Source organism: Hibiscus syriacus, unplaced genomic scaffold (assembly GCF_006381635.1).
Source record: "Hibiscus syriacus cultivar Baekdansim isolate YM2019G1 unplaced genomic scaffold, ASM638163v2 tig00110187_pilon, whole genome shotgun sequence".
Lineage (NCBI taxonomy): Eukaryota > Viridiplantae > Streptophyta > Magnoliopsida > Malvales > Malvaceae > Hibiscus > Hibiscus syriacus.
Genome location: NW_024062618.1, coordinates 671,289 through 951,467, shown reverse-complemented (window position 1 = coordinate 951,467; position 280,179 = coordinate 671,289). Strand labels below are relative to the sequence as shown.

The 280,179-nt window shown below is 34.3% G+C and overlaps 20 protein-coding genes, 2 long non-coding RNA genes, 2 other non-coding genes and 11 pseudogenes across 30 annotated transcripts; 19 read left to right on the top strand and 16 right to left on the bottom strand.

The window, feature by feature from the left end:
- Window positions 1–3,568: 3,568 nt before the first annotated feature.
- On the bottom strand, window positions 3,569–3,641 carry TRNAK-CUU. The gene has a single exon. It is a non-coding gene; the product is annotated as a tRNA-Lys (tRNA).
- Window positions 3,642–7,761: 4,120 nt separating this feature from the next.
- On the bottom strand, window positions 7,762–7,845 carry TRNAY-GUA. Its single transcript is given in 2 exon segments — window positions 7,762–7,797; window positions 7,809–7,845. It is a non-coding gene; the product is annotated as a tRNA-Tyr (tRNA).
- A 1,690-nt stretch (window positions 7,846–9,535) lies between these two features.
- Window positions 9,536–10,943, bottom strand: LOC120217577 (protein PYRICULARIA ORYZAE RESISTANCE 21-like). The gene is made up of 3 exons (XM_039214659.1): window positions 10,806–10,943; window positions 10,491–10,572; window positions 9,536–10,372 (listed from the first exon to the last, which is right to left on the bottom strand). Exons 1-3 carry the CDS (start codon window positions 10,926–10,928, stop codon window positions 9,636–9,638), a joined length of 942 nt encoding a protein of 313 aa, XP_039070590.1. The 5' UTR covers window positions 10,929–10,943; the 3' UTR covers window positions 9,536–9,635.
- A 26,536-nt stretch (window positions 10,944–37,479) lies between these two features.
- LOC120217576 (oligopeptide transporter 3) lies at window positions 37,480–41,894 on the top strand. 2 transcript variants are annotated; one of them, XM_039214658.1, is made up of 7 exons: window positions 37,480–37,491; window positions 38,651–39,217; window positions 39,342–39,439; window positions 39,701–40,270; window positions 40,356–40,611; window positions 40,711–40,893; window positions 40,985–41,894. In XM_039214658.1, the coding sequence occupies exons 2-7, from the start codon at window positions 38,717–38,719 to the stop codon at window positions 41,597–41,599; spliced, it is 2,223 nt and encodes a 740-aa protein (XP_039070589.1). In that variant the 5' UTR covers window positions 37,480–37,491; window positions 38,651–38,716; the 3' UTR covers window positions 41,600–41,894. The 2 variants fall into 2 exon arrangements, with proteins under 2 accessions (XP_039070589.1, XP_039070588.1); XM_039214657.1 differs by lacking the exon at window positions 37,480–37,491 and having other exon boundaries at window positions 38,597–39,217.
- Window positions 41,895–42,049: 155 nt separating this feature from the next.
- LOC120217335 lies at window positions 42,050–43,051 on the bottom strand (annotated as a pseudogene).
- Window positions 43,052–46,576: 3,525 nt separating this feature from the next.
- Window positions 46,577–51,379, top strand: LOC120217574 (annotated as a pseudogene).
- Window positions 51,380–51,784: 405 nt separating this feature from the next.
- On the top strand, window positions 51,785–54,236 carry LOC120217575 (annotated as a pseudogene).
- Window positions 54,237–61,912: 7,676 nt separating this feature from the next.
- LOC120217572 lies at window positions 61,913–65,922 on the top strand (annotated as a pseudogene).
- A 2,428-nt stretch (window positions 65,923–68,350) lies between these two features.
- LOC120217573 lies at window positions 68,351–70,316 on the bottom strand (annotated as a pseudogene).
- A 3,847-nt stretch (window positions 70,317–74,163) lies between these two features.
- LOC120217334 (serine/threonine-protein kinase BSK2-like) lies at window positions 74,164–79,848 on the bottom strand. Its single transcript, XM_039214481.1, has 10 exons — window positions 79,830–79,848; window positions 77,709–78,002; window positions 77,269–77,619; window positions 77,022–77,155; window positions 76,424–76,529; window positions 76,200–76,285; window positions 75,376–75,564; window positions 75,113–75,271; window positions 74,876–74,989; window positions 74,164–74,740 (listed from the first exon to the last, which is right to left on the bottom strand). The coding sequence occupies exons 1-10, from the start codon at window positions 79,846–79,848 to the stop codon at window positions 74,489–74,491; spliced, it is 1,704 nt and encodes a 567-aa protein (XP_039070412.1). The 3' UTR covers window positions 74,164–74,488.
- Window positions 79,849–91,985: 12,137 nt separating this feature from the next.
- LOC120217571 (very-long-chain aldehyde decarbonylase CER1-like) lies at window positions 91,986–120,906 on the top strand. Of its 4 annotated transcripts, XM_039214653.1 has the most exons (10): window positions 91,986–92,089; window positions 92,177–92,400; window positions 112,952–113,003; window positions 118,866–119,046; window positions 119,128–119,347; window positions 119,425–119,800; window positions 119,875–119,982; window positions 120,061–120,261; window positions 120,347–120,442; window positions 120,532–120,906. In XM_039214653.1, exons 1-10 carry the CDS (start codon window positions 92,030–92,032, stop codon window positions 120,880–120,882), a joined length of 1,869 nt encoding a protein of 622 aa, XP_039070584.1. In that variant the 5' UTR covers window positions 91,986–92,029; the 3' UTR covers window positions 120,883–120,906. The 4 variants fall into 4 exon arrangements, with proteins under 4 accessions (XP_039070584.1, XP_039070587.1, XP_039070586.1 ...); XM_039214656.1 differs by lacking the exons at window positions 112,952–113,003; window positions 118,866–119,046; window positions 119,128–119,347; ... (3 more) ...; window positions 120,347–120,442; window positions 120,532–120,906 and adding exons at window positions 92,482–92,714; window positions 92,804–93,023; window positions 93,345–93,720; ... (2 more) ...; window positions 94,269–94,370; window positions 94,451–94,915; XM_039214654.1 differs by lacking the exons at window positions 91,986–92,089; window positions 92,177–92,400; window positions 112,952–113,003 and adding exons at window positions 117,440–117,527; window positions 117,614–117,828 and having other exon boundaries at window positions 118,814–119,046.
- A 16,952-nt stretch (window positions 120,907–137,858) lies between these two features.
- LOC120217565 (transcription factor bHLH91-like) lies at window positions 137,859–154,536 on the top strand. Its single transcript, XM_039214651.1, has 4 exons — window positions 137,859–137,882; window positions 152,940–153,771; window positions 153,896–154,315; window positions 154,389–154,536. Exons 2-4 carry the CDS (start codon window positions 153,010–153,012, stop codon window positions 154,494–154,496), a joined length of 1,290 nt encoding a protein of 429 aa, XP_039070582.1. The 5' UTR covers window positions 137,859–137,882; window positions 152,940–153,009; the 3' UTR covers window positions 154,497–154,536.
- On the top strand, window positions 139,449–143,339 carry LOC120217563 (zinc finger CCCH domain-containing protein 53-like). The gene is made up of 9 exons (XM_039214649.1): window positions 139,449–140,968; window positions 141,091–141,276; window positions 141,355–141,534; window positions 141,624–141,718; window positions 141,794–142,045; window positions 142,138–142,294; window positions 142,413–142,622; window positions 142,732–142,818; window positions 142,922–143,339. Exons 1-8 carry the CDS (start codon window positions 139,974–139,976, stop codon window positions 142,802–142,804), a joined length of 2,148 nt encoding a protein of 715 aa, XP_039070580.1. The 5' UTR covers window positions 139,449–139,973; the 3' UTR covers window positions 142,805–142,818; window positions 142,922–143,339.
- Window positions 143,610–144,443, bottom strand: LOC120217570. The gene is made up of 2 exons (XR_005525155.1): window positions 144,395–144,443; window positions 143,610–143,745 (listed from the first exon to the last, which is right to left on the bottom strand). It is a non-coding gene; the product is annotated as an uncharacterized LOC120217570 (long non-coding RNA).
- Window positions 144,854–148,307, bottom strand: LOC120217564 (probable glycerol-3-phosphate dehydrogenase [NAD(+)] 2, cytosolic). Its single transcript, XM_039214650.1, has 5 exons — window positions 146,978–148,307; window positions 146,646–146,867; window positions 145,970–146,217; window positions 145,113–145,252; window positions 144,854–145,015 (listed from the first exon to the last, which is right to left on the bottom strand). Exons 1-5 carry the CDS (start codon window positions 147,636–147,638, stop codon window positions 144,889–144,891), a joined length of 1,398 nt encoding a protein of 465 aa, XP_039070581.1. The 5' UTR covers window positions 147,639–148,307; the 3' UTR covers window positions 144,854–144,888.
- Window positions 154,537–154,673: 137 nt separating the features above from the next.
- On the bottom strand, window positions 154,674–156,380 carry LOC120217568. Of its 2 annotated transcripts, XR_005525153.1 has the most exons (5): window positions 156,270–156,380; window positions 155,950–156,194; window positions 155,633–155,850; window positions 155,428–155,548; window positions 154,675–155,348 (listed from the first exon to the last, which is right to left on the bottom strand). It is a non-coding gene; the product is annotated as an uncharacterized LOC120217568 (long non-coding RNA). The 2 variants fall into 2 exon arrangements; XR_005525154.1 differs by having other exon boundaries at window positions 154,674–155,544.
- Window positions 156,381–157,277: 897 nt separating this feature from the next.
- On the top strand, window positions 157,278–160,301 carry LOC120217567 (annotated as a pseudogene).
- A 1,322-nt stretch (window positions 160,302–161,623) lies between these two features.
- Window positions 161,624–164,568, top strand: LOC120217333 (annotated as a pseudogene).
- A 17-nt stretch (window positions 164,569–164,585) lies between these two features.
- LOC120217566 (protein trichome birefringence-like 38) lies at window positions 164,586–166,760 on the bottom strand. The gene is made up of 6 exons (XM_039214652.1): window positions 166,460–166,760; window positions 165,746–165,923; window positions 165,481–165,656; window positions 165,229–165,387; window positions 164,797–165,140; window positions 164,586–164,718 (listed from the first exon to the last, which is right to left on the bottom strand). The coding sequence occupies exons 1-5, from the start codon at window positions 166,714–166,716 to the stop codon at window positions 164,846–164,848; spliced, it is 1,065 nt and encodes a 354-aa protein (XP_039070583.1). The 5' UTR covers window positions 166,717–166,760; the 3' UTR covers window positions 164,586–164,718; window positions 164,797–164,845.
- A 2,255-nt stretch (window positions 166,761–169,015) lies between these two features.
- LOC120217435 (U3 small nucleolar ribonucleoprotein protein IMP4-like) lies at window positions 169,016–171,505 on the bottom strand. The gene is made up of 9 exons (XM_039214526.1): window positions 171,285–171,505; window positions 171,119–171,202; window positions 170,893–171,002; window positions 170,766–170,816; window positions 170,140–170,283; window positions 169,962–170,051; window positions 169,665–169,771; window positions 169,358–169,442; window positions 169,016–169,272 (listed from the first exon to the last, which is right to left on the bottom strand). The coding sequence occupies exons 1-9, from the start codon at window positions 171,394–171,396 to the stop codon at window positions 169,135–169,137; spliced, it is 921 nt and encodes a 306-aa protein (XP_039070457.1). The 5' UTR covers window positions 171,397–171,505; the 3' UTR covers window positions 169,016–169,134.
- A 742-nt stretch (window positions 171,506–172,247) lies between these two features.
- Window positions 172,248–174,008, bottom strand: LOC120217562 (annotated as a pseudogene).
- A 3,457-nt stretch (window positions 174,009–177,465) lies between these two features.
- On the top strand, window positions 177,466–180,252 carry LOC120217561. Its single transcript, XM_039214647.1, has 2 exons — window positions 177,466–177,716; window positions 178,342–180,252. Exon 2 carries the CDS (start codon window positions 178,343–178,345, stop codon window positions 180,032–180,034), a length of 1,692 nt encoding a protein of 563 aa, XP_039070578.1. The 5' UTR covers window positions 177,466–177,716; window position 178,342; the 3' UTR covers window positions 180,035–180,252.
- Window positions 180,253–184,775: 4,523 nt separating this feature from the next.
- LOC120217466 (wound-induced protein 1-like) lies at window positions 184,776–185,247 on the top strand. The gene has a single exon (XM_039214554.1). The coding sequence runs from the start codon at window positions 184,888–184,890 to the stop codon at window positions 185,245–185,247; it is 360 nt and encodes a 119-aa protein (XP_039070485.1). The 5' UTR covers window positions 184,776–184,887.
- A 21,557-nt stretch (window positions 185,248–206,804) lies between these two features.
- LOC120217462 (wound-induced protein 1-like) lies at window positions 206,805–207,554 on the top strand. The gene has a single exon (XM_039214550.1). The coding sequence runs from the start codon at window positions 207,031–207,033 to the stop codon at window positions 207,388–207,390; it is 360 nt and encodes a 119-aa protein (XP_039070481.1). The 5' UTR covers window positions 206,805–207,030; the 3' UTR covers window positions 207,391–207,554.
- A 3,316-nt stretch (window positions 207,555–210,870) lies between these two features.
- LOC120217332 lies at window positions 210,871–211,510 on the bottom strand (annotated as a pseudogene).
- A 653-nt stretch (window positions 211,511–212,163) lies between these two features.
- Window positions 212,164–212,898, top strand: LOC120217454. Its single transcript, XM_039214542.1, has 3 exons — window positions 212,164–212,521; window positions 212,591–212,660; window positions 212,861–212,898. The coding sequence occupies exons 1-3, from the start codon at window positions 212,180–212,182 to the stop codon at window positions 212,896–212,898; spliced, it is 450 nt and encodes a 149-aa protein (XP_039070473.1). The 5' UTR covers window positions 212,164–212,179.
- A 15,957-nt stretch (window positions 212,899–228,855) lies between these two features.
- LOC120217560 (PRA1 family protein B1-like) lies at window positions 228,856–229,878 on the top strand. Its single transcript, XM_039214646.1, has one exon. It carries the CDS (start codon window positions 228,989–228,991, stop codon window positions 229,643–229,645), a length of 657 nt encoding a protein of 218 aa, XP_039070577.1. The 5' UTR covers window positions 228,856–228,988; the 3' UTR covers window positions 229,646–229,878.
- A 6,059-nt stretch (window positions 229,879–235,937) lies between these two features.
- LOC120217559 (probable leucine-rich repeat receptor-like protein kinase IMK3) lies at window positions 235,938–238,522 on the top strand. Its single transcript, XM_039214645.1, has 2 exons — window positions 235,938–237,716; window positions 237,788–238,522. The coding sequence occupies exons 1-2, from the start codon at window positions 235,973–235,975 to the stop codon at window positions 238,408–238,410; spliced, it is 2,367 nt and encodes a 788-aa protein (XP_039070576.1). The 5' UTR covers window positions 235,938–235,972; the 3' UTR covers window positions 238,411–238,522.
- Window positions 238,523–239,087: 565 nt separating this feature from the next.
- Window positions 239,088–241,458, bottom strand: LOC120217557 (laccase-12-like). The gene is made up of 6 exons (XM_039214644.1): window positions 241,330–241,458; window positions 241,085–241,236; window positions 240,744–240,988; window positions 240,518–240,646; window positions 239,459–240,418; window positions 239,088–239,372 (listed from the first exon to the last, which is right to left on the bottom strand). Exons 1-6 carry the CDS (start codon window positions 241,429–241,431, stop codon window positions 239,242–239,244), a joined length of 1,719 nt encoding a protein of 572 aa, XP_039070575.1. The 5' UTR covers window positions 241,432–241,458; the 3' UTR covers window positions 239,088–239,241.
- Window positions 241,459–245,472: 4,014 nt separating this feature from the next.
- On the bottom strand, window positions 245,473–247,232 carry LOC120217331 (annotated as a pseudogene).
- On the top strand, window positions 247,229–248,152 carry LOC120217556 (annotated as a pseudogene).
- Window positions 248,153–250,247: 2,095 nt separating this feature from the next.
- Window positions 250,248–255,800, top strand: LOC120217554 (SNF2 domain-containing protein CLASSY 1-like). Of its 2 annotated transcripts, none has more exons than XM_039214641.1 (7): window positions 250,248–250,383; window positions 250,919–250,980; window positions 251,344–251,591; window positions 251,666–253,099; window positions 253,193–253,330; window positions 253,458–255,409; window positions 255,529–255,800. In XM_039214641.1, the coding sequence occupies exons 2-6, from the start codon at window positions 250,932–250,934 to the stop codon at window positions 255,372–255,374; spliced, it is 3,786 nt and encodes a 1,261-aa protein (XP_039070572.1). In that variant the 5' UTR covers window positions 250,248–250,383; window positions 250,919–250,931; the 3' UTR covers window positions 255,375–255,409; window positions 255,529–255,800. The 2 variants fall into 2 exon arrangements, with proteins under 2 accessions (XP_039070572.1, XP_039070573.1); XM_039214642.1 differs by having other exon boundaries at window positions 250,282–250,383; window positions 250,899–250,980.
- Window positions 255,801–257,457: 1,657 nt separating this feature from the next.
- LOC120217555 (abscisic acid receptor PYL4-like) lies at window positions 257,458–258,203 on the top strand. Its single transcript, XM_039214643.1, has one exon. The coding sequence runs from the start codon at window positions 257,578–257,580 to the stop codon at window positions 258,190–258,192; it is 615 nt and encodes a 204-aa protein (XP_039070574.1). The 5' UTR covers window positions 257,458–257,577; the 3' UTR covers window positions 258,193–258,203.
- Window positions 258,204–269,766: 11,563 nt separating this feature from the next.
- Window positions 269,767–273,443, bottom strand: LOC120217459 (protein trichome birefringence-like 33). Its single transcript, XM_039214548.1, has 6 exons — window positions 273,218–273,443; window positions 272,803–273,127; window positions 270,899–271,076; window positions 270,523–270,722; window positions 270,283–270,441; window positions 269,767–270,106 (listed from the first exon to the last, which is right to left on the bottom strand). The coding sequence occupies exons 1-6, from the start codon at window positions 273,396–273,398 to the stop codon at window positions 269,767–269,769; spliced, it is 1,383 nt and encodes a 460-aa protein (XP_039070479.1). The 5' UTR covers window positions 273,399–273,443.
- Window positions 273,444–273,761: 318 nt separating this feature from the next.
- Window positions 273,762–279,606, top strand: LOC120217330 (L-type lectin-domain containing receptor kinase IX.2-like). Its single transcript, XM_039214480.1, has 3 exons — window positions 273,762–273,812; window positions 277,954–279,039; window positions 279,166–279,606. Exons 1-3 carry the CDS (start codon window positions 273,762–273,764, stop codon window positions 279,604–279,606), a joined length of 1,578 nt encoding a protein of 525 aa, XP_039070411.1.
- Window positions 279,607–280,179: the final 573 nt, after the last annotated feature.

Genomic DNA, 280,179 nt, shown 5'->3' with positions numbered 1-280,179 from the left:
AAATTCGTAAATTCCTCCACCTCCGCACATTATAAATAAACGAATTCCACGCAATTTCCAAAACACATCATCATTGAACATCACTGAAAGTGCAAACTAATTTTGAGCTTGCTTTCGGTCGCTATCTACACGTCAATCGATTTCTCGATATATATAATTTTAAACATATATTAGTATTTCAACTAATATACTAAACTCAAATTTGCATAATATTCTAGAAATGCTATCGACGAAGTTCAATAAAAGTTTTAGTGACCCACTCGAGAACTAAATTTAATTCTATCAAATCCTTAAAATATCATTTATCAAAATAATTTCACTTAACTTTTCAACCATTCATTTTTAGTCACCATTCAACCTTTCTTTAAAACTAAACTAAACTCAACATTTCATTAACATTTAAATTAATCCTTTGGTGATCACTTAATCCAAATCAACCATCACATTTAACCAATTTCACAATACTTTCAAACAATACTTCAACATTGCCAAATTCTCTGTAACACCCCAACCCGTATTCGACCCGAATACGAGTCCGAGATGTCACATTGACTTTTAAAACAATATTCTTGTAAGATAGAAACACATTTGAACTTATATTAAGAAAATATGATAATATATTGTTGAATCATGTTTGTTATAACCAATTTAAGAAAATATATGTTTTTATGAACAGTAAAATATGGTATGAACATTGCCATGAACAGTATCATGAACAGTGCTACAGTGCACCGATGCACTAAAATTTCGAAGCAAAATTATGCATCGATGCACTGCTACAGTACTGCTATAGTATTTTCGTAAAAATATGTAGAAACTCGTAAAAATCTAAGCTTTAATCCGTATAAAATTTATCAATTACATATATGCATTTAAAACATTACAAAACTCAATCGTATGACTTTTCAAAACCGATTAGAACATATCGGATTTAATCATTTATTTACATGCCAACCACTTTCCTTATTATAAAATACATACTATATATTTCTTTTCTGATCTGATCTTTGGAAAGGAGGAATTGACTTGTCTTGCATAACTTTTATCAATCTTCCTCTTCTCGGAACCTACGCGTGAAACAATCACACGCTAAGTCGTTGACTTAGTGAGGCATATAAAACATATAATAAAAATCATAAAACTTTTCATATAACAGAGTGCATACTTGTACGTAAATCATCATTTTCATGATCTCTATTATTATCATTAACCCATTATTCATATGATCTTGTACTTATCACTTTGGTATATCATGTAACACATATATCATTTCACAAAGAAACACTCATAGCATCATATAATTCATGCAATTACCTTTGATAACCTTTTATAAGCCCATGTACATTATTGAGAACTTAAGGTATGTGAGTACATTGAGGTTATGGACTAATGTTGTCACCACAACTCGTATAAATGTCCCGAAAGACCTATCCATAGGTCATAAAGAACCTCGACAATTGTCCATAGGTCCCGAAAAACCTAGGTAAATTGTCCATATGTTCCTTAGAACATATGTATATTGTCCATATGTCCCGAAAGACATAAGTAATTATGTCCATATGTTCCGTAGATCATTTCGGGACATTTATACGGCATGCCAACTATACCCCTAGCTCTGATATCGAATAACATGGGCATTATCATTTATAACATTTCATATTACTTGTTATTTCTCTTCTGTCACATACCACATGTATGTGTAAGCATATATTCCATATTACATGTAATCACGTAGATCATTTCATATGGCTTATATCATTTCTCATTTGTTCATGTACGTATGTCATTTCTTGTTCGCATATGTTCATATATACATCACATAGCACGTAAAATAACATCTAAACTTATACATGTACTCATATACATACTTTCATATAGTCCATATATCACTGCCATATAACCTCTCTTACAATTTTACATAATCACTTATATCACATTAACTATATATTATTTTCATGTATTTACTTTCACATATACATATCATTTCATTATCCTTATTATTATTATTCTTATCATCACCTCTTTATTTATTTACATAAGCCACATAGCATTTACAATAACATATTCACTCATATAATCAAGCATATATACATTTCATGTCATTCATTTCATTTTCTGTATCCTTATCACATAGCTTATTTTATTTCTCAAGTTCCTATATATATATATATTATATATATATATATATATATATATCACATAACGCATAAAACAACATAACCAACATATCACATATACATGTAATTATGTAAATCATGTCATATACCATAATATTTTAAGAGTTACTTCTTACCATAGTAACTCCGTCAATGGCTCATCGCAAGTCAATGTTTGATCAATAACATAAGTACAATTTAAATTGCACTCACCTTAGCCTTGCTTTGATTCGATCCTAATTCTTTGATTGTTTCGGGAACACGTTTAGGCTCTGTATCTACATAAATATAATTTTCGAGACGATTATCAGAAGCCTAAATCTTATAACTTGATGTTAATAACTTAAGTTAGTTTAATTAACCAAAATTCCATTTTCCTTTAGGAGTGTATCGATGCACTATGGGTGCATCGGTAAACAAAATAGCTTTGAAATTCTCATGCATCGATGCACTCCTTAATGTTCGATGTACCTTCAAAATTTGTCTTAGTGCATCGGTACACATTCATAGTGTATCGATGCATCTATCAATTATAAATTGATTTTAATCCGAAAATTCCATAACTTTTCATTAAAATTCTTCATGTTTCATTCCCCTTTCTATTCTTAACTCAAGTACATATACTTAAACTAATTTCTACTCATTCAATACATCTTTAACCTTAAAATTCCATCTTTCATATGGAAATCAATAATCATACCAAATTTTCAAGATACTCTAAATTCAATTCTATCACTTCATATATCTTAATTAAGTTGATGATAAGTCAAATTTAGTTTCAAATTCAACTTATCAACTATTTTCCAAAAATTCACTTAAAAACTCATTTTCTTTAATCTTTCATTACTTCTTCATCTTTTGATTTTAAGATAACTTAAGTTTTCCTTAAACTTAGTTATCATCTAATGATCAAAACTCAACCTTTAAATCAACAAATAATCAACTAATTAGAAAACGTACTTTTGCAAGTTTGGCTTTCTTCTTCTCTCGTACATGAAGAAGAAGAAGATAAAATGGAGAAAATATCTCCTCATCCTTATCCCACCTACATATATATCATTTTTTTCATTTCCAAGTCAAATGACCATTTTGCCCTTTCATTCTTTTAATAATTACTACTAACTTTCAGGAAATATCTCCACATAAATCATTGAACTATTCAACGATTTTATTTTAATCATCAAATTCTAAAATTTTACAATTTAGTCACTAACCCGTAGTTTGGGATGTTACATTCTCATTTCATCATTAATCTTTCCAAAACTTGCAACTTGATCCCTATAAAAAATAAAAATTAGCTGACCTTATTCTCATATGTAATGGGGTAAGGGGGAGGTAGGATAGTAGGCTGCCCCCAACGCCAGGTTGAGAGCAGCTTCCGTGGGAGACCTTCGACAGACAGAATTATGAATTGCCCACCGTGGGACTCGATCCCACGACCACAAGGTTAAGAGCCTTGCGCTCTACCAACTGAGCTGGACAGACAATTCTTGCAACTTGATCCCTATGATTTATTTAAATTCTTAATCAACCCAATACAACATTCCATGTTAATCTAGATGCAACATTTCATCAATCCAACCATAATTTCCAGCATGGTACTTTAGTTTTCCAACAATTACCTATTAATCCTTCACTTTTCAAACCATGCAAAATAGTCCTTGAAACCCAACAAAGTTTCAATTTGATCCAAAACACAATTTCCAAGCATCTAAGATCATTCTAAACCATTCACATATCAAACTAACAAATTTTTAACATCTCTCCATAATACCCCATCATAGCCAAAACTTTCAATTAAGTCCCTCCTAATCATTTCCAATCAATTTGCAGACTTATTATACTTCCATAACACTCCTAAAGTTATATTACAACCTTATCTCAATTAAATTCAACTTTCTCTTCAACCACCATAAATACTCACTTCACCATTTACGCATGAAACATTGAAATACTTATATCAATTTGTAGAGAATTAAGTGTATAACAATTTCTTATTTCACACTTTAGTCCAAATTCTGACTAAAATTGATTAAAAATGAAAAATAAAAACTTTGCTCACCTTGGTTATGGAGTCACGGAAGAATGGAGAAGATGGGAGAAGAATTCTTGAGTTCTCCATACAAATATCTCTTAATTTATCTTAAAATTACTTTTAATTTTCATATTAGCCAAAAAGTCAAAATTACTTTTAATGAATCCTAATTTTACCACCATGCAATCCTTTTATCTCCATTTTAATATCATTAAATAAATATAAAAATATCATTTATCAATTTCCATATTCACCCTTCCAATTTTTCAAAAATTCAATTTAGTCACTAAATTTTACTATTCCACTCTAACATGGAAATTCGTCCAAATTACACTGATTCACATCAAATTATACTAATTAAAAATACCAATATAATTTTTCTAATCTCAAACTTCCTTCCTTCAAATTTTGTAGATTCGATCCAATTATCTGAATATTTTATTGGACTTTATCGCTTAATAAACTTTTATATCAATTTCAAATCAAAATTCTAAAACCCACTAAAATTATTTTCTTGGGCTGAACTACTCAATTACATACCCAAAATAAACTTTTGAAAATTTACATTTTTAGTCTCTAAACTTTTCAAATTTACACTTTGATCACCAAACTTTCAAATTTTACTTTTCAATCACCAGTCTAAAATTTGAGATATTACACAAGGACTTACCCTTAAGATGAGCAATCTCCCAAGCAAGCTCCTAACTCCAACTCCCCACTCTACATTGCAAATGGCAAGCCTGCAACACACTCAACCAATTTGTTTTAGAAAAAGTGCAGCCAAAGAAAATATGGTCCCTAGACTCAAGCTCATTACCACAGAGAACAAAAACAACATCCACATTAATACCAAAGGAAATCAACCTATCCTTCGTAGGCAATCTCTTAAAAATTATCATCCAAGAGATGATCGAGTGCTTTGGAATATGAAATTGTTATCAAACCAATCTATGCCACTCCACCTGCCCCTCCTCTGCCTAACATCCTTCCAAATCTCAACAATAATGAGGTTATGATCAAAAAAATCCAATTGCATTTTAGCCGCCCTTAATTTCAACAAGTCTTCTCCAAATTCAGCTACTCCCTACTTTCACACTCACCTTCCAAAAGGTAAATCTCTTAGGGGGTGTTTGGTTCAAGGATTATGTGATTCCCATGGGATGGGAATCTCACATTCCCATGTTTGGTTAGCCGGGAATCTCATTCCCGGTAATATTTTATTGTCAATAGTAGATTTTTTGGGATATATTATCGGGAATGTCATTACCTCCCTTCCCTTAGGTATTGTAACATTACCGGTCAAGGATTATGTGATTCCCATGGGATGGGAATCTCACATTCCCATGTTTGGTTAGCCGGGAATCTCATTCCCGGTAATATTTTATTGTCAATAGTAGATTTTTTGGGATATATTATCGGGAATGTCATTACCTCCCTTCCCTTAGGTATTGTAACATTACCGGCTTTTTGGATTAAAATGCCCTTAAATTTTAATTTTTTTTTCAAAAATATCATTCTTCTGTCATTGAATAATAAAAATTCTACGAAGGTTAAATTACAAATTTATCCTTAAATTATTTTAGATTTACAAAAAAAAAATCTATAATTTAAATTATATATGAAGTTCAGGGGTTAAAAAAAATTCACCCTTTCATTAAACCTTTTTTATATTTTTAATTTTGGAAAAAAAGTATATAAATATTATGAATTTAATTTTTTAAAGAAAATATATAAATATTTTACAATTTGTAATATTATACAAATATATAATAAGGACAATTTGGTCAAATATAATTCCAATAATCTTTTATTCCTTTAACCAAACACGGTAATCTTACATTCCTGCTAAACCAACCAAACACAAAATACAATATTCCCAGTAATCCTATTCCCTGGTAATCTTTTATTCCCAATGGTAATCTTACATTCCGTGAACCAAATGCACCCTTAAGGATAGAAAGAACTCTTTTATTGATTCAAAAGTCTGAAAACCTATGTTTTCCAGTTAATCATGATCGTTAGGTTCACATGGTCTGATAGAGTTAAATTTAGCGTCAAACATTAATATTTGTCAATCTTTTCAACCTATGAATAGTTATCATGATCTTAGATCTAACACTAACTCTAACTCTAAAAGTCGTTATAAAATTGCTCATATGAGATTGAGAGTAAATTGTCTATCATCTTAAACTGACCATCCGTCATGAAACCATTAATTACGACTCTTAACCCAGATCAAAAAGGATAAATCACTTATAATCATTGTAATCCAAGATTACTATCAACAATTTATCATTGAGATAGAACGTATTTAACTCAAAATTGTTCAATTAGAATCTTTTCATGGAGAAAGTAAACATTAAGATCAACATGTTTAGACTTCATATAAAAAAAACGGGAATAAATATCATGACTAACACTCGGATTATCACACCACACTATAGGCACATCATCAAGAGCAATTTACGTATCAATTAAAATAGCTTTGAGCCACATCAGAAGGTACAAAATTTGGCCATTAAAGGAAGACATAGTGAGGATGTGATAGTCGGAGATGAATGAAGTTTTAGACAAATCTGGAAAGGAAAAACAACGAAGAAAATAGTTCATCGTTCTTCTTACACTACCATCATGGATGGTTTTAAGTTGAAAAGAATTGGAATTCATTTGATTCCTTTTCTGTGTCTTGGATATAATTGTAACTGGATTAAATTGTTATACTAGTAATAGCTAGTCATCATCGCATGGTCGTTGTAATATAGTATTAAATATACCCGCCTGTCACGCGGGTGACCCGGGTACAATCCCCGGCCACGGCGCATATCATTTTTTCATTTCCCATTTCTCTTCTTTATATGGAAAGGAAAAAGTTTGTAAACTGACTAGTTTAAATTATAATAACTAACAAATTAAAATGCACAAATATTTGAATTTAGAAGGATAAAATTAGATGATTTTTATATCATGTAAAACTTTTACTATCACAACTACATAGTATGTCACAACGCAATACAAAATTGATTTGAATAAAAAATGTAATTTTTGATACAACAATTATCTTAAATAATGATAACTTTTAGTTCTCAAATTGTGTTATTTATAGAAAAAAAAACTTGAATGTAATGATAACTTTTACATAGTTTTCAAATTGTGTTATTTACTATTGTTTTTTTTTTTAAAAAAAAGAGAATATATGTCTCCGTAATGAAGATATATAATATTACAAAATTAATTTTTTTAATTTATCTTGTTGTTCTGAAATATAAATATCTAAAACCTTAAAAATTGATATTTATATTAATGGAGTAAATATACTGAGTTATTTTAGACATTAAAATATCTTGTAAAGCGAATGTATATGCGAAAAAGGGAAAATTGGAGTGTGGATTAGTAAGTGATTAAAGATTTAGTAGTGTCATATGACTTCTTATTATTTCAAGAAGGTATAAAGTTGAAGGATTATTATTGAGAATAACCAATGTCTGAAGTAAAGTTTTGCCATTGCCTGAAAGAAATAGTGGTGGTGATATAAATGAAAGTTGTTAAAAGAGAAGGAAAGATGTGAAAAAGTCCGACCTGCCGGATTCGAACCAGCGACCTAAGGATCACAGACCCAACTACAGTCCTCCGCTCTGCCAACTGAGCTAAGGTCGGATTTGACTGCATGATGGCATGTTAACAATATCTTTCGTATATTAAATCTGAAAGCAACTTCCATTTCCATCTGTGCAAATCCGATGACTTGAGGATATGACATGAATAAATGGCTGTGATAAAACTTTCTTTTGATTTTTTTATCTTTTTGATAAAATAAATATTCAGGGGGTTTGATTAATATACAATTTTTCCAAGATATAATTAATTAATTTAATTTAGTCCAATCAAAGACAAAATTAAATGCTGAAATGATAATGAATGCATTGGCAAAAGTGCAGCTTCACTTGCGAATTTTATTGTTAATATATAATATTTAAGGGAATTAATTAGTTAGTTAATTCATTCACATGAACCTAGCTTAATCCCCAAGCTCTTTTGTTTGCTAAGTCAGTAGCAACTTGAAAGAATAGACCATTTCGAGTGGTGGATGCTGACCACACCACCGACCACGGGAATGTTTATCATCTTATTATTTCATTTCATCTTATACAAAGTGCAATCCATTAAATATTTTATTAAATAAAATTAACGACCAATTAATTTAGTAGAATGGGAAATTAAATATTTTAAGTAAAATTATAAGTTTAATTTTTGATATTTACGAATAGAGTAAATCGAGTTGAAAAGGAAAAGATTATCTCATAATAACCTCTATAAATTTTGATTTAGAATAATTGTTTAATAAATCAACTACTGATAGTTAAATCAAAAAATACTTTATTAAATACAATTAATTTATACATATTCAATCTAAACTTTATTAAATACTGAATCCAACTACATGTATAAAGTTAGTCAAGTCACTTTCAATTATTGATTATTTTCGTCATGTGTATGTGTTGTTGTTGCTCACTTTCAATCTCTTTCTATAGTCACTTTTATGTCATATATTAGACTGATGCATGTATCTACTCACAATTTTGGTCATGTATTTGAAGTAAATTTTTTTTTTTAAATATATCTATTTGAACACCATCCCATATATTTAAATGATTTCACGCCTTGATGAGTTGTATATATAATTGTTCACTCTCAAATTCAAACTTTCTTTTAAGTAATTATTTATTTTATTGATTGCGTTTAATCTGAAATTTTATTTGTGTTTATCTCGCATAAAAAAATTTATATTACTAATATATTATGTCATATAGTCTCCAAACTTAAACCTTCAAATCTTAAAATCCAAACTAGACACGTAACATTATAATTTTATTTGTAAAATAATAATTTTAATTATTATTATTATTTATTTTAATATTTTATTTTGACGTCGTCTCTTCTAAATATACGCAGTAAACATGTAAAATCAAAATTTTACTAAGTAACTGAGATTTTAAATTCAAGCAATTATATTATATATATATATATATATATATATATATTTAATTAATTAAAATAATATTTTAAACAAATATTATTATCTAATGTGCCACATGAGACTTGAGACTATTTATAGAAAAAGATGAAGTTAAAGGTTGTAGATGACTACGTGGCTTAAAAATGAAGTAGGCTTATGGAAACCTTTTAACAACTTTGGAAGTCCTGATCTGGATTTCCAACATGGACGAAAGAAGACGAAAGGAAAAAGCAAATAATTGTGGGTGGAAACCATTCATTTATTATTTTAGCAAATAATTGTGGGTGGAAACCATTCATTTATTATTTTATATCTTTATTGGTAACAAACTTTTTCTATAACCCAACAATTGTCCACCACCCACCTCATTAATCAACACATGTACGTCGTTATTATCAGTGATGAAATTGACTCATGTGCCGCTTTTACATTACATGATTGAGCATCCGTTTGGGTTTTCGTCGCTAAAGCATTCACCCGGCCTCTTTGTGTAACAGTTGCTATACCCGCCCCAGCTGTCGTAGACTGGCCTACCGTAACTCTCGTAACATGCCACTGGTGGTGGAGGTGGTCCACCGTAATAGCAAGGTCCCCCTGGAATCCCATGATAACATTCCGAGCAACAGCATCCCGTAGGCGGATAAGCCATTGGCGGTGGAGGAATGGGTTCCGGAGGCTTTGGGGCCGGTGCTGGAGGTAGAGCTGGTGGTGGTGCCGGTTTCTCTGGTTCTTTTGGCTTTTCGGGTTCTTTAGGCTTCTCGGGTTCTTTCGGCTTCTCGGGCTCTTTAGGCTTCTCGGGTTCTTTCGGCTTTTCCGGTGCTTTGGGCTTCTCGGGTTCTTTCGGCTTTTCCGGTGCTTTGGGCTTCTCGGGTTCTTTCGGCTTTTCCGGTGCTTTGGGCTTCTCGGGTTCTTTCGGCTTTTCCGGTGCTTTGGGCTTCTCGGGCTCTTTCGGCTTTTCGGGAGCTTTGGGTTTTTCGGGCTCTTTCGGCTTTTCGGGTTCTTTCGGTTTCTCCGGTGCCGGTGGTTTCGGTGGTGGTTTGATCTCAATGCTCTTGATGGATCCGCAGCCCTTGCAACACAACTTGTCCCGGAGCCTCTCAGGATCGCAGCAGACCACCTTAATTGTCACCGTGTTAGCCTTAGTATCATAAATCTGGTCTCGGATTTCTATTGTTCGCAAAACCCATAATCAAAACATCAACTCAGATCATCAAGCAACTCAAACTAATTGGAAATTATTAAACACCAAACACGGAATCACAGAAATCAAAGAAGAGAAACTCACGAGGGAATTTACAGAGCACTTTCTTCACCTTCTTGTAGCATTTGGAGCACTGAAGGTCCACCTTCAGCACCATTATCACCATCTACATCCGTACACACAAACAACGACGAAAAAGAGAGTAAATAATTCCCTTATATCATCATTGGCAAACACAGAGGGTAAAGAACAATCACAAGATTCAGGTTCTGACATAGTAGAAAGAAAGAGAAAAAGAAGAAGGAATGATTATAATAATTTCCTTTACAAAAATGTGGCAGCCGCAAAAAATGCATTACAATTTACATAGAAATTACAAAGGGATGAGATTGAAATAACCTTCTCGGCCATAGCTTGGAACTGAGGAATCTGGAATCTGAAATCTGAACTCAACGATGAAATGATTTTGGGGAAGAGAGATGGAGGATTGAAGAGAGCCTTAAAATTGAAGCTTAAATCCATTAAAGGTAAGGCAGGCAGCCTAGACTAGGGAGTACACCAACCCAACCGGTCGTCGACACGTGGAATTTGTGTAGAATTTTATATGATTGCTGACTCTTCTTTATCTCTGCATGAGATGGCTGACGTTAATATGACACATAGTTTGATTTGAGTTTTTATATATACGTGGATTTATTTTATTCCTCTCTCTTTGTCAAATAGAATAGATATAAGGTCAAAAAAATAGATTAGATATAAATATAAAACACGATATAATTGTTAGTTAGTTGATTAATGTTTAAAAGAATTTAGTGATGTAATTATAGGTGGAGTAAAATTTTATTTTTATAGATGATTTGTATGTATAAATAGGATATCTTATCTATACATTTTTCATAAAATTCGATTCTCATTACCTCCTTAATAGAATTCATAATCTTATCTCCACTTTCAACTAAGTTACCAAAAACTCTTTTTTCCTCACCTCCGAGATAAAGTATATAAAAATATTTCAAACTTATTTAAGAACGAGGTAACAAAGAGATTTAATCTTAAGATGAGTAATTTAGTCCATGTATAAGTGTGACTTGTGATACGTTATAGTATCTCAAAATTTGGGGTCCACATATGAATCTATTCATGTACAATTTTTGTGTCCTAACAATATTTTTGTTCGAATGAAAAACAAATTTTCCGTTTGGCTCTCGGTAAAGTGACAGAAAAAGTTGTAAACGAAGATTTTGACAATATTTTTAATTGATTTCTATAACTCATTTCAGTAAAAAGATATCGTAGATCCCTCATAATTCTAAATTTAACAAATTAATCTTTATTACAAAATATTTTAGGAATCTCATATTAAAAGGTAAAACATAATCTGCACGTTGTTTGAGACGGGCTGAAGATGAGTAACGACTCCGCATCAACTCAAAACACTCTTATGCTTAACAAAAGCAAGTACTCAAAAAGAAAGATGGCCCCTAATTTCAACAGCAACACCACACAAGATGTAAAATTATTCCACATCAATTCTCATTCACACACGCCTACTTTTTGTTGCAACTTGCAAGTCTACCGAATATAGTTACTCAAGTAATAATTGCATGCTTAGGCACATGCATGAGAACCATACCAATTTGTGTCGTGCAACCTTGGCCCTTTTAAGCCTAATTTCAGACAACATCCAGCGTAGCAGCAAAAAAAAGAGGATAAGCCTCACTCCTTATCGAGAGATTTTCCTTAAATTCCAGCTCATGGGTCCTTTAGAGTGAAATAATTACACTAGTAACAACAATTTTAAACAAAAAGATTAACTATTTAATCATTATTATAAAGACAATTGATCCTAATTTTTCCCGATGTTTTGTGTTAATCAACCTTTGAAAGTCAATACTCCAACCAAGATGTAAGGAATTTCATTGAAAGTGAAAATCAATCGATGGGTAAAAAGTTAATCTTGCATAAAAATCTGAATCTATCATGGTATGTTAAAATTAAAACTAAAATATAACAAGCCAAGGTGGATGGGACATGTATCCACCTCACATGATTGTACACAAACCTGACATTCTTTGCTCACCAGTTCCCGCCGCTGCATCCTCCACAAGAAGAGCTGCCGCACCCTTTGCACGATGGCCAAGACCAGTTGCCGGCGATGCATCCACCACAAGAAGAGCTGCCGCACACTTTTCACAATAACCGAGACCAGTTGTCGCCACTGCATCCTCCACGAGAAGAGCTACCGCACCCTTTACATTGAGCCACGCCCGTGCAAACGGTACATTTCCAGCTGATCCAACCGTGACCCGAGCAGCCTTTGCACCCACTGCCTCCACACCAATTGCAACTCATTTTCTTCCCACAGTTGTCATTGCACGTCGTCAGTGGGAACGAAATGCACGTGCTCTGGATGCATGGAACTTCGGTGGAACTCCTTGCAAAGTATCCATACTATCTTACTCGTTTCGGGCTTAGTAGATGGTTTGGTTTCAGGCTTTTTAATCTCAATGCTTTTGATGGAACTGCCGGCTTTGCACCTTATCTTGGTTTTAATACAGTCGGGATCCCAGGATACTACCGTGATGGTCACTGAATTTTCTTTGTCGTCGAATTTCTGGTCTCTTATTTCTGTTCAATTACACCATTTTCATTTATATTCAGGCATAATACAAAAAAAATGCAAATTTAATCTTTATTTTTCTTTAAAACTAATCTTTAGGCTAATGGAATAGTTAGTTAATTAATAGTCAATACTTATCATTGTTGTAAGAGTCTTATAAATCCAAAGTGATAAAATAATACATGTCATATGTACATAAATGATGATATGAGATATATTATGTATACATAAGTAATGATGTGGCATATACTACATCATTATTTTGGACATATAATATTTGTCCTGTTAATGACAAGTATTGACAATTAGTCAATTAACTGTTAATATCCAATCAGGGATATTTTATCCAAATGAAACCTTAAAAAAAGAATAAAGATCAAAATAATTATTTTATCATATATTAAAAATAAATTTTGAGAGAGAGAGAGAGAGAGAGAGAGAAGAGTTCCATCAAACTTGCCCGGGAATTTGCAGAGCACTTTCTTGACCTTCTTGCAGCAGCGGTCGCAGTGGAGGTCAACTTTCAACACCATTTTTTTGGCCTGCAACAATATTGCTCTTATCAATAAATGAATAGACGTAAGATTTTATGTTGTGATCAACTTATAAAAGTTTAAAAAAGTATAAACAGATTATTATTAAAAATATAAAAAAATATTTAAAATATATGACAATTTAAAATTTTTAGAAGGTGTTGGAATCCTCTTTCGATCCATCCCTGGATGGCTGGATACATGGTTATCCGTATAATTTAGAGTTGGTGAAGTTAATACTTATAGAGTACCTCTGGCATAGCGTCTTCAACAGGCACCAAGTGAAACAGACTAATTAAGAGAGAAATTGAGAGTGTGCGTGACACAAAGCTGCTACGTTTAGTGTCTTAAATAGAGCAAAAGACTTCGACGTAGTCTATGCATGGTCGACGACCTATCACATCCATTCGACCCTACATATGTTTTGTTTTAATGATCAAGATTGTCATTTTATGTAATAAAATGTCCAACCTTTGGCGTTGAATTTTCTATGTCCAATTATTGGGTTTTCATATATATGTAAAATAGTATTAGTTGGATTGATTGACACACCATACCTTTCGTCCAGTTGACGAAAATAAGTGTAACTTGATTTTAATTGGACATAGCAGCATCCATGTTTTGGTATGGAAATGGTATCTTAAGGCGGTCCATCTAAGTAATTTGTCATGTGATCCTCGAGTGGGTGTGGTTGACACATCCATGCCATTAATTTAATCTATGGTCTTTATAGTTTTAGGATAATATAACATGATTGATAAATTATTATTATTGATAGGAAATATAGTGTTATGACGATTATAGACGGTTCATCTTTTTTTATTTGAATGAAGAACATCAGTAGTTGTTTTCGTGAGAAGATAATATGAAAATAATAATAAAAAATATAGAAATTTAGATTATGATGGTTTATGCATATTGCCTTAGTGCTGGTCTTAGATGTAGGATAACGATGATTATTGAAAAAATGATTAAAAGATTAAGAAGAAGTACACTAAAACGGTGTGATAATTAGAATATTAAATGGAGAGCTGTTCAAGAGATGACCATGTATCGTGGCTTTGTTGCTTAGCTCTAAGGGGGTGTTTGGTTTAGGTAATATGGGATTATCAGGGGAATGCAATGTCATTCTCCCGTTTAGTTGGCTAGTAATCTTATTCCCGGTAATCTTTTATTCCCAACAGTGGTATTTTTAGGGTATATTATCGGGAATGTGATTATCCCTTCCCTTAGATATTGTGGATTACCGGCATTTTGGACTAAAATGCCCTTAAATTTCTCTCTATAAAAAATATCATTCTTCTGTCATTGAATAATAAATGTTAACTTACAAATTTATCCTTAAACTATTTTAGATTTACCAAAAAAAAATCCATAATTAGAATTTTATATGAAGTTTAGGGGTTAAAATAAAATTTTACCCTTTCATTAAACCTATTTATCTTTTTAATTTGTAAAAAAAATATATAAATTTTATGAATTAAATTTTTAAAGAAAATATATAAATTAATTATAGTAATATTATAGTAGAATTCAACTTGTTAAAAAACAAATATATAATAAGGACAATTTGGTAAAATATACATTTCAATAATCTTTTATTCTTTTAACCAAACACTGCAATCTTACATTCCTGCTAAACGAATCAAACACAAAATACAACATTCTCAGTAATCTTATTCCTGCCGGTAATCATATTCTCACTGGTAATCTTACATTCTGTGAACCAAACACGTTTTAAGGAGCTTTAAGATCTCATATGGGGATGGGCTTTTAGCCCTTTAAGGAGTCCAAGTTTCTAAATGGGTTATTAGTTTGATCGTGTGAGATATAAGAAATTTTATGTATTTATATGATTTGTTATTTCTATGTTTATAGTATGATTGTTCAAAAATATTTGACCCAAATCAGTCCCTTTACCTGTACATTCTATAGAAAATATCAGATATTTTTCTTAAAGAAATAAAGTTCACGAGTTGGGCACCCGATCCTCTAGATGTTACGGGTTTATGGTTCGGGTAGGACCATTGTATTTCACTTAGGCGGATACCCAAAAACTAGGTTTTTCTTTTTTAATTAAATAATTACACTGAATTTATTTCATATTTGAATATTTAATTTCATAATTAGATCAGAATAATTTAAATGTATTCATATAATTAATTAATTTATCAGGTTTGAATAATCGAGTCAAATTAATCATGTAAATCAAATAAATTAAAATAATTTCAAATGTAAAAAATAAATAAACAAATTGGTCAAGGGTATCATGTGATCCGGTATGGTTATTTTGGATATTCGATATTCGTTAATTAAGATAAATATCATGATTTTTGTTATCCAAAGAATCAGATATCTATATATAATTATGAACACTCTTAATCTATAATGAATTAATGTTTTTTGGTCGATGAAGATACATAAAACCGGACCACGTACGGTAACCCAAATCTGACACACCATAGGTAAAGCAGTGTGGTTCGGCCAAATAGTAACCGGTAAGGTGTTTGAAACCAAAATATACCAAAAATGCCTGGCTTTAATCGATCACATTCACTTTGGATGAGCAGCTGATGATGATGCTTCTTAGCCATCACCTTTGATAGGGAGATCGAGGCTCACATCCTACCACTTTCTATGGTCACAGGTGAGTTTGTCGAGGAACGTGCACGCTTTTGCACTATAATGCCTAACTACAAAAAGAACTTTAATGAAATATAACTGCACCATTCATGCCATTCAATGTCAATGTGTATATTAATATAGAGAAAGGTACAATCCCATTAATTAGGCAGGTAAATGAATCGAACGAACATGAATAAGGGTATGTTCATGTTCGTTCGTTTAACTTTAACCGAACAAACAAATAAACACTAACAACTAAACGAGGAAAAAAATTGTGTCCATTCATTAAGGGATATAACTTGTTCGTGTTCATTTATATGTGTTCGTTAAAATTATAAACGAATGAACATAAAATGTAACTTTATTTTAAATCAAACAAAAATTCTTAAAAGAATATAAATAAATGAAGATAAATACAAATTTAATTAAACAAACGAACATAAATAAACTAATTACCAAATGTAAACGAATATAAATGAATGAATTACCGAACGTTCATGAACAAAAATGAACGAACGAGTCTTTTGTATGTGTTCGTTTATTCAATTAAACAAACGAAAAATCTGTTTATATACGTTCACTTAATAAAAAAACAAATATAAATGAACTTCCTGCTAAACGATTCACGAATGGTTCGCTGAACGTTTGGTTTGTTTACAAGCCTACCATTAATGGTGGCATCATGATAAAATTCACTTCTAACGTGTGATAAAATTATTATTTGTCTCTATTTTTTTAAGAAACTTTGGTCTAAAATATTTAACTTTGGGCTAAAATATCTCTAGTTGGATGAAAACTGCTAATTGACTAATTAATGATTAATGTTTGTTACTAACGTGGTAAGTTTTTATATATACAAATTGATAATATTATATATTTCATGTCATCACTTTGAACATACGGTATGTGTCCGGTCATCACTTTAGACTCATAAGATTTGTCACATCATCAATAAATATTGACCATTAGTCAACTAACGATTTTCATCTAATCAGAGTTATTCAAAATGAAAGGTTGAGAATAAAATGCTTTAGAAAAAGAGTATGAATAACAGTAATTATTTAATGAGACATTATTTTTTGACGTTATGTGTTAATTTATTAGTGTAATGGATTGGAAATATACATCCAATATGGAGGGATACACTTGTTGGTAGGTTGATTAGTTGGAGTTGGGAGCAACTGGTACATGCAGTGCGGCGTTGGGCATAAACAAGGTGGCTCCTTTGGAGGTCAACTACAAAGGAGGGACCAACATGAAGAAAGGGAAGGGTCCCTCCACAAACGGAAAACGATCGGTGCGCAGCCCTCCCTCCGCTGCTTCGTGGATTCACCTCGACCCTACCCTAAGTCTTCCTTCTACCCTACCACCGATCATGTTAACTATTGCATACTGAATAGCACCACCACAAAATACAACTCCATAATACTTATTATAAGGTAACATTTGTTCAAAAAAATTTATATCATTGGCAACATACATATCCTACGAATACAATTGTTTAAATTCATGACCTCGAGGGAGAATGGTACTCTCCCTATCCACTTAGGCAACTCAATAAGTTATACACTTTCATAATATATTTTTTTTATTAATTTAAGGTGATTACAAGTAGTATATGTTTTAAAGATTCTCAACCATGTGATAATTAAAGTTCAAATACCTTTGTCGTCTCTAGTGCTAAAACCTGAAACTCTTAAGAATAACAATTATCCCTTTAATCACTAAAGTAACTTAATTCTTGCTATACTTTCAAAGATATTAAATATTCATCTTTTTTGTATATTATATAATCCATATCATATGAAAAATAAATATAGTGTTTTAATAAATAAATAAATATGTTAAGATATTTATATGAACAAATTTAAGAGAGTGAACGGGAGAGATTAAATCGTTTAATTTCAAAATTAATAAAGATCTTAAAAACAATTAATCTAAAATTTGAATGAACAAATTTAATTTGACAAATATTTAAATTAGTATGAACTATGTTACCATTAAACAGAAAAACTTAGAGGGGGCATGAGCCCCTGACATGCCTTTAATAGCTCCATTCTTGGTTGTTTTAAAATTGCACTAAAATGTATCTATACGATAGTGTTGACTGTTGAGGGATTTTTTAATCATTCGAGAGAAGTTCGCAATATATTGTGCATCGGATAATAATTAGTCGAACATAAATACTATGAAAAAATATTGAATGTGTTGAGTTGAGGGATCTGTTGACGGTAGAATAAATCTCTCAATTAAACGAATTCAATCATTAAAATCTATACTCTGAAATAAAATATATTTAAATAAGTATACATGCAAATCAAGCAACTTCGGTAATAAAAAATTATTGTTATTTATTAAAGTCACATGTTAGAGCAATATGAATATTAAGGGTGTGAACATTCAATGTTTGAAAATTATATTCGAACAAATATTATCTTGTATTAACCTTAGATTAATCAATAATAATAATAATAATAATAATACATGTTACTAATATTATATATTAATCAAACCCATCAAGTGGTCTTAATGATCAAAGAAAATATTGTTCTCTTTAGAGGTATAGGTTCGAGTAGCTATGTATGTAGGGTATATGTATCAATAATTAAGAAAATTTTAAAATAAATATTACTTTATAATCTATTAAATTATTTTAAAACTAAATTATAAAAAAAAAATTACCCAAATCCGAACCGATGGGATCATATAAAAACTATATATATATTGTAAACATATGAGGAGAACTATATAGTGCGACGAATATATACAAGGTCGTGATTCGCAAGCAAAGAATGGAGCAATGGATGGTGGAGGTTTAAAGCATTGTTGGTTTTGTTGCAACTCTTTTTTTGAACTTCGAATTTGAGTTGTTAGATTGCTAATTTGCTACTCATATTATGAGCGCCACGTGTGTTTATCTCATCACGTGTTTTTGTTACTGCCAAGTGGCTCTCGCACTTTTACTAACAAGACATAACTCATAAGCAGGCCACACGCGTATTGTTCCGCGTGGCCACAAACTGTTGGGTAGTTAACGGCGTCGGAATGTACACCGAACTGAAATTAATGACGACGTTGTTGCTAGGTCAGCATCGTGGTGGGCGGTATCTGACGTGGAGGGTCAAGTGTGGGTCCGAACTTGAAAACCACATGTAAAAGCAACTTGGGTTTAGGACAGAAGGTGATGAATGTGTGTCAGACGCCGAATAGAACGTGATGTTCACACGCGAGGTAAAAGGAAACAATAAAGTTCATTTGTCCAAACCTTCCTCCACTATGGGAATGTCTCAGGAAAGACGGGTTAATATACGGCTAATATACAGCATTACCGGATACATTAAAATGTATTTAATAAATTCGGTTTAGCGGTACCTATTATGTTGACAACTAATGTTTTAGGTAGAAAATATGAAAAACTATTAAAAAATTTGGTAACCGGTAAACTTTGGTTATCGGTAAGTATCTATCCTTTTTATAAAAGTGTCCATACTTTTAACATATCAAGTAAATTTTACCGGTTTTGTCATAATGAATCTGGTTTTGTCATATTTTTACCTGTTATATTGTAAATTATCTATCCTTTTATAAAAGTGTCCATACTTATTTCACTGTGAAATATATTATTATTATCTTTAGTTAATATTGTTAAATTTAAAATCTAAATAATATTTATAAAATATCAAAACAATCAAATATTTTTGTGTAAATGAAATTATTAAATTAATATTGTAGGTGGAAAACATGAAACACTATTAAAAAAATTGAAACATAAATTACATAACTTTCAAAAAAGTATATCATTTTTATAAAAGTGTCCATACTTATTTCACTGTTGAAAACATATTTATTATATATTTGGTTAATATTGTTAAATTTAAATTCTAAATAATATTTATAAAATATCAAACAATCAAATAAATTTTGTGTAAATTAAATTATTAAATTAATATGTAGGTGGAAAACAAACACTATTAAATAAATTGAAACAAATTACATAACTTTAAAAGCAGTTATAAATCCTAAAAAGTGTCGATACTTTTAAAAAATATATCGATCCAAAACGATACCAGGTAAAAAATGATAAAACCGGTAACAAAATGATAAAACCGGTAAATTTAAAAGTGTCGATACGTTATATAAGGATCGACACTTTGTGAATTTAAAAAGAAGCAGTTATAGCGCCTATAATGTGTCGATACTTTAAAAAAAAATATATCGATCCACAACGATATAACATGTAAAAATAAAAACCGGTATCAAAATGATAAAACCGGTAAAATGATACCGGATATATTGAAAGTGTCGATACTTTCGTAAGTACGTGTAATAAAGTATCGACACTTTCAAAGAAATATGTAATTATCCTTTCGAAAGTATCGACACCTGACATAAAAGTATCGACACTTTTGTATTTGTATCGATTAAATATAATAACATATCCGATGAAAATATAAAGGCCATAGCTAAATATCCTCTGAAAAAAGATAGAACGGACGAGTTTTTGAAATCGAAGAGTAATTGTTGCTGCATTTCAGAAGGCGTTTCTAAAGCGAAGTTTGTTTGTTTGTTGCTGCAGTCGAATCGAAAAGTATGTTGTCGAAACCCTAATTTTTAATTATTACAGTAATCGCGATAGGGTTTTTATGTGTTGTTTGGGGTTTTGGAGTAAGGAAGCATTTGGGACCGATTGCAGGTAGAAATAGATATTCAAGGAAAAATATAAATGTCGATACTTTTATTAAATATTATAGGTAGAAATGATATTATAGGTTGTATAAATGTGCCGACACATTTTGGTGTGGCCATTCAAATTCTTTGAAGAAAACCGTTTTACCACAAGAGTAGTTATCTATATTTGTATATTGAAAAGTGTATGTAACAAAATAATTTGATTTGCGTAAACTGATATATGAAGGAAAAATGGAGTCAATGGTTGGAAAATTGTTGGTGGAGCAGATGACTTTGAAATTGAGGCCGAGACTCGAAAGCAACCAAAGGGTGGATATATGTACTTCTAGTAAATATCAATGTCTTTTGTTATTATTGTTGAAATGGTAATTGGATTAAAGTATCGATAAACTTTAAATTGATTACAAATTTTAAATGTTAACAGTATGGCCGAATGCAAAAGGATGAAGGGAGATGGCACACAGAGCGGTTCGGTATGTAAAATGAAATTGACATTGAGTAGTATAGTATTTAGTGTTAATGTATTGATTAAGAAACGTTTATGTTTAATATTAGGTGAAAAAATATGTGAGGTCCAAATGGAATTCAATGAGTGATGCTGAAAAGGAACCTTACATCACACAGTCAAGGAATGATAGTAAAGAATACAAAGAACGGAGGAAAGCACATGAAAATAAGGTATTCATTAAACTTGTAAATACGTTGATACAAAATATAAGAACTATAACATTATATATTGTTAAAAAATGTAGGAAGTGTCGACAAGATGCAGCATTAAAAGGGTGAATTTATTAATTAAACACCTTAAGGAGAAGGGTCAGTTGAATGTGCTGGGAGAAATAGGTTTTGGATCGTTGATCGGAGTAAGGGATCGACCTATTCGGAGGGAATTGTATCGATCCTTGATGGCACAATTTGACGTCAGTCAATGTATGGCTAAGTATGGTGATTATTCATTCCCTCTGGGGGTATCGACTGCTGCAGCCGTATTGGGGGTACAAAACAAAGGAAAAAGTGTTATAGAAGTCTGTAGGAGTAAGACTGGAAAGCACTTGCCTCCAAATATGGTTTGAATCATAAGGGACATATGCTGAAGTTGAAGAGGATATCAAAAGTGGATCTTACTGGGGGGATGAGCTGAAGGCCCGAGTTCTATTGTACCTTGTCGGGATATTTCTTTGTCCAACGGGTGATACGTCAACGAACAAGGAATATATGAAGCTCATTTGCGATGAAGGCTTGAAGGGTGAATTCAATTGGGCTGAATATATCCATTCGAGATTGATTGAATCAATCATCACCTTTAAAAAGGGCAGCCAGAGATACCTCAAAGGGTGCATAGCAATCTTAGAGGTAAATGAGTTGAATCACTTTTTTGTGTTTTTATATAAAAATATAAATTTTATTATAAATGCAGGTTGCACTGTTCGATTTTTGGTCGGGCTGTGAGGCAGTGCCGGCTTATGAAAGAACCGGAGTGGCACGCATCCGTGCATGGGGAAGGAAGAGGTGGTTAGAGTGATGGTGAAGTTGAAGTTGGATAGAGGGAAGAAGCAAGAAATGGTAATAAATGTAATTAAATAATATTAAGAATATAATCAATGTCTTACTATTGTAATTTAATTTTGAAGGTTATTGGCAAGGATGTAGAGGAGGCAGTGGAGGCAGAGGAGAAGAAAGGAGGGATGGTTGTATTGGGGGATGACGGTGAGTGGGACGACGGTGAAGCAAAACAGAGTAACTTCGACATTTTGATGTCTGAATTGGCTGATGTCAAAAAAATCCAATTTGAAATCATGCAAAGACAATCAAGAGTCGAAGAGAAACTTGATCAAGTCGTAGAGAAACTCGAGAGAGTCGAAGATACACTCGAGAGGCATAAGGGGGTAGTGGAAGGAAAAATAGATGGAGTGTGAAAGAAGTAGAGGTGTTGAGGGTGAAGTGGTGAAAGAAGTTGGGGTGTTAAGGGGTGATATTAAGATGGTGACGGGATAAAAATTTGAGGGAGTGGTGAAGGAGGTTGTGGATTGAGGAGTGAACTTACGGGGTGAAGGGGTGGTTGATAAATAATCGGATGAAGGAGCTCAATTGAAGGTGAAATAAAAGAGATGAAGAGCTATGTAGAAAAAGTACGATGAACTGAAAAAATATGAGAAGAAAAGAGGGAGGAGGAAGAGAAGAGATGGAAGAAATGAGGAGGAAGGAAGTCGATGTCATTTACACCGGAGAGTGTTATAGCAGCAGTTTTGGATTCGGAATGTCCTGCACCCCAGAAAGAAGCAGAAGGCAAGTTTAATAAAAGAATACTTAATTTGATTTTTATTATGTTGTTGTGACAAAAATTTGTATGCAAAATTGTAGGTTGAAAAAGCGGATATTCCAAGCGGAATTGATGACATCGAAGCTGCAATTTGTGATTATTTATGGAATAGCGAGTTAGAATCGGGGTAAGTGAAATATATGTTTTGTGAGTGATATTTAAATATTTCATGACAACATATTAATCCTAATGATTCATACAGATATTCTGTAATATCAATGGGAAATCAATTCGCTACTGTATACGACGTTGCAACGTTGAAGCCTACGGAATGGGTTGGCGGTGTGGTAAGTAGAAAGTAGAAATGTTAAAACTTATTGAATATTCTGATTGTGTAATTAATTTTGTTAGGTTATCGATTTGCTCGCCTGGACCATATGCTACGATTCTCAAAAGTCACTCCGGATGATTGGCTACCTTCCATACCTCTTAGTGGTGAGTTAAATTAATAAATATTGAAAAGTAGTGTTATAGACGGTAAATTAATAATGTTTGTTGCGTAATTACAGCAACAGGCGTTGGAAGCCAACAACAAGAAAGTGTTGAGAGTATTTCTACCTTCTGGGGTGTCATATTGGATAACTATGTGAAATTCACCGACTGTGAGAAGGTAACACCATACCAATTGCAAATGATGTTTTCGGATATAGAATGTTGAATTTTGTCAAATTGGGTGTGAAATTTGTTGCAGATCATGATCACAATAAACTACCATAATTCACATTGGTATCTGTTGGTGTTGGATATGGTAGATCATGTTGTAACAATATATGATAGTATGTTTACAACTGAAGCAGCTAGATTGGTATGTATGTATGTATGAAAGGACATTATGTAATATAATGCACAATTTTTTTGGTGCATAACTTCTTCTATTTTAATGCAGATTAAAATATTAGATTCTTATAATAAGAAACACATTTGGGTTGAGTCCTGTGGATCTCTAGGAAAGTATCCCTTGAAAAATTTTCAAATTTGTGGCATAAGAAGAATAAGCATTGAATGGGTATGAGATGTTATCACAAATAGAAAGCTTAATTTATGCATATTCATCATAATTGACATGTGGTTTTCAAATTTTGTAACATATATGATTGCGGCATGTATGTGATGATGTGGATGGAATCGATCGGTTCTACAGGGGCAACTGGTGATTTTGTAAGTCGATAGAAAAAATCGTTTGTGGTAAAATTGTTAAAAGTCGTATATTGAATGCTGTAGTTGACAATACTTAACGTTCTGACAATTGAATAGGTTCGTATATTGAATGCTGTAGTTGACAATACTTAACGTTCTGACAATTGAATAGGTTGTGGAGACTGGGATCGATCGCGAGTATTAAACGATCTCGTAAGCCACAATCAAAATGAACAAAGACAGGAGATAACAAAAGCTGCAATATTACATAAGAATAACAAAACGACAAAGCTCTAGGTATGACACAAATTTATTCATGCTTATGCGAATTTAATTTATTGTTAGTAAAATAGCACCTCTTAGTTTGATAATTGAGATTATTTATGTATGTCCTCAAAAAAGGCGGAAACATATGAGTGTTTGGAAAATTTGTTGAAGGCCTCTAATGTTCCGACTTCGTTAGAAACAACCCTTTTCCATCGGATTAATTTTGTTTGTCGGTACATTATTTAAACATTCTTGTGTATTTTATTTTGGTGTGATTATAGGGTGTGTATTTTCATTAATTATTCCATATTTGCTTCTATGTGTACATATACATTTGAGTGTCTATACTTTTTTAATATATTGTAAGTATCTATCCTTTTTATAAAAGTGTCTATACTTTTTCCACTGTGGAAAACATTAATTTAAGGTTATCTTTTGAGTGAGTTTTAAGATATTAATTTAGTAATTATAGGCGTCTAATGATTTTTTTTTTACGTTACGGTATATTATTATTAAATTAAAAATTCTTAATATTATTTTATAAAAATCAAAACAATCAACTAATTTTTTGTGCAAATGAAATTATTAAATTATTATAGGTGGAAAACATGAAACATACTTAAAAAATATTGAAACATAAATTACATATCTTAAAAAGTATCGATCCTTTTTATAAAAGTATGGACACTTTCAACATATTATAATAAAATAGGTAAATTTGCAATATAACCGGTATAAATATACGGTTTTATGCGCGAATAGGTCTACACAACCTATATCGACACTTTTTAATATTGTGTCGGTACTTTATGTCCTTGGAAGGAAAATGTGTCGATACGATTAAAAAAGTGTCGACATTTACACATCGGAACCCATAATTATAATGTAATAGATAATTTGTAATATAACATGTATAAATATACCGGTTGTATGAGCGAATAGGTCTACAACCTATACGACACTATTTAATATTGTGTCGGTACTTTATGTCCATATTGGAAGAAAAATGTGTCGATACGATTTAAAAAAGTGTCGACATTTACACATCGGAACCCATAATTATAATGTAATAGATAATTTTGTAATATAACAGGTATAAATATACCGGTTGTATGAGCGAATAGGTCTACAACCTATATCGACACTTTTAATATTGTGTCGGTACTTTATGTCCATATTGGAAGAAAAATGTGTCGATACGATTTAAAAAAGTGTCGACATTTACACATCGGAACCCATAATTATAATGTAATAGATAATTTTGTAATATAACCGGTATAAATATACCGGTTTTATGCGCGAATATGTCTACAACCTAAAATGTGTCGATACCATTAAAAAGTGTCGGTAATTTTATATGTACATACAATAGAGTCATGTTGATACTTACGATATATATATGGAGATCGTTGTCATTCCATTCCGTCTTCGAAAAAATCAGTTGATGTAGGCTGTGTGCTTGTACTCAAACTGAGCTTGACTTGAGGACATGTTAGTTTGTTATGCCCCTCACCGTTGCAGTACCCACATCGCTAATTTTCTTCTCGACCTTGTTCTTCGGCACTTCTTTCGCTTGCGTTGTTTTCGTTGAGGGTCACGAACATTGTTTACTACAATGCTCTGGTTGACTGAATGATTCAAACCAAACGAGTTTTCTAATTCTTCTATTAGTTTTTTCATCTCATCTCTTGCGGTTTTGAAAGACTCGTCTGTCTTTGATGCAATGTAGCATAACCTACTTGACGTTGAACGTAGAGCAGCGAACCTTGCCATTTGCATCACTTCTGGAGACACATTCAAATCAACATAGCTGGGTGCAGAAGCCTTCGCATCATTAGTCCACCTACTTTGAATCAAAGTCCCGGGCAAATATGTGTAGTCCAATTGCTTCAAAATGTGAAGTTGATGGCGACACGGAAGTCCAACGGTTCTCGAATTTTTTGCAGGAGCAAATTAGAGTTTTCTTACGAGAATCAAAACTAATTTCAAATTTCCTATTTTTTTCTGCGTACTTTGACAAAATATAATGTTGACATTCATCTGATAAGGACTTAATCTCTGCCTCAATCCGGTACAATGTCTCCCGTATAAGTTCATCTTGGAACAGACGAAAAGATTCGCGGGTAAAAATCGCAGCGGCATGGCTTTCAAGGTCGACCAGTTTTGTGATCTGGAAGGGCTTAGTATGGAACTTAAGTAATCCGCTTTCAACTCGTTCATACGCATTCTACTAATTCCATCTTCAATTGCACGAAAAACTCTAAATATGTCTTCTTGTGTTTCAGTGCAATAGCTAGTGAAGCATTCATAGACTCGCACCTTTGTGTTGAGCGAATATTGGCAAAGAAATGACCGGTTAGATATGCTTGTGCCCATAAGTGTCGTGTATTTCCCTTCTCAATCACCCATGGATGCTTGTGGACGTTGAATTCTGAAACAATCGAACGCCATTGAATATCAAATTCCTTGGTTGTCCACCAGGAAGCCATGCATTTTGAGAATGCTGCTGTAAACTTTGGGTCACCAATGTTAGCTTGTGCATTGCGAGAAAGATGCCAAGAACATAATCTGTGCTTAGCATAAGGGATAACAGATTTGATAGCCCTCTGCATTGCCCTATCCCCATCGGTTACAACAGAAATAGGTGATTTATTCATCATGGCTTCTAAAAAATTCTGTAGCACCCACTCGAAAGATTGAGACGTCTCGTCAGCGATTATGGCAGTGGCAAACACAATTGTGTTATGGTGATGATTGACACCAACATAGGCATAATTGGTCGACCATATAAATTATCTTTGTACGTTGTGTCGAACGCAATTACATCACCGAAGCATGTGTAATCCGATCTCGATGTAGAATCCGACCAAATAAGATTATACAATGCCCCCGATTCGTCTACCGAGTATGTCATAAAAAACCCGGGATCATCATGTTTCTTATAATCAAAGTAGGCAATAAGCGCATTCACATCCCCATCGACGATTTCCTTTGTTTACCTCTTTGAAGTGCATTGTAGAGGTCTTTATGTGTAAATCCAACATTATGATAGCCCCCTGCCTGCTGCGTTAAATAGTTCATTACTTGTGACGTGCCAACACCGACCTCTTTCAATGTTGTTGCCTCATCGATATCAGCCTTACTTACAGCTCTATTAGAACGCATAAATGGTGTCATAGCAGATGTGCACAATGCATGATTATGTTTCTGATCAGACTTACTTATAACCCACTGATCGTTGTATTTGTTGCTGTAACTACGACTCTAGCCTTACATCCTGTTCTTGTGACTGGCGTATGAGCACGTTGGCGATCAACAGTATTGACTTTTGATACTCGAAACCCTTCTTTGGAACAACAAAATTCTTGTGTCTTCACATCCCCTTCCACGTCAAGCCGTATTGTTCCCTTACGTGCACTAAACCCATGTTCCCGTGCGAATCTCTTGTAAAAGTGCCAAGCTTGATCACGTGAACAGAAGAGCTGACCAACCAATCTGTCAGATTCATTAACATTATGTACTTCATGGCATTCCTCGGTTGGCTTAACATTGTCTACATCAGTATTATCCATGGCAAAAATTTTGTTGTGCAAGTTCAGTGCTCCAGGAGTTGATGGAGATGTAAGCAAAGGTTCATTTTGAATATGTTTCAGTCGTGCTGCTTTCACTATGATGTGGCATTGGTAGTGGTAGTTAAAGGGTGGGTACAACATTAAATTCGCAGTACATATTTAGGTATGTACAATAACTACAAGTATATAATGTAATAGGTATCGTTTATATAATGTAATAGGTAGCGCTTATATAATATATTGTAAAGTATCTATCCTTTTTATAAAAGTGTCCATACTTTTTTCACTGTGGAAAACATTAATTTAAGGTTATCTTTTGAGTGAGTTTTAAGATATTAATTTAGTAATTATAGGCGTCTAATGATTTATCATTGATATGAACATTGATATCATGTTCAGTTGTTATCATGTTCAGTTGATATGAACATTGATATGATATGTTCAGTTGTTATCATGTTGGGATTTTCTCGTTTTTGATTGCTTTGATAGTTGTTCTCTTGCTTCTTCAAGTGTCCTTAGCTTGTAATTTATAGCTTGGAATGTGTTTGATGTTGTATATATTATTATTAAATTAAAAACAATAAACATATATATTACATATTTATTATTATCTTTGGTTAATGTTGTTAAATTAAAAATTCTAAATAATATTTTATAAAATATCAAATAATCAAATAATTTTTTGTGCAAATGAAATTATTAAATTAATATTGTAGGTGGAAAACATGAAACACTATTAAAAAAAATTGAAACATAAATTACATAACTTTAAAAGAAGTATCGATCATTTTTATAAAAGGTATGGACACTTTCAATATAATAGGTAAAAATATGATGTAATAGGTAGCGCTTATAATGTAATAGGTATCGTTTATATAATGTAATAGGTAGTGGTTATTGTAAAGTGTCTATCCTTTTATAAAAGTGTCCATACTTTTTTCACTGTGGAAAACATTAATTTAAGGTTATCTTTTGAGTGAGTTTTAAGATTTTAATTTAGTAATTATAGGCGTCTAATGATTTATTTTTACGTTACGATATATATTTAATTATTAAATTAAAAATTCTAATAATATTTTATAAAATATCAAAAATCAAATAATTTTTTGTGCAAATGAAATTATTAAATTAATATTGTAGGTGGAAAACATGAAACACTATTAAAAAATTGAAACATAAATTACATAACTTTAAAGAAGTATCGATCCTTTTTATAAAAAGTATGGACACTTTCAATAATAGGTAAAATATGTAATAGGTAGCGCTTATATAATGTAATAGGTATCGTTTATATAATGTATAGGTAGTGGTTTATTGTAAAGTGTCTATCCTTTTTATAAAGTGTCCATACTTTTTTCACTGTTGAAAACATTAATTTAAGGTTATCTTTTGAGTGAGTTTTAAGATTTTAATTTAGTAATTATAGGCGTCTAATGATTTATTTTTTACGTTACGATATATTATTATTAATTAAAAATTCTAAATAATATTTTATAAAATATCAAATAATCAAATAATTTTTGTGCAAATGAAATTATTAAATTAATATTGTAGGTGGAAAACATGAAACACTATTCAAAAAATTGAAACATAAATTACATAACTTTAAAAGAAGTATCGATCATTTTTATAAAAAGTATGGACACTTTCAACATATTATAATAAAATAGGTAAATTTGCAATATAACCGGTATAAATATACCGGTTTACTTATAAATTAGGTAAATATAAGCACTACCTATTACATTATATAAGCGCTACCTAGTATGTTATTGTACTTTATAATATTTCCGGTTAAATGATATAACATAACCGGTATAAATTTTAACCGGTCACTTCTTTAACCGGTCACGCCGTATATTAGCCGTTTTTTAGGCGCCGCACCGCAGAACCCCCTCCACTAGCCTCAATTCCATTCATTTATCTTCTTAATTAAGCACGAATTAAATGAATTCAACGATAAATAATTTTTTTTTTTTAAGTTTTGTCATAAATTTCAAAAGTATAAGAGTTATCAAATAATTGAGAGTTATTTTTAAACATATATTATTTTATACTTATCTTATATTAATAAAAAAATTTAATTAATTAATTAATTTCTCTCTTTCATCTTCAATCGTTTTCTTTTTATTTTATTTTTGATAAATTTGGAGTGAGTACAAGATAGTATTTATTCAAAGACTTTTAATCATTTAACAATAAAAGTTTATACACCTAATATATGTGGTGCTCAAATCCAGGACCTCAAGGGATAACAATAAATCACTTAAACGTTAAAATCATTTGGTTCGTTTGAATTAATCATTTTAACATATCATATCATCTAAATAACACGATTTAACGATTCAATAATTAAATTACTACAAATCAATAAATTAAATGAGCTAATATAATTACTTTCTTAATTTCTATGATTAAAATTAAACAAACTCGAAATAAAAGTAATCGTTATGATAATATTGTGAAGTACAAGATTTAATCGATAAAAGATACCTCAAAGAGATTACATTCCAAAAACGACACGCTCGATATCAAAACAAAGAACTCAACACCACAATCAATCATATCATCCCAATGGACATCCAGAACAAAACAAAAAATCACACATAAGATTACCTATGTTTAGAAGAAAAAATGAGCCAATTTGTATTAGATTATAATTTTTTTAATTACCATACGAGCATAGAATGAAAAACATTGAAAAAATAATTTGTATGTATATAAGTACAGACATAAGATTATATTTTCTGAAGAATAAATTTATAAAATTTTAGAGGATAACAAATTTATAGTATTTGAGGGAAACGGAAATAGATTATCAAAAAAATATACAAAAAAACTAAAATATAGAAGAATTTGAAATTGTCAAGAGGACAACTACCCTGTCCATCCCCTCAATTCATCTCTCTGTGTATATATCAACTTCATTAATTAAATAAATAGAGAAGATTAAGGTAGAAATAATAAATTATATAGAATTAGAAGTATCAATCACATTAAACTATAAATTCTATAAGGATTAAAATGAAAAGTTGTGAAAAAATATAAGTTTATATCATCTTCAAGTCTTGATAGGCTTAAAAAAACATAATTTTATTATTGTATTCAAATTTTTAGAATTTGTGATTTGAGCTTTGTCTAGTTCAATTCAAAAAGTTTATAATATTACCCGTTCAATAAAACATAAATTAAAAGGAAAAACAATGGTATATATATGATGGATGCAAAGACTCTTGAATCGGACAACTAATATTATTATCTTTATATAATTATATACGTATATATTTAAAATTTGTTTCGATCAAAAATAATATTTTAAATTTAAGATATTCTCATATAATATTCTTGTAATTTACCACAACCATACTGATTTTTTCCCTCATTTCTCACCCTATAGTTTTTCTGTTTACAAATACATACATATATATATATATATATATATATATATATATATATTATTTTTAAAGTCATTATATCCGTAACATAACTAAATAACATACATAAATTTAAAAAAAAATGAGGGAGGCCGCTACCTCCCTCGGGTACGTCCCTCGAAATGATAGTAACCTGTGTAGGCTGAAACTAGACCGAACAACATAAGCTGCTGTCTGATGTTATTGTATTATTTAATACTAATAGTAATATTATTAGTGTGATATAGAACAACACAATTAGCTATCTTAACGGTAATGTAATAATAATAATTATGAGATTGGTTAGTTAATCCAATCTTCTGGTTTTTGGACAATGCCGCCATGCAGCTGTAAATTATGTTATCCCATCTTGTCTTCATCGTATGATCTGATTTTTAGTTTTGTCATTGTAGTATTACCTATTAATGTATTGTCCTAAAATAAATATACCCTATTCCTTCAACAATTTCATATACTCATGTCCAATTGGCATTTTTATGCATTCAACCTGCTTTCACTTAAAATCTTATATCTATAAATTTTTTGAATATTTTAGTAATAAAAATGAATATTATTTTCTATAAAAGTCTCGAGTTTAAACAGCTACGTTTATATGATGTATAAGCTTTGTGTCTTCTACGGAGAATAGCATTTCCTTTTATAATTAAGATCGTTCAATGAAACATTTTGTGCATACAATAATGTTCATAAGTATATTTATAAATAAGTTGTAAATATAAATTTAAATCCTTACATGTATATTATAACATGTCTTCATACATTTCATACACACCAAAGTGACCTGAAAATATATTGTTTCACTCAATTTCAAAAAAATATATGTCATTTATCAAAAATTTATAGATTAAGCGGTTAAAATCTCTATGTTAATATATTTCTCTCTCTCTTAAGTTGTGGTTCAATATTCATAAAGAACAATATTTTCTTTCCTCCTAAATAAAAATTGTTTAAATAAAATTTATATCATTTTTTATTTTATTTTGTAAAAAATAGAAAAATACGAAGAAAATATTTTTATTAAATATTTTGAGAATGATTTTTTTTAAAAAAAACGTGAAAATTAGAAAACAATAAAAAGTCGTTTTCATAATTACACTAAAATGTTTTGTAGGATCGAATAGTTAGAAAATGATAATTTTAATTTAATAAATTGACCCAGATTGAAATTTATTTAAATATAAAAGTATTCTTTAATAATAATAATAATAATAATATATATTAAATTTATGATCCTCATTTAAATCTATATAAATATACGCCATTTTATTTTATTTATTATATTCTTATGACAAGAAAATAAGTAACCAAATATATTTTCAGTATTTAATTTTTTTTTTATCAAATTTATTTTTAGATTTCCAAAAAAAATAAGGAAATGGAAAATGATGTTTTTAGAAGGAAATGGAAAAGCAAATCATTGGATAAGCAAATAAATTTTGTATTTAACAACGAGATCGTACTATTATTGATAAATTCAAAAAAAACATATTTGCTATCAACACTAATAGCATCCAAGATTCGAAAACACAACACCAGCAATGACCAATTTACAATTTTGCTATTACTCCCTATACTTTAATATTATAATTCAATCATTAATAGTGTTATTTTTTTTTTATCAAAGAAGCCACGTCTGCTTCTTTGATCTAAACACATTTAATGATCGAAAAATGTTTTCGAGCCAAAATAGTGCAATGATTAAATGTTTAACTATCAATCACTTGGAATAAAATGTCCAACCTAACCAAAGTTTTAAGTTCGAACCCTTGAAAATGCAATATTATTAAATATTTGATGAAACAATTTTTTCATCTTTGCGTTCCTACTTTACTCGGCAGAAATAATCTTTATTAGCTTGTTAAACGGATAGATAGAAGATATTGTTGTTCATGGAAAAGTATAGAACCGAAATTTGAATTTGCCTAAAGTATAAGGGCCACTATCATAATTATATCAAAAATAAAATTAAAAGAAAGACAAAATAACTTGAGTGACCGAAAATACCTTATAATATACGATTTTAACCAATTTTTTTGGATTTGCAAAAATAACCAACGAATTCACAACGCGATTTCAAATTCGTAACACAAACTCCAATTCCGCAACACAGTTTCCAAATTCGTAACACATAATTTGAAATTCGTAATACAGAATTTGAAATTCGTAACACAGAATTTGGAATTCGCAACACATAAGTCAAATTCGCAACTCGATTTTGACAATTTCGCAACACGAATTTCTTTTTCGCAACACGATTTCTAAATTCGCAACACGAATTTTAATTTCACAAAACAACTTTTATTTTCGCAACACAAATGTTTTGGGTATATAAACTACGCAGTAGCAGCAACTCATAACCTAAATCCCTAAATCGCAACTCAGTCCATCTCTCACTCTCTCCGGCAACATCCGTTCCTATATCCGACGACATCCTTCTCCATCTCTAATTTTTTTTTACATAATTTTATTTCTATATAATTTTTCAATGATTTCTCTCCCAAATTATCAACTATCAACTTAATAAAGGTATGTTTTTCTCTAAGTTAGTGATGATATATAGTTTATAGCTCGTTTGTTTAGTAAATTAATTTACAATTTGTAGAATGAAATCATCTAATGTTGATCATGTTTGGATAGATTTGTGTTATGGAGGGTCATGGGAGAATGTTAATGGTGTTTTACAATATATGTCTTTACCCATGAATCTTCAACTAAAACTGCCATTAAAAATCTTAACTTAACCGACAATGAAGATGTTGAACGATTCATTGCTTATATTAGTGTTTCGCAAGATGATGTTACATTGTAAGTTGTTTAACCTAGAAGTAGTGAAATTGGGTCAGTAACGGGTAGTAATCAACTAAGTTCTTCAACCCCAGTTTATAGTGCTCACAATGTACAACATTGTTATCAACCTCAAAATTTCATGGTTCCACCACAATTTCATCACCAAGAAAATGTTGTTTCACCACATTTTCAATACCAAACACAATATCAAACACAATCTCAAAATCCACAACTTTTCCCTAATCCAAATCCCAATCAACTTTCAGCACCAAATTCCGGTTTTCTTATTGACCAATTAGACGATGATGAGCCAACAAAAAAATGTGAATACTAGTCAGTATTCGAAATTTGATTTTTGTCAATACCCGGACTTTTATCTTGGTCAATACTCGGATTTTGATGATGTTTTAGAAGAAGAAACAGACCATGCTTGTAATGATTTTGATATTGGTCAATACCCACATTGAACGATGGGAGGTGGATCCTGAACGATGGGAGGAGCCTCTTGAACGATGAGAGGTGAATACTGAACAATGGGAGGTGGATCCTGAACAATGGTAGGTGGATCAAGCTTATTCTTATTCAGTCTTAAAACTATTGGGGTGAAAGGAGACGTAATGACATGTCCACGACATCTATTGCGTGAACCTCATCGTGTAAGAAAAACCAGACGTAAAGCACCTACCTCATCGGGCCGCTAAAAATAAATTAATACATAAATCAGTAAATAAATAAATAAATAATGTCGAAAAAATGTTATTTGCATTTTTAGTATAGTATTTCTTATAAAATTAAACAAACTTATCTCCTTGCGTAGAGTATGAACCTCATTCTACAACGATAGCACCTACCTCATCACGTAAAGCAGCTACCTCACCACGTAAAGCACCATTGTCATCACGTAAAACAGCTACCTCATCACGCCATGCACCATTGTCATCACGTAAAGCACCGACCTCATCACGTAAAGAACTGACCTCATCACGTAAAGCACCTAACTCATCCCATGGAGGTGGAGAACAGGGAGATAAATATCGTGCCATATTTTTCGGTCGCCTATCATGAGGTGATGGTAGAGAAGAGGCTCGATGATGTGATGGAATAGGTGATGGATCTCGGTGTCGAGGTATAGAGTCAACTAGAGGTGATGGCTCTCGGTGTCGAGGTGTAGAATCGGCTTGATAAGGTGATGGATCTCAGTGTCGAAGTGGAGAATCGACTCGATGAGGTGATGGATCTCGTTGTCGAAGTGAAGAATCGACTCGATGAAAAAGTGGCGGGTGCTCATCATTCGTCCCATCAAAAAACACCTACTAGCTTGCCACCAATCAGTGGCAACCTCAGCCTCTGTGGGTCTCAATGTCTGTAATGGATAGTTTGCCTCCTAACAATATAAAAGCCCAAACAAAGTCAAACGTCAACTAGTAATAATTTTTTTATATATGGTAGTATTTGTGTTAACTTACATCATTGATCGTCATATATGGTAGTAACTCTTCCCAATCCTAGAAATATCATTTGAATTCTTGATGGCATAAGTATGCATGTTGGGAAATGCCTCAAATATCCAAATCTATAATATAATACACAAACATTAATTTTAGTAATTGTTAAATAATTAATTTTGGAAACATTATATATAAATTCTTACCTTAAAGGCCCAAATAAAGCCTACCAAAGTGTATTTGGAACCATGCCCACGCAAACTACGGCAGTCCTCAAAGGGAGACGACAATTTTTTCTAAGTAGTTTTCCATAGATATGAACCCCACGAAAACACGTTACATGCATCTAGGTCATCTACCAATAATATTAAATATTTACAAATAGGATGTCTGCCCTCTTTGGCTAAAAAGCCGACATACAAAAGTAAAAAAGACATACTCGGACAACATCAAGGTCATCCATCCGAGTAAAACCATCTTTAAGAAGTAATCTTCTCAAATCGTCGATGTGTAAAGTGGTCTTCACCTTTGCCAGCTCAGGAAAAACCTGAAATAACCATGATGGGCGGACGATATGACCAGTGTACGGACCTAATTCATCATGTCGTCTGAAACGTAGACCAGTGACCAAGCAAAACTCCTCTCGCCCAAAACGTGAATACGCTGGTGGAAAATGAAACCATATCTCCTCATCGCCACGTTGTATCCCCTCGGATAGATCGTTAGTCATGGTCTGTAGAAACAAATGAGTCAACAAAACATCTCCACTTAGATGTTGTACTTTCAGCCATGGCCCGAAACAAGTATTCTCAAACAAATTTCTTTGGACATGTGTAAGTGTCGAAACAATTATAGTGGCTAGGCTTAATTTATTCCTCAAAGTCAATGTAGCAGAAAAAAAATTCCTAACAAAAACAATAAAAATACTAAGTTAGATATACTAATAATATACCAAAAACTACAAATGATACACAATAAACAGACATGATATTAAACAGGGAAAATGTAGCCAAATATGTTTCAAACTAGCCCGGTATTCGCCCAAGTCATTATTCTATCACAGTTCACAAAATGCATCAGATAACATTCCAGAAGTAAGCACTTATATAAACATTTAAAATGACAACATATAGGTTTAGTGCAGGTTCAAGGATAATATTTTAGAAGAGTAGTAGTTTATTCTTGAAACTTAAATTCGCAACACTGTGAAGTTAATATTTGTCTTTGTTTTTTGGTTGAAGTAATGCAATTCATTCAACCAAAAGACAAATATTAACTTCACAGGATTAAAGACTAAATTGTTTAGCAGTATTGGCAGCAACCGAATGAATTTACTAAGCAATCTAAGTGAAATGGCTAATCTATATATTGAAATTACGAGTGAATTTAACATCAATTTAAATATGAAAATGATTAATTATCTAATAATAATACAAAAATTTCAAAATAAAAATAATTTAAAAAATTAACCCTCGGTGGTTGATTTTCCATTTGTGGCCGTGAATGGTTGTGAGAGGGTGGCTGTGAGAGATAGAGGGGGTCGTCGGATATGGGGACGGATGTCGCCGTAGAGAGTGAGAGATGGAGATGAGACTGAGTTGCGATTTAGGAGTTTAGGTTATGAGTTGCGATTTACGGTACATACTATTTACATTTGTGTTGCGAAATTAATATTCATGTTTCGAATTCGAAAATCGAGTTGCGAAAATAAAATTCGCGTTGCGAAATTGAAACGCGCTTTGCGAATTATAAAATCTTGTTGTGAAAAGGACTCTTGTGTTGCGAATTTAAAAATCACGTTTCGAAAAAGAAATTCGTGTTGCGAATTTTACTTATGTGTTGCTAATTGTAAATCATGTTACGAATTTAAAAACTGTGTTGCGAAATTAGAGTTCATGTTACGAATTTGAAATCGCGTTGCGAATTCGTTGGTTATTTTTACAAATCCAAAAAAAAATTAGTTAAAATCATATATTATAAGGTATTTTCGGTCACTCAAGTTATTTTCTCTAAAATAAAAGAAGAGTCACCAACTAAGTACATAAAAGTCTATGAATTCATTATTTTTAGATAATTGCATAATTTCAAGTCCAGTCCTTCACTTTAGAAAAAAATACAAATAGATTAACGATTCTAATCACAAATACGTTTGAATAATTATAATCGAAATTAATATCATAAAACACAATTAAAATAATAATTGTAGTAAATTTAAAACGAATAAATTTAGACACATACTACATGCAATGAAACTAAAAACATAAAAAAAAAAATCTACAATTAACTCATACATGATAAATATAAACCAAAATAAATTTTAAAAAAATTATACATGAAATAACTTAAAATAAAATAAATTTAAAGACAATCCACGTATGATTTACACATACTACACGTGATTTACATATATTTATCTATAGTTTACACACGGTAAAACTTAAGCTAAAATAAATATAGAAATAATTTACACACGACACACATAATTTACATACGTTTATCCCTAATTTACATATAATAAAATTCAAATCAAAATAAATATGGAAATAATCCACACATGCAGCACATGATTTACACACGCTTATCTATAGTTTACCCGTGACGTAAATTTACTTTCTCAATTAATTAAACAAAATGGGCAATTTTGTCATATCATATCTCTCTTGTTCGCATGTCCCCACAGCACAGTATCTTGCCAATATTATACATGTATTTATCGTCACTTTTTCCAACATAAAAACCAGACCTTTGAGTTGAGACTTAAGACTTGGACTTCTTCTACACTACCCTGTCTTCTTGAATTACAGATAAGATATAGATATATTACTTACGCTACTGAATCTCTCACTCTCTCTTTAAAGTTTCAACCTTTTTTCCAACTTCAATGGCCAGCAAGACCCATACGGATCCAGAGAAACCAAATGGGGCGGAAACCATCGAGAACGACGACCGGAGTCCGGTGGAGGAGGTGGCGTTGGTGGTACCTGAAACCGATGACCCTTCCCTCCCCGTCATGACTTTCCGTGCTTGGTTCCTAGGTTTGACATCCTGCGTGCTCCTAATCTTCCTCAACACTTTCTTCACCTACCGTACGCAGCCACTCACCATCTCCGCAATCCTCATGCAAATCTCCGTCTTGCCCATTGGAAAGTTCATGGCCAGGACTCTTCCGACCACCGAGTACAGCCTTCTGGGGTGGCGGTTCAGCTTGAACCCCGGGCCGTTTAACATCAAGGAGCATGTCATTATCACCATCTTCGCCAATTGTGGGGTGTCTTTCGGTGGAGGTGATGCTTATTCCATTGGTGCCATAACAGTCATGAAGGCTTATTATAAGCAGAGCTTGAATTTCCTCTGTGGCGTCCTCATTGTCTTGACTACTCAGGTTATTTTCAAGTTATTTTAAAATTAATTTCGTTTACTGAATCTTGTTCTGACAACCATAATAAAGTTCATATGAAACATATATCGCATCTAAAATTAATATTCATACTGTTGATTATATGCAGATTTTGGGGTATGGGTGGGCTGGAATGCTAAGGAGGTACCTGGTTGATCCTGCAGAAATGTGGTGGCCATCAAACTTGGCTCAGGTGTCTCTGTTTAGGTCAGTGTTTTCACTCTATTACCCTTCTTTTTTTTTCATTCCATTATCATCTTTTTGTTGATTGGTCCATAGGAATTTTCTTGGAAGAGAAATTTTAAAATCTTGAAGAAAAGCTTCTCTTTTTTTTCACTTTTGGTAAAAACTTAATCATTTCAATTGCATGTGTGTTATGATTGGAAGATTTAACAGTACTATTGACCACTGGTTGTGTTTGATTATATTCTGACGGTAGTTTAACTTTTTTTAATCTTTTATTCTCAGAGCACTCCATGAAAGGGACGAGAAAAAGAAAGGATTGACTCGGATGCAATTTTTTCTAGCTGTAATGGTGGCAAGCTTTGTGTATTATGCTTTGCCAGGCTATTTATTCCCAATATTGACATTCTTCTCATGGGTGTGTTGGGCATGGCCACATAGTATCACGGCTCAGCAAATAGGGTCCGGATACCATGGACTCGGTGTTGGAGCTTTCACCCTTGATTGGGCTGGGATATCGGCTTACCATGGCAGTCCGCTGGTTGCCCCTTGGTCTTCGATCGTCAATGTGGGGGTCGGCTTTATCATGTTTATCTACATCATTGTTCCTATTTGTTATTGGAAGTATAACACCTTTGATGCTCAGAAATTCCCTATATTCTCTAATCAGTTGTTTACTTCCAGTGGGCATAAATACGATACAACTAAGATCTTGACACCGCAGTATCAGCTAAATATTCCTGCGTATAACAGTTATAGTAAACTCTACCTTAGCCCTCTTTTTGCCTTATCGATTGGATCAGGGTTCGCTCGGTTCACAGCGACCCTCACTCATGTGGCATTGTTTAATGGCAGGTATGGTTTATATGTTTCAAGACTTTTTTTGAGTAGTGCCATCACATAAAAAAAAAGAAGTCAACTCCGGGTTTGTTTTATGTAGGGATATTCTGAGGCAGAGCAGATCAGCAATGAAGAATGTGAAGTTGGACATCCATGGAAAGCTGATGAAAAAGTACAAACAAGTTCCTGAATGGTGGTTTCTCGTCTTATTAATCGGAAGTATGGCTCTGTCGCTTTTGATGTCCTTTGTATATAAGAAGGAGGTACAGCTGCCATGGTGGGGTATGTTGTTTGCCTTTGGTTTGGCATGGCTCGTCACACTCCCAATCGGAGTCATTCAGGCAACTACGAACCAGGTAACTATGCTATGCTGTTTGTTGCAGTTACTTACCTGCATGTAATGGCTACTCAATTAAGTGGTGTCTAACAACGTTTCCGCTTGTGGAGCTATGCAGCAACCTGGATATGACATTATAGCTCAGTTCATGATTGGTTATGTCTTGCCCGGAAAGCCCATTGCAAACCTGATTTTCAAGATTTATGGGCGGATCAGCACGATTCATGCTCTTTCTTTCTTGTCCGATCTCAAACTTGGGCACTACATGAAAATACCGCCTCGCTGCATGTACACAGCTCAGGTATGCTTTCGGCTTATGAGCTTTTAGTTCTAAAGATCTTAGACAACTTTCGAAACATTAATTAAGAGTAGTTGTTGTTATGTTTTCCCAGCTTGTGGGAACTGTAGTTGCAGGTATGGTCAACCTTGGAGTTGCTTGGTGGATGTTAGATAGCATTCAAGACATCTGTGATATTGAAGGAATACATCCTGATAGTCCATGGACTTGTCCTAAATACCGTGTCACGTTTGACGCCTCTGTTATCTGGGGCTTAATTGGACCAAAAAGGCTTTTCGGACCAGGAGGGATGTACCGTAACTTAGTTTGGTTGTTCCTCATCGGAGCGGTCTTGCCAGTTCCTGTTTGGGTGTTAAGCAAGATTTTCCCAGAAAAGAAATGGATCCCTTTGATTAACATACCAGTTATATCTTATGGTTTTGCCGGAATGCCTCCCGCAACTCCCACCAACATCGCGAGTTGGCTCGTCACTGGAACCATCTTCAACTACTTTGTTTTCAAGTATAACAAGCGGTGGTGGCAGAAATATAACTATGTTCTATCTGCTGCATTAGATGCCGGAACTGCTTTCATGGGTGTTTTACTGTTCTTCGCTTTGCAAAACGAGGGTCATAACTTGAAATGGTGGGGAACTGAGGTCGATCATTGTCCTCTCGCAAGCTGTCCGACTGCCCCAGGTATTTCGGTTGAAGGATGTCCGGTTTTCTAATAGACCAAATTGACCATATGCACAGCAACACAAAACAGGACGACGATGAATGAAGACTCGGAAATCGGAATGCAAAGCAGAAATGGTTTAGTTTTGTGAAAACATATTAAATTATAAACGTACGTACGTTGCAGAATTTTATTACATGATAGTCTATGCTGTAAAATAAAGCTTATGCTTTCCTTTTTTTTCAATCATCCTCTTCCTCTTATCATTTGAGAGGTGGTAGTTAATGTTTATCTTTGTGCCTGCTTGTCTGATATATAGCAGAAATTTGCATTTTGTTTTTGCTTCTGATATGGCTTGAATAATTGAAGCTATTAGTTCCTGCTATATGTGTGTGTGTGTACGTCACAAAAACATAATTTGCAAGAATCTTTATTCAATGATGGCTAACGTGATATGAATCAAGGAATTTTGTTTTATGAATTCTGCAAGTACCATAGAATTTTAGGAGCCGTACTGGCTATTAAGGTCATGAGTATTGAAGTACATATAGCTCTTTTCGTTGGAGAATGCAGATGAGGTTGTCACCGGAGAGAAGCCGGAATAGTTCCCATCTTTCTTTGCTAAGCATATGTCAACGTTGCATTTAAAGAGGTCGTGCTTCCAGACAAACGGCTGCGCTGCTTGTTCTTCAAATGGCATCCACTGCATAAAGTAGTAGAGGTGAACACTTGAGTATATAAACAGAATATTTGTAACCAAGTACTTACTGCTGTCTCTTCTTTGACTCCTCTAACTGCAGCTGCACAGAGATCTTCTCCCTAGAGATGACATTGAAATATATAACTGAACAAAGAGTAAATACATGAATAGCGGTATTATATCTACAGTGATTGTGATACGCATACCTCATTCGCAACCCCTGTGGGAACTTCCACACACCGGTCCCTAGAAATCATCCGATGTTCCCTTGAACCACCAGAACCTAAGATCAACAAAGCATATTGTATCATATTATAATTGCAGGCTGGTTTGAGCATGTGTTTCATATAAACCATCTGCAAGATACACGGAACTCGGAAAGTACCTCTCTGCTTTCGTTCATTACAAAAGCGCCAATGCCGACTAGATGCGAGACATTTGCTAGAAGAGTGTGTGGGCCACGAGGAATCCAATAAACAAGCATCAAGTAATTTGGTTCAACATGGTGATTCCAACATCCTTCCTGGAGAAGAAAAGGCATTTCAGTTATACATACAACTTCGATAATTGGGCTCTAAATGACAATAAATCACCTTGATGGCAGCTTCGACGATTACTCGGGTGCTGCCACCGTGCAACGGAAGCTCCAAGGAGAGAAGCAAAGAGGGAAGAGTCCATAGGTCGAGTCACGTCAGTGATCACTCATCCGTACCTGTCGTTCATTGCGTTGAGTAAGTTAAAATCTGGAGTTCCTTGTTCTTCATTTTCATTTACATTTGGAGTTGAGTTCATTGATGCTGACATGGTTGTTTCTCAATCTGGTTTCCGAACTTCGATAATTATGAATGAGGGTGAAATCACCATTCACCATACACATAACATGCACTGTTTTATCAACTTTTTCCTCAGACTCAAACCAACCTAGAAGATTGCGGTCCACACAAGTTAAGTTCAAAGTTCCCACATAAGGGGGGGGGGGATTTAAAGAATGGGAAACCAACTTCACATATGAAGTAGATCAGGTTTAGTGTGAACAATTACAGAGAGTAATAAGAAAACAAAGACAGAATTGAAGCTCTTTTTCTTACCCCCGGAAGAACACACATTCTGCTGGTGCTTGAGTATAGCAAGAATGAAAGAGGAAAGGGTGAAATGGGTGTACCTAGAGATGGCAACCAACCGGTTGGATTGGATGAAATTTTTAGTCAATCTGATTCGAAAGATATTTACCCTTTATACGAATATGTTTTGACTTGAAAAATATATATCTTTCACCCGACTTGACTCAAATGCCACATTTCTTCTACCCGAATCCAATCCAATCCGAAATTTTGGAGTATAAATCTGACTTGATCCGGCATAAAATAAGGACCTGATAAATCCGACTCAATCTGACATAAAATAAGGACCTAATTAAAAAAATTATATATAGAAAGAGTATTATAGTAACTATCCATATATATACACTATTACTTTTTGATAGGATCCGTTTGAAAGTTTTTCACTCTTCACCCGACCCCGCTCTACATAAAATTCAACTCGAATCTAATCCGATTTAATTTAAAAAAGAACGATTCTATCGAGCTAAATTAAATTAAAATATATTAATTTCGGATTAAATTATCATCCGTACGTGAAATGTTCTGCTGGGGATTTCGAATTATTGACCGGATTGGACCAAAACGGGCTGGTGGCTTCGAATTATTTGGATTTGAGTTTAGGTTGTTTGGGCCTTGGATTAATTTAAACTCCAAATCAATTTGAGTTCTAGACTCTAACTTTTTAGATTACTTTTATTAGATTCGAATCTAACATCTTCATTGAGCCCAAATAAAATTTAATACCCATTTAATTTTATTATATCTCAAACATAATATATTTATAATCTAAAGTGAAAGTAGACAAAGAATCGTTGTTATTCTTTGAGATTTGAAGTTCGAGCATCATGTATGTAGAGGTATAAACGTTCATTAAATGATTGAAAATAAATATTTTCTTATATTCACTTCTAATTTATAAAAAAATGCGATTAGATAACAAAATTAAATAATAATATCTAAAAAGGAAAGAAAAAGAAAATAATTCAAATGAATGATAGAAACCATAGATTTTATCTTATATCATAATAGATGAAAATAATAAAATTATTTAATTGACATATATGTAAGCATCAAAATAAATTAGGCAGATGTCCTTCTCAATATCTTATTAATATGCTATGCTACAATCTTTCTTTTCTTATTTTTAACACTTTTTCTGTTGTTTTGGATAATTAATTGCATAACCAACAATTACAAACTTTATTATCTTATTATTGGTATTTGACTATTTGGTCGCTGAACCAATTTCTTACTCTTTCTTTTTTTTTAATCTACTAGTTGATCGCACATATTCAATATTTTTTCTATTGAGATTGGTCATAAACTAGTGGTCAAATTATATTATAGGTAAAGTACACTGATGACCACTTAACTATTGTCAGATTTTATTTTGACCATTGATTTTTTTAATCTACTAGTGATCGCACATATTCAATTTTTTTCTATTGAGATTGGTCATAAACTAGTGGTCAAATTATATTATAGGTAAAGTACACTGATGACCACTTAACTATTGTCAGATTTTATTTTGACCATTGATTTAATCAATTAGATCATTCATTATTTAAATGCTTCAATCAAACCATCTACTGTTAACATTTAATGGAGTAAGTGATGTGGCAATTAAAATATTTTAATATAATTATACAGTTGGTCCATATTACTTATACATTTTTCAATTTGGTCCTAATTTTAATAAATTAAAATAAATTTAACCCTCGACAAAGGAAATCGAACCAACAACTCCATGGGTAATGTAGAAGGCACCAAACCATTGAACCAAGACAACCATTTCGTATAATTTAGACAACAAGTAATATATATCTCATATTTTAGTATGTAAATACCTTTAAATTCGTAATATTTTATATTCTTAACTTTTAAAAATATATTTTATTTTTATCTTAATTTATTAAATATATTTTATTCTTATATTAATATAAATATATATATATATATTCATTTATATTCATTTAAAAGTATATTTTATTTTTATCTTAACTTTTTAAAAATGTTTTTAGAACATCTTAACTTAAAATATATTTTATTCTTAAGTTAAATATATTTTTAAGTTAAGATATTTATATATATATATATATATATATATATATTAAAAGTTAAGATAATAATAAAATAGTTAATTAAGTGATCACTAGTGTATTTTATCCTTATATTAGTAGTCATGTACTTTACGTAAGTTTTGGATTCAGTTACATATTCCAATTTAAGTTTTATTTGATATTTTGTTGAAAAAAATTAATCAAATAAAAATTAATAATTCTGATTATTTGATTTTTCAAAATACATTTGATAGTCTAAAATGAAAAGCATCTTATAAGATAAGAAGTAGACAAATGTATATTTAAATTGATATTTCTTAAACAATTTAATTGTTTATAGTAAATTTCAAGTGTTAAATATATTTTGTAAATTAGATTAAGTATTAAGTTTTTCGTTTATGAGTTAATTAATTTTAGTCTTTATACTTTTTAAGTTTTGAAAATTTATTATTGGCTAGAAACGGAATTAAGATTCTAATTCAAAAGGGTAAAATATAATTAATCATATAAAATAAGGGGGAAATATAATTAACCATAAAAAAATGATTGGGGATAAAATTAAAATAAACTAAATTAGGAACTCTAATTTAAAATTTACGATCAAAAATTTAAATTTCGAAATGTAAATAAAGGGACTAAATTACAATTTCCCCAAAATAAAATGTCAAAAAGTTAGAACTGAAACGAGCAATCGCGGATGCAAAACGCAGGCGCAACGGCAGCGTTGAAACGAATCAAAAACAAAAGCTGCCAACGTTGAAAACTGAAAGGCTCTCTCCCTTTTCTTTCAATAGACTCAACCCCTCCTTGCTTCGGAAAATCAAGCCATAATTTCTCTTCTTCTTCCCCGTTTTAATTTTGTCAATTACGAATCTTTGCAAAAGAAAAAAGTTTCCCAAATTTGATCTTTAGCTTATTATACAATACGTGTCTTTGTAGCTGCTGTTTTTGATCTTATCTTCTTCTTCAGTTTTGAAACTTGATATTGTTTGAGCTCTTAATTTAGCAAATAATACTGGGAACTGCTTTTAGTTCTTCGTAAATGATAATTATTTGAGTTTGATTGACTTTTGCTTTCAATTTAGCAGCAGCCCTTGTGTGCTTTTCTAAACGATTTTAGCTTGGGAGAGTCGTGTATTTCTTTCTTTCTCCCAGAAATTGAAGAAATATAAATACTTTGGAAGAAGTGGAATATTGCTAGACATTGTTCTACTTTGGGTGTTCTTTTGTTTATATCAATGACAGAGAAACAGTGTTGATTGCTTGTCGGTGGGTGGGTTTTTCATAAAATTAAATATTATCAATCAAGGCTAAAGTTTGATTGGATTGAGGGAATTTGGAGAGGAAAAAATTCCCAAAATGAAGCTTATTGTGGGCGTAATGGAAGCAAGAAACATACCAGCCATGGATGTAAATGGGTTCAGTGATCCCTACGTGAAGCTTCAGCTTGGAAAACAGAGGTGCAAAACCAAAGTGGTGAAGAAGACATTGAATCCAAGTTGGGGTGAGGAATTTAGTTTCAAGGTGGAGGATTTGAATGAGGAGCTGCTAATCTCTGTCTTGGACGAGGATAAATACTTCAATGATGATTTTGTTGGTCACCTTAAAATCTCCGTTTCCCAGGTTTTCGATGCTCATAACAAATCTCTTGGCACCGCTTGGTATGCACTCCACCCTAAGAACAAGAAGTTGAAGAACAAGGATTGTGGTATGTTTTCTTTTTTGCTTTCTATTATTTGCATCTTTCATTTCTCAGAATCTGCAAAACCCCCTTTTTTATATGAGGATCATTGTACAAATGTCACTTTTGGTCCCCCCCCCCCACAAGTTCTTATCTAAGTAGTTTGAATCTAGGGTTCAAATATTCCAGTCCTGAAATACTTGTTTTAACTGGTTTGGGCTGACTGCAAGAATCTTTATCTATATACTTTTGTTTCAATTTTGGTTGTAGGTGAAATACTTTTAAATATATATTTTTCCATAAACAATTTGTTCTTGGACTCGAATTGTGACGGTGATCATGCATCGGCATTGAGGAAGCATGAAGACATGGCTACTAATGATCTTTCTAGGTCTTTTAGTGGTTCTTCAAACTCAACTTCTCCGCCGGTACAAGATGATAATGTGTCTTCCAAGGAAGAGAAATCATCTGCACAGAAATCCCTAGCAGGTCGAATCACTCAAATGTTTAATAGAAATGTTGACATTGCTCCTACTACCTCCAGTAGGGGTACTGATTTGACAGAGATACCTGAAATTTCAAGTGCTGATATTGTTGATAACAAGTCTGATGATCAGTCATCTTATTTTGAGGAAGCGATTGAAGCACTGTGCTCAAGAGATCAGGGAAGTGAAGTTCCAAGTAATTTACCTGGAGGAGTGCTTCTAGACCAATTGTATGTGATTGCACCGAAAGAACTAAACTCTCTGCTTTTCTCACCTGATTCAAATTTTCCTAGGTCAGTAGCAGAGTTGCAGGGATCTACAGATCTACAATTTGGGCCTTGGAAATTTGAGAATGGTGGTGAGAGCTTGCAAAGAATTTATTCTTACATCAGGGCTCCAACAAAATTAATTAAAGCTGTGAAAGCCACTGAAGAGCACACGTATATAAAAGCTGATGGGAAGACTTTTGCTGTTTTAGCAGTTGTTAGCACTCCTGATGTTATGTACGGGAGCACCTTCAAAACCGAAGTGTTGTACTGCATTACTCCTGGGCCTGAGCTCCCATCCGGAGAACAATCTTCCCATTTGTTGATTTCATGGCGAACGAACTTCTTGCAGAGCACCATGATGAAAAGTATGATAGAAAATGGAACCCGACAGGGTTTAAAGGAAAGCTTTGAGCATTTCACTACTCTACTGGAGCAGACTATTAAGCCAGTTGATCCAAAGGATATTGGGTTGAACAAAGAACAGCTTTTGGGATCATTGCAGGCTGAGCCCCAGTCAGATTGGAAGTTGGCATTGCAGTACTTGGCTAATTTTACCATGGCTTCCACAGTTTTGATGAGCTTATATGTAATAATCCATATCTGCCTAGCTGGACCTAGTACAATTCAAGGACTCGAATTTGTTGGGCTTGACTTGCCTGATTCAATTGGTGAATTGATTGTGTGTGCTGTTTTGGTTCTTCAAGGTGAAAGGGTGCTGCAGTTAATCTCACGCTACATGCATGCCAGAGCGCAGAAAGGTAATATTTACATTTAATAACTACTTTGCCCAGCTGGTGAGAAGAGTTGCCATGTCTTGTTTCTTGTGTCCGGACCTTTGATTTCCCTTTTCTTTTGTGTCTTCTAACAATAGGGAGTGATCATGGAGTGAAAGCACAAGGGGATGGATGGTTACTAACAGTTGCATTGATTGAGGGAAGTAATTTAGCTGCTGTAGATTCCAGCGGCTTCTGTGATCCATATGTGGTGTTCACTTGCAATGGGAAAACTAGAACAAGCTCAATCAAGTACCAGAAATCTGCCCCCCAGTGGAATGGTGAATTCAACATTGCTCTCTGTCTATGTTTGGGTTCAGTGTACATGTTTGCAGCTGCACTAGCATAGTCTTGAATAACGAGTCACTTTAATCAATTCTTGAGTATTGCTTTATGCAGAAATATTTGAATTCGATGCAATGAAAGAGCCTCCTTCTGTACTGGACGTAGAAGTTTTTGATTTTGACGGGCCTTTTGATGAACCTACATCTTTGGGACGCGTTGAGGTTAATTTTGTAAGATCTAATATATCTGATCTAGCTGATGTGTGGGTTCCTCTGCAAGGTAAGTTGGCTCAGGCATGCCAGTCTAAGCTGCACTTGAGAATTTTTGTGGAAAATACGAGAGGTGGAAATGTAGTTACAGAGTACTTAAAAAAGATGGAGAAAGAAGTGGGGAAGAAGGTAAATAGATAGTTATTCTTCTTTTAGCTTCAGTTGGCCAAGAATAAAATATTGTTGCCCATTCTTGTTATTTACTTGAGGCCAAATGCTCTATTTGCAGATAAATGTGAGGTCCCCTCAAACGAATTCAACCTTTCAGAAACTCTTCGGGCTTCCGCCAGAGGAATTCCTTATCAATGACTTTACCTGTCACTTGAAACGGAGAATGCCTCTGCAGGTTCTGTTTGTCAGGCTATATAATATTTTATAAAGCTCACTTTTGTTATGTTTACTATGAGTAATTAATATACTGTGTTTGCCCGTTTTTGTTAATCTTCGTTGTATCTATGCAGGGACGCTTGTTTTTGTCACCAAGAATAATTGGGTTTCATGCCAATTTATTCGGCCACCGGACGAAATTCTTCTTCCTCTGGGAAGACATTGAAGATATTCAAGTTTTCCCACCTTCTCTGGCATCAATGGGCAGTCCAGTTATTGTTGTGACTCTTCGTCCAGGAAGAGGAGTGGATGCTAGACACGGTGCAAAGACTCAAGACGAGGAAAGCCGGCTGAAGTTTCATTATCAGTCTTTTGTATCTTTCAACATAGCTCATCGGTAAAAGAGCAATCGATCTTCTGTGATTCCTGTTTTTATTTATTTTATGCTTTTATGTATCTTTTGATATGTTTATTAATTTCATTTTTTTATTGTCTAGAACAATCATGGCTTTGTGGAAAGCCAGAGCCTTGAGCCCAGAGCAGAAGGTGCAAATAGTTGAAGAAGAGTCTGAGTCAAAGGGCCTCCAATCTGATGAGAGTGGGTCTTTCTTAGTCCTTGAGGATGTCACTATGTCTGAAGTTTATTCGCGTGCTCTCCCTATTCCCGTAAGTCCTCCATTACTCTCCCTCTGTGAACCTATGGAACTAGTTTGCCGCATCATGCATGCTGTCATGAACATTTTTACTTCCCATGTTTGGTCGAGGTACTGTAGTCCTTTTGTTAAAGCTTATTAATGGAGTCCGAGTATGTAAATGTGGCATATGACCATTCATATGCATGAATTTTAGATATATTTTCTGTGATCAGATGGTGGTAATTGTTTTATTGGTTATTCAGATCGGCTTCATCATGGACTTATTCAGTGGTGGTGATTTGGAATATAAAGCTATGAAGAGAGCCGGCGGTCTTAACTATTCTTGCACTCCATGGGAGTCAGAAAAGGCTGATGTGTACGAGAGGCAAGTATATTACAGATTCGATAAGCGTGTATCTGGCTATAGAGGAGAGGTGACTAGTACGCAGCAGAAATCCCTTCTTCCAGATAAAAGCGGTTGGCTTATCGAAGGAAGTTATGACTCTCCACGGTGTTCCACTTGGGGACCATTTCAATGTATGAATGCCACGGAGAACATTTTATCAATTTTATCTTCATGTGTGAGGATTCCTCATTATTGACCCCTGAATTTTAAACTTCGAATATTTTGCAGCTTCACCTTAGATACCAAATTGAGGACTTGCACTCAAGAGCAAAGGGATGTCAGGTGCGAGTATTTTTCGGAATCGCGTGGTTGAAAAGCACAAAGCATGAAAAACGGATTGCCAACAACATCTTCTCAAATCTAGAAGGTCGTTTGAAGGTGATATTTGGTGTTGTCGAGAAGGAATATACCGCAAGATAGTGTGACTGGCATTGCTGAATGCTGATACAACTTCCGATTGACTGCATTCTTTGGTTTGTTTTCTTCGGTGCTTGTTATGTTTGTGAAATTAAAATTTATCCAGATTGGCAGTACAGCTGTGATCTGTACGAGTATCTCACTCAAAGTCGAACCGACACTTCTGCTCGAAAGCGAATGTGAAAACTGCTGGTTGGCAGTTTACTCGCATTTAACTTGTTTTTAGAATGTAGCAGAGTTTAATATTAGTAGCGACCGAAGCCCCTCATCGAAGCAGTCTGCCAAAGTTACAGCCTTCGTAAAATATAGGTGTGTTATGGCTGCTTTAACCATGCTCCGGCCGAAGATACCGCCTTTGTTCTTTGAACTGTTTCTGTAAGATTATTGATTATCGTTGTATTCTAACAATCGAAACGAATTGCGAAGAGAAACTGTTGTTTATCTACGAGCTGCTGTAATCATAATTTAAATGCAATAAAGGAATAAGAAATGATTTTTTATACAGTGTAAATTTGTCAAATGGAGGTGTAGGATTACTACTATACATATGCATATGGTGGTTGTTAAGTACAATTATTGACGAACAATAAGAATATGTCACGTCTCATTTCGAATCGAAACAGGATGGTTTCGGGGGTTTTTTTCATCACTACTGAGATTAAGGTGCCCACGCTGTAACCCAAAGTTACGAACTTTATTCATTTATCGCAGTCCCTTCATATGATATAAAATAAATCCAATTCCCAAAAATAAAATTGATTTAACTCTATGAAATTAGGAAACAGAGAAGAAAACATTTATCGCAGTCCCTTCATATGATATAAAATAAATCCAATTCCCAAAAATAAAATTGATTTAACTCTATGAAATTAGGAAACAGAGAAAGAAAACACCGGGAATAAATAGCGGTTGTGGATCACTTTTCCCTTCCCCTGCATAGCGCGCTGAAAGCAACGAACAAAGCTGCTTCTTTCTGGTTGTTGATTCGGCCTTTGGAAAGTGGAATTTGGTTTGGGTTTGCGCTCGATGATTGCGGCAGAGACAGAGTGAGAGTGTTGGATTTGTATATTGAATCTCGATTTGTTTGCCAATCTCTCCGTTATCGCTCTTTGCCCAAAGTTTAGTCTCTTTCTATCTCTCTATCTGCTATTTTTCAACTTCATCTCTATCTGTTTTCTTCCTTCTTTTTATGTATTTTGTTGTAGAATATTAGATCGTTTCTGTTCGGAGAAATATGAGATTTCGATTTCCTATTCATTTTCTTCAAAATCTAAACCAACCCATCTCTGTCGCCATCCCCAGTTTAACTCGATTTGATTCTTTTAATCGTGCGTAGCTTAGAATTTTGATGTGTTCTGTAGTGCTTCTATTACGTTACTCCAATGTTTATGGGGGCTTTTGAATTTAGGTTTTGCAGTTCTGTGAATGATCGAGGTGGAGTGGGTTACTGCTAAACTTGATGTCTACTGAATAAACCTGGGTAATATCATTGATAGGAGGAAAAGAAAATGTATGGGAGAGGTGGTCTTGAGAAATTCAGGAAAGCTCAATCTTTGGAACCCTTTTCGGTCTTGATAAATTCTGCCTCGAAAACTACGCCTGTTCAAGTTCAACAAAGTTTGCATTCTCAAAATGTGGCTGCTCAGCCTCAGCAGGAGGACCAAACTCAGGTTCAGCCAGCCACTCAGCTTGGTGGGGGACAATCTACCTGGATGCCTCCTGATTGGGCCATTGAACCTTTCCCTGGTGTCTATTATCTCGAAGTTCTGAAGGAAGGACAGGTGCTTGATCGCATTAAACTCGATAGGCGCAGGCATATCTTTGGAAGGCAACATCATACTTGCGATTTCGTGCTTGATCATCAGTCTGTTTCACGTCAGCATGCTGCTGTTGTTCCTCACAAGAATGGCAGGTCACTTCCTTTTCTATTTCTTTTATATTTGCTACTTCACTGAGATTACTAGTTGAAGTTTCGAATTGAAGTTGATTCTCTTCCGGTTGTTGCCTTTTATTTGTAGCCATTTGTAGACATCATAAGCTCTCTACTTATCTGAAATCGGATTTCACCTTTGTCCTTGGATATAGTATTGATTTATAAAGCTCTCTACTTACTTTCAAACCACATGTAACGTGTTAATCACCAGCTGTTACAATCTTAACAGCATATATGTAATCGATTTGGGGTCAGCACATGGAACATTTGTTGCAAATGAGCGATTGAAAAAATATACACCAGTTGAACTCGAAGTAGGGCAATCTTTGCGCTTTGCTGCATCAACAAGAACTTATATCTTACGGAAGAATAATGCAGCTCTATTTCCTCGTCCTCCACCTCCCGCTGAGGTAGATCTACCCCCAATGCCCGATCCTTCTGATGAAGAAGCTGTTGTTGCGTATAATACACTTATAAATCGTTATGGTCTGAGCAAATGTGATCTGCTGCCATATTCCAGTGCGTCTTCCATCTCATTAGCTGGAAAATAAGACAGCCCAGAGTCAGAGAGATGCGCCAAGAGAATGAGGAAACTAAAAGTGACCTTCAAGGATCAAGCTGGGAGAGAGCTGATCGAAGTTGTTGGAGTTTCAGATGGTGCAGATGTAGAAACCGAACCCGAGCCCCTTGGTGTTAAAGAAGGAAGTTTTGTTGGAAAATATGAATCTCTTGTACAGACAACCGTAATTCCAAAAGGTAAGGATCAATCATCCATAGAGGAAGAAAATGTTATTCAGAAAGGTGTGACCGATAAACTGCAGGAAGTCTTGGATAAGATAAAAAAACGCTCCTAAAGGTGGGATTTACGATGATCTTTACGGAGAATCTTTGTCCGAAAAAGTGGGTTCTTCCTGGGCGTACACTTCCGATATTTCGACCGGCAGACAAGGGTCATCTTGTCCTATGAAAGATGCTATTACAGGAAAGCATACTGATGTTTCAAGTGGAAGACCCGGAAGTAACACTGCCTCTAAGGATGATGATAGTGAAGATGATTTATTTGGTGACTACTGATCGAATGAATCTGAAATGCTAATGCAACTTGCATCGTTCTTCACACTTTGGTTCGACAAAATGACTGAAAATATGTTGTGTGAGGTAGCAAGCTATTGTTTTCATCTGAAGTTGGAGAAATTTTTGTTGTAGTTTATTGGGAAAATTTTCTTTGTACAGTGGAATGTTCAAACCCGACTACTGAGATTTGGAGATTTTAAGGACCATGTTGTCCCGGAAGAAAAACGAAAAGTAGTGGTAGCAAAATTTTGAATCCTGGTATGTTGTTCACTTGTGCTTGTTTTGTTCTTTTAGGTTTCTACTGGTGTTCTACTTGCAGGAAGGGGGGGTTATACAGTTGTTGGCTGCACATCATCTTCTTCCTCATGATGATGATAGTCATAGGCGTTCTATTGGTACTATTACAAGCGTACAATTTTGGGAGGAAGATGCAATTCAGTCTTATATTGATTTATGAAATCCACTTAAAATCTATAAAACAAATTCATTCTTTTTAAAAATTAAATAACTTAACAATGTTTGAGAGCAAGTTAAGATAATTATAGGCAAAATACAATAAAGAAATGTTAACGAAAACCCAATATATAGGGGTGTAAAAAGCTAACCCGACCTGTAAAACTGACTGAAACCGACTCGAGTCAAAACTGTTTTTGACCTGTACTGTGGCGATCCGAAACTGACTCGAGTCGGAACTGGTATTTACCTAAACCCGAGTTGGACCTGAAAATTGTGGATCTAAACCCGATTTGCACCCGACCTGAATACGACCTGAACCTAAATTGAACCGAAAATATGATACCCATACCCAAACTGCATCCGACTGATATAAATTCAAACCCGAAATTGACCTGGTAAATAACTGATATTACCCGACCTGTTTTCAACCTGATCTGTTATGAACCTGACATGTAATTGACTTAACCTGTAAATGATCCGACATGTTATTAAAGTGATATATGATATTGTCTTAACTTATAAGAAATAAGTTACAATTAATATAATTATATTATTTTAAATTTATAATAAACTTATGATAATTAAATTAATATGATTACTTTTTGAAATTTAGTTTTTATATTAATTATAATTTGTATATTATAAATTTGATTTTTATATTAATTTCAATTCTTTATATTATTTATAATTCTTATATTATAAGTTTTATTTATAATCACTAAATTAAATTTAAATATTGTCTTATTGAACATTATTTTATTAAATTATATAAATTGAGTTAAAATATTCATAAATCTAATTTACTTTTAATGTGAAAATTGATTAATAATTTAAGTATAACTTAACTTGAAATTTTAAGTATAACCTAATTTATTTTTTAGAGGGCAAACAATTTATATATAAGTTAACATGGATGTAAGAATTTTTTTTATTTTTTTAAAAAATACATATTATTCTCTTATACGAGTGTTGGTAACCACAATAACTTCTATATATTATTCTCACAACATTATCTCATAAATTCAACTTAAAAGAAACTACCGCCTACTATCACTAGACAAATTATTTATCATATTTTCTTTCATCTAAACAAATTGAACATAAATTAATGATTTTTCATTTTCTTATCTATATTAATAAATAACTATTTATCAAAAATATTTTTTAATTTTAAAATATATAAATTTTTATTTATAGAATGAGTTTGATTAAATTCTAGTGTATATATACGACAATAATAGCATAAATGTTGATGAGTCAAGTCACAATTCGAAATTTGTTTTATTCCCACTTGGTTAGGTTAGTCCAAAATCAATATTAATATTATAAAATATTTTTATTATTTGTGTTTCTTTCCTTTTTTTTCTAAAAGATAGTACTCTCAGCAGCTTCTGTTTTGATTCAATGGATCATAATCATAGGCATCACCGACTTTGATAAAGCGTCCCTTCACTCGCTTCCTCACATCAGCCCTTGTTTTGTGAGACGCATATCTCACTTGCTTCTCAAACCTATCAAGGGTGAAGTTTTAACATATAAATTCCTCCAGCATGTGGAATAACTAAAACTTAAAAGGCAAATAGATAAAGCCCAAAAGAAGGAAAACTATAAAGTGCGAGGGAAGAAGAACTCGAGGCATGTTTGTCTAATTAGTAAACAATGTGGTAGATCAATCCCAAACTAGACATTCAAAAGCAGGAGAGCAATTATAAGGAAGAACATATAAATTCCAGAATTTTATAAAGCAAGCACTAAAATCTCAAATGTACATTCTACATGGTTTAGGAGTGTCCACTTACTTCCGTGTCTTCTTCTTTTCCTTGTAACGCATGACAGCATTGCTTCGAGTTGATGATAGGAATGTGTTCTTAGTACATGGCGGAGACCAAGTAGGCTCTCCCATCAGAAGCACTGAAGCCCCACAGTCTTGGTAATCTCCAGCACTGATCTCTTTAGCAAGTCCAGAGAATGAGAGGCTTGAATTTCCGTAAACCACAGAATTGAATCGGTTTTATTGCTCATCATATAACACAAGATGCATTTCTGCATGTATGACAACATGGAGTTCTAGACCAATAAATCCAAAAGAGGGTATACACAACTTTAAAAAAAATTCATCTTTACAATAACATCTCAAATTAAAGGTAAGAAAAAGGTTAACCAGGATCGATCAACTAGATATGTCTATGAATTTCACCTTAACTTCAACCTTTAAGTCACTCAAACCTTCCAATTACTTTAGTGGTCAAAATACCGGTCAATTTCAATCAATGAGCTACATATCTAAACCATTTCTGAGCACCAAAAATCAAACAATAACAACAGAAGTAACAAAGTTTATTAATTGAACAACTAGACATACTATTTTAAAGATCTACTGATAAATTACAATGATAAGGGGGAAATAATAGAAAATATACCCTATGATCCTATTAACACATTCCATGTAAGCAAATACAACCAGAAATTCGAAACAATATATAAACAAACAATTAACACATTCATGTAAGCAAATACAACCAGAAATTCGAAACAAGATACAAATAACCAAACACGGACTCACCCATTGCATTTCGAGCATATCACATTACGGGAAAGAGAGTTTCTTTGAAGCCCCAAGGTAGAGGTCCTCTAGAGACACCTTAAGAGGATGGACTACATCCTCTCCCCGTCTCTGTCTTCTTCCTCGACTGTTACCACCTAATCATCAACAATAACACCATAATTCAACCATATCCCAATTCTACTAGTTTCACCAACGATTCTCAAAGTCCTTAACCAGTTATGATAAAATCCTCTCTCATCAGGTTCCATAAAGCAATCAAATAATCTTACATTATTTAAATAACATTATCACATACCAAATATTGAATACAAGGGATAATGAATCGAAAATCATTAAACAAATTAACAATGATTTTGAATACAACTAAAACGCTTACCGCCAAACGGGCTACCACCAAAGAAGGGGGAGAAGATGTCAAACGGGTCATGGGCGCCGGCACCACCGTCCATTCCTTCCTTGAGTGCATCCTCACCGTACTGATCATAAATCTCACGTTTTTCGGGATCGCTCAATACCTCATAAGCTTGAGCCAACTTTAAACTAACCAATCAAGCAAAAAAGCATAAAATAAAATAGCGAAATCAGCAATAAAATCACTTCACCCGTAATCAATCAAAGGAAACCCAGAAAATTTATATAAAAAAACACACAAGCACTGTATTTTTCAGGATCACCGCCTTGGCGTTTCGCTGGCTCGAAGGAGAAGCAAGAGCTCACTCGACCCATAGTTTCATTCCAAACTTCTCTTAGTTTGAGCTAGTAGATGGGACAATACGCTGTTAGACCGGGACTGAGATTTGACTATAAAGTAAAAAGGGTTTTACCAGATCGAAAGAATCCTGTAACAAACGGGATTGAATCCACTTCCTTGCTGTTAAATACGTCCCTCTTCTCTTTCTTCTCTCTTGCCGATTCCAAACTGCAAGAGGAGAGTCGCTCAGTCGACTAAAGCTAAAAGCTGAGTTGGAGCTTGACAATGCAGTTGATAAAATGGCCGGGAAGAGGCGGGATAAAAGAGGGAGGATTTGGATGCTGAGCGGGGAAGAAGAAATACCGAAAATAAAAGAGGGAGGATTTGGCGCCACAGTTGGGAGGGAGAAAACCCGCGTATTTTTTAACTTCATTTGATATTGTAACGTTGTCTTTTAGTTTTACATTTATTCAATTTAATCCAAATTTAATGATGTAATATATTAATTTAAGCTTCATATTTAAAATGTGTTCAATTTGATACTTATATATTTTCTAATTCTTTCAATTAATATATATGTTTATATTAATAAATTAATATATAGTTTATATATATTATATAGTTTATATATACTAATGAACTATATAATATATAGTTTGTATATATCATATACTATATAGGTTATATATACTAATGAACTATATAATATATAGTTTATATATACTAATGAACTATATAATATATAGTTTATATATACTAATGAATTATATATAATGTATAGTTTATAGTTTATATATACCATATAGTCTATATATGTTATATAGTTTATATACTAATAAACTATAGAATGTATAGTTAGGGTTTAGGATTTTTATATATAGTTCATATGTAAATTATACTATATAGTATATATAGTTTATATATATAATATATAGTATATAAATATAAACTATAGTATATATATATGTCATATGTAAACTATATAGTATATAAATATCAACTATAGTATATATATATATAGGTCATATGTAAACTATATAGTTTATATATATAGTTCATATGTAAATATTAACTATAGTTTATATAAAACTATAGTTCATATATATATCAACCTTAGTATATATATTTATATATAGTTCATATGTAAATTATACTATATAGTATATATATATAATATAGTATATAAAACTATTATATATATATGTCATATGTAAACTATATATATAAATATCAACTATAGTATATATATATAGGTCATATGTAAACTATATAGTTTATATATATAGTTCATATGTAAACTATAGTTCATATATAAATATCAACCTTGGTATATATATATTTATATATATAGTTCATATATATAGTATATAAATATAAGCTAGTTTATATAAATAGTATAAAAATATAAATATAATATAATTATAGTATGTAGTTTATATAAATATAAATATAAACCCTAAACCATATATAATATATATGTAAACTATATAATTTATACAATATATGTTATTTATAATTATACATAATATATAAATATAAATTGTATAATTTTTTAAATTGACCCATAACTTTTTAAATGGGTATAATTTAGTATTTTTTTGTATTAATTTCAACATCACAATTTAAAATTATTTCGATTTGATCCCTCATCGTTTAATTTATTTAATTTTTTTTGTAATTTCATATTTGTTCAATTTAGTCCTCCAAATTTTATTTGCATATGAAATTGATTCATACTTATTACTTAATTCTATTTTTTTAATTGGCCCATAACTTTTTAAATGGGTATAATTTAATATTTTTTGTATTAATTTCAACCTCATAATTTAAAATTATTTCAATTTAATCCCTCATCAATGTGTGTTTTTAATTTATTTAAATTTTTATTTGTAATTTCATATTTGTTCAATTTAATTTTTAAATTTGTATTTTTCATAAAATTAAGCCATGATTATTTATATTATTAGTAATTTACTCTAAATCATATACAATTACAAATTGCAATTCAACGTTCGCGAAAAACGAAAATAATTAATCAAAAAATAAAAAATAACCCGATTTGAACTCAATCTATATCTGATAGAGATCCGACCTGAATTTTATCTGTCAATGATGTGACCCAATCTGAACGAAATCCGACTGAATTCCATCCGAACCTAAATTAACATGCTTTTTAATTGATTCGGACCTGAACTGTTTTGACTTGACCTGGTAACGATCCGAATTGAAAATGACCTGACCTGAACCCGATCTGGATCTAGTGTCAAATCAACCTAAAAATAACCCGAACTGATTTAACTTGACCTGAACCCGATCTGGATCTGGTGTCAAATTTACCTGACTTGACTTGTATCCGGTTTTACCGACCTATCAAGATCAGATTAAAACCTAAACGATTACCTGATTTTACAATCCTACTAATATATAAATACATATACAGTAGTATTGACAGTATGATGGCATGAATAGACAATAAATAACGTGTCAAAGAAGCTGTCACTATTTACCAGAACCGACAAAGAATTGCAAATCGCACATGCACATGTGTCAAAAGAGGTAATCCCCAAAGAAGTCGCAGACGTCGATCACTGTGCCAAGATAGACAGAGAAAACAGTACATCCAATGTGGAATAGAATAACATGGATCGCGGTCTAGAATACATACCACCACATATCACTGCACAAACTCAGATAACGAACAGGCGCCAACATCAGTAGAAAAATCTACCCCGAAAAGAGACGTAACACCAAACAAACAATTGAGCATAATCAAGGATAACCATGAAAACGACCAACAACAAAAACAAATTCATTTAAACGTTTAGCATTTAATTGTGATGTTACTTATGAGGTATATTGTTCATATTCTTAAAAAAAATCTTATCCATTCGAATTTTCATTAAAATATTCAGAGGTAGCACTTAAACTTAAGAAATGATGAATTTTTTATGTCAAATTTCGTGAAATTTTAAAAAAAATTAAAAAAAATTAAAAAAATTAAACTAATAAAATAGTAAAGGATGAGGAGACGAATTTATCGTTATCTAAGATAGTCATAAAATACATTAGATAACAGTAGACTTCGACAATGATTAAAAATAAGTGAAAAACTAATTTTAATGAAAAATATAATAAGGTGAATTGAATTTTTTTCCCCTAACTTTCATGTAAGTATCATGTTATCTCGTTATTAACAGGGATATAAAAAGTTGATTCGATTTGTAAAACTGACTGAAATCGATTTGAGTCAAAATTGTTTGTGACTCGGATGGTTTTCATTCAAAACCGATTCGAGTCCGAACTGACATTGACCTAAACCCAAGTTAGACCTGAAAATTTTGGATATGAACCCGACCTACATCTAATCTGAAAATGACCTGAACCCAAATTGAATTGATAATATGATAATCGAGCCCTACATGCATCCTACTGAAATGAACCCGAACCCGAGATTAACCTAATAAATAATTGGTATTATCCGACTTGTTATGAACATGACCTATAATTGACTTAATCTATAAATGATCTGACTTGTTATTGAACTGACTTTATATTTACTTGATTTATAAGTTACAATTGATGAAATTATCATATTTTGAATTTATGATAAACGGTAAAAATTAACAAGTTGATGATTCGGTCACAACTAAATAATCTAAAGATAAGTGATAACATTTATTAAAATTTGGTAGTATTTAAAGTAGTTTATGTTAAATAAAATTTAAATAAAAAATTATTTAAAAGTTATTTATTTGAGGATTAAATTATTCAACTTAATTTAAAAAATTTGATTCAAATTTAAATTAAAATTAGTGATTTTTTAATATTATTTTTAATTTTTATATAATAAAATGGATTGTTCAAATTTTTTTATAATATGTGATAAGTATAAAATAATATATGTTTGAAGATAATTTTTTATATATGTTTAAATATAATTCTTAATTATTTGATATTGAATTGTTTAACTTTAATAAACATAAATTATTTTCTGAAAAATAATTATAATTGTGTCGATCCAATTCATAAACACATTCACCCTCGTGGCAAAGTTGGAAAAATGGACACAAGAGGGTGGAAGAGTATTGAATCAGCATCTGCCGACACTCCTTTTTCCTCCATGAATTTGAGCATGATTAAGTGAGTAATTTAAGAATCATAATAACATTTTTAAGAATGAAAAACGAAAGGCAGCAGCGGGACACAGCGATGATTGACCATTGACAACTTAAAGTAATTACGGCTCTCTTTTAAATGATTAAAACGGAAAGGAAAAAAATGCATTCATTTATATCATCTAGATCTACAAACACTATAACTGAAAACCCAGAAATAGAATCTTTCTCATACAAAATCTCTTCTTCTTTCTGTTCTTCTTCTCCACACAGTGGGTGGTTTTCATTATCTTTTCTATTCTTGGTTGTGGTGGTAAAGAAATGACCAAATTGTTCTAAAATTAGACAGTGGATATTAGAGTAATGAAATAACCATGAAGGTGAGGCATATAGTATTGGGTATGCTCTCGGTTACCGTCATTGCTCCCATTTATCTTTACACTGAAAGGGTCGCCACCTTCGTCAATCCTGCTTCTTTTATGTAAAGTTTCCATCTTTTTTTCTTTCTTTATAATCATGGGTTTTGTTTTTCATTCCCCCTTTCTTTGATCTCTGCAGCAAGACGCGATTTTCTTGATGATGTGTGAGCTTTTGTAAGTTTCTTTCTTTCGGGGGTTAAGGATTTTGATGGTATAGAATATTGAAGCACACAAAAAAAAAAAGTTTAATTCTTTCTTTTCTTGTGCAGGTGTTGTCGGGTGATAATACCAGACATCTCAATGTTCTTCAACACCAGGTATTTTAATTTTCAACATATTAGATTAGTTCCATTTGCTGTTCATGGCAGGGAATTTTTGTTGATTGATGTCAGATCTAATTGCCTTCAATGTCTAATTTTTGTTTGTCTTAGGAAATATCCTCTCTGAAAGAACCCATTGGAGTTGTATATTCTGATCGATCTACCGATTCCTTTCCCAAAGGTGATTTTGTTGTTGTTGTATGTTTTTGTTAAAGAAAAAAAAGGGGCAATGTGAACTTGAATTGATGGTGTTAGATGATTCTCAACGACAGTGACGACGGAGCATAAGTCGACACGAGTGCTTTCGGCTACCGATGAAGGACGTCAACAGCAATTATCTAACCCCATTAGGCAGGTCGTCGATGATTCACCCCCAATCTCACCACTACCCTCAATTCCCATCCCAATGCCTCTAACATATCGGTAATTGCTTCCCTATAATGTTTTTATAGTTTTCGCCTACTATAAATCGGTCTGTTGTTGAGTCTTCTCCTATTGCCATAGCAGCATTTTACTTGGAATTCCCGATATCTGTTGATTTCGGTTTCTGTATGTTCTTCTTTTGATTTTATCACTTGCTTCTTATTAATAATTTGAGTATTTTTAGACTGTTTTGATACTATCGAAACTTGAACTAATTATCCCAAAAAAAAAAAAAACTTGAACTGTCCCGTCTGTACTTTCTAAACTTTTGCTACATTCCATCCTTCAATTGCCACCGATACGGAAATGTCTTTGCCATAAGTTGTTTCCTTCAAGGGATGTTAATCGGTAACCCTTTCAAGCTTGTTGGAATTTTGTGCTATTCTCGTTTGCCAATGTTGTTTTGTATTTCCACGGCTAAGACCAGTTCCTTGATGCAGCCACATTTCCAGGGTTCACAATAAGAGGAAATTTTAGACCTAATTGTAGGCTTAGCTAATAGTTGCTATACACTGTTTGCTTTATGAATAGGCTGTAAAGCTTGAGCAGCAACCAATTCAACCGGCTCAGAAGATCGATCAGACAGAGCGTTCAGATAACAAACATGACAGACAGACCGAACCAGCAGATGTTCAGGTGTGCCGCCTCAAAGATCAGCTCATCTGTGCAAAAGTATATCTTTCCCTTCCATCGATAAAAAACAACCCACATGTTACAAGGGAGCTTCGACTGCGGGTTAAGGAGGTTACACGATCTCTTGGTGATGCAACTAAGGACACAGATCTGCCAAAAAAGTAACTCTATGTGTAAACTTTCTTGGTTCTTTTCATTTGTCAAATTCCTGCATGTGTTCCTTTATTTATTCAGGTTCAGTCACCTAAGTTTTTGAAGGATTTCAAGTATAGAATGTGGTTTCTACATCACTTTAATTTGTTAATTTGTGTCTCTTTTTCTCTTTTGCAGTGCCGTTGATAAGATGAAAGCAATGGATCAATCCTTAGAAAAGGCGAAGCAGGTTCAAGATGATTGCACTGCTGTGGTAAAGAAGCTTCGGGGTATGCTTCACTCATCTGAAGAGCAACTCCGAGTGCATAAAAAGCAGACCATGTTCTTGACACAATTAACTGCAAAAACTCTTCCCAAGGCTCTTCATTGCCTGCCCTTGCGTCTTACTACTGAGTACTATAGCTTGAATTCTTCTCAACAGAACTTTCCGAATCAACAGAAATTAGAAGACCCCCGGCTGTACCATTATGCTCTTTTCTCAGATAATATAATGGCAGCGGCAGTTGTTGTAAACTCAACTGTTGTCCATGCTAAGGTAATATGTACTCTTCTACATAGATTTAACTCATACTTCCTTTGGTTGCTGGGGGATAAAAATATTGCTTTTCATTTTAATCTTAAGTTTGCCGTTTCCATTTTATTTTAATCTTTAAACTTGTGAAGTAAATATCGGAGTATTTGTTCGAATGCATGCATGTGTGTGTTTGTATAAAACAGCTTGGTATGTACACAATGACATTTGATCCCTCTGCTTCTTGTTGACATGTTAAACTCGTCAAATTTACTTAATTCCTTGCAGCACCCTTCGAATCATGTTTTCCACATCATTACGGATAGGCTTAATTATGCGGCGATGAGAATGTGGTTTCTAGGTAATCAACCTGGGAAAGCCACTATTCAGGTCCAGAACATTGAAGAGTTTACATGGTTAAACGCAAGCTACAGTCCAGTTCTTAAGCAGTTAGATTCTCCTTCCATGATTGATTATTACTTCAGGGCACATCGGGCTAATTCTGATCAAAATCTGAAGTTCCGGAACCCAAAATATTTGTCCATCCTGAACCATCTTCGGTTTTATTTACCAGAGATCTTCCCGAAATTAAATAAAGTGTTGTTCCTAGATGATGATATAGTAGTCCGGAAGGACCTTACTGGCCTTTGGTCCCTTGATTTGAAGGGCAATGTCAATGGAGCCGTTGAAACATGTGGAGAAAGCTTCCATCGGTTTGATCGGTATCTCAACTTCTCAAATCCTCTAATCTCAAAGAACTTCGACCCACATGCTTGTGGATGGGCATATGGAATGAATATTTTTTATTTGGATGGAGGCGGCAAAACATCACGGAGGTATATCATCGATGGCAGAGGCTGGTAAGTGATCTTGGCTAAGCAGATAGTAAAGTAGGCATGAAAGTTCCTCATATACCAAGTTAGATGTGATTCACATATACTATGCTTAAATGGCTAGCTTAGCATTGCTTGCTTATGCACCTTGGGTGCCTAAGCCTCACAATCACACACATTATCGTACACGTAGAGATGTAGTGCCCTAGTAAATGATAAAAAACAGCTCGGAATTTTCGTAGTTCACTTTGGACATACCCTATACCTTGTACATAGTGTTATGCTGGTGTATTATCTTTGTTTTTTATTCTGAAGTTAATTTTTATACGCAGAATCGCAACTGGCAATTGTGGAAGCTGGGGACCCTACCTCCCGGTCTCATAACATTTTGGAAACGCACAACTCTCTGGACAAATCTTGGCATGTGCTCGGACTCGGCTACAATCCTAATGTGAACCAGAGGGAGATCGAAGAAGCTGCTGTTATACACTATAATGGGAACTTGAAACCATGGTTGGAGATCGCCTTACCCAAGTATAAAAACCACTGGACAAAGTACGTAGATTACAACGTGGTCTATTTGCGTGAGTGCAACATCAACCCATAGAAACACCTTCATGGGGTACATTAAAGTGTGATGGAGAGCTATTTTAACCATTCGTCTTGATTGCCACTTCATAGGTTTATTTAGTTCAGATGGTCGAATTCGCGCTTGTATACATTGTCGATTTTGTTTTCAATTTTTTGGTTCTTACTGCGATGCGTGGAAGCGGTGTTTATGCAACCTTTTAGCTTATTTAATTGGAAATTCGGGTGTATTTGTATATCATTTCATTGGCAATCCTTTCATCTCTAGAAGCCTTGCTTGCTTGGTCACTTGTATTCCTATGAAAAAAAAACAAAGTTGTTTCATACACTGCAAACATGAATAGACTACTACATATTAGGGGTGTTCAAATCTAATCCAATCCAAAAAAATAATTGAAAAGTGATTCAAAAAACCGATAACCGAAAAAAATCGAAACCGATTTAGTGTGTTTGGTTTTTTTTTTTAAAAACCCGATCGGTTCGATTCGGTTTCGGTTTAGAAATCTAGAACCGATCCAAACCGAACCAAACCGATATATCTTACAATTAAGTATGAACGGCACCGTTTCAACTTTCAAGTTAGAGATTAGGGCATAATCCCTCAAACTTATGCCCACTTTTGACTCCGTCTCTTCTCAATGTTATCATCCTCCTCTAGCAGAACACAAGTGCACTGCCCCTCACTCAGTTCACAACCCAAACCGGAGACCAGTAACAACATAGAGAGAAGACAACTAGTGTCGTGACAATTACAAGTGCTGAAACAACTCTGTCTTCGCATCATCCTCGGCTTACAGCTCAGTTTAATGTGAGTTTTTTGTGTAATTTTCTATTTGGATTTTGTGTGAAATTGATGAGGATTAGGAATTGATTATTGAATAGCTTCAAGGGTTGGTTATATATATATATGGGTTCTTGTTACTTTTTGTTCTTATTTTGATTTTTTTCTACTGTGGTGTATTTGCAGTCTTGTGGAATGATCTTTTGCAGGAATGATAATAAAGAAACACAAACTGCTGCATCCTCTCATTCAGGTACTTCACAGTAATACATGTAGGAAATAACTACTAAAATTTCATATGTATGACCAGTCTTGAGAAGGTTTCTGATGGGTCATATTGTTTATCATTTCATGACTTGCAAGACTGTTCATGGATCTGTAGGTTATTCAAAATAGATATGCGTCAAGGTTCTGTCTACTTCTATTTCATGTAAGCCTTGGGGACTTTCCAAATGCATTGGGAGTATTTAACAGACAGATCTAAGTGGCCTGGTACTCTACTAGTCTACTTTAGCATTTAGTATCCAGAAGCTGAGAAAACTGGTGTTTCATCCATTCGAGTAGCCTTACATGGAAACCACAAATTATCAAGAAACCTAGTTCAAGACAATTAGTCTCTCTTGAAGGTTATAACTAGATAAGCCAAGCCGTGGTAGTAACATTTTCCATGCCCACCATGGAGCATTAGTTGCCATAGCATGTTGGTTTTTGCTGGCACTTATTATTCCTTTAATCCTACATATTTTTGGTTTCGGTGCTAAAGTATTTTTCCTCTGTTCATTTTCAGTTGGAAATGACGGACAAGAACATCTTAATTGAAGCAGCATGTTACATCTACCATGCCTGCTACGCATGATGAATGCTTCACACAGCCTAGCCATTCAATTGTAAGTGCATCAGCATTTCTAAAACTTTCAGCAAAATGCATTATTCATTTAATGACTGGAATCAAGCAGCACAATATTTTGTAATATATTAAAAAAAGTTTTTTGTCGTAAAATATTAGAATCCAAAAACCACACAAATTCAAACCGAATCAAACCGCACTTAATTGGATCGGATCAGATTAAATTTTTTTTTTAGAAACATCCAAACCGATCCAAATCGCAAACATTTATACTTTCGGATCGGATAAATTTTTAACCAAAAACCAATCCAAACCGATTGCGAACACCCCTACTACATATTGATCTCATAGCATCAGTTTCAGACAATCTTTTCTGTTCATACTACAGTCCATTCTCGTACATTCTAAGCGAGTTATCCTGAACTCCAAAACCCCTTCGGATCGGATAAATTTTTAACCAAAAACCGATTCAAACCGATTGCGAACACCCCTACTACATATTGATCTCATAGCATCAGTTTCAGACAATCTTTTCTGTTCATACTACAGTCCATTCTCGTACATTCTAAGCGAGTTATCCTGAACTCCAAAACCCCCACCAAAGATATTATTACTACTTTTTATTATTACCGTCTAGAATTTCCAAGTAACTTGCTAGGGCTGAGAAGGCTAGTTTTTCTTGATTACTGCCAAGCAGTTATCCTGAGGCCTTGTATGAGGTAGATACCTAAGCCGTTCCAGCCTGCATTGCGACGAAAAAAAAAATTAACTGATCTTATTCCCATATGTAATGGAGTGAGGAGAAGTAAGGTAGTAGATTGTCCCCAACGGATTGAGAGCAGCTTCCGTGGAAGACCCCTCCGACAGTCAAAATTATGAATCGTTCACCGTGAGACTCGAACCCACGACCACAAGGTTAAGAACTTTGTGCTCTACCAACTGAGCTGGACAGACAATTATGAATGATCCTGAACATGACCGATTTTAAACTTAACAGACTATCATTACATACATGCATACATATAGGAAATATGAAATGGTTTATGAATCTTACATCCCATCGAGAAGGATCGATTTCTTTCGGATTCGGATAAATCTCAGCATCCAAGTGAATGCTTCTGAACCAAACTAGTGCTTTCCATCCCTTTGGGACAGTATAACCTGAAAAACAGATAACCCTTTGGGACATGTATGCATTATACATACACACACGTATCAATAAAACTGACCGCTTATATTGACGTCTGTTTTTGCTTCACGGAAGACCATCGCGCAGTGCGAACTAAAGGGTTTCGAATTAAACTTAGCATCCAATGACTCGGTAAAGATGTACCTTAGAAAGATATTCCATTTCTCGAACTTCCTTGAGATTTAAACCTTTCTGCGTTGGTGGCCTTTTCTTCAGAATCCTCTCTTGCTCTTCCTGTATACAACAGTACTGTCAACTGTAATGATAAAGAAGCACACTAAAGCTCAAACACTGCTCGAAAATGAATGTTCGTTTACGACATCTAAATCATAAATGCCACCTTTGCTACTTTTAGATATTCAGGGTGTTGCTGCAGGAAAACAGTCGCCCACATTGTTGTATGGCCGGAAGATTCATGGCCTGCATTCAGGTACATCAACATGATATCAATGATTTCCTCATCATCTAGTGTTACATCTTTCTCGTCTTTAACATCTATCAGGGAATCCAACATGTCTTTCTTCTTTGTGGTGTACGTGTTTGCTTCCTCTGAATTCTCCGCTCGCTCACCACGGATTGAAAAGCCTCCACGAGCTTTTTCCGAGCCTGAAGAAAATGAAAACGCATTTCTATATCATACCTTGCTAGCATAAGATAGTTAACTTCACAAGCAAGAAAGAAGTGTGAAATTTCCACCTTGAGGGCTTTATGGTAAGCAAACCCTGGGATATTGATTGTCATGGCTCTAACTCCATAGTTGAGAGTTGTGTACTCCCTCTCCAAAGCTTCCATTACTGAGGGCTTATGGTAAGCAAACCCTGGGATATTGATTGTCATGGCTCTAACTCCATAGTTGAGAGTTGTGTACTCCCTCTCCAAAGCTTCCATTACCTCTTCGCTTTAGGAGCTCGGTCAAGAACTCGATTTTCCCCATCTTGGACCATTTGTCCAGGGTAGATATCACAATCTCCTCGATGTAGGGGATGTAAATGGAGAGTGCTTCATGGCCATTGACGGGAGCTGCAGTTAAACGGCGGAGACGCTTATGTTCTTCATACGAAATACTGATGAACGATTTCTTCCCGATGAGCTCGGTTGTGGAAGTAGGCCATCCAGGCTTAAATGCATCATCATCATTCAACACTTTTCGACTTGTCTCCGGCGTCGTTACGATCACACTCGGGCACCCGAACATGAAGACCTTGTATATTCCGGTGCGTCCAAATCTGCATTATGAGTACATTAAGACTGAGCTAAAATGGAATGTCTGGGAAAATAGTGAGATACTGAAAGACTGCAGTAGGCGACAAAAGATGCAACTGCTCCATTCTCGAGACAGGAGCTGGTGGGTCTTCAACTAGAAGACACCGAGTTGAGGCTAAACTCACTTCACATGGTGTCAAAAAAAACTACACCTTTACCTTGTATTTTGTAATATTTTAATTAAGAAAACGAAAGTGGGAAATGAAGTGATCATCATCCACCATTCCACCCACAACATTTCCATCCTTTGTACGTATCAAAGTTTAAATCTTTACTAAAAAGCGTAATGAAAAGTACCTGGAAACGAAGGAACCCATGAAGGAATCGGGCTCGTCGGACCGGAAAGCTCGGAGAAACAACCACATGTTGCCGATGACAGGCCAACCCAAATCCCCCGGCGGCAGAGAGTACCGCAAATCGCCCAACGGGGATTCGTACACCCACGGATTCACGCTCTTCGGTATCCATTTCAAAAACGCAAAGCCACCCAGTGTGGCCAAGGCCACCATCAACCACATCGAACCCATGATTTCCATTGCAGCAACAAGAAGAAGAAGAAGAAGAAGACACCACTTGCTCTCACAAAGAAGTGAGTACAAACACAGTATCCAACTTACATATAGTGGTCTGCAAAGGCAATTACGATATGTCTCAGGTACGGTAATATACAGGTTAAATAAAGATTTATTTGAAATATTAATATTTTTTAATATTTTTAATAGTGTTATTTAAAATATTTAATATTTTTAATAAAGTATTATTTAAAATTTTTTTATTGAAAATGTTAATATTAAACATTACCTAAAATTTTATTTTTATCAGAAATTAGATAATAAAACTAACATTTTTGATTAAAAAAAATATTTTAATTAGTATTTTACTGAAAATATTAAAAAAATATTAATATATTTTATAAAATCTTTCTTAGCTGTATAATATCACTCTCGTACAACCGAATTATTCGGTAATGACAGCTGAGATAAACAAACAAGGAAAGTGTATTTGTTGGTACCATATATCAATTATTACCATTTATTATAGGATAAAATATAAAAACAAAAACTGAAGAAATAAAGAAAAACAACTTTTTTTTGGTTTGAGGATGAAGTTATACCGTTGGTTTTTTGTTATTATTTAAATAATAAAATAAGTAAAAATTTATTTAAAATATTATTATTTTTATTTAAAATATTAATATTTTTAATATTTTTAATAAAATATCTAATAATAATAAAATTAATAAAAAAAAGAAAAAAAACCGATAAAACGCTCAATATTAATAAAATTAATAAAAATAATAATACTTTTGATAAATTTTTATTTTTTTAATCGTGAAAGAAACTTGACTTTGTGGACCACCAATGTGCACCAATCTGCTTCCCACTACTGCTCTTTTGTCAGCTTCATTAGTGGATTGATTTGATTTGGTTCTCTTTAATGACATCTACCTGGAATCACCTAGTAAGGCTGTAACTTCTATTTAAATTTATTGAAATTGGATTTATTAAAGAAAAATGTTTAAATATTTAGAATTTGGTAATTTATTAATGCATTTATGTTGATTTTTTAAAGATTTTATGTTCAATCAATTATGTTTATCCAATGTGTATGATTATTAATATTTAAAAAATTTAGAATATATATTATTTTGTAATCATTTTCTTAACCTAATAATAACGCATATCTTAAAGATTCAACTATTTAAACTTAAAATCTCTAGTAAAAATAATCTTTCATTTTACTATTGATGTTACTTGATAGATTAAAAAAAATTGTTGAGTTATACAACATTTTTCACATTTGAATTACTTGTGATCTGTCAATAATTTGAAACTTTTTTAAATATATATTAATTTATAATTACCTGGTATTGTTAAAAGAAAATTGTTAGGTTATGAATTTATTTATCATTTAAACTTTTCCTTTACTATTTTTAGCATATTTATTTATCTGATAGGTGATTTATTATTGAGATGTATATATGTTAACCTTATTTATGTTTGTGTCTGTATTTTTATATCGTTTTATATTGGTATTTAAAATTAAAAATAAAGAATTTTGGTCAATAATCTATAAAACAAATGAATTAATAGTTTTCATTTAACATCTCTTATCTCTCTTAGGCTATGAATTCAATATTTATTAAGAATAAAATTCTCATTACTCTCTTAGATAGAAATCGTTTAAAAAATAAATAAAAAATTTAGTGTTAAAATTAAGTAATATAAAACTAAAAGATTTTAAGGACCAAAATTGATAAATTTATGTTAAAATAGGTTAAATTGAATTTAAAAATTTTCATTTAATTGAAAGTTGAAAAAAATGTGTATTATTCATTATCGTGTACAAATGGGTCAGGGCCATGCCTTAATTTGTCCTTGTTATTATTTTTTTTCATATTTGAATAAATAAATAATTCGTTTTATATAAATTTGTGTTATTTTACGTGTCATATTACAATTTGCATAATTTATCACAATAAGAGTGGAAGCAGGGCCTTCTCCTCAAATGGTAAAATGTATTCTTTAGTCCCTTTAAAATCTAAAGTTATAATCATAAAATTCATTTTATCCCCTAAAAATGATAGTATTTCAATTTAGTCTCATTTAAAATTTATATATTTATAAACTAAAACAATGATAAAATTATATTTTGATTTTAAAATTTTCATGATTTAACTATATTTCGCGGTCCCCTAAACGTTAACAGGATAACTACACATTTAGTATCTAAACTATTACTTTTATTTTATTTTGGTACATAAACTTTATTTTTTTCAAAATCATACCTAAAGTTTAGTTTATGTGTTTCAATTTGGTGTCCGTCCTTAAAAAATTAACAAAATTATTGATGTGATATTTATTTTTTAATTTTTTAATGATGATGTGACATTATATTATGGTAACACGTCACATCATCAATAAGTTTTTAACAACGGGATATCAAAATGAAACCTAGGTATTATTTAAAAAAAATAAAGTTTGGAATCCAAACCATTATAAAAGTAACAGTTTAAGTACTGAACTTGTAGTCTACCTGAATTAATGTGTTATATTATGTTTGTTTTCAGTCTCTAGAGATGTTCAAACGATTAATTCGATCGGTGACCGAACTGAATTAATCAAAATTAAATCAACCGATAACTAAAAAAAGACATAGTGCGTTTGAAGAAAAATCAAATGTGCCCTAAAGGTAGAACAAATGGAAGGAAGAATGGGTGGTGGATGAGATTGTTGGTATGCGGGTGTGATTGGGATTGAAGAGAAAAGCAAAGATGATTCATGTTATTGGTTAGGCATACAATTAGAGATATACGGATAGAAAGAAACAAAGAAGACATCTCTCCAACCACACGCACATGAAGTCCCTATCATACTTTAACATTGTAGCTTTGAATTCAAAAATATTTTTAAAAGTGACAATATAATTTTTAAATAAAATTTAAGATGAATACCATTAATAAAATAAATTATTAATTAAAGAAAAGTCAAATTCTAAAGTCAACACGTACTCATCCTTCTCATGTACACGTGGATCAATTTTGTTTTCAATAGAATTCAATCCTTTATCTTGTTTTAATTTGTCTGTTTTACACTCAATTACCACCCATATTTACCAAATATATATATATATATATATATATAGTGGTTGATTGACTGACGAATATTTCTACTCTTGATCACCATTGAGTTTTATTATATAACTGTAATTTTCAATATTCAATTGCTTGTTTTAAGGGATATATGGATACTTTACCTTTAATTATATTTATAATTTGTCATTAAACTTTTAAAAAATTGATGAATTAATTTTGACATTATTTTGTTTTTGACTATTACACTTTTAATTATTTAACCACGTAAACATGACATCCATCTTTTAAAATTATAAAAATACTTAAATACTATTTTTAAAATTTATGAGAATACCCTTCTATTTGATTTGTTGATGCTAGAACATGTTTTTATCAAATTCAAACAGTAAAAAGGTAAAGAAGGAAATGAGGAGTAATACAATCCTAGTTCCACAATGAGAATTGATGACCAAAATCATTTTCTCCTGATTTTAGGTCAAAACTTGAAGAATTTAAAGGCTAATTTAGGAAATTAAACTAAGTGATTAATACAATAAAACAAGTTTGTTTTCGTCAAAAGTAGTAAAGAACGATATCAACGGAGGGTGTTGATTGAAACATGAAATAGGATTGAACTCTAAGATCTTTAAGATTATTGATGGATTATAAAAGAAAAGGTAACTTTCACGTCATCCTATTTTCTACTTAACACACGAGTGAAAATAAGTGATTAAATTAAGGTTTAATGACCAAAAGAAGAAAGTTGAGATATGAAAAGTAAGCATAACTTGCACTTTTTTAATCAAAACTCCCTTTTGGACTAGATTTCAGACTCTGGACCGAACAGTTTTATTAAACTCCCAACTTTTCATCCATATAAAGCCAACATCTTAAAGCCTCAAACCAAATTTGTTCCAAAAATTCAGCACCACCAGAATCAAAGATCCAAACTCATTGCCTAGTACTTACCCTTACTCTGATTATTTTTCATATACACTTCTTTAACTCGAGCTAACCATCCTTTAACAAACTAATAACATTCAAAATGACCCTCTCACCTGCCACCATTTGCTTCCAAGCTCTCACCGGCACACCACACAAGGTGGCAGGATCAGGTGTAGGGGGAAGGGTGGAACTAGTGTCAGAAAGCTTAAAACATTGCTGCCTAGACACGCCAGCCATTTTGCTTCTTGGCCTCGAATGAGGCTCCATCATTCAGCATGTCTTGCGCATCGGTTTCCATTCCAAGCTTGGAGAGGGCAAGAGCTTGCATATAGAAGGCAGTGGGCCATTCCGGCAAGCACACCTGAGCCTGCATGGCATCTCTCAACGCAAGTTCTGGTTCACCGATCATCAAGTATGAGAGGGCTCTTCTCACGAATACAGTACCAGATGGAACGGACATCATCGATACCAACTGTATTTAAAGGGAAAAAGCAAATCAACATTTGAAACATGAAATACACGCTATTAACTCGGACTAGATCATATATCAGCAGGTACTCAAGATTCTGAGAAGTAAAAACAAAACGATTAGAGGGAGGTAAGGTACCTTTGAGTAGTAATCAATAGCATTTTTAAAATCTTTGTCCCTAAATGCAATGTCCCCAAATTTCTTTGTATTCAACATATCTTGAACCTGTTGTGTCCACTCTTGAAACGACAGCTTCACCAATAACACGGTGCCGGCAAATTAGACAATCAGAGAGAAACCAACCGGCAGAACATGAAACTATGCATGCCAATTGTTATTTCATAAATTTGAGAAAGTAAAATAGTCATAACCCACCTCATTTTCTGCACCTTCCTCATCTTTATAACCAGTTTTAAGCAAGATATCATGCACCGCAGTAAGATCCATCCTAGCACATGCCTTTCCGAGAGGGGTGAGCATAGTTGGCAGCACCGGTGGCGTCTTAGATAGACCCATTAGAACATGAGATGCGACCTATGGAACGCAACGAATATTAATTTAGTAGATTTTAAGATGCATCTATACACCAAACTCTCTAAATTGAAATGGCAGTAAGTTCAATAGCCTGAAACTTGTACATCTTTCTGCTTTTGAAGAGGTGTCACTGCTGAAAGGAGGAAATTGATATCAGGTCGATCTCTAGCCTCATACTGAAGACATTTTGAAGCCAATTCAACCAATTCTGTGGCATCTTCATTAGCATACTGTCCTTCCAGGGAAGAATCCAATAACAACAACAAATTCTTTCCTCTTATCAAATCCAATGCCTGGAGAATCAACAGTCACATAATAGTGTTAAAATCGATATACAAAATTGACGGCAGACGTAGAAATTTACTAGAGCAAAAAGCAATATAAATAAGCCGAATGTCACCATTCATCAAAGAAAGAAGCCCAAAGGAAAAACATCACAGTCCCATACTAAGGTCAGCCCAAGCATAACCAAGAGAAAGCACATTCTTGAAAGAGTGCAAGGCTAATCTGGTTTATGTCTCTGTTCTGTGCGTGCATGTGCATAGACATAGATATAATAGTTCAATTTTTTCCCTTACTCATCTCATAGGACAATAGACAAAACCCAACATTACCTATAGCCTATAGGTCTATTCCAGAATAGTATAGTAGATATTCGCTACTTCTATTTTAAGACATTTTGCACTGTGCTAACATTTTACAGATCTCAAAGTGACTTTCTTGCCTCCCAACATGAAAACCAGCTTGTGAAATTGGAAGGAGATTTTAGTTGCTTAATTAATCCAACAAGCTCCTAAACATACAAAACAACACCGAAAGCCTCGGTTCCAGGAGCTTCTTTTACAATACGAACTCGTTATTCCAAGGGCAGTATTAACAGGGAAATAGAAGGAACAAAACTGAATTTGGATAACCAAATGTCTCGTACATGGCTGGGAGGGATATGCTTTCCACTTAAGAGATCCAGGAGAACAGTTCCATAACTGTAAATCACACTCTCAGGGACGACCCTGCCTGCGGAGTTGAAAATCAAATAACTTAGCAGTGAAGGGATATACATTCAGTAACTAATTCCCATTCTTTTTAGAACGCCTATATAATGTCTACTTTTTCTTATTTTAAGATTCCGAGTATGTAATCAGAAGAGTTTACCTGTCCTCAAAAATTCAGGAGGAGTATAAGCCAAATTAGTACTGTAACTTTTTCCATCTCGGCTATTTTTCATCAGTCCAAAACTGGATAACCGAGGATCGCCATCCTGAAACAGAATGAAATCAGAAGCAGAAAAAACAAGTTTAATGTCAATGTTTGCCAATGATCTTCTGTCTTCGTCCGGAACGAGTTTTAAACATATAGCACATATCAATCAATAATTACTCATGGAGCATGGCAATATGATATGCATGCAGATGGATCCCATTTTCTATTTTGCCAATGCTATTGTCTATTACTCTATCCAGATGAAACAATCAATTTTGAGACCAGTCAAACCGCAAAAACCAAGCCGGCCACTGCGAAGCCGCCTATTTAAAGGCCTCTCATATGAGAAAGGATTGGCATTCTAAAATGTAATTAAAAACTGTACCTAATGGGGGGGGGGAAATCAACAAGAAAGGGCCCTTAACTGCTAAAGAAAAACACCTATTCTCAAAAGAAGCTACCATCATACCATAATCTCCAAAAAAAAAAAAACTTAAAATGTTAAACCACAGAGAAATAACATGGTAGAAAGGAAACTAACAAAGCGAACCTCATCGAAAAGAACTCTATAAGCATTTAAATCGTGATAAATTTTAAGGTTCTCAGCATTGCAGTGATCAAGGGCTTGTGCAACATGGTAAGCAACTCTAAGGCGCATTTCCCATGGCAATGGCTGTTTTTCCCCTGCATTATTCATGGTATTTTCATAAACAATATACACAAACGCTGGGAGTAAACTCTTTTTTTCCATTTAATAGTAGTAAGGGGTAAAGGGTAAAAAGAAAAAAAAGGCATACAGTGGAAGAGATGCTTAGAGAGGGTATCATTAGACATATATTCAGCAACCAACAACCGCTCGTCTCCCTCGGCGCAACATCCGATCAAATTAACCAGTCTCTTGTGGCGGACTTTACCAACCCCAGCAGCTTCGTTAGTAAACTGGTGTGGGTCGGGCCACGACAGCTTCGAGAATCGCTTAATCGCCACCACACGATTGTTCTTCAACTTCCCTCGGTACACCACATTGGGAGCCTTGTCCCCGCTCTCCGACACTATAAGGTCGCTGCTGAAGCCGTTGGTAGCCGCACGCAGCTCCGCGAGGTCGAACTCCTTGAATGCTGGCACCGCCGGTTGCTCCCCATTCCCATCTGAAAACAACAAAATAAAGAAACCCAGAATCAGGTAAACAAATAAATGAAGAAGAAGAAGAGCATGGGCATTGGGAGAATGAAAGGACCTAGATCTGGGTTGTTCTGGGAATCAAGAGGAAGAGGAGGAGGTTGATGAGACGGAGGAAGAAGGGTGGTTTTGGACTGAAAGCAGCCCATCACAGTAACAGTGACAGTGCCTTCTGACACATGTAGTGACTGAGATTGACGATAATGAGACAAAGAAGCAGAGAAGGAAGTTGAACAGTGAGTATGGGGAGAAACTTGGTAGATAAGCAGAAGCAAAGCAACCGAGGACAAACACAGTTGACTAGAAATGGAGTTGAAAGGAAGAGGAAAATGCCACGGTGTGTCCAAACTCCCTTAACTTCAACTCGGTATTTTTTTGGTCTCGAGAAATAGCTTCAACCAGATCTGTCTAATGTCCATCGGTTGGGTCGGCCCATTTTTTATTTAAACGATTTGATTCAAGAATTTAAATAAATTTTAAATTAATTAAATTAAATTAAATTATTTATTAATTAATTTAAATTTTAAATATACATTTTGTATATAAATTAATCATCTTCTCACAAGTTGATTTTTATTTTATTAATTTTTATACATGAATCAAGTTATCTCAATAGTTAAAAAAGATAATTATTATCTCTAAATGTTTTAGGTTCGAGCACTAGATACTATAAAAGTGTTTGAGCTTTTAGGGTGAGTTTGTTATATCTTTTGAAAAGTGATTTTAAAAGTTTTATAGAAACGAACTTTTAAAAATGTTACAAAAGTATATTTTAAAATTTAACTGTTTGAGATCATTGTTAAAAAGTGAATTTAAATTAACATAAACTTAAGAAATATTTAACTTAATAGTCCAGTTAGATTAACGATGTATTTAATATTTTAGAACAAAATATTCACTTTCTAAATGTATACAGATAAAAATCTCTTTTAATCATAGAAGAATTAAAATGGATTGATTGGATTCAAGAGTTCATGTGATCTTTAATCAAATCATATGTTGAGATTTCCGGTCATATAAAAGTATTATATAATGTAAGTTAATGACGAAGTATGTTTTATATTAAGAGATGAATCTATAAAATTTTTAAAAAATATATATATTATTAATAAAAAAATATCTAATTTAGACGAGAATTTGAAATTTTCATATAACGATTTTTCTCGCCAACCCTTTAGTCTATTCTTGATAAGTAGCGATGACATAAAAGGACCAAAATATAAATAGAAAAATAATTTATTTTCTCGAACTACAGTGCTACTGCTACACCACTACTGCATCAGCAAAAGATTTTTATACATGTCTATATGTAGTCATATACACTATCCACATGCGTTGGATGCATGAATTCAATATTCATATATATATTTCTTCATATATTTATATGCGATAAATATATATCACGTAGAGTTGATGAACTTGACTCGAACTTAAAATTCAATCCACTAATTAGTAAAAATTTTAAGTTATTCAAGTTCTATTTTAAAACTTAACACAAATTTAATAAATTTCTAATTAAGTTGAAAATTTATTTTTCTGAATCCTCACTCATCTACCAAGCCAAGAGGAGAATAGATATCAACAATGGTTAAACTACAATTTTCACCATCCAATATTGACCATATTCCTATTTTGATTAGTAAGCTTCAAATTTTTTTAAATTGATCGTTCAATTTTGACATTACTCTATTTTTTGTCACTCAATATAGCATCATTTTCATATTTGATCACTAAAATTTCTTTTGAATTTATAAAAATACACTCGAATTCTTCCTTCCCAACTTTTTGTATTCTCTTTGATTTTATGATGTTAGAGCATTTTTTAATTATTAACCGTGTGGGAATGAAAAAGACAGATGCGAATAATATATCTTGATAATAAAAAATGAACAAAATTAAAACATAAGTGACTAATCTTATAGTTTACCCATAATTAAACTCACACATTCTTTTGTTGATGGGATGTATCATTGGTGTATGGTTGATATACTTACTTAGGTCGGTGTCCACCATGTAATTATTAACCGTGTGGAATGAAAAAGACAGATGCGAATATATCTGATAAAAAAAATGAACAAAATTAAAACATAAGTGACTAATCTTATAGTTTACCCATAATTAAACTCACACATTCTTTTGTTGATGGGATGTATCATTGGTGTATGGTTGATATACTTACTTAGGTCGGTGTCCACCATGCTGTTAAAAGTACTCAAATAGTCCCACGACTATAGGACGCTATTTTGTTGAGTCTCTCAACTATTAAAAATTATAAAATAGTCTTTCGAATAACATGATTTGTTAGTAGCATCATTAATATATATAAATTCAAATTTTCGCTCTAAATTTTAATTGATAATGCATATATATTAAATGAATTAGTTGAAACAAAATATCATGAAAGTGTTTTTTATGAATTTATTTATTTAAAATATTAATATACTTACATGTAGTCGTAATTCATGCGTTTATTAATCGATAAAAATAAATTAATATTTTACAGAATTTCATTGACACAATTGATGATAAATATGTGGTAATTTTAAGGTAGTTTGTGTGAGAAATATATTAATCCAAAGACTTGACACTAATGATTTGCCTGGTATCTTAAGACGAGGACTAGTTATTATTTTGATTGTATTGCTTACTTATGAATATTATCATGATCTTATCTTTTGTTTATTTTTGTTTTATATTCGATTAGCTCATATTCTACTGTCATAATATTTGTTAAATATCAATTATATACCATGCTTACTGGAGTCAATTTCAAAAAGAGAAAATCGCCTCAGTGACCAAAAAAAAGTTATAATATACGATTTTAACCAACTTTTTTTGGATTTGCCAAAATGACCAACAAAATCGCAACGCGAAATAAAAATCGCAACGCGATCCCCAGAATCGCAAATCAGTTTCCAGAATCGCAACGCGATTCTTGAAAATCGCGATGCGATAGTACAAATTCGCATTGCGATTTTCCATAATCGCAACGCGAATATGAAAATCGCAACGCGAACACATAAATCGCAACGCGTATCCGTAAATCGCAACGTGTATCCGTAAATCGCAACGCGTATGGGTAAATCGCAATGCGTATCCGTATATCGCAACGCGTATCCGTAAATCGCAACGCGTATCCGTAAACCGCAACGTGTATCCGTAAATCGCAACGCGTATCCGTAAATCGCAATGCGTATCCGTAAATCGCAACGCGTATCCGTAAATCGCAACGATAATCCGTAAATCGCAACGCGTATCCGTAAATCGCAACGATAATCCGTAAATCGCAACGAGAATCTGTAAATCGCAACGATAATCCGTAAATCGCAACGAGAATCTGTAAATCACAACACTGAAATTTTGGGTATATAACACTGAAATCATAAACTAAATCCCTAAATCGCAACTCATTCCATCTCCATCTATCACTCTCTCCGGCGACATCCGTTCCTATATCCAACGACATCCTTCCCATCCGGCAACAGGTCTTAGTTTCGCATCTCGTTTGTTTAGTTACAACCATGAAATCATCTAATGTTGATCATGTTTGGATAGATTTGTGTTTTGGAGGGTCATGGGATAATGTTAATGGTGTTTTACAATATATGCCTTTACCCATAAATCTTCAACTAAAATTGTCTTTACAAAAGTTAACTTATGAAACTCTAATGCTACGTGTTTCAAATAAATTGAATTTAGAGCCCCTAAGTGGATTTAGGCTATCTTATCAGAGAAATGGTAAAGTTTATTTGTTAACCGACAATGAAGATGTTGAACGATTCATTGCTTACATTAGTGTTTCACAAGATGATTACATTGTATGTTGTTGAACCTAGAAGTAGTATTGTTGGGTCAGTAGCGGGTAGTAATCAACTAAGTTTTTCTCAAAACCCACAACCTTTCTCTAATCCAAATCCCAATCAACTTTCAGCACCAAATTCCGGTTTTCGTATTGACCAGTTAGACGATGATGAGCCAACAAAAATTGTGAGTACTAGTCAGTATTCGAAATTTGGTCTTGGTCAATATCCGGACTTTGATATTGGTCAATACACGGATTTTGATGATGTTTCAGAAGAAGAAACAGACCATGCGTGTAATGATATTGATATTGGTCAATACCCGAATTTTGATGATGAAACAGCCGTTGCCGAAGAATGTAATGTTGATGATAATGAGGAGGAAGTTACGACTGTGAATGAACATGTTGAACATCCATTCTGTAATTCATATAATCCTGAAGAAGAAAAAGAAGAAGAAAAAGTCCCCGAAGAAAAGAAAATGCCACGGGCGTATAACTGGAATATGCCAGAATTACTTCAGATACCGGAAGAAGAGTTGATAAAGAAAGCAGTTGATTGTTACACAAAAGTTATTCGTATCAAGAAAGATGATTGTTTTGATACAAAGGAAGACTTGAAGATAGCTTTATATACGAAATGTGTGGAAGATGGCTATCAACTAAAAGTTAACAAATCAAGCAAAGATCGTTTCGAAACAAGGTGTATGATTGACAAAAACTGTACGTGGCGTATGATTGCAAAGAGAATAAAAGATTGCAAAATGTTTCAAGTTAGGACTTTTATTGATAAACATACATGTTCAAGAACCCAAGTTTTTCCTCACCATAGACAGGCAAACAAAAAGGTGTTGGGTGGTTTTCTGGCTGAGTTAATGTTTTGAATGGCAGGGTATATCGGGGACATGAAATTATGACTGACATGAATGCTCGGTTCAAGATTAGTATATCATATTCTCAAGCTTGGAGAGCCAAATGTTATGCCTTGGAATTGTTGAGGGGGTCGCCAGAAGCATCGTTTGCCCAACTGCCGGCTTATTGTCACAATTTAAAGCTGAAAAAATCCTGGGTCGGTAACTCATATCAAAACAGATAGAGATGGACGCTTTGAGTTGCTGTTTATCGCCATTGGTGCTACGGTTAGTAAATCAATATAATTTTGTTGACTCATTTTTGTTAGTTACATGCATTTCACATTTAAATGATTATATTTCTTGTGTATATTATTTTGTAGATTCGTTCGTTTATTACTTGCATGCGCCCAGTTATTATAGTTGACGGAGCACATTTGAAAGGTCGATACCTTGGAGTAAACTTATTAGCAGTAGCCATGGATGCTAACAATGGATATTGCCAATAGCTTACGGGGTTGGCAAATCTGAAACCTCTGATTCATGGACATGGTTTATGGGGCATCTTAGGGATTGCATAGGTCTTATTAGCAATCTGACAATCATATCCGATAGGGCAAACTCAATTGACAACGCTGTTAGAAGGTGTTTCCCAGATGCTTTTCATGGACTTTGTGGTGTTCATTTGTATAGAAATCTAAAATCAAGGTCTGCTGGTATAAAAAAGCACAAATGGACATACTGGAAGGCTGTAAAAGCTTATCGGGAAGTGGATTTCAATAAGCTATAAATTGTTTAAGACGTGTTTTGCCTCAGTGTGCTCAAACACTAGAAGATGTCGGGTTTGAAAGATGGTCAAGAGTACATCAACTTGGAGCAAGATATGGTTTCATGACGTCTAATAGTGCAGAATCAATCAACGCTCTAAGTCGTCATTCCCGGAAATTACCCATTACTATGTTAATGGAGTTTTTTCGAGCCTCTATTCAACAGTGGTACTACAAGAAAGAAACCATGCAGGTATTATTTCTTTGAATTCGTAACTTATCATATTTATATATTTTACTAAGTATTGTTTATTTAAATTTACAGGAACATTGGAACATCGTGTTACACCATGGACTGAAAAAAAGATAACGAAACGTGTTGTGAAGTCAACGTCATGGAGAGTTGAACCATGTTCAAACACTTTGTTTCAAGTACTGGATAATAACTTAAATGGGCTAGTCGATCTAAATGCAAAGACGTGTAGTTGTATGAAATGGCAAACATCTGGTTATCCGTGTGGCCATGTTATAAAAGTTGCTCTTCATTTAAACCAAGATGATTCAAGCGCATACGCTATGGATTGCTACACTACAGAAGTTTATCGACAGACTTATGCCGAGATTGTCTACCCTATTCCACATCCTTCTGAGTGGGACATACCAGATGACTTACAAACAGTTTTGCCACCAGCCATGGACAGAAGGCTACCTGGCCGACCAAAAAGTCACGATCGTATACCGTCTAAGGGTGAAGAGAAGAAGAGATCGACATGTAGTCGGTGCAAGGAAAGTGGTCATACAAGGTTGACATGTGGATCACCAGTGCCATCAAAATCATCTTTTCCTCTACCAAAATATGGATCCTCATCAAAATCCAAAGCTCATATGGTGTGAACTTTGTATTATGTAAACGTTGTTATTCAGTTGTATTATGTAAACGTTTTAACATTTAACATTTTATGTGTATTATGTAAACGTTGCCATCAAAAGCTCATATGCAAACGTTGTATTATGTGGATTTTATGTGTGAACTTTTAACATTTTCAGTGAATTAATGACTCAGGCCAACCATTTTGACTTAACCAACTCTTGTTATTCAGTTGTTATCACTATTAGGCATGCATTTGACTATCGCAACACGGAAAATACAATCGCAACGCGAAATGAAAATCCCAACATGAAAATCGCAATGCGGAAATGAAAATCGCAACGAGAGAATCGCAATGCGAAATGAAAATCGCAATGCGAAATGAAAATCGCAATGCGAAATGAAAATCGCAACGAGAGAATCGCAATGCGAAATGAAAATCGCAATGCGAAATGAAAATCGAACCGACATAATCGCAATGCGAAATTAAAATCGCAATACGAAATGAAAATCGCAATGCGAAATGAAAATCGCAATGCGAAATGAAAATCGCAACGAAAGAATCGCAATGCGAAATGAAAATCGCAATGCGAAATGAAAATCGCAACGAGATAATCGCAATGCGAAATTATAAACGCATTGCGATTTTCATTTCCGCATTGCGATTTTCATTTCGCATTGCGATTCTCTCGTTGCGATTTTCATTTCGCATTGCGATTTCATTTCGTATTGCGATAGTCATTTTTGCCTTCAACATAATGCAGATTGAAATCAACAAAATAAACCATTACATTTCAATCAATTAAACAAGCACAAATAAGAATTATGTTCGCATCAATTACACAAATCAACTTTTACAAATCATCTTTTACAAATCAATTAAACAATCAAAAATTGAATCAACTTTTACAAATCAATTAAACAATCAAAAAACAATCAATTAAACTATTGAATCAACTTTTGCAGCTCGACATCATTTTCACGCAGTTCACTTCTGAGATTAACCTGCAGAAACCAAACATTTGTTCAAACAACACTTTCTACGCAAATTATTGAATTCTAATTACTTAACCAAACATTTTCATTTATAAGTATATAAACTTACCAATTGTTTATGGACATTTTTATAACGCGGATGCAGGTAGGCAGCGTCTCGTATATATCGATTTAGCCATATAATGCCGAAACCACAAGCCTACTGCAGCTTTATCTCTATCGGTGGGAGGTAGATACTTGATGCTTCCCGTCGTCAAACGCTCCAACGCCAAGCATACGAGAGGACCACAATCTCCTCTGGCTCCGCTCGTTTGTTGTGGCGCGGTCTCGTCTCTAATAACTGTAATATTGAGCTTCTTTGGCTTCTTGTTTCCAGAACGAGTCCAATAATTGATCGCATCCAAGAATTTAGCCAAATGAGAGCTCCATCCCTTAATAACATCTCTTAAATCAGCCAATGATATGTAATTTATCATGCTGTCATACACTATTGTCTTAAGGGATGGGAGCTGAAGCTCGACGAGAATCCAATGTTTACGTTCCAAAACAGGGATAAACACCTGCAATCATAAGTAATAATTCATTCATTTGCGCACTTATTTCATAAAACCTTTAAACTCAATCTAAAATAAATACTAACCTTATCGACCTCCCACCATGCAGGATAAAGTTTAGCTTGTCCATTGCCCAAATCAAATGATTCATCTCGTGCATTCTTCAAGTGAACGGCGTGAAAAGACGTCGGCATTATTGTATATCGTATATTTTTATTTTTCTTAAGTTTTCTTATTATTAGAAGACGTGTCACCCACGCATCGATATGCTGTTTTACAAAAAAAGACATATATTAGTGACTTACATAAATTTAAAAAAAAAATTAATCAAATTGAAATATAAGAAAAATATAAGACTTACCCCCCCATCGAAATAGCCATTGTCTTCGACCCCTAATAATACGCCCCACAAGGCCGTTCAAGCAACAAAAAGATATCATCGGTGAGCTTGCATATGTCAGTGAAACACCCTTGCTCCGCTCATGTAGATAAAAATCAACTGCGGTCTTAGCCCAAAGGGTGTTATCCAAAATTGTGTCCGGTAGTTGTTCCCTCTCCTCTTCAGATACCGGTATGGTACTGGCCGGTAACTCATACGAGAGCCAACTCTCATCCATCATGTCCGGAACCGGTGGGGGTTTCTCAATACTTCGATATTACCCCATGTGAATCGGGCTCTGGAATGGTGGGAGGGACCTCTTCAACGATGACAGTTGCCTCTTGAACGGTGGGAGGGGACTCTCGAGGAATGATATGGGGGGCCTCTTCAACGATAGGAGTGGACTCTTGAGGGATGACAGGCGAGTCGGGCTTCTTCTTGCGGTGTCTTCGCACTATTGGGGTGTACGGAGACTTAATAGCACGTGCACGCTGTCTGATGCGTGAACTCCGTCGTGCAAGCATAACCCGACGTAAAGCATCCACTCTATCGGGCCGCTAAATAATTAAATACAAAAATCAGTAAATAAACAGACATGATATTTAAACAGTGAAAACAAAGACAAATATGTTTCAAACTTGCATTGTATTCACCCAAGTCATTATTCTATCATAGTTCACAAAATGCATCAGATAACAAAGAAAAATATGTTTCAAACTAATACCCTGAAGTTAGTATTTGTCTTTGATTTGTCTATTGGTTGAAGTAATGCAATCCATTCAAGTTTCAATTTGCAGAAGAAGAAATAGTTTACTTTCGCAACACGAAACTTAAAATCGCAACGCGAAACCAAAATCGCAACGCGAAATGAAAATCGCAACGACAGAATCGCAATGCGAAATGAAAATCGCAACGAAAGAATCGCAACGCGAAATGAAAATCGCAATGCGATTTTGGTTTCGCGTTGCGATCTTGTCGTTGCGATTTTGGTTTCGCGTTGCGATTCTGTCGTTGCGATTTTCATTTCGCGTTGCGATTTTGGTTTCGCGTTGCGATTTTAAGTTTCGTGTTGCGAAAGTAAACTATTTCTTCTTCTGCAAATTGAAACTTGAATGGATAAATTTACTTTCAACCAAAAGACAAAACAAAGACAAATACTATTTCACAGTGTTAAAGAATACACAGTTTAGCAGAATTGGCAGCAACCGAACAAATTTACTTTCAACCAAAAGACAAAACAAAGACAAATACTATTTCACAGTGTTAAAGAATACACAGTTTAGCAGAATTGGCAGCAACCGAACAAATTTACTTTCAACCAAAAGACAAAACAAAGACAAATATATTTCACAGTGTTAAAGAATACACAGTTTAGCAGAATTGGCAGCAACCGAACAAATTTACTTTCAACCAAAAGACAAAACAAAGACAAATACTATTTCACAGTGTTAAAGAATACACAGTTTAGCAGAATTGGCAGCAACCGAACAAATTTACTAAGCAATCTAAGTGAAATGGCTAATCTAAGTGAAATTACGAGTAAATTTATCATTAAGTTAAATATGGAAAATCTTAAACTTACCTCGTTGCGTAGAGTATGAACCTCATTCTGCAACGATACTATCATCTCACGTAGAGCGGCAACCTCACCACGTAAAGTTGACACCTCCACACGCCATGCACCATCGTTATCGCGTAGAGTACCGATCTCCTCACGCAAGGCATTGACCTCATCACGTAACTCCCTTGACTCATCCCGTTGAGGTGGAGGTGGAGAACAGGGAGATAGGAGTCGTGGCATCTTTGCCGGTCGCCTATCATGAGGTGATGGTGGAGAAGAGGCTCGATGATGTGACGGGATAGGTGATGGCTCTCGTTCTAGAGATGTATAGTCGGGTCGATCGGGTGATGGCTCTAGGTGAGGTGATGGCTCTCGAATTGGAGGAAGTGGATGCTGCTCATCATCCGTGCCATCAAAAAAATTCTGACTAGCTTGCCACCAATCAGTGGCAAGCTCTTCCTCCGTGGGTGTCAGTCTTGTAATGGAATGTTGGCCTCCTAAAATATAAAAACTCAAACAAAGTTAAACGTCTACTATTAATAACTGTTTATATATTATATGAAAGTATTTGTGTTAACTTACATTATTTATTGTGGCATATGGTATTAAGTCTTCCCAATCCAACAGAGTTTTCCTCTTCCAGGAAATAGCCCTGGGAATATCATTTGACGTTTTTATTGCATATGTACGCATGCTGGGGAAAGCCTCGAATATCCAAATCTACAAACAATATAATAACAAAATTAGTAATTGTTAAATAATTAATTATAATTTTAGAAACATTATATAGAAATTCTTACCTTAAAGGCCCAAACAAAGCCTGACAAGTGTATTTGGACCCATCGCCCCGCAAACTTTTGCGGTCATCAAAGGCAGACGACAACTTAGTCCAGGTAGCTTTCCATATATACGAACCCCACGGAAACAGATTCCATGCATTCAGGTCCTCTACCAATATTATTAGCTCCCGATGAATAGGTTGTCTGGCCTCTCTGCCTAAAAAGCCGGCATACACAAGTAGTAGAAGGCATACTCGGACAACATCGACGTCTTCCATCCGAGTGAAACCAGCTTTCTTATTAAATAATTTCTTCAGGTCGTCGACATGTAGGTTCGGCTTCTCCATTGACTCATCCGGAAAAACCCGGGATAACCATGATGGGCGGGCGATATGACGAGTGTACCGGCCTACATCATCGTGTCCGAATCGTAGACCAGTGATTAAGCAGAACTCCTTCCGCCCAAAGCAAGTATACGCTGGTGGAAAATGAAACCATATCTCTTCCTCACCACGTTGTATACTGTCGGGTAGATTTGATGTCATGGTCTGAAGCCACAAATGGGTCAAATTAGCATCTCCACCCGGATGCTGTACTCTCAGCCATGGCCCGAAGCAGGTTTCCTCAAACAATTGTCTTTGAGCAGGTGAAAGCTTCTTTGCAATTGTAGTGGCCAGGCTGACTTTATTTCTCAAGGTCAATTGAGCCGAAAAAAATTTCTACAAAAACAATAAACATACCAAGTTAGATATACCAAAAACTACACTGTGAAGATATACCAAAAACAATAAACATAAAAAGTAGTAGTTTATTCTTTAAACTAAAATTTGCAACACTGTTTTGTCTTTTGGTTGAAATGAAAATCGCAACGAGAGAATCGCAACGCGAGATGACAATCGCAACGAGAGAATCGCAACGCGAAATGAAAATCGCAACGAGAGAATCGCAACGCGAAATGAAAATCGCAATGCGATTTGGTTTCGCGTTGCGATTCTCTCGTTGCGATTTCCATTTCGCGTTGCGATTCTCTCGTTGCGACAGTCATTCTCTCGTTGCGATTTTCATTTATCTCGTTGCGACTCTTCTGCAAATTGAAACTTGAATGGATTGCATTACTTCAACCAAAAGACAGAACAAAGACAAAGACAAATACTAACTTGAAAATCGCAACGAGAGAATAGCAACGCGAAATGAAAATCGCAACGAGAGAATCGTAACGCGAAATGAAATCTAAGTGAAATGGTTAATCTATTATTGAAATGACCAGTAAACTTATCATCAGTTTCAATATGAAAAACCTACAATAATGCAAACATTTCAAAATAAAAATAATTAAAAAAACTAACCCTCGGAGGTTGATTTTCCATTTCTGAATATTGTGAGGGATTTCTGACCGTGAATGGTTGTGAGGGATTTCGCCGGAGATGGGGACGGAAATCTTCGGAGATGGGGACGGATTTCTTCGCCGTAGAGAGTGAGAGATGGAGATGGGACTGAGTTGTGATTTTAGGTTTTAGGTTATGAGTTGCGATTACGGGATTTTGTCTTAATATTCTTTTTGTAATTTGAAAATAAAATACGCGTAGCGATTATAATGGCGCTTTAAATATCGCGTTGCGATTTACGGATACGCGTTGCGATTTTATGTATTATCGTTGCGATTTACGGATACGCGTTGCGATATACGGATACGCATTGCGATTTACCCATACGCGTTGCGATTTACGGATACACGTTGCGATTTACGGATACGCGTTGCGATTTATGTGTTCGCGTTGCGATTTTCATATTCGCGTTGCGATTTTGGAAAATCGCAATGCGAATTTGTACTATCGCATCGCGATTTTCAAGAATCGCGTTGCGATTTTGGAAACTGATTTGCGATTCTGGAAACTGATTTGCGATTCTGGGGATCGCGTTGCGATTTTTATTTCGCGTTGCGATTTTGTTGGTCATTTTGGCAAATCCAAAAAAAGTTGGTTAAAATCGTATATTATAACTTTTTTTTGGTCACTGAGGCGATTTTCTCTTTCAAAAAATGCAAAAGGCATTTACTTATGATGCTTGATTGTATAGACATAAATCTTGCATTAAGGGAGAAATAACCTACACTTCTCATTATAAAAAAGTATCTCTATTGATAAAAGAGATTTTGAGAGTTGAGATCGTTAAAATCGCATAAATCTAATGATTATGAGACACATCATTCAAGAAGTCTTTAGGAGCATGATATAATAAAAATTTACTCGGGTCAAAGGTTTCTTTGATAAAATTAAAAAAATATTTTATCAAACACAATAAGGTTCATTTTTAACTTTTTTGATATCTATGAAATATAAGTGTTAAGAAAATGTGAGAGATACATAATGTAGAAGTTCTATTTTTCTTTTAAATTTTCTGGAGAATTGTTTATAGTTTTAGAATCGCTTCCTTCATATCGATTAACTCTATCTCTCTAGCTAAGTTTATTATGTATTTCAAATTTTGATGCTTTATGAATACAAATTTGATCTGTTTCATGTAACTCAAACCAAATAAGTGGAAACTCGGCATAGTTTGAAATACGAGGAAGAATCGATTGAAATTTTGACTTAAGAAATAAAAATAAGAAAACTATGTTAGCAATTTTTTTGGGGGAGAAATCATAATTCCGAGAAAGTTTCTTGAGATCTAGAAGATCATATGTAAGAGCAATATCCACATTCGTTTACTTCAGGTAAAAATTCGAGGAATTTTTTTAAGAAAAAAATTGTAACATTCCTAATTTATCAAATCAATTTTTTTTTCGAGTATGATGACCAATTTTTTGAGGATAAAATATTTATTTTAACCATCAAGAAATTTGTTTAATTTAATTATGTCAATTGAATGAAATGATAATTCGATTTGAGATTATATTGAAAATCGATAAATAAAATAAGAGGCTTGAGGATCAAATTGAAAGTTAGCAAAAAGAAAAGTTTTATATGATTATTACTCCAAAATATTTTATATTGGAATTTGACGAGATTTAGAGAGAATGGTGTCATATTTAAATATAATTGTATAACTCTTAACTGTACTTGAAATTATCTTTAATGATGCGTCTTCACCACGAAACTGCACAACTATTTAATTGAACAATATCATACAATAAGATTAATGTCTACTTATATAATATAAAGCTTAAAACTTTTATAAAATTTTTGTATTGTTTAATAGTGAAAACCAATTGTTGAAATTAAAACTTTTAGATTAAAAAAAATCTATTTTCCTTCTTATAAAAATATCTTCATTTTCTATTATTAATCTTAATCATATGTTCACTCAGTAAACGACGTGGATTTGCAACAACTATGTCGTTTATTTGGCTTGCTCCCTAATCTGTTGAGGTAATCAGATGGTGCTAATACTTCTTCTGCTGCTGGTAGCTGGTGCACTACTTAACCGAAATGACCATGGAAGTTTTGAGACGAGATGTATATCACATGCCACCGCTTGGGTTAAATTTGTTTGAAATGATAAGGGATTGAACGTTGAAGCGAAGTGGAGTTATAATTGGATCAGAACCAGCTGATGAAGCAGTTGAGAACAATAAATTTCGAGTTAAGATTAGCTGTCAAAATAGTAATGTGGCCGGCAACTTTCTCATATTTATGTTGCTCTTAACGTAGGCTCTCTTATCTGACATAGACAGAGAAAGAAGACGATCACGTGTCCACCTGCAGCGCCTGTTGGATTGAACTTTATTTTGCTTGACGTGGCTACAGACTACAGTACCGCTTGATTGCACCATATATACTAGTCTTAAGAACCCTTTCCATAGGCATCTGCAGCTAGCAAAGAATGGCTTCTAAACCAGGAATCCTCACTGCTTGGCCATGGGAGCCTCTTGGAAGCTTTAAGGTAAGATGATCTCCTAATCTTCTCTCTTAACTATTCAATATTTCTCTCGTGAACTTACATGTTTTGTTATTGGATGGATTTGAACAGTACATAATCCTGGCTCCTTGGATTACTGAGAGCATATACTATATTATGGTTAAGGATGCAAAGGAGTGGGACTATACCAACCTTGTGGTAATCCCGTTCATGTTATGGAGAATGTTGCACAACCAGATTTGGATCAGCCTTTCTCGTTATCGAACCGCCAAAGGCGCCAACAGGATCGTGGACAAGGGTATCGAATTCGACCAAGTTGACAGGGAAAAGAACTGGTAATATAATATATATGAGTGGTGAGTTACATTTTGTTTCTGAAAGTGGATATTAATTGTTGAGGATGAATATTATTCCAGGGATGATCAAATATTGTTCAATGGGATCCTATTTTACTTGGGCAACAAGTACATTCCAGGAGCTTCAAATTTACCGATATGGAGAATGGATGGGGTGATTATCGCCATGTTGCTCCATGCCGGCCCTGTTGAGTTCCTTTACTACTGGCTCCATAGAGCATTGCACCATCATTATCTTTACTCTCGCTACCACTCTCATCACCATTCTTCCATTGTCACTGAGCCTATCACTTGTATGCACCTCTCCGTTGAACTGATGCTCAAACTTTATTATTAGTTTAACATGTAACTGAGGCATTATTTTGCTTGTTGGCTGTTGCAGCTGTGATTCATCCATTTGCAGAGCACATAGCATACTTTCTCTTGTTCGCAATACCAATGGTGACAATTGCTGTAACTGGGACTGGATCCATCGTCGCCTACGGTATCTACCTCACTTACATCGACTTGATGAACAACATGGGCCATTGCAACTTCGAGTTCATTCCCAATTGGATCTTCTCCGTTTTCCCTCCTCTCAAGTACCTAATGTACACTCCATCGTAAGTTTCCTCCCTCTCGCTCTCTCTTCATAATCAAACTCCTTGTATTAAAATAACGTGGCTTTTTTTGTAAAAGTATCTGTTCTCACTTTGAAAGCATGTCTGCTGGATTTGTCAGTCAAGTGGCCCAGTTCTCAACTAATATCTCATCTACTTTTTGTCCTTGGCCTACCTAATCAATGTTCCCTAATTGATTTCGTACTTGCTGTGAACCTTAGAAAATCTTAAGGAATTCTAGCACTAATTGTCCCAACATAATAGAAAAATTAAATGTCTACTTAATGCAAAATAATATTAACTTTTAGTGGAATACTTCTGCAGGTTCCACTCGTTACATCATACACATTTCAGGACCAACTACTCATTGTTTATGCCGATCTATGATTACATGTATGGCACGATGGACAAAACTTCGGAATCTTTGTATGAAAATTCACTCAAAAGAAAAGAGGAATCCCCAGACGTTGTCCATCTGACGCACCTAACCACAACTGAATCAATCTATCATCTTCGCGTTGGATTTGCCTCCTTCGCCTCTAAACCATACTCATCAGTTTGGTACTTGTGGTTGCTCTGGCCTGTTACATTGTGGACCATGATGCTTACTTGGATTTATGGTCGAACTTTTGTTGTTGAAAGGAATCGTTTTGATAAAATCAAATTGCAGACATGGGCCATACCCAAGTACGAACTACAGGTTAGAAACCTTTGTTACAAGTTGGTGCAACCAAAGTACAAAAATGTCTTAATAGTTAACAATGCTGTAATTGATTTTCAGTACCGCTTGAAAGGGCAAAAGGAATCCATCAAAAACTTTATTGAGGAAGCCATACTAGAGGCTGATGAAAAAGGTGCTAGTGTGCTGAGCCTCGGCCTCATGAATCAGGCAAGTTTTCTCCGCTTTCATCCCATAATCTGTCTCTATGATCCTGCGATAATTACATCAAATGAAATATTGTGCAGAGTGAAGAGCTGAACAAGTATGGCGAGGTGTATGTAAGTAAGCACCCCAAGCTTAAAGTTAAGTTAGTGGATGGGAGTAGCTTGGCAGTGGCAGTTCTTCTGAACAGCATACCACAAGGAATAACCCAACTACTTCTTAGAGGCAAGCTGACTAAGGTCGCTGTTGCTGTCGCCTTTGCCCTATGCAAGAAGGGCATTCAGGTATTTCGAAAAGACAGTGCCTCCTTCGTCAAATTCTCGACTATGTATAATATCACAATTTTTAATTTTATTTCACTATAGGTTGTTGTATCGCGTGAGGATGAATATGAGAAGCTTGATAAGTCATTTGGCACAAAGTATGACTGTAAATTGGTTATGTCAAAGAGTTATAGCTCTTACAAGGTAATGAAAGTGTCAATTATCTTTTCAAGGCTAAGCCTTGATAGTGTAAAATGTGCTGATGGATTGTAGATATGGTGCAGATATGGTTAGTGGGAGATGAAATGACCGAAGAAGAGCAAAGAAAGGCCACCAAAGGAACACTTTTTATACCTTTTTCGCAATTTCCACCCAAAAGATTGCGCAAAGACTGCTTCTATCACACCACACCAGCAATGCAGACTCCCAGGGCCCTTGAGAACGTGGATTCTTGTGAGAATTGGCTGCCTAGGAGAGTGATGAGCGTATCGCGCATAGCCGGGATAGTGCGTGGTCTAGAAGGGTGGGAGGAGCATGAATGTGGTTCCACCATCTCAAACATTGACAAAGTTTGGGAAGCATGTCTCAAGCACGGATTTCAGCCACTGAGGATCTCAGCTCTATCAAAATCCTAGAGCATATTTGGCAATATATCTAATTTATCTACTTGATAGCTATGGTTCTATGTATAAGTATTTACCTATATAACATTATATTTATCTTGGACAAATCAAGAGAGTCTCTTATGAGTTATACGTTCGTCTCACATGCCATCAATAGTTCGCTTCAAGAGTTCTCAAAGTTCAAAATATATAATATGTTCTTTGTGGATTGTGTAATTGCTTTATAGTTGGTTATGTTGATTCTTGTATAATACCTGGTCTTGCAAACCTTAAAAAAAAATGCAGTTCATAATAACCATAATTAATATAAATTTCTTTTACTTAATATTTTTGTTAAATTAAATATTAACTAAGTTTATTTATGTTGAGGTAAAAAAACGTTTTGGGTCAAAATTAGCTTCAAGCCTGATTATCTAAGATGCCTATGGTAGATATCACAACAACATTTCATATTCATATAAACCGATCAATTCTCCTTTGGACCCATTTCTTTTTCTATAAGTTGGTTAAGGTTTATGATGTTGCTTTTTAAAGTTCGTACATAATAAGCATATGATATATATTCATTTTCTTTATTATTTTGAGTAATCATGATTTTACTTTTTAATATCTACATGTGAATTTTCCCCAAAATTTTTAACCATAAATTATTTCATTTAATTCTATAAATAGTTCCTTTTAGCTACACATGATTATTTGATATAAATATTTTTTGAGAAAAATGTGAGAACACGAACCAACTTACCTTAGTGGTTAAAAGAATCGTTAATGTTTCTAGAGGTCATAAGTTCGAGTACCAGTAATTGCAAGAGTGATTGATCGTTCATTGTCAAATGGTTGAGAGTAATTAGAACAAATACTACTTTGTAAACACCTTAGCTTAATATATATATGAACTTTTTTAATTTTCTTTTCTTCAACTGATCTTCATCTCTCCATCACTTGGTTGGAGGTTCGTGGAAGCTGTCTTCTTCTCTCTTGTTCATTTTGCTTTGTTTTGTTGTCAATTATTTTATCTGTAACACCCCCAACCCGTATCCGACCCAGATACGAGTCCGAAGTGTCACATTGACTTTTCAAACATTTATTCCTATACAATAGTGAGTAATTTAAAAACTTTGATAACAGTTAACTCATTCAAAACGTTTACAAAATATATCAGAGTTCATACAATTTATATCTTTAGACTACATGCCAACTACACTCTATAACCAGTACATATATTTTCTGATCTGACATTTGGTAAGGAGAACTGACCTGTCTTGCTCCACATTACTCTTTACTCTTCTCAAAACCTACGTGTGAAACAATCACAAGCTAAGTCGAAGACTTAGTGAGGCATAAAAACTTATAAGGTAAACGGTAACTAATAATCATACCTAAACAATTCTTACTATCATTTCATACCACTCATACTTTTACATGTAACGAATATATGCATACATATATGTCCTTATCAGTCATATATCTTATCTCATATTCCTATGATCTCTTATGTCCATATCATATAACATATACCATAACCAATTGCACATACACATACCATGTCATGTAAACCATATATATATATTATCATAAAACACGTACACCCAATCAATTATATTATCATCTTCATTTCTTTCTTATTTTATCACTATCATTGATTCCTTTCATCATATAGTCTTATAAGTTACCATTTGTACAATCAATATCACACATGAAATTCCACAAGGGAACAAACATATTATCCTATCACTTTATTAATATTATCTATTTAATAGCCCATGATACTCATGTGAGAACTAAAGATATGCGAGTACATAGAGGTTATGCACTAATGCTGTCACCACAGCTCATATAATTGCACCGAAGTGCCACGTAGAATTGCACCAGAGTGCCGCGTAGAATTGCACCGTAGTGCCATATAATAATGTCCCGAAGGACCACATATCACTCCTTAAGAATCATATACATATACTAGGGATCAAGTATGTGTCTCACCAGACTTCACACATGTTCCAAAGAATACATATATATCCCGAAGGACCACATATCACTCCTTAAGAATCATATACATATACTAGGGATCAAGTATGTGTCTCACCAGACTTCACACATGTTCCAAAGAATACATATATATCCCGAAGGACCACATAGACCCTCGACTCTTAGCATGCCAACTATACCCCTAGCTCTCATGACACATAACATGGGCATTATCTTTTATATCCTTTTACATATTCATGTAACCATATCATATATTCATATAATCTCATGGTTTCATTCACATATACATGTAATCACGTAGTTTCTTTCATGTAATTCATGTCACTTTTCATATGAATTCATATTCATATGTCACATAGGATTCACCCTCATGTATCACATATACTTTCTCTTTCATATGGCTCATAACATTTCTCATGTGTTCATATGACATGTAACTCATTGTCATCTTATCATGTTACCACATAGACATATCATCTTACAATACATACAAAACATATCAATACCTATATTCACATATACCTATCACTTCATTATCCTTATTATTATTATTCTTATCATCACCATTAATCCCTTTTACTTACCATATTCATATCAATAACACATATACCCATGCACACATATAAATCATAACAAATACATACTTCTATGAATTCATGTTTTTCACTATTGGAAATAGACTTATCATAAGTCTTATTTTCCCTTGAACCTTATATACTAGAGAATGTGCACTCACCTTAGCTTTGCTTTGATTCGATTATAATCCTTCAATTGATCCGGAACGAGATCACGTTCTACATCTACATCATCATACATAGATCTATATTAGTATTATAACTAATATACTCTAATGGTTCACTCTTTAGACCAAGAGAAAAGTCAATTTCATCTTTTAATGAAGGTATGCATCGATGCACTACTGATGCATCGATGCATAAAATGTATTCGATGTTGTATTATTACTGGGATGCATCGATGCATGCCTTATGCATCGATGCACAAATTGCATTCGATGTTTTTATTTTAAAAGAGTGCATCGATGCACTACCAATGCATCGATACACCTTCAAACAATTTCTGGGTTTTAACATTGATGCATCGGTGCACTATGAATATGAATCGATGCACTCTGCCCAGAACCTCTTTTTGAACCCGAAAAATCCTTCTTTTTGGATTAAATCCTTCATATTTCAACCCCTTTCATATTCCTAACTTTCATATACATAATTAAACTCATTAATATTCATTTATCTCATCTTTAACCATAATATCCTCTCCTCTTTAGGAATTTCAAGAATCATACCCTATTTTCCATATGTTTCAAATCCAATTCTAACACTTAATACTTCTTAATTAAGCTGATGGCAAGTCAAATCCAACTTTAGAACTTCAAAAACCTTTCTATAACAAAAGTTCATTTATAAACCCTTAATAGAAATTCCTTTCTAATTCTATCTCTTTGGTGTTTTAAACTTATATAAGCTTTCCTTAAGCTTATGTAACCCTCAAAGACTCAAATCCAACTTAAAACTTTCAAGAAATCAAAAGTTAAATCAAACTTACCTTTGCTCTTGGCTTCCACGTGAAGAAGAAGAAGAAAGGAGAAGAGAATTCTGGAGAATTCTCTCCCTTTCCACGTGTATATAATTCCATTTTTTTTCCTTAAATGATCAAATGACCATTTTACCCTTTATTTCCTTTAATAATTACTAAATAACCTTCATCATATATATCCAATAATCATCGAACTACTTTATTCTTATACTTTAGTCATCAATTTCTGAAAATTTACAATTTGGTCACTAACCCATAATTTGGGATGTTACAAATCTCCCCTCCTTTTAAAAAAAATTGTCCTCGAATTTTCACTGTACATCCTGAAAAGGACATATCTTTTAACGTTCTCCTGCTGCTTTCTGAACTTAATCTTTTGTATCATCTTTAATAACTTGGTTCTTATCTTTTCAATTATTCGACTACCTTTTTACTTTATATCTCCTATCATGTCACTTATCAGATAGACAATAACATTAATTCTTATTACTCAAACTCATAATCAAAATTCCTTGCCAATCTTCAATTGTCTTTCAAGAATCACCAAACTTTTATTTCATCCTTACTTGACTGACTCCAAAACTTCCTTAATACATATAAATCTTTATTCATTTCTCTGACTACATCCACTTGACCAAGAAACATAACCTTAAATCTTCATCATAACTGATTAAACATACACTTTGCATAACTAAACAATTTCTCATATATTTATCTCCTTGCCTATATCATATTTATATGATCAAAATATACAACCACATCCAGATTCGTATCTCATTTGATTAACTTACTTTATGTTTCCTTCAAATCTGATAATTCTAACATCCATGCCATTACAGCTAATTAATAACAACTTTTCAATCTAGGGCGTAAGCCCTGATCAAATTAATCTTACACATCATTTCAGTTAAAATCAACCCAGTGTAATTCACTTATTGAACCCATACTCTCATTCATATACAGTATTATGTCTTGTCTCCTTTATTACCTTCATCGAACCATTCATATACATTCTTTGCAGTCGAAATTATTTCAACAATAGTTTACTCAACTAATCAAATAAACATTCAATCTCATACACCATTTCACTTCCATTATTCAAGCTTAACATTCTAACTTCCTTTATTTATAAACTGATCATTGATGTACCCATACTTAAACTCTTCTTATCAATCCTTAGTTTTACTCAAACATTTGAATCCTCACTTCCTTCACTCTATCACTTTACTATAATCACAGTATACAACTGTATCCAGATTCACTTCATATTTGGTTATCATAACCTACCATATCTTGAAATCTTGTAATTTCAATACATTCCATCCCATAATCTTGTTAGCCCACGCTAACTCTTTCCATCTTAAATACAAAAACAATATCTACCTCACTTGATACATTTAAAATACTTCTTATCCTTCACATTATTTAATTTCTAGCAAAACACTTAATCCATTCCTTGATCTTTATCCATTTATCCTTTTATAATCCGCATTGTCTTATACATAACTAAACCATATCATGTTCTTCATAATCCCATGCTCTTTTATATCACATATATTTATCCATAACTATCACTCCTTATCACATTTTCATTACTTTGATAGTCAACTTTACTCGCACAAAACCTTATTCTTTACCATTCTTATACTTATGTTTTCTCCACTTGTTTAAAAAAAATCACCAGATTTCAATACTTTTTCTGCTTCGATTTACATAACTTCTAAAAGAGCTTTTAACCCAATTCACAAGGGTTGTCTTTAACCCTGACTTATCCTCAATTAACTCTTTATTTAATCTTTCAAGATCAACCCTACTGTTGGAGTCTGTCGAACTCTCATCTGATTTGATTCTCTGACGGAGAATACAACTAATTCATGTCTGGTTTAAAGTTGAACCAGAATCTCTACCTTTCTTTGATGGTGCTAAAATTCTATGAAACACTAATTCTCTTAATCATCTAAGATTTTATTTCTCCAAACTTTTCGTTCTGAGCTTTTTCTCTTTAAAGCTTTAACACAATTAAACATTTCTTGAAACGATAACAAATTCAAAACCAGTAACACTCTTTTAATTTAAGGCGCAAGTCCTAACAAAATATCACATGTATCATTTTCAGTCGGAATTAACTCAGCAGCAATTCTGCTTAGCTTAATAAACTTATAATCATACTCATACAAGGTGTAATTCCCTTGTTTCAAGCTCGTGTATTCCAGTTTCATCTGTTTTATAAACTGGTCATCAATGCACTTATTCTTGAACTCTTATACAATTCTAATCATTTAATCTTTTAACGTTCTTATGGTGACAATTGTCCACCATACTCTAACTTACCAAAGTAGTAACAAAACTACTCAATTCAACATCTCCACTTTGAAGAAATGAAAACCTTATATCATATCATTCAACCAAAGGTCTATAACAATAGAACCTTCCTCAAATCCACCCTTAAACTTGGGTACTCGCAACTTTATCAACTAATTTGATACATTCATTCTATGAGTTAAAGAAGTATAAATTGAAAACACATCAGAACATTCTTCAATCATGAAGAATAATTTTCCAAATTTTATACAGGCATTTCCTGAGGTGTTCGCTCTTCTCCCTGCCTGGCCAGTGCAGGTGAATGCTATTACCTTCAGGTTTATTACCTTTCACTTCTTTCGAAGCTCTTATTATCATACTTCTATTATCACATAATAATCTATTTTTTTATTAGCAAGACAGCATACTCCTTACACTATCAGATCAGAATTTTTCACTTTGAGTTGGCATGTACACTTTTTAAAACACTTCTGACTTCGATTTAAGCCTAGAATCGGCTAAACCGTAGCTCTAATACCATTAAATATAACACCCCCAACCCGTATCCGACTCGGATACGAGTCCGAAGTGTCACATTGACTTTTCAAACATTTATTCTTATACAATAGTGAGTAATTTAAAAACTTTGATAACAGTTAACTCATTCAAAACGTTTACAAAATATATCAGAGTTCATACAATTTATATCTTTAGACTACATGCCAACTACACTTTATAACCAGTACATATATTTTCTGATCTGACATTTGGTAAGGAGAACTGACCTGTCTTGCTCCGCATTACTCTTTACTCTTCTCAAAACCTACGTGTGAACAATCACACGCTAAGTCGAAGACTTAGTGAGGCATAAAAACTTATAAGGTAAACGGTAACTAATAATCATACCTAAACAATTCTTACTATCATTTCATACCACTCATACTTTTACATGTAACGAATATATGCATACATATATGTCCTTATCAGTCATATATCTTATCTCATGTTCATATGATCTCTTATGTCCATATCATATAACATATACCATAACCAATTGCACATACACATACCATGTCATGTAAACCATATATATATATATATTATCATAAACACGTACACCCAATCAATTATATTATCATCTTCATTTCTTTCTTATTTTATCACTATCATTGATTCCTTTCATCATATAGTCTTATAAGTTACCATTTGTACAATCAATATCACACATGAAATTCCACAAGGGAACAAACATATTATCCTATCACTTTATTAATATTATCTATTTAATAGCCCATGATACTCATGTGAGAACTAAAGATATGCGAGTACATAGAGGTTGTGCACTAATGCTGTCACCACAGCTCATATAATTGCACCGAAGTGCCACGTAGAATTGCACCGGAGTGCCGCGTAGAATTGCACCATAGTGCCATATAATAATGTCCCGAAGGACCACATATCACTCCTTAAGAATCATATACATATACTAGAGATCAAGTATGTGTCTCACCAGACTTCACACATGTTCCAAAGAATACATATATCCCGAAGGACCACATATCACTCCTTAAGAATCATATACATATACTAGGGATCAAGTATGTGTCTCACCAGACTTTACACATGTTCCAAAGAATACATATATATCCCGAAGGACCACATAGACCCTCGACTCTTGGCATGCCAGCTATACCCCTAGCTCTCATGACACATAACATGGGCATTATCTTTTATATCCTTTTACATATTCATGTAACCATATCATATATTCATATAATCTCATGGTTTCATTCATATATACATGTAATCACGTAGTTTCTTTCATGTAATTCATGTCACTTTTCATATGAATTCATATTCATATGTCACATAGGATTCACCCTCATGTATCACATATACTTTCTCTTTCATATGGCTCATAACATTTCTCATGTGTGTTCATATGACATGTAACTCATTGTCATCTTTTCATGTTACCACATAGACATATCATCTTACAATACATACAAAACATATCAATACCTATATTCACATATACCTATCACTTCATTATCCTTATTATTATTCTTATCATCACCATTAATCCCTTTTACTTACCATATTCATATCAATAACACATATACCCATGCACATATATAAATCATAACAAATACATACTTCTATGAATTCATGTTTTTCACTATTGAAAATAGACTTATCACAAGTCTTATTTTCCCTTGAACCTCATATACTAGAGAATGTGCACTCACCTTAGCTTTGCTTTGATTCGATTATAATCCTTCAATTGATCCGGAACGGGATCACGTTCTATATCTACATCATCATACATAGATCTATATTAGTATTATTATAACTAATATACTCTAATGGTTCACTCTTTAGACCAAGAGAAAAGTCAATTTCATCTTTTAATGAAGGTATGCATCGATGCACCACTGATGCATCGGTGCATAAAATGTATTCGATGTTGTATTATTACTGGGATGCATCGATGCATTCCTTAAGCATCGATGCACTAATTGCATTCGATGTTTCCTTATTAATGGGATGTATCGATGCACTACTTATGCATCGATGCACAAATTGCATTCGATGTATTTATTTTAAAAGAGTGCATCGATGCACTACCAATGCATCGATACACCTTCAAACAATTTCTGGGTTTTAACATTGATGCATCGGTGCACTATGAATATGCATCGATGCACTCTGCCCAGAACCTCTTTTTGAACCCGAAAAATCCTTCTTTTTGGATTAAATCCTTCATATTTCAACCCCTTTCATATTCCTAACTTTCATATACATAATTAAACTCATTAATATTCATTTATCTCATCTTTAACCTTAATATCCTCTCCTCTTTAGGAATTTCAAGAATCATACCCTATTTTCCACATGTTTCAAATCCAATTCTAACACTTAATACTTCTTAATTAAGCTGATGGCAAGTCAAATCCAACTTTAGAACTTCAAAAACCTTTCTATAACAAAAGTTCATTTATAAACCCTTAATAGAAATTCCTTTCTAATTCTATCTCTTTGGTGTTTTAAACTTATATAAGCTTTCCTTAAGCTTATGTAACCCTCAAAGACTCAAATCCAACTTAAAACTTTCAAGAAATCAAAAGCTAAATCAAACTTACATTTGCTCTTGGCTTCCACGTGAAGAAGAAGAAGAAAGGAGAAGAGAATTCTGGAGAATTCTCTCCCTTTCCACGTGTATATAATTCCATTTTTTCCTTAAATGATCAAATGACCATTTTACCCTTTATTTCCTTTAATAATTACTAAATAACCTTCATCATATATATCCAATAATCATTGAACTACTTCATTCTTCTACTTTAGTCATCAAATTCTGAAACTTTACAATTTGGTCACTAACCCATAATTTGGGATGTTACATTATCTTTTTATTTTAAGTTGGTTTTTGCCGATTGAGTCGGTTCCCGATAATGTTTTATTTACTTGACAACTATTTAATAATAACTAGATTAACATTCACAGTAAAAAAAATTAAACATACTTGTTGCAATTATAGCTTTGTATATGAGATTAATTTTGTTGTTGATAATTAACTCTACCTCAACCTCTAAATCCTCATCCACGACTTGGTATCCAATACTTGCTCGCTAACATATTATTGACCATCACGTCCACGTGTTCCTTATTCACTTTTGTATCTTTCATGGTATCCATCATAATTTTATGTCTTATGAGTAGCTGCTTTTGCCTTCACTCTCATTGACGTTAAACTTGCTCCAAATTTCTAGTATTATTGTTTTGTTTCATTTCCTACTCAAGGGTCGAAGTAATCTCACAAGCTCAACGATCGATATTTAAGACAAATTTTTCTATTCTTCAATTGCAACGAGCACATAATTAAATTTTTATATCAACGATCTTAAAATCTTTATCTCATTATGACCTCGTCAAGAGTTTATACATCTATTTTCAATCATTTTCTATAGGTTTCATTAATGTACTCATCGATATTTTCTGGATTTTTCATTTTTAACATCTCAAACTTAGCTATTAATGATTGTAGAGAAACTTTTTTTCCTACCACTTAAAGTGATCTTTTTACAAAATTTCTCAAGCTTGGTTTTTTAATTTTCGCATTCGAAATTTATTCAATTGTTGATCCATACACTCCATGAAGAATACAAAAGTGTCTTATTGTCTTCTTTACAAGTATCATTTAGTGTTATTTTCTCTTAATTAATTTGTTAGGGTTGTTTTTGATGTTATATTTTCGGGCTTGATATATCATTATTCGATGATGTTTCAAGAACTAAATAGAGTCTTTATTTGAATACTCTAATTGTCATTATTCGTCTTTGTCAATCTTGAAATTTGTGACTAAATTATGTTTGTCATCTTATTATGACGTGAACTTGAACCAAGCTCAAGTACCACTTATTGGAAGCATAGAATAGACACAAAATATATAACTCACGTAATATAATACTGAGAACTATCACATAATATAATACTGAGAACTATAATAAAAATACATATAATTTTATAACACTAATTGTTGCATTTTTCAAACCCACAAAGGCTTTGCTAATGTTGCATTTTACAAATACATAAGCTCAGTGGTTGGCCATAGCTAAGATTATCTAAATTTATAAGGAATACGAAAGTACTGAACCCTACATTTTTCGCCTATTATGTTAGGCATGACTATCATTGAATTTAAGGTAGCTAAGATTAGCTACATTTGTCTTCCATTTATTTATCGTATTCAGTTTAGAAGGGAAAAAAAAATTTGTTACCCTCCTGGTTTCCTAGGACTTTGCCCTAATTAATCTGGATCAACTCGTGTTGCACACTTGACTTTGATAGGTGTGTCTCCCAGTGAGAATTTACTGTATACACAAAGCATCAAACTCGAAACCAATTTAAACAATATTAATAATTGCTTACCACTTGAACCAACCAGTTGATAAAAAAATATAACTTTTAATTATACTTTTTAATATTGTTTCGATTTTACAATAAGTTTATTCATAGTTTAATTTAGAGATAATTGTATTAGATGTCTTCAAATTATTATTCTCATTTTAAATTAGTTCTTAACTTTTATAATATTTGATATCAATATTCAAGCTATTATCTTGAATTGCCCATCCAGTTCAGTTGGTAGAGCGCAAGGCTCTTAACCTTGTGGTCGTGGGATCGAGTCCCATGGTGGCACCCCATTACATATGGGAATAAGGTCAGCTAATTTTTCTTATTTTAAATTAGTTCTTAAATTTTATAAGGTTCTATATCAGTCCTAAAATTATCAATATCATTCTATTTTAATATTTTTGTTAATGTGTCATTAGTTTTACTAGTTAAAAATGATAATTTATTTTCGAAAATTCTGAGAATTGAACCAGTGATCTAATTTTTTTTGGATAAGTAATTTTATTATCCAAGAATAAAACAACATACATCCCAAAAGGGAAACAAACGTTACTTACAACAAAAAATCAGTCAATACCCCAATTTTTACATAAGTTCATATTGACATAGTCAGTTCTATTGAAGTTTCTGTCACTAAGATTGAATCGAATGAGGTCTTTGATATTTTTTAAGACTTGATCCACTGTTCTCAATTCTTTCCTGAAGATTCTTCGATTTCTTTCTTCCCAGATCGAGTAAATAAAAGTTGTCCATGAAAGCTTCAAGACAGTGGTGAGAAGAGATTTGCCTTTCCAGTGGTGAGCATCCCATCCTAATCTTGATTCCCAGGTAGTATGCAGAATGCACATGTTAGAAAGACTCATGATAGAGTTCCAAAGAGAAGTAGAAAAAGAACAGTCCATAAATAGGTGATTTCTAGTTTCATTCGATTCACGACATAAGCAACATAAAACATCAGAAACAATACCCATTTTATAGAGCCTTTCCCAAGTAGGTAGACGATCCAAAATGGCCATCCATGAGATAATACTCAGCTTGGGAATGTGCAGTGGAAACCATACAACTTTATGCCATGATACCTTAGCATTTTGTTCTCTCAATTCCTCCCATATTTCTCTGGTCTTCGAAATCCCTTTGTTAATAATAGGGAGGGTTTCATTCCTTAATTTGATAAGCTTCCTGAAACACCAGCTGAAGGAAGAACTTGCACTTATGTTAACAAAATTTCCCACAAAGATCCATTACCAGCAAGTAATTTTCGAATGAGTTGAACCATGCAAGTCATATTTCATGTTCTAAAATTTTTTAAGCCAAGACCCCTTTCAGATTTGGGTCTACATAGTTTATCCCATCCAACCCTTGCTCCTGATGCAGCCTTATCCGTTTCTTTCCAGAGGAATCTTGAGCAGAGTTGTTCGAGTCATTTGATAATTTTCAGAGGAAGTAGAAATTGCCTACTCCAGAAATTCACCACACTGTAAAGCACGTATTTGATGAGCTCTAGCCTTCCTGCATAACTCAGAAATTTTCCATTCCAATACTGAAGTCTTTGTTTGATGCTTTCAATAAGAGGCAAGCAAACAATTTCAGATTACTTCATGGTAACAAGAGGAAGTCCGAGATATCTAATAGGTAAGAAACCAATTTTAAAACCAGTGGCAGACTTAATATTGTCCAGAATTCTAGGGGAGATTCCAACATAGAATAATTATGTCTTACTAACATTAAGCTTGAGACCGGACAACTCATAGAAGTGATTTAGCACAGTAATGACTCCAACAATTGATTCAAGATTTCCTTTGCAAAAGATTAAGAGATCGTCTGCAAAAGATAAATGAGTAATGCCAAGCTTTTTACACTTAGGGTGATACCCAAAAATGCCTTTTGTAGCATCAATATTTAGCAACTTAGAAAGGATATTCATTGCAAGCACAAATAAGATTGGTGATAAGGGGTCACCTTGTCTTATTCCTCTTTGACCCTTAAAATACCCTATAAGACTCCCATTGAAGGATATATAATATCTAGCTTCTTTAAAACAAACTTCAATCCACTTTATGAAAGAAGAAGGCAACCCTATAACAATAAGAACCGTGGATACAAAATTCCAATGAAGGGAATCAAAGGCTTTATGAAGATCTATTTTGAGGGCACACCTTGGAGAAATGCATTTTCTTCCATAACCTTTCACCAGTTCTTGAGCAAAGAGGGTGTTATCAATTATGGATCTGCCTTTAACAAAAGTTGTTTGGTTGAGAGATATAATCCCAGGCAGCAGTAAAGTCAGTCTTTCGAAAATGATTTTTGTGATAGTTTTATACACCACTGAACAACAGGATATAGGTCTATAGTCATTGACATGATCGGGGTTTTGAATTTTAGGGATCAAAGCAATACTAGTGGAGTTGAAAGCAGGACTGATATAAGCCTCTTGGAAGAAAAAATTTACAGCATTGATAACAACTTCTCCTACAACTGCCCAGGATTTTTTGAAAAAAAGAGGGGTGTCGCCATCAGGACCTGGAGCTTTGTCATTCCCTTGCTTAAATAAATCCTCTTTGATCTCTTCAGTAGTGATGGGTTTTATTAGGTCAGAGGCAGCTTCACTGGATATGTTAACTTGGAGCAGATTTTTAAGATAAGAATGGTCAGTTTGAAGGACTCTAGGATCAGAAGTACCAAGTTGAAGTTTGAAGAAGTCAATAATTTCAGAATACATGGCATCGAAAGACTCAAGTCTTTTCCCCTCATTATTAATCAGTACTCTAATGGTACCCCTTTTGTGTTTTGAAGCAATGGCCGTATGAAAGATTTTAGAACATTTGTTACCTTCTTTGATCCACTGAATTTTTGTTTTTTGCTTAAGAAACATATGCTCATTCTCCTATAAGGCATTTAGCTCCTTTTGAGTTCTCAATTCTTTGTCCATAGAGCTGATGCCTTTAAGAGCTTCGATTTGAATTTGCTCCAACTTTGCCTTCTTAAGATTAACTCTAGCAGAAATGTTATTGTAAAAGTCTTTGTATAATTTATGCAGGCAAGGTTTGAGTCATTTAAGTTTAGAGAAAAGTTGTTGCATAGGGTTACCAGAGGAATGCTGCTGCCAAGACTGGTGCACAACTTCAAGGAAGTTTGAGTGGTTGGTCCAGAAATTGAAAAACTTGAAAGGTTTGGGTCTATTTGTTTGGATCTCTTTGTTAATCCAAGCAAGACCCATACAATGATTCGATGAACCAGGGGCAGTGAATTCAACGAAAGAGTTTTGAAAGTAGTAGCCCAATGAGAATTGATGAGGACTTTATCAAGTTTCCTTGCCATAAAAGATTCCTTTTGTTTGATGCTCCATGTGAAGGTTGGGCCAAAAAAAGGATGATCATACAAGGAAAGATCATGAATAACAGTTTGGACGTCAATCATATTAGCAGAAAGATAAGGTCTAAGGATATCAGAATCGGAGCTCTCTTTGGAATCCAGAAAAATATTGAAATCCCCTCCAAGAATCCAAGGGAGAGAGACAAACATGGAATCAAGATTTCTAAGAGTATGCCAAAGAATTCTTCTAGTAATACCACAGTTGCTGCCATAGATTGCAGTGATGAAAAAAGGAGAGTCATTAAAAGAGCATTTGACAGATATGCTTTAAGCAGAAAAATGGCAGAAGGATAGATCAACTTATTTCTTCCACAAAATCCAGATTCTTCTATTAAGAGCAAAGTCATAGTTTGTGAAAATATTCCAGCTCTCAATGGTAGAATTTAGAATTTTTTTTTCCAGAGTTTTCAGCTTTGACACGAGTTTCTAACAAGAATAAAACACTAACATTATACAGATTTGCTCTATTCAACATTTTTTTCTATTTTTGAGGATTATTGAACCCTCTGATATTCCAGAAACAGATAATCATTGAGGAAGGGAGGAGTTTGTGGCCTCTATAGCTTTATCTGAGGTACTAATGAACTTTGAAATTTGGTCTTTCTTTTTTGACTTTAATTCCTTGATCAGTTTTGCAACTCCAGAAGTAGCAGGTCTTGGCTTTCTGACTTGAACCTCAGTTAATGGAGAGTTCTCATCAACTGCGGTAAGGATGTCAAATCTATTAGCCGAGCCTTTCAACACAGATTTATTTTTGGCTTTAAGAGGTTTACCTCTCTTAGAGATAGCAGGAGTCACAATCACTTTGTTTATTGATTCATGAGAAGATGCAGGTTTGTCACCTATATCAGAGTCAACACAGTTGGCTAAAGTTTTTTCCATGATAGTTTCATCATTTGTGGATTGAAGGTCAAAAGATTCACCCTTAGAAATGGGTGGAGGAATGGAGTTTAATTCTCTTCTTGGCTCTAAGTCGTTAAGATCAGTAGTTCTAGAAGAAGATTCAGGTAATGATTCCTGTTGTTCAACTAAAGCTTCAGAAGGTTTTGTTTCAGAAATAACCTTAGAAGATGGCTTCTTTCTCCATATTTTCAAAGGATAAGGATCATTAGAAGTGTTAACTAAACAACTCTTATCAGAATGCCCGAAAATTTTACATTTGTTACATCTAGGAGGATACCAAGGCACTTCAACATAAATTGTAGTGGAAAGACCATTGTCAAGAATAACTTCTACTGACTCTGGAATAGTTTCCTTAGCATCAATCTTTATGCATACTTTAGCAAAGTTTAGCCTAGACTTGGCAGCAATAAAAGCATCCATAGTCAAAGGAATTCCTAAGGCATTAGCTATATAACTAAGTCCTTGAGGAACGTTATACAAATGCACCCAGATAGGTAGTCGAGATAAATCAAATTCAAGTATTTGCAAATTGGGTTCTCACATTCTCAGAATTAGAGGTTTATTCATAATATGCCATGGGCCATTTTCAAGAACCCAGTCACGAGCAGTGGTAGAATTGAAATTGAAAACATACAAATTATTTCCAGTGAGACTTACCTGAACCTTAATCTCTTTCGAAGGTTGGTTCCAAAGATTCTCGATGATTCTTTGTAGCGTGCTGAAATTGGGGGCAGCCCCTAAGAATTGCCCGACGAGTGATGATTTCCATTCAGCTAGGCCAGCCTCAAAGACTTCATGAGGAGGTTGGACTTTAGGGATTTTGTCGATCGATTTGGGGGGAAATACGATAGTTCTTGCCTCGCCTAACATCCAAAGAGCTTTCGCCAGTCCATGATGCTCCTAAAGATGATAAAATGAGGTCCTTGAAAAGCTTGACGTGATCGGAGGAACGCCAGCGACGGGAAAACCAGGGTTCGTTAGTCCTGCTAACGTGCGCCCAGAGAAAACGTAACGTGCGCCTTTAGTTTGCTTCAAGTTTGGCAGGACCTTCAAAAATAGATTAATTTTTTAGAACATCAACAGTTCAATTCCTAGGACCTTAAAAAATAATTAGAGTTAACAATGTGTTAACATAAAGATCAAAATATAATGATATTAATAATTTAAGAATTAATACATAATATTTTATGATTTAAGAAAAAAATTGAATGGAAAATAATTCAAATAATATTATTAAATTATTTATTAAAAGGATTTGATATGAGCTCAAAACAATATATATAAAATATTTACTCCATTTATTCATACATATGAGAGTTTATTGAATATGGATATTCTGATTCGTTTGAAAAAATATTTTTATTTTTAAATGATATAATATTCAAAATAATTAATCGTGATCATTAGTGACAGCTTTATGTATAATGGTAGATTTAGAAATATTTTTATGAGTGAATAAATATATATTAATAAAATAAGTTTTTATATGTACGTGAACCCAAATAATATCTAAAAGTGAACGCAATCAATAAATAAATAATTATCTATCACATAAAAGTTTGAATTTTAAAGTAGACATTTAGTCATCTTAATACAAGTGTAGATCCACCCGTAGTATGTGAGCTAAATTATGTCTTTTAAGTTTAATTATTCCTTAGATATTTATTAGTATTAAAACTCAGTAAATTAAACATTAATTTAATTTTTTAATTTAAACATTTCTTAAGTCACTATTAATTTCAATATTAGAAAAAATAAATAATATCGTAATTGTTTTAATTTAAATATATTTTAATCAATTTAAATTTTAACCTCCGAAATTCATGTGCGTGGTGCTTCTAATGCATTAGCTAGTTTTATTTCTCTTAATCCCGTTTCTTTGATTTTATTAAAAAAAACACCCATAATTTTCTCTGAATTGTTTTGGTTTTACAAAAAAAAACCCATAATTTTTAAGTGTTATTATTTTTTAAAAATAATATTAATGACTATGATATAGATTTAGATTTAGATATCTTTATTTTCAAAAAATATTAATAATAAATTTAGTGTTATGATTTGATTTTAAAGGAAATTAAGAGTTCTATATTAGATTTGTGGAGTTTGGGAGATTTTTTGATGAAAAAAAAATATTAGATCCACGTTTAGGATCGAACAATAATTGATGTGACAACCGACGATGGCGAGCGGTGACCAGTGATGGTGATGGTGATGAGCGACGACTGACAACGGAGATTTTGACAGGATTCATGAGTCAAATTAATATTTTATCTAAATTTTAGAGATCAAATTAGTATTTTATCTGAAGTTCAATGGTCAAATTAAAAATTAACTCATTTGACTAATGTGTCACATCATCAAACTAACGACATTCAACGTTTCAATTACCAAAACTTTATAAAATGATAACGGAAGTGACTAAAACTTAATTTTTTGAATTTAGTGAGCGAAAGTGTAAATATGAAAGATAGGTGGCTATTTCGGTAGTTTACAAATTATTTTCATTTACAAGGATGCAGTACAGCTTGAATGCGCATATATATATATATATATATAGTTATACACCACCGCCCCCTACACATACAAAGCAGCTAAGCCTCATACTAGTAACAATATCCCCTTACAGATCCATTTGCAGGTAGCGAAGCATGGCTTCTAAACCAGGAATCCTCACTGATTGGCCATGGAAGCCTCTCGGAAGCTTTAAGGTAGTAACATGGTCTCCTTCCTTGAGTTCTATATGTTTTCGTTTTCACACATATCGATCTGATCCGATCCGATCAAGCACTTAAATGTTGTTTTGTTGGATGGATATTTGCGGAACATAGTCCTGGCTCCTTGGATTACGGACAGCATATACTGGATTATAGTTAAGGATGCGAAGTAGTGGAACCTTTTAAACCTTGTGATACCCCCAATAATATTATGGAGATTGTTGCACGCCCATCTATGGATTAGCCTCTCGTTATCGAGCAGCCAAAGGCACCAACAGGATTGTGGACAAGGCTATCGAATTTGACCAAGTTGACAGGTAAAGGAACTGGTGATATATACGAGTTACATGTTACTTCTGAAATTTTAATTAATTGTTTTGGATTGGGGATGAACCATGGTTGTTACCGCATGCAGGGATGATCAAATATTGTTCAATGCAATCCTGTTTTACTTGGCCAACAAATACATTCCAGGAGCTTCACACACAAATATGGAGAACGGATAGTGCGATACTAATAATGTTGCTCCATGCCGGCCCTGTTGATTTCCTTTACTACTGGCTCCATAGAGCACTGCACCATAATTATCTTTACTCTCCCTACCACTCTCATCACTATTCCTCCATTGTTACTGAACCTATCAGTTGTAAGCACCTCGGGCTCTCCTTTAAACTGCCGCTTAAACTTAATTAGTTGTTTAACATGTAACAGAGGCATTATTTTGCTTGTTGCAGCTCTGCCTCTGGTACATCCATTTGCAGAGCTCATAGCATATTATGTCCTGTTCATGACACCAGTGCTGATAACGGTGCTAACTGGAACCGCATCCATCATTGCCACTGCTGGCTACATCACTTTCGTCGACTTCATGAACAGCATGGGTCATTGCAACTTCGAACTCATTCCCAACCGGGTCTCCATTTTCCCTCCTCTCAAGTACCTAATGTACACGCCATCGTAAGTCCCCCCCCCCCTTCATAATCAAATTCCTTATATGAAAATAATATTAATTTTTGGATGAATACTTGTTCAGGTACCATTCGTTACATCACACACAGTTCAGGACCAACTACTCATTGTTTATGCCAATCTATGATTACATTACATGTATGGTACAGTGGACAAATCTTCCGATAACTTGTATGAAAGTTCACTCAAAAGAAAAGAGGAATCGCCCAACGTGGTGCATCTAACGCACCTAACCACACCTGAGTCAATCTATAATCTCCGCCTTGGATTTGCCTCCTTCGCCTCTAAACCATACTCATCAGCTTGGTGCTTGTGGTTGCTCTGGCCTCTTACATTGTGGTCTTACTATGATGCTTTCTTGGATTTATGGTCGCACTTTGGTCGTTGAAAGGAACCGTTTTGATAAAATCAAATTACAGACATAGGCCATGGCCAAGTACAAACTACAGGTTAGAAACCTTTTTTACTGCAACTACAAATTGCCAAGTTGATGCAACCAAAATTAAAAAATGTCTTAATAGTTAACAATGCTGTAACTGATTTTCAGTACCGCTTGAAACGGCAAAAGGAATCCATCAAAAACTTGATTGAGGAAGCCATACTAGAGGCTGATGAAAAAGGTGCTAGTGTGTTGAGCCTCGGCCTCATGAATCAGGCGAGTTTTCTCCCCTTTCATCCCATAATCAGTCTATGATCCTGCGATAATAACATCAAATATAATATTGTGCAGAGTGAAGAGCTGAACAAGTATGGTGAGGTGTATGCAAGGAAGCACCCCAAGCTTAAAGTGAAGTTAGTGGACGGGAGTAGCTTGGCAGTGGCAGTTCTTCTGAATAACATATCAAAGGGAACAACCCAACTACTTCTTAGAGGCAAGCTGACTAAGGTCGCTGTCGCTGTTGCCTTTGCCCTAAGCAGGAAGGGAATTCAGGTATCATAAAAAGGCAGTGCCGCCTTCGTCAAATTCTCAACTATGTATAATATCATGATTTTTAATTTTATTTCACTATAGGTTTCTGTACCGCGTGAGGATGAATATGAGAAGCTTGATAAGTCATTTGGCTCTGAGGGAAAATTGGTTATGTCAAAGAGTTATAGCTCTTACAAGGTAATTAAAGTACTCTCGATAGTGGAAATGGGTAACAAACGCTGATGGATTGTTGATATGTTGCAGATATGGTTAGCGGGACATGAATTGACAGAAAAAGAGCAACAAAAGGCAGCCAAAGGAACGCTATTTACCCCCTTTTCGCAATTTCCACCCAAAAGAATGCGCAAAGACTGCTTCTATCACACCACACCAGCAATGGAGATTCCTAGGGCCCTTGAGAACGTGGATTCTTGTGAGAATTGGCTGCCAAGGAGAGTGATGAGTGTATCGCGCATTGCCAGGATAGTACATGGTCTGGAAGGATGGGAGGAGCATGAATGTGGTTCCACCATCTCAAACATTGACAAAGTTTGGGAAGCAAGTCTCAAGCATGGATCTGAGCCACTGAGGATCCCAGCTTTATCAAAATCCTAGATGATCATTTAACAATTATACAATCTGTGTTCTCTTTATAAACATTTACTTATACAATATTATGTTTATCTTGGATTCATCATGTGAGATTCTCTATTGAGGTATAGGTTCTTCTCCATGCCTCCAATAATAGGTGTTAGGAGGATCTCAGAGTTAAAATATATGATAGAAATCTATATTATGTTTTAATTGTACGGTGCATGTGGATTGTATAATTGCTTCATGGGTTACTTTTGTCGGCCTACCAACATCGTTACTCGCATATTCATATTCGGTCCAACTGTGTTGAACATCGTCTATGTCCTAGATCCAAAATTGAATACGGTAGGTGACCCCGCGGATGATGCAAGTCTTCAAGAAAAGGGGGGAAATAGCACAAGAGAAGAAGAAATGTGAGGATGACGAATTCACTTGTAGGGGACATGTAACTAGGGATGTAAATGAGACGAGACAGATCGCGAGTTACTTGATATTGACTCGGTCAAGGCTCGATAAATACTCGGATCGAATGAACTCGAGCTAGACTCGAATTCTTAACGAGCCGAAACGAGCTACTTGATACTCGACTCGAAAAGCTCGTGAGCAACTCGAAAACATAATATATTAAAATTTTATTTTTTAAAAAAAGTAAATTATTAGTAATATTAACATTTATGTGTTGATTTTTTTTTAAAAATATATAATAAGATTTTAAACTCGTGAGTTTTCGAATCGAATCGAGTTTAGCAATACTCGAACTCGACTCGGATCGTTTACACCCCTACATGTAACATCCTTAATCTGATTCAGTTATAAATCAAATTGGAAGTATTACATCAAACGGATAAAATAAAACTTATATAAGTGGTTCAAAGTTTTAAATTTGAACAATAACGTTTACATAGGCTAAGTTCAAAATTAATAAAAATATCATTCGACTCAATAGTATCTTTAGTACTACATTTGGTGGTTGAAAACTATTGACACATGTACGAAGTAATATTAGAGTTCAAACTTCACTAAAAGTTTCGAGTCAAATTTGATGGCATAAAGTTCAAAATAATATTTAAAAGAGATAGATTGGTAGCTTGAATTGATGTAGAAATTAAATGAAGCAATGTGATATTTCAGTGGAAAGATATTTTCAGAGTAAATTATATGTTTAATATTTAAATTATTATTTTAGTTTCGTCTTGTTACCTAATTTTATTTTAATTTAAAATCATACATAACATTTAGTTTATTTTTTATTTTTAATATCATATCGTTAAAAAATTATAGAATTGTTGACATGGTTTTTTCCTCAATAATGATGTTACATTATTTTATGATAACACGTCAACATCACTACTAAATTTTTAACGACAATATATCAATATAAAATTTAAATTAAACATTAGTTATGCTTTTGAAACAAAAAAAATAATTTAGATAACGTTAGTTTACCTTTATTTTTATAATAAATTTCTGCCGTATCTGATTTATAAAAACAAAAAGAGTTTACGAGTGAATTTTTTCATCCATGTTTATTTTACTCTCTCAATTAAATTGATTATGTCTATCTCCTACCCAACTACATTCATGCATAACGTCACACACTGAGCCATTAGACAAAGAACGAAATTCAATCCATCACGACCGCTTCAACGCCAATTAATTATAAGGCTGCTAACTCCATCGAGAATGATATCAATGCACTGTCTTCTTCCGACGAAAATCTGGACCTACCCATAATAATTCAAAGATTTGTCCAGTTTTGAGCAAAAATTCTTTTTCATTCCACTTGAATTTAAATTAATAGTTTTTTTCTTATGTAAATATAACATAAAATAATAATGGTTGCAGGTAGGGCTGTAAATGAGACGAGACAGATCGCGAGATACTTGAGATCTACTCGACCAAGGCTCGATAAATACTCAGATCGAATAGACTCGACTCGAGCTAGACTCAAATTCTTAACGAGCCGAAACGAGCTACTTGATATTCGACTCAAAAAGCTCGTGAACAGCTCGAAAATATAATATATTAAGATTTTATATTTTTAAAAATAAATTATTAATAATATTAACATTATGTATTTATTTTTTTAAAATACAGTAAGATTTTCATGTGTTTAAGGTTCATGTCCGAGTTCGAGTTTGAGGCTTCAATCGAGTTAAGTTTAAGATTTTTTTCTCATTTCGAGTCATTTCGAGCTGCTCACGAGCTTTAGTTCAGAATTTCGAGTTCGAGTCGAGTTTGGAAATTTTAAGCTCGCGAGTTTTCGAGTCAAATCGAGCTTCATTTCAACGTTTTTTGAGTCGAGTCGAGCTCAGCAATACTCAAGCTCGACTCGGCTCGTTTACACCCCTAGTTGCAGGTTTGCAAAGGAATTTGATTTATGTAGCTACAGAAAAACACTATATATATGCAGCTAAGCCTCATACTAGTAATAAGATCCATTTGCAGGTAGCAAGGCATGGCTTCTAAGCCAGGAATCCTCACTGATTGGCCATGGAAGCCTCTTGGAAGCTTTAAGGTAGTAAGATGCCTCATTTCTTTATGTATTCATTTTCACACATGTCAATCCGATTATATGTTGTTTTGTTGGATGGATATTTGCAGTACATGGTGTTGTGTCCTTGGATTGCAGAGAGCATGTACTCCATTATAGTTAAAGAGTGGGACGCTGTCAACCTTATGATACTCCCTCTCATGCTATGGAGAGCGTTGCAGAACCAGCTATGGATTACCCTTTCTCGTTATCGAACTGCCATAGGCACCAACAGGATTGTCGACAAGTCTATCGAATTCGACCAAGTTGACAGGGAAAGTAACTGGTAATATACACCACTTACCTATTAATTACTTTTTCAACAAACTATACATGATACCATTTAATTTTACATCTAAACTTTCAATTACTTCAATTAAAATATTAAATTTTAATTTTAATAGTGCTACTGAACAATTAATTTAATAATGATACGACTATGTGAATGTCACTCACACATTTTGATGAGGAAAAATTAACAAATATACCTAAAGAAGTTTGGACTAGAGACCTCTAGATAAAGGGAAACCTAACATTTAATCACTTAATCAACTTAGAATTTTGTTATAATTTTAACCAAAATTTTATATATGTTAAATTGTAATTAAGACTAATTTAATTTATTTAATAATATTATATATATAGTAATTTTATAAGAAAAATATAAAATAATTATGTAGATGCGATAACTTTTATATTTATTATATAGTTGTGATATATTAATTGAGAAAAACATAAAATAATTATATAAATAGGTTAATATTAATATAAATGTTAATATATATAATAAGATTTTATATCTTTAGTTTTCCTGTTCTCTTTTATTATTATTTTTCTCTTTATAGTACAAATCTAAAATTATATTATAAATGTTATAAGAATATATCATTAAATAAATCAGATTATTTTCAAATATAATTTAACGTATATAATATTTTGGCTAAAATTATAATAAAATTCTAAATTGGGTTGGTGGTTAATGTTATACTTTCCTTTTAAAATGTTTTAGGTAAAAATCCCTTCAATTGTAATTCATAGATTTTTTTTCTTATCAAAATGATGTTTTGGATTATTTTGAATATTAAAATATTGTGACCAAAATGATATTCTATCTGTAGCATCAACATCAACGCACCACGAAAATGAAAGTTCAATTTTTTAATTAAATTTATGACATAAATAATATAAAGTTTAAAGTTCAGTGCTATCCGATATAGTTTATCCTCAACTTTTTAATGGGCATTGGTTGTTAATTATGAATTTTGTTGCAGGGATGATCAAATATTGTTCAATGCAATCCTGTTTTACTTGGTTAACAAATACATTCCAGGAGCTTCACACTTACCCATGTGGAGAACTGATGGTGTAGTTATAACCATATTGGTCCATGCCTGCGCTGTGGAGTTCCTTTACTACTGGCTCCATAGAGCATTGCACCATCATTATCTTTACTCTCGCTACCATTCTCACCACCATTCCTCCATTGCCACTGAGCCTATTACTTGTAGGCACCTCTCCTTTAAACTGCTGCTCAAACTTTATTATCGTTTAACATGTAACTTAGGCATTATTTTGCTTGTTGCAGCTGTGATTCATCCATTTGCAGAGCACATAGCATACTATGCACTGTTCGCGATACCAGGGTTGACAACGGTGCTAACTGGAACTGCATCCCTCGTCTCCATTGCCGGTTACAGCACTTACATCGACTTCATGAACAACATGGGTCATTGCAACTTCGAGCTCATTCCCAACTGGGTCTTCTCCATTTTCCCTCCTCTCAAGTACCTAATGTACACACCATCGTAAGTCCCCTCTCTCTCTTCATAATCAAATTCCCTATATGAAAATAGTGCTAATTTTTGGTTGAGTACTTGTGCAGGTTCCATTCGTTACATCACACACAGTTCAGGACCAACTACTCATTATTTATGCCAATCTATGATTACATGTATGACACAAGGGACAAAACTTCGGATTCTTTGTATGAGAATTCACTCAAAAGAAAAGAGGAATCGCCCAACGTGGTGCATCTAACGCACCTAATCACACCTGAGTCAATCTATCATCTCCGACTCGGATTTGCCTCCTTTGCATCTAAACCATACTCCTCAGCTTGGTACTTGTGGTTGCTCTGGCCTGTTACATTGTGGTCTATGATGCTTACTTGGATTTATGGTCGCACTTTCGTTGTTGAGAGGAACCGTTTTGATAAACTCAAATTACAGACATGGGCCATTCCCAAGTACAAACTACAGGTTAGAAACCTCTATTACTGCAAATACAAATTGGTGCAACCAAAATTGTTAACAATTCTGTAATTGACTTTCAGTACCGACTGAAAGGGCAAAAGGAATCCATCAAAAACTTGATTGAGGAAGCTGTACTAGAGGCTGATGAAAAGGGTGCTAGTGTGTTGAGCCTTGGCCTCATGAATCAGGCAAGTTTTATCTCCTTTCTTCCCATAATCAGTCATTATATGCTCCTGTGATAATTACATAAAATAAATATTGTGCAGAGTGAAGAGCTGAACAAGTATGGTGAGGTGTATGTAAAGAAGCATCCCAAGCTTAAAATGAGGTTAGTGGATGGGAGTAGCTTAGCAGTGGCAGTTCTTCTGAATAGCATACCAAAGGGAACAACCCAACTACTTTTTACAGGCAAGCTAACTAAGGTCGCTGTTGCTGTCGCCTTTGCCCTATGCAAGAAGGGCATTCAGGTATCACAAAGAGGCAGGGCCTGCCGCCCTCGTCAAATTCTCAACTATGCATAACAACATGATTTTTAATTGTAATTCACTTTAGGTTTCTGTATCGCGTGAGGATGAACATGAGAAGCTTGATAAGTCATTTGGCTTTGAGGGTAAATTGGTTATGTCAAAGAATTATAGCTCTTACAAGGTAATTAAAGTCTCAATTATCACTTCAAGGCTCAAGCCTGGATAGTGAAAATGGGTAACAAGTGGTGATGGATTGTTGATATGTTGCAGATATGGTTAGTGGGAGATGAAATGACCGAAGAAGAGCAAAGAAAGGCAGCCAAAGGAACACTATTGATACCCTTTTCGCAATTTCCACCCCAAAGATTGCGCAAAGACTGCTTCTATCACACCACACCAGCAATGCAGACTCCCAGGGCCCTTGAGAATGTGGATTCTTGTGAGAATTGGCTGCCTAGGAGAGTGATGAGCGTATCACGCATAGCCGGGATAGTGCATGGTCTAGAAGGGTGGGAGGAGCATGAATGTGGTTCCACCATCTCAAACATCGACAAAGTTTGGGAAGCAAGTCTCAAGCATGGATTTCAGCCTCTGAGGATCCCAGCTCTATCAAAATCCTAGAAGATCATTTAACAATTATATAATCTATGTTTCCCCTGTATAAGCATTTACTTTTACAACATTATGTTTATCTTGGATTTATCATGTGAAATTCTGTATCGAGTTATAGTTTCCTCTCCATGCCTGCAATAATACCTGTTAGGAGGTTCTCAGATTTAAAATATATGATAGAAATTTATATTCTGCACAACCAACTACAAATAATTCATCCGTCACATCACCTAAGCAAATGAGACAGTAAATTCGTAAGCTTCTCCAAGAAACAAGAATCTCTTGAACCTTCACAGCCAACTACAGAAATCTTTGAATCTCAATGAAGACCAAGTGACCAACTGCATCAATCTCATGGTTGCAGCCTCACTCCTGTACGATTAAAATTATTAATGAGTGTCGTATTGTAGATAACGTGTGAATTTAATAATCCAATAACAATTTTAAAAGATACATTGCTTGAAAAAAAGTAAGGGTAAATTACAAATTTTGTCACTCTACTTTAACTTTATTCATGTTTTGGTCACTAAAATTTAAAAGCTTTTATTTGATTTGCTCTTTTTTTAGTCACTCAGATATTAAATCAGAAATATAATGGTGACATGGCAACCACGTGTGTTGATGTTGAATGTTTTTTTACTAACATGTCATCCACATCGTTTCCCCTTTTATTTTCTTTCTTTTTCATTTTATCTTCTTCCTTCAAAAATAAAAAAGAATTATAATTCCATCCATGTGTAACGTAAATGCTGGAATCAGTATTTTTCAGCATCTTTTCCGACTACTAGCTAAGGCTCAGGAGAATTTTCTTTTATTAGTGTGTGATTACAATGTAGTATTTGTTCGAAATACTCTCAATTGTTGATAATAAACGTTCAAACTCCCCTATAGACATCGTGCTCGAACTCGAAATCTCTAAAGATAACAACCATCATCTACCCATTGAGATTACTTGGTTCCTGTTAAACCCAAGGAGCAAATGGTTGACGGTTTGGGGGTTGTTTCATAGGCTAATAGAGTTATAAGAATGATGCCAACCAAAGAAGAAAAATAGGTCAATATATAGTTGCCTATAAATGGGAAGAATGGAGTGTACGTAGGAGTAGGTGCTGCTTCAAATAACCATGTTGAACACACAAATTAAGAGGAAAGATTGGGTTTTCTCAAATGGGAATCTGATGGCATGACTGAATGAATACATACATAATTGGTAAACATTAGCAAATAGCAGATGGCAGACTGGAATGCTCAAAAGTGAAAAAGAGGATAATAATAATGATGGCCACAGCACAACACCCCCATGTGGGAGCACTACTGTTGGTAGTTTGCCTGAATCATGAATGAATGCCATTGCCATTTGCTTTTTTCCAAGTTTCAATTTTCAAAGTTTTTTCTTTTGCTGCTCATTGCCAATACTCACCATCTCTAACTTGGAAAGTAGCAGCTGTGGAATCTGTTTTAGATCCTTAGCATCATACCTTAATTAAAACGGATAATGTGAAAAGCAATGATGGATATAGAAATATTGATTAAATTGTACAAATCAAATTCCGGTCGAGTTAATTAAAGTCTAGATTATATTTGATTCAGGTTCAATTCGAGTTAGGTCTGATCTAATTTAAATTTAGTTTGAATGTATGATAAGTTGATTATTAGATTTGGATTAATATAGGATGTGTCAATATTATATCGAATGATTTTTGGGTTGATCAACCTTCAAATTGGGCATTTAAGATTGAGTGTGATTCCAATTGAATATATATAAAATTATTAATATATTATAATAAAAATGTCTTTTTGTTTGTCAATTTAATTTTTTAGACTCTATTTTCACTTTCAATTGTTTAATATTTCGAAACCAACCATTATTAGGGTTAGAGATTTGAAATCAATCATCATTAGAGTTAAGAATAACAATTTAACTTGAATTTGATGGATCTCAATTTGAACTTATAGGAGTGTAATTTTTTTTTATCTTTTTTTTAAAATTTCAGGTTTGGAGTAAATTTTGAGTATCATATACTCGAGGTTAGATTTGGAATAAAAATTTCCTAACCTGACTCGAGTATATATATTTAAGTTTTAATTTTTGAGATTATTTAAAATTTTAAGAGGGTGAACTTTAGTTTTTGATAATACATGGTTAATTTTTTAAGCTTAGTTATGAAACTCAATGTAACTAAGGTTTATATGTATGAGTAAATGAGTCTAAATATTTTACTCGGTTTCTAATTAAATATCATTTTTGAATTACAACTTTTTATTTCAAACTTATATTTTATGTTCAAACTTCAGTGAGAACCAAAACGATGAAGATGTAGAAATATGCATAGAATGACATGTTTCTCCCCTCAAATGATTATTTCAAGTACCTAGGGTCTATGATACATAAAGATGGGGGTGTGAATGATGACGTTACACACCGTATAAAGGCGGGATGGCTAAAGTGGATGACTGCTACTGGAGTTTTGTGTGACAAGAAGGTGCCTCTAAAACTTAAGGGAAAATTTTATAGAATGGCAATAAGACCAGCGCTGTTGTATGGATAAGAATGTTGAGCAATCAAGAAGGATCAAGTAAGGAGGATGGAGACCGCAGAAATGAGAATGTTTCGATGGACATGTGGTAGGACTCTGTGGGACATGACACCAAACTCTTCTATTAGGATGTCCTTTGGGTGGTTCCTGTATCCGAAAAATTGAGGGAGGGAAGACTACGGTGGTTTGGGCATGTCCTTAGGCGACAACCGTCGGATGCGGTCAGGAGGGTAGAGTCGATTACAATAGACGGTGCCAGAAGGAGAGGACGACCAAGGCGGAAGTGGGAAGACTGCTTGAGATCTGATTTGAAAGATTTAACCCTTACCGAGGACATGACCTCTGATAGGAAAGTATGGAGACTTAAGACCATGGTAGCCAAGTAGTACGGGTCACATCCATAGGGTGTATTATCTCTATCTTTTTTTAGTGCATTTGTAGTAATTTCCATATACGTTATTGTCATTGGAATTTATGAAGGCTTAGATCTAGGATAGTGGAGTAGTGTTGCCTTAGTTTAGGTTTTAACCCATTTTGACTTTATTCCTTATCGTAGCTTGCTATCGTTGACTTCTGTATATCCTTCTCTTCATGTTTCCTCTTTTTAAATTTAGTCGGGCCTTACGTTTCTGTCTATATGCAGAGATTTTTTATGCAGGGATTACTTCCATTACAGACGTGTATATGAAGAATGCATATGAAGAATGTTCAACTATGTATTTATTTATTTATATATATATGCATTGCATTTTATCTTTATTTTTACTGTTTTAGTTGTCGGAGGTCTTCCACGGAAGCTGCTCTCAACTTGGCGTTGGGGGCAGCCTACTACCCTACCTCCCCTTATCCCATTACATATGGGAATAGGGTTTTGTTGTTGTTGCTATATTTTATGTTAATTTATGTTTGTAAAAAAGGTAAAAAAAATCTTTTAAAGTTAATTATAGTCTATTGTTTAAGTGATGTACATTGAAGTCAATCAAATAAACTAGAATTTTGGGTAGTGTGTAATTTTATTTTATAATCTTTTGTATCAAAGAAAATTATGGGATAAGATAGGGAGATAATTGTTTAAAGGAGGATAGATGCTGTTGCACCATTAAATTATTATCAAATGTAGCGATTAATTAGTTGTAGTATGATACAAAAAGAGAATAAAACATGCATTGTTTATTATTTATTACATTGTTAAAAATAAATTACTTTGACTCGATTATCTGTTTCAAATCATAATTGGAAAAAATAAAGTTGAACTATTTTTAGTTCAAGTTAACTCCAATTTATGTCAAATTGGGTACGAGTCATTATCAATTCATCTAAAATTCGAATCAAATTTGATTCATACCGAGCTTGAGCCATCATGTTCGTGTTCATATCGGGTCTCAAGTAATAAGGTTTGGACCAAATTTATCAGATCTAACGAATATGACAACACTATTTTAATCTTGAAAGTGACATTCATTTTACCATTATACAGATTAGGGTGACATTGTTTTTAAGAAATTGATTTTTTATCATTATGTAATAAATTTATTTTATTAATTATTGCTAACATATAAGTAGTTGATATGAAAAATCTTAAAAGAAAAGGACAATCTAATATCAATCAATAGATCCTACATTACATTATAAAGGAAGAATGGGTTTTCTCCATTTGAGATTCAAAAAGGGGAAATTATAAAGATTGTCTTTTACTTCCAACCCAAATAATAACACAATCTTTACATATCATACGGATGTATACAGTAATACACATTAAAAAGTGTGTGTATAATTGAGATATGTGCTGTGAATTATAATTGAGTGAGTGGGTGACTTTGTGTGTGGGGAGGGGCTCTCTCTTTAAGGGTTTCACTCATCATTTTATTTATTTGGTGTTGGGGTTATCCTCTCTTTAACAATATATTTTTCCCACGGAAAAGGACCAACCAACCAACACGCAATTTTCAAGTACTTGCACATCTGCCCCCACCACAATTCAACAACATTATGCAATTATATAAATATGATATTCGATCACGAATTAATTGATTTTAGTTATTAAATAGATAATTATTATTTTTAAAGCTTTTAGGTTCGAGCATAATAACTACGAGATGATTTTAAAATTCATTATAAAATGATTAAGAATAATCAAACAGATACTATCTTATAATCATGCATCCTAAATCAATAAAAAAGTATAATATTTGAGTTAATTACATCATATATCTTTAAAATATAATTTAAATTTAAATTGGTCTTTGAATTTTAAATTATTTTAATTGAATCTTAAAAATTTTACTTATTATATCAATTAATTTCATCTATCAACTTAATCATTAACTTCGATTATGATATGCATATCATTTATTATATTTTAGACACGTTTGGTATAATTGATTTTAAAATTTAATATTAAATGTTTTTAAAACTATTATTTATTTTTATTTGATTTTAGATTTAAAATGTATTTTTAATTTGGATAAACTATATCATTCGTCACTCAATTATATTCTTACTCTTAGTTTGATCTCCGAAATTTAAAAATATTTAATTTAATCACTCAACTTTAAACATTGATTTTTTTATCACTCTACTGTTTTCTCTTTAGTATTATGATGACATATCATTTTTTTTTACTAATTTTTTAATTTTCATATAAGCACTAACAACTGTATCACATAGTTTTACTGGAAATTCTCTTTTCTTGTGTTTTAAAACTCATAATGAGAGATTATGATATGCATTATAGGAGTAAAGGGAATAACAATTGGGCATCCTGCTACAAAGTATTGAAATAAAAGCCTTGTATTCGATACGACAAAGAGAAAAAGACTTGGCAAGAGCAACAAAGAAAAGAATTGAGCTTCAAGCATGCTTTATAAGAGTGGTAGAAAGTCATTCATGGCAAAGACTTACGGAAGCCAAAAAATCCATGTTTACGGATCTAATCAAAAGAATAATTATGAAAAGGAGTTTAACTAAAGACGAAAGATCTATTTTTCGTGGCTCGTGCAACAAAGAACAACATGAAGAAAGAGACAATAAGATGACTTGTAAACATTGCAACTCCAGGAGCTCGTGTTGTCTTTATACTTTGCAGACCACCTTGCTCGTGCAAATTTTATGTGCCATTGCTCGTTTCTTTTCATGTCTGTAAATCTATAAACGAAGGGAGCATGAAGGTTTTTTGGGTTTGAAAAAGGAAAAATAAACTAGTGTTATAAGTATACTCGTTTATACTTGAATTATCATAACGACGACGATGGTCGGCGGTGATCGGAACGACTATCAATATGATGGCTTTAGTCTGAGTTCATCTAGGTTGAAGAGAGAAATAGAGAGAAAAAGGCGAGGAAGAGGAGAAGGAGGAAGAAAGAATGAAGAAAAGAAATATAGTTTTTTATTTAGATCAAAACGATATTGTTTTAGTTTAAATTTGATTTTTTTTTTGTAGAGATTTAAACTACATCATTTTGGTATTAATTGACATGTCATATCAAAAATTAAGTAAATTAAATTGATTTTTTTTTAATTTTAATGATTAAAATAGAAGTAAAAAAATAGTTAACTGATGAATTATGTAATTTACCCTTTTAACTGTTGTTGATATTGACATGAAAAAGGCAAAAAGGAATTTATGACAGAGGGAGACAAATTTTAAGAAATGTGGTGAGTGAATAGGCAAAGGGCCACCCTCCGCCTACTCAAACAAACCATCATCATCCCGCTCGGATCAAGTAAAGCCGAAATGGGCGACTCAACTCAACCCTGTCTTTTACCCATTAGCGCCTTCGATTATCTCTCCAAATAAAAGGACGGGGGTTAGATCTTCATGTTGTTTGATTAATTTGATTCTCTCATCATCTTTGTTTCTTTATAAAGTAATCATTATGGTATTTTTAATTATGTAAAATACACAGTACCTTGACTGTAATATTTAATTGTTCATAAATATTTTTTACTCATAAAACTAAAAAATAATATAAATTTAAATATATTTAAATAACATAAATCTTAATTCAATTAACATCTCCTAGAAATTATTAATTTAAATATATTTAAATATAATTATTTTTAGTTAACCGGTTAAATTTAAATATAACATATATATTTTAAGATTTCAAGACCACTACACTTTGATCTATATTAACTCAAATTTCTATTTCTAATAATAAATTTACATTTTTTTTAAATTTAATTTTCCAACTTTAAATTTTGTTCAATTTAATTCTTTATTATAATCTATTTACAATTTTTTTCTTTTCATCAATTCTTTACCTATTTTATGTTCATACAATGCTTTTCTCCAAAAATATTTTTAAAAATATTTTTAAAAATATATTTATAATGTCAAATGTCTTTTAATTTTTTAAATAATATTATAACATGAAATTTATATATGTATATCTTATATAATTAGAAAAAATTATTGTCAATGACCTATAGTGCAAGTGATTAAAAGTTCTCATTTGATATATTTGTTCTTCAGTACGTTGTAAGTTCAATACTCATTAGAAACAAAATTTTCCTTCCTCTCCTCTAGGTAGTTTATTTAAGAAATTAGAGAAAGTCATTAAATTGAATTATTTCACTATGATATTATAAATATTTATAATTAAATTTAAACAAAATTTTAAAAGTTCAACTAATTCGATTTGATTTGAAAATTTCAAAATAAAATTCGTCTGACTCGATTGAATCATACTTATTATTTTTATTTTTATTAATATGAAATAAGTATGAAGAATAACAACAATTTATTTACCATCAATATTATTTAATTCATATTTAAACATAATTATTTAATTCAACTAAATTCCACACGATCCATACTAATCCTTAAAACTTCCAAACTTAAGTTGAAATATGAAATTACAAACTGTTTACACTTGAAAATTTGGGTCCACTTAATTACACGCTACCGAAGATCTGCATTTGAACAAACACCAAAGATCCGGATCCACTCGCCTGGAAACAAGAATCACCCCACGCTCTCTTTCATTGTCACTTACCAGTTACCATTCTGAATTTTAAATTACAATTGAGAGATTAGAAAGCATTGTTTATTATCCGGTGAGAGCGAGAGCTCCATTACCTTTGTCTGCTTAGTTCACCTTCTGCGTATGATAATCTAATTTAAGTATTTTTAAATATTAAAAATATTAAAAAACGTAAATAAAAATATTAAAATTTTTAAATATTTTTTTATTAAATATAACTTTAAATATTAATATTTTAATATTTTCACAATATAAAATGTTAATTTTTTAATATTTTGGTTACAACAAAAATAATATAACATTTTAAATTATATTTAACTAAAAATATTAAAAATCAATATTTTTGATTACATTTTTCTTTAATCTTAAATTAAACGGTATTTCCTCATGCATTCTCCTGTTAACCACCGTAAAGTAGAGGCTCACCCAACAATTCAGCACTAACAGCAACGCGTACTGTTTTTGGCTTCGACCCTCTGTTGATTTTTATTCAAAAGAAAATAACATCAGTGACCGAAAATGCCTTATAATATACGATTTTAACCAACTTTTTTTGGATTTGCGAAAATGATCAATAAATTCGCAACGCGAACTATAATTTCACAACCCAATTTCCAAATTCGCAACGCAAATATGTAAATCGCAACACAGAAGTCAAATTCGCAACACAAAAGTCAAATTCGCAACACAGAAGTTAAATTCGCAACACAAAAGTCAAATTGGCAAAGCGCGTTTATTTTCACAACGCGAATTTTATTTTCGAATTCGAAACACAATATTAATTTCTCAACACAAATGTAAAGAGTATTATCGTAAAGCATAACCTAAAACCCTAAATCACAATTCAGTCACATCTTCATCTCTCACTCTCTACGGCGACATCCGTCCCCATCTCCGACGAAATCCGTCCCCTTCTCCGACGAAATCCGTCCCCATCTCTGGCGAAATTCGTCTATCTCCATCTCTCATAGCAACCCTCACAACCATTTACGGTCAGAAATAGAAAAACAACAACCGAGGGTTAGTTTTTTTAATCTCTTATTTTTATTTTGAAATTTTTGTATTATTATTAGATTTTACTTATATTGATGATAAATTTACTGGTAATTTCAATATATATAGATTAACCATTTCACTGAGATTGATTAGTAATTTCATTCAGTTGCTGTAAATACTGCTAAACTGTTTAGTCTTTAACCCTGTGAAGTTAGTATTTGTCTTTGTTTTATCTTTTTGTTGAAGAAATACAATTCATTCAAGTTTTAATTTACAGAATAATAGTTTTTGAAACTTAAATTCGCAACACGAAAATGAAAATCGCAACGCGATTTTAGTTTCGCATTGCGATTTTCTCGTTGCGATTTTCATTTTCTCGTTGCGATTTTCATTTTCGTGTTGCGATTTTCATGTTCACGTTACGATTTTCATTTTCGCGTTGCGAATTTAGGTTTCAGAAACTACTCTTATTCTGCAAATTGAAACTTGAATGAATTACATTACTTCAACCAAAAAACAAAGACAAATACTAACTTCACAGTGTTGTGAATTTAAGTTTCAAGAATAAACTACTACTCTTTATGTTGTCCTTGAACCTGCACTAAACCTATATGTTATCCTTTTAAATGTTTATATAAGTGCTTACTTCTAGAATGTTATCTGATGCATTTTGTGAACTATGATGGAATAATGACTTGGGTGAATACCGTGCTAGTTTGAAACATACTTGGCTTTGTTTTCACTGTTTAATATCATGTCTGTTTATAGTGTATAATTTGTAGTTTTTGGTATATCTAATTTGGTATGTTTATTGTTTTTGTAGAAATTTGTTTCGGCTCAATTGACCTTAAGGAATAAATTAAGTCTAGCCACTAAAATTGCATCGACGTTTACACCTTTACAAAGAAAATTATTTGAGGATACTTGCTTCGGGCCATGGCTGAAAGTACAACATCCGGGTGGAGATGCTATGTTGACACATTTGTTTCTTCAGACCATGACTAACGATCTACCCGAGAGGATTCAACGTGGCGATGAAGAGATATGGTTTCATTTTCCTCTAGCGTATACTTATTTTGGGCGGGAGGAGTTTTGCTTAATCACTGGTCTACGCTTCGGACACGATGAAGTAACCCGGTACACTAGTCATATCTCCCGCCCATCATGGTTATCTCGGGTTTTTCCTGAGCTGGCAAAGTCAAAGCCGAGTTTACACGTCGACGACTTGGAGAGATTATTTGTTAAAGATGGTTTTACTCGGATGGATGACCTTGATGTTGTCCGAGTATGCCATTTATTACTTTTGCATGTCGGTTTTTTAGGCAAAGAGGGCAGACAACCTATTTCTGAGGACCTAATATTATTGGTAGAAGACCTAAATGCATGAAACATGTTTCCGTGGGGTTCATATATATGGAAAGCTACATGGAAGAAGTTGTCGTCTGCCTTTGAGGACCGAAAAAGTTTGTGGGGGATGGTTCTAAATACACCTTGGCAGACTTTATTTGGGCCTTTAAGGTAAGAATTTCTATATAATGTTTCCAAATTTATAATTAATTATTTAACAATTACTGATGTTTGTATATTATATTGTTTGTAGATTTGAATATTTGAGGCTTTTCCCAGCATGCGGACATATGCGATAAAAAATTCAAATGATATTCCTAGGGCTATTACCTAGAGAAGGATCCACCTGTTGGATTGGGAAGAGTTACTACCATATACGACGATGAATGATGTAAGTTAACACACAAATACTACCATATATAAACAAGTTATTACTAGTACACATTTAACTTTGTTTGAGCTTTTATATTGTTAGGAGGCCAACTATCCATTACAGAGGCTGACACCCACAGAGGCTGAGCTTGCCACTGATTGGTGGCAAACTAGTAAGCGGGTTTTTGATGGGACGGATGATCAGCACCCCCACTTCGAGAGCCATTACCTGATCAGGCCGATTCTACAGCTCGACACCCGGAGCCATCACCTGATCGAGCCTCTTCTCCACCTCCACCATCACCTATTCCATCACATCATCGAGCCTCTTCTCCACCATCACCTCATGATAGGCGACCGGTAAAGAGGCCACGACATTTATCTCCTTGTTCTCCACCTCCACGGGATGAGTTAGGGGAGTTACGTGATGAGGTCGATGCTTTGTGTCATGAGGTCGGTACTTTACGTGAAGACAATGGTGCATGGCGTGATGAGGTATGATATTTACGTGGTGAGGTAGATGTTTTACGCGATGACAATGATGCGCTACATGGTGAGGTATCTACTTTACGTGATGAGGTAGCCGCTCTACGTGAGATTGTTTCATCGTTGCAGAATAAGGTTCATACTCTACGCAATGAGGTAAATTTGTTTAATACTATACTAAAAATGCAAATAACCTTTTTTCGGCATTATTTATTTATTTACTTATTTATGTATTAATTTATTTTCAGCTACCCGATAAGGTAGATGCTTTACGTCGGGTTTTTCTTACACGATGGGGTTCACGAATTAGACGTCATGCACGTGCCATTACGTCTCCTTTCACTCCACTAGTGCCAAGACTCCGTAACAAGAAGCCCGATTCACCTGTCATCGTTCAAGAGGCGCCTCTTATCGTTCAAAAGGCCCATCTCATCGTTCAAGATGCCTATCTCATCGTTCAAGAGCTCGATTCACATGGCGTCATCTGTCGACATATTGATAAACTCCCTCCCGTGCCCGATATGATGGATGCGAGTTGACTTTCATATGAGTTACCGGCCAGTACCATTCCTCAGCAAGAGATGGGAACACTACCGGACACAATTACGGATAATACCCTTTGGGCTAAGACCGTAGTTGATTTTTATTTACATGAGCGGAGCCAGGGGTGTTATTCTAACATATGCAAACTTGACGATGTTATGCATTTGTTTCTTGATCGGTCTTGGTGGGGTATTTTATTAGGGGTTGAAGATAATGGCTATTTCGAATGGGGTAAGTCTTATATTCTTCTTATATTGCATTTTGATTAATTTTTTTTAAAATTTATTCATAAATTCACTAATATATGTATTTTTTTATAAAACAACATATTGATGCATGGATGTCACGTCTTCTAATAATAAGGAAATCGAAGAAAATAAAAAATACTCGATGGACTATTATACCGACATCTTTTCACGTAGCTCACTTGAAGGATCCAAGAGATTCTTTATATATATTGGGTAATGGAAAAGCTAAACTTTATCATGTGTGGTGGGAGGTCGATAAGGTTAGTATTTATTTTTTGAATAATTTAAAGGTGTTCATAAATTTTATTTGATGTGCGCAATTATTTATTATTGCAGATGTTTATCCCTGTTTTAGAACGTCGTCATTGGCTTCTCATCGAGATTCAGCTCTCATCCCTGAAGACAATTGTATATGACAGCATGTTGAATTACATACCATTGTCTGATTTGAGAGATATTATTTGTAAGGGATAGAGCACTCATTTGGCAAAATACTTGGACGTGATTGATTATTGGACCAATTCTGAAAACAAGAAGCCAAAAAAGTTCAAAGTTACAATGATCAGAGACGATACCGTGCCACAATAAACGGAGGGAGCCAGAGGGGATTGTGGTCCTCTTGTATGCATGTGCTTGGAACGTTTGATGACAGATAGTAAACAGTTTCTACTTCCCACAGATAGAGATAGAGGTGTAATAGGGTTGTGGTTTCGTCATTTTATGGCTCGAGCGATATATGCGAGACATTGCCTATCTGCATCCGCGTGCTGAAAGTGTACATACACAATTGGTAAGTTTGAGCAAGTGTTGTTAACATATATACTCTTTGTTGGTTTGAAAATATTTGGTTAAGTACCTAGAATTCAATAATTTGTTGTTTGTTGGTTTTAGATGTGTAGAAAGTGTTGTTTGAGCAAATGTTTGGTTTATGCAGGTTAATCCTGAAGTGAGTTGCGTGAAATTGATGTATTTGTGCATAAACAACTGTCTGGGATACATTTTTTTTGCTTGTTTAATTGAATTTTACATTGATTTGTAAAAGTTGATTTGTTTAATTGATGAGGAAATAAGAATTATTTTTTGCTTGTTTAATTGATTTTTAAAAGTTGATTTGTTTAATTGATGTGTAAATAAGAATTATTTTTGCTTGTTTAATTGATTTGTTGTTTTAAATTTCAATCTGTATTATGTTGAAGGCAAAACAGAACTGTTATAGGTACACTTTCGCAATGCGAAAGTCAAATTCACGTTGCGATAGTCAAATTCACAATGCGAAAGTCAAATTTGCAACGTGAAAGTCAAATTCGCAATGCGAAAGTCAAATTGGCGTTGCGATTTTGCGTTGCGAATTTGACTTTCGCAACAATCGCAACAAAAAATCTGATAAGTGATAACAACTGAATAGATCATAGCAATGTTAAAACACAAGTTACTAATGAATGTCTAATGCATTCACACATAAAATACACATAATACAACGTTTGCATTTAAAAATCACCTAAGTTAATAAGTCCCAAAAGGTGAAGCCGGTTGTGATTGTGATTTATTGCAATTTTGATTTCCTTTTGCTTGACACCATATGAATATTCTCCCATGACCCTCCAAAACACAAATATGTCTAAACATGATCAACATTAGATGATTTCATTCTACAATTTGTAAATTAATTTACTAAACAAACGAGCTATAAACTATATATCATCACTAACTTAGAGAATAACATACCTTTATTAAGTTGATAGTTGATAATTTGGGAGAGAAATCATTGAAAAATTATATATAAATAAAATTATGTCAAAAAAATTCCTTCCGAATATTATCCATTTCATCCAGCTCATGAAGATAAGATAACCATTAACCGAAACAGTCTGAGAGAAACATAGCTGATGTAGAAGCAGCTGCATATTTATTAAAATCTCGAAGGCGATCCATTTGGTTCTCAAACATTTAAAGCATCGGAAGCATTTTCGGACTTATGATTTGGGTGGTACTCGGAAGCATTTCAGACTTATTATTTTTGTTATTATTATAATTTGTAGCCCTCAATTATCGGGATTTTTAGTTGCCATTTGTTGTATTTCCCATATACCACCCAGATCATACGTCCGAAACGTTTTTGACGCTTTAACTATTTGAGAACCAACTGCATCACCATTGAGATTTTAAATCTGCAGCTGCTTTTATATCAAGTATGTTTAGCTAAGATAGTTTCGGTTTAGGGTTAACCTACCTCAGTGAGCTGACTGAAATGGATAATATCCGAAAGGCATTCTTCGGATATCCAATCTTCATGCTTGTTAACCAAAAACAATAGAAATTAGGAATAATCAATGATAACATGCATATTGGCTAAGTTATTCTATTGAGTAAGTTGTTGTTTGGATGAAACAAAGGCTTGGGCTAATATTTATAGTGGAGCCGAAATTTATATATATTAAAATTCAAACTCAAATTGAAATTTAAATTCAAACTCCAATTATATATTAAATGAATTTGAAATGCAGTGTTAAATTGAACATGAAAATTGTATAATTGATTCATACTGTTCAAGTAACATGCTTTATGAACCATCAAGCTAAAATACAATATTGATTGAGTTGAACGTTGAGTTGTGAGTTGATGGGGTTGTCACATTTGTCACATGGTGGGAATAAAGTACTCACATGGAAGAGATAGATTGTTTTGTTATGCACAACCCATCTCATCTGAATGAAAATATACATATATACAATATAATCAAACCAAAACATACATACACAATAAATTTATACATAACAATGTTCAAATAATGTACCCACAACAACGAAATTAATCCGATGAAAAAGGGTTATTTCTAACGAAGTCTGGAACATTATTTTCCAAATAATGTACTCATAACAATGTTCAAATAATGTACCCACAACAATGTTTAATTGATTTATTGTTTAATTTTCAATCTGCATTATGTTGAAGGTAAAAGCTACATGTTGAAGGTACACTTTCGCAACGCGAAAGGCAAATTCGGGTTGCGATTTTCTCGTTTCGATTGTTGCGATAGTCAAATTCGCAACGCGAAAGTAAAATTCGTGTTGTGATCGTTGCGTAAGTCAAATTCGCATTGCGATTTTTGCGTTGCGAATTTGATTTTCACGTTGCATATTTGACTACATAAAATACAACTGAAAAAGATAAAAGACAACAATCTGATAAGTGATAACAACTAAACAGATCATATCAATGTTCAAACTCAAGTTACTAATGCATGTCTAACTGAAAATGTATGTATTCACACATAAAATACACATAATATAACATTTGCATTTAAAAATCACCTAAGTTAATAAGTCCCAAAAGGTGAAGTCGATTGTGATTGAGATTTTGATTTTGATTGCAATTTTGATTTCCTTTTGCTTGGCACCATATGAGCTTTGGATTTTGATGAGGATCCATATTTTGGATGAGGATCCATATTTTGGTAGAGGAAAAGTTGATTGTGATGGCACTGGTGATCCACAGGTTAACTTTTTATGACCACTTTCCTTGCACCGACTACATGTTGATATCCTCTTCTCTTCACCCTTACACGGTATACGATCGTGATTTTTTGGTCGGCCAGGTAGTCTACTGTCCATGACTGGTGGCAAACCTATTTATAAGTCATCTGGTATGTCCCACTCAGAAGGATATGGAATAGGGTAGACAATCTCGGCATAAGTCTGTCGATGTAATTCTATAGTGTAGCAATCCATAACGTATGCACTTGAATCATCTTAGTTTAGATGAAGAACAACTTTTATAACATGGCCACACGGATAACCAGATGTTTGTCATTTCATACAACTACACGTCTTTGCATTTAGATCGACAAGCCCATTTAAGTTATTATCCAATACATCAAACAAAGTGTTTGAACATGGTTCAACTCTCCATAGAATTGACTTCACAACACGTTTCGTTATTTTTTTCAGTCCATGGTGTAACACGACGTTCCAATGTTCCTATAAATTAAAATAAATAATACCTAGTAAAATATATATTAAATATGATAAGTTACGAATTTAAAGAAATAATACCTGCATTGTTTCTTTTCTTGTAATATCACTGTTGAATAGAGGCTCAAAAAAACTCTATTAACATGGTAAATGGGTAATTTCCGGGAATGACGACTTAGAGCGTTGATTGATTCTGCACTGTAGACGTCTTGAAACCATATCTTGCTCCAAGTTAATGTACTCTTGACCATCTTTCAAACCCGACATCTTCTAGTGTTTGAGCACATTGAGGCAAAACACGTCTTAAACAATTTATATGCTTATTAAAATTCACTTCCCGATAAGTTTTTACAGCATTCCAGTATGTCCATTTGTGATTTTTTATACCAGCATACATTGATTTTAGATTTTTGTACAAATGAACACCACAAAGTCTATGAAAAGCATATGGGAAACACATTCTAACAACGTTGTCAATTGAGTTTGCCCTATCGGATATGATTGTCAGATTGTTAATAGGACCTATGCAATCCCTAAGATGCCCCATAAACCATGTCTATTAATCAGAGGTTTCAGATTTGCCAACCCCGTAAGCTATTGGTAGTATCTCATTGTTAGTATCCATGGCTACTGCTAATAAGTTTACTCCAAGGTATCGACTTTTCAAATATGCTCCGTCAACTATAATAATTGGGCGCATGCAAGTAATAAACGAACGAATATACAAAATAATATACACAAGAAATATAATCATTTAAATGTGAAATGCATACAACTAACAAAAATGAGTCAACAAAATGATAATGATTTACTAACCGCAGTACCAATGGCGATAAACAACAACTCAAAGCGTCCATCTCTATCTGTTTTGATATGAGTTACCGACCCATGATTTTTCAGCTTTAAATTGTGACAATAAGCCGACAGTTGGGCAAACGATGCTTCTGGCGACCCCCTCAACAATTCCAAGGCATAACATTTGACTCTCCAAGCTTGAGAATACGAGATACTAATCTTGAACCAAACATTCATGTCAGTCATAATTTCATGTCCCCGATGTACCTTGCCATTAAAAAACATTAACTCAGCCAGAAAACCACCCAACACCTTTTTGTTTGCCTATCTATGGTGAGGAAAAACTTGGGTTCTTGAACATGTATGTTTATCAATAAAAGTCCTAACTTGAAACATTTCACAATCTTTTATCCTCTTTGCAATCATACGCCACGTACAGTTTTTGTCAATCATACACCTTGTTTCGAAATGATCTTTGCTTGTTTTGTTAACTTTTAGTTGATAGCCATCTTCCACACATTTCGTATACAAAGCTATCTTCAAGTCTTCCTTTGTATCAAAACAAGCATCTTTCTTGATATGAATAACTTTTGTGTAACAATCAACTGTTATCTTTACCAACTCTTATTCTGGTATCTGAAGTAATTCTGGCATATTCCAATTATACTCTCGTGACATTTTCTTCTTTTTCTTTTCTTCGGGGACTTCTTATTCTTCTTATTCTTCTTCAAGGTTATATGAATTACAGAATGGATGTTCAACATGTTCATTCACAGTCGTAACTTCCTCCTTATTATCATCAACAACATCTTCCTCGACAGCGGCTGTTTCATCATTAAAATTTGGGTATTGACCAATATAAAAACCATTACATGCAGGGTCTGTTTCTTCTTCTGAAACATCATCAAAATCTGAGTATTGACCAAGATCAAAGTCTGGGTATTGACCAAGATATTGACTAGTACTCATAATTTTTTCTGTTGGCTCATAATCGTCTAACTGGTCAATACGAAAACTGGAATTTGGTGCTAAAAGTTGATTGAGATTTGGATTAGGAAAAGGTTGTGGGTTTTGAGATTGTGTTTGATATTGTGTTTGTTATTGGAAATGTGGTGAAACAAAATTTTATTGGTGATGAAATTGTGGTGGAACCATTAAATTTTGAGGTTGATAACAACGTTGTACATTGTGAGCACCATAAACTGGGGTTGAAGAACTTAGTAGATTACTACTCGCTACTGACCCAACTTCACTACTTCTAGGTTCAACAACATACAATGTAACATCATCTTCTTGCGAAACACTAATGTAAGCAATGAATCGTTCAACATCTTCATTGTCGGTTAACAAATAAACTTTACATTTTCTCTGATAAGATAGCCTAAATCCACTTAGAGGCTCTAAATTTAATTTCTTTGCAATACGTAACATTAGAGTTTCATAAGTTAATTTTTTTAATGACATTTTTAGTTGAAGATTCATGGGTAAAGGCACATATTGTAAAACACCATGAACATTCTCCCATGACCCTCCAAAACACAAATCTATCCAAACATGATCAACATTAGATGATTTCATTCTACAAATTATAAATTAATTTACTAAACAAACGAGCTATAAACTACATATCATCACTAACTTAGAGAAAAACATACCTTTATTAAGTTGATAGTTGATAATTTGGGAGAGAAATCATTGAAAAATTATATAGAAATAAAATTATGTAAAAAAAAATTAGAGATGGGGAAGGATGTCGTTGGATATAGGAACGGATGTCGCCGGAGAGAGTAATAGATAGAGATTGAATGAGTTGCGATTTAGGGATTTAGGTTATGAGTTGCTGCTGATGCGTAGTTATATACCCAAAACATCTGTGTTGCGAAACTAAAACCTGTTGCGAAATTAAATTCATGTTGCGAATTCAAAAATCGAGTTGCGAATTTGAAATTCAGTATTACGAATTTGAAAATCGCGTTACGAATTTAACTTCTGTATTGTGATTTACGAAAATGATCAACAAATTCGTAACGCGAACTTTAATTTTACAACTTAAATTTTAAATTCACTTTTTTTATAAATTCAAAAAAAATAATTAAAATTATATATTATAAAATATTTTTTTTGTCACTAAAATTATTTTATCTTTATTCAAACTTTGGAACTACCAAAGCGCTAATTCACATACCACTGACACACTACTTCCCTCCTCCTTCACTTGAAAGTTGAAAACTTCTCTCATTTATATATTACCCAGTCCCAAAGGTTGAAGCTTTGATTTTTCAAATCTAATCCAATCTATTATTAAGGAAAGGAAGTAACTTAGCAAGTGGGAACTTTGTTCTCAATCTCTTTCTCTCTCATCGTGTCACAGTACTGCAACTTCTTTTTGCTCATATATTTGCTTTATAAATAAATTCAACCACCATGTCCATGTTTGCTTCTTTTGCTTCCTTTTAAATCTCTTCACACGGGACGGGAATACTCCTTTTTGTCACCTCTCATTTCTCATTTATTACTATTTTCTCTGTTCTATACGTTTCCTTCAAGCTCTATCTTTAAAGATAAAGTACTTTTTTTTGTTTGTGGGAATAAATAAGATGGAAGAGATAAAGAGAGACTCCTGCAATGCTCTGCTAACTGGTCACAGCTCACCAGGTGGTAGGTAGAGCTTGTGGTTGATAGAGAGAAAGATGTTTTACTTGTAAAAGACCTTACTCACTTTCTTCTCCCTTTCTCTTTCGCTCTCTCTCAAAATCATACAAGAAATATACAGCAGGTGAACGTTATTTGGTTGTTGGTGTGTTTGATTTTTTTTCTATTATGGATACCTATGAAGCAACCAGAATTGTGTTCTCTAGAATCCAAAACTTGGAACCAGAAAACGCTTCCAAAATCATGGATCTACTGCTGATTCAAGACCATGGTGAGAAGGAGATGATTCGTTTAGCCTTTGGTCCTGAAGCTTCACTTCTCTCTGTGATACTCAAGGCCAAGAAAGAGCTTGGTCTTCCCTCTAACTCTCCTTCTACACCTTCTACTCCAGCTTCTCCTTCTCCTTTTCTCGCAAACAACCCGAACCCTGTTAATATTTCAAGGCAAAACTCATCTGCTTCAAGGCTCATACCATCTTCTCTCACCATCCCTACCAACCTCTCTTCTTCTTTTGGTACTTCTTCATGGAGTCCTTTGTCTGAACTACAGAACCCTGATGAGTTGATCAGTCCCAGCAGTGGCTCTTTAAATCCTTCTTCTTTTCCTTTGTATGGAAACGGGGAAGCCACTGATATGGTTGATGAGTTTCAACTTCAAGATCAACTAGCTTTCCTCAACGAAAGCTCTCCCAAAAACCATGATTTCTTCAACCGCCAATCTGGTGACTTGTCCTCTAGTTCAACGGCTGGTGCTTGTGGTATCACTGACTCCATAGGGTTCCCCTCGTACTGGGGAACCTCCTTTCACAGGAGGAGTAGCTCCGTGAGTGATATTTTGGGAGCTGATGACCCGGCTTCTGGGTTTGGGTGGAGACACTGTCTGTATTTTCTTAGAGGGTATTGTAAAAATGGGAAGAATTGCAGATTTATCCATGGTGGCCTTGGAGAGTATGGTTCAGTGGTTGCTGGAGCAGATGGTGCCACCATCGTAGGATCACCTAACAAGATCGAGATGGACCAGGCCCATGAACTACTCAGATCCAAATCAGCTCAGCAACATAGGTTGGCAGCTGCTTCACAGCTCATAGGTTCTATTTCTTTTCCTCCTTACTCCCTAAAGTGCATGAGCTCGTTCCTTCAAAAGCAACAAAATGATACTCAGAGGTACTTGGTAGTTGATCCCTTCTCTGTGTGCTATCTATTATGTAATACATAAGATCGAGTCTTGAGTTAAATATGTGATGTGTGGAAATGATTAAAGATTTCATTTTGGTTTGAAACTGTAGGGTTGCAGCAGCTGCTGCTTTAATGATGGGCGATGAGATGAACAAATTTAATCGATCCCGGCTCGAAAGAAGCAGCTTTTCAATAAACGGAGAAGCAGGCATGGTTAACCCTGCTTCAAGACAGATCTACTTGACTTTCCCAGCTGATAGCACCTTCAGAGAGGAGGATGTGTCCAACTATTTTAGGTATTTTGTTGAACACTCTACTTCTATGTTGGTTCAGCTTGGTAATTATATCTAAAACTATGCGTTTCTCCTTTGAAGTATATATGGACCGGTTCAAGATGTGAGGATTCCATACCAGCAGAAGAGAATGTTTGGATTTGTTACTTTTGTTTATCCCGAGACTGTGAAAATCATCCTGGCTAAAGGGAACCCTCATTTCGTTTGTGATGCTCGTGTTCTGGTTAAGCCTTACAAGGAGAAAGGAAAAGTCCTGGACAAGTACATGCGTCCTCTTTTCACTGTGAAATCTTTGCTCGGATGATTTACTTGGTCTAGATCTGTTAAAACCTACTTTGTTATCATTGCAGGAAACAGCAGCAAATTGAAAGAGGAGATTTCTCTCCTTGCGGTACTCCAACTGGCCTTGATTCGAGCCCCCGGGACCTATACGACCCTCAGCTCGGTAAGCATAAGTCATGGTCTATCTTCCTCGTTGTATATGTGATTGCCACGCTAACGATAACTGTGTGCACTGTAGGACTGAGGGCGTTTTACAATACCCAGGACTTGTTGTGGAGGAGAAAGCTGGAGGAGCAAGCTGATCTTCAGCAGGCGCTTGAGCTTCAAAATAGAAGGTTGATGGGCCTGCAACTCCTCGGTGCAAAGAAGAATCACCATCACAGGGCTCTTTCTAGTGGAAGCCCCATTCCATTACCTACGCACACTCCAAAAATGTTCAACCAGTCCCTTGTACTTCCTCAGTTTCACAACAGTCAAGAAGCTCCACAAGGTGGCTACACAATTTTCATTTCAAATATAACAATTTAATCTAGTCGTTGTTTTCCTAATTCATATGAAATGGCTTGGTATATCTCATTGCAGAGAATTGTTCTAGCCCTGTGGCAGTGGTATCCATGCATGCATCCGAGAAGCAAGTTGTGAGTACTGGTACTGCTGCGGGTAAAGAATCAGCCAGTGTTGAACAAAATGATACTGGCAAGGAGAGCCCTAATCTTGAAGACGGTAGCCTGCCAAAAAGGTATTCAAGTAATCAAACTTTGTGCATTCAGATTGAGATTGGGACTAAATCAATAACAGCAAATGGCACATTTTTTGCGTCCAGATCGAACTTATGCATCTATTGTATCAAATTGCAGTTTGGAGCACAACCTTCCTGATAACCCTTTTGCATCTCCTAAAAAAGCTTCTGGAGAGTACTTGTCTGCATTCTCTAATACTGAAGCGGATAGGGACACATCAGTCTCGGCTTCTTCTATAACAAATAATTGGGTCCCTTCAACATTGCTTCCAGAAAATAATGCATTAGACATGGCATCATTCAACTCTTTCAACTGCCAAATGCCCAGGTACATGATTATTATCATTAATTTTCATAATACTATCATCATGATTATAAACGGAGTCTTTACATGGTTAAAATGATTTGTAACATATGAATATTGCTTCCATATTCAGGTTCTCATCCGGACATGGGACCATCAGCATGTACGCAGGCACTGGCGGCCCAACTTGCCCTGTTGGAATTTAGCATCCTTTGCAAAGGTAAATGGATAGCTTCAGATTCTCTCTTCAAAGCATCATCTTTGTTTTACTTTTGTTCGCACCTATCGTATTATTGTTAAATGAGACCCGCTTCACTTTACAGGTTAGAAGACTGAAGGTATAAATCAAACAACATAGTTTCACATCAGAGATCTAATAGAAGAGCCAACCACCACTATACTCTATTTACAACCATACAAAATGCGTTCATAAAAAGGCAGTGAAGGAAGTGGGACAGCTATTCCTTCTCTTTTGTTGTAATAATGTTTACCTATTGTTTCAATAGTTTGGACCACATGTTAAAAGAAAGCATAGAAAGAAAAAGGGATCACCCAGTCAATGTGTATCTGTAACTCCCCAATGGTTTCCCTGTAAGAAACAAGGAGGAAAAGCCCTTGTTTAGTTCATTTCTTTTCTAGCTTAGTCTATGCTTGTACAGAGCAAGAAGGGAAACCAATCCATAGGCAAAATAGTAAGAACATGCATATATTGCATTGTGTATGGCCCTTTTAGGGTAAAAATGAAGAACAATGGGAGAAGAATATGTTAAAATCTCAGTTCATAGTAATCAAAGATCATGTGGTGCAAGAACTTGTTTGATTGTGTATTAGAATCTTACATGCACATGCAATCGGCATAATAGAAATGGCACTACTGGCATTATTGATTGAGGGTAGGATCATTGTATGACATTCATTTGAGGGGGAAGAAACAGGAAGGTCCACAAAGACGAACAATCGCATGGGGTGACTAGAGCTGACTAGTACAAGTGGGTCCAAAGCATTGTTTTAGAGATTTAGTAAATAATTAATATTAATCTATATAAATGCCAGGTTGTTAGTGGGGTCCTCTGCATCACCACCCACCCATTTGGCCTCATTTCACTGATACCACTTTGTTTGAAATACTAATCGCTCTCCTCTCTCCCTATTTGGTTGGGGGAATGTGAGATTCACATAAGAATAGAATCCACATTATTTCGTTTGGTTGGTCGAGAATATCATTCCTGATAATCTTACATTACTAGTAGTAGATTTTTTGAAGTATATTACCGGGAATGTCATTACCTTCCTTTCTTTATGTATTGTTGGATTACTGACGTTTTGGACTAAAATACCCTTATTTTTTTTTTCAAAAATGTCATTATTCTGTCATTAAATAATAAAAATTCTACGAATGTTAAATTACAAATTTATCCTTAAATTATTTTAGATTTACAAAAAATATATATATAATTAAAATTTTATATGAAGTACAGAGGTTAAAATAAAATTGTATCATTTTATTAAACCTTTTTATATTTTCAATTTTGCAAAAAAAATTATATAAATTTTATGAATTTAATTTTTTTAAAGAAAACATATAAATATTTTCTAACTTGTTAAAAAACTAATATATAATAAGGACAATTTGGTCAAATATACATTCCAATAATCTTTTATTCCTTTAACCAAACACGGTAATCTTACATTCCTGCTAAACCAACCAAACACAAAATACAACATTCTCAGTAATTCTATTCCCTAGTAATCTTTTATTCCCACCGACAATCTTACTTTCTGTGAACCAAACGCACCCTTAATATTTTGGCTCTTGCCTTCTACCCTTAGACATTAAGGGTTTAAGGATGATATTAATATTAATGATTGCCTTCAATTTCCTTTTTTTTTTTTTTGGGGGGGGGGGGTTCTCTTTCATTAGTTCTAACTTCATTGTGCCCTCGAAGTCTAATGCAAAAGGAAAAGGAGGCAAGCATGCAAGTGGTAGGGTAAAGTTGATGAATACAAGCCAAAAGAACATCTTTTCCATAGTCATTTTCCCTTTCCGCAAAAGAGAATTTTACTTTTCTCAAAGGAACTTGTTTGGTTTCCGGGAAATTTACGGATCTATAATCATTTACAGAGATGGTCAAATTCAAGTGTTCAACTTGATCAAAGGCCAGTTGTGTTTAAATGAATAAAAAGTTCATCCAATGGTTACATTTGCTTGCGTATCTTGATATTAAGAACTGGTTATTACAAATGGATAACAAAAGTAAGAGAACCTACACTAGTCATCATCTTTCTCTTATTAAGGCTGATTACCAAGAAGAGATGGTCTATAGAACACATGAGTCTGTGCTATCTCGATACGATCTTTCGGGTCATGCATGGTTTCGTCCCTTAATGCATCAAGGATGGCCTGCAAAGGGAACTCCCTGAACATTCATACCAAGTTCCATCAGCTCACACTTATGCAAGTGTTCTTATAATGAAAAACATCACCTAGCGAGTGGGAGAAAAGAAATTGAGTACCTTGTGATGAGTATTTTATATAGCACCTTCAAGATGGGGCAAAGCTCCACAGGAGCTACAGATTTGTTTTCTTCGGGGTGCAAGACGCTTAAGCTGGATTGACTAAGAAGCTCATAAAAGCCTTTCACAGCAGAGACACCCTGCCATAATAATGAGATTAATGTTTATAAAAGGAATTAAATGACGGGATCGGATAAGACGTAAACAAAAGGAGTTAGAATCTGGTTCTATTACTAAACAGTAATTACAAATGCGACCAATTTATGGTTATGCAATTGACAATGACTATGCTAAAGCATGTGCGCGAGGTCCGAGGGAGCTCCAAACTGATGAAGAAACGGAGATGTAGTTATCCAAGTTTATACTACAGCAACAAAATAAATAAAATGGCCCATAAAACCAATGGGAAAATTATATTTACCAGTCCAGGAATGGTCTGGGATAATATACTTAAACATGCTCAGAAGCTAATGCAAAAGTTTTAAATACATGCCTATAGACCTCCACAATCATTCTAGATATTGAAAGCAAGCATTTTTTAGGCAATAAAGACAGGAACATGCATGCCTGAAAAATACAAATAACAGAATAAGTTTCCAGATCACAAATTAATTAAAGAATCATCTTTCAAATGTTCTCAATAGTTTCTTTAACAACACCATTTTCCCCCTATTATGCAACACAGGTTGTCTGCATACAGAATTCAGCAGACATCCACTGATCTCGATTTTGAACAACACTTACAATTTTAATAATTTGCTTCAAGTCAGACTAGTATTAACTCAACTCTACCCAAACCAACCTAAAAGGCTAAAACTGTTTGCTCAAAATGCTCCACGGAACAGAAAAGCTCTTACCTGAATCATACCCTTCCCCTTGATGCTATCGCCCATCTCAAGGTTCAATCCCCCTTGGGCCAACTGTTGCCCATACCATGCATTACGACCTTTTAACAGGGTTACATAGGTGTCAGCCAACAAAGGCCCAGCAAGTTTTTCAGGCTCTTCTGCCAAGAGATGAGTGATAAATATCATCTCAGATGTACACAGTGCAAAGTATACAGACTTGCTGGTGGCACTCTCATTGGTTAGAGCTGCTACCATTCCTGTGGAATCAATATAGGAAATTAACTTATAAAGATTTGAAATCTCAACTTACTGCTGAAATTGAAATTGAATATTTAGTTCAAAGATAAGTTCTTTGGAATCATGAATATAGTACACAGGTGTTGAGCCAATGTCCTTTAGCATCTTGGAAACTGCGGAGTATAGGTTATCGAGTATCAAGTAATATCTACCACTTAAAGACCAAACAAGTCAAAATCACACTACCTGCAACTGCATAATGAAAGTAGGACATTGGCTCAACACCTTTGGTTTTCTTTTTATTGGGTCCTGTTTTGATCAATCATTAGCTGGAATTGTGTTGATAAAATCATTAAATTGGATATTCATTATCATTAAACTAATATTGCCATACAGCCTATCGTGCGAGGTGCATGACTTAGCATGCTTGCAAAAAACTAGATCTTACCAGCTCCAATGGCATAGACATTCTTCAAACCACCCATCACTTCATGAGTAACAAGATCACCATTGTCCCACACAATAAAATGGGGCTGCCTTAAGAACTTTGCCAAAGGTTTCCTCCACTTTTCAGCCCCACAAATTCGAGCATTAGCATATTCTTTATTGTATATCTCTGAAGCTATATTAGGTCCTCCGAGATAGAGAATGTTCTCAATGGGGATTCCAGCTGCAAGAACAGGAATCAAGATTCATATTGATATGAATTTTATTATGAAATTCAGCAAATAGGCTAAAACAGTTCAGGCAAAACTTCAAGAAACGAAACACAATGCTTACTTGCTCGATTAATCATCAGAGTGGGAGTTATTATGCGAGGTTCAGGCACAAACTCAGCTTCTATACCCTTTGCCAGAGATATGATTATGGGCATTGTTATTCTTTCTTTCCAATACCTTCTAATTTCCTCGAATACCACACGAGTTTCAGTTGATGGCAAGCCGTTAATTACAATATCAGCATCCCAAACAGCCTCTTGCAAGTTCGTAACAACCTTTAAAGGGCAAACCGGAGTATCAATCATATTCAAGCAGAAACCATCTTTCAAAATCTCATCTGCATACAGAGTCCTATCACCTAGTCTTGCCTCAACGTACTTCAAGTAAGCACACCGCCTAATCAGTCTCCTCAACACATCCTCCCTCGAATTGATCACTTCAAATAAGTGCTCAGCGGTAGCCTTATCAACTATCTTTCCAGGTCTCCTCCATATTCTTATTAGAACCTTATCTCTCAGATGACCATAACTGTCTTGCAGCAAAGCAGTGAATACACTACCCCAAGCACCTGCCCCGACACCAACAATTCTCAACGGATCGCCTTCGGTTTTGCCCATCAGATGTCGAAGCTCATCAAGTTTCTCTTCTAAAGAACCATTGGAGCTCTGAATCAAGCCATTGGCATGGGAATTCTGAGTCATCTCTGCACTAGAGCTTGGCATCTTTCTCCCTAGATTAAAACTAAATGTAACAACAAATATCCCAAGCTTCTAATTCAAGAACTATAGGCCTGCGAAATGGAAACAAATTCAGAAGAAAAGCTTATATGCCATTTGAAACGGTTCAATCTTCCAAGAATGCATGTCAATTAGAAAAGACCAAAACCAAATAATCAACAACAATTCAATCTGAAATCTTTAGCCCCTCTTTGACCCAATTTTTTTTTCTTTCTAATTATGGGAGGTCGGCCGTGGGAAAGGCAACAACCAAGAACCCACATGGTATGTTATCCAACAAGGCAAAATCGAACTTTGAAAACTCAGGCAGATAGTTACTTTTGGCAATCTACTATCTACCAAACTACTAGAAACAAACAAATAAAAAAGAGAAGGAAAGTGATAGACCTCTTTTATGTCGGCTACTTCAAATAGGTAAACATCAATTTGGACCTTTCTTTTTTAGGCCAGTTTTATGCAAATGAAAATCATTTGATGGAAAAGATCAAACCTTTCGTACAATTCAGATGAAATTACAAAATGGGTACTCAAGAATGAGATTGATCAGTACAAAGAGAATGGGAATGAAGAAGTTGGTTGAGTTGAAACTTTGAGAATTGAATGAGAGACAAGTCAAAACAGGGGGAAAAATGAAGAGGCGTGAGCTTCAAAGAAATAATGATTGCGGATTGCGGATTGCGGATTGCGGTTACCTTAACATAGCTTTAACCCAGACCCAGTTCAGTTCCTTCTTATTAAGACGATGTCTAGAACTAGAAGGATTCCTTTGCTGATTTCATACATGTATGTAAGTTGAATAAAATTGTGTTGAATTAAATAAATTTATTCAATTTTTTATTTAATTTTTTTTTATAAATCAAGCAATTTGAGTAAGAGATAATTATTATTTCTAAAGGTTGTAGATTTAAATATGATATATGTAAAGGTATTTAAACGTTTATTATCAAATTATTAAATATCTTTTGAATAAATATTATATTTTAATCACTTTATACTAATAATTTTTTTTATGAATCGGTATATATATATATATATATATATTTTGTAAAGGTGTGTCATGTAGGTAGCGCTTTTTAAAAAACATAAATTTTAGGTTGAATCTTTACTAACTTGACAAGTTTTTAGGACGGAGTCTCTAATGTTGACATCTTTCATGACCAAAATAAAAGAAATGAGAATAATCAGTCATAAACGTAAATAATGACACTAGGGGTGAGCATGAGTCATGTTGGATCGGGTTTCTGGTTAACCCGATTTAATCCAAAAATTAAATATCCTCCATCTTATTCGAAAAATATACATCCTCCACTCAACCTAATTTTTTGAGATAAAATATGAATCTGACTCGAAATAATATTTTTATTCAATAAAAATAGGAATTTAATTGAAAAAAAATAATATATAGAGGGCTATTATTACAATTATCCCTAAATATATAAAGTAAAATTATATTTTTTCGGGTCGAGTATTTTTCACTCTAAACCGAAACACAAAATTAAAAAAAATCCAACCCGATTGGTGTTGAACCCGTCGAGTTTAAGTCTCATGCCTATGCCTAGATGACACACATACATAAACTTTGTCTTCCATCACTCAATGTATATATGTTTAGAATGTTACACTTAAACACTTGAAAAACTCATATATAAACATTGTGACATTCTAGAATTTTATGGTTTAAATTTATTGATTTTGAGTTGTCAAAAATAATTTTTAAACTTAATCAGACTTATATCCATACGACAGTCAAATAAATTATTAAGTTAAAATCTCGAGTATTTCAGAATGCAACAATTAAAATTTTGCTCTTCTTTCTCCCCTATTCATTATTGACATTAAGAAGAAAATGCTCTACATCAATGAATCAAAAGAAATATTAAAATATGGGTGTGGGACATTTGGGAAGGAAAGTTTTAGGAAATGTTTGCATAAAACTAAAATGGTGTTAAATAATTTTGCCCATATTAAAAATTTTGAAAATTAAATGATTAAAATAAAAATACATTGAAAGTTTGGTGACTAACAAAATAATTTACCCCTAACATTTAATATTATGATCTTGTATAAGGATTATTTACCGTCAATTAACACCTCATTAATAATGTAAATAAAATATTCAAAAGGTCTTCAAATAAATTTGAATCTTTGTACTTAAGACTCAAATGAAAAGAGAGAGAGAGTCAAATGTTATTTTATTTATAATTAAAAGATAGTGTATAAAAACATTATTTGAGTATAAAATATTAAGGATATGTTTTTTTTATTGGAAATATTACATCAAATCGATGAATCAAAATATATGATGAATAGTTTTAGGTATCTATACAATATTTTTTTAAAAATATTTTAATATATAATATATTTTTCAAGATTTACTTAATTCTTCTATTATAAAAATACAATTCTTATTTATAATGGTCTATAAATAAAATTCTCAATATTACTTTGTTTAAATAATTAAAATATAATTATTTCTAAATTACCAACAATCTCAACGATTGTCTACACGAAAGACCAAGTGTTGGAGTATATTCTACGGTAAAAACATTTGTTCCCTTCTTTTTGATGTAATCTATTCTCCATAATTATCATATAGCAAAGGGATCTCCATCCATTGCATGCAACACTCTTTCCATTATATATATATTGTATATGTATATATATGAACAACACCAGATGCATAATTATATATTACTATACCAGGGATAAATTTATATAATCTTATGAAGTAAAATTATGTTATCAATTTAAAGTATAAATTAATAAATAGTTAGTCTAATGAGATAATACACTAGATTTCTTAAGCAATGTGAGGAGTGCGAACTCTAACGTTTGCAAATGGAACAAACTGAGTTGGGAGAGTTATCCCATCTTAGGCCTGTGTAAAATTTAATCTGAATTAATCGATTAATAAATCAGATATTGATTTAATCTAAATTTTAAAAGAAATAATCATAAATTAGTACATGATGTGATATTTTAATAATTAATCAAATTGTGGTACGTGATGTTTAATGACATCGTCATCTTTACCTATCAATATCAAATCAATAACTTAATTGGGTATTGAAATTCCATATTGTTGATTATTATACTTTTGCCGATTGATGTCAAAATTTTCTGTCTTCATAAAAGGATAGAAAAATGATGAATAAAGAAAATAATATTTTAGTTTTTTTATATTGATTGAAATGTTTTATAATAACTTTTAATATGTTTTTTTTTTAAATCCCGAGATAGGGTGATAATATTATGGAAGAGGTACAACAGAGATCAACACATGTACCAATTAAAAAAAATATTAAATTCAAATATCAATTTTTATAGCAAATTATATTATTGTTATTTCTGGAAATATTTTGTATTAGAAAAACGTTGGCACAAACTTTGCATGAATCGGATGGAAAGAGAAGAAGGTAAGTAGCACGCAATGCTCTACTTTCTTTAAAATAATAAAGTTTGAATTATAGCGTTCGATTGTTATTTTTTTTTTTTCAATTTAGTTAATCAAAATACAATATATTGTCTTTGTGAATGCGTTTAAGTTAGGGATATTATTTTTTAAAATGTGTTTAAATTTATAATCTTTATATTAATGTAACAATAATTATATTTACTTAATTAAAATTCAATTGATAAAAAATATAATTTAATAATAGTGAAATATTTATAATACTTATTATCAAGGATGAATTCAATGGATGTTGAGAGTTGAGACAGTCACATCTCTTAAAATTTAAATTGTGATATTTTATATTTTCTATTAGTAGTTAATTTCATATTCTTTAAAACTGTGTAATTTTACTTTCTTTAGATTTTTTTATATAATTACTTTTAAAATTTATACTTCAATATAATATTCGTTCTTAATTAAATATTGTTTGAAATTTAACTCAGAGAGAAATGAATATTATTAGTGAGGTTGAAAATGAAGGCTAACTGATTTGGGACGAGTTAGTTGGGGCGAGCAGTTTGCATGGGAGAGAGATAAAAGATTAGAGTGTATTTTTTTTACTTATTAAATCTTTTTGGTAGTTTGAGCATGATACTCTAGAAAATGAGTATGAATTTTACTAGTTAAATAGATCGTTAATTTTATATATTTCGAGTTCAAGTATGAAATTTGTGAAAATGTTTAAATGTTTATTCTCAAATAATTGAGGATCTTTCAAATATATATTATTTTATAATCTCTTAGACTAATAATACAATTATTAAATATATTTTGTAAAATTATAATTAAATACTTATGATCAGATTCAGTTATTATAATAATTAATAAATATTCGATTGATTGTTTATTTAAATCTTTTATAATTTGAATAATTGTAATTAAAATAAATCATTATAATGAATACGCCTAATTAATAATCGACTTGAATCTGAAAATAGCTACTTATAATGAAATTTAAACTTGAAACATTAAAATTTTCGAGACTCTTTACCCTTAAGTCTTTCATAATACTTAATCGATCTGTACTTTCTGGAACCCATAAAATAAAAAGCATTAAAATTCATAAGATTTAAACCGAATTAAGATTTAATCAGAATATGTTATTAAAGATGAATAAAATTTGATTTGATTGGGAAAAAATGATTTTATTATTCATTTGACGTTGAAAAATTAAATTTGACTAGTGATTTTAAATTAAACTGAAAAAATTTAAATAAAATTTGAGTTATAAAATAAGACTTAAATAATTAAAAAAACTCAGAATTTTCAGTAATTAGTAGTTTGATTTTTAAATAGAAGTTGAATCCATCAACTCTAGATGAAATATGTACATCACATATGGAAAAATATATATGATTATAGAAAATTGTTTAAATTAGAACCAAATAGTATTATAACATTAGAAATATTTATAATTAAATTTAAATAAAACCTTTACTCAATTTAACTCATTTTTTAAAAATAAAATATGAATTATGAAATAAGACTTATTAATATAGTTAAATTTAAAAAAATTAATTTGATTAGATTTAACTCGATCGAATAATCCGTTGAATACTTTAATTTGATGTGGTTAATTTGTGATAATAAAGAAAAATGAGAGTTAGAAAGATGAATTGAAATTGAGAAATAAAGCAACAAACAAGAGTGGGAGACGATATATTGAGGAATCGCGTGAAGCTGGTTGGGTTACAGGCAGGCATTCAGGCACGCAGGAAACAATAAAAAAACCATCTCTGTCTCTTTCCCTGTCAATACATTCATACATAAAAACATCCCCAGCTTCAACCAAATTCTTCCATTTCTGTCTCTAAATCTCTGCAATAACTTCTTTCTTCTCTCCCACTTTTTTAAAAAGAACATTTATTGATCTTGTTTTGTTGCTGTCTGGAAAAAAAAGGAATGAAGGTGTACGAGGAGAGTGGTTGCTTTGATCCCCACTCCATCACAGATTGTCAGGACCTGATGGGTTTGCCGGCTGCCACCAACTGTCATAACAGTTCCGAAGACAACCTCAATCTCTCTTCTTACAACCACCACCATCACGAGGATGTCTCCGCCACCATGGATATGGAAACCCACCAACACTATCTGCTTGATAATACTACCACCTACAACACCAATGCTCATTTGATTCCTTATCTAACCCAGGAGCTTTCTTACGATCAGTCCAATTGGGAAACTTTCAATATGGTCCATTCTTCTTCTGCTGCTGCTGAATCCGCCGCCGCCGCTAGTGGCGGCGGTGGTTATACTCCTACACCTGACCTTCTCAGCCTTTTCCATTTACCCAGATGTTCTTTCCTCCCTAATTCCTCCATTTCCTTTGAAACAGCACCTGGCTCCCCCCCTGTTGTATACGACCCGCTTTTCCATCTCAACCTGCCCCCTCAGCCGGCTGTTTTCAGGGAGTTGCTGCAATCTCTGCCGCATGACTACACCGTACCGGCTGACGACAAAGATGCAGCTGGGGTTGGTGGTCTTTATCACGATGGGGACAATGGCATAATTGAGTTCACCAGGGACATCTCCAGGGCTGGTCGTACCAAAAACAGAGATAAAGCTGGCAAAACAACCAAACACTTTGCAACCGAAAGAGAGAGGAGAGTCCATCTAAATGACAAGTACCAGGCTTTGAGGACAATGGTCCCTAGCCCCACAAAGGTACCCTAAACCAACAACCACTCCATCATTAAAAAAAATGCTTGTTTCTTTTATGATAAATTGCACTAAAAAAGTTTCAATCTTTTGGTGTTTCTTGTTGTGTTTCATTGGCTATAAAACCAAGAATGATAGAGCATCCATAGTTGGAGATGCTATAGACTACATCAAAGAACTTATTAGAACGGTTCATGAGCTTAAAATACTGGTGGACAAGAAGCGATGCGGCCAAGATAGGAGCAAGAGGCTTAAGGTTGAAGATGCTGCTAGTGCTGCTGATGCAGGTGATGTTGATTGCAAGCCTCTAGGTGATCCAGACCGATGCTACAACACTTCTTTGAGGAGTTCTTGGCTTCAAAGGAAGTCGAAGGATTCCGAGGTTGATGTACGCATCATCGACGACGAAGTTACCATCAAACTTGTTCAGAGGAAGAAGATCAATTGCTTGCTGTTCGTGTCCAGACTCCTTGATGAACTTCAGTTGGATCTCCACCATGTTGCCGGTGGAAACATTGGTGACTATTACAGCTTTCTTTTCAACACCAAGGTAAAATATTTCCCTTATACATACATATTTTTTCTCCCACCATAGGCGCATGTTTGACGAGTTTATTTTGCAGATATACGAAGGCTCGTCTGTTTATGCTAGTGCCATAGCTAACAAGCTCATCGATGTCGTGGATAGACAGTATGCAGCCGCTCCACCAACCAGTAACAATTCACTGTAGTTTGCCAATGATGGAAAGGGTTCATCTTTTATGTTTCTCTTTAAGCTGTTGAGTTTAACAAGCATTACTTTGAATAGTACTGTTAATCAAGTTTTCTTCCATGCTACTTTAGTATTGATATAGATGCAATAGATATGGTTTTTACGTTTAACAGTTTAACGAAAATGAATTGAGAAACTGTGATCCTCCATTGATTTTCCTGGTGATGGACACCCACAATTTTAGTACAAAAACTGGATTCATTCATTCAATTGTTTAAGCACAAAGTAGCATCCAGTGTTCAAAGTCGATACCTAAAGGTGCTTTCTTGCACCGAACTATGCAACAAACAGGCGGAGCTCAAGCTAAGATCCTTTAAGGTTTGCTTCGAATTCACAGGACCCGACATGCCATTTAGTCTAGGGGATCTCTGCTGATAAGCACTAGTCCTTGTAATTGAAGATACAAGGCACAGTTTTCTCTTATATGGTGAGTAGCTTTCAGACTGAGTATCGAAACTCACAGGCCTTAGCTTCGGTGAACTCATCGATCTTACCTTGGCCTTTGCAGATTGTGTAGCGACCATGTATGTTGGAACTACAGGAGAGGCTGAAAAACAGTTGTCTTCTCCCAAAGAAGACTGCTTCTTGTGAAACGATCTTTATTGAAACGGTAGCATCAGAGAATCCAATCCTTCCAAATTATAATGATCTCAGCCTTATCTGTTTAGCTCTGTTTTCTTCCGTAGGCTGCTTGCGATTTGAAGTCCAAACCTTCGAGTTCTTTACTTTTACCGACTTGAGTATCCACCCATTCATCTAACCAGTACTTTAACCTTCCATTACCCTTATTTTGCTCTGATTCTGCTGACTTCTGCAATTTTCTTTTCAAACTCCTTAGCACAAAGCACTTGGAAAATAAAAAGTTGAAGGCAGATACTCGAAGCCTTTACCCGATGAACATACGAGTATTCTTTTATTCGCTCTCTTTTGATTGCAACTTCTTTCTTGCTTAAAACATTGCATCTGCCTCTTCCTTTTTCAAAATGCTATCATCCCATCTTCTTTGGCTGTCTATGTCCACCAGCAATTTTATTTAAACATTTCATCAAGACACAAAATTGAATGGTAATTGTGCCATAAGAGTTTGGAAAATACCTTAATATCTTGGCTTGCAATGTCACCAACTGTTTGGTCTCATCATATTGCCAAGTGCCTTCCTCCACTTGGAATCTCCTTGCACAAACCTGAGACTGAATGTTCAGTATCGACTGTAAGCATCTTAGAGTAGTCATTGCTTGTCATCTCACAGCCGTTCCGCAGATGATTGCTTGAAGCTTCACTATCCCCTTCAGCGCCCACAGAGCTTTCCTTGCCTGCACAAGTTAGTAGTATGCAAATTTTGTTGTGTCAGCTAAGTTTTCTTTCAAGAAACTAGAAAACAACTAAAGGAAGGATGGAACAGGAGAACTTACAAGGTAACCTGGATTTCTTTGGTTGCATCTTCTTGGATAGTCCTCTAAGAGGAATCAGGTTGAACATTCTTGGTTTGTTCATCACATATATACTCGGATTGATGGGTATCGGCGAGCGGAACAATCTCGGCCGCAACCTGAGCGGCTGAAACCACTTCTTCGGCCACAATATGCTCATCCTTTATTGGTGCTGTCAACCTTTTGGTTCTTGAGCTTCCTAGCATCCATTTCCTCCAGTTCTCCTTCTGAGAAACAGATGCCATAAGGGATAATTTACATATAAAAAACTGGGGAACATTAGCAAATAGCAAAAGAGTAACCTTTTCTGTTTTTGCAATTGTCTCAATGAGGAAGAACATCTTCACTAGACTGAACCAGCTCTTCTTCTTAGCCATTGTTTATTTTTATACCAAATACCAATAAAAGTGGGGATGAAGGGATTTTCATGAGATAAAACTGAAGAAACCCAAGTATTTATCCTTAAAAACTGAAGCCACAAACACCCAAAAGTAGGTTAAAATCTAGTCACGTGTACAAATAAAGATCTGTCCAATGATTCATAGTTTTCTATCTTTTTCATGTTTTCATCTGTTCAAAGTTGTAACTTATAAAAGAAGGCTGAGATATACAATATTTCATGGAGGGAAAGCTCTTCAATGAATTATGAGAAAGTGTCATTGTAATTATCCTCAAGTCATAACAGATATTTCAATATCTTTTGGTTCTTGACCTTCCGAGCATCCATTTCCTCCTGTTGTACAACATTCTTCGGCCACAATATGCTCATCCTGAATTATGAGAAAGTGTCATTGTACTTATCCTCAATAACCATATTCTTGTTTGGTAATATGATTGGTATATCAATTGTACCACAACTCGAAAGCTGAACATGTTCCGGATGGAGTTAAGTGATTTCCTAAGCTTAACAGCAGCCAATATGTCTGGTTTGCATTTTTTTATCTCTTATTGAACTTGTTGGTAAGTTCCTCATGGCAGCGCTTGGTCGGTCTTACATGGAAGAAGTTTGCCGTTTCCAGGAAAGTGAAAGCAGCCATAAATTTCTGTAGGCATTAGCTGCACCGAAAGCAAAATTGACAATTTCTTTAGAATCAGACAAGCACACGTCCCAATCAGAGACAAGTATACGGGTGTTCTTAGGGAAGACTAGATGCACTGGATATTGGAAAAAGTATCTTCTTCCATCGATGCGTAGAACAAGTCAAAGATGGCTGCTTCTATTTCTTAACATGATTGTATAATCAACTAGGGGCGACAGAGAAAAGTCAAAAACATGAAAAACACGATGAAATCCAAATCAAACTGAATAAATTAATGGTTTCTGTTAGCTTAGGGCATAGCTTCCGTATTCATCGTCCTTGTCTTAACCAAAACATGTTTAGTTTCGGAGTCTGGTCCTTGTTTCGGGATGTCTTTGGTTAACTGAAGCTGCAACCAACATGCTTAGACATGGTGATAAGCTCAATCCATCTGATTTTCTTGTATCCCAAGATGGAGCTGTTCGCTTCGGCTTCCACAGACAAGATTATGACCATACATGGGATGACAAACAATTTGGATATTATTTGGCTATGTGGTACACCGAGGGCATATTTAATCATTCGATCTGGTTGGCTAACTGAGACCATCCCATCGCAGACGATTCCGGAGTTCTCATCGTAGATGATACCGGACAGAAAATTAATCGCACCGGTGGGGATCCGATTCAACTTTTCTTACTTCAGTCTACCTCTATGGCCATCAACAGTACCGGTACGAACCCGTGTTACACGATTCGGGAAATATTGTTTTGCAAGGTACAAACCTAGGAAACGAGGAAAACTTAGTATTGTGGCAAAGCTTTGGTCATCCAACTGACACTTTCCTGCCCAAGCCTATGAAATTGGGGTTCATCCATGGGAGAAATCTGTCACTTACATCTTGGTTGATTGATTCGATCCCGGCGTCAGGTTCATTTACACTGGAATGGGAACCTGTAGGAAATCAGTTAGTTGCTTGGCTTAGAGGGAGGATTTTGTGGACAACTGGTGAAGGTTTGAGAGATTTTCAAAAGAGGCACCCCTTGGATCCATTAAACATGAACTACAATTTCACTTATGTTTCTAATACAAATGAGCAGTATGTTCATTATACGCCTGTCGTTGATCAATTTACACCTGAAGAACTTCGGAAAAATGCCAGGCTATTGTTCGACGGTAGTTTAAGAGACAGCGGAAACCAGTTACTCTTATTCAGTTTGAATGCATGCGATGGCGATAGCAATGAGTGGTTGTGAGAGATGGGAAGGACCAAAGTGCAGATACAAAGGTGATAAGTACGAAGAGAGATCGATAAGAACTACACATAGAGATTCTATCAACAATACACTAATTGGGAACACCAATCTTTCCATAAACGACTGTAAGGACATATGTTGGAATGACTGCAATTGCTTGGGAGTCAATGTGATGAGGGACCTCGGTTGTGTATTTCTTTCGGGGCCTTATGAAGAAGGTGTGTTGAATGGACAATCATTCCAAGTTATAATCCGCAACCGTCCCAGTAAGTTTAAAATCACTCATGTTCCCACCTATAACATCTCCTGGTTCAATTGGATGGTATAAAGACAATCAAATTCATTAGTACTGCTGTTTTTGTACATTGATTGCGGGGTGAGAACTTGGATATGGATAGTAATCTCTATAGCAATCGCTTTAACGATCATAGTACTATTTTCGACCATGTTTTATTTGAGAAGACAAAGGCGAGCTAGAGAGGAAGGTACTAAAACGAGGAAAACCATTTGATTCTTTATGTAAACTTGAAACTTTTATCTAAACTTCAACTTCGCTTTGAACAGAGAAGTACCTACTTGACTTAATGACTTCAGAAGATGCAAGTGACATAAGGGAGCTTCAAACCGGAAACAAAGGTCACAATGTAAACATATATACAGCAGAAATGATTATGTCTGCTACAAATGGCTTCTCACCAGAGAATTTGCTCGGAAAAGGGGACTTCGGACCCGTTTTCAAGGTGTCTGCCAATCCCCAGTAGTGAATTGTTGAGAACGATTTTCATCAATCTGTCTATGACATTTGAAAACATGTTAATCATCAGGGAATACTGGTTGATGGACTAGAAGTGACAATAAAGAGATTATCAAGAGGATCAACGCAAGGGCTAGTGGAGTTCAAAAATGAGCTTATACTTATAGATAAACTGCAACACACAAACCTTGTGCGGCTCTTAAGCTTTTGCGTTCAAGGGGATGAGAAAATGCTTGTCTATGAGTACTTGCCTAATAAAAGTTTGGACTCCATCTTTGGTTAGCAACTCTTTAACCATTTCTCAGAAAGCTGATGCCGGTTTCTGTGTTTTGTGTTTTAACCAGTGCTTTTTGTCCGACAGACAATCAAAAAGGATGCTATTAGATTGGGATAAGCGATTTACCATCATTGAAGGGATAGCTCAAGGACTACTTTATCTTCACAAATACTCTAGACTAAGAATCATTCACAGAGATTTGAAGCTGAGTAACAAACTGCTTGACGAAAAGGATTTACAAAACAAATGAAGCCGGAACAAATGCGAACCGGATTGTAGGCACATGGTAAGTGAACACTTTCTGTTACAACCAGAGTTTTACCGGTATCACCATGTCCCGGAACCTGGTTGTTGCACTTGATATACCAATCATATTACCAAACAAGAATATGGTTATTAACTGTAAGTTTGATGAACTAATGCAGTGGCTACATGTCTCTAGAATATGCAATGGATGGCATATTCTCTGAAAAATATGATGTTTATAGTTTCGGAGTTTTGTTGTTGGAAGTCGTCAGCGGTCGGAGAAACACAAGTCGTTTCGAGTTCGACCGTCCACTTAACCTGGTTGGATATGTAAGTTCATATCACATTCTCACAGTAATTAGCTTTAATGCAGGTTATTTAAACTGTAAATGACTGTTGTTTACAGGCATGGGAACTATGGAAACATGGTGCAGCACTAGAACTAATGGATCCGAGTTTAAGAGATTCATGTCCTAAGCAATACCAGGTTTTAAGGTGCATTACTTTGGATCTGCTATGTGTGGAAGATAATCCGTCCGATCGGCCAACGATGTCCTATGTTATTTCAGTGCTGCACGGAGAAATGCAGTTGCCGTTGCCAAAACATCCTGGATTTTCCACAGAAAGTAGGATTGTGGAAGCAAATGTGGTGGACAAAGAGATGGAAAATTACTCGGTGAACGGCCTAACCATCTCTACCATGGATGCAAGATGATTAAATTAAATTCTAAGCATACCAAAACAGAAGTGCTGCACATGTTTTCGGAGATGGGCCAAGATGTTAGATGTGATTGTATTTTTTGAAAATTTTAAATTCTTATATAATTTATGTATTTTTTTTTATTTTTTATTAATAATTTAAATTTTTATTATAAATTTTTGGCTTTCTTATCCTTACATCTATACTTTTTTCGATTCACATCACTAGACATAAGATTTTGGGTAGATGCACGATAGATTCAGAGGCGATACATGCCTACTTTAAAATTTATTTATTTTTTAATTATTAACATATTTCATTGATCATTTCCACCTCGAAATTTTATTTTCGGTCACTCCATATATATTTTTTATAATTAATATAAATGTGTATATCCTAAAAATATTTTTGGATTCGTCATTAATCTCTCTCTATATATATATATTAGGTTATTTTTTAATATTTATTTATATATTATGAAAAAAAATGATTACCTTAATGGTTAAAAAGATGCTATTACTTTTAGAGGTCTCATATTCAAGTATAAAAGATAATTAAAATGTTTAAATTTTTATTATCATTAAAAATCTTTAGAATAAATATTATTTATAATAATTATGAATTATTTAAAATTATATATATATATATATATATATTAGGATGATAAATATTTATAATTATGAAAATCTTTTTAAAATAAATAAATTGAAAGAATTTCATATAAATTTATCAAAGAAATTTTTTAAGAGTGTTTGTTCTTTTTCTTATATGATAAACCTAGAGTCATAGTCCTTGCAAAACACCGCCACAGCACCGCCACCATCTGCAATTAACAAGGACTCCCCTTTTTTCTCTGTCATTAAAGAAAAATAATAAGTAAAAGAACCCTAACCCTACAAATCCAAAAGGAGAAGGATTCAGGTTCCGCGTTGGAGTGGGATTTCCGAGCCGGTTAATGCTGAGTTTTGGTGAAGTTGAAGAGGATCAAAGAGAGGGTTCTTCTAATAAATGCTCTCTCTATATCTCCCCTTCAAAGTTGCTCCCTTTTTCATGTCTTCTTCAATCACGCCCTCTTTATTCTCTGAACATTCAGGGTTCTCACAAGCCTTAGACTTGGATCTTTGCTCTATACCTCTCGTTTCTTCTCAAACTTCTCCTTCGTATAAAACACGACTGATTCTAAGGTTTGTCCCCTTCCCCTTCACTCCCTTTTGTATCTGGATTTTTGTTAAATGTACACCATTTAACTTCCCCCTGAATCCTGAGATAGGTTTACTTTTGTTTCCTTGTTAAGCACTTAAAAGTTTGGGATTTTAGACAATTAACGTATTTTTAATTGTTTGATGATTGGTTGATGAGTTTTACCTTCATAACAAATATGATTTGGTTGGAAGTGGATTATTTATGAATGATGAAAACGAGGTTGTCTTTTCCTTTTTTCTAAGACAAAAACTTAATATGATTCAGTTATGCTTGACTCATCACTTGCCTAGGCTTCTAATCAGAACTTTGGCACTATTGTTTTCCTTCGTTTGAACAGGCATTTGTCTTCAGGTCCTTCACTGAAGATGAAACCAGGTCATTGCTGTCAAAGCAGTCCCCTGGAAAATCTGAAAAGCCTGTGGAAAAGAAGGAACTGCAATTGGGTTCTTTCGATTTTGCAGCTGGAGGATCTTTGGGAAGTACCAATGGTAATTTAAGCAACAATCCAAGATCCATGAATGGACCAGTTGAATCTTTATCCTCAACTTCTCTAATTGAGGGTGTAAAAAGTAGAAAAACAACTACAGATAGTTCCTCGAGTGCAATCCAAACTTCAAAAGATACTGGAAATTCTTAGCGTTCCCGCAGTAGCTGTAGCCTCAATAATGGCATGAATTGGCCGAATGCAAAAGGCATTGATTTAAGTCCACTGCAATTATCTCAAAATGAATGTGGTCCCTTAAATGATTCTCAAAGTTTGAAATTTCATATCCTTGAGAGAGTTAATATAGAGGGTGGAGATCAAAATGGGAATGGGAAGAATGATATTTTGTTAGGAAGCTCTGTTCAAGGAGACATTGCAAAAGAAGCTGAATATCGGATTAAACTTGTTAAAAACTCATCACCACGAGGCTTGATTAACTCTGGAAATTTATGCTTTCTCAATGCCACTTTACAGACTTTCCGTACTCTTCTCCTTTTGTCCAGCCCTTGCAGCAACTTAGACTTCGTAATATACCCAATGTGTGTTGTATGCTTATGTTGTTTCCTTGAACTTATGTACTGATAAATTATCATCTCAAGGTGAGTACATATGAATTAACCGACGCATTTGTTTGGTTTTGATTTGATAGGTTGGCTATCCAATATTAACTTCTTTTGCTGAGTTTGTATCCGACTTTGATGTGCCATCCGTCTATTCTAATTTGAAGAGGAAGGATACAATAGCCCTTGAGATTGGTAGACCTTTCAGTCCTGTCATGTTTGAATCTGTCCTTAAATGTTTTACTCCAGATGTGCCAAATAGCATATCTGGTAGGCCAAGGTTTGTCTGCTTTCTAAACAAAGATTTTTGCTATATTTATAGTTTTACCAGCCCCAAGTAACGTTCTTCACACAGTCCATTTATCTTAAAATAACTAGACTTGATAATAACGTGGTAGTATTGAAATATCACCCTCCATGATTATGGATTAGGACTGACATTTATTAATGCTAGTCCTGACCCTATTGAATTCTTTATAACCCTTTCCGAAATGCTAAAACTGTTTAAAAGAAATTATGGCTGGTTTAAAATTTTAAATGTTTATAACGTTGTGATAAATTTTGTTCATCGTCCATTTCAGACAGGAAGATGCTCATGAGCTTCTAAGTTTTAACATGGATCAAATGCATGATGAATTGGTTAAGCTTCAAGGGCAGTCCGGTAGCTCAAATGGAGTCAGATCATCACTAGTTTCTTATGCAGAAGATGAATGGGAGACTGTTGGACCAAAAAAATAAATCTGCAGTCACAAGAACTCAAAGCTTCCTTCCATCGGAGTTGAGTGATATTTTTGGAGGACACAGTTGAGGAGTGTGGTGAAGGCAATAGGTAAGGAAATTTGCTATGGCTGCAAAGCATATTGGATTATATGAAAGTAGTCAATTCATGTGGTTATTTGTTTGGTTACATGTTTTTATGGGGTTTGCCAACCCGTGTTTCTTTTTTTTACTTTACAACTGCAGTTACCAGAAACTTGCTTGAACAAGCTAAAACACTAACATAGTGAAGTCACCTAGATAGTTGCAGCAATTTATGCATGTTAACTTTGATCTTAGACAAAGTGGAAATACATATACTTTTCAAACTTTGTTGTCTTCATCTTTCATATCCAGATGTTAGCTTTGTTTCTTGGGTGGATTTTCTATCCTGTTAGGCGGACATTAACATTGTAATCTTTTCTTTTCCTTAATTTTCCTATTGGAGCGGGAAATAAACCTTCTGCTACGTTCAACCTCATCTATTGCTCCACCTTTATATCCATCCTGAAGCTGTTCATACTATCGAGGATGCACTTCATTTGTCCTTGGCACCTGAATATCTCGAGGGTTACCGAGCACCGACGACTGGGAAGGTATTTATTTCTTTTAGTTGTTTCCTTTTGTTGTTGGCTACTATATCCTACTTTTATAAGTGTTTGTTTTTGTTATATGTCTCATCCTTTCCTGTATGCCAAGATATTAATTGTGATAAATTGGATTTTCTTGGTGTTCATATCGATCAGGCTGTTGTTACTGCCAAAAGAATCTGTCAAGATACAGACACTTTCAAAGATAATGATTTTGCAGCTGATGCGATTTAGCTATGGAAGCCAAGGGAGTGCCAAGCTGCATAAGCCTGTACACTTCCCACTTGAGCTGGTATTGGGTCGGGAACTACTTTTTTCTACATCCACCGACGTAAAATTTCTCTTTGTTCACTAGTTTAAATACAAGTCTGCTTTTTTTTTTTTCGCATTTGCAAATTCGCATTGTGAATTACAAAGTAACTTTTAATCATCTTTTATGGAAGTATCTGCTACAATGATGTATTCTCGTTCTTTATTTTTTGCCTCATGCTTTGTTGGCAATCCAAAGCTATATATTTAACCTTTATTTTCTGTTCTTTATTTATAGGGCAGGAAATATGAACTTGTTGCTACAATATCCCATCATGGAAGAGATCCGTCCAAGGGCATTATATTGCCGATGCTCGTTATCCCAACGGCCAATAGCTGCACATCGATGATGCCTCTTTCACTGCCATTGGGACAAGCAAGGTGTTACATGACCAAGCATATGTTCTCTTCTACCAACAAACATAGAAGCTTTTATTTAAGACTCTCCTATTAGGTATAGATGATTATGCAGGTATACAATACATGGAAAATACGCTATTGTATTCTTATGTATACATGTTATATTTATTATAAGGTTTGCTCTTGGGGAATACCCTCCATTATATTTTCATTGTTTATGCTCTTTATTGTTTGTCATTGGAAGAAGTACAAAATATAAAATTCAGAATCATAATTGAGAGGGTCAAAGCAATTATTAGGCTTTATTTTTTCTTTAATGTTTCTAATAACAAATTTATACTGCCTCTATTTCATCTCACATCTGCTAAAAACTGAGGAGAGCTAAATACAAAAGTTCATTCCAAGTATCTGTAAGGCCAGCCACACACCAATGGGTGCAATCCATCCCTCTAAAGGCATTATAAAAGCTAGGGTGCGCATCTTTTCTCAGTTGAGACAAAGCTGTGATATCCAATAAATGAACAGGCTTCTTGATGCCACTTATCACCCCTTTAACCGCATATGCTGCCTCAGGCAACCCTACTGGATAAACTGTTCCATTGAATGGTTTCATCTCCTTCATGCAATTATTCACTCCCGGCTCGCCCCAGTCCGAACCACTGCAACATAGTTTCATATGAAATTAGTCAGTCAACCCGGTGTACTAACATTGGCTAATATAGTTTTCAAAGGAAAAGGTAGTCTAACTGGTAGTGTGAAGGAGAGATCCCTTGAAATATAACTTTAGTTTTATCAGTTTCCACATCTGAATCAACCCATTTAGCCCATGTTGTCAAAGCTGTTCTAAATGCAGTCATACGATCCATGTCTTTCACTATCTTCCCTTCCACTTTGATATAATCCCACCTGCAATTTAACAAACACATTCACAAAATATGTTTTAGTTCCTGCTGTTAAAGCTCGTTAATCATGGTTAAGGTTCAATGTAAAGGTTATTACTGTTGCTTCGGTCCTCTTCGGTACCACCAAAGCCAAGTGTTGAAAACTAAAACATCATTGTTCTTCCATAGATTCCCATTCTTCATTGAGTTCAGATTCAGAACTCTGCCAATTTTCTCCTCATCAACGTCCACCAAATACAGTGAATGAAACAGCAACACAGACACATCATAATCCTGACAAATTAATGAATCACGTTAAACATTATTTTAATAAGAGATTCTTACATAGTTAATCTACTTGTTAGATTCTTATTGCAGGTTACCTGGAATTCAACGGAAGAAATGGTGTTGTTGTTCAACTCTTGTCTGATTATGTTGGAATTTGGCACAGCAGCATGAAGCATGCATATCAACGATTGCCAAATGTTGAGACTTAGAGAGTCTCCAATAAACATTATCTTTTTCCCATTGAATCTCTTCAAAAATGACTCTCCATCAAATCTGTTGGAATTGCAGACAGGAAACTATTTAATGTATAGATTGTAGTGTAAGTGAATGAGAGCATATGATTTGAGGTTGGTGCATTTCAAATCCCAGAACTATTGGGGAATGCATCACACTACTATCCATACATCACTTCGATTCGAGAACGAATATAGAATATAAAGACGTGTTTGATACGAGTATAAAATTTTAATTACTTCTTAACGAGTGATTAGCAATATCGGTATATAAAATTCCTTGCCATGATTAGGCAAAAGTTATCGACTTTCCTCTAATCTCCTATCCATTTTAGTTTAATTTCCATTACTATCTGCCGTTTCATATCATACAACTCATAGCAGGCTGTATTTTAATTCAATTTCTCCTCCAAACCCTTAATGCAAACCGAACATATACATGTATTCGATACTCATATCTAAATTAGATAACTTTGAACGACAAATAGAGGACTTATGTATACAATATATACGAGTGCGTTCGACATTCCGATAGAATCTCGAGTAACTTAGAATAAGATGTAGAGAGCGAAGTACCTCGGCAACCGGCAATTGCTCGGCTGCCATCTATATTTAAGGTAGAGGTGATCGGGGCGGCCATACTTGATGCAATCGAATTCCTTGCGGATAAAAGGGCATGCCGATGAGTTGTAGAGAGGAAAGGAGTCATCATACACCCATTTCCCTTGGTACATATTGCAAGTCATCTCTTGTTTTGTCAAATCAAAGCTATTAGAATTAGCAGATAACTGTGAGAAGATGATAAAGGTGGCAATAGCTTGAAAAAATCCCATTTTGAAAATGGGAATGAATGATGTGATGATGATGGGAAATAGAGAGAAGAGTAAAAATACAAAGGAGACAATACAATGACAGTGGGGCATTATTTATATCAGCAACAAAGGCAACTTTTTTAATTCTACAGAAAGGTTTAACTTTGCATGGGAGATGCTGATTAATTAGGCATGGAGAGAGGCGGGACTGCATTTATCGAATTTTATGTGTATATAGAAAATTCTTGCTGAAAGACTCAAAATTAATTACTTTCCTCATGATGAACAACTCAGTGAGTCAACGATTAAATTGCAGGTTAACGTTAAAAAAACGTATAACTTTGGTAAGAAAATAAAACGTATGTTTGGTAATTACTTTGGATTTTTGTGAAACGAAACCATTAAATGCTTTTTAGTGAGTGGTGAAACCATCTCTCTTTGAATAGATTGATTTAATTGAGAAAGATTCCTCTTATCTTCTTGTTGAAAAAATGTTGATATCATATACTTAGGGATAATGATATTTACATTTACTGTTGAATGTTTAAAATTAGTGCATAAAGAATATATGGAGTCTTACTTAATTGGTTAAAAAAGTTCTAAATAAATATTATATTATAATCATCTTATATTATTCAAAAAAATTGTCTAAATTGCTATAATACGATAATATTGATTATTAAATTCAGTGTCAAATCTAGAAAAAAAAATTATAGAATGGGCCAATATAAATATAATAAAAAAATTCTGAAATAATTCATATATATTTTTAATTTAAAAATATAATAACAAATATATATATATATATATATATATATATATATATATATATGCACACATATATTAAATTTAGAAAAATAATATTAATTCGAAAATATAATTTTCTTAACATAATTCATATATATATTTATTTGGGGTAAACTAATAATTTGGTCACACACTTATTGCTTAATTTATTTTTTGGTCATTCAATTTATTTAAAAAAAATCATAAATAAACTTATATTTTAGTTCTATTTTGATCACATACCATTAAAAACTTAAAAATGATGTTAGCATGACATTTAAAAAAAAATTCAATTCAGACGTGACAATATCTTATGATGATACATTAACATCACCGTTAATTTTTTAAAGACGAGTGAATAAAATAGAACCAAAATATAACATTAAGTGCGATTTAACATAAATAATAGTTGAATGGCCAAAATATAAATTAAATAATAAGTAGACTGCTAAATCAGTAATTTGTCTTTTTTTAGACATGGGATAAGCCATGGCCTACCTACCTAGGCCTTGCTACGCCCTAGATTAAATTTATTATTGTTTATCAAAATTATATTAGTTAAACAAAAAATATTAGTGTCGCAGTTAATTAATACATTACACATATATAAATGTGAAAATTAATAAGCTCATAGTTAAATATATTAATTTTTGAATTATCAAATACAGATCATGAATTTAATCAGAGCTGCATCAATAAGACAATAAAAGACAACTTTTTGATATTAGGATTTTGATGATTTCAAAAGATAACATTTGAGGATTTCAAAAGAAAACAACCGATAAATATTAAAAATTGGTCTAATCAAGTTCAAAACATGTCTTTGGGTCTCAAAATCAATATGTTTGACTGTGAGATTATCAAATTTCACATTATTTAGATATAATTTTTTTTCAAGTGTTTAAATATAATCTTTTAAACATACATTAATTGAGTTATTGAAAATAAGACTAATAAATGCGAACCGCTACCGTTGTCCAATTCGTGCGGGTGTAAATATGTTTTTGACACGCACATTAAACAAAATTTATATACTTTATTTAATATTTTTGGTCCGTCTTTTTTTCATTCCAGCCCAACTTTAAAAGTTCTGATTGGTTTCTGCTACATCAATAGAAAGCACTCCCTACTAAAAGGAAAAAAAAAAAAAATTATATTTTAAGTATTAATTTTTGTTTTGGTATAATCGGATAAAAAACCCTAGTTGAGGGCTTACTTAAGGAAAAAAATAATATATAAAGATTTAATTATTCATTTTAGAAGAATATATTCACTTAATTTATAAATTGATAGAAAGTTGAGGGGATATTTAAACTTAACTAGATGTAGAATAACATTTTGAACCAGAAACCCCTTTTAATAACAGCACTAAAATGACATTTTTTAGAGTAACATATACATATACAAAATTGTCATTTGATTTGTGCTTTTAGACGGTCTTCTATGAAAATAGAGAATGTGCAGAGGAATGAAACTAGCCCTGGAAGAACTAAGAAAAAGTAAAGTTACCTGTAATCCTTGATAACATAAACTGTTGCTTTAAATAAAATTTGACATGAAATATTCATAATTCAAACAACCTTAGAAACATAAAAGAAAACCTAAATAAAACAACATAATCATAAGAATATGAAAATTTTCAGGGTCCAAAGCTTAAGCTTTAATTTTCTTTCTTTTATCATCTGATTCTTGGTCGTTTCCGATGAAGTTTCGTTTCTTGGTCGTGTTCATGTAAGGTCTAATAACCCATTCGACCTGAGCTTCACTCTGCTCCATTGTTCCTAATTTTACCTGCAACATGAGCAAGTCGGTTTAATTTAAACTGCAATACAAAGCACCCGATGATTATGATATATCGATATGGCATTATAGTTACCTGATAAAGCCGCAATTCAAACCTCGGACCGATTTCCTTTAACTCGACTGATTTAGGACCTCCAGGTTTCTCGTAGATATGATGCCTGCATGTTTACATGCTATCAATGAGTGAGAGTGAACATTTCATATCATTGAAAGAAGAGGCACAACAATCTATGTCATGATTATAATAAAAAACACACAACTGACAAGTTCACTCGCTTCAAGGTTTCGACAAGTTATTGACCGATTTTATTATCCACTAATGATATCAATATCTCCCTTTTAATGCTAATGAATGCAACAAAATTTAAAAGAGAACCAACCTGAATGAAATATAGTCAGACCGATTAGCGAAAGTCACAATACGTTTTGTATCCGGCTTTGGCACAGGGAATAAATGTTTTAGAATGTTCGCTGTCCTTTCACCGAGCTGGCAAAAATAAATTGAAAATGAATGTCAACCAGGCTTCGTTACATAACCAGCTATTAGACACAAGTGGCATATATGTAAAACCATTAAAAGAACTAACCCCAAAAGGTTCAGGTATGCACATATATAAATTGTACCCAATGGCATCATATGCTTTGTAAATATGGTGCATGTAAAATGATAAGAATACCTTGGTCTTAAAATTGTCAAGAATCAAATGTGGGTAAGCTTCAGGCATTGTTCCCATGGATTTCTTGTCCTTAATGTCATGTCTTGTAACCTAGAAGGAAATATTAGATTAAGAAAACAAACAAAGAAATAGAAGACGAAGTAAACATCTGTGCAGGCTAGAGTGGTCAAATACTTGCCACATTGAGTATCCCAAAGTATGCAGTGGGACCAAACGGTAAATGACTTATGATCAAACCATCTGGTATGCCCCGGTGCTCATGAACCAAAATAACATCAGTAAACTCATGTGCGCGGCAACTTTCAATAATTTCAGATATGACCTGCAAATAAGAAAAAAGGGGGGATAGATAATCACTTTCTAAATTTCACTAGAAAACCAGCTTGATGTCAAATAAGTAAATAAATTTGTGTTAAATAAAGGTATTGGTGTTCATAATATGAATCATGACTGGCAGGCCTAGGCAATGCTTTCAACATGGTCCTATTTAAAAGGTAAAAGTTGCAAATCAATTACTAGGAGGAGAAAAGTGTAGCTCCAAAGCTTGACAAGACGACAAGAAAAAATTGCATCAAGAAGTCTAATGGTGCAATAGTTCAAAGAAAAGGTTGGTTAAATGGAATGTTCAACTTAAACGCTGAACACGACTTTAGCCAAGTTGCTGATAATAAAACCAGTGCCAAAAGTGATAGAACTTGCATTTTATATCCTCAACATCAAGAACAAAACCCTAGCCCACAATTCAACACAAGCATCATAACAATAAGACAACCAATAGGAACATCACTACAATGCTGCACTCACCTGACCACCACGATTCATTCGCTCAGCATTGGGAAAGACGAACTTCAATTCCTACAATAAACACTCCTTAGGAAACCGCAAAATATCAAGGAAAAATGGTATTCATTACCAAAATAGACAAACCAACCTTAACAAACTGTACAAGAGGAGCACTTGGATCCCGAGATGTTGTCAGCAAAATCTTAGGGTCTCGTACGGTTGCATTTGCATACTCGTCATCAATATGAGATTTGGGAACTAAAAATCCACCAAAATTAAACAGTCATATATCAACACGAAAACTCAAAAAAAGGCCAAAAAAATGAAAAAGGGGGTTTCTTTAACTAAGAACATAATAAAAGTTAAAAAATTACTGGCTGTGTAATCATCTTCAAGGTCAATTTCTTGGCGAAGCGCGGCCTCCTCATTGCGGAGCTCAGTCGGAATGGGTTTTCCCTCTACAACGAAACAAAATTAAAATAATAATGGTAAAATTTGAAATTAAATTATGATAAAAAAAGAAAGAAAATTTAATAGTACCATCAAGGGCTTCTTTGATCTTCCGTTTCTTCTCATAAAGCAAACGCTCTTTGCCTTCCAAGCTCTTCCTGTACAAATATTCTCTCCTCAATCGTATATTTCTTCTCAGCATATTTTTTTTATTTAGTTTTAAGCGAAGCGACTGCTAACTAGATTTTGTAGAGTTTAGGGTTTTCTCAGTAGATGGTGGAAGAAAAACAAATTTCACCACAGCTTTAAAACGACGACGGTGCCATTTTATTAACCATCACGATACCCTGCGCTGATGTGTATTTGCGTTAAGAATAGGCCAAAATTTGTACCTTTGCAAAATTTGGGCTTTAAACTAAGAAAATCATAGGGTAAACTATACTTGTTATCACTTAGTTATTGTATCTTTTCATTTTCATCATTAACTTTTTAATTTTGTTAATCAAATCATCTGATTATTTAATTATTGTCGATCAAACTACTGGCCGTCAACATTTAATACAGTAGGTGATATGTCATTTAAAAAATTGATAAAATTATAGATTTATCTCTGTTAGTTATACATTCTATCTATTTAATCTTAATTTTAATTTAATTTAATAAATTTAATCTTCTAATCAGATTGTAATACATGTCACAATCATTGGTTAGAGAATTATATTTATTTTAATTTGTTTAATTCAATAGAGGTGGCATGTATGCATACTAAACTTTATTTCATTATCATACATTCATATCATAAATATTTGTATAAAATATTCTTACTAGATTAATCGGGACGTAAAAATTTATATCTTAACATAACTAGAAAATATCGTAAGTCATTCAAATCAATTGTATACATATTTAATTATATTTTCGGATAATATAAATGACTACCCGAAAATAGTATGCAAGTGATTTTAATGAAACAAACAACAAAAAGAAAGAATACACCGTGATACGAAAAGGGAGAAAAAAAACCATGAAACAGATCATGATTCATGATCCATTTCATGTGAAGATGCTATATATGTTGGTAGAAATGGCGATTATGCTTGTTACTACTGCCAGAACAATCATCACCGCCGCCAAAATCCGATCCCTCGCCGTCGATATGCCCCAGGCATCCCTGTAATGGAAAACAAAGTAAAACATTATGCATATATGTGTATCTATGTATATAAAAATATTGCAGAGGTTCCATGCAAGTGCATAGATTGAGAGACTACCTAAGAGCAATGGCGCCGGGAAAGATAAATCCGAGGGAGACGGTAGAGGTCGATCCCATGAACTGAAAGAAGTACCATATGTTAGGAATGGCTATGGCCGCCGTGTAACTGAAGGCTAAAAGAACAAGTGTGATGCACATAAATCCCGTGTTATCTTTTGCCAGGGGAGTTTTGTTTGGAAAAAGAAATTCATCCATGTTGGCTCTCAACGAGAAGTTTAAAAGAGGGAACACCAGCATGAGGTGCAATGCTTAGCTCAATCGAACTACATCGGTGAGTAACGATTCGATCGCTGAGCTGGAGTTTCGATAAAAGTTTACAAGTATATCTGCCATGATCGAATCACCAAACAGAAGGTATCCGAAGACTCCGATGGTGAAGTAGATTGCAGCACATAAGACCACCGAAATTCGGACTGCTGATATCATATTGGAAGGTTTCACCATCTCGAAACCAATCGGATGAACTGCAATCATTCATTAAAAGCCTTTTGAATGAGCCATTTTGTGACAAATACAACCAAGGAGGCCAAAGTGTCCTCACCATTGAAATGAAATGTGAAAGCTGTGACAATGACAGGGACAGCAGTGAAGAGTTCAAAGAAAGAAACTTTGTTGTCCAATTCCGGTACCGGTCTCGGACTATTCGCTTTCCCTTCGAAAAGCGCCATGATCGCCATAACCGAACTTATGCCAACAAACACCACAGCAAGGAAAACTGATATTGCAGAACTGAACCTCAATGATTCTGCAAATTAAGCACACTAAAGCTTAGTTCTTAGGCCACTAGGAAGATTATCAAGAGAAGAAAAGGCTTTTGGAGCATACCCACGCGCTTGAACATAACCAACGGAAGCAGAACGAAGACGAGGGTGAAGAGGAGCGCGAAAGCACGCGAATTCCACCAACGAATGCCAAACCATTGTTGCAGAACACCCAAGTGAACTGATCCTTCAGGTTGATTCCCTGATAGAACATCCCCTAAGGGAACAAAAACATGTTCTCAAAAATCGGAACAAACAATACCGGAAACCGACAAATCGATCATGTAGACAAAGCATATAACATAAAGATCACATCAGTGAAGAACATGGTAAATCCAGTACTTGCCTATGATGATCAAATAAATGATGAGGCAGCCACGATTAGTGATCATAACACATATTTGTTCCAGGATCTATCCGACCTTCCCGAATGACTCCTCATGACACCGGCATATGTTGTTGTGTCCCCGGCACGGGTGTATCTCATCAAAAACTCAACTGATCTCTCTGCTAGCCAAGCTATAACAGCAATCATCACAAACGCTGGGATTACACCTAACACCTTGATTGTTGCAGGGATTGACATTATTCCAGCACCAATAATGCTTGTGGACACATTAAACACCGCACCGGATACTGATGGAGACTTTGCCGGCGACGTTCTGCTCTCAGGAAGCAGTGATGCATTTACTCCGGCGGCCGGCGACATTTTCAGATGAGAAAGCACAATAATTTATGTTGTATTCTTATGCATAATTATGCATTGGATGCGTGCATACATAAAGCTGTGGACAGTGGGATCTGACAAATTTAAGATCGAAGGGCATTTTATTTTTAAAAAAAAGCATCCTTTAAACATTATTTCTCAATCTAGCACATGTTTTTATTTAATTCTTAAAACAATATTCTTTTGATAAAATAAAATATATGAATTTTACAAACAGCGTCTTTTAAGTTCCTTTTTTTAAAAAAAGAAATCACGATTAAATGATTATACTAATAGATATGAACATGTTTTATCCTAGTGATTTGTGTTTTTACAACATGTGCATTGTTTAGGATGTTTGAAATTTTCTTATATTTACAACAACGTAAATCTTAGTCGATGTTGGACGATACTTTAAATTTTTCCGTGAAATTTTTTTAAACCAACATTGTATTCAAATTTTTTTAATTCATTAATAAAGTAATTTTTTAGTGCTACCATTTGTGTTATAAAAAGATATTATTTTAAAATTTAATAAGAAAATATTAAATTGAGAAACATTTTTTTAAATATTTAAAAAAACGAAAGAAGGGTGTGCCTGGAATTAATTAAATTACTCGTTTCATTTATCATTGGAACTTATTTTATAATTAAGGGACAAGTTAGGGTGAGGTGATGCTGTCATATATGAATGTGTTGCCCAGAAAATGTTTGAAATGGACACCAAGATGAATCTGGAATTAAAAGCAGGAGATGGGGAATGTGCATAATATTAAATTGTGATTGCAGTCATGGTCGCAGTTGTAATGTCTCGATTATAGATATTACGAACGCTACGAAAATATAATTTATATTTAAAAGAATATTTGTATTTTTAAATTACAAATCCGTTACATTGTAACTATCAGCTATATTACTGCTACAACTTAATACTACGGGAGTGTATCGACTATCAAATCATAAATTTAAGTTGAAGTTTTGATTTACTTTGATTAAAGTATAACTTATAAGTTCCGAGTTTAACTTAAATAACTCAATCGGTCATCCTCATGAGTCACGGCGTGGTATTCAACGGTCGAAGTCGATGTTCCGATGCTCAAGCTCCTTTATTTAACATTTTGCATGGCCCTTGAATCCTCTATAAGATTCCTTTTGCAAGCATGCTCACACGGTGATAAGAGAGAAGATTTCAGTGCAAAAAAAGAGGAAAAAAAATCTTTATCATCTTGTCTTCCAATGAAAGCTACCCCATAGTCCACTGGTTGGTAGCTATGGCAATCATGCTTGTCAAAATAGCCAACATCATCAATAAATCTGCCATCACCTTTTCTGTTCTTGTTGATACCCCATAGTCCACAAGTTGGTAGCTAGGTGCATTGTGTAGCTTAGTCGAGCGGTTTCAGTTATGGTAGACCGATTCCACAATTCGAATTTTGATCGAAGTTCATTACATAGGCCATGATGGAGTCCCCGACGAGATTGTATCCAAAGAAACCGATGCAGCAGTAAATTGCTAAAGATATCCTGGCTGCATATCTCATATCAGAAGGCCTACTGAGTTCTGACCTTATGGGATGAACTGCATTATGTCCAAAGATTTTATGTTCCAAAAATGAAAATTACAATTCTGAAATTGAAAAATGCATTTCGAAGTGAAGTGAGGTTCGATTACTGTTAACATTAAAACCGAAGCCGGTTTCACAAGGATCGGAACAGTAGTGAAAAGATCAAAGACAGAAACTTGATTAGCGAAATCTGGCGGCAATGTCATGATCTGAGATTTTCCATTGCAAAATGCATAAATTGCCATTTCTGAACTTATGGCTATGAACACTACTCCAAGGAGAATGTACCAATTCATCCATTAAAATCACCTAACTCATATGTGGCAAGAACACCAATGGAAGCACATCTCCTAGAAAAGAAAATTACCAATTCAATGGTTTCAAACACCAAATACTCAGAAAAGGAAACATAAAAAGCTACCACTTACCAATGAATGATCAAGTAAATGATGAGACAACCGACGTTAGTGACCATAACAGAGATTTGAACTGCATAGGAAACCCAATGGTCCAAAGGATTCTTCCATTAATCCAGCATACGTGGGTTGACTTGCCATATTGAGTGTACCTTAACTGAGTTTCTAGAGAATTTGCATCTGATAAAAGTGGATTGAGATCACTGGCACCAGTTTCGGCTTCCTTCATGCTGTGTTTTTGAAGGGTTGTTGACTTCTGCATAGTTTCTTTGGTCCTAGCAGAGTTATTAACTTATTACAGATTGAAACTAATTGAAGAATGTAGCAGGGAATTAAATTATCACCATGTGCAATAAAATAATGAATAAAGTTTGGTTGGTCTAAAAGGACAAGGTTTTCTGACATAGAAATCAGCTTATGCAAATCCTTTAACAACCACTGAAAAGGTTTCATCTATGTTTTGAAAACCGAATCGGACCGGCCGGTTCAACCGGTTCAATCGAGAACCGTTACTTAGTCTGATTTAATCTAAACCGATTAAACCGCTATTAGTGAACCGATCAGAACCGTTGAACCGTTCGAACCGGACCGGCTGAAAACCGAAAAAAACCGGAAAAAACCGAGATTTTTGTTTTATAAAAAATTAAACCAAACAACGTTGTTTGTTAAACGAGCCAAGTCGAACTCGAGTATTGCTGAGCTCGACTCGAACTTGAAAACTTTAAAAGTAAGCTCAACTCAACTCAAACTCACAAGCTAAAAATTATCAAGTTCAACTCAAACTCGAAATATAATATTGAAACTTGAACTCAAAAAGGCTTGAATTCAAAAAAAAAATTAGAAGCTCGATTGAAGCCTAAAATTCGAGCTTGATTGAAGTGAAAGAATAGTTCACTCAATGCTCACCAAAAGGTTCCATGATTTTGAATGCCAAATTACCTCTATTATTTATAGAAGTTAGTTGTGATGCGCTTCTATGTTTCTTAGCAATGTGAGATTGTTTTGTTCTCATATTTTTACTCTTTAAACTTTTGGGATGCTCTTCTATGTTTCTTAGCCATGTGAGATTGTTTTTTTAAAAAATTAAACCAAACAATATCATTTTGTTATGATTTTTTAACCCCAAATTTATTTTTTAATTATAGTTATATAATTATATTTATTATTTAATATGTTTTACCTTAAATATTATGTTGTAGTTAATTTGAATCATTTTGTTTCACTTGATTTTATGGTTTTTAACTTATATATGTTATGACTTGCTTTGAATATGACTTGTGATATAAAAAATTATTTTTTATTAAATATTTTTGGTATTTTTATTTAATTTTTTAAATAATTATGACGTCGTCCGGTTCTTCCGACCGGTCGGACCAATTCGACCGTTAAACCAGTGAACTGATAGCATGATCGGTTTGCTAACCGGTCCGGTTCTGAAAACCATGGGTTTCATAGACTGCATGCATAGTGGATGGTTCAAACTGGTGTAATACCACTTTTGGTCCCTGTATTTTTGCCAAACTGAGAATTTGGGTAAAGTACAGGGACAAAAACTAGTATTAAGCCTTTCAAAAATGTTTGAAGCCATCTGATGAGCACCAAGACCACTTTTATTCAAACGTTGGTTAAACGAACGGTGGTGTCAAGTCTGAAAATAGACATCTGTACATGTGCTTCCACTAAAGCAAAAGTGTATCTTTTTTGAACAAATTCCATTACATCTAGTCTCATGAAGCCCTTTCTCTGTTTTCCTTAACCCTAAGTTTCAGTCCATAAGTTTCCTTCTGTTTCAGGTGATCAGGTTCGTCTTCCTTAAAATTCGTTACATCCGACTCTTCTTTTTTGTATATATACGCTGTTTTTTATTCATTAAATGAAAGAATTTGAGCAAATTTATGGTTTTCTTTCATTTGCCTGGAACCCTTCTGATGCTAAAGAACAAATTTTTTATATAAAAGATGATGATGCTGTATAAGTCAGAGGTCTGAATTTTAGATTTTAGGATAGATTTTTTGATCTGGTTCAAATTCTGTTTTTCAAAATATTGATTTGTTTATGTTTGCTTAGCTTTGAAGATTCCATGTTTCCCCTTTGTTTTGCCACAATTTTAGGGTTAGTAACTGCAAAATTGATTAGGTTGTGTGTCCCCTGGTTTCCTATTCAATTTTACATTCACACTTTAAGAGCTTGTTCAAATGATACAAATTTATTTTGTATTTTGTTTACTTAGCTTTGAAGATTCCTTAGGTTCCCTATTGCTTTGCTGCAATTTTAGTGGTAGTAACTTCTCATTTATAGATTAGATTGTGTGTCTTCGGGTTTTTTCAATTCAGTTCTAGAATTACACTTTAGGAGCTGATTTATGTGAGCTTCTCTTTGTCTGCATCTTTCTGGGATTTTATTTGAGGGTTCTGTTTTGATATTAGAATGGCTTCGAGTGATAATGGGGATCGGAAAGAGCAAACCGAGGAATCCAATGACAATAAAACAACGGAGCAAATTTCTCTTCCCGTTTCATCGTCACAAAGGACACTTCTAAATGGCGAAACCCCCCAAAGAAAGTCCCTTATCAGCTCTATGTCTCCACTGAGTAGACTCAAGTTTCTTAATTTTGGTTCTGCATCTGCTAGATTCAAGCTTTTAGCTCAAGAAAGAGATGAGGTTTCTCAGTTGGTGGCTTCTTCAAGTGGCCATCGGATCCGAGAACGTCTGACTGGGGTTTTAGCGAAAAAAATCGATTGGGTGTTTCTCATGAAAATGAGTAAGGAATGGATTAGAGACCCCATGAATATGGCCCTTTTTGTATGGATCATGTGTGTTGCTATATCGGGTGCTATTTTGTTCCTCGTCATGACTGGAATGTTGAATAAGGCGCTCCCTAAGAAGTCCCAGAGAGACGCCTGGTTCGAAGTCAACAATCAAATTCTCAATGCTCTGTTTACTCTCATGTGTTTGTACCATCACCCTAAGCGATTTTACCATCTTGTACTTCTTTGTAGATGGAAACCAGTAGATGTTTCCCGACTCAGGAAGGTATACTGTAAGAACGGGACCTATAAGCCCCATGAGTGGGCACACATGATGGTGGTTGTTGTGCTACTCCATATCAATTGTTTTGCTCAGTATGCCCTTTGTGGTCTGAACTGGGGATTCAAGAGATCCAAGCGACCCCCGATTGGTGTTGGGATATGTATATCATTTGCAATAGCTGCACCAGCATTGGCCGGTCTTTACACCATTGTTAGTCCTCTTGGGAAGGATTATGTTTCTGAAATGGATGAGGAAGCACAGAAGGTGGTTGATGATGGTGAAAGTAGTAGATCAGAGTGGTCGAGACGAAAATCATTCGAGAAGAGATATTCGTTCGCATCTGGAGATGACAAGAGAATTGTGGAGAGCAGGCCGCTCTGGAGTGGAGGGATACTAGACTTTTGGAATGACATTTCTCTAGCTTATCTTTCTGTTTTTTGTAGCTGTTGTGTCTTTGGGTGGAACATGGAGAGACTCGGATTCGGGAACATGTATGTACATATTGCTACTTTTCTCCTGTTTTGTATGGCTCCTTTCTGGATTTTCAACTTGGCTGCTGTGAATATCGATAATGAGACTGTCAGAGAGGCTCTTGGTTTTACTGGAATTGTTCTCTGTCTGTTCGGTTTATGTTATGGCGGCTTCTGGAGGATCCAAATGAGGAAGAGATTCAGTTTGCCAGCGTATAAGTTTTGTTTCGGTAATCCAGGAGCCAGCGATTGCACACTATGGCTATTCTGCTGTTGGTGCACACTTGCTCAGGAAGTACGCACCGGGAATTCTTATGACATTGTAGAAGATAAGTTGTTAAGAAAACAAACAAACAATGGTAACGAGCTGCCAATGTCACCTTTACCTCGTGAAGGTGGGAGCGTCCAATTTCGTCCCAACCCTAGTTCGTCACCGGGGTACAATTCGACCCCAACCACAAGGTTTACAACCAGTTCATCAAGTTCCAAAATGATTTCAAATGAGTATCATAGTCCAGACCGGCAACTTTCTACAGCGAAAGGAGAGTTTTCAGTAGGAGGTAAAGATGAAACCATGATTCCACCTACTCCATCACCGATACAGAGAGACGAAACATAATCGAGGAAAAATTTCAAGCATATCCTTATCATTGTCCAACGAGTCCATGTTCATACTACACCAATATTTTCGAGAGCATCGAAAAGCATTATATAATCTCACTTTTTCCCCTACTTTCTTGCTTTTCAATTTTTTTTGGGTAAATATGTATGTAAAATTTGCATGGACGGTGTTTACTACACTATTGTTCTGGAGAATCCTTTTTATTGGCAGCCTTAGTTTTCACATGTTTTGATAGTCATCCTCGTACTATGTCTGAATATGTGTTGAACACAGGTATTTCGAGCAGAACGATTAGTCGAAGCAACATAGCTTTTTAGTTTGTATAGTTTGTCCATTCCGAAAGAAACTCAAATTCATATTGTTGATGATCCTTTTCCGTATTCGATCCGAGATTACGAAAATGTTAGATGTCAACACAGAGCTCTTCTGCTCATGCCATTATTGGGTTCAAATTCATATTGTTCATTACACGTAGAAGGAAACGCATACACATTTCATATATGTATACATATATTCATATTATATAGAATATTAATTTTGCTGTGAAAGAGGAACGTGATGAATTCCCCCCCTGGTGATGTAGTGGTTAGCTTGTCGGACAGTGACAATGACGACTTAATTACGAGGTAGGTGGTCTTGTCATCTTACTACTTATTACTTCAGGTTCTTCACTATCATGGCCTGCGAGATACAATTCATCATTGTTGCGGATGTTGCAACTATTATTCCAGATTTGTTATAGCTGATTGTTGACTACGAGAACAAGTTAAAATCGTACAAAAGTGATTGTAATAAAGAATAGTATTGAAAGGACTGAAATGAATAAAATAGAAATAATTTGGGGAAAATAGAATTAAAAGAAGTGAAAATACACTAAACCGAATAAATGTAAAATATGATACCATAAAAGTGATATTATTCAGTTCTCAAAATGTTTGGCCAAAACAGCTTGATTTCTTTTTTCAAATAGTAATAGTTAACTTTATTTATTCTTTTATTAGTATGGGTTATTATAAGGTAATATTTGTTCGAAATATTCTCAACAGTTTGACAATGAACACTCAAACACTTCTTTACTGTGTACGAACTCAACTTTTAGGAATAACAACTTTATTAAATAATGAGTATATATCTTAAAATTACTGTGAGAGTATGAGAAAATAACTCAATCAAACAACTCAGATAAATGATAGATGTAAACAAATATCATTATCGATGGTGAAGGATAAACACCATCAACACTAACATAAAAATATATATAATAATGATGGCTCGTTAACAAATTATTCTTACCATAATTCAACTGCAATCTCTCAGTAATTGTGAATATCTATCAATATTTAATTTGATGATCTAAACTAGAAATAAATCAGCATAATAATTTAACATCATCCATGGATACGAACATTAAAATTAACCCTGAAAAAATATAAAGAGCATACGAAAAATTCATAGAAGTATGATAAAATAGAAGAAGAGGTGGAAGAGAAGAATAAAAATAAAATAATACCCCTTATACTTCGATAAAATTGTAAATATAAAAATAGAATTATTCACCATTTTTATACGAAAATAAAAAGACTAATTAGTATAAAAGGGATAGTTCTTCGCATGAGTCATTATCATGGCCACCAAGATACAATGATAATACTGTTAATAACTATATCATCATAGTTATAAAGTTTATGAGTTGTTGCTGAACATGATATACAAACATTAATAATTATATTATAAAATTAATTAATTAAACATACAAAACAATAATAATATTATTAATTATATAATAATCGAATAATAAATGAGTTTTAAATTCTTTATTAAATAATTATGTAAAAAGAAATTTATTAATGAACATAAATAATATGAACAAATTTTATTTGTATTACGTCTATCTAATGAATGGATATACTTAGTTTAATAACACGAATATAAATCAATAAAATTCAATTTTTGTATGAACTAGTCATTGAACGTTCTATTTATTTAGAGTCCTAATCTTTTGGATGCTGAAATTTATATTTCTAAAAGTGATTATATGAATCACTTAAATTAGATCATAAATTCATAATTTTTTTTTCTATTTTAGGGTTGAAAAGTTAGTGTAGCTAATGAAAAGAAATAGATAAGTGGGGTAAGAACTTGGAAAATGGTTCAATTTGTCAAGTTGGAATAAAGATAATTTGTCAAATAGTATGATTGACAATAGATTAGGGAATAAGGACTTCTTTTTTAGGAAAAAATAAAGTTTAAATGTGGATTTCATTTTTCAAACCATTTGCTTAATGCAATGACTGTTGTGTCAACAACAAAAGTAGAATCCACTTGTATGTCATTTGGATGAAGTTTATAGAATATCATTGGATAATTTACTTGAAGTTGTTTGATAGGTTTCTGCCCAACTCTTAACTACAGCCATTATGGTTTGGTTAATATATTATGGGGTTGACTTTTTTCACTATTTAATGTGAATTTTATTGACTATAAAAGTTTAAATTATAGAAATAATGTTTTTTTAATAATCCGGGATGATAATCAGGTAGTATTTGTTTAAAATCGTTCTTAGTCAATAAGAATGCACATACACCCTATAGACATAGATGCTCGAATTCGAAACCTCTAGAAAAAACAACTCTCTTCTAAATGAAGAACGTTCAATGAATTTTATGAAAATAATGCTTAAATATAACTAAATATATTTAAAAATTTTAAAAATAAATAATGTAACACGTGATATTAATTAAACACTATTTATAAAATTAGTTTTTTTTAAAAAGAAATTTGAGTTTTATTTAGAAAAGCATTTCAAGTGGATCTTATCTTTATCAAAATATTTCATTCAGTGGCATAGATAGGGATATGCAAGGCTCTTGGTTCCCTGGTTAAAAGGGATAATTGTATTATTAATCCCTATGAAAATTAATGATTTGATCTGATTTTTAGGGTTATTTTCCAGATTTTTCATAACCCCTTCTTATTGACATCATTTGTCCTTGTACTATACATAAGTTGTCGTTTAGCCTTTGTATTTTAATTTGATTACTTTTAATATCGTATTTTTTTTCAAGTTTGATCTAAATAATAGAAAGATAATACGATTAAATTATAGAAAATCAAGATCACCAAATTAGACATTCAAGGGTTGAGCTACCCATCGAAGCCTGAAGATGTTATTCTACATTGTTTTTTAAAAGTACATTTTCAGAGTTAAAAATACTTTTGGTACAAAAAATAATACAGAGTATCGACAGCTCCAAGCTGGAACTACCAACTATTATTAGTGCCTTTTTAATCTCCATTTGCTCTTTGTTGCAACTTGCACAAGACAAAGCCCTCTCCGTCTCCATCTTCTTAGGACCGGGGCCTAATGTTGATTTTTTAGATATGAATTTTCAGAAACGTGGCCCACTTGGGTATTTACTACAAGGCCAAATCGATTAAATATTTTTCAAGGGATTTCGAAGCTAATTTTACCAAAATTAATATCCATCTCTAGTCAGTCTCTTTATTAAGGGTCAGTTTAACATTACTTTTTAGAAAATATAATTGTTTAATATTATCATCAAAAAGTATTTTTGAAAGTATAAAATATTATATTAAAAAATTTAAAATATATTAATTTGAATTGTGTTTAAATTTGTTAGTTAATATTTTATATATATTAAAAATAAAAGTTAAAAATGAAAATAATTTAACATTTTTTATTAACATGATGTAAAAGGTTTAAATATGTATGATTCCCCTTTACTATATTAAATATTGAAATTTAGTCTTTTTGCTGTCTCTATACCTAATTTTTGTACAAATTTACCTATTTTTGTTGTGGTCATTTAATAAATGAATGAACACGAACATAAGTGTATTCAGTTCGTTTATGTTCACTAACATGTTTATCCGATTTTCCTTTTCCTTTTAACTTTTTTACATTTTAAATATCGGTGAAGATAGGGACTAAATTGAACACATGATTAAATTTAAAATTTATATTGTGAATTTTAAGGAGTTTAAGTACTAGTGGCGTAATTTTACCATTTTCTTTTGCTTGCCGATGAAAGGGTAAAACTAAAAATTGAACGTATAAACGAGCATGTTCGTGAATGCTAAATGAACATGTTTATGAACATATAAACAAATGCGTTCGCGAACATTAAACGAACATGTTCATTAACAACAAATAAATGAACACGGGAACCTTTAAAAATAAATAAACGAACACGAGCATACTATTAAAATTTTAAATGAACATGAATCGAACATAGACACCTTAAAAAATAAACAAACGAACACAAACATAATATTGTTTGTTCAAACTCGGTTCATTTACACCTCTATTTTAATGTATTTTTTAAAAAACAGTAGAAGTTTTAAAAAATTATGAATTTTATTTTTTTAAAAATTAAAAGAGAAAAATAGGCCAAATGTTAAATACTATTAATTGAGTGGGTTTTTAAAGAATTTTGTAACTATCCTTACTGTGTAGACACTTTAACATTTGTAAAGTAAGATAGTTATATTAATGGAAAAAAATTAAACACCTAAATTAAAAATATTAAGCCTAAAAAAAAATACTGACATCCCTTGCATTCATTTCAAGAGTATATGGCTTCCCTTTCTCCCTATATAAACCTAAAGTTCTCCATCCATCCTCACAAAAGTTGTTCAACAGTTACTTGATTGCTCAGAAAGAACTGGTTAACATGCATGAAAAGGTTGTGGATGAATCCAGCAAGAACCAAGAGGTGGTTCTTGCCCTCTATGAGGCATTAAACGCTCGTGACGTCGACACCGTTCACAAAATCCTTGCCTCCGACCTCGAATGGTGGTTCCACGGTCCCCCCACTCACCAGTTTTTGATGCGCCTTCTCACCGGAGCTTCCTCCGACGATTCTTTCCGTTTCGAATTTGACCCTCTCTCGCTCACCACCTTCGGATCCATTGTCATCGTCGAAGGCTGCAATCACTGCCGTTCAACCTCCTGGGTTCACGCTTGGACCGTGACGGATGAGACAATCACCCAAGTGAGGGAGTACTTGAACACTTCTCTCACCGTTACCCGACTCGGAAACTCAACCCAATCTCCACCGTCTGACCACAACCCATCACCGTCGCAATCGGCGGCTGAGGGTACCTCGCTGCATTGCCCTTCTGTATGGGAGAGCAGCTTTTCCAAAAGGGTTGGAAAGTCTGTTCCGGGTCTTGTCCTGGCAATTTAGTCTGTGCCGGGTGATTTCTTCCTTGCTTTTGACGGTTTTACTCAATATATCCAATAAAAAAATATTTCTCATTATAAAACCCAAAATCAATTAATTCCCGAACTAACACTGTTTTCTATCACGTAAATAAAGGCTCCTGTACGAGGTGCCTTTCGATGATGTGATAAAAGATAATTAGATTGGACTGAAATGAAAGAAAAGTAAAAAGAAAGACTAAAAATATAATATATATATATATACATATGAATTTTGTCAAAAAAAAAAAAACACACACACATAGTGCATGTAGAAGACATGTAAGTATAGGAGCATGAATTGTACTGGACAACAACGGTGCTCTTATATTAGCTTTATATTTAATCACTCAATAAATATATGTTTAAAATACTATATTAAACACTTGAAAACTTATTTATTTAAATAATATAAGGATTGGAAATCTCCGTGAGCTTCTAAAATATCACATTTTGAATTTTTTAAACATGTATTTATAGAGAGTGATTGTGTATAAGGCTAATACACGCATGTCACCACCGTTGCTTGGCCTTGTGCTCGGGCTTGTCTTTGACATGTATCGCATGCATTTGCTCTTTTTAAACAAAATGCACATTTTTTTTATATTTTTGACCCCTGTTTTTTTTTTCTTTCATTTCAACCCAAATTGACTGACTCCTACAGAAGACGTTTCCTGTGGAACGCACCTTCTGCTACATCAACGAAAGACGCTTCCTACATAATGTGCTTTTACATAGGTAGCAGAAAAATGTGCTCATTCGAGAATTAATCGTTTATGGTTGTTAAAATGAAAAATATTTTTTATTAGATGATATTTGAATAAAAAAACTAATTATTTATGGTGTAATAATAAGATATATTATATTTGTAAGAAAATTTAAATTTCGAGTTTTAACGATCATACTATTAAAATATTTATAAATTTCAAACAAGTTTCAAATATGAACGTAAAATAGATATGAGAAAATTATGGTTATCAAAATCGGACCGGATCGGCTGATTTAACCGGTTGTTTGTCCGGTCCGGTTACCTCACAAAACCGGTCTGACAATGAACCGGCTGAAAACCAGTAGAACCGGCTGAAAACCGGTAAAACCGATTTGAACCGTCGATTCAATTTTTTTCTTTTAAAAAAAATTAAACCAAACAACGTCGTTTGTTCAACGAGCCAAGTCAAATTCGAGTATTGCTGAGCTCGAATCGAACTCGAAAACTTTAAAAGTAAGCTCAACTCGACTCAAAAACTCACGAGCTAAAATTTATCAAGTTCAACTCGAACTCGAAATATAATATTAAAACTTGAACTCGAAAAGGCTCGAACTCAAAAAAAAATTAGAAGTTCGATTGAAGCCTAAAATTTGAGCTCAATTGAAGCGAAAGAATAGTTCGCTCTATGCTCACCAAAAGACTTCATGATTTTGAACGTCAAATTACCTCTATTATTTATAGAAGTAAGTTGGGATGCTCTTTTATGTTTCTTAGCCATCTGGGATTGTTTTGTTCTCATATTTTTACTCTTTAAACTTTTGGGATGCTCTTCTATGTTTCTTAGCCATGTGAATTTTTTTTTAAATTAAACCAAATGATATAATTTGTTTTGATTTTTTTAAGCCCTAATTTTATTTTTTTTGATTATAATTATATTTATTATTTAATATGTTTTTCCTTAAATATTATGTTATAGTTGATTTGAATCATTTTGTTTCACTTGATTTTATGGTTTTTAATTTATATATATTATCACTTGTGATATTTTTATACTTTTTAATATTGTAAACTTAAAAAAAGTGTTACATATATATTAATATTGTTTTGAATATTATGTAAATTAAAAAAAATATTATTTTATATAAAATCGAATTCAATCGCGGTTGAACACGGTTGAACCAGTGAACCAGTACCTTCACCGGTTCAATGTCCGGTCCAGATTTAAAATCATTGAGAAATATAGAATAAATATTTTTATTAAAAACTTATTTTCATATTTAAAATAATATAAAAACAAGCCCAATGGCTTATTGATTATTAATGAAAAGGCCTCAAATACTGCAGCACTGATTTCTGAAAAGTCACTTTCATCTGAAGAGGGCTTATTGATTACAGTTCGAGAGTCACCCTCAACGACCACCCGTCGGAAACCCAGGTCCCAAGCAAACTGAATAGCGTGCACCGCCGCCATGACTTCCGTAACAAAAGGTGAGATAAGGTGATTGAGCTTCCCACGACACGCACTCATATAGAATAAATCCTATTTTGTGGGGATAAAATTTAACAAATATCTCCCGACAAGTAACTTAATCTTTCGTTGATAAGCTCCTGCCCATAGACGATTATAGAGGGCACTACCTGACTGATATTCCCCAACAGTGTTGGTAAGCATTCGGTACCCGTTTGCACCAATGAATGTCACGCTCTTGCTCAGATTTTTTCCACCAAAACCGACCGACCCATTATGCTCTCCAACTCAGTACACAAATTTGTTGGGAGAAAAAACAGTTGATAGCGTAGAGGAGTAATGTTTGTAATACTGATTTAATAAAAATCTCATTGCCAACCTGAGATAGAAAACGCATACTCCAACTCCTTTTTTATTTCTCTCCACTATCGTCGGCAGTCCTAGATACTTTTCAGGGATAGAGGAGTTTTCAACACCCAAAATTCGACAGACATCATTACGATTATCATTATGTACATTATAGCTGAAAAACAATATGGATTTATCAAAATTAATAATTTGACCCGATCTCTCACCATATAGTCGCAACAATTCTTCTGTGTTTGAAGCCACTCTTGTTGTTGCTTCGTCAAAAATGAGATTATCATCGTCAAATAGTAAGTGCGAAATAATAGGAGCGTACAGATTGTCCCCCCAAACCATTGCTTGATGTAGCAACGAGGAAAGACCCTCTCTGCAAATAAAGAAGAGGTAGGGGCTAAGTGGTGTTTCCTTGACGAAGGTCTCTTTGTGGTAAAAACTTCTCACCTGAGATACGATTAACCACAATTGAGTACGAGATAGAGCAAACACATTCTTTGTACTAAAGAAATATAGCTTTCGGCTAAACCCATTTTAGCCATAATTATCCCTAAAAAGTGTCACTCCACTAGATCATAGGTTTTACTCATATCAAGCTTTAGAACTAAAAAAAAAATTGTCCCTCTATTTGTTTAAAAAAAAAAATCAACAACTCATATGTCGTTATGATATTATCTGAAATCAATCGACCGAGAACAAAAGTGCTCTATGCCTCATCGGTACACATAGAAAACTTTGCATCCGGTTCACAAGCATTTTAGGCATACTTTTAAAGAGTATATAGCACATACTAATTAGACGAAATTGACTCAATTTTGTTAACGCGTGTACTATGGGGACAATAACAATATGGGTGTGATTAATGGAGCTCGTATCTTGTCAACCAAGGAGGAGATCAATGCAAAAATCAACCACATCAAAATTGATTACGTGTCAAAACCGTTGATAAAACAATGCCCCAAGATCATCCTCACCTGAGGCTTTTAATGGGCTCGTCGATTTTACTGTGCACCAAACATCCTCCCTCGTGAAAGGACATCTCAAATCAGCATTCATTCTTGCATAAATATATGGACGCAAGAAAAAGCAAATGCTATGCTTTTAGGCGAGATATGACAATGAAATCAATATTTTCCCCGTTTTTGCATGCTATGATCTTCTTTCTAAAGTTGGAACCTTTTTCTTTTCTTTTTTTTCAACTTTTGAAATTCATTTTTGAATTTCTTCATTGGAAATTGTCGCGATCGTCTTTTGGTTGGGCACCGAATTGGACTTCGACTTGGATTAAACGTTTTGGAGTCGCCACCGACCACTTTAAAACAAATTTAGGTGGGTCGAACACCATCTTACCTGATCTGCGTTGTACCAGAAACGTGTCGGGTTCGGGAGTCGGTTACGGTCAAGGAATGATTAACACCCTTGAACCGCCCTTTCGGTACCAATTAATTTTCCGGTTGTCTTTAATTGCGAAAATTGAAATTTAAAAACCCGATTCAAATTATTTACCTTCGGTTGAAATTACTACCGAAGAAAAAATAAACAAAATGGTAGTTGACAAAATAAAATATTGAATACTAAACAAAAAAGAAAAAATGAATAATAAATAATAAATAAATAAATAAATAAATAATATATTATCATTTCTTAATTCATATTTATTATGACAAATGAACATGAGAAACACCAACATGTGAAATAAACACAACAAATATAGAACTCGTCCATTTCAAAACAGTCAGCTTTGATATTTTATAAAGCAGAAAAAAATAACAATTGTAAAATTCCGCAAACAAACACGTTCCAAAACAACAAAAGCAATTAAAAAAAACCTTTCAAACTGTAAATGGAAATTAAAGTTCGTGTATTCAGCTCAACTACCAATCCTTAGCGCTTCTTCTTGCTTGCTTTTGCACCACTGGTGTAACCCCGAACTTGGATTTAAATGTCTTGGGATCGTGTGAAGCAGCAGCACACAGGGTACTTTGTGTTTCAGACTCTAGAATGTGGTCTCACGTTTTTCTCTGTGTCATTTCCTCTTGATGCTTGAGTCTATTTATAGTCTAAAGAAACCTATTTTTAGCTCAGATTTAAAGTCCTACTTGGACTCAAATTCTTCAGTTTTAGTGTTTCAATAGAACTCAAATACGTTGGTTTTAGTGTTTTAATAAGACTCAAATACGTTGATTTATTACCTGAATCTCACAAAATCAGGGTTGTTGAGTGTGGGGCTTACAAATAATAATAATAATAATAATAAATAAATATAATGTAATAAAATGTTTTTGTAGACCCGGACAAAAAACGGGTGTCTACAGCTGCCCCTCTTTGCACATTTTTATGTTAACAAGAATAGGGCAAAGATGAAAAAGACAACTAGTTTTTGTCCGGTTCTCTTTGATTTGAGACTTGATAGTGTTTGTTGTGACACTAAGTCGATCCATTGGGCACGATATCCTTCTTCTTGAAGTTGAAATCGTGGGTGAATCGAAAAGTGACTCTTTGTTGCCAATCTTGGTCGACCTTGGTCTTCTTCTCGATTTAAAGACCTAGGTGTAAAAATTTGATCGAAAAGTAGTTCCTTGCTAATGTAACGCGGTTGATACGCCCTGGAGCTGAATGGAATCGAACTCGAAGGTCTTTGTTGAGAGATAACCCTTCTAGCCTTGAGTTATGCTGTAAATGATATGCCTTAGAGCTGAGCGTAGTCGAACTCAAAGGTCTTTGCTAGCAGATAACCCTTCTCGACTTGAGCTATGTTGCAAATGAACACGATATCCTTCGTCATGAAGTTGAAATCGTGGATGGACCCTTCGTCGTGAAGTTGAGCCTGGAATTGAATATCCTTCGTCGTGAAGTTGAAATCCAATCTAAGTTGTGATGTTTCGAGGCCAATATCCTTCGATGTGAAGTTGAAATTGACTTTGAAACTGGAAAGTTTATTGACAGATACTCCTTTTTTGAGTTGGATATCCTTCGTCGTGAAGTTAAAATCCAATCTAAGAGATGGATGCTGCTTGTGTGCACGATTCCCTTCGTCGTGAAGTTGAAACCGCGGGTGGCCCCTTCATCGTGAAGTTGAGCTTGTGTTGTCTTGGGTCCAATATCCTTAGCTGGGAAGTTAAAATTGATTCTGAAATTGGGAAGTAGTTTGTTGACAGTCAGCCGCCCCTTCACTGTGAAGTTGAGCTTGTGTTGTCTTGAGTCCAATATCCTTCACTGTGAAGTTGAAATTGGCTCTGAAATTGGGAAGTTGTTTGTTGACAGTCAGCCGCCCCTTCGCTGTGAAGTTGAGCTTGTGTTGTCTAGAGTCCAATATCCTTCGCTGTGAAGTTGAAATTGGCTCTGAAATTGGGAAGTTGTTTGTTGACAGTCAGCCGCCCCTTCGCTGTGAAGTTGAGCTTGTGCTGTCTTGAGTCCAATATCCTTCGTTGTGAAGTTGAAATTGGCTATAAAATTGGGAAGTTGTTTGTTGACAATCAGCCGCCCCTTCGCTGTGAAGTTGAGCTTGTGTTGTCTTGAGTCCAATATCCTTCGCTTTGAAGTTAAAATTGGCTTTGAAATTGGGAAGCCCCTTCGTCGTGAAGTTGAGCCTCAAATGGCACGATATCCTCCATCGTGGAGTTGAAATCGTGGATGTGTGGGTACGATATCCTCCGTCGTGGAGTTAAAATAGCGGATGGCCCCTTCGTCGTGAAGTTGAGCCTTGACTTGAATATCCTTCGCCGTGAAGTTGAAATCCAAGTATTGTATGTTGCGGGTGGACACGATTCCCTTCGCCCTGAAGTTGAAACCGTGGATGACCCCTTTATTGTGAAGTTTGGCTTTGAGCTAGACATCCTTCGTCGTGAAGTTAAAATCTACTCTCGAGCAAATTGTATCGTTTCGAGTCCAATTTCCTTCGCTGCGAAGTTGAAATAGACTCTGAATGAAATTGGAAGGTTGTTTATTGACATACAACTTTTCTTGACTTAAGTTGTGTTGTAAATTTCCTTTAAATGAATGATGGCCCCTTTCGCCAAATTTTGTCAGCCGGATATCTTCCGTCGTGAAATTGAAATCTGGCTTGAAAGTGTTAACTGGAAACATGCTGCTCATGGTTGAGTTTGAGTTGAACTGGATTTGATCTGAATTGGTTCTGAGATCTGTAGATATGTCAAGTCGGTTGAGGTGTAGCTTCTCACTGCTGAGTTAAGTAACCACCATCGTTATTTAAAGGCGCTTATCCTTCATCCTGAAGTCGAAATTTGACTCTAAAAGCTGTAAAAATCTTGTAGGCTAAAATGATGAATGTGATGCACCTAAGTATGTCTAAGATGCATGCAACATGAATGAATTATGTTTTATCTCTTGGACTGGAGTCCCGTGTTTTGTCTGCCAAAAATGGTCCCTGGAATCGATCGCGCCCCATTCTCTTTTCTGAGCTTTGGCTCTACAGACCTGTCATATCTGAGACTGTTCTGTTTGAAAATGTTTTTCTCCTTTTTTTGTTTTAGGAGGGAAAATGATAAAAATGTTGTAAAATATTATTCGCAATTGAATCAAACTGTAAACATGGGTTCAAAGTATATCAAATGAATCAATAGCTCTTTTTAATGCTTTCAGAGTTACAGCTCTTTGACAAATGTTCAAAGGGATGCGTTGGATTTAGGCTGACCTAAGGTTTCGGCCATAAAAAATGTCATTTTTGTGTTATTGCAACATGCTTTTTACTTGGCTTGACATTTCAATTGGATGCGGACAAAATGACGCAACTAGCATTATCAATCACTAGACCCTCTGTTTCGGTTCTCTGAAATCTTCCATTTGTTCAAGTTTTGTAAGCTCCTCTAACAAAGGTAGTGCAGAAATATCGGTCTAAAAATGAAACTCTTGAGTGCTCGTGTGAATTGACTATAACAGGTGTTTCTTAACTCCCTTAGTCTATCATTTACCAAAAATTTATCGCTTAGATAAATTTGATTTAATTTGCCATTATCTGGCTAGTTGAATCCATAAAGCCGGGGCATTTAACCAATTGCTTTAGAGGGACAACTTAACATTATAATCACTTTTATCAAGTTAACTGAAGGGTTCATCTCATCACAAAGTCTTCGGCCTGACAAAAGCAGTGGAGCAAACACTGAATTGCCAAGTGTCCGAGCAATGTCATGGTTTGAATGTAATATACTCATAAGGCCAGGGCTTTCAAGTTTCCTCTATAACCAATTGCCTTAGTGGAATAGCTCAGCTTTACGGATTTAATTTCTTAAGATTGTCAAGAAGAACCTGTTATAGTCTAGATATTTTTTAAAGTCAAGAAATATCTTCTTTAGAGTTTAATTTCAAAGCAACTGACCTGAACTAGATTCACATACTCGACTATTCCATATGTAAAGATAATGATCATCATTGAACGTCTTAAACAAAAAGTATAGTAATTTTCATATGCAAATGATGTCCCATGTTGTTCGCACCTTATGAAAGGAAAATGTTACATTGGCTAAATGCAAGAGAATGGTACGGTGTTTGAGTGTATATTCTGGATAAGGCCAAAGTTCTTGTTTTAAATCATGTTACTTCGTCAAAGATCTGTAACTTTGAACCATTTACAGAGTTTCTTAATTCAGATGATATTCAAAGAATTGCAAGTTTGCAAATGTGATTCATTGCTTAACATCTTTAAAGTAACATAAATTTGTTTAAAAGTCCTTACAAAAACTTGAGAAAAAATGAAAAAACAAATTCAAACAGAATGTCTCAAATGATGAAATGATCTGCCTCACTTGGATGCCCCCGATTTGTAGAAGTCGATCCAATTCTTGTTATGTATTTTCTGTACGATTCTCTTGAATGTGGAGTAGTTCTCGATAGTGCGCCCTAGGACACTGCTATGATATTCGCAATGAGCGTTCGCATCATACTACCTGGGGTATGGGGGCTTCATGGATTTCTCTGGATATAGTGACACCACATGTACGTCAAACAACTATTGGTAAAACTCCTTATATGTCATAGGATCGAAATGTTCTCATTTTTTATGAGACATGTGAATGTAATAAAAAAAATTGAAATATGTTGGAATGCATGATGAATGCAATGTTCGAGGCATTTATCCAAAAATGTGTTTGTTATTAGAAATAATCCTTATTGGGGACAAAATTGTTTTATCTTTTAAGAGACAAAAATATCCTGACAGTTTCTGACATGTTGACTAGTCTTCTATCTTCGTTCGTCACCATTTGAATAACTTGTCGAACCGCTCTGGCTTCTCTGGATGAACCGTGCGAATGTTAAGTTTCTTTTTGTACTAGACCAAGAAGTCCCGAATGACTGCATCTCTGGCATTTATATTTTGTCGAACCTGTTCCCAACGAATATGTCATTGGAGTCCTCAATTGATAGGAACTATGTGAAGTTCATTTGTCTGTTTCTTAAATTCGTCAGCAATGGTCTCCAATTTCAACTATCGTTTTGCCATTATTGTCTTTGAAGGGACTCCCAAGATCAGTAACCTTCATCTTGCCCCTACAACCCCTGCCAGTCAGTTCTTCAAAGATAGACTTTCATTGTGCTTGATGTAGACCCGATTCATTCTAAGTGCTTTATAATATAGCATAGTGATACACTCTTCAATTTATTCATGTTTAACAAACACGTTTTTGGTGGATCAACACCTCTTTTAAATGATGCAAGTGATGAAAATAAAATGAAAGAGAATGAAAAGAGTTAGTGAGATAAATCAAAATAAAAAAAATAAAAAATCCTACCCAATATGATATCTACCCCACATGCTTATTATTTCTACCCGGACATGATCTCTATCCCGCATGCTAATTTCAAACAAATCCTAACCGCATATTTGTCTAGTTCGCATGCTTTGAACAGAAAGTAAAGTAGGAAACAAAATAGTCTAAGGTTTGGAATGAGGTTTTGGAGTGGGCTCTAATTCCTTGTAATCTCCCAATTTAGGTTCTAAAAAAGGTACTCGAGTTCTCCTTGCTGGTGCCCTCTTGGGCTTGCCAGACCCTTAGTCCTAAGCCTATTACAAGCTTATGTGGACTATGTTAAACTCGAGAGGAAACATTCCCTTATGCCCATACGGAGAATAAATTCACATGAAGACATAAGGTATATGAATCCCAAAGGTTACTTGCTAGGCCCCTACGGTGAATAAATTCACACAAAGGTGTCGCTTTCACCCCCACTTAAAAGGGTTCAGAGCTCGGGTATAGAGCTAGAAAGGACAATTTTAAAAAATCTGAAATCATTAAAAAACGTCAGTACAACTATTTACTTGAAAAATAATCAAAGGTAAATAATTAGAACCGAATAAATAAATTAAAATTTATAACTTTCGCTAAAAAGACAACCAAAAATTAATTTCGGCTTGACTCACTTACCTGTCCCCAGTGGAGTCGCCAAGTTGTCAGAACCGTCTTTCGATTATTAGGCTTCGACTTGGATTAAATGAATTGGGAGTCACCACCGATCACTTTAAAAAAATTTAGGTAAATAGGACACTATCTTACCTGATATGCGTTTTACCAGAAACGTGTCGGGTTCGGGAGTCGGTTACGGTTAATGAAGGATTAGCACCCTTGAACCGCCTTTTCGGTACCAATTAATTTATCGGTTGTCTTTAATTGAGAAAATTAAGAATTAAAATTTAAATTTAAAACGTTCGATTCAAATTACTTACCTTTGATTGGTTGGAATTTCTCTAAAAAGTTGAAAATGTTAGAATAATAATAATAATAATAAATATTAAAAAAATAAAAAAAATAAAAAAAATAAATCAAAAGGGAAAATAAAATAAAAATATATTACATAAATCAAAATAAAGGACAAAATGTAAAAGTAAAAATTAAAAGAATAAAAGAATAATAAAAAAATAAATCAAAAGAAAAAATAAAGAATAAATAAAAATAAGGGGAAAAAAGAAAGAAAAAGAAAAAGAAAACGTAACAAAACACAAAAAAATATGTATATATAAAATTAAAAAAAGATTAAATAATAATAATAAATAAATAAAAAAATGAACAGTTAAAAATTAAAAGGACCAAATTGAAATAAATTGGACTTTGTAGACTTAAATTAACGCTAAAACGAACTGCAAAAAAACAAAATGAGAGAGTTAATTCGCAAAATATAAAAAGTATAAATGAGGACTAAATTGAATGAATTGAAAATACAGAGGAACAATCAATATACATGTGAACAATTAAAATAAGGTAAAGATTATAGACAAATATAAAAATATGTAACTCTTGGATGACCTATTTCTCACTTAAACCAAAAAGTTTGGGATAACACCCCTCCCACGTGAAATGCTTCAGCAGTGCTCTCTCATCCCCTTCATTACTCATTTTTTTCATTTGAGAGGCAAAATCAGGGGTCAAAATGAACCCCTCAAACTCTAAAAAAAGGCTATCAATCCGATCTTAAACTCGTATTTAAATGAAAAAGGGGTTATCTTCACTCGATAATGGAGTTTATTTCCTTCGGTAGATGAATCAATTGTCGTTTTGAAGGTAAAGGTGAGGTCGTTTCTTCTTTTTGTATTTTTTTAATGGGTTTTTGATGGCTTGATGATATCTCTCTTTTTGGTTTGGTTCCTCTACTCGTACGGTTTGAGTTATTCGAAAAAAGCTTCTTTTCTCCAGTATTTCACCGCAACTTTGTAGTATGTATTTCGTAGGATTTTTTGCCTAGTAATCGTCTGATCTCCTCCCCCTTTATGTGTTCAATTATATATAATTTATAGGGTTTATAAAACCCTATTTTTGGGTATTTAAATCCTAATAAAACACTAAGTTTGTTGTTGGTGATAAACGTTGTCAAGAAATCCGGGAATGGAGACGAGAGACGTGCGACTGAAGGGGAGAATGAAGTTGTTGGATAGTTGTTTTATTATTGGGCCCGAGTGGACGAAAATATGGGTCTACAGCTGCCCCTCTTTGTCCTTTTTCGTGGAACAAAAAATAGGACAAAGATAAAAAAAAAACAAATTTTCGTCCGGTGGGGTTGAAGAATAACTCCCTGTCAAGTCGAGTTGCAGATGGCTCCTCCGTCGCGAAGTCGAGTCCACCTTGAAATGATACAGAATTGAAGTCGTAGTTCGGAATCAGGATATGACTTCAAATTGCAGTTCACCTCGGTCTTCTTCTCGATTTAAAGATATTGGTTGGAAAATTTGATTGGAAAGTAGTTCCTTGACTCTACCATGTGGTTGATAAGCCCTCGAGCTGAATGAAATCGAACTCAAAAGGTCTTCGTTGACAAATAGCTTTTATCGACTTAAGCTATGCTGCCGAGAAACGTTTTTCTTGTTACTGAGGTACGGTTAACCCGAGTCTTCTTCTCAACTTGAAAACCTTGATTGCAACAGGACAGTAGTGTGATGTGTCATCGAGCTGAATGGAGTTGAACTCGAAAAATTTATTGATAGATAGCCCTTCTTGCCTTGAGCTATGTTGTAAATGATGTGCCTTAGAGCTGAGCGTAGTCAAACTCGAAGGTCTTTGGAAGATAGTCCTTCTAGCCTTGAGCTATACCGCAAATGATATGCCCTCGAAGCTGAACATAGTCGAACTCGAAGGTATTTGGTGACAGATAACCCTTCTAGCCTTGAGTTATACTGTAAATAATATGCCCTCTAAGCTGAGTGTAATCGAACTCGGGGGTCTTTGTTGACAGACAACCCTTCTAGACTTAAGTTGTGCTGCAAATGATATGCCTTGGAGCTGAGCGTAGTCGAACTCGAAGGTCTTTGGTAACAAATAACCCTTATAGCCTTGAGTTATGCTGTAAATGATATGCCCTCGAAGCTGAGTGTAATCGAACTCGGGGGTTTTTGGCAGATAGCCCTTCTCGACTTAAGCTATGCTGCAAATGATATGCCTTGGAGCTGAGCGTAGTCGAACTCGAAGGTCTTTGGTTGGCAGATAACCCTTCTCGACTTAAGTTATGCTGTAAATGATGTGCCTTCGAAGCTGAGTGTAATCGAACTCGGGGGTCTTTGTTGACAGACAACCCTTCTAGACTTAAGTTGTGCTGCAAATGATATGCCTTGGAGCTGAGCGTAGTCGAACTCGAAGGTCTTTGGTGACAAATAACCCTTCTAGCCTTGAGTTATACTGTAAATGATATGCCCTCGAAGCTGAGTGTAATCGAACTTGAAGGCCTTTTGGATGGCATATAGCCCTTCTCGACTTAAGCTATACTGCAAATGACCTTAGAGCTGAGCGTAGTCGAACTCGAATGTCTTTGTTGGCAGATAACCCTTCTAGCTCTGAGTTATGCTGTAAATGTTGTAAAAAATGGCTCCCCTTCACAGGTCTAAGCCGGTCATAGTTCTTCAGGTGGTTCCTCTGAGTGGATCTGAACCAAGTAATATGATTTTTGGGATGACTCCTCTTCACGGGAAAGTCCACTGATAAATTCTGTCCACCAGATATCTTCCATCGTGGAATTGAAATCTGGCTTGAAAGTGTTAACTAGAAACCTGCTACTTGTTGTTGAGCTTAGCCGAAATGAATTTCTTCCAAATAAGTTCTCGAACTCATATGAAGTTGATTGTCAATCTTGCAATCTGCCGAGTTAGTTGAGGGGTAGCTTCTCGCTATTGAGTTAAGCAACCACCATCGATCTTTAAAGGCGTTAACGAATTGAGTATCCTTCCTCCTAAAGTCGAAACTTGACACTAAAAGCTGCAAAAATCATGTATGCTAAAATGATGAATGTGATGCACCTAATAATGTCTAAGATGCATGCAACATGAATGTATTATGTGTTATCTCTTAGACGGAGTCTCGTGCTTCGTCTGCCAATATGGTCCTTGGAATCGATCGTGCCCCATTCTCTTTTCAAGCTTTGGCTTTACAGACCCTTCATATCTGAGACTGTTCTGTTTGAAAGTGTTTTTCTCCTTTTTCTTGTTTCAGGAGAGAAAATGATAAAAATGTTGTAAAATATTATTCACAATTGAATCAAATTGTAAACGTGAGTTCAAAGAATATCAAAGGAATCAAGAGCTCTTTTAATGCTTTCAGAGTTACAGCTCTTTGACAAATGTTCAAATGGATGAGTTGGCTTTAGGTTAGCCTCCTTTATAAGGTTTTGGTAACCCAAAATGTTATTTTTTTAAATATCGCAATATACCTTGGCTTTTCAATTGGGTACGGACAAAATGACGCAACTAGCATGATAAATTACTAGCCCTTTTATTTCGGTCCTCTGAAATCTTCTATTTGTTCAAGCTTTGTAGGCTCCTCTAACAAAGGCAGTGCAAAAAATATCGGTCTAAAAATGAAATTCTTGAGTGCTCGTGTGTAGTTGACTATAACAGGTGTTCCTTAACTCCCTTAGCCCATTATTACCGAAAATTTCTTGCTTAGATAAATTTGATTTAATTTTCCGTTATCTGGCTAGCTGAATCCATAAAGTCGGGGCGTTTAACCAATTGCTTTAGAGGGACAACTTAACATTATAATCAGTTTTATCAAGTTCATTGAAGGGTTCATCTCATCATAAAGTCTTCGACCGTACAATAGCAATGGAGCAAACATCGAATTACCAAGTGTTCGAGCAATGTCATGGTTTGAACGTAACCTATTCATAAGGCCAGGGCTTTCAAGTTACCTCTATAACCAATTGCCTTAGTGGAATAGCTCAGCTTTGCGTATTTAATTTCTTAAGATTGTCAAGAAGAACCTGTTATAGTCTAGGTGTTGTTGAAAGTCAAAAATTTCATCTTTAGAGTTTAATTTTCAAGCAACTGACCTAAACTAGATCCACTTACTCGACTATTTCATTTGTAAAGATCATCATCGTCATTGAACGTCTTAAATAAAAAACATAGTAATTGCAAATGATGCCCCATGTTGTCCGCACCTTATGAAAGGAAAAGGTTGTATTGGTTAATTGTAAGAGCAGGGTACGGTGTTTGAGGGTATATTCTGGGTAAGGTCAAGGTCCTTGTTTTAAAACATGTTACTTTGTCAAAGATCCGTAACTTTGAACCATTCACAGAGTTTCTTAATTCAAATGATATTCAAAGAATTGCAAGTTTGCAAATGTGATTCATTGCTCGTCATCATTAAAGTAACATAAATTTATTCAAATGTTCTTACAAAAACTTGAAAAAGTAGAAAAGAAAAAGAAAAAAAAAGTTCAAACAGAATGCCTCAAATGATGAAACGATCTTCCTTACTTGGATGCCCCCAAGTTGTTGAAGTCGATCTAGTTCTGGTTACGCATCTTTTGTATGACTCTCTTGAATGCGTAACAGTTCTCAATAGTGTGCCCTGGGACACCACCGTGATATTCACAATGTGCACTCTCATCATACCACTTGGGGTATGGGGGCTTCATGGGTTCTACCGGGTATGGTGACACTACATGGGTGTCAAGAAGTTGATGGTAAAGCTCTTTGTAGGTCATGAAAATAGGGTCAAAATGTTCCCTTTCCCTCAATGGTTCTCTGGAATCTTGTTTAGAAGTACCTGACGATACAGCTACAGTTGATTTTGGTTTGGAGATCGTACTGGCATGGTTGATGTTGTTAATCTCTCCATCCTGCTCTCGCATAGGAGGTTTCCTACTGGCCTCCACATCCTTAATTTTGCCTTGCTTTATGGCCGACTCAATCATTTCCCCGGCCATAACCAAGTCTGAAAAACTTCTTGATGTGAACGCAACCAGGTGCCCGAAGTATGGAGTCTTCAGGGTCTGTACGAAGAGCTTTCGGGTTTCCTTTTTATCCAACGGTGGATGAACTTGCACATCCAAATCCCTCCATTTTTATGCGTACTGCTTGAAACTCTCGTTATGCTTCTTTTCCATGCTTTGTAACATAACTCGATCTGGCCTTATGTCATTAATATGCTTGTATTGTTCCAGAAATGTCTTGGCCAGGTCCTTCCAGGTCTTGATATTTGATCGACTTAGCTGGTTGTACCACCGAATGGCTGAGCCCGACAGACTCTCCTGGAAGCAGTGAATCAAGAGTTGGTCGTTTCCTCCATATCCTGTCATCTTTCGGCAGAACATGATGATGTGAGCGGATTGACAACTGTTCCCGTCAAACTTCTCGAATTTCGGGGACTTAAATTTCGGAGGAAGAACCAAGTCTGGGACTAGACTGAGTTCTGCCACATCGATTTCATGGTAGTCATGGTCTCCTTTGACTACTTTCATTTGGCCCTCCAATTGTTTGATTTTTTCCTCAATCTTCCTCGCTTTGTCCTCTTCGTCCAAATCTGATACATGGTAATAACTCAGATTGTTCTTAGGGTTAAATACAGAGGACGAGGGCTTCGTTTTTGCAACAGATGAGTCCCCTCGAAGTTTTGGTAAAATTTCAAGTGAGATAACCACTTGCAGGGTAGGTTGTATAGTTACCCCTTCCGGTGAACCTGCCCCAGGCGCACTGGTATATTGTAGGCCAACTAACTTGGCAACGATCTGATCAACCAATGACTCTTGGTTTTTCATGATTGCATTCAGAGTACTCAGACTACTCTAGTTTATCTTGTCTTCAAGTTCTTTCTGTAATTTTGCCATGTTCTCCTCGATTTTCTCCATTCTTGCTTCCATCTTCTTCTTTTTCAGGCGGATGTTATGCAGATGGGGTGTGTCCAATGCTTGAGGTGGTGTATCCATTATGTGTTCCTTTTGATGAGACATGTATATGTTAGTTAATGTGAATGCAAGGAAAATAACAAAATGTCAAATGTCTAAATGCATGATGCATGAAATGTCCGAGGCATTGATCCAAAAATATGTCTGTTATTAGAAATAATCCTTATTGGGGACAAAAAGTATTTTATCTTTAAAGAGACAAAAAATATTCTGACAGCTTCTGACATGTTGACTAATCTTCCACCTTCATCCGTCATCGGTTGAATAACTTGTCGAACCGCTCTGGCTTCTCTGGATGAACCGTGCAAATGACGAGTTGTTTGCCCCAAAAAAAGTCTCGAAAGACTGCATCTCCGGCATTTATCTTTCGTTGAGCATGTTCCCAACGAATACGTTATTGGAGCCCTTAATTGATAGGAACTATGTGAAGTCCATTTGTCTATTTCTTGAATTCGTCAGCAATGGTCTCCAATTTCAGTTATCATTTTGCCATTGTCGTCTTTGAAGTGACTCCTAAGATCGGTGGTCTTCATCTTCCCCCTGCAACTTCTGCCAGCCAGTTCTTCAAAGTTAGAATTTCATTGTTCTTGATGTAGACCCGGTTCATTGAGTCCTTTATAATGCAGTATAGTGATATACTCTTCAATTGCGGGCACCACGTCTTCTGGATTAAATGTGACACATAGTCTCCTTGTAGACTGTCCTCTGCATTTTCATCTCTTGTATTACAACCCCTTTGTCCATTAATGCAGATTATTCATGTTTAGCAAACACGTTTTTTGTGGATAAACACCTCTTTTAAATGATGCAAGTGATGAAAATAAAATGAAAGAGAAAAAAAGAGTTAGTGAGATAAAAATAATAAAAAATAATCATGAAAAATAAAAGTCATACCACACATGATATCTACTCAAAAATGCTTAATATTCCTACCCAGACATGATTTCTATCTCGCATGCTAATTTCAAACAAATCCTAACCGCATATTTGTCTAGTTCGCATGCTTTGAACAGAAAATAAAGCATAAAACAAAACAGCCTAGGGTTTGGAATGAAGTTTTGGGGTGGACTCTAATTCCCTGTACTCTTCCGGTTTAGGTTCTAAAAAACGGTACTCGAGTTCTCCTTGTCGGTGCCCCCCTTGGGCTTGCCAGACCCTTAGTCCTAAACCCATCACAGGCTTGTGTGGACTAAGTTAAACTCGAGAGAACACATTCCCTTATGCCCATGCGGAGAATAAATTCACACGAATGCATAAGGGTATATGAATCCCGAAGGTTACTTGCTAGGCCCATACGGTGAAAAAATTCACACGAAGACGTCGCTTTCACCCCCACTTAAAAGGGTTCGGAGCTCGGGTATAGAGCTAGAGATGACAATTTTGAAAAATCTGAAATCATTAAAAAACGTTAGTACAACTATTTACTTGAAAAATAATCAAAGGTAAATAATTAGAATCGAATAAATAAATTAAATTTTAAATTTATAACTTTTGCTAAAAAAGACAACCGAAAATTAATTTCCGTATGTATAAGTTTGCAGCTATCTTTTCACCTTTCATCACCACAAGCGCTCCACGGAACACCTTCATGATTCATTTCCGTATTTTAATATTGCTTGCATTATTATCCAACAATCCGTAGGATAATTAATTTTCTTCAGGACTTTCACGTGTCGCACATCTCGAACAACTTTGATTGTTCCATCATACATCTTCAATTTGATGGTTCCCACGCCAACGATCTCTAAGGCATGATCATTGCAACTATACACAGATCCTCCTGAGACAGGTTCATAATGATGGAATCATTCTCTTCTTGAGGTCATGTGATATGTTGCTCCTGAATCAATGAGTCATATATCTGCAAATCTTTTTCTTCCTTCCACGGTGGTTGACGCTTCACAGCATAGAGCATTTCCATCATCTGAAGTGTTTGCGGTATTACCTTGTGGATTGGAGTTTTTATTTAGACTCCAACAATCTGTCTTCAAGTGACCATTCTTTCCACAGTTGTAACACTTTAAATTCTTCTTGCTCCTCGACTTCGATCTACCATGTTTGTGACTGCTGCTTTGGTCACGTTTTGTTGATCTTTCTCTCATCGTTGTCGACGCTTATGCTTGTTGCAGATTTACTTGTTTGTCTTCCTTGTTCTTGCGCCGATTTTCTTCTTGTAGAACAGCAGCTACAACATCATCGAAGACTAGACTGGTGACATTACTGTTTGTCAAGTTGATGATGAGCTGATCATACGAATCAGGTAGACTTTGAAGTAGAAGTTCAGCACGCTCTTATTCTCCTATTGTACATCTTAGGGATGTAAGCTGAGAAAATAAAGTGTTCAGCGTGTTTAAGTGCTCCGTCACTGAAGTAGATTCTGTTATCCGGAGAGTGTACAATTTCCTCTTAAGGAAAATTTTATTGTGCAGTGATGTGGCCTCGTACAGTTTGGTGAGATGATCTCATATCTCCTTAGTTGTCTTCTTCTCCTCGATGCTTGACAATACTTTATATGTTAATGCTAGATGAAAGTTTGTCATAACATTCCCGTCTATTTCGATCCATTTGTTGTCATCTGTGAAATCCACCGGTCTTTCACTGATAGCTTCTAGACAACCGTCTTTTCTCAGGATGACATTCATCTTCAATTTCCACAATGAAAATTTTCTCCCATTGAATTTTTCAATATCAAATTTCGTTGCCATAGCTTCTATTTCGGATAGCTCGCACTATTTCACTATCGTGAATAGTTCTCTGGAACCTTCAAAGAATGGGTAATACCTTCATACTTTCTTATGTTGGAGGATCCACATTTTGGTGGCAACCACAAAGACAATAAGCAGATATTACACACTCAAATCTGGCTATGATACCAATTATTGCAGAAGACGGCTATCGGATAGAGCAAAATCGCAACTGATAATTTGAGAAAATAAAAATGAAGATAAAAGAGACACAGAATTTACGTGAAAAACTCCTAAATAAAATAGGTTAAAAACCACGGGCAACAGTAGAAGAATTTAACTTTGAGAAAATAAGAATTATAACTTCTCTCGATCTACCAAGGAGAAAACAATGATAATTCTCTCTTTATAAAAATGAAAAAACAACTCTTAAGAAACTCTCTAAATTCTCTAGTATTGGAAGAAAGCTATAATGTTTTGGGATGATTTTGAAGCTAAATGAGCTAGGGTATTTATAGTTGAAGATTAAAGACTAATCTTGAAAATACCCTAAAGGACAATGACTAAATGTGAGATTGTACCATTTCCAAAAAATCAATAATTTTCCAACTAATTGCTCCCACTTGCACCGAAATTGCTTGTGCACCGAAAATGGCATGCAATTGTTGACTTTTCAACATATGTTCTGTTCTTATTGCCGAACTATGGGCGGTTCATGACATTTTGATACATGCTTGAAGGCTAGGATTCCGACAGGTTGAAGTGGAAACGGATAATCTTAAGGTTACAAAAATATGAAACGAGGCTCTTCTAGGAAGCGCATTGATTGATGCCATCTATAAACTTTGAGATCGAGATTGGAAGACGGTAATCCGACATATACGTCATGAACAAAATGTTGTTATTAATGTCCTGGTAGCCTTGCTGATATGGGAATCACACACTTCACACATCCGCCTGAAGATATGCTTGCTGTTCTGCAGACGGATTCCACCGAGTCCAGTTAATTTTTAGATTATCTGTATTAGCCAAAAAAATTAATTAAAAGACGTTATTGATGTAGTGCGACTTCTTAATATTTTAATTTTAATTTTTAATGAACGAATTGATGTTACAGTGTGATGGACATGGACATCAATTTTTTTTTTCAATTTATATATATTGTCTTCAATAAGATGGTGGTGGTTACGAAAACACGCTATATCAATCATATCTTTCAATTAATATGAACTTAATATTTATACTTACGATATGTTGTGCCACGCAAAGAAAAAATACGTTCAATCAAATATGTCTTTCGAAAGTGTTATTGATTGGTTGTGCCCTTCACTTATGTGATATATCAAATCTTAAAACGAGTGTTGTTTTTATAAATAATTCTTTTAAAAATATTTTATTAAATAATTTAAGAGATGATATTAATAACGTGCAAATGTCCTTCTTAACTCAAAATATCAACCCAATATAATTTATATCATGTAACATTAATAAGAGTTATTATTTGATATTTAAAAAATGAACATTGTTCAAATAACAATAACTATCTTTCAATTGTAGCAGCAATGTTAATTGGAGCTTCAGGAAGATTTTCAAAATGAGAGAGGAAGTCGCTCCTATTTTCACTTCAGTTTTGTGAGTGCAACAGATTAACACTATTTGGTTGAGGGGTGAGATAAGGAGAAGGGAGCCTCCCTTTACAGGTTCCTAGGCATTCGATCATTGCATGGTTAGTCCTTTTTGACCGACTTAACACGAGAGATAGGCTTTTGAGAATGAATATTTTGATTGATCCTAATTGTGTGATATGTAGTGTTACTTTAGAGACTAGAGATCATTTGCTTTTCAACTGTCCATTTTCGTGTTGCGTTTAAGGGAAGGTTTTGAGATTTTGTGGTTTGAGAAGAGATGTTACAGATTGGGAAAAGGAGCTTGCTTGGGCTGCTTCTTGTTTGATCGGGAAGTCCTTGTTGGTTCTCATTTTAAAATTTGTTTGGTGTGCTCATATATATTATGTTTGAAAAGAGATGATTTTTCACATATTTAGCATAAGATTTCGGACCGTGAAGGCTATAAAGCAGGTTGTTAGGGTGAAGGTTAACAACTCGGACGTTGTAAATAATAAGCTTTGTATAGCATGAGGTATTACCTAAAATTTTTGTTGATGATCCCATTTACTTTGTACCTTTGTAGCAGTCTTCTACTTCTTGGGTGCTACAATTGAAATTTATCCAAATATAACTATCTTTTAAAATATATTTAAAATTTTAAATTTTTAATAATATTCTAATACTCTTTATTTATTAAATATTTTCATTAATAATGTATCCTATAATAATTCAATTAATAATATTAAACTTGAATCTCAATTAACTCAAATTTAATTTGATATTGATTTTAAGATAAGTTAAACTTAAAAATAACACAAATAAGTAATCTAAAATGTCTCACACGAAATTACTGAAGTTATATTCAATTCAAATTCATAATGATCCGACTTATAAAAATCAAATCAATAAACTCAATTAATTTAAACATAAAATAATACAAATATGAAATTATTTAAATTTAAATAATCGAAAATCTGAGAGTAGAATACGGGACGAGAAACGAGCGTAGAGAATCAAAACCAAGTAGATGTCCTCTTCATCTTTCCTATATAAACACACATTCATCCAAACAAAAGTTGCTCGACAGTTATCTCTGGTTTTCCTTTTCCGTTCTTCTCGAGAAATATCAGCCCAGAACATTCTTCTTCTTCACGAACTGGCTAACTCGCTGGAAAAGGTTGTGGACGAATCCAACAAGAACCGAGAGGTGGTTCTTGCCCTCTATGAGGCCTTAAACACTCGAGACGTCGACACCGTTCACAAAATCCTTGCAACCGACCTTGAATGGTGGTTCCACGGTCCCCCGACTCACCAGTTTTTGATGCGCCTTCTCACCGGAGCTTCCTCCGACGATTCATTCCGTTTCGAATTTGACCCTCTCTCACTCACCACCTTCGGATCTATCGTCGTCGTCGAAGGCTGCGATCACAGCAGTTCAACCTCCTGGGTTCACGCTTGGACCGTGACGGATGGGATAATCACCCAAGTGAGGGAGTACTTGAACACTTCTCTCACCGTCACCCTACTGGGAAACACAACCCAATCTCCACCTTCCGATTACAATCCATCACCGTCGTCATCGACGGCCGAGATTACCTCCCTGCATTGTCCTCCCGTTTGGGAGAGCAGCTTTTCCAACAGGGTTGGAAAATCAGTGCCGGGTCTTGTCCTGGCAATTTAGTCATTTCACTCTCTCAGATCAGTTGCACCCGTGACTATTATAAATATAATAAATAAAAAAGAGGAGCTCCTTATTGGTCTCCAACTTGCTTAAGACAAAGAGATCAGGGATGTAAGGCCCTGTTTGGTAGGGTCCTTTTGTTTCTATTTTCAGTTTGCTTCGTGTCTGTTCCAATGCATTTGCCTGTGATTTGTTGGTATTTCTGTTATGTAATGTCGCTTCATTGTCCAATAAAACTCTTGCCGTATCTTTTATTGAGTCTAAATTCAATTGATATTTTATTAATTAATATAAATATAAAATAATATTTATTTAAATATACTTTTTATTTATTTAACATTAAATCACATTTATGGTATTTATAGTGTTTGAATCTGATATTTTAAAGAATAATAATAATTCTTTTATTACTAAAATTATTAGTTTGTACAATAAATACGATATAGTTGATTAAAATAAAAATTATATATTTAGAAAATAAAATGAAATTATTAAGAATTTGTAATGCAAGCAAATTATTAAAATAAATGCAATCTCCCAAGCGAACAGAAATCTGCAGAGAAGGGAATAATGGGTACTGCCTTGTGTTGTATATTTTAAACACGTGATAAGGCTAATGACGAAAATGATTCGGAATCTTCTACAGGTCATCATTACTGAACCCTACAGGCAAGCTTTGATGGAAATGCACTCGAGAGATTCCTGAACCGTTTGATTAATCATTTCTTTTTCTTTTCATTATTTTTCTAAAAACGATATGATTTTTTATTTTACCTGTTTTTTTTCATGTTGCACACTCTAGTTCTTGCTTAGGAATGGACATGGAATATATAGATTTGACGGGGTTTCAATTCAACTTTCTAGGGTTATTTTTCTTATTAGAAAGTTGAGTTAGAGTTGGACTTAAATTATAATGAACATTCTTATTTTACAAATAAAAATCAATATATATACCAAATTGAATTAGATCGAACATAGATTTTATTCAAAAAGTAAATTAGATCAAGCTCCAAAAGAAAATATATATTTCTCAAATCAAATAAAACACAATTGGTATGTTAAGCCTATTTAAAATGTACAAGTTAGTGTATTGTTTTTGATGAACTTTGTAAAATAATTTATTAATGCAAAAATAATAAAGAAATAGTTATTCATTGGTATATGTAGACATCGATTAATTAACTTGATTGATTTGTCAACAAAAGCTCATGCATATCCTTAAATGAACATGCCGATTGGGAAACTACAAAGGGATAGATTTGATACATATGCGCTCATTATTCTATTACAAGTTTCGAAGTTAATCTTTTATTTTAGTTTATCAGAATATAATCGTTATACTTTATAAAATCTTAAAAATTAGTATAAAATAAAATTAACAATTCATCCACATTTATATGTTGAGAATTAAAATTACCAGTCCAAAATTTATATTAAGAATGAGTAGTAATAACAATTCAAAATTTAGTATTTACCGATAATTAGATTAAATTTCAGTTTTTATAAAATATGAGGATCAAATTGAAAAAATATATTAAATAAATCATAATAAATATAACAGGATAGGCAATGAATCAGATCAGATAAGATCAATGATGGATATCAAAACAAGTACTCTGATTTGATAATATATTACGAGTAGTAGTCAAATATCACAAAGCACATGCCAAAAAGATTGGGACATGAAATTATTTATAGAATAGTCGTGTTGTTATTAAAAAATATATGTTAATTTATTGTTATTTTCAGTTGATGGGTACATGGCTAAGGTTCAAATAATAATATCCACAACTTGTGAAGCCCTAGTGGATTATTCTTGACTATTATATGGTCTTATATATTGTATTTATTTAAAAATATGAGAAAATTGATAACTTAATTTGGAAAAAGGAAATCATTAAGCTGGACTCATTCTTATTAATAAAATTGGGAATATTCTTTGAATGTTTGCACCAAATTTTTAATTGATGGAATTCAGAACACATGGACAATAATGTTGCCCCTCAAGCATAATTACAAGCTAGTATGAACCCCAAAAGGGAATTTTGTTTATCATGTTTTTGCACACGATTAATTATTGAGTTAATTGCACCACACATCCTTAAACTATGACCCTCATTTTAAATTATCTCTAAAATTTTGAATATTACAACTCCATCCTCAACATATGATTTTTATTCTAAATTAGTCCCCAAATTTTAAACATTTCAAATTCATCCTCAAACTATGACTGTTATTCTAATTTGGTCCCCAAACTTTTGAACATTCCAATAATATCCTTCAAAATCATTCGAAAGTGAGGGTGAAATTGAAATATTCGGAAGTTTGGAGACCAATATAGAACTGAGGATCATAATTTGAGGATGAACTTGGAGTGTTCAAAAGTTTAGGAACTAATTTAGAAATGGAGTCATAGTTTGGGGAGAAAATTAGAATGCTCAAAAGTTAAGAGACTAATTTAGAATAAGCGTCATAGTTTGAGGATGTGTAATACGTTTTGATTATTTCATTGATTGGTCCATGTAATTTTTATTTTTTCATTATGGTCATTACTAATATATGTCATCAAAGTGTCGGTAAATGGCACGATTCTCACAAGGTTGCCGGTAACTTGGGACGACTCCGACATTGATTTTTTCCAAAACCAATAGAGAACAACTTGGACAGAAATGTTATTAACTATGGACAACTTTATCAATTATCGTTTGTAATTATCTATTTTCCTAAATAATGTTCGGACATTTCTATTTCTCTATTCTTTTTAATTTTCTAATTGTTTAACTAATTTAGTCGTTATTTTACCCTTATAAAACAAGTTAAAAGGCATAAGAGCTTATGTAAGAAAAAAAAATGAAGTTTAGAGTCCAATAAGGTGTTCTGTTAATTGAGTGTTTGAATGACTAAACCATGAAATATGTTAACGTGTGGAAATGTTTTAAAGAATTTTCTTTTTCAAGTTGGAATTTTTAATTGGGTGTTCAATTATTATTTGCCCAACTTGGTGTAAACTTCTCCATTTCAATGTGAATTTGATTTAAGTGAAATGATCTGAATCGAAATTAACTTACATTAAAATAATCTAAAAGCGTTAAACTTGAATTTAACCCGATTCAAATTAATTCGATACAAAATCGATCTAACCCGTCCAATTGAGGCCCTAAGACTTTTATTATCTTATGTTCGAATGTCATTATCGGTAAATGTTAAATGAGAATTCTCAATCCAAATTTATTTTAGTTCAAGTCTTATTACGTGTGATTCAATCTAATCCTATATTGTAATGATCTAGCATTCATGTTGTGCACTATATTGATTAGAGAGATTCACGAATCACGGGTATGGTTCGTGTTGAACTTTTGTATTCTATTAATATATTTTATGTTTGTCCAAATCCATACTGACCCAAAATATGAGTCTCAATGTTCAACTTAATTTTTCCAACCAAATACTAATTATCTTAAATCTTAAACTTATAAAATCTTAAAAGAACTTTCGGGCAAACACCTCGATCGTCTCGGCTTCTAAGTAAACATGGAGATTTTTTATACGAAAACCACTTGATCGTTTCACATGGAAGAGAAGTGATTCGAATCCGAGCTTTCACCTTCATGAATTCGCCATTCCTGTTTCCACGATATTGGTTTCTGATATTTTCCATTACCTTATAACATCACTGTTCATTAACTAAACATAAAAATGTTTCTCGTGTAAAAGGACGGAATTACAATATCGTTTAAAACACATAAAATAAAATAAAAAATTAAAATTGAGATGTCTAAATAGATGTATATTCATATATGTTCTTTAACAGTAAAAATATTTAGGAGCAGTAGCATATGAGGACAAAGTATAACCTCGTTCCTACTTGTACAATCATGTCGTGTTTGAAATTTTCAGATCTTGCTGACCTGTTCACGTAGAGTGATGATGGGGGAGCCAGCAGGATCCGTCATACCCCTTCGCCGCCGTCAACTCGAAGCAGAGTGTTTCCGGTGGTGTCCAAAACGTCATAGTGTGAATTGGAAAGCGATTGTATTTTTTGTTTCACGAAAACTTCCGTCGTGTAAGGGACACAAAATGGATCCCCGACAACCTTGATCATCTCATCGTTACTTGCCATGTTCCTGAATCTGTTTACAAAATCTTTGCCTAACTGAAAACTGAAATCAGACCGGACACCGGAGGCTGAAAATCAAGTAACGTCAAAATGGGCATGGACCAAACAATCCTAATGGTTAATGAATTATTGTTATTTTTTGAAATCCCGAATTCAAACACCATATATATATCAAGAGTATGAACATTTAATATCAAATGATAAGTATTTAAACAAATACTAATTTATGTTCATCTCATATTAAAAAAACGTTGATAAGAGAAAAATCTGTCTAATAACCTACTACGTAAATTTTAGAAGCCTGAAGACATACCTTCATCTTACATTGTCAAAATGAACGTGGTTATGGAAAATAAAATCTTTTGAGATAATATTTTAATAAAAAAAGTATTATTTTAATAAATTTGTCTACTAACTAAACAACATAAAAATAAGTTAGGCTAAGCCATCCAAAATAATCTCTATTTTGTTAAAATTTCATAATTTTCTGTAAAGTATTTTTGTTAAAAATATATTTTTAAGTATCTATCCCGATTTCTAGCATCTATTCCGAGAACTTGTGTTTTTCCTTGATCAAAGAAAAAGCAAAATCAAAAGAGCTAAAAAAGGAAAAGCCATTTCTTCCATCTTTTCTCCTCTCATAATCCGTAGTTTGGAACTTGTGTTTGTTTTATGGGAAAATCAGTTGTTTGCACGACGAAAGGCCAAGACTTTGCGAGAGCAATCCCATCAGACAAACTCCACAGACCAAAGCACGTAAAACCCATATCCAGAAACAGAGTTTCTTGCCGCGAAAAGGCGAGGCCGAGTGGGGTACGCGTCAACTCAGAGCGAGTCAAGCAGAAGACAATGGATGACCAGGACCGGGTGCCGCTGGCTCAGGTGGTTTCCGAGTTGGTAAAAGGATGGTTCCAAGACGCACTCAACGAGGCCAAGGCCGGTGATACCAACATGCAAATCCTTGTCGGACAGATGTACTGCAATGGCTATGGCGTCGCTAAAGATGTTCAAAAGGTTTAGTTTTTTTCCTTATTGAATTTGGTTCATGGAATCGAGTTGATTCATGTAGATGCTTGAAATTAGGGGCGTGCTTGGATCGATAAAGCTTCGAGGAACAGGTCTTCCGTGTGGAAAGTCAGCGATAAGCGCCCAGGTACCTTGAAAACAGCTATAATACCCGATTAAATTGCCGATGTTATGGTGTGATTTTTTTCGTAAAAATAATTGTGTTTTTAAACTATGGATGTAATATGCGATTGTTAGGTTACGTTACGACTGTAATTTAGTATTATGAATGGCTGTTATGGTTGTTAACTGCTTCCTCAAATGATCATTCCTGGGTTTCCTCTTCAGGTTACAATGCTAGTGACTCCGACTCTGATGCAGAATAAGCTTGAACTTGTATTCAATCATTGGATATGTAACGTTTTTGTTCATGTTTCTCCATTTCTCGTTTACCTCATTGATGTATGTAATTCTCAGCTATGGTAATGATTAATGTCATCTTGTCCTTCATTCCCATGGCTTCTTCTCCAATCCCATAAATAGACTCTTTTCGATCAGCCTCTTTCAGCCACTAGTTTTTTCTTACACATTTACATAATGTTCAGAATTGACGGATAAAAATTTTAACAGGAAGAAATGGTGTGTAACATTACTTACGGTTGCGAGCTCTACGTTTACTCTATTTATTGATTGTAATAATTATATGGGTAAAGTATACAAATAATTCTTAGATTATATGACGTTTTTTTGTTACTATTAACAATTATAAAATGATATATTAATTATAGGTAAAGTATACAATATTTGTACAAATGATTACTTCGATCCATATTCTTTTTTAGAGTATTTTAGTGCACAACATTTTAATTTTTTGTCAAAATAACACATGTTGAATAGAAATCATTAACTGACAAACTGTCAACACATAATACTGACGTGATATTTTCGCATGTACTTAATTATTGACATGATATATGTTATGTATTAAAAGTGATGTGATATATTTCCATTATTCTAGAGAGATGACGTGAACTGTGCCATATCATAAAATGATATCGTGACATAAATCACATCATTAGTTAAATACATAAAAATATAATGTCAGTAAAATATGTTAACTGTTAATTAACTAATTATTTATATTTAATAATAATTGTTTTAACAAAAAAATTAAACATTAAAAATTAGAGAAAATAACCTCAGTGACCAAAAATCCCATATAATATACGATTTTAACCAACTTTTTTTGGATTTGCCAAAATGACCAACAAAATCGCAATGCGATCGCTAATTCGCAACGCGATCTCCATTATCGCAAATTCGCGTTGCATTTTCGCAATGCGATAGTTGAAAATCGCGTTGCGATGGTCTACAGTATCGTTGCGATTTTCCCAATTCGCAATGCGAATAAGTAAATCGCAACGCGAATTGGGAAATTCGCAATGCGAATAAGTAAATCGCAACGCGAATTGGGAAAATCGCAATGCGATACTGACTATCGCAATGCGATAATAAAAAATCGCAACGAGATACTTACTTTCGCAACGCGATACTGACTTTCGCAACGCGATAATACATAATCGCAATGCGATTTTCAAAGCGCCATTAGTATCCTGGCCAAGTATTTTATTTTTAAATTCCAAACATGAATATAAATATATTGGAACACTGAACTGTCCACAGTATATCCCGTAATCGCAACTCATAACCTAAAACCTAAAATCACAACTCAGTCTCATCTCCATCTCTCACTCTCTCACCCATCTCCGACGAAATCCGTCCCCATCTCCGGCGAAATCCGTCTATCTAAATCTCTCAGAGCCACCCTTACAATCAGAAATGGAAAATCAACCAAATCAACCAACGAGGGTTAGTTTTTTAATTATTTTCTTTTGAAATTTTTGCATTATTATTAGGTTTTTCATATTGAAATTGATGATAGTTTACTGGTAATTTCAATAATAGATTAACCATTTCACTTAGATTGCTTATTAAATCAACCAAGAATCGCAACGCGAAATGCAAATCGCAACGCGATTTTAGTTTCGCGTTGCGATTCTCTCGTTGCGATAGTCATTTTCGTGTTGCGATTTTCATTTTCAGAAACTATTCTTCTTCTGCAAATTGAAACTTGAATGAATTGCATTACTTCAACCAAAAAACAAAGACAAATACGAAATTCACAGTGTTGCATATTTAAGTTTGAAGAATAAACTACTACTATTATGTTTATTATTGTTTTGGTATATCTTCACAGTGTAGTTTTTGGTATATCTAATTTAGTATGTTTATTGTTTTTGTAGAACTTTTATTCGGCTCAATTGACCTTGAGAAATAAAGTCAGCCTGGCCAAAACAATTGCGTCGAAGCTTTCACCTGCACAAAGAAAAAATGTTTGAGGATACATGCTTCGGGCCATGGCTGAAAGTATAACATCCCGGTGGAGATGCGATGTTGACACACCTGTTTCTTCAAACCATGACTAGAGATCTACCAGAGACTATACAACGTCGTGATGAGAGATATGGTTTGATTTTCCACCGGCGTATACGTGTTTTGGGCGGAGGAGTTTTGCTTAATCACCGGTCTACGCTTCGGACACGATGATTTAGGTCGGTACACTAGACACATTACCCGCCCATCATGGCTATCCCGGGTTTTCCCTGAGCTGGAGAGGCCGAGTCTACACGTAGAAGACCTGACAAGATTTTGAATAATAAAGATGGTTTACTCGGATGGATGACGTCGACGTTGTCCGAGTATGCCTTCTAATTCTTTTGCATGCTGGCTTTTTAGGCAGAGAGGCCAGACAACCTATTCCAAATGATCTAATCAATTGGTAGAAGACCTAAATGCGTGGAACCTGTTTCCGTGGGGCTCGTATTTATGGAAAGCTACATGGAATAAGTTATCGTCTGCCTTGGATGATCGAAAAAGTTTGCATGGCGATGGTTCCAAATACACTTTGACAGGCTTTATTTGGGCTTTAAGGTAAGAATTTTTATATAATGTTTCCAAAATTATAAGTAATTATTTAACAATTACTAATGTTTGTTATTATATTGTTTGTAGATTTGGATATTTGAGGCCTTTCCCGCCATGAAGACATATGCAATAAAAACTTCAAATAATATTCCCAGGGCTATTTCCTGGAAGAGGAAACGAACCTTGCAATGGGAAGATTTACTACGGTATACGACAATAAATAATGTAAGTTAACATAAATACTACCATATGTTTATAAACAAGTTATTACTAGTACACATTTAACTTTGTTTAAGCTTTTATATTGTTAGGAGGCCAACACTCCTCTACAGGCTGACACCCACGGAAGCTGAGCTTGCCACTGATTGGTGGCAAGCTAGTAAGCGTTTTTTTGATGGAACGGTTGAGAGCAGCCTCCACTTCGGGAGCCATCACCTCGCCCAGAGCTATCACCTCACCTAGAGCCATCATCTGATCGACCCGGCTATACACCTCCACAACGACAGCCATCACCTATTCTTTCACATCATCGAGCCTCTTCTCCACCATCACCGCAAGATAGGCGACCGGCAAAGATGTCACGACATTTATCTCCTGTTCTCACCTCCACCTCAACGGGATGAGTTAGGGGAGTTACGTGATGAGGTCAATGCCTTGCGTGAGGAGGTCGGTACTTTACGCAAAGACGATGGTGCATGGCGTGTTGAGGTGTCTACATTACGCGGTGAGGTAGCCGCTCTACGTGAGATAGTAGCATCGTTGCAGAATGAGGTTCATACTCTACGCAACGAGGTAAGTTTAAGATTTTTCATACTCGTAATTCATTCGGTTGCTGCCAATCTGTTTTTGTTAGTATTTGTTTTTGGTTTTGTTTTTGTCTTTTGGTTGAAGTAATGCAATCCATTCAAGTTTCAATTTGCAGAAGAAGAATAGTTTACTTTCGCAACACGAAAATGACTATCGCAACGCGGAAATGGCTATCGCAATGCGAAATGAAAATCGCAACGACAAAATCGCAACGCGAAATGAAATCGCAACGACAAAATCGCAACGCGAAATGAAAATCGCAATGCGATTTGTGTTTCGCGTTGCGATTTTGTCGTTGCGATTTCATTTCGCGTTGCGATTTTGTCGTTGCGATTTTCATTTCGCATTGCGATAGCTATTTCCGCGTTGCGATAGTCATTTCGCGTTGCGATTTTAAGTTTCGTGTTGCGAAAGTAAACTATTCTTCTTCTGGAATGTTTATATATGTTGTCCTTTTAAATGTTTATATAAGTGCTTACTTCTGGAATGTTATCTGAGCATTTTGTGAACTATGATAGAATAATGATTTGGGTGAATACAATGCTAGTTTGAAACATATTTGTCTTTGTTTAATATCATGTCTGTTTATTTACTGATTTATGTATTAATTTTTTTTAGCGGCCCGATAAGGTGGATGCTTTACGTCGGGTTTTCCTTGCACGACGGAGTTCACGCATCAGACGGCGTGGACGTGCTATTACGTCTCCGTTCACCCCAATGGTGCGAAGACTCCGCAAGAAGAAGCCCGACTCACCGGTCATCCCTCAAGAGTCCCCTCCAATCGTTCAAGAGGCCCCTATTCTCCCTCAAGATTCTCCCCCCCACCGTTCAAGAGGCCACTGTCATCGTTGAAGAGGTCCCTCCCACCATTCCAGAGCCCGATTCATATGGGGTAATATATCGAAGTATTGAGAAACCCCCACCGGTTCCGAACATGATGGATGAGAGTTGGCTCTCGTATGAGTTACCGGCTAGTACCCTTCCGGTATCTGAAGTGGAGAGGAGACAACTACCGGAAACAATTGTGGATAATACCCTTTGGGCTAAGACCGCAGTTGATTTTTATCTACATGAGCGGAGCCAAGGGTGTTACACTGACATCAGCAAACTCAACGATGAAATGTTTTTGTTGCTTGATCGGTCTTGGTGGGGTGTGCTATTAGGGGTTGAAGACAGTGGCTATTTGGATGGGGAGGTAAGACTATATTTGTCTTATATATGATTTTGATTAATTTGTTTAAAAATTAATGTAATTCACTAATATATGTATTTTTTTGTAAAACAGCATATCGAAGCATGGGTGTTACGTCTACTAATAATAAGGAAGCTTAGGAAAAATAAAAAAAATTCGCTATATACAATAATGCCGACGGCTTTTCACACAGTTCACTTGAAGAATCAACGAGATGAATCATTTTTGTTGGGCAATGGACAAGCTAAACTTTATCCTGCATGGTGGGAGGTCGATAAGGTTAGTGTTAATTTTTTAAATTTTTTAAAGGTGTTAATAAATAAGTGCGCAAATAAATGAATTATTACTTATAATCGCAGGTGTTTATCCCTGTTTTGGAACGTCGTCACTAGCTTCTCGTCCAACTTCAGCTCCCATCCCTGAAGATAATAGTGTATGACAGCATGATCAATTACATATCACTGTCTGATTTGAGAGATATTTTCAAGGGATGGAGCTCTCATTTGGCTAAATTCTTGGATGGGATTAAGTATTGGAGTCATTTTGGACACAAGAAGCCAAAGAAGTTCAATGTCACAGTTGTCAGAGACGAGACCGCGCCACAGCAATCGTCGGGAGCCAGAGGGGATTGTGGTCCTCTCGTATGCCTTTGCTTGGCGCGTTTGACGACGGGAAGCACAGAGTTTTTACCTCCCACCGATAGAGATAGAGCTGCAGTAGGCTTGTGGTTTCGGCATTATGGCTAGAGCAATATATTCGAGACGCTGCCTACCTGCATCCGCGTTATGAAAGTGTCCATTGTTAATTGGTAAGTCAAATGCAAGTTTTGTTAACATATATACTCCTTTTGGTTTGAAAATGTTTGGTTAAGTACCTAGAATTCAATAATTTGTTGTTTGTAGGTTTTAGATGTGTAGGAAGTCTTGTTTGAGCAAATGTTTGGTTTCTGCAGGTTAATCCTTAAGTGAGCTGCGTGAAATGGATGTACGGGGTCACAAAGTTGTTGATTCATTGATTCAATAATTGATGAAGAAATAAGAATTATTATTTTTTGATTGTTTAATTGATTTGTAAAAGATGATTTGTAAATGTTGATTTGTTTAATTGATGTGTACATAATTTGTGTTGAAATGTAATAGTTGATTTGTTGATTTTCAATCTGCTTTATGTTGAAGGCAAAACAGACTATCGCAACGCGAAATGGCTATCGCAACGAGAAAATCGCAATGCGAAATGAAAATCGCAACGAGAAAATCGCAATGCGATTTTCATTTCGCGTTGCGATATTCTCGTTGCGATAACCATTTTCGCGTTGCGATAGCCATTTTCACGTTGCGATAGTCAAATGAATGTCTAATAAGTGATGACAACTGAACAGATCATAGCAATGTTCAAACTCAAGTTACTAATACATGCCTAACTGAAAATGTTAAAAGTGCACACATAAATACACATAATGCAAGTTTTGTTAACATATATACTCCTTTTGGTTTGAAAATGTTTGGTTAAGTACCTAATTCAATAATTTGTTGTTTGTAGGTTTTAGATGTGTAGGAAGTCTTGTTTGAGCAAATGTTTGGTTTCTGCAGGTTAATCCTTAAGTGAGCTGCGTGAAATGGATGTACGGGGTCACAAAGTTGTTGATTCTTGATTCAATAATTGATGAAGAAATAAGAATTATTATTATTTTTTGATTGTTTAATTGATTTGTAAAAGATTATTTGTAAATGTTGATTTGTTTAATTGATGTGTACATAATTTGTGTTGAAATGTAATAGTTGATTTGTTGATTTTCAATCTGCTTTATGTTGAAGGCAAAACAGACTATCGCAACGCGAAATGGTTATCGCAACGAGAAAATCGCAATGCGATTTTTATTTCGCATTGCGATTTTCTCGTTGCGATAACCATTTTCGCGTTGCGATAGTCAAATGAATTAAGTGATGACAACTGAACAGATCATAGCAATGTTCAAACTCAAGTTACTAATACATGCCTAACTGAAAATGTTAAAAGTGCACACATAATGCAAGTTTTGTTAACATATATACTCCTTTTGTTTTGAAAATGTTTGGTTAAGTACCTAGAATTCAATAATAATTGTTAAAAGGTTATGCATGTTAATCCTCGTTGCCTTTTTCATTTCGCATTGCGATTCTATCGTTGCGATTTGCAGTTCGCATTGCGATGGTCAAATGATTGCCTTTCGCAACGCGATTCTGACTTTCACAACGAGATAATACAGAATCGCAATGCGAGTTTCAAAGTTCGCAACAGGTTTTAGTTTCGCAAGCCAAATTTTTTGTGTATGTATATATACGCAGCAGCAACAACTCATAACCTAAATCCCTAAATCGCAACTCATTCCATCTCCATCTATCACTCTCTCCGGCGACATCCGTTCCAATATCCAACGACATCCTTCCCCATCCGGCAACAGGTCTTAGTTTCGCATCTCGTTTGTTTAGTTACAACCATGAAATCATCTAATGTTGATCATGTTTGGATAGATTTGTGTTTTGGAGGGTCATGGGAGAATGTTCATGGTGTTTTACAATATATGCCTTTACCCATGAATCTTCAACTAAAACTGTCATTAAAGAAGTTAACTTATGAAACCCTAATGTTACGTGTTTCAAAAAAATTGAATTTAGAGCCCCTAAGTGGATTTAGGCTATCTTATCAGAGAAATGGTAAAGTTTATTTGTTAACCGACAATGAAGATGTTGAACGATTCATTGCTTACATTAATGTTTCAAGTGATGATGTTACATTGTATGTTGTTGAACCTAGAAGTAGTATTGTTGGGTCAGTAGCGGGTAGTAATCAACTAAGTGGGTCTCAAAACCCACAGCCTTTCTCTAATCCAAATCCAAATCAACTTTCAGCACCAAATTCCGGTTTTCGTATTGACCAATTAGACGATGATGAGCCAAGAGAAAAAATTGTGAGTACTAGTCAGTATTCGAAATTTGATCTTGGTCAATACCCGGACTTTGATATTGGTCAATACACGAATTTTGATGATGTTTCAGAAGAAGAAACAGACCCTACGTGTAATGATTTTGATATTGGTCAATACCCGAATTTTGATGATGAAACACCCGTTGTCGAGGAAGATGTTGTTGATGATAATGAGGAGGAAGTTACGACTGTGAATGAACATGTTGAACATCCATTCTGTAATTCATATAATCCTGAAGAAGAAAAAGAAGAAGAAAAAGTCCCCGAAGAAAAGAAAATGCCACGGGAGTATAACTGGAATATGCCAGAATTACTTCAGTTACCGGAAGAAGAGTTGGCAAAGAAAGCAGTTGATTGTTACACAAAAGTTATTCGTATCAAGAAAGATGATTGTTTTGATACAAAGGAAGACTTGAAGATAGCTTTGTATACGAAATGTGTGGAAGATGGCTATCAACTAAAAGTTAACAAATCAAGCAAAGATCGTTTCGAAACAAGGTGTACGATTGACAAAAACTGTACGTGGCGTATGATTGCAAAGAGGATAAAAGATTGCGCAATGTTTCAAGTTAGGACCTTTATTGATAAACATACATGTTCAAGAACCCAAGTTTTTCCTCACCATAGACAGGCAAACAAAAAAGTGTTGGGTGGTTTTCTGGCTGAGTTAATGTTTTTGAATGGCAGGGTATATCGGGGACATGAAATTATAACTGACATGAATGCTCGGTTCAAGATTAGTATATCATATTCTCAAGCTTGGAGAGCCAAATGTTATGCCTTGGAATTGTTGAGGGGGTCGCCAGAAGCATCGTTTGCCCAACTGCCGGCTTATTGTCATAATTTAAAGCTGAAAAATCCTGGGTCGGTAACTCATATCAAAACAGATAGAGATGGACGCTTTGAGTTGCTGTTTATCGCTATTGGTGCTGCGGTTAGTAAATCAATATAATTCTGTTGACTCATTTCTGTTAGTTACATGCATTTAAAATTTAAATGATTATATTTCTTGTGTATATTATTTTGTAGATTCGTTCGTTTATTACTTGCATGCGCCCAGTTATTATAGTTGACGGAGCACATTTGAAAGGTCGATACCTTGGAGTAAACTTATTAGCAGTAGCCATGGATGCTAACAATGGGATATTGCCAATAGCTTACGGGGTTGGCAAATCTGAAACCTCTGATTCATGGACATGGTTTATGGGGCATCTTAGGGATTGCATAGGTCCTATTAGTAATCTGACAATCATATCCGATAGGGCAAACTCAATTGACAACGCTGTTAGAAGGTGTTTCCCAGATGCTTTTCATGGACTTTGTGGTGTTCATTTGTATAGAAATCTAAAATCAAGGTCTGCTGGTATAAAAAAGCACAAATGGACATACTGGAAGGCTGTAAAGGCTTATCGGGAAGTGGATTTCAATAAGCATATAAACTGTTTAAGACGTGTTTTGCCTCAGTGTGCTCAAACACTAGAAGATGTCGGGTTTGAAAGATGGTCAAGAGTACATCAACTTGGAGCAAGATATGGTTTCATGACGTCTAATAGTGCAGAATCAATTAACGCTCTAAGTCGTCATTCCCGGAAATTACCCATTACTATGTTAATGGAGTTTTTTCGAGCCTCTATTCAACAGTGGTACTACAAGAAAAGAAACCATGCAGGTATTATTTCTTTGAATTTACAGGAACATTGGGATATATTTTACTAAGTATTATTTATTTAAATTTACCGGAACATTGGAACATCATGTTACACCATGGACTGAAAAAAAGATAACGAAACGTGTTGTGAAGTCAACGTCATGGAGAGTTGAACCATGTTCAAACACTTTGTTTGAAGTACTGGATAATAACTTAAATGGGCTTGTCGATCTAAATGCAAGGACGTGTAGTTGTATGAAATGGCAAACATCTGGTTATCCATGTGGCCATGTTATAAAAGTTGCTCTTCATCTAAACCAAGATGATTCAAGCACATACGCTATGGATTGCTACACTACAGAAGTATATCGACAGACTTATGCCGAGATTGTCTACCCTATTTCACATCCTTCTGAGTGGGATATACCAGATGACTTACAAACAGTTTTGCCACCAACCATGGACAGAAGGCTACCTGGCCGACCAAAAAGTCACGATCGTATACCGTCTAAGGGTGAAGAGAAGAAGATCGACATGTAGTCGGTGCAAGGAAAGTGGTCATACAAGGTTGACATGTGGATCACCAGTGCCATCACAATCATCTTTTCCTCTACCAAAATATGGATCATCATCAAAATCCAAAGCTCATATGGTGTCAAGAAAAAGGCAATCAAAATCGCAATCATCTTTAAAATCCCAATCACAACTGGCTTCACCTTTTGGGTCTGTTAACTTAGGTGATTTTTAAATGCAAACATTGTATTATGTAGATTTTATGTGTGAACTTTTAACATTTTCAGTTAGGCATGTATTAGTAACTTGAGTTTGAAAATTGCTATGATCTGTTCCAGTTGTTATCACTTAATAGGCAATCATCTTAATGACCATCGCAACGCGGAAATTACTATCGCAATGCGAAATGAAAATCGCAACGAGAGAATCGCAATGCGAAATGAAAATCGCAACGAGGGAATCGCAATGCGAAATGAAAATCGCAACGCGAATTTAATTTCGCGTTGCGATTTTCATTTTCGCGTTGCGATTCTCTCGTTGCGATTTTCATTTCGCATTGCGATAGTACTTTTTGCCTTCAACATAATGCATATTGAAATCAACAAAATCAACCATTACATTTCAATCAATTAAACAAGCACAAATAAGAATTATGTTAACATCAATTAAACAAATCAACTTTTACAAATCACCTTTTACAAATCAATTAAACAATAAAAAAATAAGCAATAATTATTAGAGAAAATAACACTTCTACTATTGAATCAACTTTTGCAGCCATACATCATTTTCACGCAGCTCACTTCTGAGATTAACCTGCATAAACCAAACATTTGCTCAAACAACACTTTCTACACATCTAAAACCTACAAACAGCAAATTATTGAATTCTAGGTACTTAACCAAACATTTTCAAACCACAAGCCTATAAACATACCAATTGTTTATGGACATTTTTATAACGCGGATGCAGGTAGGCAGCGTCTCGTATATATCGATCTAGCCATATAATGTCGAAACCACAAGCCTACTGCAGCTCTATCTATATCGGTGGGAGGTAGATACTTTATACTTCCTGTGATCAAACGGTCCAACGCCAAGCATACGAGAGGACCACAATCGCCTCTGGGTCCTTTCGTTTGTTGTGGTGCGGTCTCGTCTCTGCTAACTGTAATATTGAGCTTTTTTGGCTTCTTGTTTCCAGAACGAGTCCAATAATTTATCGCATCCAAGTATTTAGCCAAATAAGAGCTCCATCCCTTAATAATATCTCTTAAATCAGCCAATGATATGTAATTTATCATGCTGTCATATACTATTGCCTTAAGGGATGGGATCTGAAGCTCGACGAGAAGCCAATGGTTACGTTCCAAAACATGGATAAACACCTGCAATCATAAGTAATAATTCATTCATTTGCGCACTTATTTATGAATACCTTTAAACTCAATCTAAAATAAACACTAACCTTATCGACCTCCCACCATGCAGGATAAAGTTTAGCTTGTCCATTGCCCAACGCAAATGATTCATCTCGTTGATTCTTCAAGTGAACTGCGTTAAAAGCCGTCGGCATTATTGTATACCGTGTATTTCTTTTATTTTCCTTAAGTTTCCTAATTATTAGTAGACGTGACACCCATGCATCGATATGCTGTTTTACAAAAAAATACATATATTAGTGAATTACATTAATTTTTAAACAAATTAATCAAATGAAAATATAAGAAAAATATAAGACTTACCCCTCCATCGAAATAGCCACTGTCTTCGACCCCTAATAATACGCCCCACCAAGACCGATCAAGCAAGAAATAGATATCATCATTGAGCTTGCATATGTCAGTGAAACACCCCTGGCTTCGCTTGTGTAGATAAAAATCAACTGCGGTCTTAGCCCAAAGGGTGTTATCCAGAATTGTGTCCGGTAGTTGTTTCCTCTCCTCTTCAGATACCGGTATGGTACTGGCCGGTAACTCATACGAGAGCCAACTTGAATCCATCATGTCCGGCACGTCAGAGGGTTTCTCAAGAATCCTACATATGACGCCATGTGAATCGGGCTCTTGAATGGTGGGAGGGACCTCTTCAACGATGACAGTGGCCTCTTGAACGGTGGGAGGGGACTCTCGAGGAATGATAGGGGCCTCTTCAACGATAGGAGTGGACTCTTGAGGGATGATAGGCGAGTCGAGCTTCTTCTTGCGGTGTCTTCGCACTATTGGGGTATACGGAGACTTAATAGCACGTGCACGCCGTCTGATGCGTGAACTCTGTCGTGCAAGAAAAACCCGACGTAAAGCATCCACCTTATCGGTCCGCTAAATAAAAATACAAATATCAGTAAATAAACATACATGATATTTAAACAGTGAAAACAAAGATAAATATATTTCAAACTTTCAACCAAAAGACAAAACAAAGACAAATACTAACTTCACAGTGTTAAAGTAAAAAGTTTAGCAGTTTTGGCAGCAACCGAATAAATTTACTAAGCAATCTAAGTGAAATGGTTAATTTAAGTGAAATTACGAGTAAATTTATCATCAAGTTAAATATGGAAAATCTTAAACTTACCTCGTTGCGTAGAGTATGAACCTCATTCTGCAACGATACTACCATCTCACGTAGACCGGCAACCTCACCACGTAAAGTAGACACCTCCACACGCCATGCACCATTGTTATCGCGTAGAGTACCGATCTCCTCACGCAAGGCATTGACCTCATCACGTAACTCCCTTGACTCATCCCGTGGAGGTGGAGAACAGGGAGATAGAAGTCGTGGCATCTTTGTCGGTCGCCTATCATGAGGTGATGGTGGAGAAGAGACTCGATGATGTGACGGGATAGGTGATGGCTCTCGTTGTAGAGGTGTATAGTCGGGTCGATCAGGTGATGGCTCTGGGTGAGGTGATGGCTCTCGAAGTGGAGGAAGTGGAGGCTGCTCATCATTCGTTCCATCAAAAAAACGCTGACTAGCTTGCCACCAATCTGTGGCAAGCTCAGCCTCCGTGGGTGTCAGTCTCATTAATGGAGTGTTGGCCTCCTAATAATATAAAAACTAAAACAAAGTTAAACGTCTACTATTAATAACTTGTTTATATATGATAGTATTTGTGTTACCTTACATTATTTATTGTCGCATATGGTATTAAGTCTTCCCAATCCAACATACGTTTCCTCTTCCAGGAAATAGCCCTAGGAATATCATCTGAGGATTTTAATGCATATGTCCGCATGCTGGGGAAAGCCTCGAATATCCAAATCTACAAACAATATAATAACAAACATTAGTAATTGTTAAATAATTAATTATAATTTTGAAAACATTATATAGAAATTCTTACCTTAAAGGCCCAAACAAAGCCTGACAAAGTGTATTTCGACCCATCGCCCCGCAAACTTTTGCGGTCATCAAAGGCAGACGACAACTTAGTCCAGGTAGCTTTCCATATATACGAACCCCACGGAAACAGATTCCATGCATTTAGGTCCTCTACCAATAATATTAGCTCCTGAGGAATAGGTTGTCTGGCCTCTCTACCTAGAAAGCCGGCATACAAAAGTAGTAGAAGGCATACTCGGACAACATCGACGTCATTCATCCGAGTAAAACCATCTTTCTTATTAAACAATTTCTTCATGTCGTCGACGTGTAAGTTCGGCTTCTCTATTGACTCATCAGGAAAAACCCTGGATAACCATAATGGGTGGGTGATATGACGAGTGTACCGGCCTACATCATCGTGTCCGAATCGTAGACCAGTGATTAAGCAGAACTCCTTCCGCCCAAAACAAGTATACGCCGGTGGAAAATGAAACCATATCTCTTCCTCACCACGTTGTATACTGTCGGGTAGATCGCTAGTCATGGTCTGAAGCCACAAATGGGTCAAACTAGCATCTCCACCCGGATGCTGTACTCTCAGCCATGGCCCGAAGCAGGTTTCTTCAAACAATTTTCTTTGTGCAGGTGAAAGCTTCGAAGCAATTGTAGTGGCTAGGCTAACTTTATTCCTTAATGTCAATAAAGCCGAAAAAAATTTCTACAAAAAAACAATAAACATACCAAGTTAGATATACCAAAAATTACACTGTCAAGATATACCAAAAACAAAACAATAAACATAAATAGTAGTTTATTCTTGAAACTAAAATTTGCAACACTGTTTCTGTCTTTTGGTTGAAATGAAAATCGCAACGAGATAATGAGAATCGCAACGCGGAAATGACTATCGCAACGAGAGAATCGCAACGCGAAATGACTATCGCGACCAGACAATCGCAACGCGAAATGAAAATCGCAACCGCGAAATGAAAATCGCAACGCGAAATGAAAATCGCAACGCGAAATGAAAATCGCAACGCGAAATGAAAATCGCAATGCGATTTTGGTTTCGCGTTGCGATTTTTATTTCTCGTTGCGATAGTCATTTCCGCGTTGCGATTCTCATTCTCGAAACTATTCTTCTTCTGCATTACTTCAACCAAAAGACAAAGCAAAGACAAATACTAACTTCACAGGCTAAACAGTTTAGCAGTATTGGCAGCAATCGAATGAATTTAATAAGAAATCTAAGTGAAATGGTTAATCTATTATTGAAATTACCAGTAAACTTATCATCAATCTCAATATGAAAAACCTAAAATAATGCAAAAATTTCAAAATAAAAATAAAAAAAAAACTAACCCTCGGAGGTTGATTTTCCATTTCTGAATGATTGTGAGGGATTTTTGACTGTGAATGGTTGTGAGGGATTTCGCCGGCGATGGGGACGGAAATCTTCGGAGATGGGGACGGATTTCGCCGTAGAGAGTGAGAGATGAAGATAGGACTGAGTGTTGTGTTTTTGGGTTTGAGGTTATGAGTTGCGATTACTGTGGACGGTTCATTTTCCGATTTATTAAGAAAAAATACGTGTTTGGAATTTGAAAAAAAAAATACGCGTTAATACGAATGGCGCTAAGTAAATCGCGTTGCGAAAGTCAGTATCGTGTTGCGAAAGTAAGTATCTCGTTGCGATTTTTTATTATCGCATTGCGATAGTCAGTGTCGCATTGCGATTTTCCCAATTCGCATTGCGAATTTCCCAATTCGCGTTGCGATTTACTTATTCGCATTGCGAATTGGGAAAATCGCAACGATACTGTAGACCATCGCAACGCGATTTTCAACTATCGCATTGCGAAAATGTAACGCGAATTTGCGATAATGGAGATCGCGTTGCGAATTAGCGATCGCATTGCGATTTTGTTGGTCATTTTGGCAAATCCGGAAAAAGTTGGTTAAAATCGTTATGAGATTTTTGGTCACTGAGGTTATTTTCTCTAAAAATTAAATTACTCAAAATAAAAATAAGACCATTTACATAAACAGTGTAGGACTAATTTCGTTTTTATGCCAATAAAATTCATATGTACTCACCTTATGTTTCTATGCTCACCGATCACCGTCACATCGATCAATTTCTCTAGCACGATGACCCTATAATTGAATTGAATAACTAATCCCTACAAGCGAATTTTTTTTAAACAATGCAGTGAGATTTTTTTTTATTTTTTAAAATAACGTTGTTTTTAGATTATTTATTCAAATAATGTGAATGTTACAATAAGAATCAGAGTCGTATTCCTGCAATTCATAGAAATCGCATTGCACTCTCTGCGATTCATGGTTTTGCATTACAAATTTATGGAAGTCGCATTGTGCTTCAGCTTGTCAAATTCCAATATTTTAATATATTTACCAAATATCTAACATAATATATGAATATATTTGACCTAGAAAGAATGATAAAGGTTTTCCCCCAAAATGATTAAGTTGGGGGAGACGCATTGCAATCATGATGTCTCCCCTATTTAAGTTTGAAGGTCGTATGATAATTGATGTATCTTCCGTAATTACTATAACAAATATCCCATTCAAACATATAATTTCAGAATTGTATTATTTTATGAATTTTTTTCATTCAAATTATTAAAAAGTATTTCCCCCTACAAGCCGGTGATAATTAAGTGAAAAAAGCAGCTTCCCATAGGAGTAAAATAATAACTAAAATTTTATTTATTTTAATATTTTCAATATATTTTAAAAAATCATTATAAATTTTCCTATATATAATTTTAAAAATATTATTTAAAAAAATTGATTGAAAAATGCAAAGAAAAGAAACCGAGTCTGCAAACGAGCTCTCTTGGAAATTCTTACCGGCATTTGAACGAAACAAATAGCCAATCTACCGTAGAATCGATCGTAAAAATAGACGAACAGCGTTAACCGCTTTCACAAACACTCAGAACGCCATTGCTAGCAAACACAGCAGAACCCCACGCGCCACCTTTACCATCTATCTCACTCGCTACCCATGGCGTCCCCCGCGACCATTCCGATGACAACCTCCCAATCTACGCCGGGTACTGGCGCCCAATCGCAGGCCCCGATAGCCACGCCTGCGTTTCGCGCATTCCTGTCGCGCCTTTCCTCATCGATCCGTCAGGGTCTCTCCCAACGCCGTCCATGGTACGAACTCATCGATCGGTCTGCCATGGGCCGTCCCGATAATCTAACCGACGCCTATTCCCGGATCCGCAAAAACCTCGCTTACTTCAAAGTCAATTACATAACTCTACTCGTGGTGGTGCTCGCTTTCTCTATCCTATCGCATCCCCTCTCTCTCCTCGTCCTCCTCGGCCTCCTTGCCGCTTGGGTCTTCCTATACCTCTTCCGACCGTCGGATCAGCCTGTCGTGTTCTTCGGCCGTACGTTCTCCGATCGCGAGACGCTTGGCGCTTTGGTGGTGTTGACCGTCTTCGTCGTCTTCTTGACCAGCGTTGGATCGCTCTTGATCTCTGCGCTCTTGGTCGGTGTCGCCATCGTTTGTTTACACGGTGCTTTTAGGGTTCCAGAAGACTTATTCTTGGACGATCAGGAGCCTGCGAACTCAGGATTCCTCTCATTCCTTGGCGGCGCCGCCTCCTCTGCTGCTGCTGCGGCAGCCCCTGCAGTTGCCTCACGCGTGTGAACAACAGGTCTTTCAAGCATGACATGCTTATGATTTTTTACTGCCAACCCTTGTGATAAATGGAATAGGATTTACTCTTTAGAATATTCAATTGTTGCTCTATATGTCCTTTTTATGTAGATTTGAATCTGAACTTGGATTAAGAGTTAGATCTTATGGTGTTTTGATTTGGATTCTGTATTAATTTCCTTCAGAATTTTTATTTTGATGAGATTTTGTTTTAAGTCGCTTACTACATATAATTGTCGAGGCTTTATGCTCTGCTGTTTTCAGGTCTGTGATAGGAATTTAGGAGGTTTTGGATGGAATTTCTGGTCAAATGATTTTAGGCATATTTGGGTCTTCATTTTTCTTGAAGTACATATGTTCTTGACTTTGTCCAATGAATCTTCAGACATGGGTCCGAGGAGATAACCCTTCAAGTATATGGGAAAGTTTATGAAATATTGAACGTACCCATGTAGGATGCACTTATACTCTGCATTCATGCTCAAAGTGTGAGTAACATAGGTGGGGGTTCCCAATTGAGAGGAGGTCCAATTCGGTGCTTTTGTGTATGTTTAATTTGGTTGATTTGCTTTGGTGTAAGATTCGAGCTGGTTAGCTGGTTTGTCCTGTACTGCTGCTCTGGTTTCTGCTTACAGATTCAATTGTGCATGTACTAGTTTACAAGAATGTCAGGCATCAATAGCTTGGGTGGTCAACATATTCAATGACTACTGACTAGATGATTCTATATGGATGATTCAATTATTGCGGTCTGACTGTCATATGATGAAGAGTCCTGGATCCTATGGGATTTCTCATCACCAATCATTATAATTGAGCTTGGACAGTGATAATTTTGAATTCGAGTTTGATTCCAAATTTATGGTTCGGTTCTTGGCTCGAGCTTGATCTGGTTGGCTCTTACGAGTCATAGTTGGGAGGTTAACATTACGCATGTGTATAGAGAAGGTAATAAACTGTTGATGATATGATTAAATTAATTTAGATTTTGTTCTTTTGATTATTAAGTTTTTCATGGTATATGTAGGGATGGCAATGGGTGACCGAGAAAAATACATTCTTCACCTTGATTTGATTAAACCGGAGAAACATATTTCCTCCATTTGAACTCAACTTGATCTTATATAAATATAAAAGAAATTATTTTTATTTAACAAAATATGGACATAATTAAAAATGATAGAAATAGAAAAAGAGGAAGAGCATAGTCGTGTGATGTCGTTTTCTAGACCGTACAAGAATCGGCTTCAAAACTCAAACATCATCCAACGGGTCTTAGGGATCATCTCAAAGACGCCATAAAACCATTAATTTATCAATTTCACACTTTTTTACATAAATATTTCAATATCTTATCTTAACCTCCTATCAACCAAAAGCCACTTCCTCGAAATCCTCACCAACCTTATCATTATCAAATTTTGATTTTTACTTACGATTCAAACAGTTTTTTCAATTTTCAATTTTATTATGGCAGTGATTATTAATCTCTTCTTAAAAAGATATATGGTTAAGTAAAAAAATACAATCATTTTCGAATTTTGTTTCTTTTTAATGTGGAATTGATTTACTTTATCACTGTGAAGCAATCCTCTCCATTTTGGAGCACTCAATTGATTTAAAGATTTTGATGCTAAAAGTGGGAAAATTCTACTGTACGGTACCTTTAATATAAGGTTAAGGTAAGGAGTTACTGATTTTGTTATTATTTTTTTAACAAAACTAGTAAAAATTACCTAAAATATTATTATTTCTACCTAAAACATTAATAATTTTTAACATTTCTGGTAAAGTTCCTAATAATAATAAAATCGGTAGAAAAAATAACAAAACCGGTAGCGTTTTACCGGATATGTTAACAAAACCGGTAAAGCGTACAATAATAACAAAATCGGTGAAAATAATAATGTTTTTTATAATCTTTTACCGGTTTTGTTAAAAAAATAATAACAAAATCGATAACGCATTATCTTAGCCTTATATTATAGGTGTCGCACGTGATACTTTTCCCTAAGAGTCCGTTTGGATCAAGGAATTTAACATTTCCAGCATGCATATTTGTTTCCTGATGAAGGATACCTATGTTTTGTTGGGAAATGATTCCCAAGTGAGAGTAATATTATAATACCAACATAATATTTTGGTGTTTTATACCTGGGATGTTATTCTCATATGTGTGTTAGGTTTTATTTTATTCCCGTCCTAAGGCTAAAATACCCCTCTTTTCCAACTTGCCTCTGCGCGATATTTTCTTCATCCCGTGCTGCGAAAAAATCATCGTTTCCCATCTCCCTTTTAGGTATTTGCTTGTGGCGTTGATATTTTCAACATTTAAAGAGATACGTTGAATGACACAATTTAAGAGGAATCCATGCAGTTACTTTTGTAGTAGATGTTAATGAATTGCTATGGTTTGATCTCGGTGTAAGGCTCGAGCGGCGTATATCTGAACTGAGAAATGAGTTGGCCGAGTGGGTTTTGGAGAAAGAGGAAGATGGTCGTGAAAGTTGCTTCATTTTCAATGCTTTTAGCAACACTGGCTGGTTGATGTAAGTTTAATGAATTTGAGTTTTTTTTTTTCGTTTTCAAATTTTGATCGTTGAAAGTAAATTTGGGTGTTTTTTGTTTTTGGGCAGATATGGTTCACTTCTTGATAGTTTTCTGGGAAGAGATGGATTGAGAGAGAAAATAAAAGGGGGGGTTATTGACTCAGGAGCAGACCCTTTTAATCCTAAGGTTTTGTTTTTTGTATGTTGATTCTTTGAGTTCTAATTATGATGCTTTGATGATAATTATAGTTTTTTCCTTGTGAATTTCAGTTTTGATCTTTATATCAAATTATGAATTTCAGATAAGTAACATGCAATGGAATTAATAAGATCCAAGCTTTGGGTTTTTAACTTGAGTTCTTTAGCTGATTTTACTGAAGATTTGGTCTTAAATGGCGTACAATGAAACTACTATGATTCAAGCTTATGCAAATTCAAATTGATGGACTGTGATTCATCTTGCCTTTATCCAAGAGAATGAGAATGAATCCAGATTCTAGTTGTGAACATTAGGAAATTTCTGCGTGTGGTAGCTCTATCAAATTAACATCCATGTATTGTGCTTTGTTTACTCAATTGTAAATCTAGATTTATGTACTACTAGCCGTATAAAAGACACTGAAATGCTTATGTCCGTCCTCGGGATGTTTGAATAATAAGCTTTCAACATTTTTATATCTCTACTTATTCCAAGTTTGTTTAGAGCTCTATCATACTATTTTGCTTTTCGCTAGCTCTATCGGTATCATTGAATGGAAGCTTCATTGATGGTTTATCATCCGGAGGGAAGAAAATGGATCTCATCTTATCCTAGAACACTTGCAATATTTAAGCTTGATTGTCGTTTTTGTTTTCAAAAATTTGGGAAATCATACATAACATCTCTAGCATTAAAACAAAAAACATAATTAAAATTCTTTGATCTTGTTTGCTGGTGTATAAGATCGTAGGTTCATTGTTCCAGCTTTGAACTTTGTAATTTCATTTGGATGAATTATATACTTGTTCTGGAAACTGGAAATACTGATGAGTCGCGTATTCTTTTCATTGCAGGTCTGGGCAGCCGGTTTAACTGCTGTTATACTGAAGAAACAGAGCTATTTAGTAAGTGGATTAGGAAGTGCAGTAACTGATTCGAAATTACAGAAAGAGGAACCTAGGATGATCGAAGCTGTGGTGCTATCTACCCTGGAAAAGTTCTTTGCTTCCATTCTAAATATGCCCGATGTGAACCGGTAGGTTTTCCCTTAAGCCATGTATTGGTTGTCTTACATTGTTAAATGGCCATAAATATGCTTTCATGCCAACATGCCATACAATGTAAACTCTACAACTATGATCAGATCTTGTGGTTGTGACAAATAACATATTGATACGAACCGGATATAAGAAAGTATATTTACTCATTTGCATAACTCGTGTTACTAGCCGAGTAAAATTGCCACAGTTTCTAATATTCAATATGAATTTCTTGCTAGCAGGTTCGTGTTCAACATTTATAAAGATGAAGGCAGGCCTGAGAATAAACAGACAATTTATCAAATTCCTCTTTTGGTCCCTAAGGTGATTACAGTACAAAATGTTGATATTGTTTGATCGTCTGTTATATCTCTGTTTGACCCTTGATCTTTTCAGGTGTCACAACAAAGAAATGGTAAAGAATGTGTGAACTTTGTTCTCTATTTCATAAAGTCATTTGTCGAATGCGCCCCGGAGAACTTTAGCATTGAAGGCTACCCTTTGTACATTCCTCGTTTAGTTTAAAAAGTGTATTGTTTTCAATTGTGGTTATAAGTATGATAATGAGGTACGAATTGGCTATTTTACTTTGCAGATGAAAAAGGATTGGTTCAGTGCTGAAGAAGTGGAACGCTTTTGTGAGAGGCTCGATTCTCCGGCATGTGATTTTCATTAACTTTAGAAATGACATTTTTTATGAGCCTTTTTTTATGTGACCGATTAGCTTAGATGTGAGTGTAGATTAGCATCTATGAACTCTTTGTACGAATCTAGTTTCATTTATGAAGCATATTTTTTCAAATGTGGATTATAAGTACTAATTGTCCATTTTACATTGCTGATGAAAAAGAACTGGTTCAATGCTGAAGCAGTGGAACGCTTTTGCAAGAGGCTTGATTCCTCATCAAGTGATTTACGTTAGTTTTATGTTTACAATATTGAGATTATATTTCTTGATGAACCTTTATTTATGTGATTGATTATAGCTTAAATGTGGATGTAGATCAACATATATTGATGAAAGAAATTAACGGCCTAGTATGTTCAAAGTTTGGCCTCTGTTGGGTTTTGTATGTTCAGAGAGAAATTACAGATTGGGAAACATGAATTATTGGGTTGCTTGCTTTTCGTAATCAAGAGTTAAGTACAAATCAGATTAGGACTGAGTATTAATAATTTTATTAAAATATTAGCAAAGATAATGATGAATGACGATGAAATATAAAATTATAGACAATATGATTTTTAGTGTTATATTTTCTTACTTATTTGAATTATGTTTTTGTAATATAAATTCATGAGATAAATAATAATGATAAAGTATGCAGAATTAAGTATAAATATAAAAGATAAATAAATCATTGTATATAGAAGATATAATAAATATTATATATTAGATAACAAAATTAATTTACATCTTTTTATTATTATGAATATCTATGAAGAATTTCCATAATGTAAACATTTAGTTAAATGTTGATGTAAAATTTTAATATATTTTTATATAAATTATGTAAAATTTAATATTAATTAAAATTAAAATAATACATTATATATTTAAATACTCAAGTAATATATTATCAACAAATAGAATTTTTATGTAAATAATTTTTATTTAAATATTTAGAATTTCACTTGTTAAAAAAATAAATATAGAACAAGGATAATTTGGTAAAATATACATTCCAATAATCTTTTATTCCTTCATTCAAATACTGTAATCTTACATTTATGCCAAACCAACCAAACACAGTAATGTAACATTCTCAGTAATCCTATTCCCTGATAATCTTTTATTCCCACTAGTAATCTTACATTCCGTGAACCAAAGGCACCCTAAAACTGAAATGAGGTTACTGATAAGATTCAAACTTTTAAGTGTCATTAATATAAGCAGCTGAACTAACCACAAGGACTAACCTTTGTCAATTGTAAACGCCATACAAACATATCAAGATTAAAATTTAAAAAATTATAAAATGATCATTAAATTATTATAAAATAGTTATTATACATTTAAAATAATGATAAATCTTGATAAGTTTATAAATTTTAATAATTATTTTTTAACTTTTAAAATTTCAATATTTAAAGTACTATTTGAGTATAATTTAGAAATATGATTCAAGAAACTATATTTAATACATGCTGAATCACAGCACTATTATAATCCTCTGCAGGTATCTCTTGGGTAGGTCCCATTTCAAAAAAGATAGCCGTTATAAGAGGAGCGCCAACAGCAATAAAAACACCCCATGGTTAGCACCAACAAAAAAAAAAAAACTAGCCGTTAGTCTAAGAGCCTCTGCTCCCTTATTGCATCTTGTTCACCAGACATTTGTCTGTTGTTTTCTTTTGTCCCAATACCGAAAGATTCTCTCTTTCAGATATCTTCACGTGGTGCTTCCCCAGTAAAACCCCATCTCTGTTAAACTTCATTTGATGATTTCAAACTTCACTTAAAATCCTCCCTTCTTCTTCTTCTTCTTCTTCTTCTTCTGTTTTTGTTAAGCTCCTTGCCACTCATTTAATGGCAATACAGGAACAAAAGGACAGACCAAAGGGTATTTCTCTTCTTACCCACATTTTGTTTATTCTTCACCTGCTTATTGTTTGCTTCTTCATCGAGCCGGTTTCAAGTGATCAAGGTTGGGACGGTGTTGTTGTCATAGCAGCTGATTTCCAAGCACTTCAAGCTTTCAAGCAAGAGCTAATTGATTCCAAAGGGTTCTTGAAAAGCTGGAATGATTCCGGCTATGGCGCTTGTTCCGGCGGTTGGGTTGGGATCAAGTGTGCAAAGGGTCAAGTCATTGTTATTCAACTTCCATGGAAAGGATTTGGTGGAAGAATCACTGAGAAAATCGGTCAGCTTCAAGCTCTTCGTAAGCTTAGCCTCCACGATAATCTCATCCAAGGCTCCATCCCTCGAGCATTAGGCATTCTTCCTGATCTTAGAGGTGTTCAACTCTTCAACAATCGGCTTTCGGGTTCGATCCCTGCTACATTAGGCTCATCCCTTTTTCTTCAAACTCTTGACCTTAGCAACAATTCACTCACCGGTGTAATCCCTGAGAGTCTTGCAAATTCTACTAAGCTTTATAGGCTCAATTTGAGCTTCAATTCGTTTTCGGGTTCAGTCCCGATTAGTTTCACTCGTTCGAGTTCTCTTATTTTCCTTGACCTCCAATACAACAACCTTTCTGGTCCAATCCCAGATTCTTGGGGTCACCAGAAGCTTTCCAGGCTTAGAAATTTAGACCTTTCTTATAATGCAATCAATGGAAGCTTGCCTGTTAGTCTCTCCAATCTTTCTTCTCTTGTTGTTTTAAACCTCGAAAGCAATGGCCTTGAAGACCAAATCCCAGAATCCATTGTCAATTTACATAACCTTTCAGTTCTTGTTCTGAAGAGAAACAAATTGAGAGGTCCAATTCCAGCATCTGTTGGGAACATTTCCAGTTTGACTAAACTTGATTTGTCTGAGAATAAGTTCATTGGTGAAATCCCATTTTCTCTTGCAAATCTCAAAGGTCTTAATTCTTTCAATGTCTCGTATAACAACTTATCTGGTCCTGTTCCAGCTCCACTGTCCCAAAAGTTCAATGGAAGCTCTTTTGTGGGGAATATTGAGTTATGTGGGTATAGTAGATCACCTCCATGCCCTTCTCCAGCACCTTTACAAAATCTACCTTCTTCGCCGTCTGCGAAACCCAGACATAAGAACAAAAAACTGAGCACCAAAGATATAATCCTGATTGCTGCTGGTGCACTTCTCATAATTCTTCTTGTTCTTTGTTTGATTTTGTTGTGTTGCTTGATTAGAAGAAGGGATGCATCGAAAGAAAAGGATGGTCGAACAACGACCCGAGCTGCTTCTGCTTCGGCTGCAGCGGCAAGAGTTGAGAAGGGGACTCCGCCTTCAGCTGGTGAAGTCGAAGCAGGAGGAGAAACTGGTGGGAAACTAGTTCATTTTGATGGTCCCATGGTGTTTGCTGCTGATGATCTTCTATGTGCCACTGCTGAGATTATGGGGAAAAGTACTTATGGGACTGTTTACAAGGCCACATTAGAGGATGGGAACCAGGTAGCAGTGAAGAGATTAAGAGAAAAGATTACCAAAGGCCAAAAGGAATTTGAAAGCGAGGTCAATCTACTAGGCCGAGTCCGGCACCCGAATCTTCTTGCATTGAGAGCTTATTACTTGGGACCTAAGGGAGAAAAGCTTCTTGTTTTCGATTACATGCCTAAAGGCAGTCTTGCAACATTCCTTCATGGTAAGTAAAATTCAAACTATTTAGACTAGTTAAAAGCTAATTATGTGTTCTAACATGGATTCTTGTGGCAGCTCGAGGGCCTGAGACCCCGGTTGATTGGCTGACAAGGATGAGAATAGCAAAGGGTGTTACAAGAGGGCTGGTGTACCTTCACACTCAAGAAAACATCATACATGGGAACCTTACATCAAGCAATGTCTTACTGGATGAGGATACAAATGCTAAAATAGCTGATTTCGGACTTTCTCGTCTAATGACAGCTGCGGCAAACGCAAATGTGATTGCAACCGCGGGAGCATTAGGTTACCGAGCACCGGAGCTTTCCAAGCTTAAGAAAGCCAACACAAAAACCGATGCCTATAGCCTTGGAGTTATCATCTTGGAACTCCTAACAGGGAAATCCCCTGGAGAGGCAATGAATGGAGTGGATTTGCCACAATGGGTTGCCTCCATAGTCAAAGAAGAGTGGACGAACGAAGTGTTTGATCTCGAGTTAATGAGGGATGCATCTTCCATTGGTGATGAGTTACTCAACACTTTGAAACTGGGTTTACATTGTGTCGATCCATCGCCATCGGCAAGACCCGAATTTCAACAGGTTCTCCAACAGCTAGAAGAGATTAGACCAGACACACCTGCTAGTTCTGTACCTTCTGGTGATGATGGAGCTGGTGTTCCTTCAACAAGCGAGTGACAAACAAGGGTTCATGTATTAGGCATTAGAGAGAGTATTTTTTATTCTTTTATTCTTACAAGAATATCTTTAGCTATTAATTTTGTGTGCCAATCCATGAGTCTTTCCATTCCCTGGAAAGACTAGGTCATTAGAAGTTGTCTGCAATTGATTCAGTAGAGAAAAGATTGTTTTTCAATTCAAATCGTTGGCCTCTTTGAAAGCATACATACATACATACATACATACATACATACATACATACATACATACATACATACATACATACATACATACATACATACATACATACATACATACATACATACATACATACATACATACATACATACATACATACATACATACATACATACATACATACATACGTACGTACGTACGTACGTACGTACATACATACATACATACATACATACATACATACATACATACATACATACATACATACATACATACATACATACATACATACATACATACATACATACATACATACATACATACATACATACATACATACATACATGCATGCATGCATACATACATACATACTTCTACAACAATGTAGCAGCGAATCCTATTTATTTCTGTTATGAAAAGAATACAACTGTTGTACGGAAACAGAGAGAAGAATACAACTATTTTTTAATGTTTTTTGTAATGAAAAGAATACAACTATAGAAAGAACAATGGAACAGAGGCAACTAGTTTCCCTAATGCAGAGAAAAATGACAAAAATATTAATAAAAAGAAATTGTAATAACCCTTCTTGTTGGTCTTATGATCATCACTAATTATAGTGTTTTTGGTGATGATGATGATAATTTGTCTCTAACAAATAGGCAAATCTGAAGGCGGTGGCTGTATGCTTTGTAATTCTCCAACTCCATTTTCAACAAGGAATGCCATTGCCAAACCCCAATTGATATGAACATCCAGGTGACAGTGCATTAGCCACACTCCTGTTATTACCATAACAGTTTCAATAAATGAAAACATGAAATGAATGATTCCATTAAAGAAAGACTAATTGAAATGATGTTCTTACCTGGATTATCAGCGACGAATCTAATGACTGCCCATCCATTCACCGGCACTCCAACCGTGTTCCTCAAAGGTGGATCAACAAGATTGAATTTAGAAGTATCTTTTTTAGGATTGAAGTTCCCGAAACCTTGTGCAATGATATAGAAATCGTATCCATGAAGATGGATCGGGTGATTCTCTGGTGTCACAATGCTTGTGTCTTGAATCACAATTTGTACCCTTGAACCATACTTCAGTTTGTACAACTTGGTTCCCGGAACAGGTTGAAAGAGCGATCGGCTCACGTTTCCGGTGTAATCGAATTTTAATGGAGGGGTTCCTGGGAAGTCTGTAGTGAAAACCCCTGGAATTCCTTGTTGGTGAGCTTGTAACAAAGAGAAGTTCCGTGGGAGCACAAATGAGACATTGTTCATGCTAGCTGTGAAACGTGTACCATTTGGTCCTTGGCAACGACTCTTGGGGAAATTCACTGGGCAGTTGTTGAGTCCAAGACCAACTGTGAAGAACAAGCTTTTGTCGATGTCAGTCGGGACTTCAGCCTTTTCTCGACTTCTAAAGCTTTGGCTGAAGGTTGTCACAGTGTTGGTATCATTGTAGGCCGGTAAAGAAGGCATGATTGGATTGGCTGCCTTGCATTTTTTGGTATTGCAGGAAGCCGATTTGTATTCAAGAATGGCGGTGGTGGTCGTGTTGCCGAATGGTGCATTTTGCGCACTTTGATAGGCTCGAGCTGCCATGTAATACCGAGATGGTTTCTGATCACCTCGGATAAGAACATCAGTGGTCTGGCCAGGGCCTAACATGAGGACAGAAGTGGTAAAGGGCTTGGTATAAGAAGCATCAGCACCAATAACAGTGAACTTATGGTTGGCTACTTTGAAGAAAAGAGGTTGGTTCAAGGCAGCATTGATGACTCGGAGGAGATTGGTCTCGCCGGAGTCGATGAGCACTATTGTAGTCTCTGCAAAAATATACGGAATTCAAGTTCGAATTTCAGTTATTATGGTTATGATCTTGAAAAAACCGGGGCACCGAATGAAAAAAAGGGACCAAAAATTACCTTTGCTGGAGCATTTGTAAAGATCCCCAGGTTGACCATTGATGGTATATGCATCTGAGACATTTGGAGCTGCCCCTGTCCTTGTTGCTTCTCTCACAACATCAATGGGGTTAGCATCCCACCATTCACCTGATCATAATCATCAAAACAACATTACATTTCATTTTGATCATCACAGTTACACTCATAGTCTAAAAGGAGTTGCAGATGCTAAGATGCCTTTTACCGAGAAGGATTGGTGTTTCGCGTTTCGGCTTAGGTAAAGGGTAGGATTCACCGTATCTGGGACGGATGATGAGAGCCCCATAAACGGTGGCTCTAAGCCATGAGCTGTGAGCATGCCACCACAATGTTCCCTCTTGGCCTTGAACCGTAAACCTGTATGTGTAACTTCTTCCTGGTCTAATCGGACACTGAGTCACAAATTCCGGTCCATCCGCCCATCCGCTTCTCATTTGCCGAACACCGTGCCTACATGTCAAATGTGCAAATGACCATATGTTAAAGAAAGTAATAACTGGAAGGATGATGACATGCATGAACGAAAGTGCAAAATTTTAGAATTACCAGTGGATGGTGACATTATACTTGGCTTTGTTGACAACAAGAACTTCAAGGGTGTCGCCATTGTTGATCTCCAAGGTTGGTCCAGGAAACATTCCATTGACAGTGATGGTGTTGTGAGTCTTGCACAGCCTCTTCACTTTCGCTGCTTCAATCTGTTTCATTCAGATCACCAACATCAACTCTTTGATCTAAATCAAATCAAAACAATGAAGAAATTAAGATCAAGAGAAAGAACGAAGACGTACAACAAATTTATGTCTATGAACATCAGCACTTGCAGACAACGCAGAACAAATGACAATGAAAACACCAAGGCAAATGAAGGAAAATGTCTTGAAGATCTCCATTTAATCAAAGCTTAGATAGCGAAAAGCTTTTCCTTTGGTAGTTTGAGGACTGATTTGAGATAAGAGAAAAGGGTATTTATAGGAAAGAGATATAGTTCAATCAGCTAGCTAGGCTGTTAAGCTACTACAGTCAAGTATTAGAAAGTAGGGATTTTTGAGACAATCAATTAGTTTAGGTCAAAAGTGTAGTTTTATTGGTTGGCAAAATAAAGAGAATTTGATTGTGTTCAACAGCATATGTATTAACGACACGTCTGGTGGAGACTTCAAGCAGCCATAGGTTGAAATTAGTTAGATTGTCATAAAACAGATGAGAGAAGATCTATGTAGGAAAATGTCTTTATATGCATGCTTGATCAACTACAAAAGATCATATATACTTGTTGCAGAATTGTATTAAGCGTAGCTTTTTAGTGTGTATTTAATACGGATACGTGTAGTGTTTTTCAGATTGTTCGTATTCGAATGATCTAACTTTCAATATTTATGTTCCTCGAGTATTGAAACAAGATTTTTTTTCTTTTAGATAATTTTATGCTACGGATAATGATGAGTAATCTATCGTGAAATGAAACATGAGAATGAATAAATAAGAGATTAAAAGACTTAAAATAAAAGAACTTACACGTGCCGCAACAAATATAAATATATATAGCTGTGCTAACATAAAATCATAGATAATAGACTTGTACCTTATCGTGAACTTAATGGATTTAATTCAAGAACCTTCGTATCATCGCATACCTTCATTTTCCTCTTAATTTATTTTTTATTAAATAAATCATACCATAATTTATTTGAATAAGGTCAAAAGAAATCAAGATCATAATTTTTAACATTTTGATTATTCAAATTATTTAATATGATAATGGTATAAGTAGAAATGATAATTTTCTCTCATAATATATTTCGATCCTCGAAATCGTTTATGTTTTTAGACTATTGTTATTGTTTTTGTTTTAGGTAACCCAATAAAATACTCCCCCAAGTTGTAATGAAAACAATCATAGAGTTGTGTCTGAAATAGACATTGGTTAGTTATTCATAAGCACCTACCAATACTGGAAGCTGTCACTGTCATAATAATGTAAGAACAAATATAGCTGATAATATACACATTACAAAGGCCAGATCCAAGTTTTAGGTGACGATGGTTAGTCTCTTTTAATACAAGCATTCATCTCTAAAAATAACAAACTAATAGATTTAATCGAGATTCGAAAAATAATAAATTTATTTATTTTAGTAGGAAATAAAACAAAATCTGAGCTTTTAAACTGTGTTACTATAATAAGTATAATGTTAAATATAATTTAATATATAGGAGATATATGAAGAGAAAGGGGATGGAAAAGGATTAGATAGGTGAACAATATTGGAGGAACAAAGAGTTGGTCAAGTTTGTTGCAGACTTGTCAATCTTAGCTGGTCATTTTCAGTGGTAGCAATAGGTAGTTGTAACTTTTTTTGGTATAATCTTAAATTTTGTCCTTAATATTTAATTGAATAGTCACTTTGGATCTTACTCTTTTTATAAATCACTTTAATCCTCCAAATTTTATTTTAATAATTTATTTTTATAAAAATTATTAATTAACTAATGATCAAGTTGTCTTATGTAGCTAAGCATATATGTCATATGACACATCGACACTTGAGTAGATATGATAATGCCATATAGATATACCACATTAGCGATAAATATTAACAGTTAATTAATTAACAATTCTTTTTCGAAGAATCATTATTGTGATGCTTCATTTCTTTTGAGAAACTTTTAACATATTAATACTTATAAATTTCTCTCAATTATTTTCTTTGGATATTGTTTGATTGAAAATACCATACCGACAGATGCTATCTATAGTGCTAATTTTAATTTAATTAACATAAAATTTTAATACTTTAAATTTCAAATTAGATTAATTCATTTCATTTATGAATGAATTTTTATTCCTATAATTGTATCAAAATTATTATTATTATTATTATTATTATTATTATTATTTATCAAAACAATTGATTATTATGATTGTGATTTGTCTAATTTTTTAAAATATTTTTAAATGTTAAAAATAATATTTTAATAATTCAAAATTTCATATATTAGAGGTGAAATGCAGACTTTATTATCCAACCAATTTGTAATTGAATACTTTGACCCCAAAAAAAATTCACCAAACAAACTAATTTAAATTATATTAGGAAAAGGTACCCAAAAGGATTGAATGCACCAGCTCACCAGAGCTGTTTTGTAATGCAATTCACACACTGCTAACTAGAAAGAGGAGCTAATTGAAGGAGCGTCTTAAATTTTCATTGACAACTTACATGTTTAGGCAAAACCTAAAACTTAGAAACGTTTTCTTCTCCTCCTAGTTCGTTCCATTGTCGATGTTTAAGGTTCGTAAATGTTTTTGTTAAGATAAATATTCTTTAGAGTACAATGTATCTTACCATTGCATCCAATACTTAAGAGTGTATTCAAATCACGAAGTGTAAGACTACTTGAAAATAAGATTACGGAAAACAGTCCTTTGAAACTTTATTATAATCAAAATTAGTTAGATGGTCATAAAACAGTTGAGAGAACATTCTCTGTGACAAAAGTTTAATGTGCACTCTGTCGTACATTGCTAGCGAATGCAAACCAAGTTTCATATTTGTCTTCCCTATTTCGTTAGTAACCAACAAATTAGCAGTGAAAACTTGACAAGTTTGGTTGTTTTATAATTTAGGCGACCAAACGAAATAAAGTTGGAGAATTTGGTCTGAAATCGCCTGGGGTTGACATCAGTTGGTTATTCATAAGCACCTGTCAATGTAAGAAACTGTCACTGTCAAAATAGTTTAACAACAAATAAGCAACTGAAGAATATGTCTTAGGAAAGAAGGAAAAAAATCATTTATGTTGAAGATTTAGCTTTGTTAGTTTAAGTGACAATGGTTAGTCTCTTTTGATATAAGCATTCATCTCTTAATCACCTAACCTAAAAAGAACCCCATCATTTATCGTAATTAACTCACAACAAGTAATAGGTACAGCTAATTGTTGGTGTAGTAATTGAAGTAAATATCGGAATATAAAGTATAAATATAAAAATATTGTTTACAGAGATTGGATGTACGATCGTACGTTTAAGAAATTTTGTTTAAAGAGAAGTCTGTTATAATATTCTTAGTACAAGAGATAGATTAACCTTAACTTAGTTCCACACTAATCGTAGGTGCTCTCTATATAATATTTTTTTCACCTATTATTTAATCTCTTGCTGATAACAAAGTAAACAACACTCGTAAAACACATACAAACAATATTTAATCTAAACCCTACTCGAAAATACAAGACTATTTATAACGGCAGCACATGACCTTGTAAATGAGTAGTTTGGAAGGAAATAAAATATCCAAGATATGCTTTAAATTTTGAGATTTTTTATCCCTTAAAATAGCTGGTCAAAGAAGAAATGTTCATAAAATAAAGATGACTTATCGAACAAGTAATCTCTAAGAAGTAATTTTGACTTTTCAAACAAGTTTTCTCGGAGAACAAGACTCTCTATCATCAATGTTTATCTCCGTAAGAATCTTCATCAAAGCGTATTAAATCTATCTTTGTTTGATTGAATAAGGAATTCACTCAAATAAATAAACTATGATATACTCGTTTTAAAATTTTAGAATTCTAAACTAATAAGGATTTTATGAAATAAACTTTATCTTATTCTATGAACCTCTGTTTATAGAGGGCTGTCGATGTTGGTTGAAGGGTGACAGTGAGTATAGTGATGCTTGCATTGGATAAAGAATCGTACAGATTTTCAAGAGGTTGACTGTATGATGGTGTTTTCTCCAATTTTCATTATGAATAGGGGTTATATAGATAGGGACGGTAGCAGAATTTTATGTTAGGGGGCGAATGTATAAAATTGTAGTATATCTCTGCAATTAATGAATAATCTGAATTGTTTTATCGACAATATCAAGAGAAATGAACAAAGCTGAATTCCAAAAGTAAAGGCTTCAAAATTACCATTAATGTGTTTTTTGTAATGAAAGAATACAACTATTGAAAGAAAACAATGTAGCAGCGGATGGAACTAGTTCCCAAATGCAGGGGAAAATAACCATGAATTTGTATGCCACTATTCAAATCACCAACAAATAGAAATACTAAAAAATTGAATTCTGTGTTAACATATAGGCAAATCTGGCGGAAGTGGTTGGATTGTCTGTAGTTCTCCGACTCCATTCTCAACAAGGAATGCCTTTGCCAAACCCCAATTGATATGAACATCCAGGTGATAGTGCTTTAGCCACACTCCTGTTATTACCAAAACAAAAACAAAATTAATGATTTCATCAAAGCAAGACTGGTTTTTTAATGATGTTTTTACCTGGATTATCAGCTACGAATCTAATGACTGCCCATCCATTAACCGGAACTCCCACTGTGTTCCTCAATGGCGGATCAACAAGATTGAATTTTGATGCGTCTGTTTTAGGATTGAAGTTCCTGAAACCTTCTGCTATGATATAGAAATCGTATCCATGAAGATGAATCGGGTGATTCTCTGGTGTCACAATGCTTGTCTTGTATCACGATTTGTACAACTCGGTTCCTTGAACCGGTTGAAAGAGCAATCGGCTCACGTTTCCGGTGGAATCGAATTTCAGCGGAGGAGTTCCTGGGAAATCTTGGGTGAACACCCCTGGAATTCCTTGTCGGTGAGCTTGTAACAATGAGAAGTTCCGTGGGAGAACGAAGGAGACATTGTTCATGCTAGCTGTGAAACTTGTACCGTTCTGTCCTTGACAATGATGCTTGCGGAAATTCGGTGGGCAGTTGTTGAGTACGAGACTGATTGTGAAGAACAGGTTTTTGTCGATATCGGTTGGGACTTCGACCTTTTCTCGACTTCTAAAGCTTTGGCTGAAGGCTGTGACAGTGTTGGTGTCATTGTAGGCTGTTAGAGAAGGCATAATTGGAGTGGCTGCCTTGCATTTTTTGGTATTGCAGGAAACCGATTTGTATTCAAGAATGACGGTGGTGGTCGTGTTGTCGAATGGTGCATTTTGCGCACTTTTGTATGCTCGAGCCGCCATGTAATATCGAGACGGTTTCTGATCACCTCGGATCAGAACATCAGTGGTCTGGCCAGGTCCTAACATGAGGACAGAAGTGGTAAAGGGTTTGGTATAGGAAGCATCAGCACCAAAACAGTGAGCTTATGATTTGCGACTTTGAAGAAAAGTGGTTGGTTCAAGACGGCATTGATGCTCGGAGGAGATTGGTCTCGCCGGAGTCGATGGGAACTATTGTAGTCTCTGTAAAAATATTGGGAATTCAAGTTTGAATTTCAGTTATTACGGTTAACACTCATTTTTAAGCAAGGGGATTAAGGAAATTACCTTTGGAGGAGCATTTATAGAGATCACCAGGTTGACCATTGATGGTATATGCGTCAGAGACATTTGGAGCTGCCCCTGTTCCTGTTGCTTCCCTCACTACATCAATGGGGTTAGCATCCCACCATTCACCTAATCATAATCATCAAAAGTATATAACATTTCAGTTTGATCATCATACTCATAGTTTAAAAGGAGTTGCAGATGCTAAGATGCCTTTTACCGAGAAGGATTGGTGTTTCACGTTTCAGCATAGGGAAAGGGTGGGATTCACTGTCTCTGGGACGGATGATAAGAGCTCCATAAACGGTGGCTCTAAGCCAAGAACTGTGAGCATGCCACCACAATGTTCCTTCTTGGCCTTGAACACGACCACCACCATCATTCTTGAATACAAATCGGTTTCCTGCAATACCAAAAAAAAGCAAGGCAGCCACTCCAATTATGCCTTCTTTACCAGCCTACAATGACACCAACACTGTCACAGCCTTCAGCCAAAGCTTTAGAAGTCGAGAAAAGGTCGAAGTCCCAACCAATATCGACGAAAACCTGCTCTTTACAATCGGTCTCGGACTCAACAACTGGCCACCGAATTTCCTCAAGCGTCATTGTCAAGAACCGAACGGTACACGTTTCACAGCTAGCATGAACAATGTCTCGTTCGTTCTCCCACGGAACTTCTCATTGTTACAAGCTCACCGACAAGGAATTCCAGGGGTGTTCACCCAAGATTTCCCAGGAACTCCTCCGCTGAAATTCGATTCCACCGGAAACGTGAGCCGATCGCTCTTTCAACCGGTTCAAGGAACCAAGTTGTACAAATCGTGATACAAGACACAAGCATTGTGACACCAGAGAATCACCCGATTCATCTTCATGGATACGATTTCTATATCATAGCAGAAGGTTTCGGGAACTTCAATCCTAAAACAGACACATCAAAATTCAATCTTGTTGATCCGCCATTGAGGAACACAGTGGGAGTTCCGGTGAATGGATGGGCAGTCATCAGATTCGTAGCTGATAATCCAGGTAAAAACATCATTAAAAAACCAGTCTTTCATTGATGAAATCATTAATTTTGTTTTTGTTTTGGCAATAACAGGAGTGTGGCTAACGCACTGTCACCTGGATGTTCATATCAATTGGGGTTTGGCAAAGGCATTCCTTGTTGAGAATGGAGTCGGAGAACTACAGACAATCCAACCGCCGCCACCAGATTTGCCTATATGTTAACACAGAATACATCATCATCACCAAAAACACTATAATTAGTGCAAATCATAAGCCCGACAAGATGGATTAATTGCAAAATTTTCTTTCTATAGTTGTATTCTTTCATTACAGTCTTTACAGAACATTCATGGTAATTTTGAAGCCTTTCTTTTTGGTATTCAGCCTTGTTTGTTTCTTTTGATACTGTTGTTAGAACAAAGATGATGAAGATTTGGAAGGTTAGTGAGTCAATATGGACAGGGACGGAATCAAAATAACAGCTCAAGAATAAAATATAAATTAACAATAAAAAGTAGGGGCAAAATAAAAATGATTTAAAATTTGAGGGTCCAACTATATATATATTCCTTTATATAATAGGGTGTAACAAAATGGAATTCTTACATCAGAAATGTTGTAAGTTGAAGAATAACAACAGGAACGCAATCTTAAGATATTTATTCTGCAGTTTTGGCTCTTACACCTATTCTTATTTTGTCAGTGAAATTATCCAAAGAATTTTGCTTTAACTAAAAAACAATTATGACGTGACGTTATAATGATTATTTATTGATACGGGTTCTTTTAATTATTAATACTTATGATTAATCAGAAAAAAGTTATTCTATTAGGTTTAAATGTTTATTTTAGTTTATTTATTACAAAAATATTTTAATTTTGTATTTGAAAATTTATTTTTTGTCTAAAAATTTGAAATTATTGTTAACTGATGTGAATATTTTTTAATCTCTTTCAATTTTAAATTTAAATAAACTAATATTTTAAAATATTTTTCTAATACTTTTTAAGTACGTATGAAATTTTAATAAAAACTCATTTTTATTCTAAGTTTAAATTTTGTTGTATTCATTTATTATAATATTATAATTACAAAATAAAAATATAAAAGTAAATTAGAATATTTAGTTAAAAATATACGCTGAGTTTTCTTAGAATTTTTAGATTTAAAGAAAGAGTTAGAGTTATATATGTATATATATATATATATAGAAGTCACTAATTTATTAAAAAGGAGAAAATATTTAAAAATACAATAAAATATAATTATGACATATTCCTATAATAATTTATACAAAAAACTAGCCACTTGAGATTATACAAGAAAAATGTTAAAATTTCAATAAAAAAAACTCGAACAAAAGTATATATGAACATATATGATTGTATCGACAAACGAACCACAATAAGATATCAAAGTATTAAAAGATCACTGATAATAATAAATCAAAGTCGAGTGTCGTGAGAATATTATTTTTGAACACAAATATCACATCCAAATTTAATCCAAGAATCAGCACGAAGATTGGTGTCCTCACGTGACAAACAAAGAAGGAAAATATCAAACAATTTAATAGTTTATTGGGATATTATTGTGACATTGTGGCGTAATGTATTGCCTATTACGATGTTATGTAATAGTTATAAATCGAACAAATCATGATGTGATTTTCTCATCATATAATGTTGATATTATGTTAAGTAATTTTCAAAACTGTTATAATGTCACCGTTATATTATATTATGTGATGATCCTAATTTAACACTATTTTAACTAATATAGATGAGTTCACATGCAGATAGCATTCACTAGTGCATCACTTGTAGTTGAATAACCCGCAATTTCCCCACTAACTTACCATTAGATTGACCAAGTTCAACAATGGTTAAACTAAAATAAAACGGTTAAAGTCATCATCCTTATCATTTTTGTAAGAATCAGAGGAAAAATGCAAACTTTTTCAATAATGAGAAGAAAGAAAGGTAAAAGATATTCCCAGTAAATTCAGCTTCAGTCACTGCAGTTATAATTTTTCATCCTACACGAGCTTCTGACCTACCTTGATGTAAAAAAATCCCATTTTTAATCAGCAAAATCCAGCACTTTTGGTGGTGGACCCTAAATATTATGCAAAGAAAACTCAACTACCAATGATGGTCAATCACCGCCGTCCATTCACAAAACCGTCATCCCCCATTAATACCCTCTTCTTCTTTCCTTATTTACCAAACTTACCATCCTTGCCTGCTACGTGCAGGGGCCACCTCTTTAACTTTTTGAGGTCATGTAAATTGCCAACATAAAGTCATTTACACAGAACCCCAGATTTTCAGACATATATTTTATTTATAGAACTCTTCGCCCCCACTCTCCTTGTCTATCTTTTCATCTCTCTCCCCCTTTTTTTCTCTCTCTTTCTTTCGGTGTTTCCATTCACTCATTTCTGTTCCTCACTTCATCCTGTGTTAAATAGTTGCAGTAATCTCTTTGGAATCTGATTTTGTTTAACACCCAGATTCAGTTTTCAGGTAAATGTTAACTTCAAGGTCTCATTTTTCTCCATTGATCTTCATGTTTTAAGCTATATTCAGTTCATTTGATCATCTCGAAGAGGGCTTCTTTGTGTTCATAGTGTTTATAGCAACAGTTTTGGAATTGAAATTTTGGTAAAACTTGAATTCAACCATGCATGAAATGGAGGGTTGTGTTTCTGTCAATCGTATAATCCACTTTTTATGGTAAAGTCTGATATTTCTTTTGCAGTTTTTTTTTCAACCCCCTTTCCTTGTCTGTGAAAATTATGTAGATTTTTACTTTATAGGGAAATATATCATTGATCCTGCTGTTTTTTTTTCAGGTAAAGTGAAACATTTACTGTCTACTAATACTAGTTTTACTGGAATTTTCATGGCATTCTTAACCTTGAAAGATGTTTGTTAGATTATTACTATTTCTATCAGTGTACTTTTTGCACTTCTTTTCCATGTAACCATGAGTTTGATTGTTGTTGGATGAGCTTCAAAATGGCTGGTTTTTAATAAAGTTTTGCAGATATACGTGATTGACTGATAACACAATGAGGAAAAGGCATTTATATTACCCGGAGCATTCGTTCGATGAATATCGTAAGCATTATTACCTCCTAACAATCAGCGTTTTCGGGTTCGAATCAGAACTCATCAGGTTTCACCAGCTTGTGTAGTTGAGTTATTTATCATGCATATTAGGTATATATTTGTGACATTTTGCTAGTAATGAAGGGGGATAGCCACTTAGTTTACGCTTGAAAGATCGAAAAAGGTCTGTATATGGAAGATCGATCCGTCCCGATCATTGAAGTAAATAATGATCTTCAAATGGTTGAAATTTTTACTTTGTTTAGAAGATCGATTCATCTTCATCTTGTCTCAACATGTTACATAATGGTACTGTCATTTCTCTCCACTGTTCTGTTTTTGTATTACCCTATTGATTTACTCCTGTGACAGCTTTCGAGGTCTTCATCGGAGACTCATGGCAAGCTGTGGAACTCATACGAATTAAGAAGGGATACATGACTCTACATATTATAGATGATCGATATTTGATCGAGAAGAAACCGTTCGCTGATTTTCGTGTTAGGTCTCGTAAGGCAACTTTGCCCGATTGCACTTGCTTCTTGAGGCCTGGTATTGATATATGCATCCTTTCCTGCCTAGAGCAGACAGAGAGTCAAGATGAAGAGACTCCGGAGCCTGTAAGACATACTTTCTTGCTTTTTTTAACATAGATGATTTCGGTTTCGATCTAATGATTTTGTTTCTGTTTTAGGTGTTGGTTGATGCTAAAATAAGTTCCATCGAGAGGAAGCCTCACGATTCCGAATGCTCATGCCAGTTCTACATAAACTTCTATGTTAACCGTGCTCCTCTCGGTTCCGAGAAAGGGGCTGTTAGCACAGGGACTAAAGTGGTAGGAATTGATCAGATTCGTATCCTACAAAAGCTCGAAAAACATCCTTGTGATGATCAGCACTATAGATGGAATGTCTCGGAGGACTGCTCGACACTGAAAAAAACTAAGATATTTTTGGGGAAATTCTCATCCGACATGTCGTGGCTGCTTGTTATGTCTGTTTTGAAGCAGATTGCATTCAATGTCAAGTCCGTGCAGAACAAGATTGTCTATCAAATTCTAGCTGAAGATGATGAGAATCCCTCGAGATATAATAATTATCTTCAGGCAGTAAATATCAAATCAGAGAATGGTATTTCTGTTTCCAATGTGGTCCAATTCGACCCCCTCGAAAATAATGGAGCCGGTGCAGCTTTTACTGCCGATGAGACCAAACAATGGTCGGTTTATGATGCTATGAACTTGCGACGCTCTAAACGCAGGTTTGTCCAACCGGAGCGTTTCGTTGGTCATGATGGTCCTCCAGGGACAGAGACTACATTTTATCTAACAGCTGCACATAGAATAAACATCCGCAGAGAAGAGGAAGATGAGCAAGATGCAGATATGGATTTGCCGATATCACACTTGTTATGCATGAATGCGAGTCCTTCGGAAGAACTTACCCTGTCTGAAACACGAGACGTCACATCGAACAATAATAATACACCAAAGGAGGTAATATCAGATGTGACTACTTCTAAGAAATCAAGTGGAAAACGTCGAGGGAGACCTCGTGCAACCAATCGGAGTAACCATCAGAATGATCTTGCTATAGTTCCTGTGTCTTCCGAAACCGATGCTCTAGCCTCTGGAAACTTTCATGTCCTGAGACGCCCAACAAGTTTATCGGAAGAGATCAAGGAACTCTCTACGTATTATTATAAAATGAAACGCTGCCGTGCGAACAAGCAGAAGAAAATTCCTGCTGTAGACTATATGGATGGTGAAAATGTGTGGAAGGGAAGACATCAACCAACTAAAGTACAGAGTAAAAGTTATCTATCTGCTCAAACACGAATGTATGATTTCGATGAACCGAAAACTTACAAACAGACAACTCTAAGTGTTGGTGCATACAATAAACTTATAAATTCATATATGAAGAATATTGATTCTACTTCCATAAAAGATGAGTCGCACGTTATTGACCGGTGGAATCAGTTTAAGGAAGCAAAAATCGCAGAAACGAGTAGAAAAACAGAACCAGAACAACCACAGGTTGAAGAGGAGGAAGAAATGTCGGAAAACGAAATGTTGTGGAGAGAAATGGAACTATGTATGGCATCAACTTACTTTGACGATGATGAGGTAGAGTTTTTCCAAACTTCTTATGGATTAAATTCTTGCTTTATGTGATAATCTGTTGATGCATATGTGCCTTTATAATTGAATGATTCTCAGGCTAGAGTATCAGCCGAGTCTCTTCGGAAAGCTAGTGAAAGTTGTCAGCATGAATTCAAGTTGGACGACGAAGTCGGGGTTCTATGTCGTATCTGTGGCTTTGTTAGCACTGAAATAAAACATGTTTCTGCACCATTTGTAAGTTTGAAACTCAAGACCGCAGCCTGTTCCAGTTACTGCTTTTTCTTTCGTCTCCTATGACTCCATTGTCTATATTTTTTTATTGCTCTACCAGATGTGTGATAGAATGTTCTCCATTTTCTAGCTTGAACGTAAAAGCTGGATAGCAGCAGACGGTAAAACGTGCTACGAAGATGAGCCGGAGCATAAAGCAGATGAAGAAGAGAGCTTGAATCTTTTCTGCAATTACTCGTCTGTAGGAACACCATTATCCGACGAAAGTGATAATGTATGGGCGCTGATCCCCGAACTTAGAAATAAGTTACACTTTCACCAGAAAAGGGCCTTTGAATTCCTATGGCTAAATATCGCAGGTTCTTTGATACCTCAACTTATGGAACCATCCTCGAAGAAAACGGGCGGCTGTGTAGTTTCTCATACACCGGGATCCGGTAAGACTTTTCTCATTATCGCATTCCTTACCAGCTACTTGAAATTATTCCCGGGAAAGAGGCCTTTGGTACTTGCTCCGAAGACAACTCTATATACTTGGTATAAGGAATTCATCAAGTGGGAAATCCCTGTACCGGTTCATTTAATTCATGGCCGTAGAAGTTATCGAGTCTTCAAGAATAACTCGATGAAGTTTCACGGAGTACCGAGACCTAGTCAAGATGTTATGCATGTTTTGGATTGTCTCGACAAAATACAGAAGTGGCATGCTCAACCGAGTGTTCTTGTCATGGGCTACACTTCGTTCTTGACGTTAATGCGAGAAGATGCAAAGTTCGAGTACCGAAAATTCATGGCTAAGGTGCTGCGTGAAAGTCCGGGGCTCCTGGTATTGGATGAGGGGCACAACCCAAGAAGTACTAAATCGAGATTGAGAAAGGTTTTGATGAAAGTCGAGACAGATCTGAGGATATTGCTTTCGGGTACATTATTTCAGAACAACTTCTGTGAATATTTTAACACCCTGTGCCTCGCAAGACCGAAATTTGTGCATGAAATTTTGAGGCAATTAGATTCGAAATACAAGAAAAAGAAGCGGTTCGACAAAGCTCGCTATTTGTTAGAAAACCGAGCAAGAAAATTCTTCCTAGACAAAATTGCTAGGAAGATTGATGCTAGTGTCGGAGATGAGAGGCTGCAAGGTCTTAACATGTTGAGGAACATCACAAACAGATTCATCGACGTGTATGAAGGCGGGAATTTCGACTGCCTCCCCGGTCTACAGATTTACACCCTGATGATGAACTCAACGGACATACAACGTGAGATTTTGGTAAAACTCCACAAAATAATGTCCACATATACTGGCTACCCATTGGAATTGGAACTTCTGATAACACTCGCTTCGATACATCCTAGTCTGGTCCGGACTTCAAACTGTAGTGCCAAATTTTTCAGTCCAGAAGAGTTGATGCAGCTTGAGACGATGAAGTTTGATTTCAGAAAAGGTTCCAAGGTCATGTTCGTTTTGAACCTTGTTTATCGAATCATTAAGAACGAAAAGGTTCTCATCTTCTGCCACAATATCGCCCCCATTAATTTGCTCGCGGATATGTTCGAGAGAATCTTCCGGTGGCGGAAGGGTAGAGAAATATTAGTCCTTACAGGAGACTTGGAGCTATTCGAGAGAGGAAGAGTGATGGACAAGTTCGAGGAACCAAGCGGTGCTTCAAGGGTACTAATCGCTTCGATTAACGCATGTGCCGAAGGCATTAGTTTGACAGCCGCATCACGGGTGATCTTATTGGATTCGGAATGGAACCCTTCCAAGACAAAGCAGGCTATTGCACGGGCTTTTCGCCCTGGTCAGCAAAAGGTTGTTTATGTGTATCAGCTATTGGCAACTGGAACACTCGAAGAGGACAAGTACCGTCGGACCACATGGAAAGAGTGGGTATCGAGCATGATATTTAGCGAAGCGTTCGTGGAAGATCCGTCTCAGTGGCAAGCAGAAAAGATCGAAGACGATGTATTGAGGGAGATAGTAGCAGAGGACAAAGTTAAATCATTCCATATGATCATGAAAAACGAAAAGGCTTCGACAGGTTGACGATCATAGCCTAGCTTCCCTCCACAGTAATAACTGTAAGAAACTGTCATTTTTATTAAAAAAAATTGTCGTCGAGTCCCCGTTAGGATCATTAAACTAATTCTGCAGCTTAACATTGTCTTTGGTTTTTACGTGTTTTCGTATTCGCGGACAGGAACTCTAAAGAGGAGGAACTCGAACCTCGACTCTTTAAGGAGAGACCAACAGGTAGGGCCAAAGTTGGATTGTTCTCTCTTCTGCTTGCTTGTATTATGTTTTCTGCAATGGACCATTATCATTGTGCTCTCTACAGGTAACAACTTGTAAAATGACAATGATCTTCCTGCTTTCTCATAATTCCCCTCTTCCGTCGAAGATATTTATGTTGCTTCGATATTCATGTCCGAGACATGAATACGGTATGCGATATGATCCTCCGAATACATGGAAAAATATTGGAACAAATGATTTCATTTCGGAATTATATATGATGCTTACGAGTTTATCAAAGCCATTATCATTCTGCAAAGTAGTACACACATATCTTTCTTTATATTTCCCATAAATTAACTGCCAAAACCATGACCTCAACGATTAAAAATTCGTATTTAAAAATGTCGATTTCATCCTAAATATTCCGGTTTTAACTCGGCTGATTAATGCATGCGTATGGTATTTGTTGATAAATCATTGCCTTATCTAATTTATTAATTCTACAAATACCATCTTTCTTTTTTATGTTAGGTTTAGGTTTTCTTTGTTCTGACAGTGCATGAAGACTTCAAATTTTTGAAGAAAAAAAAATAATTTAAGTTCTTGAATTTTTTGCACCGATTGAGTTTATGTATTTTAAAATTTTATGAAATTATTCTTTTGACTTACATTGATTGCTAAATTTAATATTTTTTTAATATACATTAGAAAATGTAACTTTTTATTGTTTCAAAAGTTTGAAGATGACTTTTTGGTCTTAAAGTCAAAGTTTTGAAAATGAAAAAAATTAATAGAATGTTCAAATAGGATAACACAAAATTAATAAAAAAAATAAACCTATATATACACATGCGTCGAAGAAAATCAGTATATATAAATGCAAAACTCTCTCTCCTAAGTGACATTATTGACGAATTAATTAATGAAAGAAAATCGACTTTCAGAACAATTAAAACGATTCAATATATATAGGGACGGGTCTACTTTCGGCATGAGAGGGGCCCTACCCTTTAATTTCTTTGGTTTAATGACAGTTTTAGTCCCTATTAGTTTAAATCTTATTCAATTTATGTCTTGTCCCTTAAATTTTATATTTAAATGTTTAATTCTTGATTTCGTATGTGTGTGTGTATATATATATGATGCACATTGGTTGAAGCAAATTGCTTAATTATTACTATGAACAAGTCTTAATCTTCTGCAAAAATTATATTGCATTAAAAAATAGTTTATTTTATTTTATTAGATTTGAAAATTAAATATGAATAGTCACTTTTTACTTCAGTTATTATCATTATTGTTGTAATATTTTAGGGCTTGTAAATTTGAATATATTTAAATATATAATATTTAATTTAAGGAAATTATGATAGTTTAAATATTTAATTTTAAAATGTAATTTAATATTCAATTTTTTGTACATTTAAATACGTGAACTTGAATATAAAGTTTGGTTCGATACTTAATTTTTTGGGGGTACAATTATGTATATCAACTTGAGTTTTTAATTTAAATTGATGCCTGAAATTCATTTTTATCTAAATTAATACTTACGATAAATGATTTATTTGGATTTTAAACTTAAATTTAAGTGCCAATTTAAATCTAAAAGTTAATTACAAATATTTGATTAAAAAATAAATATTAAATTATACTGTAAAATAAAATTCAAGTATCAAATATATATATATATATTGACCTTGATAAAAATAATAATATCAACATTCAACAACCAATGACAACAACCCAAAATTTTAATTAATTTAAAAGGAAAATAAATAAGAAAATGTGTGGAATCTTATAGTTTGAATAAAATCTTCCTAGACTAACTCCAAAGAAGCTGCAACTTGTCGATCCACTTGCAGTGTCCGGCGTAAGCCTATTTGGTTATTAAGAAAATACCCAAGAAAATCCTCAAAACCCTCCCTTTTTGATCTTATCGTATATATTCAAAACATGTTCTTCATTCCAATGCCACATCTTTCACCCTCAGATTAAGCCACCAACAACAATGCCTTCCTCTCTGCAGCTCCACCGCACCGCCGCCCCAGTCGACAGTTGTCACCACCAGAAACAACCTCAACCCGCTACAAGCTTTTTCCCTCTCCCCACCGGTGTCTCCTTTCCCGACATGGTCTCCGCTTACCATATTCACAACTCGGGTTCCGACCAGTGTTGCTCCGCCGTGGTTCAATCTATAAACGCCCCCGTGGAAACCGTCCGGTCGGTGGTTCGCCGTTTCGATAACCCTCAGGCTTACAAACACTTCCTCAAGAGTTGTCACGTCATCGTCGCTGACGGCAACGTAGGCAGCCTCCGTGAAGTCCACGTGATATCGGGTCTCCCCGCCGCCTTCAGTACCGAAAGACTCGAGATCCTCGACGATGAACATCACGTGCTTAGTTTTAGCGTCGTCGGCGGTGTTCATAGGTTGAACAATTACAGGTCTGTCACCAGTCTACACGCTTCAAACAAAGGTAACGGGACAGTTGTCATCGAGTCATTCGTCGTTGATATACCGCCTGGTAATACTAGAGAAGATGCATGCACTTTCGTTGATACTATTGTACGTTGCAACCTTCAATCTTTGGCTCAAATAGCTGAAAATATGGAAGCAAAAAAATAATCATCATCCCTATAATTATTTTGTTTTTAAATTAATTCTCTCGATCCCCTTTTTTTAAATATTAAATTCATCTGTGAATGACAACACATAAAATATCTGTTAGTAAAACTTTCGTATCAACATTCAGTGTTCGAAATAGAATCATGAAATTACCATACTGGTGTCAATGATCTAATGTAATATTTGTTTTTTTTTCTACTCCATTTTCTTTTATGTGAAGATTTTGTTCTGGTGAACACAGTCAATTTTATGTAATTATGAATGTATTTCCTTCTTTGTTTCAACGGAGAAATGCTTTTATTCTTGTGGTTGTTGTCATTTCCATTTGGTCAGTCAAAAAGTTATATAGATATTTATCTTTCCTTTATATCTCACCATGTTAAGTTTATGACTACGTTACATCATCAGTCATTAAATTTTAAGTTGTTTAATTTTAATTATAACATTAAATTTTAGCATGCATTTCAATTATGATATTGGGTCCTTAAATCGTTAATTAGCTATTAGATTTTTCGAGAACTCTAGAGAATATTAATCAAAGAGCTCCAATTTTATTTGATAGCAGTTGCACCAATTTATATGCATGAAGTCATGCATTACACGCCAGTAACAAACCTTACAGATGTTCATCCCCTACTAACAAACTAATAATTCCATACGGCACGCAATGACACGTAATAACCAGCTCCTGACAAACCACATGCTTCCTCTATACGTTAACATTAACGATGTAATGATATACTTGTTTCTTCTTTCTTTTTTCTACATGAGATTATCAACTCCTTTGACATCGACATTTACGACAAGATTTGTATCAAAACGGTGATATTTCACTCTTTTATTTTAGATTGGATTTTTTATAAAATTCACTTAAAATTTCTAAAGGTTTGATGTTCTAATGCCCTTATCTCTTTCTGCGACCTTTCGATGGAGTTAGTTTATAGATATATTATCCGAATTCTTGAAAGAATGTTTCTCACTTTGGATTTTTTAACAAACGTTTCAAAATCCTTAGATATGAGAAAGCCCACAAACCCCCAAAATGATGATTTTTTTATGTTTGATTTGTGAGTTTTAAATATATAATTTAGGAAAACTAAATCAATAAAGTTATAGAAGATGAATTCATCGGTGACCACGATGGTCATAAAAGACGTCGGAGAACGACCATTTATGACCATTGCTAACAATTGGTGAAAATCCCACTTTTTATGAAGAAGACGATGAGTGGAATAAAAATTATTTTTTAATTTCCAAATCATCCCATACCAACTTCCACGTCAACGCCAAACTATCATGTCACCCAACTATTAATGGTTTAATGGCCCAATGTCTCAATTGAAATGTAAACAAAAATTTAGTACTAAAATTGAAGCATTTTAAAGTTTAACACTAAAATTGATACACAACTTAAAGTTTAGTGACTAATGGTGTAGTTTACCCTAAATTTAATATTTTTTATAGTATTCTCTTGAAATCTATAATCCACCCTACAAGAAAAGAGGTTAAACAATCATATATTTAGAAAATATAAAATCAATTAATATATTTTTTTCAAAATTAAAATTTTACATATAAATTCAATAATTTATTTATATGTTTAGGGTAAACTAGACGTTTAGTACCCCAATTCAATAGTTTTAGTTTTATTTTGGTCACTGGTTATTAAAAAATTAAAGATGACGTTGATGTGTCAACATAAGGCAACTTCACATCAACTTTGAATTTTTTTTAAAAATATTACGTTAACAATTCTGTTAATTTTGTATTGGTGGGTGATTAAAATAAAACTAAAATATAACGTTAGGCGTGATTTTGAGAAAAAAATAGTTGGATGACTAAAATAAAATAAAAGTGATAATTGAGGTACTAAACTTATAGTTTACCCTATATTTTAATGTATAAACGAAAAATAAACAAATTCTAATATATATATATATATATTTGCTAGTTGAAGTGCAAGTGGGTGGAGAGAAAATTAAGAGAAAATAACTTCAGTGACCAAAATTTTCATATAATATACGATTTTAACCAATTTTTTCCGGATTTGCCAAAATGACCAACAAAATCGCAATGCGATCGCTAATTCGCAACGCGATCTCCATTATCGCAAATCAGTTTCCAGATTCGCAATGCGATTATGACTATCGCAATGCGATTTTCCAATTTCGCGTTGCGATTTTCCCAATTCGCAATGCAAATTTGGAAAATCGCAACGCGATACTGGCTATCGCAATGCGATACTGACTTTCGCAACGCGATACTTACTTTCGCAACGAGATAATACATAATCGCAATGCGATTTTCAAAGCGCCATTAGTATCGCAAAGCGTATTTTATTTTCAAATTCCAAACACGAATATTAATATATTGGAACACTGAACCGTCCACAGTATATCCCGTAATCGCAACTCATAACCTAAAACCTAAAATCACAACTCAGCCCCATCTCCATCTCTCACTCTCTCACCCATCTCCGACGAAATCCGTCCCCATCTCCGGCGAAATCCGTCTATCTCCATCTCTCAGAGCCACCCTCACAATCAGAAATGGAAAATCAACCAAATCAACCACCGAGGGTTAGTTTTTTTAATTATTTTCTTTTTGAAATTTTTGCATTATTATTAGGTTTTTCATATTGAAATTGATGATAAGTTTACTGGTAATTTCAATAATAGATTAACCATTTCACTTAGATTGCTTATTAAATCAACCGAGAATTGCAACGCGAAATGAAAAGCGCAACGACAAAATCGCAACGCGATTTTATTCTCTCGTTGCGATAGTCAAATTCGCGTTGCGATTGTCATTTTCGTGTTGCGATTTTCATTTTCAGAAACTATTCTTCTTCTGCAAATTGAAACTTTAATGAATTGCATTACTTCAACAAAAAAACAAAGACAAATAATAAATTCACAGTGTTGCAAATTTAAGTTTGAAGAATAAACTACTACTCTTTATGTTTATTATTGTTTTTGGTATATCTTCACAGTGTAGTTTTTGGTATATCTAACTTAGTATGTTTATTGTTTTTGTATAACTTTTATTCGGCTCAATTGACCTTAAGAAATAAAGTCAGCCTGGCCAAAACAATTGCGTCGAAGCTTTCACTTGCACAAAGAAAAATGTTTGAGGATACTTGCTTCGGGCCATGGCTGAAAGTACAACATCCCGGTGGAGATGCGATGTTGACACACCTGTTTCTTCAAACCATGACTAGCAATATACCAGATACTATACAACGTCGTGATGAAGAGATATGGTTTGATTTTCCACCGGCGTATACGTGTTTTGGGCGGGAGGAGTTTTGCTTAATCACCGGTCTACGCTTCGGACACGATGATGTAGGTCGGTACACTAGACACATTACCCGCCCATCATGGTTATCCCGGGTTTTTCCTGAGCTGGAGAGGCCGAATCTACACGTGGAAGACCTGACGAGATTATTGAATAAGAAAGATGGTTTTACTCGGATGGATGACGTCGATGTTGTCCGAGTATTCCTTCTAATACTTTTGCATGCCGGCTTTTTAGGCAGAGAGGCCAGACAACCTATTTCGAATGATCTAATCAAATTGGTAGAAGACCTAAATGCATGGAACTTGTTTCCGTGGGGCTCGTATTTATGGAAAGCTACATGGAATAAGTTATCGTCTGCCTTGGATGATCGAAAAAGTTTGCATGGCGATGGTTCCAAATACACTTTGACATGTTTTATTTGGGCCTTTAAGGTAAGAATTTTTATATAATGTTTCCAAAATTATAAGTAATTATTTAACAATTACTAATGTTTGTTATTATATTGTTTGTAGATTTGGATATTTGAGGCCTTTCCCGCCATGAAGACATATGCAATAAAAACTTCAAATGATATTCCCAGGGCTATTTCCTGGAAGAGGAAACGAACCTTGTAATGAGAAGATTTACTACGGTATACGACAATAAATAATGTAAGTTAACATAAATACTACCATATGTTTATAAACAAGTTATTACTAGTACACGTTTAACTTTGTTTGAGCTTTTATATTGTTAGGAGGCCAACACTCCATTACAGAGGCTGACACCCACGGAAGCTGAGCTTGCCACTGATTGGTGGCAAGCTAGTAAGCGTTTTTTTGATGGCACGGATGATGAGCAGCCTCCACTTCGGGAGCCATCACCTCACCCAGAGCTATCACCTCACCCAGAGCCATCACCTGATCGACCCGACTATACACCTCCACAACGACAACCATCACCTATTCTGTCACATCATCGAGCCTCTTCTCCACCATCACCGCAAGATAGGCGACCGGCAAAGTTGCCACGATGTTTATCTCCCTGTTCTCCACCTCTACCTCCACGGGTTGAGTTAGGGGAGTTACGTGTTGAGGTCAATGCCTTGCGTGAGGAGGTCGGTACTTTACGCAAAGACGATGGTGCATGGCGTGTTGAGGTGTCTACTTTACGCTGTGAGGTAGCCGCTCTACGTGAGATGGTAGCATCGTTGCAGAATGAGGTTCATACTCTACGCAACGAGGTAAGTTTAAGATTTTTCATATTTAACTTGATGATAAATTTACTCGTAATTTCACTTAGATTAACCATTTCACTTAGATTGCTTAATAAATTCATTCGGTTGCTGTTAGTATTTATTTTTGGTTTTGTTTTTATCTTTTGGTTGAAGTAATGCAATCCATTCAGTTTCAATTTGCAGAAGAATAATAGTTTACTTTCGCAACACGAAAATGACTATCGCAATGCGAAAATGGCTATCGCAATGCGAAAATGGCTATCGCAATGCGAAATAAAAATCGCAACGACAAAATCGCAATGCGAAATGAAAATCGCAACGACAAAATCGCAACGTGAAATGAAAATCGCATTTCCGCATTGCGATAGCCATTTCCGCGTTGCGATAGTCATTTTTGCGTTGCGAAAGTAAGTTTCGTGTTGCGAAAGTAAACTATTCTTCTTCTGAAATGTTTATATATGTTGTCCTTTTAAATGTTTATATAAGTGCTTTCTTCTGGAATGTTATCTGATGCATTTTGTGAACTATGATAGAATAATGACTTGGGTGAATACAATGCAAGTTTGAAACATATTTGTCTTTGTTTAATATCATGTCTATTTATTTACTGATTATGTATTAATTTTTTTAGCGGCCCGATAAGGTGGATGCTTTACGTCGGGTTTTCCTTGCACGACGGAGTTCACGCATCAGACGGTGTGCACGTGCTATTACGTCTCCGTTTACCCCAATGGTGCGAAGACTCCGCAAGAAGAAGCCCGACTCACCTGTCATCCCTCAAGAGTCCCCTCCAATCGTTCAAGAGGCCCCTATCATCCCTCAAGAGTCCCCCCACCGTTCAAGAGGCCACTGTCATCATTGAAGAGGTCACTCCCACCATTCCAGAGCCCGATTCACATGGGGTAATATATCGAATTATTAAGAAACCCCCACCGTTGCCGGACATGATGGATGAGAGTTGGCTCTCGTATGAGTTACCGGCTAGTACCCTTCCGGTATCTGAAGTGGAGAGGAGACAACTACCGGAAACAATTCTGGATAATACCGTTTGGGCTAAGACCGTAGTTGATTTTTATCTACATGAGCGGAGCCAAGGGTGTTACACTGACATAAGCAAACTCAACGATGAGATGTATTTGTTGCTTAATTGGTCTTGGTGGGGTGTGCTATTAGGGGTTGAAGACAGTGGCTATTTCGATGGGGAGGTAAGTCTTATATTTGTCTTATATATGATTTTGATTAATTTTTTTAAAAATTAATGTAATTCACTAATATATGTCTTTTTTTGTAAAACAACATATCGATGCGTCACGTCTTCTAATAATAAGGAAGCTTAGGAAAAATAAAAAAAATTCGCGATATACAATAATGCCGGCGGCTTTTCACGCAGTTCACTTGAAGAATCAACGAGATGAATCATTTTCGTTGGGCAATGGACAAGCTAAACTTTATCCTGCATGGTGGGAGGTCGATAAGGTTAGTGTTTATTTTTTAAATTTTTTACAGGTGTTCATAAATAAGTGCGCAAATAAATGAATTATTACTTATGATTGCAGGTGTTTATCCCTGTTTTGGAACGTCGTCATTGGCTTCTCGTCCAACTTCAGCTTCCATCCCTGAAGATAATAGTATATGACAGCATGATAAATTACATATCACTGTCTGATTTGAGAGATATTATTAAGGGATGGAGCTCTCATTTGGCTAAATTCTTGGATGGGATTAATTATTGGACTCATTATGGACACAAGAAGCCAAAGAAGTTCAATGTCATAGTTGTCAGAGACGAGACCGCGCTACAACAATCGCCGGGAGCCAGAGGGGATTGTGGTCCTCTCGTATGCTTGTGCTTGGCGCGTTTGACGACGGGAAGCGCTGAGTTTCTACCTCCCACCGATAAAGATAGAGCTGCAGTAGGCTTGTGGTTTCGGCATTATATGGCTAGAGCGATATATTCGAGACGCTGCCTACCTGCATCCGCGTTATGAAAGTATCCATTGTTAATTGGTAAGTCAAATGCAAGTTTTGTTAACATATATACTCCTTTTGGTTTGAAAATGTTTGGTTAAGTACCTAGAATTCAATAATTTGTTGTTTGTAGGTTTTAGATGTGTAGGAAGTCTTGTTTGAGCAAATGTTTGGTTTCTGCAGGTTAATCCTTAAGTGAGCTGCGTGAAATGGATGTACGGGTGCAAAAGTTGATTCATTGATTCAATAATTGATGAGGAAATAAGAATTATTATTATTTTTTGATTGTTTAATTGATTTGTAAAAAATGATTTGTAAATGTTGATTTGTTTAATTGATGTGTACATAATTCTTATTTGTGCTTGTTTAATTGATTGAAATGTAATAGTTGATTTGTTGATTTTCAATCTACATTATGTTGAAGGTAAAACAGACTATCGCAACACGAAACAGACTATCGCAACGAGAGAATCGCAACGCGAAAATGGCTATCGCAACGAGAAAATCGCAATGCGATTTTCATTTCGCATTGCGATTTTCTCGTTGCGATAGACATTTTCGCGTTGCGATAGTCATTTTCGCGTTGCGATTTCCCCGTTGCGATAGTCAAATGAATGTCTAATAAGTGATAACAACTGAACAGATCATAGCAATGTTCAAACTCAAGTTACTAATACATGCCTAACTGAAAAATGTTAAAAGTGCACACATAAAATACACATAATACAACGTTTGCATTTAAAAATCACCTAAGTTAACAGTCACAAAAGGTGAAGCCGGTTGTGATTGGGATTTTGAAGATGATTGCGATTTTCAGAATCTCGTTGCGAAAGTCAGAATCGCGTTGCGAAAGTTAGAATCGCGTTGCGAAAGTCAGTATCGCGTTGCGATTTTGTATTATCGCGTTGCGATAGTCAGTATCGCATTGCGATTTTGTATTATCGCGTTGCGATAGTCAGTATCGCATTGCGATTTTCCAAATTCGCATTGCGATTTACTTAGTCGCATTGCGAATTGGGAAAATCGCAACGCGAAATTGTAAAATCGCATTGCGATAGTCATAATCGCGTTGCGAATCTGGAAACTGATTTGCGATAATGGAGATCGCGTTGCGAATTAGCGATCGCATTGCGATTTTGTTGGTCATTTTTGCAAATCCGGAAAAAGTTGGTTAAAATCGTATATTATATGGGATTTTTGGTCACTGAGGTTATTTTCTCGAAAATTAATGTTTCACTTAGGGATTTCTACGAAAAGGTAATCTAATATAAGATTAAAAAAATATATTATTGGAAATGTTAATATTTTTTTAATATTTTGGTAGATTTATACTTAAAATATTATTTTTTTTTCTACCGAAAATATTAATATCGGACGCTACCTAAAATATTATTTTTTTACGAGAAATATTAATATCAAAAATATTCATTTTAGATAATAAAATTAATATTTCTTATAAAAAATAATATTTTAATTAAGACTCTATTAAAACTATTAATATTTTTAATAGTATTTTTTCTTTACCTTATATTACAATGTATTACATTAAAACTATCTGGTTCACTTGTTTAAATAACAAAAAGAAAGAATGGCAGCCATTTTGTTTGCTTCTCAAAGCTGATTTGACTGCTAAAAGCGTTCATCACGTGAAAATTCATTATTTTTTTCTTTTTCTTGTAATTTTCATGAATTAGTGTATTGTCTGAAAAAGAGTACATTTTATTTGATGATTTTTTTTTAGGAATAATGAATAATATTTAATGGTAATCCAAATTTTCCCAATCCAAAGATTATTGCTTATGAATTATAAAAAAAATCCTAATTAAAGTGATTTTTGTGTTTAAAGTTTGGAAATTCATATTGCCCACTTGCTAATATAATGTCGCGCGATTTCCCCATTTTTTAAACGGCATGGAATCTGGTAAGAAAATCGGTCGACGGCACCCCTACACGTGCTTCTTGTCTGCAACTTTATCAAGAAAAAAATATATTATAATAAAATTCACACGTCGCACATCAAAACACGCCACTAATATGACACACCGATTATTATGTACTTTAAATTTTAATATGAATATGATTAAATTATATTTTTTATTAGAAATTATAATTATTTCGATAATTTTTATTTATTTCTGATTGGAACATTTAATTTATATAAATTTACATATTTATCTTAATAATAATCATCAGAATCAACAGTCGACGATCCTATTCATCGTCAGAGATAATATTTTTCAACCTCAGTTTTAAATTCTCGTTCACCCTGTCTCTACTGATTTTTAGCTACTTTATAATCACCCCTCTTTCATCTTGTAAGCAACTTTTATAAGCAACCTCAAATTCACCTTTACCCAAAAGATTATAATTTAAAAGATATTTGTAGCCTCGGTTAATTCTTTATATATATATAATGACTTCAAATTACTTAAACCGTCGGATTCTACCATCATTCGTGGTGAATGCACAAAATCACTTCCGAAACTAGTTCCAACGGGAGGAGTTGAAGACTGTGTTTTATAGGATGAATTTATAAGCATGTAATATTGATCAAAACAAGAGCTTCAATTACATATAAACCGAGAATTATCAATAATTCATTAAGCAAATAATAAACTAATATGCAGCTATGAAAAAAATTACATAAACTTGGGAAGAGCCTAGTGGGGATGACATATTACATAACCACATGTAAGTAACACGATTTTTCGGTGATGAATAGGATCGTCGGCGGTTAGTTTGATGATTGTTGTTGGGATAAATATATAAATTTATAAAAATTAAGTGTTCTAATTTTAAACAAATAAAAAATCCTAAAATAATTATAATTTTTAATTAAAATTTAAACTAAATAATAATAAAGGTTTAAATGTGGATATGTCATTATATTTTTTAATATTTATTTAATAAGAACAATTTAGTTAGTGACGTGCATCGATGTGTCACACTAATGATGTATTTCGGTGTGCGATGTGCACTCTAGACTCATCCTATATTATATGTTGTTAATACAAAAGGTTATTTTCTACATTGATCGAATATATATTTTTTCAAGTATTTATATAGAATTTTTAGATTTATTTTTATTGAACAATTAAAGTTAAGGCATATATTATTATTTTTCTTTTTGGTATAATCATCCATTTTTTGTTTATAAGTGGACTAATTCAGATTGGGTACTATAGAGGTGATGGCGATCCTCTCAACTAGGGGTGTGCAAATCTCGGGTACCCGAAAATCGGGTACCCGGAACTTTCGGGTCGACGATTTTTCGGCCCGTGTCCCGACCTGGATGTTACGGGTACCCGGTAATCAGGTACCCGGATTTTGCGGGTACCCGATACCCGGTTTTTAATTTTTTATTTTCAAATTATTAATTTTAAAAAATATATACACAAATTTAAAAGTTCGAAACTTCGAATTACATACTCTAATATCCGAACATAAAATTTAAAAGTTCAAAATACAAAATATAATAATCCATAATATAAATAATTCATTATATTTTATATAATTATATATAAAAAATAAAAAAAATAAAAACTAACCGGGTACCCGAGTACCCGGGAAAACTAGATTTTGTGACCCGGGCCCGACCCGGCCGGGTAATTTTTTTTAAAGAATTACCCGGTTTTTTTTAGATCCGGGTCGGCGGGTCGGGTCAACCGGGTTGGGTAATTTTGCACACCCCTACTCTCAACATAATTTGCTCTATTCACAAACGCAAGAATTCGAGCCTCTGATCTTTGTTTAAGAGATCTAATGTCTCATCCCACTAGACCAACTAATTGTTGGTAGACATATGTCATTGTTGTTGTCGATTTGATTTTTGTTAACAAGTATTTAAGATATGCATATATGTATATATATTTTAGAATAAAAACGGTTAATTTTATTAAGAAATAAAAAAAAACATAGAATTACAAAGGGTGTTTATGACTATATTTATAAACTAAACATATAATTAGGATATTCTCTTATAATCAGTAACACAAGAAACATATAAAGACCATACAAAGAAAAGATGAAAAACAATCCAAAAAAATCGAACAATAGGTAGATACGAACATATCTGACTTGTACGACAAACGTACCATAACATGAAATTTAACTATAGAAAGATCATCGAAAAACGTAAACAAGAGTCAAACATCATGAAAAAACTATCTACGAACGCATGTTGCGTATCCAAATCCAAATCGAGAATCCAAAATAGAGAAGATCATGAGATAACAAGTGAGCTCCATCTTAATCAGTCTCGACGATGTCAAATTCAACATTAAGAAAAATAAATGACAAGGATAATCAAATGACCGAAAAAACTAAAAAACGTGCTAAAATATAGGGAAAATGTGACCTAAAAGCATATAAATTTATGTCATAAAGTTATTAAAAAAATATGTAAGATAAAAAATCTAAAAAAAATATCGACGACGACAATCAACAATAAAATTAATATCGCCGCCTAGTGATAAAAAAGTAAAGAACAAATAATTAATTAAAGAAAAGAAAAGGAGAGACTAGGATTTAGAAGGAATGTACTAGGTCTTCCACGAAAGTTGCTTTTAACCTGGCGTTGGGGACAACCTACTACCTTACCTCCCCTCATCCCATTACATATGAGAATAGGGTCAGCTATTTTTTCTTTTCAAAGATTGAGACTTTAATCTTTTTATCAAAATTCTTTATGAATTTTTTTGAAAAATGTGACCCTCTTATTTATCACTTCATCCTTGTTATAAATAACAAATTCATGTGTTTACTTTAAATTTCAAAAATTTTTCATATAATTATTTATTTTATTAATTATGTATACTCTAAAATTTTATTTATGTCCATTCTGAATAAACATTATATATATATATATATATATATATATATATTCAACCTAAAATTTTTTTTAATCCATCCTTACTCTTAAACATGTATATGTTCTGTAAGCATATGAAACTAAAACCTAAAGAATAATGACATTAAAAAAGAGTATCTTGAAACTAAAACATTATATATGTTCTGTAAGTATCTATAAACATAAAATACAATCCTCAATAATTAAAAAAAAAAACAATTGCTTGTTTATAGTTTTATAGTTAATTAGGATAGAGTAGCTTGGTAAAAAGAAGCTCATTCCAAGTATCTTGAAGTCCAGGCAAACACCAATGAACACAATCGGCATAGCTAACCGGGTTAGCCAACTGCTCGGGCGTCAATGGACTCCATTGCTTCTTGTAAATCGAGGTGTGTGCATCTTTGCGATAGCTCGAGAGCTGAGTGATGTTGAGGAACGTGATTGGATACTTTGATTTGCTGAATTCTTGGGCAATCACCTGCATTATGTCCCTGTTTTCGGATCCCCAGTAATTCGGATCTTCAATCAAACTTGTTTCATTGTAACAGTTCCCACCAGGTTGGCCTCCCCATTCCTGACTCCTATGAATATGTAAACATGTTTTCAATTTCGGGTTAATTGGTTCGTCGATCATCAGTGTCATTATAAAGATATTTGTATTTGTAAATATCCACAATATTAAAATTAACCCCAACGTTTAAAATGAGTTTACCCTACAAATATTGCAGCATTGGAGATAGAGATGTGTTAAACTCACTTGATATGCAAAGGAGACATGCTAGTGAAGAACACCCTCGTCTTGTTTGGATCCATGCTTTTTCTCACCCATTTCAACATGCTTTTCATCGCCACTCGATAGGCTTCCTCTGTAGTAAATTCTTCGATCTCTTTCTTTTCGTCTTTGAATGATCCTTTCCTGTCAATACATCATTTATTTTTTTAATATAAATCAACATTTATTAACAAATTTGTAGCATTCAATTAGTCAAGACAGTACAAGAATTTCATCTTTTGGCCTGTCATCCACCATAGATATGTGTTGAATACCAACACATCCACGCCTTTCCAATTCCTCCCATGCTTGTTGATCGACCCTTTCTTCACCATTCTATCGGCTACTCGGTGAACGATTGCGTTATCCGAGTTCGACTGGAGAAGGAACGGTGCCCAATTAAATTCAATTGTCGCATTATAATCCTGAAAAAATATCATAAATCCGATCATCAAACAAACAAGTAATTATTGACATTAGATTATGAGATCGATCTTCGAATAACCTATTTCTCTCCATTTAATGAAAGCGGAAAAAGACACTATAGATCATTCCGATACTTACAAACGATATAAAAGAAGCATTCAATATACGATAATACCTTAGCTCTGAAGACAGTTAATGATTGATCCATGGTAGATTCCATGGATTTTGCATTTGAAGGGAGAATCCTATGGAGAAGGCAAACCATCGAGACAAACTGACCCCGGTTCAACGAGTCTCCGACAAACATCATCCTCTTCCCCCTCAACGACTCTAGCATCAATGTCGCATTAAACCTTGTAACAAACATCGATCAACATTTATAAAATTAAGACATGTCTATAGATATATAAAAATAAAATAAAACTAACTAATTGAGACCGGGATATATAGTTTTCAATCAAATTATATTAGTTGGTTAAAAAAATTAATTATGAATTAATAGAAAACATAAGAGTAAACTTGTAGCTGTGGGGAAAAAATCATTTAAATCTTGATTGCACCATGGCTAAAATCTTCAACTATTTTGACTTTAACCGGTAGCTAGTAAGAACCAAACTAATATACTAACCATTTTTCTATTAGGCTTAGTTGAACCAACCATCAATGAAAAACCCAGCAATTCATAAATATAGGACAAAATTAGGAAAAATGGATCTTGAAAAAAAAAATTAGAGATGACCACAGATTAATTAAGAAAATTTTAGTGTAGGTGAAAAAATTCATTAACTGAAACTGACTTTGATAAAATTTTCAGTAGTTGTTGATGACTTTGCTCAATTTTTTTTTTCTTTTTCTTTTTATATTTTTAGGACTAAATTGAAAGAAAATTAAAAATATAAAAATAAAAAAATTATAAAAAATAATTATACAGTAAAATGAAACTGTGAGTTCAAGAAAGGCATCTAAAATGATTGCTATAAATTTAATTCACTTAAAGTGATTTTTGAAAAAAATCTATTTTACTCCTTCCACTTTCACTTATTTATGATTTAGTTTTAAAATACAAAAGAATTAGAGCAAAATCGTCGACAAATTTGTCAAAGTGATCCTCATCTATGAGCAACTTTATTATAATTCTTTTGTAACTTTAAAACTAAATCGAAAGAAAATTAAAAGTGTAAAGATTAAAATAAAATTTTATAAAATTAATATAATAAAATAAAACAGTGTGTTTAAGGAAGAAGCCTTAAAGTTTAATTCATTTAAAGTTGATTTCTGAATATTTTTATTTTAATCCCTCTATTTTCGGGGTTTTTTTTACAATTTAATCATAAATGCAGAAAAATAGAATAAAATTATCGATAACTGCTCATAATTTTCCAAAATCAATAAATAGCAATTATTATAGAAATCATCTTAATTTCCTAACTAAATATTTATAATTTTTATTTTCTTAATTTTGTTTTTGAACATCAATAATCGCTCCCTGATTTGACCCATAACAAGAAGAGAAGAGCCCAGATCAAAGTGGGCCCCGAGTACACCAGATACGTGGACTAATTGCAACTTATATAGTGGTTACCACGTCCTAATAATCTACTTTTATACTTAATTAAAACAAACCACTTACTTGCAACCCACCACGAAGCCAGGAGTATTATATTACAAAATATGGTAGGTTAAAGGTAAGAATATTCTTAGAAATTTTAAATTTATATATTAATCAGGTATTCTTTTATATTTTCTTATTAATAATTTTATTTTATATTTTTTAAAATTTTATAATTTCAGAATGACATAGAATATTAAATTCGTCCTTAGTTAAGGAAATATATGTATATGAATATATTAGTTAAAGAAATATATGTATATGAATATATGAATATGAACATTATTAGATAAACCTGGTTAGACTATATTAGGGTTTAAATGTAGAATATTTTAAACGCGGTAGTTGGCTAACATTTGAAGGTCCGAAAGCAAGACAGCAACATGAATTCATTTAGGTTTTTTCATTTGTGTTTTGTTTTTCTTCACGATGATTATAAACGGAATAGGGGTTTGATCTACTGGAATTACCTGGGTATATTACATCCATGGGGTTGCCATCTCCATTTCTGATACTCTTTATCTGGTCTACCGTGTTCCTGGCACGTCAACTGTGGTTGAATGTACGGACACTCCGATTCTTCATAATGAGGCCGACTTAACTCGTCCCTAACCCACCTCCCACTGAATATATCACACCCTTCTTCGGTTTCCCCTATCGCAAATGGCGGTTTCCACGTCGTTTTGGTTGTGATTTTCGGTGGAACAGATGTGCCTTCTTCGTTCGAGACCGATTTATTACGAAATTCATGATTGTTTCTTTCAATAATATCGTCGACCGTCTCTTTTTCCTTCCCTATAACCATAAACTCAACCAAGAAAACAACGTTACATATATGAAAAATGAAGAAAACAATGGCTGAGTTAAAGAGCTGAGTCACCTCACCTGTTGTTTCAGAGATGGGATTGGATAAAACGAGTTCGTTTCGACCAAAAATGGAGAGCAAGTCTTCACAATAAAGAATGAAAACGAAGACGATGAAAGTTAACAAGGTGTAAAAGTAGGGAGAAAGACGTTGCTTTCTGAGAAGTAAAGAGGTTGATGAAGGTGGCAATGGAGGCTTCATCTTTCTCTTTTATTTTTTATTTTTGGCAACTAGAAAACGAAGGGTTTTAGAATGGGAGAGATCATTGAATTGAAACCATCTGCAATGAAGAAAATATATAAACTTTCTATGGCGGTTGAAATTTTCCAATGTTTTTTTATTTGATGAATTACTATAAAAAGATCCTCTGCCACTTTTTTTTATTATTTATAAAATGATGTGAGAATAAATTGTGGAATAAATTATCAATTGTAATATAGATGAATATATATGTACACTAATACTTAACCACGTTATGATTGGATATTTTACTTTTAAAAATTATAAAATTACCCTATAACGTTCTTCAGTATTTTTCTGTAAATTCCCTGTAATTTCTCAATTATGAAATATATTCTTTCAAATTTCAATGGTGGAGAGTTGGAGAAGAAGGAAGTGAGTTATATATTGATTTCATATTGATCAGATTGTGGATATTATAAATTAGAATAGTTTGGGTTAATTTTTATGAGTTTTGGATTTAGGGATGAGTTTTATGAATTTTAAAATGTTTTAGGTAAAATCTAAATTGATAGAGTGGTAGGAGATAATGGGGTGAGTTCGTCGATATCTTGAGAGGTTGGGGAACACATCAGGCAGGGGCGGAGCTCTGTTGGAGCCCGAAGGAGTCCTGGTCCCGATTAAAAATATAGTATATTCGATACAGTTTTGGTCCAATAGTATTTTGATTCATGTAAAAATAAATATTTAAATTAAAAAATATATAATTTAGTAAATATTTAATCAAGTAGGGATCGTATTAAAGAATGATAACCTCATGTTCTCAATTTTTTGGTTTAGTAACAATTTAAGTCATTGTCAGTTTAAATATTAAAAAAATTAGTTGTTGTCTTGTGAATTTTGAGTTTTTATTAGATATAAATATGGGGTGAATACAATGTACTATATGTACGAAGACTCTCAACCATTTGACAACGTACGCTCATACCCTTACATATGTAATGCTCAAACTCAGGACCTCAAGGATAACAATATCCCTTAATCACTAAGATTGCTTGGTTCATGCTGAATTTTGAATATGAATACCTAATAAGTCATTTTATTTTTCTTAAATAGTATAATATTCTGACCTCTGTCAATAGTTAATCCTGGCTTCGTCGCTGACATCAAAGAATGATAATTGCAGCGCCAATGTGACACAAACATGAAATTATAAAACTTTCATCTTTAGAAGAATTAGATAAAATAAAAAGAAAAATGGCGTGGTTGAGACATGGATTTCATATCAATAAAAAAATGGTCCTTATCAGCACATGTAGTAGTCATGTCACACTTCTATATATGTTTTAACACTCGAGTGACCAATTATAGGAGTAAATCAAACGTTTAATGATTAAACTGAATTATTTAAAATTTTGATAGCTAAAATAAGAGTGAGAATAAAGTTGAGTGATGTAATTTATAATTTACCTTATTTATAAGAGTAAAATGATACCTACTTAAAGTATTAAAATATATATTTTTGAGGCTACAATTATATATATATATATATATATATATTTGAATCACTGTATTAGGGTAATAACCAAAGTATATCAACTATCAAGACTGTATCTACTCATGCTAGAACTTAAATAAGAAATCTTTAAAATTCCCATACTCTTAATTAGGAGTGATTATAACTCAATTCAATTCGGAAAAAAATAAATATAAATATTATTATATTGAGTTAATCAAGTTATTCGATTTTTTTAAATGAACTCAAAAAAATTGGATTGTTTGAGTTTTAATCGTGTTGAATTTTTACGATTTGAGTATCATAAAAATTGATTAACAAATGGGTGTAAATACCCCTAGGATCCTTGTCTAGTTTGAAAATGAGTAAATTAACCTATCACAACAAAAATATAAAATAATATTTAATTTCAAAAAATAAAATATTTCCATAAATTTATAAAATAATTATAAAAATATAATTTATTTTAATAATTTTATATAAAATATACAATGTCCATATAAGTTCATAAAAGTGTTTTTAAAAATATAAAATATTAAATCATTTAATAATTAGTTCTTGGGTTAATTGAAGTTTATTAAATCTAATATTAAACAAATAAACTATCAAACCTAGTTTATCATACGTAATTATTTTTTCCCTTATTTTTCTTTGATTTATGTGCTTTAACTTAAAATTTGGTTAGATTGTAATACAATTTTAATTTTACCTATTTCAAATAATAATTCAACTCAAAAAACATATAAATGATTTGACTTAACTCAAATTTTATAAATTCAACTAAAAACAATTTTAAATAATTTTTAAGTAATAAAATACGATTCATCAATTCAACGAACTAATTTTATTTTTCACTTAATCCAACTAGATTATATACTCACCTTAAAATCTTAACCTTATCCGTAAGTTAAGAACTCATTGATATTAAATTTTATTTATTGTAAGTTAAAAGTGCGTAAATAGAGATGATTGTGGGAAATAAATATGTAAAATGCTCAAGCTGGACATAATTAATTATTTAAAAATTAATTAAATAATTAACTGAAAGATGGTTATATGTATTATTGGCCCATTAGGAGACAAAACAGGTCTATTATCTTATTTTTATTAGGAAAATTATTAATTTCCATCCAAGCTGTTCCCAATCGGATATAAGTGATCAACAAGATTCCAATTGTGACGGATTAACTAAACGTTTTGATAATATTATTTTATTATTATGTACCTAATCTAATTATTTATTGTTAGTTGTCTACGGAATTTAATTATTTTCTTAGATCATTAGTTCTTTTTTAATTTCTTTAAGAAACTATATTATACATCATTGTCTATAAAGTTTTTTTAATAAAAAAATATCAAAAATTTTAGGAATGAGTAGTTAGGTCGTTCTTTATTTTATTTAAAAATATTAGTCTTCAGCACTATGATTTGAAATTAAAGAATATGATTAGATAAATTTAAATATAAGTGTTGTTTGCTCTTATTTGATCATAAAGTTAATGAATTATCCAAAATAGTCATTTTGATCTCTATTTCTTTTTTCTTAAAGTATTTTAACCTCTAACTTTTTATTTTTCGTGCAAAAAATCCCATTTATAGTTGGAAACCGTTACTTAACATATGATTAATACCTCAAAATAAGAGTCTTTTTACCCTAAAATGAAATGTTGAGAATCAAAATGATCTAAAAAAAAAGAATAAGAGTTAAAATAACTATTATGTCAAATGTTATGAGTCTTTTTGCCTTCAAATAACACTTTGGGACTAAAATGCAAAAAAAAAAAAGGTACTCAAATAACCATTTCAGTAAACGTTAAAGATTAATTTTGATATTATGTATAACAAATAATTCTATTGTTAAACCCACAGTGAATACTTGATCGCTCCTCAATGACCCAATAGCCAACAGCCCGGTCAGCCCAACGCAAAGGATATACAGGCTAGTATGTAAGGAGTGCAACAATTCAGATTCAGCCCATTAAACGTAACATCTCTCCCACGTGTATTTAGCCGCGTTGCTCTCTCATGTTTGAAATATATAATAAGAATTTCGGAGACAAAATAAACTTGACTCAACTAGTGATTCTCCGTTCGTATAAAAAAAGGTAAACCAGCCATATTGTTTTTCCCTATCTAAACCACTATAAAATCACCACCACCCATGTCGTTCATCAAAATTTGGTGCTACGAACACAAAACAACCTCTACTTAAAAGAATCAATCAAAATACAAAAATTCAAATATGTAATGTCGCTCTTAGATTTCAAGCAAAATTAATTAACACAAGGGAACGAAAACTTATTTTTTAACTTAATGGAACGCAAATTAGGAAACTAAAAAAAGATGTCAACCGAACAAAACAATAATCAATAAAAAAAACACACGATAATAGAATAAAATTACTCGAATAATTAAAATTAGAATATATGAAAGTTAAAATCTTAAAATTAATAATTTTCCGTTCAAATGAGAAAAATGAACATTTCAAAATTTTCATAAAACATAATAGATCACGTGGCGATGAAATATTAAAAATTCAGGAACTTGATTGATGACAAACTTTTGATATATAGATATATTTGAATAATTAATTTAAAATATTAAAATTTGCATCAATCAATACGGACTAGTATACATTGATATAAACCGAAATATATGGATGCACATCGAAACACATACGAAATCTATGAACTCGCTTTAATTACTACCTAAACATATGAGATGGATTGCAATGGAACAAAAAGGACGAGTGATGAAACGCAGAGAAAGCAAATGGAGTTGGGAGATAATTTGGAATTATTTTAATTACGTGACCGATCGAGTAGCCACAAGGGACGACAATTGGCACACCCACAATTCATAATTCATAATTCATAATTAACCTGTCCTTGGAGCTTTGCAAACAGCTTCTTTTGGGGTTCAACTTCAGCAAAATGACTGTCTTTTAAACTAATCATCAATTCCCCCCCCCCCTGGAATCCTAGATGAAAATGCTTCAGATCTCACTAACTCGTAGGATTCAAGCCTTAACCGTGCTTGTGTTTTGAGTGAGTTGTCTAGATTTATCGAAAGAGTTCCTCGACGCTCACAACGCCGCTCGAAAAGACGTCGGTCAACTGGGACAATGTGTTGGAAGACTTGGCACTGAACTACTCTCAAGGACAGATCAACAATTGCATTGAACTAAACCTTGCTGTGGTCCCTTTGGGTCGGAATCTTGTTTGGGACAACAAAAACGGTCTTTCCACAACCGAAGCTGTCTGGCTTTGGGTGGCTCAGAAGAAGTATTACAGCTTGGAATCTGGTGTTTGTGCTCGAGACCTGATATGCAGACATTATACTCAGGTAATTTGGATCAATTCGACTCCACTCGGATGTGCTAAAGTTAGATGCAATAACAATAGTGGAATTTTGATTGCTTGTTACTATTACCCTGCTGGTAATATTCCTGGAAAGCATCCAACTGATGGAATTCGATCCCTCATTCAATCACATGATGTTGCTCCCATGAGTCCCACCAATTCGTCACCTTTAACTCAGGTAATTTGGGTTCATTCAACTCCCCAAAAAGGTAAATCCATGGAAGCATTAGTCATAGGATTGAGTATAGGATTGGCTTTTGGGCTAGTTCTAATGATCACTTGCTTCATTTCAAGACAAAGAAGGCAGAGAGAAAAGGAATCTGATGATGATCGCCGTGTTTTCAATACGTTGTTTAACAATGAGTTCGGCAATCTGATAGGACCAAGGAAGTTTTCATTGAATGAATTGACTAAAGCAAAAAATAATTTCAACACTGAGAATAAGTTGGGTGAGGGAGGGTTTGGTTTTGTCTATAGAGGATTCCTGAGGGACTTGGATACTTGCATTGCTGTTAAAAAGGTGTCCAAGGCATCGAAACAAGGGATCTGGGAATACGCGTCGGAAGTGAAGATAATCAGTAGATTGAGGCACAAGAATCTGGTGAAACTAATCGGTTGGTGCCATGACAGGGGTGAACTCTTGCTCGTTTACGAGTTCATGCCGAGTGGAAACTTAGACACTCATCTTTTCAAAAGCAAAAGCTTATTGACATGGGAAACCAGATTCAAAATCATGCAAGACTTGGCATCAGCATGCTATACCTGCATGAAGAAGGAGATTACTGTGTACTCCATAGGGACATTAAAACCAACAACATCATGTTGGATTCTAGCTTCAATGTCAAACTCGGAGATATTTGATTAGCTCGTCTAGTCAATCATTCCGAAGTGTTAAAAAACACTCTTTTAGCCGGCACCGTGGGGTACATCGCTCCGGAGTGCTTGTCATCGGGAAAAGCTAGCAAGGTTTGGAGTGGTGGCATTAGAGATTGCTTGTGGTAGAAGGTCAGTTGAACCCAAATTTCAAGACTTTGAGGCTGTATTAGTGCCTTGGGTGTTGGAATCATATGGAAAAGGAAAGGTTCTGGATGTGGCTGACAACAAAATGGGAATGGGGTTCGACCCTAAACAGATGGAATGTTTGGTGATGGTTGGGCTGTGGTGTGCCCATCCGAGCCAGGATCAAAGACCATCGATCAGGCAAGTCATTCAAGCCCTTCATTTTGAGGCACCACTGTCGTATCTTCCGACCACAATGCCTGTTCTCGGTTATAAAGCACTTACTGCTTCACGAATTGGATCGAGCGAGCCAGTACTTGAATCTAACATCACTCTCACAATTCCTCGATGAAGCGCATCGTTTCCCTTGCATTGTTATGCTTATGTATTTGGACCATTTATGATTCTCGTCGCATTAAGTTTGGATCATTTTATTTTATTTGTTAGAATCATTTTAATTGTAAATTAATTTTAACTTCAAATCGATTCAAGTTTGAATTGTATAAGTTAAATTTATGATTCTTATTATATTAAATTTAGATTATTTTTATAATTTCTTAGTTGAATTAACACCCGATTAATTCTGACATTAACTCATAAGGAGCATTAATAAAAATAGTAATTTTTTTATTTAAATAGTATATAGTTAAGGGTTATTTAATTTGCAACTTATTGTAGGGTTAAAGTTTGTGTACTTATAAATAGACAAACAATCTTTCTAGTCATTAAACTTTAGTTTGAATATTAATTTTGTTACAAATTTTAGAAAGTTTCAATTTTAACTCTAAATTTTGGATATTGGTTTTTTTATTATTGGATCGTCAAATTATTAATAGATAGATGTCATGGTAGGTTAGGGTTGACGTGGAAGCTAAAAAATATTTTTTTTATTCTCATCATATTCATTTTCAACCGCCACCAAAAA

What these genes read in the sequence shown, in the direction of transcription:
- LOC120217330 (XM_039214480.1), top strand. Translation starts at nt 273,762, where the DNA reads ATGAAATATATTCTTTCAAATTTCAATGGTGGAGAGTTGGAGAAGAAG. An exon ending in GAGAGTTGGAGAAGAAGGAA is followed by an intron (nt 273,813 to 277,953) that starts GTGAGTTATATA and finishes TGAGTTGTCTAG; the next exon opens with ATTTATCGAAAGAGTTCCTC. An exon ending in GCATGAAGAAGGAGATTACT is followed by an intron (nt 279,040 to 279,165) that starts GTGTACTCCATA and finishes ACACTCTTTTAG; the next exon opens with CCGGCACCGTGGGGTACATC.
- LOC120217576 (XM_039214658.1), top strand. Translation starts at nt 38,717, where the DNA reads ATGGCCAGCAAGACCCATACGGATCCAGAGAAACCAAATGGGGCGGAA. An exon ending in GCTCAGGTGTCTCTGTTTAG is followed by an intron (nt 39,440 to 39,700) that starts GTCAGTGTTTTC and finishes TTTTATTCTCAG; the next exon opens with AGCACTCCATGAAAGGGACG. An exon ending in GCTGCATGTACACAGCTCAG is followed by an intron (nt 40,894 to 40,984) that starts GTATGCTTTCGG and finishes ATGTTTTCCCAG; the next exon opens with CTTGTGGGAACTGTAGTTGC.
- LOC120217559 (XM_039214645.1), top strand. Translation starts at nt 235,973, where the DNA reads ATGGCAATACAGGAACAAAAGGACAGACCAAAGGGTATTTCTCTTCTT. An exon ending in TCTTGCAACATTCCTTCATG is followed by an intron (nt 237,717 to 237,787) that starts GTAAGTAAAATT and finishes TTCTTGTGGCAG; the next exon opens with CTCGAGGGCCTGAGACCCCG.
- LOC120217564 (XM_039214650.1), bottom strand. Translation starts at nt 147,638, where the DNA reads ATGCCAAGCTCTAGTGCAGAGATGACTCAGAATTCCCATGCCAATGGC. An exon ending in AGGGGAAGGGTATGATTCAG is followed by an intron (nt 145,253 to 145,969) that starts GTAAGAGCTTTT and finishes TTATTATGGCAG; the next exon opens with GGTGTCTCTGCTGTGAAAGG. An exon ending in TATAAAATACTCATCACAAG is followed by an intron (nt 145,016 to 145,112) that starts GTACTCAATTTC and finishes ATGAATGTTCAG; the next exon opens with GGAGTTCCCTTTGCAGGCCA.
- LOC120217560 (XM_039214646.1), top strand. Translation starts at nt 228,989, where the DNA reads ATGGCGTCCCCCGCGACCATTCCGATGACAACCTCCCAATCTACGCCG.
- LOC120217435 (XM_039214526.1), bottom strand. Translation starts at nt 171,396, where the DNA reads ATGCTGAGAAGAAATATACGATTGAGGAGAGAATATTTGTACAGGAAG. An exon ending in TGAAGATGATTACACAGCCA is followed by an intron (nt 171,003 to 171,118) that starts GTAATTTTTTAA and finishes GTGGATTTTTAG; the next exon opens with TTCCCAAATCTCATATTGAT. An exon ending in ACTTTGGGATACTCAATGTG is followed by an intron (nt 170,052 to 170,139) that starts GCAAGTATTTGA and finishes ATTTCCTTCTAG; the next exon opens with GTTACAAGACATGACATTAA.
- LOC120217462 (XM_039214550.1), top strand. Translation starts at nt 207,031, where the DNA reads ATGCGCCTTCTCACCGGAGCTTCCTCCGACGATTCATTCCGTTTCGAA.
- LOC120217571 (XM_039214656.1), top strand. Translation starts at nt 92,030, where the DNA reads ATGGCTTCTAAACCAGGAATCCTCACTGCTTGGCCATGGGAGCCTCTT. An exon ending in TACCCAAGTACGAACTACAG is followed by an intron (nt 93,721 to 93,801) that starts GTTAGAAACCTT and finishes ATTGATTTTCAG; the next exon opens with TACCGCTTGAAAGGGCAAAA. An exon ending in GCCTCGGCCTCATGAATCAG is followed by an intron (nt 93,910 to 93,986) that starts GCAAGTTTTCTC and finishes AATATTGTGCAG; the next exon opens with AGTGAAGAGCTGAACAAGTA.
- LOC120217466 (XM_039214554.1), top strand. Translation starts at nt 184,888, where the DNA reads ATGCGCCTTCTCACCGGAGCTTCCTCCGACGATTCTTTCCGTTTCGAA.
- LOC120217577 (XM_039214659.1), bottom strand. Translation starts at nt 10,928, where the DNA reads ATGGATTTAAGCTTCAATTTTAAGGCTCTCTTCAATCCTCCATCTCTC. An exon ending in TCCAAGCTATGGCCGAGAAG is followed by an intron (nt 10,573 to 10,805) that starts GTTATTTCAATC and finishes GTACGGATGTAG; the next exon opens with ATGGTGATAATGGTGCTGAA. An exon ending in AGTGCTCTGTAAATTCCCTC is followed by an intron (nt 10,373 to 10,490) that starts GTGAGTTTCTCT and finishes TGCGAACAATAG; the next exon opens with AAATCCGAGACCAGATTTAT.
- LOC120217563 (XM_039214649.1), top strand. Translation starts at nt 139,974, where the DNA reads ATGGATACCTATGAAGCAACCAGAATTGTGTTCTCTAGAATCCAAAAC. An exon ending in CAACAAAATGATACTCAGAG is followed by an intron (nt 140,969 to 141,090) that starts GTACTTGGTAGT and finishes TTGAAACTGTAG; the next exon opens with GGTTGCAGCAGCTGCTGCTT. An exon ending in AAAGGAAAAGTCCTGGACAA is followed by an intron (nt 141,535 to 141,623) that starts GTACATGCGTCC and finishes TTATCATTGCAG; the next exon opens with GAAACAGCAGCAAATTGAAA.
- LOC120217555 (XM_039214643.1), top strand. Translation starts at nt 257,578, where the DNA reads ATGCCTTCCTCTCTGCAGCTCCACCGCACCGCCGCCCCAGTCGACAGT.
- LOC120217561 (XM_039214647.1), top strand. Translation starts at nt 178,343, where the DNA reads ATGGCTTCGAGTGATAATGGGGATCGGAAAGAGCAAACCGAGGAATCC.
- LOC120217565 (XM_039214651.1), top strand. Translation starts at nt 153,010, where the DNA reads ATGAAGGTGTACGAGGAGAGTGGTTGCTTTGATCCCCACTCCATCACA. An exon ending in TGGTCCCTAGCCCCACAAAG is followed by an intron (nt 153,772 to 153,895) that starts GTACCCTAAACC and finishes TATAAAACCAAG; the next exon opens with AATGATAGAGCATCCATAGT. An exon ending in GCTTTCTTTTCAACACCAAG is followed by an intron (nt 154,316 to 154,388) that starts GTAAAATATTTC and finishes TTTATTTTGCAG; the next exon opens with ATATACGAAGGCTCGTCTGT.
- LOC120217566 (XM_039214652.1), bottom strand. Translation starts at nt 166,716, where the DNA reads ATGGGATTTTTTCAAGCTATTGCCACCTTTATCATCTTCTCACAGTTA. An exon ending in AGCAATTGCCGGTTGCCGAG is followed by an intron (nt 165,924 to 166,459) that starts GTACTTCGCTCT and finishes CAATTCCAACAG; the next exon opens with ATTTGATGGAGAGTCATTTT. An exon ending in CGAAGAGGACCGAAGCAACA is followed by an intron (nt 165,388 to 165,480) that starts GTAATAACCTTT and finishes GTTAAATTGCAG; the next exon opens with GTGGGATTATATCAAAGTGG.
- LOC120217459 (XM_039214548.1), bottom strand. Translation starts at nt 273,398, where the DNA reads ATGAAGCCTCCATTGCCACCTTCATCAACCTCTTTACTTCTCAGAAAG. An exon ending in CATGGATGTAATATACCCAG is followed by an intron (nt 271,077 to 272,802) that starts GTAATTCCAGTA and finishes GTTTGTTACAAG; the next exon opens with GTTTAATGCGACATTGATGC. An exon ending in GGCCAAAAGATGAAATTCTT is followed by an intron (nt 270,442 to 270,522) that starts GTACTGTCTTGA and finishes ATGTATTGACAG; the next exon opens with GAAAGGATCATTCAAAGACG.
- LOC120217454 (XM_039214542.1), top strand. Translation starts at nt 212,180, where the DNA reads ATGGGAAAATCAGTTGTTTGCACGACGAAAGGCCAAGACTTTGCGAGA. An exon ending in TCGCTAAAGATGTTCAAAAG is followed by an intron (nt 212,522 to 212,590) that starts GTTTAGTTTTTT and finishes GCTTGAAATTAG; the next exon opens with GGGCGTGCTTGGATCGATAA. An exon ending in AGTCAGCGATAAGCGCCCAG is followed by an intron (nt 212,661 to 212,860) that starts GTACCTTGAAAA and finishes TTTCCTCTTCAG; the next exon opens with GTTACAATGCTAGTGACTCC.
- LOC120217554 (XM_039214641.1), top strand. Translation starts at nt 250,932, where the DNA reads ATGAGGAAAAGGCATTTATATTACCCGGAGCATTCGTTCGATGAATAT. An exon ending in GCATTCGTTCGATGAATATC is followed by an intron (nt 250,981 to 251,343) that starts GTAAGCATTATT and finishes CTCCTGTGACAG; the next exon opens with CTTTCGAGGTCTTCATCGGA. An exon ending in ATGAAGAGACTCCGGAGCCT is followed by an intron (nt 251,592 to 251,665) that starts GTAAGACATACT and finishes TTTCTGTTTTAG; the next exon opens with GTGTTGGTTGATGCTAAAAT.
- LOC120217557 (XM_039214644.1), bottom strand. Translation starts at nt 241,431, where the DNA reads ATGGAGATCTTCAAGACATTTTCCTTCATTTGCCTTGGTGTTTTCATT. An exon ending in TTCATAGACATAAATTTGTT is followed by an intron (nt 241,237 to 241,329) that starts GTACGTCTTCGT and finishes TGAATGAAACAG; the next exon opens with ATTGAAGCAGCGAAAGTGAA. An exon ending in CGAAACACCAATCCTTCTCG is followed by an intron (nt 240,647 to 240,743) that starts GTAAAAGGCATC and finishes GATTATGATCAG; the next exon opens with GTGAATGGTGGGATGCTAAC.
- LOC120217334 (XM_039214481.1), bottom strand. An exon ending in CCAGAACAACCCAGATCTAG is followed by an intron (nt 77,620 to 77,708) that starts GTCCTTTCATTC and finishes TGTTGTTTTCAG; the next exon opens with ATGGGAATGGGGAGCAACCG. An exon ending in ATAGAGTTCTTTTCGATGAG is followed by an intron (nt 76,530 to 77,021) that starts GTTCGCTTTGTT and finishes ATTCTGTTTCAG; the next exon opens with GATGGCGATCCTCGGTTATC.